General features: G+C 38.6%; 4 protein-coding genes and 1 long non-coding RNA gene across 6 annotated transcripts in view; 2 read left to right on the top strand and 3 right to left on the bottom strand.

Moving 5' to 3' along the window:
* LOC103029681 (inactive phospholipase C-like protein 2) overlaps nt 1-3864 on the bottom strand; it is a 156194-nt gene extending 152330 nt beyond the window's left edge. Inside the window, exons 1-2 of the mRNA XM_049467554.1 lie at nt 3740-3864; nt 42-596 (exon numbers count right to left, since the gene is read on the bottom strand). Coding sequence (XP_049323511.1) covers nt 42-251 — 210 coding nt within the window. The 5' untranslated portion in view covers nt 252-596; nt 3740-3864. The remainder of the gene's footprint in view (nt 1-41; nt 597-3739) is intronic.
* A 2561-nt stretch (nt 3865-6425) lies between these two features.
* LOC111194816 (cysteine-rich venom protein pseudechetoxin) lies at nt 6426-32091 on the bottom strand. The gene is made up of 9 exons (XM_049477275.1): nt 32033-32091; nt 22502-22559; nt 22444-22468; nt 19918-20021; nt 16292-16382; nt 13857-13999; nt 11458-11543; nt 8794-8876; nt 6426-8307 (listed from the first exon to the last, which is right to left on the bottom strand). Exons 1-9 carry the CDS (start codon nt 32089-32091, stop codon nt 8168-8170), a joined length of 789 nt encoding a protein of 262 aa, XP_049333232.1. The 3' UTR covers nt 6426-8167.
* A 30883-nt stretch (nt 32092-62974) lies between these two features.
* Nucleotides 62975-244828, top strand: LOC107196951 (raftlin). Of its 2 annotated transcripts, none has more exons than XM_022679877.2 (10): nt 62975-63877; nt 94872-95047; nt 154103-154280; nt 174417-174525; nt 177230-177626; nt 188108-188311; nt 203337-203443; nt 228779-228882; nt 241453-241528; nt 243142-244828. In XM_022679877.2, exons 2-10 carry the CDS (start codon nt 94903-94905, stop codon nt 243676-243678), a joined length of 1857 nt encoding a protein of 618 aa, XP_022535598.2. In that variant the 5' UTR covers nt 62975-63877; nt 94872-94902; the 3' UTR covers nt 243679-244828. The 2 variants fall into 2 exon arrangements, with proteins under 2 accessions (XP_022535598.2, XP_022535597.2); XM_022679876.2 differs by having other exon boundaries at nt 62981-63877; nt 177227-177626.
* On the top strand, nt 77340-260022 carry LOC125784414 (uncharacterized). Its single transcript, XR_007427209.1, has 2 exons — nt 77340-77425; nt 257661-260022. It is a non-coding gene; the product is annotated as an uncharacterized LOC125784414 (long non-coding RNA).
* Nucleotides 260023-270555: 10533 nt separating this feature from the next.
* Nucleotides 270556-279491, bottom strand: LOC111194735 (vitelline membrane outer layer protein 1 homolog). Its single transcript, XM_022679426.2, has 4 exons — nt 279234-279491; nt 276742-276854; nt 273374-273709; nt 270556-270682 (listed from the first exon to the last, which is right to left on the bottom strand). Exons 1-3 carry the CDS (start codon nt 279450-279452, stop codon nt 273400-273402), a joined length of 642 nt encoding a protein of 213 aa, XP_022535147.1. The 5' UTR covers nt 279453-279491; the 3' UTR covers nt 270556-270682; nt 273374-273399.
* Nucleotides 279492-288358: the final 8867 nt, after the last annotated feature.

Below are 288358 nucleotides of genomic sequence, written 5' to 3'. Positions count from 1 at the left end.
AGCAGCAGTGCTGCTTAGAGCTCCTCCTGCTTCAGACTCACCTTAATAATGCTGGTTCTGCGAGGTATTCCGGATTTGATGTCCGTGGCCGCCGCCTCCGCCTCCGTGTCCGCGGACAGACCCCCGCAGTCCCCGTTCGACACCGCCGACACCTCTCGCCGAGCCTTGCCGTCCTCCTCGCCGCCCAGCTCGGCCGCTCTCTCCGCGGCGCTCGGCGAGAGCAGCCCGCAGTTCTCGGTAAACTCCGCCATGAGTCGCGCAGACGGATCTTCAGCGGTAGCGGTCGCGGCGGTAAACGGAGCTTCACAGCCCGGGAACGGGTCTCTGGGTTCAGGGCGAGCTGCGAGCCTGGAGCTGAGCCGTCACCTCCCGTCCATATTTCCTCAGCGCTGCCAGCATCTGTAGTCTGGACTCCATACAGGCTACTACTACAGTGTTCAGCAGCAGGAGCAGCAGCAGCATCCAGGACAGTCCTCCACCTCCTCCTCCTCCTCTTACTGCTGCTGCTTTTGCTTCTATTGCACCTCCTCCTCCTGCTGCACCTCCTCCTCCCTCTGCTGCTGCTGCCATAACACTGCCATCTGCTGAATTAACTACTGCAACATTAAAAAAAAAAAAAAAACACCAAGATGTTATTATTATTATTACTGTTAGTCTCCTCTAACTCTATCACATTTATCACAATAACATGTTCCAGATAGATTAGATAAATAAAAGATAAAGAACTAAAGAAAAAAGGTGTGGGAATGTGTATGTGTATATAAATAATGCTCAAAAACACACAATTATAAAAATAGTTGTGTAAAAGTCCCGGCAATTAAATAATCACGTAATCTCCTACACCTCACTGTATTACGGCCACAAAATAATGAACGTATCTTCCTACGCCTCAGTCAGTCATAGCTAACTAAGCCTTAACATAATTATCTTGTTCTTATGTGTTACTGAGTTATGGCCATGATTTAATTTTCTCCTTTTTTCTCCATACACCTATCTTGTTCTTAAGCCAACTAAAATACAGAAATAGAATATTAAAATGCTAAAAAAAAAAAAAAAAAAGGGAGCCGCTGTTTGGGAGGAGCACTTGGTGATGTATGGGTTTAGGGATGGTGCAAAAAAAAAAGAAGAAAAGCTAATTGGGCTGAGCAAGGTGAGCAAGCTGAAAGCAGTGAAACGCAGACTGTGAATGATGTTGATGTGGCTGCGTGACAAAAGTACACGGAAATGTCATCCTCGCCTTAGTCGCCTATAGCACAGTTGAACCTGAGAGAGTGCAGCAGAGGCAGAAATTAGCACAATAAAAGCATTTTTTAAAAGGTTAGGAAAGGTTTTAAAAAAAAATTACGCACTACTGGTATGTTTTATTACTTTAAGGCAGGGTTTTTTCCAAGCCATTACGTAGCGTAAAATCCTGTTTTGGAAAATGAAGGGTAATGGGATGGAGTGCTACAGACTAGTAGCTCTTCAGCCCAGAGGGTTGTTGAACCCAATTGCAGAACGGTTGATCTTAAAGCAGGTAAACTCCAAAAAAAGGAAATAAATAAATAAATAAATAAATAAATAAATAAATAAACACACCGCTCCTCACACGGGATCGAACCGGTGTTGTCAGGGTCGCAGTCCAACACACTACCACTGTCCCCCACCAAACGAGTTGGGACACAGCCGGGAAAAAAAACGCCCTAATAAGGAGATAGGGAGCCCAAGAACGAGTGTGACAGAGAAACAAGGGCGGAATGTAATCAAAAGCTCTTCAGAGAAGCATTTTTATTTTTCATTATTGTTTATTATAGTTCAAACAACCTCACAGGCCAGATGTTTCATGCTTGCAGGCCGCCTATTGTTGACCCATGTCCTACAACATTGACTTCTGAATTATCTCGCTCCTACACTTCAGTCAGTCATAGCCACAATACAATTATCTTGTTCTTCTTACTAAGATATGGCCATAACTTAATTGTCTCGTACTTATGCCTTACTTACTGCTCTTGTTTCTACATCTTACTAAATGATGTCCAAAACATAATCTTGTTCTTAAGTCGACTAAAGTACAGAAACAAAATAGTAAAAGCCTCCTCCTTCTCCCTGCTAATTTAGTGTAACATTAAAAACACCAAGGTATTACTGTTAGTCTCTTATTTAGCTGATGATCCAGTTAGATAAAAAACAAATACAGAAAAGGTATGAAGCAGCAAGACAGACAGTCTTAGTAAAGCAAGTCTTAGCCGTGCTGCATTAACATAGGAATGAAATAATTAAGCTCTGACCATGAATAGAATCCATAAATTAAATTATAAAGTCCCCTTTTGCTCCTTTCTGGCTGCCACAACACTGCCAAAACACTGCCACCTGCTGCATTAGCGCAACATAAAAAACACTGAGCTACTGTTAGTGTCAACAAGGACAAACTTCTGCTCCTGCTGATACTACTTCATGTGCTATTAAATGTGGAGAAATATAGGCGGAAAGAGGGGGCATACTATATTTTAACGCTTATTATCTCATTCCTATGACTTACTTACTTAGTCATGGCAACACCTAAATTATTGCATTGCAAGTCTTGCTCATAACTAAATCATCTCATATATTATATGATATATCTGGTTAGGGTGTGTGGGACTTTTTGTGGGCATTTTTTTATGCTGGTACTTAACTTTTACTGTTTTATTATATCTTAGGGTAGTTTTACTGTTTTATAATATCTCAAAGTAGTGTTACTGTTTTATAATATCTCAGGGTGGATTTGATTCTTTTTAATGTGCTGAGTTATTGAGAAAAGAGGAAAACTTGTGTGTGTGTGTGTGTGTGTGTGTGAGAGAGAGAGAGAGAAAATGAGAGAGAGAGTGGGAGAGAGAGAGAGAGAAAGAGAGAGAGCATAATCAAAGATGAACAAAGATGTTTTTGGGCTACTTTTAAAATTACCGCGGCTACCAAAAAAGTGCAAAAATAGAAAATTGAATGTAAAAACTCAATAAACATTTTTTTTATATACTGCAGTGTACAAGAAATAAGTATTTATCCATTTTTCTAATTTAGGTTTTTACATCATTTTTTTTATTTTAAAGCTGGCCTTCACAATCGGAATTTCAGGAAAAATATATATATATTTTCTTTATTTTCTGATTTTTTAATTGTTGTTGGATTATACCATTAGATTTGTGTTGTGACACAAAAAGGGATAGATCTGAAATTCAAGAGAAGATTCCACTTTTCTTTTTTTACTCAATAATTAAAAAATTGAATGAAAACCTATTTTTTCAAAATTCTTCAAAATTAAACTGCAAAACGTTACACTGATCATTTAGAGCTACTTTAAGCTTCTGAAATGCGGGTTTTAGACATACTTAGGGATGGCCATTTTTGTTGGACCTGGCAACCCTGACCGGAGGCGGGAGATGAACACGACCAGAGGGTTAACCCTGTGTTTACCAGGCTAGCTTTCCAATGCTACTTCAAATAACCGCGTAAACCTGTGATAATCGCGGATATAAAGGTAAATATAGAGGCACTGCGATGTTTAACACGTTACTTTTTGAGATAAGTGATTAATAAAGCTTATCTTAGCTCGATATTTAACTTTAGGCCTGGTTTACCTGTTTACCTGTTCAGACCAATACAGAATATAAACAAAGTAGCGCAGCACGCGCACAGCTGCCCGCACAGGTTGCCTAGATACCAATCTCTCGTGTGTTTATTATAAATAATAATAATTAATATAAATGTTTAAGGTCCTCCTCACCTGTATTATTTATTATTCAGCTCTGCGTCTCTTTAATCCGCTTTCACTTTCCTTCAGCTCTGTTTTCATACCTGTAGCCTTTTCTCTTCCCTGTCATGTTTGAAATTTGAGTCCTGCCCTCTTTGACTTCGCAGTTTTGATTGGCCGCTTCGATCCAGCCGGACCAATCACAATCACGAATACTGTTTGAATGACAGCTATTGTACTAAATCGCATAAATTCGCCTATATTTTTTTATTAAGAAGTGTTTTCACGACTTATGTGCCGACTTTTGATCATTATATGCTCATTAAAAAATGTATGGTTTAAAAATCTTTTTATTTTAATCGATATTTCCCTTCATTTGTAAGCTTTATTTAATGCAAAATAATAATAAAAGAATAAAAGAATAAGAGTGCAACCTATGTATGAATACTTCATTGCCAGCACTATTTTTTTAATAATAAAATATATCAGCTCTGCTTAAAATATCTAAATAATTATAAAAACGCAAATGTAAATATGAATAACTATGCATACATGCTGTACATATACAGGGCTTGATTGATTGATATAATTAAGAGACCACTTCAGTTCTCTGATTTTGCTATTCATAGGTTTATGTTTGAGTAAAATTAAAATAGTTGTTTTATTCTATAAACTACACAGACAACATTTCTCCCAAATTCAAAATAAAAAATATTGTAATTTGTAATTTAGAGCATTGATTTGCAGAAAATAAGAAATGTCTGAAATAACAAAAAAGATGCAGAGCTTTCAGACCTCAAATAATTCGGAATTCAATATTTGGTGGAATAACCCTGGTTTTTAGTCACAGTTTTCATGCATCTTGGCATGTTCTCCTCCACCAGTCTTACACACTGCTTTTGGATAACTCAAGCAGTTCAGTTTGATTTTATGGCTTGTGATCATCCAATCTTTCTCTTGATTATATTACAGAGGTTTTCAATTTGGTAAAATCAAAGAAAGTCATAATTTTTAAGTATTTTTAAGTTTTTTTTTTTTTTCCCAGAGTATACAGTGGCATGAAAAAGTATTTGTCCCCCTATAGATTTATTTTCTTTTTGCTTTTTTGTCATACAGATAATCAAACAAACTTTAATATCAGACAAATATAACCTCAGTAAATATAAACTTTTTAGATGGTTTGGAAAAAAACAAATCCTGTGTGGAAAAGTGTTTGCCCCCAAATCTAATAACGTTCACATCTCTGTGGAGGAATTTTGATCCACTTTTCTTTACAATTTTTTTTTTAATTTAGAAGGGTTTCCAGCATAAACGTCCCGTTTAAGATCATCCACAGCATCTCAATCGTACTTTAACTAGACCACTCCTCCAAAACCTTCATTTTGTTTTTTTAACCCATTCAGAGGTGAACTTGTTTGTGTGCTTTGGGTCATTGTCCTGCTGCAGAACCCAAGTACTCCTGAGCTTGAGGTCAGTAAGGAACAGATGGAGGATATTCTCCTTCAGGATTGTCTGATAAACAGCAGAATTCCTGCTTCCATCAATTACAGCAAGTTATCCAGCAGCACCAGACCATCACACTAATCACACTACCACCACCATGTTTTACATTCAGTATGATGTTCTTGTTCTTTTCAGGGCACAATTTTTAACTTTGTCACATCAGTCCAAAAAATATTAACCAAAAGTTCTGGAGATCATCAAGATTTTAGTTGGTAAATGTGAGACGGGTGGTTGTGTTGTGTTTGATGTTAGTTGGTAAATGTGAGACGGGTGGTTGTGTTGTTTTTGGTCAGCAGTGTTTTTTATATTGGAATTCTCTCATGGAATTCTCACCATTTTCACCCAGTCTCTTTCTTATAATTGAATCATTAACACTCATTAACCTTAACTGAGGCTTTAAGTGAGATCCTGCAGTTCTTTAAATGTTGTTCTGGGTTCTTTTAGGATCTCCTGGATGAGTTGTTCATGCCCTTTTGGAGTAATTTCTTTAGGTCGGCTGGTCACTCTACACTATTAGTGAATAATAGTGAATCACTGTGATTCTCTGGAGTCTCAAAGCTTTAGAAATGAATTTATAACGATAGATGATCAATGACTTTTTTTTCAGATTGGGGAATACTAATGTGTTGTTTTTTGAGATCTTCTATCTAACTCATGTTGTCAGACAGGTTCTATTTAAGTGATTTCTTGATTCTACAGGTCTGGCAGTAATCAGGCCTGGTTGTGGTTAGTAGTGAATTTAAACTTAGCCTTACAGCCTTTTACCTTAATAAATTAATTTATAATTATTATTTTTTCGTATTTGCTTAGGTTATATTTGTCTGATATTAAAGTTTGTTTAATAATCAGAAAAATATCAGTATGACGCCACTGTTATAGATATATTATCTCAGTAAAAACTTTGTTTCCACTTTACATAATAATACCTTAACTGTCCTTTTGAACTTATGTTCCAATCACCCTTATCTCTTACACTATTAATGATTACATGTCATATATATATATATATATATATATATATATATATATATATATATATATATATATATATATATTATCAAATAATATAAAATAGGAATAAATCATAACAAGCTATGGGTTCAGGAGGTCAACCCAATATATATATATATTTTGTTATAATGACATTTTGCTTGTTGTGTAAAGATTTGTATAAAGGTCCAAAGCTGGTTGCCTTAGATAAATCACATGTACAAAATTTTAGTTTTTAATGTGCTGTCTTTATTAATAACTTCAAAAATAAGTAGCAAATGAAACCAACAGTAAGAAAAAAAGAAGAATATACAGTACATGTGGGTACAAGCCTTTTCATTCAGCCTGTTTATTCATGCTGTTGAATTGTTATACAGCAGAGACGTCTGCTGGTGATCTGCTGCATTACAACACGTCACTGTACCCTAGATCCATAGTGATAACCTGGCCTGCTTCATTCAGAGAGTGAACAGAATGTTCCTGTATATAATTACATTGCACCTTTTCCCAACCTATACCCCTGAGTATATGTGTGTGGCATCCTTGCTTGGGGGGAAATCCTGATAAAATGGCCGAATTGTCTCCCAACGCTTCAATTACACCTTAGAATATGGCTGGATTATTTAGACTGAATTGTGCTGGAACTGAAAGCACCAAATGTGGGCCATCTGTGGGCCCCAGAGACGTGGCGTGGGACCGGTTTTGCAATATGTAACAGTTTGCTTGCTCCAACAGCGTGAATGCAGAGCAAACACTAAAGAAAACACTAAAAAAAAATCAGAAGACCAGACATTTAGGTGAGCATTCAGACAAGCTCAGGGTTAAATTCGGCCTTGTGTTAAAAAGCTTATTGTGCTATGATGTGATGTAATGTGATATTCTTTGATCTAGACCAAATTAAACTTCTGTGCTGTGATTCAAATGTTATAAATGGATGCATAGCTGAATAAAAGACTGAGGTAGTCCTAATAATATAACTTATATTTGCTTATATAGCATTGCAAATGCCCCATGTAGATACGTCTGTAGTGTAAAATAGTGAATTTTTAAAGGAATTCTCCTGCATTTTTCAGCCCAGTGTAGATAATTCATACCTGTAGCACATGTGGCACAGTAAGTGTGTTTGTTTACCTGCAGTTAGTAAAAGAAAAAAAAACAGGGTTACATTAGAAGTGAATGGACAAATGCGCTAGGAGGTTCAGGACAAGCGCATGCCTCCTTCAATACAGGTGAAGTCAGCCCCGCCCTCTTTTCCAGCTTCAGCCAATCAAAGCAGCATCGCAAGGCAGCCAACACCCTTAGAGGAAAGCGCTGTATCCCCAGCTCTGATTCATCAGCTGAATGAGACGAAGAGCGAGAGCACGGCCAATTGTGCTCGCTCGGACTCCGGCTGCTGATGCCGAAGCAGCATAATTCTGGAAGTGTCGGCGTTTTGTGTTGGCCTTACACTGAATGACTTTTTTTTAAGCGATTTTACTGTCTTAGACAGAGTCTTTTTCTCATCCTGATTTATACTTTTTTAGTGCGCATGATGCTCCTGGTGGACATGATGCATAATAAAAACGTATAATAATGATCTCAAATAGACTGTAGTTGTAGTCTTATCAAAGTATTCTTGGGTATTTTACATCCTATGCTGTTATATGTATGTTATGAGTCAGCAAGTTCTTTTAAAATATGTCCAATTGACTTCTTATATCAGATTGTTTTTAAATCAACAGGTTTTCTATTCCTTCAGTATCTCAAATCAATCCTTATTGTTGCACATGTGCAGTTCTTCTTTAAAATCAGCTCTAAAAAGCCCATGCAGCAGGTGTAGAACAGGCTGAAAAATGCTGAAGTGTTCCTTTAAGAGTTCTGGTTTAGAATTGACAGGAAAAGGTACTTCAAAGTGCACTGAAAAAGAAAGGTTAACTAAATAAAAAATAAAAAAACAGGTAGCGATGATCCCCCGCAGGTCCGGTTCATTTACTTGCCGACGGGGATGATTTTACCGCTGCACAGGCAGCTAGCAGGGCACCAGTCCGTCATGCGGGGGTAGGTACATTTCAGTGCCGCCACCAGGGAGGCGCAGTTGGAGTATTTGTTGACGTGAGGGCAGGGGTTGGCTGTGAATTAAATGTGTAAATAAGTTAGAAAGCCATTAAATGTTACAGTGGGTCACTACAAAAAAAAAATATATGCCACTTATATAATTATAAAGTAAAAGCAAGGTAATGCAATTACATAGGCCTGTCACAATAACAGTTTTCGTGGATGATGTATCGCGATAAACAATATTTTTTTTTAATCTTAAGAACATTAAATTCCACTTATATAACAATAATAGAATAGCATAACAAAACAATTAAACATATACATCAAAGCATGACTGGCTAAAATGTACATATAACTGTTCACTTATAAAAACATAAAAATAAACACAATAATCAATATCACCATTATCAAATATTAATGCCCATGTATTGTATGATATAATATAAATTGTAAATCGAAAATATAATTATTGTGACAGCCATACAAGTAAACTTTAAGGTTTACTCAGTGTCACATCATGCAAATAAAATAATGACTGTAATTAAAATGGTACTCACTGCAGAGTTTGTCGTCACAGGCTCCAGGGCAGGCGGCGCAGGACTGTCCCTGTGTGTAGGGTGCCACGCCCTTGAAATTTCCTCTGCATACAAAGACAATAATAGCTTATTATGAGCCCTTTCCTCAGGGTCCGGACTGAAACTGGTCGTACTGGTCATTAACCTTTTAAAGCTGTGTCCGCTGCCCTCACACCTAATCTACTACAGTGCTGATGAGGAGATTTCTCATTCCTGCTGTTTACATTCCCCTCTACTCTGACATGTGAAGAATAGAGCATTTATTCACTCATTCAGAAACATGTATGGAATGAATCTGAGACTAACAAAGAATGTATGAGTTGAGATAAATGTATGATATATTATACAGAAACTACTATAAATATACCATATCATGTGGTAAAAAAAATAGAAAAAATATTGTCATTTAGAGCAATTATTTGCAGAAAATGAAAAATAACACAAAAAGATTGAGTTTTCAGACCTCAATCAATGCAAAGAAAACAAGTTCATATTCATAAAGATTTAAGAGTTCAGAAATCAATATTTGGTGGAATAACCCTGGTGGTTTTTAATCACAGTTTTCATGCATCTTGGCATCATGTTCTCCTCCACCAGTCTTACACACTGCTTTTCGATAACTTTATGCTTTACATTCCTGGTGTGAAAATTTAAGCAGTTCAGCTTGGTTTGATTGACAATATTCAATTTGGTAAAATCAAAGAAAGTGGTCTCTCTTTTTTTTTTTACGTTTTACGTACGTTTTTACGTTTAAAAAACACATACTTAAATCTACTGAAGTTTGCAGAAGAAAACATAATGCTTTTATTTTGTATTTAAATATAACTTAATTATAATGGAAATATACGTAAGTTGCCATAAGTGGTTTCAAAATAATACATTAAGTATGTATTTAAGTATGTATTCATTTTAATGCCAAAAGTATGTACTTTTCCATGTTACATATATATTTTTAAAAATATACTTAAATACTTATAATACACTTATCTTTTACAAGGGGAGTGTCTATCTCATTCTTATATTAATCCTTGTATTTAGTTGTAGTTTACCTATTTTATTTAGTTGACCTGTACTGTCGAATATCGATTTATGATGATTATTTTTCTTTCTTTTATTTATTTATTTTTTGCTATAACTTTGGAAAGGAGAGTAAAACAATTTCAATCTTCTTTTTGTTCTGTACATACTATCAATAAAACTACTTGTTTTGACTATTATATACTAACTACACTATATAGACAAATGTATTGGGGCATCTGCTCCTTTACTTCTTATTCTTCCAAAATCAAATAAAAGAAAAGAAAAATCAGGATGGTTATTAAGGTCACGATGATGGATAATGATCAAATGATTTGATGTTTATATAAATTACTAATGATATATATACATATAGTTTGAAAAGAGTAGCAAAACACCTGCTCTCACACTACCTCTCCCCCAGAGGGAGCTATTGTTTAATCTGAGAGATGTGAGTTATTCAGCTCTTCTAATGGTGTCTTGGGCTGCCTTTATTTTTTACAGCAACTTAATTAGACATATGTGAATGTGAAATTTTGTGAAATTATGTGAATTGAACTAAAAAAAACTGAATTGATTTAAAATTAGTGGATTTAAATTATACTGAACTGCATTTTAACCAAATAACTAAACCTAGTTTAAGAGAACTGATCCAGCTGGTCACAAAAAATGACCAAAAAAAAAATAACGTAGGATAAAGTCTAATACTGTTACGTGCCTACAGGGGATTTTATTTTATTTTAATGGAATTAAACTGAATTTAACTGAATAGCTGAATCTAATTGAATTAAATCAACAGCATTTAACCAAATATATATATATATATATATTTAATTGATTGTGTTTATCTGAATTAATCTGAAATAAATAGAACTAAATGCAATTGAACCGAAATTATTTGAATTATACCAACATTTCGTTGAGCTGAATATCTAATCTAAATTGAATTAATTTGAATAAAACTGCATTTAATTAAACACCTAAACTCAATTGGAATCAGTTAATTTAAAGCGATGTAACTGAATTTATCTTGAAATAAGTGAATCAGGCTGAATGTTCTTGATTTGAACTGAATGTAATTGAACTTTGAACTGAATCATACTGAATTGATTTGAATGAAACTGCATTTAGCTGAATGTAATTTATTTAAAATATGCAAAATAATAGGATTTAATTGATTAGAATTGAATTAAACGACTGAATCAAAGTTAATTGAATTGAATCAAGCTACATTCACCTGAACAACTGAATTGACTTGAAATGGGTTAATATGGATTTTGTTTATCTGAATTTAACAGAACTGGTGAAACAAATGAATCTAAATTGAACTGATTTGAATCAAACTGCATTTGATTGACAACTACACTGAATTGGAATCAGTTGAATTAAATGAATTTAACTGAATTAATCTTTAAATAAGTAAATCAGACTGTATGGAATAGATGTGAACTGAATGTAATTAAACTGAACTAAATTGGAATCAGTTGATTTAAATAGATTTAACTAAATTTAACTTTAAATAAGTAAATCAGATTGAATGGAATAGATGTGAACTGAATGTAACTGAACTGAACTGAGTTGAATTATGTGTACAGTAAAAGTGAATTAGTGTAGCAGATGTGAACGTACGCTCTGTAGTAGTGGCAGACGTAGAAGTAGTTGCTTCCACACTTGGCGGCGCCGCAGCCGACGGAGTAGGAGCTGTACCACACCACCTGCAGCCGGAGGAGAAACAGGTCAGGCCAGGATAAACGGCTCATATTTAGGATGTGTCTCTTTTCACAATTGTTCCTAACGCCCGGGTCCCTCCCTAGCCTTCAGCCTTTAATTTACTGAAAGGTCAATACACTGGATCTGCTCACGGGAAACCCGAGCAAATATAGGCCAGAGCAGCTGAACTGGGATCAGGAGAGTTCATGCAGGGTCATTAAAGAGATAGTTCTGTAAAAATCGCAATAAAGAGCAGGTCAATCAGCCGGGACCTTGTTCAGTTTAGTTAAAATCCTTTAAATCATTAACAGGTCAGCATTTTTGTTCATTTTCTGCCTGATATTCCACACCTAAATCTTGAGGGTTTCTATTTAAGCATTACATGAAAAAGTTTGATAAAAATGTATTAATTGTAATTGTGATAGAAAAAAAAAAAAGTAAATCTGCAACTTTAAAAATATAATGAATAAAATCATAAAATTAGCATTTTCCTAAACTACATTTTAAAATAAATATTTTCCTGAATACAAATTAAACATTTTATTTCCTCCAAACCTTTAGTTTCGTTATATTTGTCTAGTTTTTAGGTCTTTATTTTCAAACATGCAGAATTTGGGTTGATTCCTGTTACTGATCTGGAATTAAATAAGTTTTTTTAATGCAGAAAAAAAAGAGGTTTTTATCACCTACACCTGTAGCCCGTATACAGGACAAGGAATATGAATGGGTTAACATTTGTTCTAGCTTATAAAAGAAAGAAAATTACTTATACTTTTAGAGGTGCTCAGATTTATTTAGGTGCTCTTGAGCTCAATTTTTCTTTTAACAGTTTGAATTTCTAAATTTTAGGTGCACAAGTCAATACATAAAAATAGAAAATGTTCCCCAAAATATCTTCATATAGATCAAAATAATAATTCAAAAAGAGATTTAAAACAACTTTTTTTTTAGAGCTATCAATGTTAAAGTATTATAGTTTGTGATTAATTTGGAATCAGTATTGGGTTATTATATTTTTAATGCAGTTAATTACACACCTTCTGGCATAAGGCAAAGTTTAATCTGGTATATTATAGCCAAAAAATAATATACTGGTATGAACAAGCACTGTTTCTGCTGCTCCATGCTGTTTACACACTAAGAGCGCAGTATGTGCAGCGTTCACTGCTTAACATCTGCGCTGCACAACCCATTAAAAACAGTGTGTTTAAAAGCGCAGCTGCAATTGCTGCAATAGTTTTCAGTGTTCTGTGTTAAAGCAGCTTCACACTGTACAGATATTTGCACTTTCTTGCTCCAGAGACAGAAAGCTCTGACCAATCAGAGGAGACGATGTGCTTACATGGTTTATTGGTGCACATTTTGGTGAGTTTAGGTTTGTGTCTGTGTGAAACCAAACCAAACAGAGGAAGAAATGCACCAAATAAACAAATTCAACTACAGGTGTGAAAACCCTCTTTTATACTCAGCAAATGCTAAAAGTTCTAATTCAGAAATTCTTACAACCAAGCTGAGATGTTTACAATAAAATAAAAAAATAAAAGTTTCCTTTATTCATTTGATTATGCATTCTTTATTCCAGCGCCCCACGATTGGAGCTTTATCTTCCCTCAAACATACAAGTACAGTACAGGCCAAAAGTTTGGACGCACCTTCTCTTTTTCAATGCGTTTTTTTTTTTTTTTTTCATGACTTTTTACATTGTAGATTCTCACTGAAGCATCAAAACTATAAATGAACACATGTGGAGTTTTATGTACTTAATAAAAAATGAGCTGAACCTCCACAGTCACCGGACCTGAACCCAATCCAGATGGTTTGGGGTGAGCTGGAGCACAGAGTGAAGAAGGCAAAGAAGCAACAAGTGCTAATAAACACCTCTGGGAACTCCTTCCTTCAGAACTGTTGGAATAATTTTCATTTCAGGTGGCCACCTCTTAAAGCTCATTGAGAGAATGATGCCAAGAGTGTGCAAAGCAGTAATCAGAGCAAAGGGTGGCTGTTTTGAAGAAACTAGAAAATAAAACATTTTCACTTTTTTCACCTTTTTTTTGTTAAGTACATAAAACTCCACATGTGTTCATTCATACTTTTGATGCTTCAGTGAGAATCTACAATGTAAATAGTCGTGAAAATAAAGAAAATGCATTGAAAAAGAGAAGCTGTGTCCAAACTTTTGGCCTGTACTGTATATACTAGCATTTTAATTGACACCACTAAAAAAAAAATATTTTTGCATTTTACATTTCTTACATTAATTCTTTTATTTATTTTAAAATATCCACTATAAAAAATATATATTTAATCCAGTGAATTACCTGGGTGTAGTGCCCAATGGGTTGGGTGTTGGCGGATCCTGTAGGGTACACGTAGTTGGCGACTTCATTGTGCCATGCTGTCACGACGCTGGTCCACTTCACCATTCCAGTGCTTTTAAACAGGTTCTCGCCCATCTGATATGCTGCTCAGAGAACCAACAGAAAGCTTATTTTAGAAACACTGTACTGTATAAACACAAAATCAGGAGTATTGAACAAGAGTTTGTCCTGCTTTTGTTGGAATAAATGTGAACTATGTGCATGCTCTTATGGAATAATGGGCCTTATTGTAGTGATCTATAGTGCACTGGTCAATTGTGTTTCGAGCAGCTGGATTTAGGGCGTGTTGTGTGTCTTTGGTATCATGAGGGCACAAAAAATACACCTTGCACATCTTGAAACATGGATGTGTTTTGGGCATAGCGTGAAATAAACCATTTAGTGAGCCAGATGTAATTCCCTTTAAGAGGCGGGTGAGCTCTGACTTTGGCACGTTCTTAACTTAACAGCATGGCGCTTTAGGAAAACTGACCTGCGTGCTCACACTGTGAAGATACACCAGCAGCTCATTTAAAGAAACACCAATGTCATTTTATTCTTTATTCTGTTTATTATTGAGTTAAAACTGTAATTGGACGTGTGTAAGATGCAGGGATGTAACATATAGGATTGAACAGATGACTGTTGACTGTTGTCAGGGTTTTATTCAGACAGTGGCGCACCCGTATTTTCCTGCCACCAAGATAAAAAAACATGCTAGATATTTACCTGAACACACCTCACTTCCAGACCACCACACCCATTAGTGTAGATTTTTTCCTAAACTCTAATGCACATGTGTCAAACACAAGGCCCGCGGGCCAAATGTGGCCCGCCACGTCTTTTTATGTGGCCCGCGAGAGCTTGTAAAATCTTAGTGTCTATAATAAATAGGTCAGAAGCGTTCTTTGACCAAAAAATACATTTCCCACAATGCTTGTCGATTGTATTACCCGCAAAGTTACGGCTTACTGCCACTACACGGCAGTGTAGTCATTGATGTGGAAACCCTGCCGGAGGGAAGGTGTAACTTCGCGGGTGGAATTGAGACATGTTTATCCCATAATATCCAGAAAAAGAAAAGTTGATGCAGACGGACGGCTGTGCTTCAAGGCGAAAGACCGGTATGCATTTTGTGTTACTGACCAACATAAATGCTTTTTAGAAGAGATATAAATTATGTGTAAATATTTATAAGACAATAGCTGATAAAATCTGTTTTAATGAGGTTAATAAACATCACTGTGACATCGCTAGTCGCAGTTTCACCTCAGCAAAGGACGAGGAGGTGAATCACTTATCTAACCAGCCTTTACTGATTTCTGCCCCCAATAACCCTTTCAATAACCTCCAATAGCCTTTAATAGTCTCCAGTAGCCTTCAACAGTCTAACCTTGCAGCCGTGGTGTGTTCTAAACTCCGTAGTTATAAACATCCTGAGGTTAGCAGCGCGCTAACTGACCTGTTTATAATGTAATCCGAGCAGTGACTCCGGGATGGCTGCTCTAAACTGCTGCTGTTAGCTGCTTGGGCTGAAATATGAACTGTAGAGAGCTGTATTATCCGGTTAGTGGGGTTATTTTATTTCATACACAGAAGAACTTAAAATTTTAAAAACGCTCCAGACTGGCTCAGCTGAGTCCTGTAGCCCGTGGCTGGGCTGTAGCTCTGACTCAGTAAAGACTGTGGGCTTGTGCTGCTGCAGCTCCCACTAGTGGTTGGATGAGGAAATGCTAAATCTGTCACAGCTCACAATTTTTGATTTTATATTTATTAAGCCTCTTTTCAGTATCAAACGTTTTGATCAAAGTTAATATAACTTGTATTTTATGTCATTTCTATTCACTTGTATAGTTTGGTTCTTGATTGATGGAGTTTTTGGATTTCATAACAGGATTTATGTTAATAGAGCAACAAGCAAACATTTTTTCCATGCAACTGTAATATTTGATTGAATAAATAATATATTGAGAGTTATTTAACATTAAGGAGTAATTACATTCATTTACATATATTACATTTGGTTACATTTTCTTATATTTATAAGTTACATCTGGCCCTCGGAGGACAGCCAATATGCCAATGTGGCCCTCGGCCAAAATGAGTTTGACACCCCTGCTCTAATGCTATTTTAATGGTGCGGGCGCAAGACGTGAAAATAGACTGTTGAGGGGGTGTAAGATAACAATCAGCATCTTAACGCCCCTTGCATAAGGTGTACGATAGAGCCCTATATCTGTTCCTCACGTCACGTTCCATTCATAATTAGCCATATTAGCTGTATTTATTACAGTATTAAAGTGTGCATTTGATGCTAATTTAAACTGTCTTTTGCTAACCGGTATTTTAACAGTTTTTTTTTTACCACAGAATCATTGAGATAAAAGTGAACCTACTTCCGAGCATGCGGGTGCTGGGATCTCCATGAACCATAGAGCAGGTGTTGGCCCAGTTCTGAGCTGAGACTGCTGCTTCCCGGCTCCAGTTCTGCAGGCAAATAGCACACATCATAAGAAATGTATAAACTGTAACATACAATATAAATACGTATTACGTTTAAAGCTTGTAAACAAATACTTACGTTTAAACAGGTAGAAACCCAAAGCTAATTCAGGCTCCTACGACTTATTTGGGCTAATTGGCACCTGATTAGTTTAAAAACAAAAAAATGTCCTTTTATATGATGTAGTTTCTGAGAAAAATGATGTTCACTTACAAAGACATTTTATGTAAGTTTTATGTTTCAAAAGAACACAACAATTGTGCCTCTTTGAGCATCACGGCTCATTTGAAGTGCTGTTTCAACACAAATACAGGACAAAACACAGTTAGAAGCTGAAGCTTAGCCACATAGATAAATACCATAATCGTAAATATTTGAAACAACTTTTAGAACTTGACTTACTCAGCTAGATAAGTTTGATAGGGGAAATTTTGGCACCAAATGTTGCTTCTGGAAAGCAGAGTTTGTATTGGTGGGCTACAGTTACATGGTTTACTAGGTGGACTGGAAGAAAAACTGTAGACGCTCCTGTCTCTCGCACACTTAGCTCTACCTGCAATCTCCAGCCTCAGGATTACGTGCACACATCCTTACCAGGAATTTAATCACCAGAATATTGATTTCACCTGTTTACCTTCCTATATATATATTAAATAACTTCTCGTTGAGTATTGAACCTACAAAGTGTTTCCTCATTCCTCATTGTGTTTTCCTATCCGTTACGACCATGTTTTTCCATTTCCCTCAACTTTTTTAACCATATATGGTATGTTTATCCTCTCTGGCTGCTGTTTACCGGTATTGACAACCCCTTGTATCATTGCTGTATTTAATAAAGTATCTGATTGTCATCTGCGCCTATCTGCACCATGACACACTAGCTTTAGCTTTTATTTAAGAATGTTCTGGAGCCGTATCCTCGTTCATTGTTTTCCACAGAGGTACTCAACATAATAAACCTCCAGTCCAATAAGATTGTTGTTGATTTACGTCTTTATAAACACTGTTTCAACCCAGAAACATCGTAATTAAAAAATATAATGGGGAACATTACCACATTTTATTTCCTCAACATAGTTAATAAGTTAATAGCAATGAATAAGTTATCAAACTAAATACAGATCTGCTTGTTTTAAATCCAGATCAAGAACAACACAAAACATACCCAATGCTGGTCAGGAGCTAGTTAACGAGCTAGCCTATCAGCATAGGATATGTTCTTTCTGGATGTCCAGCTGGATTTTTAGCAGTGCCCTGAAGCTCATTGTTGCCACCTTAAGTTGCAAGATATTAATAGGTCAGGGTATTCTCTGGTGAAATTAATACAGTTCAGTAGCAGTGCTGTATGACCCAGACAAGCGTCTTGGCAATGACCTTATTACTGCAGTTCTTCACCTGTCAGACCTCTAATTCTTCTCTAATTCTTCACTGCTGAAACTGAGACTAGGCGTTGCCATGTGGGTCAGCCAGACGTGATTCTTCCTGTATCAGTTTTCTCCAGTTTCCTCTGGCTTTATTTATTTTTTTTAAAGGATAACCAAAGATAACCAACTTTTTTGGAATTACTGTAAATTTTATCACAGAAATGTTTGTGATTAATAGGCATTCAATTGTATAGCCATTTAATACCACCAATATAATGACTATAGTAATACATTTTACAAGTTACTTTCAAAGAGCAATCATCTTTTTATTATAAATAATGTGCAAAAAATAGAACTGGAATCTTGCAACACTACACATGTTACACCTTAGCCCATATCTGTCTTGTCTTTTTCCATTTTTTTGGTCTGTTCTGCTCCTGTCCTCTGTTCTTCTGGTTTGATTTTCCTCAACATATGCTCCACTAGGGTTTGTTACCCTGCCTCCTTGTTACCGGTCCCAGGTGTTCCTCACCCTCATCCTGTATATAAGCCCCTTTGTTAGCATTTCTTGTAGCCCTTCGATTTGTCTGTTCTTGTGTCAGGTTTGTTAGTTATTAAGATCCTAGCGTTATTATTGCTTTTCTATTTTTGTTGTCTTAGTTTTGTTTGATTTGATATTCTTTGTTCTAGTGTTTGATATTTAGATATCCTAGTCTTGTTTTTTGTTGTTGTTTTTTTGTGTTTTATTGCAGTTACGTCCGCCTCCGTTGTGACAATACAACAATCATTAAGGAGCATTACTTACAACTGAATTTTTTAACTAATTATTAATTGAAAGTAGACATTATTAATGATAACAAAATGTCTCATTTTAGCATGTATTTAAATTTAGTAAGGTATAATAGTGTCTTGATTAGTGTCAATTAAGAATTAGTTGAGAGACATTACATATTCACTGTTGTAAAACAATGTTTATTCCTGTAATAATTACTGTTTATTGTAACCCCAAATATCCTAAATAAATAAATAAATGAGTAAAAACACTGTTTTTAAATGTGACACGCTGCTCAATTACATTTGTCTACTTTTCCTGCTAAGTGAACTAACCAACTTATTGGGGTCATGTCCATATCGTCGCTGTCCAATGAAAAACAAGTATCTGCATTTTCGTCAATTTTTAGTTTTTAGCTTTTTGGAGATACATGTTTTTCATTGGATGGCGACAATATCAGAGGTGGAAAGTAATGAATTACATTTACTCAAGTTACTGTAATTGAGTAGATTTTATGAGTAATTTGTAATTTTTAAAGTAGTTTTTGAAGTAGGTAATTTTACTTTTACTCAAGTACATTTTGACACAAGTAATCTACGTTGCTACATTGGAAAACTCCCCGTTACTGAGGAAAAAAAACAATTGTCTGAATTAAAAAAATTATAATTGACGCGGATGCGCCGGCGCACGGATGCTCACGCGTGGAATAACGAGACAATAACGTCCTCATGCAATGTCCATGCATGCCCGATGGACAGAGCTGTCAGTAGTATTTTTATCATCAAACAATCTGCTTAAATGTTAAAAAAAACGTAAATAGCAGTGCAAGCATAGCAATGGCAAGTTAAAATATAACATTGACCTGTAAAACTATAAAAATACAGTTTTTAGTCACCTATATGACCATAACCTTTTAACAGTAAAGAAAAAAAATGGATCATAGAAACCTTGTTGCCGCTTGTTCTTGAAAATGTTTTATGGGGTGGTCTGAACAAATACTGCCTGAAAGGTCCAAATTATTATGTGGAATAATAGTTCATTAAAAACGATTTAATTTATGATTTTTTTTACTTTTTTCCATCAAGTAATTAAAAGTAACTATGTAACTTTTACTCAAAGTACATTTTAAATTGAGTACTTTTTTACTTTTACTTGAGTAGATTTTTAGATGGGTACTTTTACTTTTTCTTGAGTAGAATTTTAGCAAAGTAAAGGTACTTTTACTTAATTACAATTTTTCAGTACTTTTTCCACCTCTGGACAATATACTACACAAGATTACAGCACTATCACATTTGATCATTTTTCCACTTGCTTTAATTGTTTTAGTGGGTTAAATTTAATCCTCTTTTATTAATGCGTGATCTGTGAACAGTGTTTTACCATCTTCAGCATGTTGGTGGCGGATGGAGAGACGCCTCTCCTGAACACATTGTGCAGGTTGACGATCTCGTCCTGGACGCTGGTTACGTCGGTACAGATGTCAGCTGGGGGGGAAACAGAAACACGGTCAGAGTCAGTTTAAAGATATCTGGAGCTGATTTATTTATTCAGGATAACTAATGCTAATTGCTTATCGTTCTGAAAAAAATATATATATATAAATAAAAAAAAACAATATATGATAAGGGCTTCATATCAATAGTATGATATATTTTAAACTATTGCCTAAATATGTAACTTAAAATTCAAGCATGAGCAAATTAGCTTCTGATCTAAGCCTGGACACTTTTAGATTAACCCTGAAAAATGAAGCTTAGAACTTATGCCGTAAAACTCGACTTATCTAGTAAATCTAGTACATTTAATTTATTTTATTTCATTTATATATATATATATATATATGTATTCCTCATCACTAGTGATGCCACAGCACAAGGAATGTGAAGACTAGCACATGCCTCCTCCTATACATGTGAAGTCAGCCACTGCCTCTTTTCGAACTGCATAACAATTAGCATCACAGTGCTAACCCTCTGAGGAAAGAGCAGTGACTTGGTTTCTATACATCAGCTCACAGACGCAGCCTTGTGCTCATTCACATTTGTCTACTTTTTCTGCTAAGTGAACTAACCTAATTATTGGGGTTATGTCCATATCGTCGTTGTCCAATGAAAATCAAGCATCTCCATTTCTGTCGATTTTTAGTTTACTACATAAACTTTTGAAATTTAAAAATGCAAACTGTCTTTAACACTGAGCCAAAATTTCTTGATGAATGAACCAATAGAAATTCTCCAAAATGAAATAAACTCTTTTTTTTTTTTTTTTACAATTCAGCCACTGCCTCTTTTCGAACTGCATAACAATTAGCATCACAGCGCTAACGCTCGGAGGAAAGCTCAGCGACTCGGTTCTGATACATCAGCACACAGACACAGCCTTGTGCTGATCATCATCACCCTAGAAGTGATGAGCTGAAAGAGCGCCATCTACTGTACCCACCCAGAGAGAGAGAGCAAGACCAATTGTGCTCTCTTTCAGGGCTCTGGCAGCTGATGGCAAGCTGCATGACTGGGATTCGATCCAGCGATCTCCTGATCATAGTGTCAGCGCTTTAGACCCCATGGACCACTCAGTGCCCTAATTTTTTTTAATTTTGCTAAAATTAGCCTGAAAAACGTGTAGTTTTTTTTCCAGACTTAAGATGAAAGTTAATTTACGTTTTTAAGGCGTAATATGTTAAGTTAATAAGTTACGTTTATCATGTTTATGTTATAAGTTGCACTTTTTTCTGTAATGTAAGAACGTAAGAAACTTACATTTGAACAGAAATTACTTTTTTTATACTAACAGAGAAACAGGTGCAGTAATTATTTATTTTATAAAAAATAGACAACACAATACATAATTCAATAAGCAAAAAAGATTAATAACTGAAGCATAAGCGTAACATTATGTAAAATTATATATTTAAGAAAATGATAGGTATTTTGAAAGACATGCTTACTTGACTATTGATGCCGATGCAGGATAGGGGAAAAAAAAGAAATAGATTGGAGGTTATTTACATTCAGAGCATTATTATTGAAAAAACAATCCGCATTTAAGAATTAAAGGCTGGATATACTTTATACGTTACAAATGTGTCTTTTGCTTATATAAAAATTAGATTGCATGAGGTACTTTTATGTACCTTTCTATATTGGTCAGTTGCACATTCACAAACCAGCACTACTCAAGTTGTGTTTATTCTAGAGATTATTAACATGGATCATCTATTTACTGGTGGAATGGGCACTATTTTTTAGCCAGGTACCTACTGTATGCTTTTAATTCAGAACTGTACAATGGTTATGTTATGTACAGTAGATTACCAGCCCACGATTTACTCCTCATATAAAATTCATGGGAACCACAAGAATATACTGCATTATACTGCATATGCATTTTTAATTAAATACATTTTGGTGCATCATTTTTGTTTAGTGTAAATATACATCTCTGGGAAAAAATGAAGAAACATCTTCTCTGATTTTGTTATTTATAGGTATACATCTGAGTAAAATGAACATTGTTGTTTTATTCTATAAACTACAGACAACATTTCTCCCAAATTCCAAATAAAAATATTGTCATTTAGAGCATTTATTTACAGAAAATGAGAAATGACTGAAATAACAAACAAAAAAGATGCAGAGCTTTCAGACCTCAAATAATGCAAAGGAAAGAAGTTCATATTTATAAAGATTTAAGAGTTCAGTAATCAATATTTGGTGGAATAACCCTGGTGGTTTTTAATCACAGTTTTCTTTATGCATCTTGGCATCATGTTCTCCTCCACCAGTCTTACACACTGCTTTTGGATAACCTTTTTCTTTTTCAAATTTCAATCTATACTGATAAAAGTGATACTGATCGCTTTGTTAAATAAATACAATCTTCTGTTCCTCTTGAGTTTCAGGATACTCACCACACTGCAGCTGCTGCTGACCTGAGCCAGTGTGGCTGGAGCCAGCATGCAAACCTGCATCAGAGCCAGCAAGCAAACGCTCCACACAAACATCCTGCCGACGGTCAAAATCCTAAAAATACATAAGAGAACAGAGAGATCAGAGAGCCGGGTCAGTATTTTAACTTAATTTAATACATTTTATGTTTTATCTTTTAGCATTTTTATTACTGGTTTAACTTTTGGCCTTTTACATTTTTATTTCATTTATTTCTTCCTTTTATTTTTAATACTTTTTTTTACTTATTTTTATTTTTATTTTAGTTCCATCATTTTTTTTTAATCGTGCAGTTATTTACTCCTTTATTTTTTATACTTTTTTAACTACCGTAATTATTATTTATTTTAGTTCCATAATTTACTTTTTTATAATCGTGGTGTTCTTTACTCCTTTATTTTTTAATATTTAGTGTTTATATTGAATTATTTTAATTATTCTAATTGCTATAAATTTAAGCCTGTCTGCATATGTTTTTATTCTGTATTATGTTTTATTTCTTCTAAATTAAATATGATATTTTTTGCTTGTGTTTTTTTTGTATAATTTAAACTTATTTTTCAGTCCCTTTAATTTTGTAAAAGCTCAGCTGCATTGAAAATAAAGGTTACCCTCAATGTATTTACCGAGTGGAAATAAAGGTTGATTGATTGATCGATTGATTACCAGTTATTGATTTAGTTTTATCTTATATATCAATACGACACACAATACATTCACAATGCACACTGTACACAGGATTAAGTGTATATTTATCAAGTTATTTTAAATAGAAGTTACAAAATCACATCCTAATGCCACCACAATTGAAACTGTACAACCGGCCTAACTATAAGCCCCTGCCTTATAATCCCATCTAATCCCTTGCAACAATGCTAATGCATCTATAATTACAGAGGATGCCTGAGTGCAGCGTATAATTAAAGGGATATATCTCCAATTATTTCTATTTTTCTTATTGTGTATAAGGTTAGAAAGAAAAAAAAGGAGTGTAAATTCTCTGTGGAGGAATTTTGTTCCACTCTTCTTTACAGAATTGTTTTAAATTCAGACACATTGGAGGATTTTCCATCATGAACCTGTCCTGTTTAAGATCATCCACAGCATCTCAATCATCCAGACTTTAACTAGATCACTCCTCCAAAACCTTCATTTAGTTTATTTAATCCATTCAGAGGTGAACTTGTTTGTGTGCTTTGGGTCATTGTCCTGCTGCAGAACCCAAGTACTCCTGAGCTTGAGGTCAGTAAGGAACAGATGGAGGATATTTTCTCCTTCAGGATTGTCTGGTAAACAGCAGAATTCCTGCTTCCATCTATTACAGCAAGTTATCCAGCAGCCCCAGACCATCACACTAATCACACTACCACCACCATGTTTTACTACGTTCAGAATGATGCTCTTTTTCTGAAACTATTTGTTAGTTTTACGCCAGATGTAACAGAAAACACACCTTTCAAAAAATTCCACTTTTTCACCCAGTCTCTTTCTTATTATTGAATCATTAACACTCATTAACCTTAACTGAGGCTTTAAGTGAGGCCTGCAGTTCTTTAAATGTTGTTCTGGGTTCTTTTGGGATCTCCTGGGTGAGTTGTTCATGCCCTTTTGGAGTAATTTCTTTAGGTCGGCCGGTCACTCCTGGGAAGGTTCACCAGTGTTCCATGTTTTTTCTCCATTAGTGAATAATAGTGAATCACTGTGGTTCTCTGGAGTCTCAAAGCTTTAGAAATGACTTTATAACCTTTTCCACACTGATAGATGATCAATGGCTTTCTCAAAGTTTTCTCATTTGTTTTTGAATTTCTGGATAATGTGTGGCTTTTTGAGATCTTTTATCTGCTTCATGTTGTCAGACAGGTTGTATTTAAGTGATTTCTTGATTCTACAGGTCTGGCAGTAATCAGGTCTGGTTGTGGTTAGTAGTGAAATTCAATTATTTTTCCAAAAAGTGTGATTAATCACAGGTCATTTATGAGGGGTAGGTTGGTTTGGATAGTTTTTTTCCTTAATTATTTAAGATAAATGCTTTTTATTTGTCTTTTTGTATATATAATAAGTATATATACATAAAATATAAATAGTAATCATCTCATATGTTCTCATATAAGGCTGTGAAGGGATTAACTTCTTATATGGATTATATATTGTAGCAGTTAGGAAGAAATCCACAAGCTACCGGCGGTTCAGAGGAGTTTAATAGGTTAAATAAATGTTAATCCCTAATAGAAATGCTTCAGCCACAGCCTAATATCACATTAATCAATCTACAACGCTGTGTTTACCAACTTCTACTGAATACTCTCTTCATTCTTGCCCTGTCAGCACATTCATCACATTTCAAACACTTTCATTGTAGTTGCTAACTCTGAATCTGAATCGCCTTTATTGTCATTATAATTTGCATTACAATGAAATTGGATTTGCTTCTCCAAAATGCCTTTGTTGTATAAATAAAAAAAATAATAATAATAATAATAATAATTAAATTAAAAGCAACAAATTTAAAATAGACAGAATTAAATGTAATAAAACAAGATATACACTGTACAATCTATCTACAAAATATTGCACTTCAAATATATTACACACGTTATATTACTCCTGGGGTTTAAAATTGTACGTTTTTGTTTGCCATTGTTTTTTTATTGTTCAGTGCAGTGATGGCTCTTGGGAAAAAGAGCCTGAGCCTACTTGTCCGAATTTTATGTGACTTGTACCGCCGGCCTGAGGGTAGCAGGTCAAACAAATAGTTGCTGGGGTGGGATGTATCCTTGGTGATACTGTCAGCTCTGCTAATGTAACGAGAGGTGGCAATATCCTCAACTGTAATCATCATACAGTATTAAGTAATTTTACATTATAATTCATTAAAATACTGTTTACATTCCTGCACTGACATTCATCATAATAACAGTACAATAACAGTACAATAACAGATTAGAGTGATACAATTATCAGGTTCTGTCTCACACACCTCGAATTCATTATTATAAAATGTTCTGTATTGTAGATTAATTCTAAAGCCATCTAAACTATGAAGAAAAACATATGGAATTATTTAGTTAACAAAAAAGTCTTAAACAAACCAGAATATGTTTTATGTTTTAAATTCTTCTAAAGTAGCACCTCTTGCTTAGATAAATACAGCTTTTCAAATCTCTGATGGATTTTCTCAGTCAGCTTTATGAGGTAGAGTCATCTGGAATTCAGGCTTTCAGTTAACAGCTGTGCTGAACTCGTCAAGAGTTAATTACTTGAATTTCTTGTCTCTTAATTTAAGTGTTTGAGAGCATCAGTTAAAGTAAAGTAGTGAAGAGGTAGAGTTACAGGTATACAGTGAATAGTGAATATTTGAGTAATGTTATAATCCAGATTATGAGAAGCAAGAACTACTCAACTAAATAAAGAAAAAAATACTTTAAGATAAAATGAAGGTCAGTCAATCGAAAAATTTAAAAAAATATGAAGCTCATACATTGCGGATTTCATTTTCCAGCAGGACTTGGCACAATTATTCAAATTTTCTGAGATACTGATTTTGAACAATAAGATAAATAAATGCTTAAAATAGATCACTCTTTTCAACTGAATTACTGAAATAAAATAATTTTCAAATGATATTCAAAAGTTTTCATGATGCACTAGTATATGTAGATAAAGACATATATGCTTACATTAAGCAAAAAAAAAAACCAAAAAAAACATTTTTTCTTAGTAAGATTTCTTTAAAAAAGCTATAATTGCAAAGTCTATTCCTACAATTGGTAAAACAATCTTATGCTTATCTTTTTAAATTAATTTTGTTCCTGTAGATGATGAGAATGTATAAATAAATTTACTGTAGTTTTACTTAAGAGAATAAACAAGAAACATTATCTGAGAATTTCTTGGCAAGATTTCTTAGAAGAAAATGTAATCGCAGAGTCTAAAAATAACATCATTATTCCTAAAATAAGAAAATAAGTAAAACAATCTTTCACTTATCATTTTTTAAATTATTTTGTTTCCTGTAAAAGATGAGAATTTCTAAATTAATTTACTGTACTTTTAACTAAAAAAAAAAACAAAACAAGAAACATAATTTGCTCATTCTAAGAAATCTTGCTAAGTAAAAGCTCAATCAAAAAGTCTAAAAATGAGATAAATTTTCTTAAAATAAGTAAAACAACCTTACGCTTATCATTTTAAAATGTATTTTGTTTCTGCAAAAAAAATGGAATTTTGGAATTTACTGTAGTTTAAACAAGAAACATAATCTGAGCATTTTTTTGGCAAGATTTCTTTAAAAAAAAGCTTGAATCTCAAAGTCTCAAAATAAGTGAAGTAAGACTTAAATTTAAACTTAAATATATTTTTGTATTTAATGCTTAGAAAGACAACAATACGATTCTTACTATCAGAGAAAAAACAGATCTATTGCTTTAAAATTAGATCTTTTTACTTGCTAAGATTAATTTTAGATTTTAGTTTAGTTTTAGTGTATGCATTGAAATGCATATATATATGTATATGTATATATATGAGTAAAGGTATCAGTACCTGCTGCTGCTAGAAGATGAAGAAGTGAAGAGCTGGAGGTGGGTGGGTGGATTGGTAGTAGAGCAGCTGAGCGTCCTCCTCTTATACCGTAGGATCGGCGTGGGCTCACGCCTCCTGACGCGACGTACACACGCGCCTTATTGATGACATTGAAGTGACCCAGCCTAAGCAAAACCAACAGCACAACAAAGCAGCCTTCATCAGCAAACAGCGGCGCAGAATGCAGGGGTGCCAGCACAACAGAGCGCCTGAGGGAGCGCGGCGTAGCCGTAACGAACGAGGCGCATTGAGAACGTATCCCCAGGATTAGCCCTAACAAACACAGCAACAATAGCAGAAAGCCCGAAACAACGTGGCAGTGGATTACACCCATCCACCCGCCCGCCGAGGCCGATGACGGATCTCTCAGCCTTTTCATCTCCCTGCATTGTGCTGCACCTTCGTCACATGGCCCCGCTGAAACTCTACTCTCCACAATGTCTTTGGAAGTCTCCCAGAACACGAGTGTGTTTACATAGCTGAGATAATTCCCCCTCATTACAGACTTTCTGACATTGTGTGCTGGAAACTCGCCCAGCACACAATGTCAGCCACATTCACATCTACAGACCTGAACTCCACAAACACAGGTGACACAGCAGCGCCACAATTAGAAACCCTTCAAAAACCGGCTCTTACGAAATCATACAGTGCCACTCAAAAGTTAGGACACGCCTCTTCTCCTCTCATTCAATGTGTTTTCTTCTTTAAACTGATTTTAAATTTAATGTGGAAGACTAATATTAAAGCTATTCTGGAACACATGCAGAATTCAGAAATCAATATACTCTCCACAAGTCTTTCACACTGCTTTTTGGGCAAACTTATTCCACTCCTGCCACAAGAAAAAAATCAAGCAGTTCAGATGTCTTTGATGAATTTTAGAGTATTTTCATTTGCAGAAAATGAGAAATGGCTAAAATAATATAAAAAAAATGCAGAGCTTTCAGACCTCAAATAATGCAGAGAAAAAACAAGTTCATATTCATAAAGTTTTAAGAGTTCAGAAATAATCAATATTTGGTGGAATAACCCTGTTTTTTAATCACAGTTTTAAACATGCATCTTGGCATCATGTCCTCCTCCACCAGTCTTACACACTGCTTTTGGATAACTTTATGCTTTATACTCCTGGTACAAAAGAGCATTTTTATTTGCAGAAAATGATAAATGTCTGAAATAACAAAAAAAAGATGCAGGGCTTTCGGGACCTCAAATAATGCAAAGAAAAAACAAGTTCATATTCATAAAGTTTTAAGAGTTCAGAAATAATCAATATTTGGTGGAATAACCCTGTTTTTTAATCACAGTTTTAAACATGCATCTTGGCATCATGTCCTCCTCCACCAGTCTTACACACTGCTTTTGGATAACTTTATGCTTTATACTCCTGGTACAAAAGAGCATTTTTATTTGCAGAAAATGATAAATGTCTGAAATAACAAAAAAAAGATGCAGGGCTTTCGGGACCTCAAATAATGCAAAGAAAAAACAAGTTCATATTCATAAAGTTTTAAGAGTTCAGAAACAATCAATATTTGGTGGAATAACCCTGGTTTTTAATCACAGTTTTCATGCATCTTGGCCTTATGTTCTCCTCCACCAGTCTTACACACTGCTTTTAGATAACCTTATTCCACACCTGCCACAATAAAAATTGTGTCATTGTGTTTAATGGCTTTTAGAGCATTTTTATATGCAGAAAATGAGAAACGGCTGAAATAATAAAAAAGATGCAGAGAAAAAAGTTCATATTCATAAAGTTTTAATAGTTCAGAAATCAATATTTGGTGGAATAACCCTGGTTTTTAATCACAGTTTTTTTCATGCATCTTGGCATCATGTTCTCCTCCACCAGTCTTACACACTGCTTTTAGATAACTTTATGCTTTACACTCCTGGTGCAAAAGTTCAAAGCTGTACTACTCTTCCTTTCCTGGGGCGGTCCTGATGAGAGCCAGTTTCATCATGATGGTTTTAATGGTCTTACCTTGATTTTTGGGATTTTTTTTTCTTTACTTAGTTGAGTAGTTTTTGCTATAATCTGGATTAGAACATTACTCAAATATTCACTATTCACTGTATACCTGTAACTCTACCTCTTCACTACTTTACAACTGATGCTCTCAAACACTTTATTAAGAGACACGAAATGTATAATAAAATGTTTCTATGATATTTAATAACGAGTGTGCATGTTATAGTGATCCTGACCCTACCCTGCAGAACTGCTGAGCTCATCCAAGTACAGCATGAGCTTCATGATCTGTGATTGGCCAACAACAAGATTTACGACTAATTGTTCTCAGTACAGTTACAGGTAGATCACCTAATCCAGATTAAGCAATAATCTATTGTTGTTCATGATGTACAGATAAGTTTCCACGATACCTCTGTCACAGATGACTTAAGCCAGGCAGAGCAGCAGAGTTTAAAGCTTTTAATGACTCGGTACAAGACGTACAAGCTCTTTGCCTGTCAACATTATAATTGCGACATTAATTCCATCTGCATTGTTTGTGGTTAGCTAAGACTCTTCGCCCGTTCTTCCAAAAGCTTCCAGTTCTGTCAGATTCCTCAGTCGTCTGTTTGGATGTTTTGATATATTCAGATCTATCCACATATATTTTAATAATGTTTAGTTTATAGAACTTTGAGGACAATTGCAAAACCTAAAAAAAAATAAATATACATTATTTTTTTTCATTAAAATGACCTGCAAATGAGAGGAATATACTTTTATCTGGCAATTTAGTGGTTAATATATGTATTTATAGTACTGTCAAATAGTTTTTAACAGCAGAAATATACAAGTATATTTTCTGGCTGAACATTTCAGTAATTTTTCAGACATTTTCCATCTTTTAAAATAGAGAGGTCCTGTTATAAGTTGTGTTTATAATGTATTGTGACTGTGTTTTTTTTTTAGGATTTATAATTTAACTTTTTTTGTTTTTTGTACAGTGTATCTATGTGTAGATAAAGTAAATGATAAAGATTTTATTTTGACACATAATTAATTATTATTAATAACCAGTTACTGTGCATATTGAGAGTAATTTATAGTAAAAACAGCACTGCAAAAAACTAAATCTTAGCAAGTGAAATTTTCTAAATTTAAGGCAATAAATCTTATTTTTTTTCTCTTATTTTAGAGATAATTATCTTAATCATTCTTACTTAGAATTTGTACCTTGTTTTAAGTAATTTGAACTCAAAATTTGAGCACAATCAAGCAGCAATCAAGTTATTCTGATTCTTGTGTACAAAAACTGTGACTTTTTTGCTTGATTTAGGTGTTTCTTCACTCATTTTGAGACTTTTTGTAAGAAATCTTACTACAAAAATTTAGGCTTAATATACATATATTTGTCTTAATTTGCATATATTTTGTCTAGTTTTTGCCAATGGATTTTTGGCAGTGCGGGATTTCTTGTCAGATTAAAAAGCATAGACAGATCATAGAAATGAACAGTCAGAAGCTTTAACTTTGTTGTTTTACTGTGTTTAACTGCACTACACACTACACACTGCATTACACACTAAAAGACTCGAAAAATACTTTTATACTTTATAGTTTATTGCATTTTTTTTATCTGTATCATTCTATCTTATCCTTTTTTTGTAACGTCTGTGTACTGTGTATATCTGCTACTGGATGTCCAGAAATTCCCTCTGTTATCAATATCTAAATCTATCTAAACTTTAATATTCTTTAAATGAAAGAAAATCTCTATTTTTACACATTTTCTGGCGTCCCTTCCTTCAAAAAATAACTTCTTTTTTTTTTTACAGATATTTTAACAAAGTAATCCATTGTGGATTTCTTGTATGTTCTCCATTATTATCCATCCTCAGCTTTCTTAAAATGTATTTAAAGATTTTTGCATCTAGAATTTGATATATTTCAACTGATCCCATTCTTCATTTGAATAAATGCCATAGTTTTTAATTCAGTTCTCAATAATAGAAAAAGTAATCTGTAAAGAAGCTGTAGTCATTGTAAAGTATGATCAATTATCTTCCTTTTTATGGTTTCAAAAGGACAAACAAACAGTCCAGCAGCACCAACTGATATTACACAATCCTGTAAATGGAGTGTTGACCGAGTTCTGTTAAATATGTATACATTTGTGTGCATTGATTCCTCATTTATCAAACTGCAGTGACTAACAATACACTGTACAATGAGAGATAAGTATCTATAAGTATGTGCAGTAAAACTGTGCAGGCCGAAGTTCATCAATCTTTCTTTAAGCTCAGGTTTACATTAAGGGGGAGGGGCTCGTTTAAACTTACATAAGAGACACAAGGACAAACATAATAAATAACACATGCTAAAATAAATATTTAAATAAATATAAAACAATAAAATATGTTTAATAATTTAAATAAAAAATCCTAATATAATAATATAAAATATGTACTTTTTAATGATTTGAATAAATTTGTTTTTTGGAGATAAATAGAAAGGTAAGTAAATCTTATCTTGGTCTCGGCCACATTTGGTCTGGTCTGAATCTTGGCTAAATCTGGTCTTGAGCCTTGACTTAGACGCAACTACTAAAAGTCTAAGTCCTTACTCAATCTTAACCACATCTAGTCTCGGTCACATTGTGTCTCAGCCACGTCTGGTTTCAATCTTGGCCATGTCTGATCTCAGTCTTGGCCACATCTGGTCTTAATGTTTTCTTGGTCTTGGCTAGGTCTAGTCTTATTCTCTGTCACGTCTGGTGTCAGTCTTCACTCAAACTCTTCTACTAAAAGTCTTGGTCTTGACTCGTTTCCTGCCAGTTCTGGTCTCAATCATGGCTAGGTCTTGGCCAGGTCAGGTCTCAGTCTTGACTCAGACTCAACTACTAAAAGTCTTGGTCTAAGTGTCTGCCACATCTGGTCTCAATGGTGTTTCGGTCTTGGCCGTGTCTTGTCTCAGTCTTGAGCATGTCCATTTTCAGTCTTGGCCATACCTGGTCTCAATGGTGTTTCGGTCTTGGCCGTGTCTTGTCTCAGTCTTGGGCGTGTCCATTTTCAGTCTTGGCTATATCTGGTCTCAATGTTGTTTCAGTGTTTGCCATGTCTGGTCTAAGTCTTGAGCATGTCCATTTTCGGTCTTGGCCATACCTGGTCTCAATGGTGTTTCGGTCATGGCCGTGTCTGGTCTCAGTCTTGGACGTGTTAATTTTCCGTCTTGGCCATATCTGGTCTCAATGTTGTTTCAGTCTTTGCCATGTCTGGTCTAAGTCTTGGGCGTGTCCATTTTTCGTCTTCGCCATATCTGGTCTCAATAGTGTTTCGGTCTTGGCCGTGTCTGGTCTCAGTCCTAATGTGAGTACAGATGAAAGATATGGGCAAAACCAGCAATGGGTTCGCATTGGAGCTAAACCCAAACGGCATGCCACATACAGCTCTGTAGTATCCTCCACTCCTGCTAACATAGCACATCTGGCTAATGCTAATGCTAAAGCTATTGCTCGGAGATCAGAGCACAGAGCCAGAGGAAATCAGTTCCAGTCACTTAGTTTGCAAAACAGATTTGAGCCACTGCAAGTCCTTAATGACTTTCCTAATACCAGCCAGTATGATACAGAAAGAACCAGAAGATTCAGCCATTCAAAACACCCCAGGAGAGCCACAGGGCTCCAGGCTGGGGCCACAGCAGACACCCTTGTTTTGGGGGATGACTCTGTTCACGGCATGAACAATAATCAGAAACTTATCGTTCGATGTGAGCCAAACATCACCGTTTCTGAACTGAATGAGAAGCTTCCAGCACTACTGGCTGAATACAGAACAGTGAAACGGATCATTGTTCATGTTGGAAAGAACGATACAAGGAAAGAGGAGTCTGAGGTGTTAAAAAGGGACTTTAATGATCTTTTTACCACACTGCGCAACATTCAGACATTCATCAGTGGTCCTCTACCTGCAAGAGGCTGCAATATGTTCTCTAGGCTGTTAGCATTAAACATATGGCTTCAGAAAACCTGCAGGTCAAACGGACTGAACTTCATTGACAATTTCAATCTGTTTTTTGGGAAGAGAGAGTTTTTCAGGCGAGATGGACTGCACACCAACAAGAGGGGAGTCAAATTCCTGTCAGAGAACTTCATTTTTTCCCTGTGCAACTTCTCTGTTCCCACTGGTGAAGAAACGTCAGCTTTAACACCCAAGGACACTGTCTGCAGTACAGAGACACAACATCCTCCCCCCACAGAGACTGCGGAGTTATCGGATGGGAGCCACGTTCTGCTGTATCAGCTGCCGGAAACACCGCAACTGCATGAACACCTCACACCATCCTCCATCTCCACCTCATCATCATCATCCTCCATCTCCACCCCATCATCACCCCACCTGAACTTCCCAGCAACCATGGAGAAGCTGGTATCTGCAGGGACAAGACTGACGCTTTCTCTGTCAGCGAGTCCTCAGGTACAGCGGAAAATCAGCACAACTTCTCCTCCACAGTCACCTACTGCCTCACGGACCCAGCAACCCCCATCCTCACCACCACTACACTCCCCAATCAAGGAGTTAGTAAAGGGGACCAAAATGAAGCCCAGTGAACATGAACATGAAGTATTAAACAAAAACCTCCCACAACCCAAAAAGAAGAGACAAGCTCCTCCGCTCTCGACTTCTTCACCAGCAGGAGCCCCTCCCACCTCCCTCCACCATAAGGGAAGAGGCCGCTACAAGTAATCCAGCAAACTGATATATTTTGGGTCCGTGCTGCTACAATGGTGAAGTCAGCAGTACATGTTTTCAAAACAAGTACGGACCCTGTGTGCCAGTTATCTCCCCCATTCCAGTTCTTATCAGAAGCAGAAAGAACAGAGAGTATAGGTCACATAATGTGAATATATCCAACTTGCAGTATGTAAATTGTAACCCACAGGCTTTGGAACAAAACACACAGGTTATTAAGTTAGCTCTACTAAATATCAGATCTCTTACAAACAAGTCCTATCTAATTAATGATTTTATTACAAATTATGGGCTTGATTTTCTGTTTTTAACAGAGACATGGTTAAATTCTTGTAGTGCTGAAAGTGTATTAATTGAGTCGGCTCCACCAAACTTTAACTTTTTAAATGTCTCACGTACCGGCAAGAAAGGTGGAGGTGTAGCTATGCTGTTTGATGATACATTCCAATGCAAGCAGTTATCACTTGGTGACTTCACATCTTTTGAATATTTAGGTGCAGTTTTAAAAGGGACACCAAGAATATTACTAGTAATTGTCTACAGGCCTCCAAGGTACAATGCTGATTTTATTGATGATTTTACAGATATGCTGTCTTTTATTTCTACTGAATTTGATCATTTTATTATTGCTGGTGATTTTAACATTCACATTGATAATTCCAAGGATAATTATGCCAGAGAACTCTATGATGTATTTGACTCTTTTGAACTCTCTCAGCATGTGACTGGAAGCACACACTGTCATGGTCACACTCTGGATTTGGTTATTTCGAAGGGTCTCAACATATCAGCCTCTATTAAGGATGTTGCACTGTCAGATCACTACTGTGTATTCTTTAAAATGTGGACTTCAATACACAGTGAAACCAGACAGATTAGGTACAAGAAAAGGCAGATAAATGACATGACAGCTGAACTTTTTGTGAGCAAAGTGTGATCTGCACCATGCAAACCATCAGACTCTGTAGATACTCTGCTGGATAGTTTTAACTCAAAAACTGCTAGAGTTTTAGATGAGATTGCACCAGTTAGAGTTAAAACCATGCCATGCAAGCAGAAAGCACCATGGAGAAATGATCCTGCAGTTCAGCTCCAAAAGAGAGAATGCAGAAAGGCTGAGCGCAGATGGCGTAAAACCAAGCTTCACATTCACAAAGAAATTTTTAAAGATAGACTGCGTGATTACAATAAAATAATGTGCACATGTAGACAATCCTACTTCTCCAGCATTATTAACAATAATATTAACAATAGCAAAGTTCTTTTCACTGTGGTTGACAGACTAACTAACTCACCTATATATATGACCCCTGAGCTAGTTTCAACTGAGAGATGTAATGAGTTTGCTAAATATTTTAATACTAAAATCCACAATATCAGAGAAGCCATCAGTACATCTATATCCTCCAACGAGCCCATGTGCTCTCCAAAACCATACAAAAGCATCATAGTCAACATGTCCCAGTTTAGCACTATTAATGAAGAAGTTTTAATTGATACAGTGAGTCACCTCAAATCATCCACTTGCAGTCTTGATACATTACCAACCAAGTTTTTAAAGAATGTTTTTTACTCAATATCAGCAGACATTCTTCAAATAGTAAATACCTCACTCATGTCGGGTGTTTTTCCAAATGCACTAAAAACTGCCGTTGTGAAGCCTCTCTTAAAAAAGAAAAATTTAGATACAAACTTATTAAACAATTACAGACCAATCTCTAATCTACCATTCATTGGAAAAATAATTGAAAAAATTGTCTTCAAGCAAGTTATGCACTTTCTGTCCACAAATAACTGTCTAGACCAATTTCAGTCAGGTTTCCGGCCCAATCATAGTATTGAGACTGCGCTAATTAAGGTTATCAATGACATTCGCTTAAACACAGACTCAGGAAAAATGTCTATTCTACTACTGCTTGATCTCAGTGCTGCCTTTGACACCATTGACCACAACATTCTCATAGATAGACTAGAGAACTGCGTTGGACTTTCTGGAACTGTCCTAAAATGGTTTAGTTCATACCTTCAAGGAAGGAAATACTTTGTGGAAATGGAAAATAATGTTTCTGAGACTGTGCCAGTGACCTGTGGTGTACCCCAGGGTTCAATTCTTGGGCCACTCTTATTTAATTTATATATGATTCCTCTGGGTGAAATCATGCGTGACTATGGGATATCTTACCACAGCTATGCAGATGACACTCAGATCTACATGGCCCTCTGCCTAAACAGTTTCGGTCCAATTGACTCACTGTGTAAATGCCTTGAGCAGATAAATAAATGGATGGGACAGAACTTTCTGCAGTTAAATAAAGATAAAACAGAGCTTATTTTATTTGGGAATAGTAATGAGAGGCACAGACTAGCTGCCTATCTGGATTCAAAAAGCCTAAAATCTAAAGAACTAGTGCGTAATCTTGGTGTACAAATGGACTCTGATCTCACTTTTAACAGTCATGTCAAAGCCGTCACCAAATCAGCATTTTATCACCTAAAGAACATAAATAAGATCAGAGATTTTCTGTCTAAATCAGACCTGGAGAAACTTATCCATGCCTTTATTTCTAGTAGGATTGATTACTGTAATGGACTCCTAACTGGACTCCCAAAAAAGACCATCAAACAGCTTCAGCTGATTCAGAATGCAGCAGCCAGAGTTTTGACTAGAAGTAAAAGAAGGGAGCACATCACCCCCATCCTTAAATCCCTGCACTGGATACCAGTATGTTACAGAATAGACTTTAAGGTACTGTTACTGGTCTATAAATGTCTTAATGGTGCAGGACCAGCATATTTATCTGATGTTCTCCAGCAGTATGAGCCGAGCAGAACTCTCAGATCATCAGGAACTGCTCAGTTAGAGCTGCCTAAAGTAAAAACTAAACATGGAGAGGCAGCGTTTAGTTACTACGCTGCTCTTAAATGGAACCAGTTAATAGAGAGTGTTAGAAGAGCCCCAACAATAAACACTTTTAAATCCAGACTTAAAAACCTACATGTTTGATCAGGCCTTTAGCTCAGCTTAAAACACTGCAGCTCCACACACCTTTATTCTGTAACGGCACTTTTATATCATGTTTTATTCATGCTTTATTCTTTTTTTTTATGATTTTTAATTCCTTGTTGTTCTTTTACATGTTTTTAATTTTACTTCTCTTTGTTTTAATCATGTTTGAATCAATCATGCTTTAATCTTATTTTAGTTTTATTTCCATTTTTACTGTTAATCTTTTACATGTTTTTTTAATTTGAGTTCTCTGTGTATTTTCTAATTTGTAAAGCACTTTGAATGACCGTTGTGTATGAAAGGTGCTATATAAATAAACTTGCCTTGCCTTGCCTTGCCTTGGGCGTGTTCATTTTCCGTCTTGGCCATATCTGGTCTCAATGTTGTTTCAGTCTTTGCCATGTCTGGTCTAAGCCTTGGGCGTGTCCATTTTCAGTCTTGGCCATTCCTGGACTCAATGTTGTTTCAGTCTTGACCATGTCTACTTTTGGTCTCAGTCATGTCAGTTTTTCGGTTTTAGCCATGTCTGGTTTCAGTCTCTGCCATATCTGGTCTTAATGTTGTTTCAGTCTTTGCCATGTCTGTTTTGGTCTTGGTCATGTCTGGTTTCAGTCTCTGCCATATTTGGTCTTAATGTTGTTTCAGTCTTGGCCATGTCCATTTTTGGTATTTTTCCCCTCCTTCACTCTTCTATCCCATTATTTCCATTTGACCTCCTTTAGGCCCCATCTGAAGATGTTTTTACCTTAAACTTCTATTACTTTTTGTACTTCACTATTGTAAGTCGCTTTGGATAAAAGCGTCTGCCAAATGTAATGTAATGTAATGTAATGGTATTAGCCATGTCTGGTCACAGTCTCAGCCACATCTGGTCTTAGTGTTGTTTCGGTCTTGGCCACACCTGGTCTCAGTCTTGACAATGTCTCATCTTGTCTGGTCTTGGTTTTGGCCACGCCTAGTCTATGTCTCAATCAGGTCTGGTCTCAATCTCAGCCATGTCTGACCTTAGCCTTCACTCAGACTCAACTACCAAAACTCTTGGTCTTGACTCAATCTCAGCCACATCTGTTCTCTGTGTTATCATGCTCTTGGCCATGTCTTTTTAATTAGTCTCGGCCACATCTGGTCTTGATGTTGTCTCAGCCTTGGCCATGTCTTCTCTCCGTCCCGATCATGCCTGGTCTTGATCTTGTTCTCAACCATGTCTGGTCTCAATGTTGTCTCAGGCTTGGCCATGTGTTGTCTGTGTCTGATCTTAGTGTTATCTTGGTCTTGGTTTTGGGTACATCTGGTCTGGGCTTGGCCTCAGTCTCAGCCACGTTTGGTCTCAATGTTGTCTCGGTCTTAGCCACGTCTGGTCTCAATGTTGTCTCGGTCTTAGCCACATCTGGTCTCAGTGCTGTCTTGGTCTTAGCCACATCTGGTCTCAATGTTTTCTCGGTCTTAGCCATGTCTGGTCTCAATGTTGTCTTGGACTTAGCCACGCCTGGTCTCAGTGTTGTCTTGGTCTTAGCCACATCTGGTCTCAATGTTTTCTCGGTCTTAGCCATGTCTGGTCTCAATGTTGTCTTGGTCTTAGCCACGCCTGGTCTCAATGTTTTCTCGGTCTTAGCCACATCTGGTCTCCATGTTGTCTTGGTCTTAGCCACATCTGGTCTCAGTGCTGTCTCGGTCTTAGCTACATCTGGTCTCAATGCTGTCTCGGTCTTAGCCACGTCTGGTCTCAATGTTGTCTCGGTCTTAGCCATGTCTGGTCTCAATGCTGTCTCGGTCTTAGCCATATCTGGTCTCAATGTTGTCTCGGACTTGGTCATGTCTTGTCTTGCCATTGGCCATGTCTGGTCTCAGTTTTGGACATGTCTGGTCTTAATGTTGTCTTGGTCTTGGCCAAATCTGAGAGCAAGACCAAATTCCTTGGTCTTGCTCTCAGCCACGTCTGGTCTCGGTCTTGGCCAGGTCTTGGTCTTGACTTTGGCTTAGTGGTCGATTGGAATCTCAGACTGCCAATTTATGAAGACTAGAGATCAATTCTCTCAGATCTGCTTCTGGATTGGACCATTGTTAGTGTTAAAATCTTAATTTAACTGCAATAACTTAGTTATACAATTGTTAAAATGAGTGATGTGTATGAATATTATAATATAAAAACCATGTAATTTTATTGAAATACTGTATTACATGAGTCGTACTTCCTGATCTAATTATAGTAATTCCATTACAGGTTATAAACTCTTTTATGGGTAGCCAAGCAAAAACATTTTTTGTTGGGGATTTTTTTTTACCTGTTCTTCTTTCTGTAAAGATCCAGTTTTGTGGGATTCCTGCGTTGTCTGACTGCACGGCTCATTTGAAGTCTGTCCGCAGATTTTTAAACAATGTCTGAACATAATACACAATCATGTTCACCATCCTTGTGGTGTGGACATACGTATTGTGTCTTTAAAGCACATGTGCAGTGAACACACGCTAGTAAGAACAATTCCCCTGAGTCACTCTGGAAAAATACACACAGAATTTAGATCTCATCCAGCCTTCAGATTTGGAAAATATAATAAAAATTATAAGTTGAAATAAAATATTAAGGATGTGTATTGTAGATAGGTACTGTAGATAAGTACTGTAGGCAGGTACTGCAGATAAGTAGTGTAGATAGGTACTATAGGTAGGTAAAAAGGTACTGTAGTTAGGTACTGTTGATAGGTAGGTGCTGCAGATAGGTACTACATATAGGTACTGTACATAGATGGGTACTGTATGCATAAACTGTAAATAGATAGGTAGGTAGGTTTTGTAGATATGCACTGCAGGTAGGTACACTTATTAAGTAGTAGGTACTGTAGGTAGGTAATATAGTTATGTTTTCTAAGTAGGTACAGTAAAAAGGTACTACAGGTAGGTAATGGAGGTAGGTAGGTTTTGTAGATGAGTACTCCAAGTAGGTAGGTAGGTAGGTCCTGTAGATAGATACTGTAGATAGGTAGGTAGGTAGGTAGGTAGGTAGACTAGTAGGTATTGTAGATATGCACTGCAGGTAGGTACTCTTAGTAAGTAGATAGGTAGGTAGATAGGTAGATACTTCAGATCGGTACTGTAGATAGGTAGGTAGGTAAATAGATAGGTAGATATGTAGATATTGTAGGTATGCATTGCAGGTAGGTACATTTAGTAAGTAGGTAGGTACTGTAGATATGTAGGTAGGTAGATAGGTAGATACTTTAGATCAGTACTAGTACTGTAGATAAGTAGGTAGACAGGTAGGTATTGTAGATAGTTAGGTATACAGGTAGGTACTGTAGATAGGTACTTTAGATAGATACTGTAGGTAGGTACTGTTGGTAGTTACTGTAGGTTTGTACTGTAGGTAGGTACTACAGGTAGGTAGGTAATGTAGATAGGAAGGTACTGTTGGTAGGTAGGTGGGCACTGTTTGTAGGTACTGTAGATTTGTACTGTAGGTAGGTAAGTAATGTAGGTAGGTACTGTCAGTAGGAAGGTAGGTACTGTTGGTAGGTATTGTAGATAGGTAGGTAGGTAAGTACTGCAAATAGGTACTGTAGCTAGGTACTGCAGGTTGGTTGGCTACTTATACAGTGTAGGTATGTAATGCAGGTAGGTACTTTAGGTTGGTACTTTAGGTAGGTAGGTAGGTGCTGTAGAAAGATATTGTAGGTAGGTAGGTACTGTAGATAGGTACTGTAGGTATGTAGTTGGGCACTGTTGGTGCGCACTGTAGATAGGTACTTTAACTAGGTACTGTAAATAGATACTGTAGGTAGCTACTGTTGGCAGGTACTGTAGGTAGGTAGATGGGCACTGTTGGTAGGTATTGTAGATAGGTACTTTAGATAGGTACTGTAGGTAGGTACTGTTGGTAGGTATTACAGGAAGGTAGGTAATGTAGATTGGTACTGTAGGTAGGTAGGTGGGCACTGTTTGTAGGTACTATAGGTTTGTACTGTAGGTAGGTAAGTAATGTAGGTAGGTACTGTCAGTAAGAAGGTAGGTACTGTTGGTAGGTATTGTAGATAGGTAGGTGGGTAAGTACTGCAAATAGGTACTGTAGCTAGGTACTGCAGGTTGGTTGGGTATTTATACAATGTAGGTATGTACTGCAAGTAGGTACTGTAGGTTGGTACTGTAGGTAGGTAGGTAGGTACTGTAGAAAGATACTGTAGGTAGGTAGGTTCTGTAGATAGGGACTGTAGATGGGTACTGTAGGTAGATAGGTACTGTTGGTAGGTACTGTAGGTTGGTTGGGTACGTATACAATGTAGGTATGTACTGCAGGTAGGTACTGCAGGTTGGTTGGGTATGTATACAATGTAGGTATGTACTGCAGGTTGGTACTGTAGGTAGGTAGGTAGGTACTGTAGAAAGATACTGTAGGTAGGTAGGTACTGTAGATGGGTACTGTAGATGGGTACTGTAGGTAGATAGGTACTGTTGGTAGGTACTGTAGGTTGGTTGAGTACGTATACAATGTAGGTATGTGCTGCAGGTTGGTACTGTAGGTAGGTAGGTAGGTAGGTACTGTAGAAAGATAATGTAGGTAGATAGGTACTGTAGATGGGTACTGTAGGTAGATAGGTACTGTTGGTAGGTACTGTAGGTTGGTTGAGTACGTATACAATGTAGGTATGTACTGCAGGTAGGTACTGCAGGTAGGTACTGTAGGTAGGTAGGAAGGTACTGTAGATAGGCACTGTAGATGGGAACTGTAGGTAGATAGGTATTGTTGGTAGGTACTGTAGGTTGGTTGGGTATGTGTACAATGTAGGTATGTACTGCAGGTAGGTACTGTAGGTTGGTTGGGTACGTATACAGTGTAGGTATGTACTGCAGGTTGGTACTGTAGGTAGGTAGGTAGGTACTGTAGAAAGACACTGTAGGTAGGTAGGTACTGTAGATGGGTACTGTAGGTAGATAGGTACTGTAGCTAGGTACTGCAGGTTGGTTGGGTATGTATACAATGTAGGTATGTACTGCAGGTAGGTACTGTAGGTAGGTAGGTACTGTAGATAGGTACTGTGGGTAGATAGGTACTGTTCGTAGGTACTGTAGGTAGGTACTGTAGGAAGACATTGTGGGTAGGTAAATGCCATGCAATTTCATTGAGATACTGTATTACTTGAATCGTACTTCGAAAAATACACACAGAATTTAGATCTCATCCAGCCTTCAGATTTGGAAAATATAATAAAAATTATAAGTTGAAATAAAATATTAAGGATGTGTATTGTAGATAGGTACTGTAGATAAGTACTGTAGGCAGGTACTGCAGATAAGTAGTGTAGATAGGTACTATAGGTAGGTAAAAAGGTACTGTAGTTAGGTACTGTTGATAGGTAGGTGCTGCAGATAGGTACTACATATAGGTACTGTACATAGATGGGTACTGTATGCATAAACTGTAAATAGATAGGTAGGTAGGTTTTGTAGATATGCACTGCAGGTAGGTACACTTATTAAGTAGTAGGTACTGTAGGTAGGTAATATAGTTATGTTTTCTAAGTAGGTACAGTAAAAAGGTACTACAGGTAGGTAATGGAGGTAGGTAGGTTTTGTAGATGAGTACTCCAAGTAGGTAGGTAGGTAGGTCCTGTAGATAGATACTGTAGATAGGTAGGTAGGTAGGTAGGTAGGTAGACTAGTAGGTATTGTAGATATGCACTGCAGGTAGGTACTCTTAGTAAGTAGATAGGTAGGTAGATAGGTAGATACTTCAGATCGGTACTGTAGATAGGTAGGTAGGTAAATAGATAGGTAGATATGTAGATATTGTAGGTATGCATTGCAGGTAGGTACATTTAGTAAGTAGGTAGGTACTGTAGATATGTAGGTAGGTAGATAGGTAGATACTTTAGATCAGTACTAGTACTGTAGATAAGTAGGTAGACAGGTAGGTATTGTAGATAGTTAGGTATACAGGTAGGTACTGTAGATAGGTACTTTAGATAGATACTGTAGGTAGGTACTGTTGGTAGTTACTGTAGGTTTGTACTGTAGGTAGGTACTACAGGTAGGTAGGTAATGTAGATAGGAAGGTACTGTTGGTAGGTAGGTGGGCACTGTTTGTAGGTACTGTAGATTTGTACTGTAGGTAGGTAAGTAATGTAGGTAGGTACTGTCAGTAGGAAGGTAGGTACTGTTGGTAGGTATTGTAGATAGGTAGGTAGGTAAGTACTGCAAATAGGTACTGTAGCTAGGTACTGCAGGTTGGTTGGCTACTTATACAGTGTAGGTATGTAATGCAGGTAGGTACTTTAGGTTGGTACTTTAGGTAGGTAGGTAGGTGCTGTAGAAAGATATTGTAGGTAGGTAGGTACTGTAGATAGGTACTGTAGGTATGTAGTTGGGCACTGTTGGTGCGCACTGTAGATAGGTACTTTAACTAGGTACTGTAAATAGATACTGTAGGTAGCTACTGTTGGCAGGTACTGTAGGTAGGTAGATGGGCACTGTTGGTAGGTATTGTAGATAGGTACTTTAGATAGGTACTGTAGGTAGGTACTGTTGGTAGGTATTACAGGAAGGTAGGTAATGTAGATTGGTACTGTAGGTAGGTAGGTGGGCACTGTTTGTAGGTACTATAGGTTTGTACTGTAGGTAGGTAAGTAATGTAGGTAGGTACTGTCAGTAAGAAGGTAGGTACTGTTGGTAGGTATTGTAGATAGGTAGGTGGGTAAGTACTGCAAATAGGTACTGTAGCTAGGTACTGCAGGTTGGTTGGGTATTTATACAATGTAGGTATGTACTGCAAGTAGGTACTGTAGGTTGGTACTGTAGGTAGGTAGGTAGGTACTGTAGAAAGATACTGTAGGTAGGTAGGTTCTGTAGATAGGGACTGTAGATGGGTACTGTAGGTAGATAGGTACTGTTGGTAGGTACTGTAGGTTGGTTGGGTACGTATACAATGTAGGTATGTACTGCAGGTAGGTACTGCAGGTTGGTTGGGTATGTATACAATGTAGGTATGTACTGCAGGTTGGTACTGTAGGTAGGTAGGTAGGTACTGTAGAAAGATACTGTAGGTAGGTAGGTACTGTAGATGGGTACTGTAGATGGGTACTGTAGGTAGATAGGTACTGTTGGTAGGTACTGTAGGTTGGTTGAGTACGTATACAATGTAGGTATGTGCTGCAGGTTGGTACTGTAGGTAGGTAGGTAGGTAGGTACTGTAGAAAGATAATGTAGGTAGATAGGTACTGTAGATGGGTACTGTAGGTAGATAGGTACTGTTGGTAGGTACTGTAGGTTGGTTGAGTACGTATACAATGTAGGTATGTACTGCAGGTAGGTACTGCAGGTAGGTACTGTAGGTAGGTAGGAAGGTACTGTAGATAGGCACTGTAGATGGGAACTGTAGGTAGATAGGTATTGTTGGTAGGTACTGTAGGTTGGTTGGGTATGTGTACAATGTAGGTATGTACTGCAGGTAGGTACTGTAGGTTGGTTGGGTACGTATACAGTGTAGGTATGTACTGCAGGTTGGTACTGTAGGTAGGTAGGTAGGTACTGTAGAAAGACACTGTAGGTAGGTAGGTACTGTAGATGGGTACTGTAGGTAGATAGGTACTGTAGCTAGGTACTGCAGGTTGGTTGGGTATGTATACAATGTAGGTATGTACTGCAGGTAGGTACTGTAGGTAGGTAGGTACTGTAGATAGGTACTGTGGGTAGATAGGTACTGTTCGTAGGTACTGTAGGTAGGTACTGTAGGAAGACATTGTGGGTAGGTAAATGCCATGCAATTTCATTGAGATACTGTATTACTTGAATCGTACTTCGAAAAATACACACAGAATTTAGATCTCATCCAGCCTTCAGATTTGGAAAATATAATAAAAATTATAAGTTGAAATAAAATATTAAGGATGTGTATTGTAGATAGGTACTGTAGATAAGTACTGTAGGCAGGTACTGCAGATAAGTAGTGTAGATAGGTACTATAGGTAGGTAAAAAGGTACTGTAGTTAGGTACTGTTGATAGGTAGGTGCTGCAGATAGGTACTACATATAGGTACTGTACATAGATGGGTACTGTATGCATAAACTGTAAATAGATAGGTAGGTAGGTTTTGTAGATATGCACTGCAGGTAGGTACACTTATTAAGTAGTAGGTACTGTAGGTAGGTAATATAGTTATGTTTTCTAAGTAGGTACAGTAAAAAGGTACTACAGGTAGGTAATGGAGGTAGGTAGGTTTTGTAGATGAGTACTCCAAGTAGGTAGGTAGGTAGGTCCTGTAGATAGATACTGTAGATAGGTAGGTAGGTAGGTAGGTAGGTAGACTAGTAGGTATTGTAGATATGCACTGCAGGTAGGTACTCTTAGTAAGTAGATAGGTAGGTAGATAGGTAGATACTTCAGATCGGTACTGTAGATAGGTAGGTAGGTAAATAGATAGGTAGATATGTAGATATTGTAGGTATGCATTGCAGGTAGGTACATTTAGTAAGTAGGTAGGTACTGTAGATATGTAGGTAGGTAGATAGGTAGATACTTTAGATCAGTACTAGTACTGTAGATAAGTAGGTAGACAGGTAGGTATTGTAGATAGTTAGGTATACAGGTAGGTACTGTAGATAGGTACTTTAGATAGATACTGTAGGTAGGTACTGTTGGTAGTTACTGTAGGTTTGTACTGTAGGTAGGTACTACAGGTAGGTAGGTAATGTAGATAGGAAGGTACTGTTGGTAGGTAGGTGGGCACTGTTTGTAGGTACTGTAGATTTGTACTGTAGGTAGGTAAGTAATGTAGGTAGGTACTGTCAGTAGGAAGGTAGGTACTGTTGGTAGGTATTGTAGATAGGTAGGTAGGTAAGTACTGCAAATAGGTACTGTAGCTAGGTACTGCAGGTTGGTTGGCTACTTATACAGTGTAGGTATGTAATGCAGGTAGGTACTTTAGGTTGGTACTTTAGGTAGGTAGGTAGGTGCTGTAGAAAGATATTGTAGGTAGGTAGGTACTGTAGATAGGTACTGTAGGTATGTAGTTGGGCACTGTTGGTGCGCACTGTAGATAGGTACTTTAACTAGGTACTGTAAATAGATACTGTAGGTAGCTACTGTTGGCAGGTACTGTAGGTAGGTAGATGGGCACTGTTGGTAGGTATTGTAGATAGGTACTTTAGATAGGTACTGTAGGTAGGTACTGTTGGTAGGTATTACAGGAAGGTAGGTAATGTAGATTGGTACTGTAGGTAGGTAGGTGGGCACTGTTTGTAGGTACTATAGGTTTGTACTGTAGGTAGGTAAGTAATGTAGGTAGGTACTGTCAGTAAGAAGGTAGGTACTGTTGGTAGGTATTGTAGATAGGTAGGTGGGTAAGTACTGCAAATAGGTACTGTAGCTAGGTACTGCAGGTTGGTTGGGTATTTATACAATGTAGGTATGTACTGCAAGTAGGTACTGTAGGTTGGTACTGTAGGTAGGTAGGTAGGTACTGTAGAAAGATACTGTAGGTAGGTAGGTTCTGTAGATAGGGACTGTAGATGGGTACTGTAGGTAGATAGGTACTGTTGGTAGGTACTGTAGGTTGGTTGGGTACGTATACAATGTAGGTATGTACTGCAGGTAGGTACTGCAGGTTGGTTGGGTATGTATACAATGTAGGTATGTACTGCAGGTTGGTACTGTAGGTAGGTAGGTAGGTACTGTAGAAAGATACTGTAGGTAGGTAGGTACTGTAGATGGGTACTGTAGATGGGTACTGTAGGTAGATAGGTACTGTTGGTAGGTACTGTAGGTTGGTTGAGTACGTATACAATGTAGGTATGTGCTGCAGGTTGGTACTGTAGGTAGGTAGGTAGGTAGGTACTGTAGAAAGATAATGTAGGTAGATAGGTACTGTAGATGGGTACTGTAGGTAGATAGGTACTGTTGGTAGGTACTGTAGGTTGGTTGAGTACGTATACAATGTAGGTATGTACTGCAGGTAGGTACTGCAGGTAGGTACTGTAGGTAGGTAGGAAGGTACTGTAGATAGGCACTGTAGATGGGAACTGTAGGTAGATAGGTATTGTTGGTAGGTACTGTAGGTTGGTTGGGTATGTGTACAATGTAGGTATGTACTGCAGGTAGGTACTGTAGGTTGGTTGGGTACGTATACAGTGTAGGTATGTACTGCAGGTTGGTACTGTAGGTAGGTAGGTAGGTACTGTAGAAAGACACTGTAGGTAGGTAGGTACTGTAGATGGGTACTGTAGGTAGATAGGTACTGTAGCTAGGTACTGCAGGTTGGTTGGGTATGTATACAATGTAGGTATGTACTGCAGGTAGGTACTGTAGGTAGGTAGGTACTGTAGATAGGTACTGTGGGTAGATAGGTACTGTTCGTAGGTACTGTAGGTAGGTACTGTAGGAAGACATTGTGGGTAGGTAAATGCCATGCAATTTCATTGAGATACTGTATTACTTGAATCGTACTTCGTGATCTAATTACAGTAATTCCATTACTGTAGGTAGGTACTGTGGATAGGTTCTGTAGATAAGTAGATAGGTACTGTAGGTAGGTAGGTACTGTTGGTAGGTACTGTAGATAAGTAGATAGATACTGTAGGTAGGTAGGTACTGTGGATAGGTTCTGTAGATAAGTAGATAGGTACTGTAGGTAGGTAGGTACTGTTGGTAGGTACTGTAGATAAGTAGATAGGTACTGTAGGTAGGTAGGTACTGTTGGTAGGTACTGTAGATAAGTATATAGGTACTGTAGGTAGGTAGGTACTGTTGGTAGGTACTGCAGATAAGTAGATAGGTACTGTAGGTAGGTAGGTACTGTTGGTAGGTACTGTAGATAAGTAGATAGGTACTGTAGGTAGGTAGCTTTATTGTGTGTTATATTTTTGCTGGTAATATTTATTTATTTTGAGACTTATATTTATTTTACTTTGGTTCATCTGGTTCAAACAAAGAACTGCATTGAACTAACTGTCTAGATTTGCCAGACTTTGTTGCAAAAACCACTGAATTGATGATGAACCATCTGCGTCTGGGAGTCTCAGAGAGAGCATAACTGGCACTGTGTGCTCTGAGTGGGCAGGACGGCAATTAGCGTTATATGTCAGTTAGAAAAGAAGGGCTTGGCTGGCTTTACATACCATTGTGTTTAAAACTAATGGGTGTGAACTGAGATACTGCAGTAACTGAATAAACAAATAAATAAATAAATAAGATATCAGTCCTGCTCAATTCTTTAAATTATTATTTGGCAAACGGCTTAAGCGTGCTCTCCTCTAGTATGTGATATCTGCACTCTTTAAGCTATACTAAGCAAACAGAGCTGCCTTGCCAGTATCTCAGATAGCGTTATCTAGAATATACTTTTAAAAAGTGTACTTTAGAAATAGATTACTTAGCAAAATAGATTACTTAATACAGTACTCAAGGAAAGGTGACTGTATCAAATGTTTCTTAAAGATATGGATGTTCTGTCTAGTTATGTTTTATATAATACCCAGTCATACTCAGACCTATAGTTCCAGACTGTAGTCCTGTATCTGTTTCTCTGTATACTTTATTATTATCCTCCTTTTTGTAACACTGACATGGTGGTTCTGTATTATGCTTGGTTCGCACTACACAACTGGTTGTGCTGTAATCGTGTTTTCGTGTTTAAATTTTTTTTTAAAGGCGTCTCTTCGCTAAAATCCACTTTTTTTTGAGTTTTATATGCTGCTGATGCTGCACATGAAACTCTTCCTCAACATCCATTGTCTGCAGTAGCTTGTAAAATAAATGAACCCGTGAATTAGTATTCATGGCCCCGCCCAGCATGGCAGTTCGTTCTTGTGTTATATGTGCAAATAACACATCAGTGTTTAATGCTTTACTCAGTAATTCAGAGCTAAAAAACAAATGGTTAGAATTTGTCTATTGAGGAGCACCAGCAGCAAAGTACAATTAAGATAGGTAGGTATATGTTTAGAACAGTTCTGTTTACAATAGTTAAAAATAAAAGTGTATTTTTACTTTCTGAACCTGGACTCTCTACCTCTGTGTGTGTAACTATATGTTTAAATAGGATCTCCGGTGGATTTTGCATTAACAGAGACCCTAAGACTTGGTCAGTGGCTGAACTGCACTTAGCAGGGCATTATTACACATGTTGTAAAGTAATACATGCCATTGAAAAGACTGTTATAAGTGTAAAAATGTATTTATTTTAAAACCTTTCTAGCTGTTGTTTGTCTTGCTTTGTATGGTTTTAACACTAAGATTTTAACTGCCATGGATGCTGTTGCACCGTTAAAAATTAAGAAAAATTGTAAAAAACCAAAGACACCATGGCGAAACACAGTGATGGTAACTGCTTTGAAAAGAGAATGTAGGAGAGCAGAACGTAAGTGGAGAAAAACTAAACTTCAAATCCATTATGATCTCTATAAGCAAAGCCTTTGTAATTTTAACTCAGAGCTATGTAAAGCAAGACAACTGCACTTAAGTGAGATCATTAACAGGAACATTAATAACACCCACACTCTTTTCAGCATGGTCGACAAACTTACAAATCCACCAAAACAGATTGCTCCAGAACTTCTTTCTAGAGAAAAATGTAATGAATTTGCTAATTTTTTCAAAGAGAAAATTAAAACTATCAGACTCACAATTGACACAAAGCTGCCAAATTATGAAGCCATGCAGTCCTCAGGCTCCCCTAAAAATAACTTTATTATTATGTCACAATTTAACACAATAGATCTAACTACTTTAGACAAAACTGTTCAGAGTCTTAAATCAACAACATGTTGTTTGGACATGCTGCCCTCAACATTTTTAAAGACTGTTTTATATTCTTTAGCAACTGATTTGCAGCAAATAGTAAATAGTTCACTAGTATCAGGAACTTTCCCTAAGTCACTGAAAACAGCTGCGATTAAGCCACTCTTGAAAAAGAGAACTCTGGATCCTTCTGTGTTAAACAACTATAGACCTGTTTCAAATCTTTCTTTTATAGCTAAGATTATTGAGAAAATAGCTTTTAATCAAATCAGCAACTTTTTGGACACCAACAGATACTTTGACAAATTGCAGTCTGGTTTTAGATCTAACCACAGTACTGAAACAGCTCTTATTAAAGTGTTAAATGATATACGGCTTAATACTGACTCTGGGAGAATGTCAGTCCTGGTATTATTGGACCTTAGTGCAGCATTTGACACCGTTGATCACAGAATATTATTGGACAGGCTGGAGAACTGGGCAGGACTGTCTGGAACTGTCCTTAATTGGCTAAGGTCATACTTAGAGAACAGGAATTATTTTGTCACTATAGGCAATTTTGAATCAGACAGGATGCCATTGACATGTGGAATCCCCCAGGGGTCAGTTCTTGGACCTCTCCTGTTTAATCTTTATATGCTGCCCTTAGGCCAGATGTTACAGAACAATAACATTAATTACCACAGTTATGCAGATGATACACAGATATATCTGTCCCTGTCTCCAGATGATTTTAGTCCTATAGACTCATTATGTCAGTGTCTGGACCACATAAATAATTGGATGAGCCAAAATTTCCTACAATTAAATAAAGACAAGACAGACTTCATAGTGTTTGGTTGCAAAGAAAAGAGAATTAGCGTTAGTGAACATCTCCATACTCAGGGTCTAAACACCAAAGACCAGGTACGAAATCTTGGTGTTATAATAGACTCAGATCTCTCCTTCGCTAGTCATATCAAATCCATCACAAAAACTGCTTTTTATCATCTTAAAAATATAGCTAGAGTCAGGTGTTTGGTGTCTCAGCAGGATCTAGAGAAGCTGATGCATGCGTTTATTTCAAGTAGAGTGGATTATTGTAATGGCCTTTTAACTGGACTTCCTAAAAAGTGTATTAAACAGCTACAGCACATTCAGAATGCTGCTGCTAGAATTTTAACTAGGACTAAGAGAACAGAGCACATCACTCCAGTCCTAAAATCTCTACACTGGCTTCCAGTTATTTACAGAATAGATTTTAAAGTGCTGCTGATAGTCTATAAATCACTGAACAGCTCTTGCCCCGAATACATTACAGATCTGTTTAGAGAATATAGACCCACTAGATCTCTTAGATCTATGGCCAAGGGTCACTTAGTTGAACCCAGAGTCCGGTCTAAACATGGAGAAGCTGCTTTTAGTTATTATGCTGCATATAACTGGAACAGACTTCCAGAAAGTCTTAGAAATACCCCAAATGTAGAACTGTTCAAATCCAGGTTAAAAACTCTACTTTTTTCTCGTGCTTTTAATTAAAGCAATTTATTTCATTTTTATTTTATAACCTAATTTGATTTTATTTTATTTTTTTGTTATTAATTGTTTATTTTTTGCCCTTTATTTTTAATTTGTTTTTTAATTTTTAGAAATCTTAATTGTAAAGCACTTTGAATTGCCACTGTATATGAAAGGTGCTATATAAATAAAGTTGCCTTGCCTTGCCTTGCTGCTTCCTGGTGTTGCAGTGCTGTTAGCCAATCAGAGGCGATATGTTCACATGTATGAATATTCATGAGCAAGGGCCAAAATCCTATCGTTTTTCCCTGACCACTCCTCCACCAGACTAAAGCAGTGTTATGTAATGCTCTTGACTCCCAGTCGCCGACTGGATCAGATATTTAGCATGACATATATTCTGCCATATATTCATGCCATAAATCCCAAATGTGCCTCAGAGCTAAATTTTTGGCTGGCGATCAAAAACTCTGCTAACATCGTGTAGTGTGAACCTGTAGTTACCAAATGTGTGTTGTTTTGGAGTTCAAGAGGATCAGATACAGCAGTGCTGCTGGAGTTTTTAAAAACTTCTGGACTTCTAAACTTCTAGACATCAAATAGTACACTAAACAGAAACATCCAGCCATCAGTGTCTTGTGGGCAGCATCCTGCAATCACTGATGAAGGACTAGAGCAACTATGACCAACACAAACTTTAGAGCTTCTGTCTCTGACTTTACTTTATCTACAGGGTGGAGCAGCTGTAGGTAGGAGTGAAGCAGTGATGGTATAGTTACTTTGAAAAAGGAATCTGATTACTGATTACTCCTTAAAAAAGTAACTTAGTTACTTTATGGATTACTTGATTTTAAAAGTAACTAAGTTACTTTAAAAGTTACTTTATTAGTTACTTTCAGCAGCTGCAGACACCACCTCCCGCCGCCTTAACATAAACATTATAACCAGTTTTGCCAAAACCCCCTTTATTGGAAAATGCATTTTAACAGCAACAATGTATCTCTAGACATTTAAAGTTGAATTATTTCCTAAAAAAATAAAATATGTTTTTTCTTGATTTCCCTTATCAAAAATACTTGTATTTCTAAAAAATATAAAATAAATAAAGTCTTTCTTGACATGAAATATTTAACACTGTAAAACTGAACATTGAACCAGTTGTTCTCAGCAGGGCAGCGAGGAGTGGTTTTATAGAACAGAACCGTGTATATGGTCTAGGCTGACATCATGTGTACTTTTGTTATTTTGGCCTGGTTTTATTTTATCACAGGTTAAGAGTGAAACAGTGGAGTGGGGTGAGTAAACCAGTGGTTGTACCTCATTAACAGAAGCTTCCCAAACCTCTGTGTCAGGTCTTAGCCCTGTCTCGTGTCTCTGTGTGTCTTCCCCACGTGACCTGTGCTCCCCTGTGTCTCCCGTCTTAGTAGATTTCCACCTGTGTCTCATTTGTAGCTCCGCCCCTTCCCCAGGTGTTTCCAATTCTAGAGTGTTTCTTGTTTCCTTACATAGATCCCCTGTGCCACTTTGTCTCGGTCGGTCTTTGCACCTTCCCATGTCGTTTTGTCTTTCTCTCCGTTTAATAGTCTCTCTCAGTGTTTTCTTGTCTCCTAAGCCTTAGTCCCGTGTTTCTCGTTTATATCTTGTTTAATGTTTCTAGTTTCTTGTTTACTTATGTGTTCCCTAGTTCCTTGTATATATTTCCCTTGCCCAGTTTAGTTAATCCTGTCTTGTTTTAGTTCCTTGTTTGTTAGTATTTTGGTTTATTATCTTTGTTACATGTTTACTTGTTTCTTTGTCTTTCTTTGTTATTTATTTAATACATTTATTTATATCGCCCTTACCTGCACCTGTGTCTGCCTCCTCGTCTCCCTGCCTGGGTCATTCGTGACACTCTGCTACAAAACGCGCTTCTCTCGCCAGCCTCCATGGATTCGTTTGTGTCGCTGCGTGGTGTGTGTGTGTCGCATAAACAGAAGTAACGCGTTACTGACATCACTGGAGAGAAGCTGTAGGTAATAGAGTGGAGGACAGTCAGTGATTAAACACAGTGTTTAAAAACTCCAGCAGCACTGCTGCTGAATTGATCCACTTACTGTACCAGCAGCACAACACACACTACTAACACTATATACTACTAACACTGTACACCACCACCACCATACTAATCAGTGCTAATCACTGCAGTGCTAAGAAAAAATGACCCACCACCCAAATAATAATAATAATAATAATAATAATAATAATAATAATAATAATAATAATAATAATAGTATCTGCTCTGTGGTAGTTTTCTCTCCTGTGGGTTTCTGGGTATTAAAGAACAGAGTAAAAGGAGGAGGATAATAATAATACAGTATGCAGAGATAAGCGTGGCTTTCTAAGAATCTTCACCGGTTCCTAGAAAATACCTTGATGGTCTGTTATTTACTATATCTTGACCGGCTCGTGTTTTTATGTGTAATTGTTGACTCATGGTGTGATTTCAAACTGTACATAAACAGATGATTTACAGTCTTTACTGTGCATGACCAAGGTGGAGGTACAAGGCACGGGTTTCTGATAAAGTGGCCGGCAGTGAGTGTACATTCCAAAGACTGTACATAATGATTTAGCTCTGCATTTGACTTTTCATCAAGTGTCCTTGAGTTGGTTTAGTAGGTGGGGTTGTACAGAGTGGTCTACTCTCTGTATTTGCTCGTGGTCAACACGTTCTCTGCAGGCGCTGGTCGTCCTTGCCAACTACATATGTAGATATATATCACGGCCTCAATAAGTGTGCAGGATATACTATATGGCCAAAAGTATTGGGACAACTGCAGTTGCTGGACGTTCTTGTTAAGTACATATGTAGAAATATTTCCTGACCTCAATGGCTGTACAGCACACACTATATACAGATCTGGAAAAAAAAAATTGAGGGACCACTTCAGTTTCTGAATCAGTTTCTCTGATTTTGATATATTTATAGGTATATATTTGAGTAAAATTAACATTGTTGTTGTATTCTATAAACTACAGAACATCATGTTCTCCTCCACCAGTCTTACACACTGATTTTGGATAACTTTATGCCTTTACTCCTGGTGAAAAATTCAAGCAGTTCAGCTTGGTTTGATGGCTTGGGATCATCCATCTTCCTCTTGATTATATTCCAGAGGTTTTCAATTTGGTAAAATCAAAGAAACTCATCATTTTTAGGTGGTCTCTTATTTTTTTCTGTAGACTATGCTAGACCACTCTTCCTCCAGACTCTGCTCCCTTTATTTACAAATGAAATTTAATGATGATCAGTGATGGTTTGGAGAGACTTGTCATCTGCTGGTGTTGATCCACTGTGTTATGTCACTAGGCGTTGTTATATGGTGTTATATAGACTCAGTCTCCCAGCAATAACAGGTGTCCTAATATTTTATATATATATATATATATATAATTTTATTTCATTTTCTCCCCAATTTACACGGCCAATTACCCAACCCACTAATTAGTACTCCGCCTATCACTAGTGATGCCCAACACACCAGGAGGGTGAAGACTAGCACATGCTTCCTCCGATACATGTGAAGTCAGCCACCGCTTCTTTACGAGCTGCTGCTGATACAGCATTGCCGAGCAGCATCACAGCGCGCTTGGAGGAAAGCGCAGTGACTCAGCTCTGATACATCAGCTCACAGACGCCCTGTGCTGTGGACATCACCCTAAGAGTGATGTGAGGAGAGAGCACCATCTACCCACCCAGAGAGAAGGCAAGGCAAATTTTGCTCCCTCGGAGCGCTGGCGGCTTAATGGCAAAGCTGCATGAGCTGGGGTTCGAACCTGCGACCTTGTGCTCATAGTGGCAGCGCTATAGACCAATGGACCAATGTTTTCTTGTCCATATAGTGCATCTTGTAAAGTCACTGAGACTATAAAAATATTTCTATAGAAGTAGTTACACCATAAGTAAAGGGAACTTACCCTCTAAAAGGCGGGCTGTATTATAAACCGTTATCAATGCATCTTGTCCATTCAATGAGACCACCAAAAAAAAAAGGTCACACACTCTAATATTTAGTTGATTTTAGTTATCTTTTAGTTATCTTTATATTTGATTGTAGCACACATTCACTGTGGCACTGTTCCAATAAGCTTCTGCAACGTCACAAAATTTATTGATTTTTCATCAAGATCTTGCAGCAGCATTGATGATGGTAGAGTCTGACCACTGCACAAAGCAGCTCTTCTCCATCCAGCACATCCCAAAGATTCTCAATGAGGTTAAGATCTGGACTCTGTGGTGAACTCTCTCAATCCATGAAAATGATAATCTCATGCTCCCTGAACCCTGAACTCTTCCAAAATTCCAGCCCCATGAATCCTGGCTTTTTCTTTTCTTGGAATATGGTCATGATAATTAGGGAAGAAATATAAAATCCATTGATGGAATAACCTGGTCTATATTCAGTATATTCAGGTAGTCAGCTGACCTCATTCTTTCAGCACATACTGTTGCTGAACCTAAACCTGCAGACCAACTGCAGCATCAACCATCAACCCCACATCATTTACTTACTTAAATCCAGGTAGAGACTTTTTTTTTGGCCAGGCAGTGAATTTTATATTGTGCAGTCAATAAAACGTTTCTATAGAATATTTATATAGAAGTAGTTGGCAAGTGTCCTAATATATCTTGTACATTCACTGAGAGAATGAAGATATTCTATTGGACGTTCAGTGACTACAGGTGTCCCAGTACTTTAGTCCATATATAGTGTCTTGTACAGTCATTGAAGGCATGAACCATATATACAGAAGTAATTGGCAAGTAGGACCCAACACTTCATACAAAACTTTTTCTTTTCTTTTTATTTGAGGTCTGAAAGTTCTGCATCTTTTTTTTTTTGTTGTTATTTTAGCCATTTCTCATTTTCTGCAAATAAATGCGATAAAAAACAATATTTTTATTAGGAACTTAAGAGAAATGGTGTCTGTAGTTTATAGAATAAAACAGCAATGTTCATTTTACTCAAACATAAACCTATAAATAGCAAAATCAGAGAAACTGATTCAGAAACTGAAGTGGTCTCTTCATTTTTCTATGAAGTCTCTAGCTGAAGGTAAAGAGCTGAAACACTAGGGGTCAGTGTGGCATCAGTATTAAAATTCATACCCAGGCTTTTCTTCTTCCTGTTGAACTCAGAGGCTGGTATTAATGGGCTCGTCGTCAGGCAGAGCTCATTATTTTTATGAAGTCTTTCTGATTGGTTTCTGATCCTGACTGCACTTGTATGGCGCTGTTATCTGTGTCCCTCTTATCTCAGTCAGATAACCCAGCTAAAAAGATGTCCAGGAAATTGCTTTGAGTATTTTTTGTATGTAGAAAATGGACATGAGGGTCTTTAAATGAGGACCACCTCACTTTTCTGGATTAGAGTTGATTAGATCTGTTCTACACATGGCTTTGTTCTCTTCTTTTGAGAGTCTGGACAGATCCATTCTGGTTATGAAGGCGAATATAGTGACTGTGTGGCATTCTGGGCCACATTTGGCCACACACAGATGTTGCAGCTGCGTTAATGAAGAAACTGGCACTCATCAGGACCGCCTCAGGAAAGCACCTCGGATAAGAGCACCTAAATGCTCCTTCACAAAGAATTTTGTTTTATTTAACACTTTAAAAGGCGAAAAGATGTTTGGTGTAAAAAAAATCATAAATTTACCTCAGCAGTGCTATTCTTACCATATATGTAACACAGCAGTGCTATTGTAATCATAGGTTTATCTGAGCAGTGCTATTCTTTCCATATACTTACCTCAGCAGTGGTTTTCTTACCATAGATTTACCTCATAGTACAACATGATAAAAAGTGCTTATCTTTGATGAATAGCACACCTCCGTTCTCCCACAGCGTTCCGAGATCCAGACATTTTTAACAGTTGGTCCAAAAACCCTTCTGACTGGGGGACAAGGGGTATAAATTGCCCTGATATATCCACTGCTTTTTACACCGTTATCCAGCTCAAAGTAGCTCCACACCTTGCTAGAATCTAGAGAGGCCTGAAATTTAAAATAACGCTAGCCTTAGCTCAGAGCGCCGCCATCACTGTACTGATAAAGACATAGACATATATATATATATATATATATATATATACATAGACTCCGCATAGCGTCTATGTAGGAGTCTATGTAAATATATGTCTATGACATTATCAGTACAGTAATGGCAGCTCTCTGAGCTAAAGCTAGTGTTCTAGGATGTAAACCGTGGTTTTTATTAAGCTTCTTGTGCACTTTTTAAGTTATTAATGCTTAACGTTTTAAATGTCAGGGCTCTCCAGATTCTAGCAAGGAGGTGTGGAACTACTTTGAGCTGAATAACACTGAAAAAAACGATTTATCAGGGCAAATTATGCCTCGTGTCACCCAGTCTGAAGGGTGTTTGGACAAACTTTCTTAAAATTTCTGGATCTCGGAACGCTGTGGGAGAACGGAGGTGTGCTATTCATCAAAGGTAAGAACTTTTTATCATGTTATACTACAACAAAAGTCCATTTTACACCAGAGTTCTCCTTTAAGTTGCTACATGATTCATTTTGTGTTCCTTCTTAGTCTGAATGACTTCCGTATTCATTTATAATGTTATAAAGTTTTTTTATGTGAAATAAAAACATTGAATAAGAAAGTGTGTCGAAACTTTGGACTAATAATGTATATATAGAAGCATCAATGCTTATTTGTCCCCCTTATCTTTTATGTATAATTATCAACGTATAAAAAGTATTTTTAAATGAAGTCTTTTAAGTAAGTGTAATCACATTTAAATTATGCTAATGCTACCTTAAACTCAAAATTAGACAGTTCTTATTTTAAAGGTTAAGTAACCCTTTAGTTAGCGTGATTACATTTACATATTTTATTAGTGTCTCTGGGTTAAGTGGTCTTTATACTGATGGGCAGGACTCTTCTCTATCTGATTGATTGTGTGGGAAGATTACTGGGGTCTAAATGGAACTGTAATTACTCTGTGGCAGTAGATCACCACTCGCTCTTTCTTTCCTGAGGCAGTTGTTTGTAGTGTTTTTACAGTATCGGCACTATCATACACCCTGCACAAGATCTGCACAAGGTCTCGATGCTCATTGCTATCTTACACCCTATCAACAGTCTATTTTCACGCATTGTGCCATCACTGTTAAAATAGGTGGTCTGGAAGTGAGGTGTGTTCAGGTAAATATCTGACGTGTTTCTATATATTTTAGTGGTGGAAAACACAGGAAGGTGCTCCACTGACTGATTAAAACCCTGACAAGAGTCAAACACCAATGCATCAGTCTATTTCAATAACATTACTGTTCTCTTAAATGAGCTGCTGGTGTATCGTCACAGTGTAAACGAGCAGCTCAGTATCAGTGATTGGTTTATTTCACGTTATGCCCAAATTAAATCACACCCATGATTAATTAAGAGAATTAGTACACGTCTTTCGCGCATTTCAACCCTCACGATACCAAAGACACACAGACAATTCTTTAGATCGCTAAAATAGAGCCCTAAGGCCCCATTCACACGAATTAGGGTGTTTTTACAAACAAAGGATTTTGTCTGTGTTTTGGCCGGCCATCCACACAAAAACGGCATTTTAGATCATTGAGCTTTTCAAAAATGCCTTCCAAGATTCTTCTTCTTCTTCTTCTTCTTTTTGTTTTTTTTTACATATTTAGGCAAATCAAATTAATTGTACCGCTAATTATAATGTAAGTCTAATACATATTAGCCAAAAAAAATCTAAATTGTAGCACTGTAGTGCTAAAAAAGTTTTTTCTATTATTATTATTATTATTATTATTATTACTGTTTATTTTGTTTTTAATAAAGTAGTATTATTTTAGTTAGCATTGTATATGGAAAGATTACTGAGGTCCAAACCTCAGTGTGGTGGATTCCCACTCTTCCTGTCTTCAGACTGTGGTGTAGAACTCGTTGCTGAGTCAGATATAGGTGGATATCTATGACTACTTGTTTAATTAATCTGTAATAGATAATAAAAAAACAATAATCTACAACTCTGCATGCATTTATGTCTCAGCATGCTGATGTGAATGATTACAGGTGTGGTGTGATTAAACAATGAGTCTTGTCACTAGGTGATGTAAAAAAAAAGTGCTATAAAAAGCACTCTGAGGCTACTTTTGGGTAGTGTACCTCTTGGTGAGAGCCATAAGCTCCTCCCATCAGGAACATTCAAGTACATTTACTCATGATTGGGTATTCACATATTCACATATTCACTTTACAGAACTATATTTGTTACATATACATATTAATACTTCTATGGTACATCAGTCACTTTTATAACCAATGTCATTGCACCTTGCACTTTGCTTGGTTAATTATTTAATTTAATGATCGTTAGCGACATCTACTGCACTTCTCTGTTTACAGATAGTTCTTTACCTTGTATAGAAAGTTTTTTATACCCTTTTATATTTTCTATGCTTCTGTGTTAGCATGTGCCAGGGATTTCTGTAAGTCTTCAGCTGACACTCTAGGATTCTTCCTCACCTCATTGATCATTCTGCGCTGTGCTCTTGCAGTCATCTTTACAGGACTTTACCACGCCTAGGGAGAGTAGCAACAGTGCTGAACTTTCTCCATTTGTAGAGCGTCTGTCTTAGTGTAGACACATGAACATCAAAGCTTTTAGAGATACTTTTGGAAACATTTCCAGCAGCTTCATGTAAGTAAACAATTCTTGAACGTAGATCTACCTATTTGATTGCTTAACATGCCTCTATAGAGCAATGAAAGACATCTAGCTTTCCAACTGGCATTGTTGTTCAGCAGGACAATGCTCACCCACACACTGTGGAAATGTGTTCCCTGATTTTTTTTTCTCTTTTTTAAATCTGATTTAAAACCACTCTTCCTGTCTTCAGGCTAGTAGCTGAGTCATCTACGCTGATATTTATAATTTCCTGTTTAATTTAACTGTAAAGGAAAGTAAATCCATGTTGTCGCAGATGTTTCTTAGCCTTGGCCTTGAGGTTATGGTTTGTTCCATACTGTCAGATTTCTATTTTCAGCTGTTATCAGCCTCAGCAGTCTCTCTCTCTCATGTGGGCTGGTTAAGGGGATGCTCAGAGGATGCGCTAGTGAAGCAGGTCATCTGACTCCAGCACTTCCTGGAACACTGGAGCTCTGTGATCTCTTTCTCTTCTGTCGGAGACGGGTTGTTAATTTGTGTCCCTGAGTCAAGGAAATATTTTTAAGTGCGGCCTTCGGGTCGAGCGTGTCGAACGGCGGGAGTTGCATCAGCCGGCTGGGTGATTTATGGGGCGTTCACATTACAGGGTTGAAAGGCTTTTTAAATGAACTGGAACGAATCAAATCAAATGTTTTGCCTGAATGTGACACAGCCCACAATGCTGAAAAAAATCACAAATCTGATATCTCTCATATTACAGCTAGATTAAATAAAGACCACGACGAAATGAATTAGAAAAGGTGACGTAAAGCCCAATAAGCCCTTTTTTAGATCATCCTTATTGTGATCCAATACCGAGCCAGATTATGGGATGTATTGGGAATGCAGTGTGATTGTTTATTAACTAAAGTGATCTATTTTAAGCGTTTTTTTATTTTATTGTTAATTATTATGGCTTACAGCAAATAAAACCCCAAAAATCAGAATCACAGGAAATTAGAATATTATATAAGACCAATTGGTACCTTTGGCAGTGTGGGCAGTGTGCCAAGTCCTGCTGGAAAATGAAATCTGCATCTCCATTATAATATTTGTCAGCAGAGAGAAGCATTAATACATCTATATAATATATGAGTTTTTTCATTTTTACAACTGAATTACTAAAATAAAAAATATATTTTTTTTAAATATTAAAAGCATAAAAAATTTATGCACTAAAAAAGGAAAACAAAATGTGTGAAAAGTCATTAAAAAAAATCACAATGGTGTCCCTCTGAGTATAGTCTATGAACAGACTGTTTGATTATAAAATTAATTTCGTCTCTTTCAAATGGTCTACCACTGGTGATCTGTTTTGTGTAATTAGTGCTCAGATTCTCTGTGTTCTAAAAGCAACGAAAATGGAGATACTCATTTTTCTTTGGAAAGCGACAAAATCTGAATGATGATGAAGCTTGTGGTCCATTCAAATTATTTATTCAGATTAAATGTTTCTATATATAGCAACAAATAGAATTGTCTCACTGTTGTGTGTGAACATTATTCTTAAACACATTGGTTTTCCCATAGTGTTCCCTAAGTAAGTGACCAGATTCCGTTTTTTCCACATTTAGGCAAACATGCTAAAGTATGATACTGCTGTAGCATGAATATTACATTTTAAAAACGTTCTTACAGAAGTTTAGTTCTAATCTGGACCACTGTAGTGTAAAGTTTAGTCAGTTAACTGTGGACTAGATAATCTGATATAGGAAAAATCTGAATTAGTGTGTGTGAACGCTACCTATTACAACCTGTTATGACTTATTACCTATTATCTTGCAAATTGTGTTCCTCTAAGAATGACCTGATGTCAGATTCAGATTTTTTGTTGCTGTAGTGTGAATTCAGCTGTGTTCCTGTAAATGTAGTCTAGACATCTGGATTCAGATCGCCTACATATGGCAATAAATCTGAATCAGTGTGTGAACGCTACCTATTACACCCTTTAATTACCTATTTCCTATTATCTTGCAATTTTTGTTTCACTAAGCATGGCCTGAGGTCAGATTCAGATTTTTAATCGCTGTAGTGTGAATTCAGCAGTGTATGGAGTCTAGACAGTCGGATTCAGATCCCCTACAAATGGCGAGAAATCTGAACTAGTGTGTGTGAACGCTACCTGTTACAACCTATTACCTATTAACTTGCAATTATCTTGCAAACTTTCAAAAAAAGAACGACCTGAGGCCCGATTCTGAGGTCAGATTCAGATTATGTGGACAATTGGATTCAGATCACCTACATATGGCAATAAATCAGAATCAGTGTGTGTGAACGCTTCCTATTACATCCTATTACCTATCATGTAGCAATTTTTGCTCCTCTAAGAATGGCCTGAGGTCAGATTCAGATTTTTAGTCGCTATAATTTGAATTCAGCAGTGTTCCTGTAAATGAAGTCTAGACAGCCAGATAAATCTGAATTTTTCTGCTGCAGTGTGAACGCTGCTGCCACTTACATATGGTCCCACAGTGGCGTTGTAAGTGAGGTCGGTGCCTCCGGGCCGTTGACCCTGCTGGGCCTGTGTTGCTCTATGGAGGTCTCTGATTGGTGAAGGCCGCTGGCTCTGTGCCAGTGATCCATCGCACCACTGACCACTCTCTCTCTCTCTGATTAGTCTGAATAATGAATTGCCAGCTATAAGAGTTCTAGTCCTGAGCTTATGAAATATACATCTAGCTGCAGGACAGAGCAGACGCCACCGCGTCTGAGTGACCCGGTCAGTCTGGGGGTGTGGACGAGTGTCTGTGAGACTCTCTCTCTCTCTTTCTTGCTCTCGTGCTCGCTCTCTCTCTCTCTCTCTCACCAGCCTCTCCTGTTTATGTTTTTATTTTCTCTCGTCCTTTTCTTCTCTCTCCTGCTTTTCTCTGCCGGTTGGGTCTCTGTTGTGCTTCTTTAAACCACTCTTGTTTCCCAAAATCCCTCATTATCCCCTCCTCTCCCCTCCCCTCCTTTCTCAGGTATTTGCCTCCTGTCCCCCGCTTCCCTTTCCTTACCCCCCCCCCACTCTCTCTCTCTCTCTCTCTCTCACTCTCGTGCTCTCTCACTCTCTTGGTCATGGTCTCTCTCTCTCTCTTTTGGTGCCTCCTCCTCAGATGGATTCTTCAGTCTTCAGTCAGTGGGCTGGAACTGCCGGCAGTGGAGAGAGAGAGAGAGAGAGAGAGAGAGAGAGAGAGAGAGAGAGAGAGAGAGAGAGAGAGAGAGAGACTGAACGAGAGACTGAACGAGAGAGAGTGATATAAACAAGACAAATAAGAGAGAGAAGGGAGAGAGAGTGTGTATGAAAGAATATAGTGGCATAGCAAAAGAGAAAGAGAGCACGAGAGAGAGAGAGAGAGAGAGAGAGAGAGAGCAATTTTAAAGTAAGGAGTAGGAAGAGAAAAAGGAAGTGTCTGTGTGTAAGAGAGAGAAACAGAGAGAGATACAAATAGAGAAAGAGAAGCAGATAGATAGATAGATAGATAGATAGATAGATAGATAGATAGATAGATAGATAGATAACCTTCTAGAGAAAGAGAAGAAAGAGAGAGCAGTACAGAGGTAAACACATATATAGAGAGAGGTAAATGTAGAAGGAGAGAGGGAGAAAGAGAGAGATAGTGGTAGATATAGAACGAGGTGAAGAGAGAGAGTGGTAGAGAGAGAGAGAGAGAGAGAGAGAGAGAGAGAGAGAAAGAAAGAGGTGGAGAGAGAGGTAGAGAGAGTAAGAGGTGGAGAGAGAGAGTGGTAGAGAGAGAGAGAAAATAAGAGGTGGAGAGAGAGAGAGAGAGAGAGAGGGGGGGGTAGAGAGAGAGAGAGAGGTGTAGATGTGTTGGAGGATGTGGTTTTCCTGAGCTTGCAGAACGCACCGCTGCGCGCGCGCATACTTTGAGCATGAGCTAAACGCGAGCGCGCGCGCAGAGAAAAGTGCGTCCACGCTTCTGGTTCTTGCTGTTTGCCTCGCGCGAGACGCTCTGACCGGGATTTTAGAGAGAAGAGCACGAGGAGCCTGGCTGACCGTCTTCTGCATCTGCTTCATCTTCCTCAGCGCGCGCTCCACACAGCACAGCTGCGGGAAACCTGCTGCCTCCGCGCTCGCTCGCGCCCTTCATGCGCTGATCCGCGAGCACTGAGAACTTCCAGCACCTGAGGGTCCACAGCCCCCCAACAGGTAAGCCTCCTCGCGGTGCCTCGCGCTGTCTGTATGTCCTGTCTGTCTCTGCCTCGTGCTCATCTCGGGGGCTCGTGCACGCAGCTGCTGCTGCTGCTGTTGGTAAACAGGAGAGAGTTTATTTATGTAGGTTATATATAGACTTCCTCACATCCATCATCATCGTAAGGTGATGATTTTGCTACTTATAGGTATATGTTTTAGTAAAATCAACACTCATGTTTTAATCGATAAAATACGGACAATATTTCTCCCAAATTTCAAATAAAAATATAATAAAAAAAGAGCATTTATTTGCAGAAAATGAGAAACCTCAAATAATACAAAGAAAACAAGTTCATATTCCTAAAGTTTTAAGAGGTCAGAAATAAATATTTGGTGGAATAATCCTGGTTTTTAATCACAGTTTTCATGTATCTTGGCATCATGTTCTCCTCCACCAGTCTTACACACTGCTTTTGGTTAACTTTATTCCTTTACTCCTGGTGCAAAAATTCAAGCAGTTCAGCTTGATTCGATGGCTTGTGATCATCCATCTTCCTCTTAATTATTTTCCATTTTCATTTTCAATTTGGTAAAATCAAAGAAACTCATACTTTTTAAGCGGTCTCTTATTTTTTTTTCCAGAGTTGTATATATATAACACATGCATGCATAAAGCATACCTTACCCTAACCCTAAACCTAAACTCTAAAGCTAATGCTCACTCTAATAAACTCAGCTTTACTTTAATCTGTACCTTGACTGAAAATTGACATTAATATATATTTAAGCCAAAAAGCTCAGAATGTATTAATAATATATATATATATATTTTTTAGAGTAGTTGTGATTGTTATCTAAGAGTGGTTCCAGCAGGGTGATGCCAGTGAGGTGTGATGGGTAGCCACAAGCCACAGCTCTTCCACTGTGTGCAGGGGTTAACACCCAGCAGCTGAGCTCAGCCTTCAGCTCTCAGATCTCCAGATAACTCCATCCAGAGTAATCAGATCATCTGCACTTATCTCTCTAATCAGCTCATTAACAGACCTACCTGAGCTTGAGTGTACTCACACAGCCCTGTCACTGAACCACCACGCGCTCCAGCGCTTTCCCGTCGTCACCAGCAACAAACAGCAGCAGTCTGTGGAGTTTTAGTTTTAGATGCTGGAGCTTTAGATTATGGACTATAAGGACAAAAAAAATAAATGTAGCTTGCTTTTTCCAGGGAAAGTTTTCTACCATGTTTTCCACACTATAAGGCGCATTTAAAGTAATTTAATTATCCCAAAATCGTCAGTGCGTCTTATAATCCGGTGCACCTTACACTCTAAAAAACAGAGGTACGATATGAGTACTTTTTTGTACTCAAAGGTAAACTCTTCATAATTGTACCCTCAATGGTACAATATTGGTCTTTACGGGGTCAGATTTGTTCCCTCTGAAGTACAATGTCTTTCCTGACAGCAATAAGTACAAATTTGTTCCATTTAACCAGCCAAAAGGTACATTCAGTATTCTGCATCACTGTACTAATAAACAATATATATTTTAATTGCAATTTTTTTATTTGAAAGCCAGACAATTTTGGATCATCAAGTTTTTGAGCCATATTCAGTTGATGATGATGTTTATAATGTTTATAATCTTTACTGGCACAAAAAATATGGGTACAAAAAAGGACTTTCACTGAAAGGTACTTTTTTGTACCTCAATATAAGGTACAGCCCCAGCGACAAGCTTTGTACTCTTTTAAGTACAAATCTGTACTTACTTTTCTTAGTGTGTACGTAAAGTTTCTCCAGCACCAAGGCTGGAGCAGTATCAGCATTAGCTGCTTACTACACTAAGCCCAAGCTATTTTATTGTTCAGAGATGAGTATTATCGGCCTTTAGCCTGCTGCTAACCCTGGCTAGCACTGCTGGAGCAGCATTAGCATTAGCCACTAACCTAAGAGGTAAGCGCTAGCTCTTTCATCGTTCAGAGGTGAGGCTTATCGGCCTGTAGCTTGCTGCTAACCCTGGCTAGCACTGCTGGAGCAGCATTAGCATTAGCCACTAACCTAAGCGCTAAGCACTATCTCTTTTTTTGTTCAGAGATGAGTATTATCGGCCTGTAGCTTGCTGCTAACCCCAGCTAGCACAGCTGGAGCAGCATTAGTATTAGCCACTAACTGTGCTAAGTTCTAGCTCTTTTACTGTTCAAAGGTGAGTATATTGGACTGTAGCCTGCTGCTAACTCTGGCTAGCACTGCTGGAGCAGCATTAGCATTATCCACTAACCTAAGCGCTAAGCGCTAGCTCTTTCACCGCTCAGAGTTGTGTATTTTCAACCTGTAGCCTGCTGCTAACCCTGGCTAACACTGCTGGAGCAGCATTAGCATTAGCCACTAACCTAAGCGGTAAGCGCTAGCTTTTTCATCATTCAGAAGTGAGCATATCAGACTGTAGTCTGCATGTTTACTGTGTTAAAACAAACTACGTGAGACGAACCGCTAGCTAATATCACCCTGGCTTACCAGAAACACCCAGGGTTCTGGAATTCTAAGCTTACTCTTAATAAAAGGAAGTGCTTTACTCACCCAAATAAACAGTTTTCAAGAGAGAAATCTGTGGAGAAAGTATATATATATATATTTTTAAGAATCACAGTTTTCCTTACTTAACTTATCTTAGCTTAGCTTAGCTGAATTAGATGGAAAACATGGCGGCACCCCTGTTCCTTACTAGTGTCGCATTATAATCTGGTGCGCCTTATGCATGAAAATAGACCAGAAAATAGACGCACTTTATAGTGCAAAAAAAAATACAGTACTAGATTTTGGAGCATTGCTGTGAGGATTTGGTTGCAGTCAGCAGGAGAATAGAGAATTTTGGAGTTTTGGATGGAGCTCCATCATTCCAGAGAACACAGTTCCACTTCTCCACAGCTCAATGCTTCAATATACATTATTTGCAGCATCTGTCACTGACTGAGGTTTATTACAGCTGCTGCTGTCAGTTTATTGCATTCAAGCTGAGTGCAAACGCAGAACCACATAGGCTTCTGAAGTCTGGAACTTCAGTGCATATACCACTGATAATGTGCACTAAAGGGGGAGGCTTTTATACTACACATATCATTTTTTTTACCTCTAGGTAGTAGTTGTAGTAGGTAGTAGTATTTATCTGCTTTACAGAGTCATATTATGTTGGTAATACTTTTCTCCAGGAAATAGACAAGCTGCCTATGTGCATTTGCACATCTATGTCAACAGTGATGCGTGCAACATAAAGAAACATTCAGACATATAGTGTAAAAATAAGGCCAGAACATGCTGGCCGATATCAGCACGGCCTTAAAGTGGTAGACAAAATTAGTGATATATATGTTTTGCAATATTGTATAAATGTTGTATTGATATTTAGTAAATAGTTTTGTGATTGGTTGTGATCGGTTTTATACTCTGCCTTTTGATTGGATAAAAAAGTAAAGTTTTTCTCAGAGAGCACTTTTCTTTTACTTTGGGATTAAGATGACAAATGTCCAGTTTAAGCACTTATTTGGTTTACTTTATAAATTAAACAAAATACAGCGCTCATCATTTATCTTGCTTGGTAATCGTATTACCTCTTTTGTGTGTTTTCCTGTTAAGAATAGTACACACTGTTCAGGGTTATGATAGTAACATTAGCTGAAGTATATTTAGGATTACAATGGCACTACTGAGGTAAGTTTAAGTTAAAATGGCACTACTGAGGTAAATGTATGACGAGAATGGCACTACTGAGGTTAATCTGAGATTAGAATAGCTAATATACTGAGGTAAATTAATGACAAAAGTCACAGTTCTGTGGTACATCTATAAATAGAATGACACTACTGAGGTAAATTTATAAGTAGAATGACACTACTAAGGTAAATATTTCATTAGAATGGCACTACTGAGGTAAATTTTAAATCAAATGTCAACTGAGGTAGGTTTAAGATTAGAATGGCACTACTGAGGTTAATGTATAATTAGAATGACACTACTGAGGTAAAAATGTGACTAAAGTGGCATTACTAAGGTAAATGTATAATGAGAATAGCACTACTGAAGTAAATATAAGACTGGAATGGCTCTACTTATGTAAATTCACAATTATAATAGCAGTACTTAGTTAAATTACAGTACAATGCCACTGCTAAGGTAAATTTGTGACATAATTTGCTGTTCTGAGGTAAATTTATCAATAGAATGACACTACTGAGTTAAATGTATAATAAGATTGTCACTACTGAGGTAAATTTATGATTAGATTGGCACTACTGAGGTATACTGAGGTTAATGGATAAATAGAATGACACTACTGAGGTAAATGTAAGATCAGAATGGCACTACTGAGGTGTGCTGAGGTAAATGTATAATTAGAATTGCCCTACTGATGTAAAGTCATAATAACAAAAGCACTGCTGAGGTACATTTATGACAAAAATTGCATTGCTGAAGTAAATGTATGAATGTGAATGTTCAATAAATATTTTTAGTGTGTAGTTCTGTAATTAAATTGTATTTGAATTGATTTTGGTGCATCACTACAATATATTGAATCATATCTCTGTATCATGATACACATGTATTGAAGTCTTGCCAATACACATCTATACTGTCTCACACATGGAGGTGTGAGAGAGACAGCTATTGGACAACCCTCTGCTTTTGGCTGACTTATCTAACTACCCCACTGACACACTCTGTCTCTCTCACACACACACACACACACACACCCCTCCTCGCAGAGCTCATCACACAGCCGAGCAGTTTTGCTGGGAGTCACATGTGTAAAGTGTGATCTGGAAGGCATGTGTGAGGAAGCCGGACTTGTCTACCTGACCCCACCGCTCGACCTCTAGCTCTCCTCCTCCTTCCTTCTGCTTTTTTTAGCTTCTATTTGAAGAACATGCAAGACTTTCACAACAAAACATGAAGACAATAGCAGCCCTGGAGTTCAGCACAAAGGAATGCGTGGAAAAAGATCAGCTCTTAAAAACAAAACGGAGGTTCCTCAGTGCTTCCTGGTTTGAATATACATTTAAAAGAATGGTTTTGATTGGCTGTTGTTTCTAAGAAAAGAAATTAAACTTCTGCACACAATTGAATCGAATTGATTCAATGGGCACGCCCACAACAAATTCCATTTGCCATTGAGAACACATTTTCAAGAAATGGTGATGATATTAAGTGCAAACTTACCTCAGTAGTGCTATTCTAATCATACATTTACCTTAGTAGCATGAATTAACCCCAGCAGTGCTAGTCTAGACATACGTTCACCTCAGCAGTGATATTCTAAGCATGAATTTACCCCAGCAGTGCTATTCTAGACATACATTGACCTCAGCAGTGCTATTCTAATCATAAAGTTACCTCAGCAGTGCTATTCTAATGATACATTTACCTCAGTAGTGATATTCTTATCATGAATTTACCTGGACAGAGCTATTCTAATCATACATTTACCTCAGTAGTGCTATTCTATCTTAAAATCTACCCCAGTAGTGACATGCTAACCTTACATTTACCTCAGTAGTGCCATTCTAATCATGAATTTACTTCAGAAATGACAGCAATCTTACATTTAATGTTAGCAGTGCTATTCTAATCATACATTTATCTCAGTAGAGCTATTCTAATCATTAATGTGCTTTAGCAGTGCTATTCTAATGATACATTTACTTCAGCAATGCTATTCTAATCACACAATCACCTTAGCAGTGCTATTCTAATCATACATTTACCTCAGTAGTGCTAATCTAATCATGAATTCACCTCAGCAGTGCAATTATAATCATACATTCACCTCAGCAGTGCTATTCTAATCATACAGTCACCTCAGCAGTGCTATTCTAATCATGAATTTACCCCAGCAGTGCTATTCTAATCATGAATTTACCTGAGCAGAGCTATTCTAATCGTAAATTGATCTCAGCTGTGCTATTCTAATCATACATTTACCTCAGCAGTGCTATTTTAATCATAAAGTTACCTCAGTAGTGCCATTCTAATCATGAATTTGCTTCAGCAATGACATTCTAATTTTACATTTACGTCAGCTGTGCTATTCTAGTCACACATTAAGGTAGCCAGCTAACAATTACTGTTAGTAGAGCATTTTCTGTACTTTACAATCTGTATTTTTTTAATGATTATATTGGAAATTAGATGAAAAATTACTTAAGAGTAAATCATTGTCTTTGGCCAAATTTAGTATTTAATGTATTTGTCAATTAAAAAAATATTTTAAAAAGACTTTATAGTAGAAAAGACACAATTCAAGTGTGGATTAATAATAATAAAAAAAAAGTTAATTTTAGGCTTATTTTTTATTGCAGTCTTCTGTTAATATTGATTTTAGGTTTGTAGTTTTGTGGTGGCTGTTTAATAGAGTGGTTACTGAACCAGTCCTCAGGGAAGTCCTCAGACGACCCAGATTTTTGCTCCAACACAACTTGCAACAGGATACAGTAAATATATGGACCGTCTGAGAACCATTCATTTTAAGGGCCCACATTTCATGTTAACAGCATCTTGCTGAACCTCCAGAGTGTCTTACATGGGAATAATGTTACACAGATAACATCTGTCTAATGTTTTGAGCTTTATGTCAACCCAATGTTGGTTTATGATGGATAGGTGACTTTGATTTCCAACTAAAAATTATGTAGGTCTAATATTAAGGTTGAATCCAACATTTTTTGTCAGATAGCTGGCTTTGATGTTCAACAAAAACATAACATTTGTCTAATGTTTGGTGCTCAATGTCAACCCAGCATTGGTGTATGATAGACAGGTGCCAAACTGATATTGGTTTTAGACAGATAGTGACTTTGATATTGAGTTTGTGATTCATATTTGACTTTGATTTGTTACCAAAATCCCACATTAATTGATGTTGGTTTTTGACAGATATGTGACTTAAGTTTCCAACCAAAATTCAACGTCTGTCCAATGTTGTAGCTTAAGGTAAACCCAATGTTGGTTTTTGAAGCATATGTGACTTTAGTTTCTTACCAAAGTCCAACATCTCTCTATGATGTTGTCTAATGCATATGTGACTTTGATTTCCATGAAAAATTCAACATCTGTCTAATGTTGGAGCTTGAGAGTTGTGTCAGTCGCATGTTAAAGCTTGATGCCAAACTGATGTTAGTTGTAGACATATAGGTGGCTTTGATATCTAACAAAAATATATAATGTCTGTCTAATGTTGGAGCTTAGTATCAACCTAATATTGGTGTTAGACAGATATTTGGTTGGCTTTGATAGCCAACAAAAATATAACGTTTTGTCTAATGTTGGAGCTTGGTACGAAAATTCAACATCTAATTAATGCTAAGGTTTAGGGTCAAGCCAATTATAGTTTAAGATGGATATGTGACTTTAGTTCCTTACCAAAGTCCAATATCTATCTATGTTGTTTACTGATGGATATGTGACTTTGATTTTCATAAGAACATCTGTCTAATGTTGGAGCTTGGTATCAACCTACTTTTAGTTTTTGATTTATATTATGTCAATTGATGTTTGTTTTTGATGGACCAAAATTCAATGTCTGTCTAAGGTTGAAACTTGATGGCAACCTAATATTGGTGGTAGACAGAAAGGTGGCTTTGATTGCCAACACAAATATAATGTTTGTCTAATGTTGGAGCTTAGTACTAAAATTCAACATCTGACTAATGCTGGACCCAATGTTGTTTTTTGATGGATATGGGACTTTAGTTTCTTACAAAAGTCCAACATCTGTCTGTGTTGTTTTCTGATGGATATAGAACCTTAATTTCCATGAAAAATTCAACATCTGTCTAATGTTGGAGCTTGAGGTCAACTCAGTGTTGTTTTTTGATTGACGGAACTTGGTGTCAACCCAGTATTGGTTTTAGAGAGATACTTTAATTTCAGCCAAAAATTAACATCTCTATAATGTTGGAGCTTAAAGGCCTACTCAATGTTGTTTTTTAATGGTTGGAACTTGTGGTCAATCCCGTATTGTTTTTTTAGGAGATCTGTAACTTTAATGTCAGCCAAATTTAAATTTCTGTTTAATGTTGCAGCTTGAGGTCAACTCAGTGTTGTTTTTTGATGGATGGAGCTTGGTGTCAATCCAATATTGGTTATATTGACAGATCTGTAACTTTCATTTCAGGCAAAATTTAACATCTGTTTAATATTGGAGCTTGAGGTCAACTCAATGTTATTTTTTGATAGATGGAACTTGGTATCAATCCAATATTGGTTTTTGAGAGATATGTAACTTTGATTTTAGCTAAAAAAATGTAACATCTGTCTAATGTTGGAGCTTGAGGTGAACTCAATGTTGTATTTTTATGGATGGAGCATTGTGTCAAATGCAGTACTGGTTATTGACAGATCTGACACTTTTATTTCAGCCAAAATTTAACATTAGTCAGATTAGTATTGTTTTTTGAGAGATCTGTAACTTTGATTTTAGCCAAAGAAAATTAACATCTGTCTAATGTTGGAGCTTGAGGTCAACTCAATGTTGTTTTTTTGATTCATAGAATTTGGTGTCAATCCAGTATTGGTTTTTGACAGATCTGTAACTTTGATTTCAGCCAAAATGTAACATCTGTTTAATGTTGGAGCTTGAGGTCAACTTAGTGTTATTTTTTGATGTATGAAGCTTGGTGTCAATCCAATATTGGTTATATTGACAGATCTATAACTTTCATTTCAGGCAACATGTAACATCTGTTTAATGTTGGAGCTTGAGGTCAACTTAGTGTTATTTTTTGATGTATGAAGCTTGGTGTCAATCCAATATTGGTTATATTGACAGATCTATAACTTTCATTTCAGGCAACATGTAACATCTGTTTAATGTTGGAGCTTGAGGTCAACTCAGTGTTGTTTTTTGATTGACGGAACTTGGTGTCAACCCAATATTGGTTTTTGAGAGATATGTAACTTTGATTTTAGCTAAAAAAAAAATAACATTTGTTTAATGTTGGAGCTTGATGTCAACTCAATGTTGTTTTTGGTGGATGGAGCTTGGTGTCAACCCAGTATTGGTTAAATTGACAGATCTATAACTTTGATTTCAGCGAAAATGTCATGTCTGTTTAATGTTGGTGCTTGATGTCAACCCAATGTTGTTTTTAAATTTAAGAAGAGTAGAGCATTGGGTTTTGTTAAGTTGTTGTAAAGTAGTTTTTCTAACATCAGACTGACGTATTGCACCTGCTAGGTGTAGATGATGTGGTGCTTTTTTTTGGGAACTTTAAAACCTCCCTAAAATCAATATTAACCATTTTGTATTGTTTTAGTTCTTGTCTCTGGTCAAATTTAGGTCAATTTATCACTGTCTGCTGAAAGATTCTTGGTTTGTCTTTGGGATCGCCCCAAAGACCTCCCTTTTTTTTGGCACCTTCATTTGTAAGAGTGCAGGGAGGAGAAGGAAAGAGAGAAATGTGGGGCAATGGAAGAAAATAGGGGGGGAAATGGAGATGGGTGGGGGTGGCGGGGGCAAACTGTCATTAATCAGTTCCAGTGGCTGCCTGTGAGGCAGACAGTGTTTGGCCATGCTGGGCCGTGTGCCTCAGGAGGACACGCACAGAGGATCCGTTGTCAGTGTGGAATCTGGAGCATCGAGAGCTACTGGGCACCAGCGGCTCCTCTACGTTCTCCGTGCGGCGTCTCGCCATCTTAAAGTGATAGTTCAGCCAAAAACCAGACTCCAGCAATCTGAGCAATTTCCTGTTTTACCCACAATACCCTCTATTTAATAAAAAAAGAGGGGATGTAGTTATTGCAGACGAGGCTAACTGCGCTAACTAGCGCTATAAGCTTGTGGCTAACGGTTCAGCATCACGTCTCACACTCTGGCCTCAGTCTGGGTGCAGTCGGTACACAGTCTGAGACCTGAGTTACCATGATCTGTAAACACGTCTGCATGTAGAACAGCATCAGAAACCACCTTCAGCAGCTTCACACCTCTCTGAGATCTCACAGCTGATCAGACCGTACTGCATTATAGAGAACACATGATGTTATACACGCACTGGCCACTTTATTAGAAACACCTTTCTGGTACTTTTTACTTACAGCCACTTCATCAGAAATCTGGTCATTTCAACTGGCCACTTCATTAGAAACACAGTAAATTTATGCTTTTTTGTCACTTTATAAAAAAAAAAAGCCTGTTTTTTCCACTCATTGGACAATTACTAGTAATAAGTTCTACTTTCTGGCCACTTTATTAGAAACACCTCTTTGGTACTTTTTTACTTACTAGACACTGATTTTAGAAGTACTTTTCTGGTACTTTTTACTTACTAGAAACACCTTTCTGGTAATTTTTACTTACTGGACACTTTATAAGAAACACCTTTCTGGTATTTTTTTTACTTACTAGAGACTTTATTAGAAACACCTTTCTGGTACTTTTTCACTTACTAGACACTGATTTTAGAAGCATTTTTCTGGTACTTACTAGAAACACCTTTCTGGTACGTTTTACTTATTGACCACCTTATTAGAAACACAGTAAATGTATGCCTTTTTTATACATTTTTTACTATAAAACCTGACTAAACAATCAGCAGTAATAAGTTCTACCTGCTGGTCACTTTATAAGAAACACCTTTCTGGTACTTTTGGTACACGGGCAAATATATAAGACTTACGTACTGCCCATTTTATTAGAAGCATTATATTTTTCACTCTCTGGCCACTTTGTTAGAAACACCCTAGCTAGTACTTCCACTCACTGGCCAATTTATTAGAAACACCTACCTTGTACCTTCAGCTCACTGGGTACTTCTTTAGAAAAACCCTAACTGTTTTTACCACTCACTGGCCACTTTATTGGAAACCCCCTAACTAGTACTGTTACTTACTGGCCACTTTATTAGAAACCTGGTCATTTCGACACTTTGGCAAATTTATAAGAAACGCCCCCCTTAGGCCTCCTAACTGGCCACTTTATTAGAAACACCATTTCTTGTATTTTCTACTCATTAACCACTTTATTAGAAACACAGTAAATGTATGCACTTTATTAAAAAAAGCTGCCTGGTATTTTCTTTATTAGAAACATCTCTTTGCAATTAGAAACACCACCTGTTTTTTCCACTCACTGTACCAGTAATACGTCTTTTTTTGCTGTCCACTTTATTAGAAACACCTGCCTTGTTCCTTCAACTCATTGGTCACTTCGTTAGAAGCCCCCTCACTAGTACTTTCACTAACTGGCCACTTCATTAGAAACCCCTAACATACTTCAACTAACTGGCCACTTTATTGGAAACACTTACTTTCCCCAAAGTGTTTGTAGGTGTTTCTAATAAAGTGACCGTATGTGTTTTAATGAATCAGGTTGTATATTTCGCTGTTTGGCACGTTTTCCCAGGTTTAGTAGTGTGATATAAACACAATGGCGCTCCCCGAGGCTGGAAAACCAATTAACCGTGTCTTCCATCTGTCTGTTGGTAAAGGCGGTGTGTTGGGCTCGTGTTAATGAGTAATAGGCCGAGGGTCTCGCGTCAGACCATCAACATTTACGCTGCTAAATCTGTAAATGTTGCTAAATCTGCTCTTGTTGTGAGCGCGGTCGCCGGTACCTGAGCGGCGGAGCCGGCAGCTGTTCTCCGGTGTTTGAGCGAACGCGTGATTAATGGAAGCGAAAGCTCCAATATTTTGGTAACCTGATTAGGACGGAGGATCCATCTCTTGCGTCCAATTAAATCTAATTTGGCTAATTGGAAGGCCTGGGTGCATTGGAAACTCAATTACTGCGTACCGTGTGGACGCGAGTTTGAAGTGACTGACGTCTTACATGTCTTTTTTTATCCTACGCTTCATCCTCATATATATTTATATATATATATATATATATATATATATATATATGTCCCCCTCTGTCCTCATCTTTTCCAAAGACTCCGTGAGAAAGAGCTCTCTCTGAACGTGTAATTAGGGCAGTGGTTCTCCCGCAGTGTTCCTTGAACGGCGCTCTCACTCCAGGAGAAAAAGTAGACTCTCTCTTCTGACGAGGCAGCCTACAAATCAGATGTCATTTCGCGTTCTCGCCGCCGCCTCACCGGGCTGAGTGGGCGGATGGTGGAGTTGGGTTGGGGAGGGGGGGTGCAGGGGGGGGGGGGGGGGGCGGTTGATGCGGTGCTGGCGTTAGCTGGGCGTCTTGATGGAAGATGAATGGTAATTTCTGCTCCTCTCGCGCTACACAACCTGGCACTTTGAATGGATTATGCTCTCGTGATTCGCGCCAAGACTGCGTTCTTCATTTCCTGACACTTGTCTCATCACACAGAGTCAAGATTTGTCAGGAGTTTGCTGTCTGGCATCGGCAGATAATTGCTTTATAAGGATATCGCTATCAAACAGGTGTCAATAGTCAATATTTGAAGAAGCCTTTATTAAACTCGAAGAAAACTGTATTTCTGTATTACTGCAGAAATAAGTTTTCTTCAGGAGTTGCTCTGTATATATTTCTACACTGCAAAAAAATCCTTTGGCAAAAAGTAGACAAAATAGATATAAATTGAGACATAAATACTTGATCACAACGTCTTAAAATGAGTGAAGTAAGACTTAAATCAAGCTAAAAATCACTGATTTTGTGGCTTAAAGTTGTACACATGGTTCAAAATGACTAGACTGGTGCCTTTTGGTGTTTAATTTGAGTTCAAGTGACTTAAAATAAGCTGAAAATTCTAAGTAAGCGAGAATAAGATAAATTTTGTCTAAAATAAGTGAAACAATCTTAAACTAACACAAACAAATATTTATTGCTTTGAAAATAGTTAATTTTTACTTGCTAAGATTTAGTTTTTTGCTATGTACATTTTTTTTTTGCTGTTTGTTGTTCTTTATACGCAAGGAAAACCGTTTGTTCTTTAAGGAACCTTTTAAATTGTTCCTAAATTGGTGTAGAAGCGTGTTTGACATTGGGGCACATTTGCTACTATAAATCAAAGCTCTCATTATCTGCTAATGCTATGCTATAGGGGATTTCCTGCAGACAGTTGATGAGACAGTGATGGTCAAGGTCTTAGTGAGGCTGCTGTCTCTAACTCTGTGCATAGGGTTGGACAATGAAACTGAAACACCTGGTTTTAGAGCACAGTAATTTATTGTGGTGACGGACAGTTCTGGTGGAAACAGGAGAGTTGAGGTGCACATTGAATTCTGTCGTGATTTGATCAGCCGTGGTTTTATGTTTTTTTGGATACAATCCGGGTTAGCACCCGAACATCCCTTTCAGACAGCTTCCTCTTACAGCGTCCACAGTTAATCCTGTTGGATGTGGTTGGTCCTTCTTGGTGGTATGCTGACATTACCCTGGATACCGTGGCTCTTGATGCTTCACAAAGACTTGCTGTCTTGGTCACAGATGCTCCAGCAAGACGTGCACCAACAATTTGTCCTCTTTTGAACAAAAACTGTGCTCTTACTCTGCTAATTGAACATTCACACTCTGCTCTTACTGGTGCAATGTACAATTAATGAAGATTAGCCACCAGGCTGCTCCAATTTAGCCATGAAACCTCCCACACTAAAATGACAGGTGTTTCAGTTTCATTGTCCGACCCCTATAATAGTGTTTGTGATTCATTAAACAACATGTCAGTTCAGTACAGAGTCAGAAAGCACATAATCCAGTCTTTCTGAGATTAGTTAACGGTGGCTCAGTTTAAAGGCAGTGTGTGGATTACTTTTGCTCGCTGAACCGCGGCTCTAAAACAAAGTCTAGCCAGAGGTCTGAGGAAGCGGCGGGCCCGAGCCTGTTATTTCCCGAAGACGAATCGACTCAGTTTGTAATGGGTGGTCGGGAAAATTGTGCCGCCATTGATCCAGTAATGTTGGAGAAGGACATGTCAATAGTCTATTTGGGAGGGAAAGAACTTGGCCTGGGTTTGCTGTAATGAAGAAATGGCTGGGAGCGAATTTAGATCATGCCACGAGTATTCCTCTGGAATGCGCACATGCTGTTTTTGAACACAATCGAGGCAAAATGTGCATGTGTTCCCCCAATATACCCTTTTATAATTAGTGATGCACAGAAATCAGCATTTTTTTAGTTGAAAAGTAAATGGGGACGCACAAAAGCGCCACACTTTTGATTAACTAAGAGAATTAGTTAATGTAATTGGTGCCCTCACGATACCAAACACACACCAACCCGCCCTAAAACCGGCTGTGCAATACCCAATTGACCAATGCGCTATAGATTGCTAAAACAGGGCCCATATTGGCTTTTTTCGTGATCTATAGCTGTTAACCATGAACCGTGCAGCTTGTTTGGAGGCGTGTCAGTGTGTCTTTGCTATCGTAACAACGGGAAAAGTACACATTGTGTGTCTCAAAATACACCAACGCATGTGCTAATTCTCTTAAATAATCATGGGTGTTTTTGGCCGTAACGTGAAATAAACCAATCAGCATGTAACTTGCTGGAACAGCAATGATATTTTATTCTATATTCTGTTTATTGTTGATTTAAAAGTTGGTGGCACTGTGGGTTAGTGGTTAGCACGTTCGCCTCCCAGCACTGGGGTCTTGGGTTCAAGTCCCTATCTGGGTGGAGTTTACCTGTTCCAAGTTCTGCCTGTGTCTGCGTGGGTTTCCTCCGGGGACTCCGGTTTCCTCCCACATTCCAAAAACATGGAGATTAGGTAAATTGCATACTCTAAAATTACCCAGAAAAATGTAATACTCCAAATTGATTTGTATAAGTATGTGTATTGTATATGATTGTGTGTGTATAAAATGTATATATATGACTGTGTGCCCAGATATGGATTGGCACTCTGTCCTGGGAAAATGCTGTAGTGCGTGATACAGTCTTTCAGGTGGACGGGGTTGTTTCCGGTTGAGAGTACGCTGTGCGCTATTGGCTACTGCTTCTCACTGGTGTGTGGATGAGTGTTGAGTATAAATGATTGTGTGTAAAAATGTGATTATAAAGCATCCTTTGGTTTCTAGAAAGGCACTATATAAGTTTAACTTCAGTTATTCATTCATTCATTAATAAAAGTTGTGTTTGTCTAACAGGTGTGCATTGAGCGTGCATGGCGCATTCATGTGTTGCCAAGATAGCAATGAACATCTGACTACTGACTGTTGTCATGGTTTAAAATCAGTCAGTGGTGCAACTGTGTTTTCTGTTGCCAAGATAGCAATATCCCAAAAATGTACCTGAACACACCTCTCACTTTCAGACCACCACAGCCATCAGCGAAGATTTATTCACAAGCACTGTTGCTGTTTAATCGATGCAGATGAGGAAGGCATGAAAATAGACTGTTTATGGGGTGTAAGATAGCAATGAGCATCACGATACACAATGACTGCAACTCTTTATAATAATTCCAGGTGTGGAATTATACCAGTGCTGTGAAAAGAGTGAGCAGAATAGCAGAGCAGAAATATATATATTTGTCCAGATGAACAGTGCAGGGAAAATCTAAATTGGAGAGGGAAGGGAGTGGCAGAGCGAAGGAGAGGGAGAAAGGGATGAAAGGCAGGAGGGACGGGAGAGAGGGAGAGATATTGCTTGTCCTTTATTCTCCTGTGTATGAAATCGTTGTCAAGGGGCCGGTTCCCATGGCAATTCCATCGGCCGTGTCTGGGTTTCCAGCATGGCCATGGCCAGGTCTTGCGATGCTGAAAGGATGGGAGTGCTGGGTTCACGCTGAACAAAAGGCGAAGTGTCTCTCGCCCCGCCTGGCGAGGGAGAGAGAGAGAGAGAGAAAGAAGGAGAGAGAGAGAGAGAGGTTTTTTAACCCTCCTTGCTCTTCTATCGGCACACACAGAACGCCTTGAATGCCCCTTAAAATAAATTGTTTATTAATTTCTCTTTCAGAGCTCAGTGAAAGAAATGAAAATACACTACCGTTCAAAAGTTTGGGGTCACATTGAAACGTCCTTATTTTTGAAGGAAAAGCACTGTACTTTTCAATGAAGATAACTTTAAACTAGTCCTAACTTTAAACAAATACACTCTGTACATTGCTAATGTGGTAAATGACTGTTCTAGCTGCAAATGTCTGGTTTTGGTGCAATATCTACATAGGTGTATAGAGGCCCATTTCCAGCAACTATCACTCCAGTGTTCTAATGGTACAATGTGTTTGCTCATTGGCTCAGAAGGCTAATTGATGATTAGATGTTCACACACCTGAAAACAGTCTAGCTCATTACAGAAGCTACAAAACTGACCTTCCTTTGAGCAGATTGAGTTTCTGGAGCATCACATTGGTGGGGTCAATTAAACGCTCAAAATGGCCAGAAAAAGAGAACTTTCATCTGAAACTCGACAGTCTATTCTTGTTCTTAAAAATGAAGGCTATTCCATGCGAGAAATTGCTAAGAAATTGAAGATTTCCTACAACGGTGTGTACTACTCCCTTCAGAGGACAGCACAAACAGGCTCTAACCAGAGTAGAAAAAGAAGTGGGAGGCCGCGTTGCACAACTAAGCAAGAAGATAAGTACATTAGAGTCTCTAGTTTGAGAAACAGACGCCTCACAGGTCCCCAACTGGCATCTTCATTAAATAGTACCCGCAAAACACCAGTGTCAACATCTACAGTGAAGAGGCGGCTGCGGGATTTTGGGCTTCAGGGCAGAGTGGCAAAGAAAACGCCATATCTGAGACTGGCTAATAAAAGAAAAAGATTAAGATGGGCAAAAGAACACAGACATTGGACAGAGGAAGACTGGAAAAAAGTGTTGTGGACGGATGAATCCAAGTTTGAGGTGTTTGGATCACAAAGAAGAACGTTTGTGAGACGCAGAACAAACGAAAATATGCTGGAAGAATGCCTGACGCCATCTGTTAAGCATGGTGGAGGTAATGTGATGGTCTGGGGTTGCTTTGGTGCTGGTAAGGTGGGAGATTTGTACAGGGTAAAAGGGATTCTGAATAAGGAAGGCTATCACTCCATTTTGCAACGCCATGCCATACCCAGTGGACAGCGCCTGATCGGAGCCAATTTCGTCCTACAACAGGACAATGACCCTAAACACACCTCCAAATGTGCAAGAACTATTTACAGCAGAAGCAGGCAGCTGGTATTCTATTGGAAATGGAGTGGCCAGCGCAGTCACCAGATCTGAACCCCATTGAGCTGTTGTGGGAGCAGCTTGACCGTATGGTACGCCAGAAGTGCCCATCCAACCAATCCAACTTGTGGGAGCTGCTTCTAGAAGCGTGGGGTGCAATTTCTCCAGCTTACCTCAACAAATTAACAGCTAGAATGCCAAAGGTGTGCAATGCTGTAATTGCTGCAAATGGAGGATTCTTTGATGAAAGCAAAGTTTGATGTAAAAACAATGTTATTTCAAATACAAATCATTATTTCTAACCTTGTCAATGTCTTGACTCTATTTTCTATTCATTTCACAACGTATTGTGGTGAATAAGTGTGACTTTTCATGGAAAACACAAAATTGTTTGAGTGACCCCAAACTTTTGAAAGGTAGTGTAAATGGGAATTTAATGAAAAACATCATTCGGAAAATGTCAATCGATTTCAGATTTGTTTTTGAGTGTAGAAGAGAAGATATCACTTCATGGTCGCACATAGAACATTTTCTTCACTGAAGATTGCTTTTAAAAATGGTGTTTTTTAAGTAAGAGTTTACATACAGTTCTTGGTCTATGCAAAAGTAGCAAGGCTGCATCTCAAAAAATTTGAATATCATTGAAAAAAAGTGCATGCTGGGAATTGGAGTCGTTGTTGTGTAGTTCAGGATCCAGAGAAGGCAGATTGACAGCGTCAGGACTGACAGTATGGGTTAGATTATTTTACTTATTTATAGTAGAATTTATCATTATTTTATTCAGACTTTCTTAGAATTTTTACCTTATTTTATTAATTCTTATTCTTATTTGGAAATATAAACCAGAAAATAAGAGATTAATTCTAGATTTAAGTCTTACTTCACTCATTTTGAGACTTTTAGATTAGTTATTTGAGGTTATTTAATTTAATCTTGCTAAGATTTTTTTTTGCTTTATTTCAGTTTATTCGTATTTATCTACATATATTTTGTCTAGTTTTCACCAATGGATTTTTTTTTGCAGTGCAGAAGTGCAATTTCTAACCTACTGATGCAGAATGTCTCAATTTACAAATCCCCCAAACAGCGTAAGTCATGGCACAAGTTTGACCTCAGAAGTTGCTGTTTTTTTATCGTAAAAGCTTCCAAATACTGAATGTAGTCATTTCCACTTTTTTCTTGCTAGCTTCCTCCTTCTTGCTCTCAGTTCTTCCAGCCCCCTCCAGCTGTGTTGAGCGATTTGACTGTATTTTGACTGTGACTCATCATCATCCTCATCATCATTTTGTTGAGTTCCTGTCACATGCCCCCTGTTACTACCCCTAGTAACCTCACTGCAAAAAAATCCATTGGCATAAACTAGACAAAAATATATGTAAATTGAGATGTTTATGCTTATGTTAAGCAAAAAAACTGCCAATGGGGTAAGCAAAATTTTCTTAGTAAGATTTATTATAACAAGCAATCGCAAAGTCTCAAAATGAATGAAGTAACCCCTAAATCAAGCAAATATCTCTGTTTTTCGGCTTACATTTGGACACAAGAAACAGAATAATTTGAATGGTGACTTTTTGTGCTTATTTTAAGTTTAAGCCACTTCTACTTCTTTTACATTACATTACATTACATTTGACAGACGCTTTTGTCCAAAGCGACTTACAATAGTGAAGTACAAAAATAATAGAAGTTAAACATTTTTTAGATAGGGCTTAAAGGAGGTCAAAGGGAAATAATAGGATAGAGGAGTGAAGGAGGGGAAGAAGGAAATGAAGTTAGAAGTAGTTAGTGTGTTAGAGGTGTTAGGAGAGTAAGTGCTCTTTGAAGAGCTCTGTCTTCAGGAGTTTATTAAAGATAGTGAGAGATTCTCCTGATCTGGTAGTGGAAGGTAGTTAGTTAGAGGTGTTAGGAGAGTAAGTGCTCTTTGAAGAGCTCTGTCTTCAGGAGTTTATTAAAGATAGCGAGATATTCTCCTGATCTGGTTTTTCTAAATGATTAAGATCATTATTACTTAAATAAGCAAATAATCTCACACTTACACAATGCTTAGTTAGACAAAAAACCCTTATCAGAGAAAAAATAAGATTTGTTGCCTTGAAAGTAATATAATAATTTTACTTCCTTAGATTTAGTTTTTTGCTGTGCTGGAGTTCTGATACCTGCAGAACCCTGTTCCCTCCATCAAACACACTGAACACTGTACAGTACAGTAAAACACACATATAAAGCAACGCTCTGAGAATTCCTCCCCAGGTGAGGGGCGTTATGCACCAGGAAGCTCTGGAAGGAAGGAAGGAAGGAAGGAAGTACAGAGTCCAAACAGAGGGTCTCTCCTGCTCAGTCTGAGCTCCGGAGGCCGGCCTCCTTGTTGATATGACAAAAGCACTGGGCAGGAAACTGCACCTCATGTTGGGAACTGGCCTTGTTTGTTGCTTTAGTAAGAGTCAGGATCAATAGAACAGGGTTTTCTTAAACTTAGGACTTATGTTGCATGATGTACCGATAATAATCTTGCAATGTTAATAAAATAAATCAGATTAATCACAACTATATTCTGTGATTAACATGCAAATGTTGAAAATTTGCAAACAGTGTTTTCAATGGGACGTGCAGTGCAGATTAAACAGGGTACACACATTGGGGGATATCTCCTCTGTCACTGTGCTGTCCATGTGTCTGTGCTTTGGGCGGAGACAGGGGTGGGGCAGATTACAACAGAAGTGGGAGTCAATCTTAGTTAGCCTTTGCTATCATAACGATTGGAAAATAAACCTTGCACAGCTCAAAATGCAAAAAAAGGCTTTCACTAATTCTCTGAATCACTCAGAGTGTCACTTGCCTTTCTCTTTAAAAGCCAGTTTCACTCTGACTTTGTCAGATTGCTATTTTAATGGTGCAGTGCTTCTGTGTTTCTCAGTAAAGGAAACTGACCTTCTTGTTCACGCTGTGAAGATGCGGGAACAGCAATGTTATTTTATTTAATATTCTGTTTATTGTTGATGTATACTATCTTGGGGCTGTGCTTTTGCTATGCATCCGTGTATGTATGTGTGTGTGTTTCAATGAGTGGGGGTGTAGGTGAGTTGAGCAGGCGCTGTGCATTGCCAAGATAGCAATGAACGTCTAATGGCTGAATGTTGTCAGGGTTTAAATCAGTCAGTGGTGCACCTGTGTTTTTCACCGCCAATATATCAATATGCCAGAAATTTACCTGAACACTCCTCACTCCCAGACCACCACTTTCATCAGTGCATAGCAAACCAATCACACAACCGCACAAGTGGCACTGGGAGCAGATAGCTTCCATACCAGAAGCGAACCCAGATCTCCAGTATCAGAAGAACCAGAGACTTGTGCTCTGGACAACTCCTGGACTTAAAAACTGCTTTCACACTGGACCAAACACTCCTAAGTTCACTAGGCTAGTGTGAAAATGCTCTATGTGATCAGTAGATTCTCCTAATCCTCAGGATTTAGTACAGTTTGGTGATTTTTTTCCAGCACAGCTAGAACTGCTGGGTTGAATCAGGGAGGGAGGGAAACCCTGGACCAAGATCTTACAGCATCAGAATTCAATACCCCTCTTAAGAGCCTTGAGTTTGTACCACGACTGGAAACAACAGACTGGTTCTGGTCACGGGTCTCAATCTGTAGATGCTGGCTTGCCTGCTTGACTGAGCTCAGAGAGAGCCGTATAAGCCAAGAGCTTGACATTGAAACCTTGTCCTTTCCAGACCCGCCGTTATTGAATTTGCTCTTTGCTCTTCTGGCTCTATTTCTTTCTTTCTTTCCCGAAAGGCTACCCCTCCAAGATCATCAAAAGATGGGGGAGCCGGGTCTCGCTTTGAACGCTCCCTCTAACTGTTACGATCCGATTAACGAGGCAAGACTTTTGGGAAACGGCACAAGGAGGAGCCGTAATGAATTTCTGGGGAAAGTGGTATTAGCATATCCCGTTGGTGAATCACTTCTCCGCAGTCGAGGCTCGCCAGGGAAGACGGTCGCTTTTGAAAACATTTCTCGCGGCCCAAGTTAACACGGAGCGAACTGGAGAAGCTGCAAGCTAAGCACGAACCGGAGGTGGAACAAATGATTGTCTGCGAAAGGAGCCACGAGCATTCAGGCTTTCCTTTAAAACACCAGGGAGAGAGCAGCATCTCTTCACCGTGGAAGCGTGGACGGAAGTTGCCGGAGCGTCTGGGACCTTCAAAGAGAAGTTCAAAGGCACTTATTTTCTTTTCCAACCTTTTTGCTTTGTTTTTGTTTTCCTCCTCAACTACCCACGGTGCACACCGTTTACCGGCAGCCAACCCTTTCCCCGTCAATCTCTGCGGCCCGGGGGGAGATGCAGAGAGGCTGGCCCTGAGAGGAGACGAAAAGAAAGGGCTGCCAAGAACGTCGTGTAGCATTGCAACTTCAGGGAGTCAGTAGTCTCTCTGAAAGATCATAAACATCTCCCACTTCCTCCGTCATCTCTAAAAATACCTCTCCCCTCCCCCCCATCTTCACCTCCCTCCAGTCTCCACAGGCTATGCAAATAGCGGCCCCTCCATCCAGTCTTGTTTTTCTCTCTGGTTCTTCTCTCAATCTCTCCAGCTTTGTTCAGGCTGCTCCCACTCCTCCAGATTACACGGCGAACGCGCCTCCGGCCCTCCAGAGACCATCGTCTAAAGCTGCGAGCGTGCAGAGATTTCAGAGAGAGCCACTCTGGGCTACTCCTAATATCTGAAACTTGTGTTTTAGGGGCTTTTTTTCTCCCCCACTTTCTTCCCCTGGCTTTGATGACTGAACAGTTTTGATGTTTTCATTGGCAGGGGATGTTTGAGTGCAAGAAGTCCTCGGCGGCAGTTTAGGAGAGATTACTGTTGAGGGAGAGCTGGAGCGGAATTACTATTTTTTTTAGTACTTTCAGTTCTCCAGTTCCCCCCGCTCTCTCTCTCTCTTATTCTGTCTCCCTGTTGCTCTCTCTTGTCATTTTCCTGCTCTCTCCCTCTCTTTCTTTCCCCTCTTTCCTTCTCCAGCTTCTCGACTCTTCTCTTGGCTCTGAGGGATGCCACGGAGCAAGCTGAACAAAAAAAAAACCCTCCAAAAAAGAAGAAAATTACCAGTCAGCATGAAACTCCGTCTCTGATTGCTCGCAAGGCGTAACGAACGCTACGGCACTGAATGCCAGTCCTGAAGTCCTGAAGTACTGCGCCTAACCTGAATGTTTTGCTGTTTTCTCTGTTTTTTCTCTGCTCTGACACACCCAGCTTTTCTTAGGCAGGGCTTGTCGAAGTGATAATTCAGCACGAATCAGAATAAACCCGCTTGCTGCAATTTTCCCCGTCCCCAATTGTAATCAGTGAGGGCATTTTTGGTGGCTGATGTTTGCAGTTTTACTTAGTACTTTCTTAGGAATGCACTGATGTGGCAACTACAGGCCAAAAACTTCACTTCACTATTCAATTTCTGTCTGACAAACAAAGAAGATGTTAGAAGTAGATGTAACAGAGATACGAATCCTACTCAAACCTGTAGTGTAACTACAAAGTAATTAACTAAGTAATTACAAAAGTCAAACTGGACATGGCTTTGAAGGATTTTGATATGGTTTTGGCCTCATTAGACTGATCCTGTCTAATTATTTTGACTCAGGTTTGGCCCTTTCTTACTCTAAATCTGACTCTGTCTTGACTTAGTCTTGGTCCACTTTAGACTTGGTCTTGGCCCATGTTTCACTCTAGGTTGGACTCTGTCTTCAGTTGGTCTTGGCCACTTTAGACTTAGTCTTGACATTGTCTTTCTCTTAATTGGACTTTTTTAACTTTTTGAATTGGGCTTGAACTTGAGGTATTGGGTCTCCCTCAGTCTGATTTATCTTACAAGCTTATCTTGTCCTAATTTTAACATAAATTTGACTCTGTCGCATAAGTATTTTCCTTGTTAACAACTACGATAACCACAATATTACCATTATATAATGTGTAGTTTTAGTAGTTCTTTGCCATTTTCTTTAATACAAGTATAAAGGGGGAGGATTTACACTTGAATTGAATTTGTTTGCACCCGGAGTGGCAATTTTTGCTTAAATTGTTGCACCAAGAGTGGAAAAAGGTTATCCAAAAGCAGTGTGTAAGACTGGTGGAGGAGAACATGCCAAGATGCATGAAAACTGTGATTAAAAAGCAGGTTTATTCCACCAAATATTGATTTCTTTTATGAATATGAACTTGTTTTCTTTGCATTATTTAATGTCTGAAAGTTTTGCATCTTTTTTTGTATTTCAGCCATTTCTCATTTTCTGCAAATAAATGCTCTAAATGACAATATTTATATTTCTTGGGAAGAAATTTTGTCTGTAGTTTATAGAATAAAACCACAATGTTCATTTTACTCAAGCATATACCTATAAATAGCAAAATCAGATAAACTGCTTCACTGGTTTCCTTATTTGTTCCAGAGCTGTATAGCGTAGACAGGCAGCAGTTAAAGACTAGTTGAGGCTTGGGTTATTTTATTTATTGAGTTTCTGGCTCTTCTAGGCTCAGTCTTGACTTGATCTGGACTTGTAGTCAATGAACAAGACAAAAGCAGTCTTAAGTACAGTCCTACCTCCATGCATGTCTTGGCTCATGGACTACAACTGGGGTAAACACTGGAGGAGCACTGCATAAATTAGTTTTCTGGCTGAGCACTCGCTGTAATTAGCAGGGTACTTGGATCAGATGTGCTGAAGCGAGGAAACCGCTAAATTGTTGGGACCATGGTTGGGAAGCAGTGCGCTGTGGGAAGATCTGTAACGTCCCTCTGTAATGATTCACGGCTCATTTCATTTGTTTAGGTGGTCACCCGTCCCTCAGACATGATCGCTCCAGTAGAGACGCAATTTTCCCGACGGGTCCGGAGCCGGCGTGGGTAACAAAACACATCTATTCATCTTCGTATCGCGGCGGAAAACACGGGTTCTGAAGGCGGCGTTCCCGAATGCGGCGAGGCTCCTCGCCGGGGTCCTAATTAAAGCCTGTCTCGCCGTACCTCGCCTCCTTTAATGAACAATGCAGCCCCTGATTTGCGAGTGATTGATTCTCACCTTTCCGTTCTGGCCGCTCACCTCATTACCTGCCTCTCGTTTCGCGGCCTCGGACAGCGCCGCCTCCCAGATTAGCGGGCCGCCCCCAAAGCCGCGCGGCGTAATTAGAAAGGGACATAATAAAGTGCGTCTTCCATCAGCCTGCTCCCCTGCCGTTTAATCAGCCGGCCACAATGGGTGATATCAGATCGGGCCGCCTGACTGTCGAGCCGCTGTCACAACAGATTTGGCTGAGGAGGGGAGCGGGACTCGCCGTGTGAAGGCTCAGGACTCTCCCTGGCTATTTATTCCCTCCCTGCTGGAGGAACAGACAGACGGCGGCGAAGAGCCGGAGCTCATTTACTTCATTTATTTATTTATTTGGTGGCAGTCAGAAGTGATTAAGTCGATTTTTATTGGTAATTTCTTTCTTAAACACAGGGGGCCGGACGTTTGACAGTGATGTTACTGTTAGATTGGTTCCCTGCAATGAAAAGTGAGGGTATGGACACTTTATATATATATGTTATATATATATATCTTCTTTATATATATATATATATATATATATATATATATATATATATATATGAGGACATCACATTTCTGCTTCTCTGCACCATTATACTTAATAATTTTGCAAAACTTTAACCCTTTGGCCTCATATGGACACAGTGCTGTATCATCTAGTGGTCACATGACAACACTCAACACTCAACTGATTGAAATCAAGAGTGTGGGAATCCCATTCAAAGGTTTCTACAGCCAGTTCAGACTGAAACATGGGCCAGATACAAAACTCTCAACCAATTTTTGTGTTTTGTATGTTTGAAACTATTCTCCTGATGTTTATTTGCTTACTGTCGAAAAGTTGTAAAAGTTGTTTTTTGGAATAATTGGGTCAAAGATAGTTCTTAAATTTTTAAATAAACAACAATTTCTAATTGAAGACATCTTTTTTTTTTGCTTGTTAGATCCTAAAGTCAGGGTTCCTAAATGATGGGGCTCCTTAATTACCTGCATGTTAATTAGAAAATAAGGAATGCTATGTGTACTGTAAACATTATGGCAGATACAAACACCATAAGAGAAAAAGACAAGCATAAAAAAAAGTCAGCATTGTAGATTAATACCAAAGTCATCCAAACACTGAAGACTGAAAACATATGAAAAAAATAGTTGTTAAACTAACCAGAATATGATATATATATTTTAGATTTTCTCGATTACATGTCAGGAATAGAATGGCTTTCAGTTAACAGCTGTGCTGAACTCATCAAGAGTTAATTTCTTGTCTCTTAATTTAATGTGTTTGGGAGCATCAGTTATAAAGTAGTGAAGAGGTAGAGTTACAGGTATACAGTGAATAGTGAATATTTGAGTAATGTTCTAATCCAGATTATAGTAAAAACTACTCAACTAAATAAAGAACAAAGTACTCAGTGAAACTCACTGCAGCGCTGCTTTGAGGTGTAATAGGAGGATTAGTGGTGCTCTCGTGTCTGTGCCGGAGCTCCTCTCAGCTCAAACCAGACTCTGTAAGTTTTCCGAGGCGGCCACGACCAACGCTCGCGAGAACTGCGACCTGCTTTCCGACCTTTAGTTCTAACAGTTCTACAAGGACTACTGGTTCATTCTTTACAAACTAACACACGGACACTCTGTTAGAAGCTGGAAAGAGATTGAATATGTCTGTGAAAGCCAGAAAACGAGAAAGAGAAACTAATCCGCCTGAAACATTCATTACACTCTACAATTGTAGGGGGAGCCCACGAGCACAAAATCTTAATCCTACCTAGTGGAGCTTTAAGAACCACAAAGCCCATAAAAGAAGCGTTATGATGAAACTGGCACTCATCAGGACTGCTCCAGAAAAGATCATCCAGCCTCAAACAGTTCTGTGCTTTAAGAACATAAATTCAATCAACATAAATGTGATTTAGACTCTCCTCAAGAACAAAATAAGTTAATTAACAATAGTATTTTTGTGCGGTTTTGTCTTGTGAAGAGAAATAGGGCTCCAGACTAACCTTTTTCACAATTGTACCGACCGAACTATCTTGAAGTTTTCTGTCACCTGTTCCAAACTGAAAATCGTCATACCCATAATTAATAATTATTATTTTTTAAATTAATGTTTTATTTATTTGTGTACTTTTCTACAGCCACAATGTCCTATATATATATATATATATATGGACTTCCTTGACTATATGACCCTCCTCCTCTTGCAGTGTTACCAGCAAGCTAATCAAAATTTAGCTAAAAAACTTTCTAAATTAAAAATTTGAGAGAAATAATTTGAGAATTTGAGAAAGATAATATTAAATAAGGCCCTAAGTCTTTAATGGCACCAAGTGTATTTTTTTTATTTTATTTTTGAGAGTGTAGAACGCTATTAAAATGAACAGAAATAGTCATCAAAGCTGGTTCTCCACACTGGAAGAAAATCAGGGGCACTACATAAAACATTACTGTTGGGAAAAAGAATCCGTAATGCCTTCCACTATCATTACACGGGTTTGCTCTTCAGTCTGAAACTGCAGTCCGGGGAGTCTCCGCTGTAGAGTTATACCAGTCAGCTTCATTTTCTCTCTAGAGAAGTTGTGAATCTTCAAAACAACACTATTGTTTTTTATTTTATGGGGATTCTGTGTCCATTAGGCAATTCCACTTTATTTATAGCGCATTTTATATGCAAAGGCAATTCAGAGTGGTTGGCATAAATAAAGCCAAATAAACAAAACACCATAAAAGAAGATACTAAATTAAAACGTGGAGGATATTACCATTAAAAATTTGAATTATTAATTATATATATACATGTACATTGACAGAGGTGGAAAGTAATGAATTACATTTACTCACATTACTGTAATTGAGTAGATTTTATGAGTAATTTGTAATTTTTAGAGTAGTTTTTAAAATAGGTAATTTTACTTTTACTCAAGTAGATTTTGACACAAGTTATTTACTTTGCTACATTGGAAAACTCCCCGTTACTGAGTAAAAAATAAAAAGCTGGGAGAAAAACAGTTGTCTGAATAAAAAAAAATAATAATCCACCGGCACACGGATGCTCACACGTGGAATACCGAGGCAATAACGTCCTCATGCAATGAAAATGTGCCTTTCCTGCTGGGTCAGCTTTCAAAACTTCCACATCAAACCTGCAAAAGCATGTGGTAGCAAGTATTTTTATCATTAACCCTTGTGTGGTGTTCATATTTTTGTCATTCGTTTACTTTGTTACTTGTATTTAATTCAGCAAAATTAATCAATTTTACATTAAAATGCTTTACACACGCTCGCTTCACCTACATTACAAGCAATATAAACAGCTTACATGGTTAATATTTGCCCTTTACCTTTCTTATGTACATTTCTTTTAAAAAGTGCTACTCTTTTTTTATTAGTTTAATAAAATGTAAAAGAAAATGAATTAAACTCAAGATATGAGTAGAACATTTGTTTAGTTTCAAATTTACAAATGAAGCAATGTTTATTAGCCCTTGGCCAAACATACTGTATGTAATATAAATGGTTAGGGGAAGGGGGGGGGGGGGGGGGGGTGTACAGTGTGTGTTTATCGAAAATGTGTTTTGATGTATGTTTTTCACAAAAAATGAGCCAATGCCAATGAGTTTGAGTTAGAAAAAAATATTTTTTTTATCATTTGATGAAAAATTAAACGGGTCCCACAGACCCGAACACCACACAAGGGTTAAACAATCTTTTGAATGTTAAAAAAACATGTAAATTGCAGTTAAAGCATAGCAATGGGAAGTTAAAAAATAATAATGAACTTTAAAACTGTAAAAACAGTTTATAGTCACCTATATGAACATAATGGATTATAGAAACCTTGTTGCCTCTTGTTCTTGAAAATGTTTTATGGGGTGGTCTGAACAAATACTGTCTAAAAGTTCCAAATTATTATGTGGAATAATAGTTCATTAAAAACTATTTAATTTATGATTTGTTTTACTTTTTTACATCAAATAATTAAAAGTATCTCTGTAACTTTTACTCAAAGTACATTTTAAATTGAGTACTTTTTTTACTTTTACTCGAGTAGATTTTTAGATGGGTACTTTTACTTTTACTCGAGTAGAATTTTAGCAAGGTAAAGGTACTTTTACTCAATTACAATTTTTCAGTACTTTTTCCACCTCTGTACAGTGGACCCCGGATAATTTTCATGATATTCCTTTATAAATCATTGGTTGTTCAGATCAGCAATTTAAGTTAAATACTGTATATCATATAGCAGATGAACACAGTGATATTTGAGAAGTGAAATGAAGTTCATAGGATTTACAGAACGTGTGCAATAATTCTTTAAACAAAATTAGGCATGTGGATAACTTTGGGCACTCTTGTCTATTTATTGATTTAAATACCTTTAGCACTAATTATTGGAACACAACATTTGTTTGTTAAGCTCATTGACACTTGACCTACAGGGGTTGGACAATGAAACTGAAACACCTGGTTTTAGAGCACAGTAATTTATTGTGGTGACGGACAGTTCTGGTGGAAACAGGAGAGTTGAGGTGCACATTGAATTCTGCCGTGATTTGATCAGCCGTGGTTTTATGTTTTTTGGATACAATTCGGGTTAGCACCCGAACATCCCTTTCAGACAGCTTCCTCTTACAGCGTCCACAGTTAATCCTGCTGGATGTGGTTAGTTCTTCTTGGTGGTATGCTGACGTTACCCTGGATACCGTGGCTCTTGATGCATCACAAAGACTTGCTGTCTTGGTCACAGATGCTCCAGCAAGACGTGCACCAACAATTTGTCCTCTTTTGAACTCTGGTATGTCACCCGTAATGTTGTGTGCATTGCAGTATTTTGAGCAGAACTGTGCTCTTACCCTGATAATTCAACATTCACACTAATTGAACATTGAACAATTCAACAATTGAACATTCCTGCTAATTGAACATTGCACTCTTACTGGTGCAATGTGCAATTAATGAAGATTGGCCACCAGGCTGCTCCAATTTAGCCATGATGAAACCTCCCACACTATTTTTATTATTATGAGAAAGGGTTAAGGAGCCAATCACAAGTTTTTCTCCTTTTTTGGATCTCCTTGGCTGCTTCTCTGACTAGTGCTCTGCTTGCTTGATATGTCAGTTTGGGTGAATGGACATGTTTCGATAGGTTTGTAGCTGTAGAATACTTTTTCCATTTTTGGATGATGGATTGATTAAACAGTGCTCTTTTGGATGTGTAAAGCTTGGGATATGTTTTTAAAACCTAACCCTGCTTTAAACTTTATCTCCACAACTTTATCTCTGACCTGTCTGGTGAGTTTCTTGGTCTTCATGATGCTTTTTGTTCACTAGTGTTCTCTAACAAACCACTGATGCCTTCACAGAAGGTGTTTGTTTTTTTTGAGGTGTTTGTGTTTATATTAAGACTAAATTACACACAGCTGGACTCTATTAACAATAATTCAGTGACTTCTGAAGGCAGTTCACTGCACTGGATTTTATTTAGGGGGTTCAGAGTACTGAATAGTTTTGCACTTCACACTTCTTTTTTAGATTTTTCATTTGATACAATTTTTTAAAACTGTATCGTTTTTATTTTACTACACAATTTCTTCACACTACTTTTTGTTTGTCTATCACTTAAAATCTCAATAAAATACATTTAGGTTTGTGGTTGTAAAGTGACAAAATGTGAAAAAAATCAAGGTCAGGACAATTTATTGAGATTATGTCCATATCTTGTATGAAAAAAAAAAAAAAAAAAAAAAAAATATATATATATATATATATATATATACATATACAGGGGTCGGACAATGAAACTGAAACACATGTCCTTTAAGTGTGGGAGGTTATATGGCTAAATTGGAGCAGCCTGGTGGCCAATCTTCATTATTTGCACATTGCACCAGTAAGAGCAGAGTGTTAAGGTTCAATTAGCAGGGTAAGAGCACAGTTCTGCTCTAAATATTGCAATGCACACAACATTATGGGTGACATACCAGAGTTCAAAAGAGGACAAATTGTTGGTGCACGTCTTGCTGGAGCATCTGTGACCAAGACAGCAAGTCTTTGTGATGCATCAAGAGCCACGGTATCCAGAGTAATGTCAGCATACCACCAAGAAGGACCAACCACATCCAACAGGATTAACTGTGGACGCTGTAAGAGGAAGCTGTCTGAAAGGGATGTTCGGGTGCTAATCCGGATTGTATCCAAAAAACATAAAACCACAGCTGATCAAATCACGCAGAATTCAATGTGCACCTCAACTCTCCTGTTTCCACCAGAACTGTCCATCACCACAATAAATTATTGTCCTCTTAAACCAGGTGTTTTAGTTTCAGTGTTCTACCCCCATATATATATATATATATATATATATTTTTTTTTTTATTCCAGTGTTGGAAACTCTGAAAAAAGAAAAACTTTGACTTTATCCTTCCTCCCACAAGTGGATTATCTTCTCTCCAAGCTATATAAAATCTTGTACTGTTTGGAAATGAAATAAATAAAGGGAGCTGTGACATTTGCACAGTACTGTATTTATAGACCCTTCTTAAGAAAAATCCCCTTTAACAGAAGCTCATCTCTATAGATTAGCATCTGGGTGGAAGTGTGGAGGTTTGCAGAGGTGGGTGATGTTTTTCAGTGATTTCTGTTGAAAAAAAAAGAAAAAGTACATTTTGCGCGGAGCTCACTTCTCTAAATAAACAGGTTTAAAATTAGAACACCGTGTTTTTAGTCAGAATGAAACCAAAGTAAGGGGCCTAAACAACTGAAACACTGATTGCCATCTGTCCTCATGGTCATGAGGAACCTTCTGCCTTCAGTTTCCACAAAGGTTACCCATCCAACATCTCTGTCTCTGTCTTTCTTTCTTCAATCTCTAGTTGAGGATCAGAGCAAAGTTGGACAGTAACGATGGGTTGTGGGCTGAGGAAGATCCGTCAGACAGACGACAACAGTCCGGGGAAGATATACTCCACCCTCAAGAGGCCGCAGGTGGAGACTAAGATTGGCGTGGCCTACACATACTGCCACCTGGACTTTCTGATTGGAAGAGAAGGTAAGCTGTGGACATTATATTACCTTAGACCGCATTTGTCGCTTTGTGAGAAACCACTTAAAGGTTAATGACAAACCAATAATTGAAGTTTAGACCACCTTTGTTGACTCCAAGACAAGTCGAAAGCTATTAGTGAGGACTAAGATCAAATAAAAGGGAAGAATGACTCAAGATAGAGTCAAGACTAAGATAACCAAAAGTAAGCCTGTGGTGTAAGCACTAGGAATTTGGTTAAGACCACTATTACATTGTTTAGTCCAAGAGAAGTCCAAGAATATTAGTTAAAACTAGACTCAATGCTAAGTCTAAAAAAGCTTCTGCAAATGAGGCTGAAATCATGTCAAGGCAGAGTCGAGACTAATTTTGAATCCTGTTAAGAGTTGCCCTCAAACAGCTCATCACTAAGGTTAGCTAGCTTATCGCTACGATTAGCTAGCTGATCACTAATAGTAGTTCTCCCTCCGGTAGCATTAGGATTTTAGCTAGCTCTTTGCTAAGGTTAGCTCATCACTAAGATTTGCCTGCTCGTCACTAATGGTAGTTCTCCCTCCGGTAGCATTAGGATTTTAGCTAGCTCATCGCTAAAGCAAGCTCATCACTAAGATTAGCCTGCTCGTCACTAATGGTAGTTCTCCCTCCGGTAGCATCAGAATTTTAGCTAGCTCTTTGCTAAGGTTAGCTCATCACTAAGTTTAGCCTGCTCATCACTTATGGTAGTTCTCCCCCTGTTAGCATTAGTGTTTTAGCTAGCTCATCGCTAAGGTTAGCTCATCACTAAGTTTAGCCTGCTCATCACTTATGGTAGTTCTCCCCCCGGTAGCATTAGTACTTTAGCTAGCTTGTTGCTAAGGTTAGCTAACTCTTCTCTAGCTTCAGTTCACTTCCTGTTAATATTAGTGTGTAATTTAGCTCGTTGCTAAGGTTAGCTGGCTCGTCACTAGCTTTAGTACTCTCCCTGGTAACATTAGTATAGCTAGTTTGTCAATAAGCTTAGCTAGCTTGTCGCTAGCTTTAGTTTTCTCCCCGGTAAAATTACAATTTTAGTTAGCTGGTGGCTATGGTTAGCTAGCTCATTGCTTAGGTTAGGTAGATCATTGCTAATTTTAGTCCTGTTCCCAATAACAATAGTATTTTAGTTTAGTTTTAGCTTGTTGCCACGGTTAGCTAGCTCATTGCTAAAGTTAGTTATCTCACTTTGTAATGTGTGCAACGTGTGGTTTTGCATTGTCTTGTTGAAAATTGCTTGGGCGTTCCTGTGAAAAACGTTTGCTTTTTCATCTTTTTCTGATTTGGGAAAAATCCTCAGTTTCTTGCTGAAACACATCCCTAAAGCTGAGTCCATGTCTGCCTTTAGATTCATGTCTGTCTTCTGCTCCATTATCTTATTTAGGAAAGATCACATGAAGAAGCCGTCAGAGTTCTTGAGGAAAGATTCCCTCAGCGTAACTTTGAAACGGCCTGACGCCGACTGAAAAAATTACAGTTCGATTACCTGCTGCTTCACAAATCCTCAGACTGATGATGCTCGGAATGATGCTCACAGTTTTCAGTCCGAGTCAAGACCAAGAATTTTAGTTGTCGAGTCCGAGTCAAGACCAAGACTTTTAGTAGTCGAGTCCGAGTCAAGACCAAGGCTTTTAGTAGTCGAGTCCGAGTCAAGACCAAGACTTTTAGTAGTCGAGTCCGAGTCAAGACCAAGACTTTTAGAGGTCAAGTCCGAGTCAAGACCAAGACTTTTAGTAGTCGAGTCTGAGTCAAGACCAAGACTTTTAGAGGTCGAGTCCAAGTCAAGATCGAGACCTTTAGTAGTTGAGTCCGAGTCAAGACCAAGAATTTTAGTAGCCGAGTCTGAGTCAAGACCAAGACTTTTAGTAGTCTAGTCCGAGTCAAGACCAAGACTTTTAGTAGTCTAGTCCGAGTCAAGACCAAGACTTTTAGTAGTCTAGTCCGAGTCAAGACCAAGACTTTTAGTAGTCGAGTCCAAATCAAGAGTAGTCCAAGACCGAGACCTGATTAAAATTTAAATAATAATAATAAAAATTCACATTCAAATTCCATTTTTTTTCTAAACAATCACGCCTGCCTTTAGATTCATGTCTGTCTTCACCTCCATCATCTTACTTAGGAAAGATCACATGAAGAAGCCGTCAAAGTTCTTGAGGAAAGATTCCCTCGGCGTAACTTTGAAACGGCCTGACGCCGACTGAAAAAATTACAGTTCGATTCCCTGCTGCTTCACAAATCCTCAGACTGATGATGCTCGCAATTTTCCCTCTAAGAACGATGACACTTGCAAATTATCAAAGCAAATCCTTCCACGACTGTCTCTCTCTCTCTCTCTTTCTCTCTTACTCTTTTTCTTTCCTGAGCTCCACCAGACAGAGCCGATTGGCAGCCGGTACCTGCGTTTCTCTCGCGCGGCGCTGCGCGTTCTTGTAAGGATGTTCCAGGTTTCGGCAGAAGTGTTTCTGCATTTTTTGGGGGAGGATGGGTGGAGGGCGGGGGCTGGGGTGGTTCTGTGTGAAATCCTGAAGCCCTCTGACTTTGAGGAGAACGTTTAAGGGAAGTTCTCCTCGCGGTCCGTGGCTAAATATAGCTGTCAGAGTGCTGCAGCTTACAAAAGCTGGGTGTGATGGGATGTCGTCGCGAACGGCGCGAGCTGGCGCGCTTGCTGACAATTCAGCCTGGAGATCACATTAATCCCGTATGGAGCTTTCAGATCAACACTGAGCTCCAGCCGAGGCTGAGTCTCTTACTCTCTCTCTATTTCTCTTTCTCTTTTCTCATGCTCTCTCGCTATTTCCATAGAATGCACCGTTCCCCGGAAAGCTAAGATGCTTATGTAGCTTTTTCCTGTAGCATATAAACCAACAGAGCAAACACACTAGACATATTACAAGCCAAATTGTACCTCATAAATGCTGATGTTGCAGTGTGAAAGAGAGGTTACTTAGTGACTTAGTGTTAGCATAGCAAGCTAAACTAAACGTACAGGGCACCCTGGATAAACGGATACTGGATAAACGTACAGGGCACCCCTATTAATCTTAATCATTTTTAGTTGTAAATATTTGGGTGTTTGTAACAGCCATTTCAGTTTGATATATCTAATAACTGATGGACACAGTAATATTACAGGATTGAAATGAGGTTTATTGTACTAACAGAAAATTTGACCGGTGCAAAAGTATGGGCACCCTTATCATTTTATTGATTTGAATACTCCTAACTACTTTTTACTGACTTACTGAAGCACAAAATTGGTTTGGTAACCTCATTGACCTTTGAACTTCATAGCCAGGTGTATCCAATCATGAGAAAAGGTATTTAAGGTGGCCAATTGCAAGTTGTTCTCCTATTTGAATCTCCTCTGAAGAGTGGCATCATGGGCTCATCAAAACAACTCTCAAATGATCTAAAAACAAAGATTGTTCAACATAGTTGTTCAGGGGAAGGATACAAAAAGTTGTCTCAGAGATTTAACCTGTCAGTTTCCACTGTGAGGAACATAGTAAGGAAATGGAAGAGCACAGGGACAGTTCTTGTTAAGCCCAGAAGTGGCAGGCCAAGAAAAATATCAGAAAGGCAGAGAAGAAGAATGGTGAGAACAGTCAAGGACAATCCACAGACCACCTCCAAAGAGCTGCAGCTTCATCTTGCTGCAGATGGTGACATTTTCTCATTCATTGTTACTTCAGAAATCACAAAATGCTACGGTAGCTAATGAGGTATGAGAGAGGGGTCACTTATTGTTAGCTTAGCTTAGCTGAGCTACATTAATACTGATACAGGTGCTATATAAACAAAAATATCTAGACATTTGCTCATTCATTGCTTCAGAAATCTGATAGAGAGGTCACTTATTTGTAAGCTTAGCTTAGCCACATTAATACTAATACAGGTACTGTAAAAAACATATGCTATAACTTATTGTTTGCTTAGCTTAGTCACATTAATGCAAATACAGCTGCTGTATAAACATACACAATGTGGACATAAATATGTGTCTAAACATATAAATAAAATGAACTAAGAAAAACTGTAATACACAAATACACAAATTTAAGATTAAGCAGATGTATTAAAATACATACAGTACCGAATATAGCACAGTCCCGGAGTAGCTTAAGAGTGTTGGAGAATAAATAAATAAGGTTATCAGTGGGCTATTTTTTATTTTTTAGTAGCTTGTTTAGTGTTCTGTAGGTGTGTCTGGGTTTTGCAACATTTAGTTCCCATACAGCTTTGGGGTAAAAGCTGTTTTTAAGTCTGTTCGTCCTGGATATGATGGACAAATAGAGGGCAGCTGTTGGAACCAGGATGTTGGTGGCCCTGTTGAGGTAACAGGAGCTGAACAGGTCCTCCAGACTGGGCAGTGGACAGCCGGCAATCTTCTGTGCAGTGATGATCATGCAGCGCAGTATTGTAGTTCATTTTTCTATCCACAGTTTAGTTTCTAGAGTTGTGTTTGCACACTGTAAACGCTCTGGAACAAAATAAGAGAGCACTTAAAAATGATGAGTTTCTTTGATTTTACCAAATTTATATATAATAAAGAGGAAGATGGATGATCACAAGCCATCAAACCAAACTGAACTGCTTGAATTTTTGCACAAAGTTATTCAAAAGCAGTGTGTAAGACTGGTGGAGGAGAACATGATGCCAAGATGTATGAAAACTGTGAATAAAAAACAGGGTTATTCCACCAAATATTGATTTCTGAACTCTTAACACTGTATGAATATGAACTTGTTTTCTTTGCATTATTTGAGGTCTGAAAGCAAATAAATACTTTAAATGACAATATTTTTATTTTGAATTTGGGGAAATATTGTCTATGTAGTTTATAGAATAAAACAACAATGTTCATTTTACTCAAACATAAACCTATAAATAGCAAAATCAGAGCTGTGTGTCCTCAATTTAGCCCGACTAAAAGTTTTAAACGAGCTTAGCGATGATTAATCACCTAAACGTATTAACTGATTATCTTCTTAAAGAGCTCATTTAACTGATAAACGATACGGAAGATTATAAAAAACACAAAGGGTTTTGTTTTTAGTGTTCCGGAAAAAAAAATCTCATTTTTGGACGGTGCACATTTTTCAATGGGTCATGTACTCTAGTACTGTATTGCAGCGTATGGATAGTAATAAAAGGCTAAATCTGAGGCGCTTAAATAAGAAGAAGCAGCAAATACATCACAGCAGCACGAGTACAATGAGCTCCTGCACGCGAGACTGCTTCAGTCGGCTTAATGATCCCTGACGCTGCTCTGCTGGAGAGATTAGATTGCATATTTGTTAATCATATTAATCAAGTTTATGGTTCCCTGGTCAAATCGGTACATCCATCTCCCCGCAGACGCACGCGTACAGCGGGGGAACGGTGCGCCGCGTCGACGTGGAGTAGCGTGATTAGCGGGACAAGTCAAATCGGTCATAGATCTCGCAGACACTGAAGCGTGCCAGATGTTATTATAATTACGTTGTAGTGCCCTATCAGGACAGCGCAGTTATCAATTTAATAGATGTTCAGACGCGGCACGTGCTGCGACGGCAGGCCGAATTAACGGCGTTGGTTTGCGCGAGTGTTATCCCCCGGGGTGCGTCGCGGGAGGGGTGGATAAAAACATGTTTTAGCAGAATTTCTCCATCATCATGGCATTATCGAGAGTCGCTCTGCCCAGGGAGCCGGAGGAATGGGCCGGGTATTAAGGTGCGGGTCGGGAACAGTGTGCCAGCCTGCCGCTTTAAGATGCCCGGCACGTCCCTTATTTCCCTCAAATGTGATTTCAAATGTTCAAAATGTCAAGCGGGCGAGGGACAGAAAACACATTTAGCAGAAAGACGCTGCTAGCAGCCCGAGCTAAGCTGCCGCCACAGATGTTTCCAGCTGGCAGTTTCAACCATTATCTATAATGCAGTCGATCTGGAGAGACGTGATTGGCTCAGGAAGTTTTGCTTCTTTACTTTTGCACTGGAGCTGTGAGGCTGTCTAATAAAAAACAATGATAATTTAGCTAGCATGTAGGAATAAAAGCTTATAGCCAAGCTGTTAGCTAAGTTAGCATTGTGCAATTAATAAATAAATTGAATTAATAGAGCTCCTTCAGTTTCTGAATCAGTTTCTCTGATTTTGGGTTTAGGTTTATGTTTGAGTAAAATTAAAATATGTTGTTTTATTATATAAGACAGACAATATTTCTCCCAAACTCCAAATAAATATATTTTAATTTAATTTTCATGGAATAACCCTGGTTTTTAATCACAGTTTTGATCATGCATCTTGGCATCATGTTCTCCTCCACCAGTCTTACACACTGCTTTTGGATAACTTTATGCTGCTTTACTCCTGGTGCAAAAATTCAAGCAGTTCAGTTTGGTTTGATGGCTTGTGATCATCCATCTTCCTCTTGATTATATTCCAGAGGTTTTCAATTTGGTCAAATCAAAGGATCTCATTTTTAAATGGTATCTTTTTTTTTTCCAGAGCTGTAGTAACTTAGCTCAAAGGTGTACCTGGTATCTATCTTACTATGTAAAAGAAAAGTGCATTTAGGTAATTTTTTTAAAGTGTACTTCGCATTGAAAAGTATGTACTTCTAACATTAAAACTTAGTATGCAGTTTTGGAACAAGTTATGGCAACTTAAGTATATTTCAGTAGTAATTTCATTTTAAATGATTTAAATACAACATAAAAGCATTAGATTCTTCATTATGTATTTTTTATTTTTTTTTGTTAAAAATGTTAAGTATTTCAAGATACTACCATACACTGGCATGCCATGCTGTACTTGCTGTACGTTGAGCAGGTTTTGAGGGGTTTTATGATGTTTGATGGCAGAAACAGGGCAGGATTCAGAACGGTGGGTGATGATTTGGCCTCTAGTTGATAGGAAAGGGCTTCTACATATGTATGACCAGGAATGCCCACACATGATGATCTGCAGGGAGCTGCACTTCTTCTATTCCCCGGCTCTTCACGTGTGAAAGTGTTTGCCTATGGCGGCCTCCCCCTGCCTTTTCAATCACTCTAGCAGCAGTAGCCTATTATTTATGGCACCCTAAAATACACCCTTCGCCTTCCTGCCTCCGTGCTGTTGTCAGACACGGTGTGAAGGAGCCTCGCCTCTCGCAGGCGGCTTTCACAGCCCCGGAGCTGCAGGACGACTTCTCAGACCATCACTGAGTCAACAGCAAGGTTCCTGCACTTCCAGAACTCCGGTATTGTTGATGATTATGGCTTACAGCCAATGAAAACCTAACAATCCGTGTCTCAGAAAATTTGAATATTATAATATAAGACCAACTGGTACTTTTGGCAGTGTGAGCAGTGTGCCAAATCCTGCTGGAAAATGAAATCTGCATCTCCATAAAAGGGATATTGATAAAACACAGTGGACCAACACCAGCAGATGACATGTCTCTCCAAACCATCACTAATCATCAGTTTTAAAAAAAATAAAAAAATAAAATTTTACATTTTATTTGTAAATTAAGGGATCAGAGTCTGGAGGAAGAGTGGAGAGACACACAGTCCAAACTGCTTGAGGTCTAGTGTGAAGTTTCCACCAATCAGTGATGGTTTGGAAGCCTGTCACGATAAGAATTTTTTGTGGACGATATATTGTCCCAGAAATTATTGCGATAAACGATATTTTTGTCATTTTAAGACAATTAAATTCCACCGACATAATGATAACAGAATAGCATAAAAAAAGATCATACACTTTTTAAAGACTTTAAAAAAAAATAGAAATAATTTATTATAATTAGTTTGCCAATTATATACTTATTTTTTCACCTACTTTAGTTTACACTGTGTGTAATGTTATGGAGTCACAGTTATTGAAGCATGACTGGCTAAAATACTGTTTACTGTTTTATATGTGAACAAACACACATTAACACGGTAGATGATATCACGATTATCAAAAATTATTGAGGTCATGTTAAATTATTACAGTGTACAATAAATCGATATTGCAATTATTGTGACAGGCCTAGCTGGTGCTGATCCACTGTGTTAAATCAAGTCCAAACTTTTTATGGAGATGCGGATTTCATTTTCCAGCAGGATTTGGCACTCTGCCAAAAGTACTAATTGATCTTATATAATATTAACATTTTCTGAGACACTGAGGGCTTAAAATAGATCACTGTGTGTTTAATACATCTATATAATATATGAGTTTCACATTTTAAATTCAATTTCTGGTATAAAGTAACTTTTCAATGATATTGAATGTACGTATAATTATGTTTCTGTTCCGCACTCTGTTAGATAGACAGGCAGAGTTCATGCTGAGGTGAGGACCAGAGCACTGATCAGAATAAATCTGCCGATCTGGCAGATCTGGAAAGGGTGCAGTGAAGCTAACAGTCGTTTTACAGGCTGATGTTTTCTGTCCGTTCCTCATCCCTCCATCCCGTCCAGCGTAGCATATAAGTCAATCTGACGTGACCAGAGAGTGTGGCATTGTATTTATATGCAAAGATGCCTAATCGCCCGAGCCCTTAAAGGAACAATTCATCTTCAAACGCTAACATGGTTAAGGCTGCATTTACATTATTACATTAGATGGATGACCGTGGCAGCCCTCCCACCCAGATGCTCTGCCCTGGTGTCATAAGTACTCCGCCAGGGGCTACGCAGTCACTGCTTATAAAATGCAAATCAAATAATAAAATGCTAAATTCTGCATTGTTATTTATTGGTATTTTGCTGAGAGCATAAATCTAATAAAAATAATAATAACCCTCCTTTTAAGGGCCTATTTTAAAGTTTGACGCTCTAGAAAAAAATAGTTATAATAATAATAATAAGAAGAAGAAGAAGAAGAAGAATATTTTATTTACATAGTGCCTTTCCTAAAAACTCAAAGCTCTTAACAACACAGCCATAGACAAAAGGTATAGTGCATAAAAACAAACATGCATACAATCACTTACACATAATAGTGCAACTAAAAAATAAAAACGTGTCGTAAAGATCGTGGTCCAATACACTACCGCTGCCCTGGCTAGTGAAGTGGGACACGACGGGAAAAAAAAAAAAAGTCCTTATAAGGAGATAGAGAGCCCAAGAACGGGTGAAAAAACCAAGAGTGGCGGAAACTAAAGTCACGCCATGCACGACAAAGAGAGAGAGACGGGGGAGGAATGTGAACAAAAGCTCACCAGAGAAGCATTTTATTTATTTATTTATTTAATTGTTCATTATCATTCATTATAGTTCAAACAACCTCACGTGTCATGCCAGATGTTTTTTAACGCTTGCGGGCTACATTTGACCCCCGGACCGCCTGTTGCCAACCCCTGTCCTACAACATAGAGACCTAACAGTTAATCATAGTATATGATATATGAAATACGTTTACCTAAGGTAGCCTAAGAGGGGGAGTCACTAAACACTGATGGTAATGGTGATGATGATGATGATGATGGCCATTAGAATGAAGCAGTCAATGGCGACAGACTAAACACCAATAGACTCAATCTTGTCACAAATGTTCACCTTATTCAACTCATAGTTGAGTAATGTTTGGAAATATCCAATTTTACATCAATTCTACGCACCGGTCGAGTCTTTGTGGTTGGGATTAGAGCAGGTGGGCCCGAGGACATCCCCCCCCCTTTCATCCCACCGCCAGCCAGTGAAAATTGAGTCAGAAAGGAGCTCGGCAGGAGACGCATTCAGAGAGGAATTCACGGCCATTCGCCACCCCACATTACCTTCCCCCCGTTTCGCCCGAGCCGCATGGAGGACCGCCATTGTTCTGATGGGCTCCTGCTCCTGCTCCTTCCACAGGAAAGAGAGACACGCTCAATCCCGGCCAACCAAATGGAGGCCTTCATCGTTTTATTTTTTTTTCTCCAGCGCGGGCGGCTCGGTTACATCACATTACCCTCAGCGATGGCATGCGCTCTGACCTCGCCGTCGCTTCTCCGAAACGGTCTGGCAATAAAACTATATTGGCCAATTCTCCTCAGCACTGACATCTATATTGTCCTCATATTCCCACAGCGTGCTTCCTCGCCGTTTCCAAAACTGATTAAATCATTCTGTCCGTTCCGACCAATCAAACCCTGCTTTACTCCTGTGGCTCATCATTATGATTTACACTCATATATTTATATACATAATATAAAAACGCTCGTGAAAACAAACCAGCGAACACACAGCGAAGAAGAAGAAGTGGTCCGAGACTTCAGGTGTACTCTAGGAGTTCCTGCGCTGTGCATCTCTGTGCATCTCTGTGTTTAATTTAAATATTGGAAATGCAAACAGGGAATGTTTGCGCTGAATCCGCTCGCCTCTGCTTTAATCCGAGAGCATCCTCTCCAGTCAGGTTTATCGTTAAACAAAGCTTGTTTTTCATTCCGCTCGACCTTCTCGTGGAAGAGATAAATCATGCTGTCTGTTTTCTTTTGTTCTTTTTAGTCCTTTATTACAACAAAACGTTGTAATAACCTAATAAACCTAATAAATCTTTAAACATTTTAACATTTAGTGAAAAAAAATAATAAATCAAATTTCTCAGTTTTCCCGAATGTAATTAGTAAGCTGTGGCGGTGAGGGATCTGTGGACCAGCCTCCATGATGGCAACTTTAACGCCTTGATGTTGAACTTTCAGGGCTCATCAAGACAAAGAGCTCCAGGTGGGGCATAAAAAGGAACAGTTTGGCCCTGGATAACATGAGAGGGGGAAAGACATTGACATTGACATTGATTTGTTTTTATGTTTGTTTAAGCACTTGGTAGGGGTGTAACAGTACACGAAATTCTTGGTTCAGTTCACACCTTGGTTTAAACCCCACGGGTCTAAACAGTCTTGGCATATAGTTTGGAGAAGACAAGAGAAGAAAAAGGCAGGTTTTTAGTTTTTTGTTATGTATATATGTATATATATATATATATATATATATATATATATGTATTTTAGTAATTTTTTTTTTACCATTTCTTCTCCCAAATTTAGCTATGGGCCAAGATTTACAATTATTACACCCATTCAGCCAGGAGGGTGAAGACTAGTACACACCTCCTCCGATACATGTGAAGTCAGACTCCGCCTCTTTTCCAACTGCTGTTGATGCAGCATCACAGTGCACTCGGAGGAAAGCGCAGCGACTAGGTTCTGATACATCAGCTCACAGACGCAGCCTTGTGCTGATCCACATCACCCTAGGAGTGATGAGGAGAAAGAGCGGCATCTACTGTACCCACCCAGAGAGAGAGAGCAAGGCCAATTGTGCTCTCTCAGGGCTCCAGCAGCTGAAGGCAAGCTGCATGACCTGGATTCGAACCAGCGATCTCCTGATCATAATGAGTTGTGCAACGTACAGAAATCTCCATGTACTGATATTTTACAACTTTCGCAACAACAATAAAAAGAATAAAGAATAATCGCAGAAGTACTGCGGCATTAAAATAGCGATGCCCCAAAGTCAGAGTGCACCTACCTCTTAAAGAGAATGGCAAGTGACACACTGACTGGTTTATGTAATGTTATGCATTGTTACGCAAACATTTTTGTTTTTTGTTTCAAGCAGTGGAAGGAGTACTTTTCCTGTCGTTATGATAGCAAAGACACACTGACATGACGTAAATTATGCATCACATGGCGCTTGGTTGACTTGGTGGCCTATAGATCACTTAAATCAGGCCCTAAACAAGGTTCACCTGACTTCACAAGATGGAAAAATCAGTTTTCTTCAGTTTCAGTCAGTACTGTGTGGATGATGATGAAGGTCAGGCAGTATCTTGGACTCCTGCACACTCTTCTGCACACTGTTCTCTCTGTTTTTTTATGTCAGTCTAACACAGTGTAATATAAAGTCATCAGCAGATTTCCCTGCTAGATGTCAGGAGCACCATGACAGCGCTCTCGTCAACAGGAAACACAGATCTGTGCTCAGTTTCCTTCCTGTCTGAGAGTGTCGGTGGTGTCAGAGTCATGCCCGCTGCAATATGCTTCACCTTACAGGCCAGAGCTGCACATCAATCTGACAGCAGGCTCAGCGCTCGCTCGCTGCTGTTTACACACTGATGATAATACAGCACGTTTAATTAAGTGTACAGTAAATATAACACAGTAATATCTCATAGTCGAGGGATCCTGCATGAGTCTTTCATTATCTTCATTACTCGCTGGTCTGGACTGTTCTGGGCAGTGACAGATATCACACGCTGTTTGAAAGTGATTACGTGTGAGATTTTCACTTTTAGCTGATCTGGGTTGTTTTCCTAGAAAAGCTGAGCAAAGCAGACACTTTTTTATTTCAGTAAAAATTTATATTTATATTTATTTGAGTGATGTAACCAGAATGACAAGCATTGCCAGCATTATCTAGGTCAGTGTTTCCCAAACTTTAGCAACTCACAGCCCCCTTAGCCCGCTGCAATTAAATTTTTTTTTTAAATTTAAAACCAAGTACAGCACAACCATCAACTTTGTGGTTTCCTTTTTCTGTGCATGTGAATACAGCTTAAATCAGACCATAAAATCCAGCCCGACCCGAGCTCCTGCATGTTCTTAAACCCCATGTAGAGTGTTTAAACTTTTTTAAGGTTAAAACTACAACTGCAAGTGGTATGTGGCAAAAGTTTTCATTATCTTGGCTGCTCTGCAAGAATTTTAGCCACGTGGAGCTTTAATTTTAGCTGACCGGAGGTTATTTTTTTATTTTTTTATTTTAGTCGTTTGGAGCTTTTATTTTAGCCTTGCGGTGCTTCAATTTTAACCGCAAGGAGCTTTAATTTTAGCCATGCTAATTTTGGAGCTTTCATTTTAGCCAGGCGCCGCTTCAATTTTAACCGCAAGGAGCTTGAATTTTAGCCATGCTAAGTTTTTAACTTTTATTTTAGTCACCTGGAATTCAAGCTTTCAGTTAACAGCTGTGCTGAACTCATCAAGAGTTAATTACTTGAATTTCTTGTCTCTGAATGTGTTTGAGAGCATCAGTTGTAAAGTAGTGAAGAGGTAGAGTTACAGGTATACAGTAAATAACTAATACACATTATGACAAGAAACTACTCAACTACTCATCTACCCATGTAGAGTGTTTAAATCTTTTAAAAGTTAAAACTACAATTGCAAGTGGTAGATGCCAATATTTTCTGATTTCTGCCAACAAACGTTTCCATTATCTTGGCTGCCCCGCAAGAATTTTAGCCACGCGGAGCTTTAATTTTAGCCATGTGAAAGTTTAATTTTAGCCGACCAGAGGTTCTTTTATTTTTAGCCGACAAGAGTTTTTATTTTATTTTATCCACACAAAGCTTTAATTTTAACCATGCAGAGCTTTAACTTTAGCCATGTGGAGGTTACATTTTAGCCGACCTTAGCCGTGCAAAGCTTTAATTTTAGCTGCGCTATGTTTGGAGCTTTTATTTTAGTCATGCAGAGCTTCAATTTTAACTGCGAGAAGCTTTTATTTCAGGACAGCCCCAGGAGAGGGCTGGTGCACAGGATAAATCATTCAGAGTTACCAGCCTCAGAAACCACAAGTTAACAGCTTAACCCCAGATAAATGAGTATTTTAGGTTGTTTAACACTTTTAAGTTGCTACATGATTCCTTATGTGTTCCTTCATAGTCTAAAACCTTTCAGTTATGAAGCTCCAGTGGAGCGGATATACTGGGTGCTCAGGAGGCTCTTAGATTAGCTCTTAGGCAACGTCTTACCTGACAGACTCACAAAGCACCTGATGTGTCTGCTTCACTGCTTCACCTCATATATACCTGAGCCATTTCTCTGGAAAAGGCTGTTCTGGTGCTGGTTTCCCTGCATGAAATGGTAAGACCAGATTTAGGGACGTTTCGGTGGATGTTTAAAATGTAGCTCCTTCAACCAAAGACGCAGGTCCTACTATTTGGAAGGAGTTTTAAAACTGGTTAGCTATGCTCTAAATAGCTCCAAAAATTTAGCTATAGTACAAGAGAAGCAATGCAGCACAGCAGTGCCAATATTACACGTTATAGCACAAACCTCGCTGTTTATTGCAAGATTTTGAGTTAAAGAGGACGAGAAAATACAATCTGTTTGGCTTTAAACACTCCACCAGTTAAAATAGTTCTATTGCTGCTCTGTTTGTAGCTGCGCTGTTTGGTTTGTAAGCGCTGCATCCTTGCTAGGTTACTTGTATGTGGTGGAGTAATACTGTACATGGAGACCTTCGGTTACAGTGCATTACCGGCTGATAATGGCACTCATAGAACGCCTCTCAGCCAATCACATTGCAGAGGCAGATAATGATAATTAGCTGGTTGGAATGTTGGGTTAGCATAGCTAGCTACTCTAGCTGTTCCACAGTGTCCACAGTAATAGCTACTGTAATTCAGACTGTATTAAGTTTGAATACGATATGACTATATATCGTTCAATAAATGAAATAATCAGAAAGTCTGACACAAAGGAGGAAAAACACTATTCAACCATTTCAAACCAAATACCATTCCATTCTGAATGGCTCTCGCTGCATCTCAACCACTGATTCAATCAAAATCAAATACAATCAGTAGAATTCCTCAACAAAGCAACTTCAGTCCCCAACCGTAGTCTCAGAAATGCTCTGAAAAGTTCTGAAATTCTTCACATTTGGTAGAATAACCCAGGAACGCTCGTATTAATTCAGTGTACTATGGCTGTACTGAATAGCAGCTGCACACAGATGAAGGTAGTACTTTTTTTCTGTCCAGTTTTTTTTTGTCCTTCAGCGAGAGCCTTGTCTTCGATGTGAAAAGCAAAACGCCAGTAAAGTGTTTCCTCTTATTCTTCGCCGGGAGGTTGAGCGGATCTTCCCCCCTCGGTTTGATTCTCCTGGCAGGCTTCTAGCTGAAGCTAGTTTAGTTCATGTAGCTGCTCGGGGGTGTTTGCCCTGGGCTCTGACTGTCATTACAGGCTTGTGTTTTACATCACAGCGTCTGCTGCTCATCCCTCTACACGCGAGAGAGAGAGAGAGAGAGAGAGAGAGAGCTAGGGAAAGATAGAAAGTGAGTGAAAAAATAAAGATCAGATAAAGAGAGTGCGAGAGAAAGAGAGAGGTACGTATAGACAAATCAGAGACAAAGGTAAAGAGAGGCAGAAAAAGTGTGAGATAGATAGATAGATAGATAGATAGATAGATAGATAGATAGATAGATAGATAGATAGATAGATAGATAGATAGTGAAAAAGAGACATATACAGAAAAAGGCAGAGAGAGAAAGATAGCGCCAGAGAAAGAGGAATTGAGAGAAAGAGCAGATATATATTGAAAGGGTGTGAGAGAGACAGAAAGACAGTAAGAGAGAGGCAGAGATAGATAGATAGATAGATAGATAGATAGATAGATAGATAGATAGATAGATAGATAGATAGATAGATAGAAAGAGAAAAAGGAACTGAGATAAAGAGCAATAGATGTAGAGAGAGGCATTTAGAGAGAGAGAGAGAGAGAGAGGTAGAGAGGCATTTAGAGAGAGAGAGGGAGAGAGACAGAGAGAGATAGAGAGGGGTAGAGAGGTAGAGAGGCATTCTCCTCTTCCTCTCTTTCTACTCCAGTATGGCGATATTGATTGGCTCTAAATAAAATCTCTAAATCTGCGACTGTGGAGAAAACAGCATGAATTTAACAAAAGCCCCCCCTCATTCTCTCAGTCCTCCCCCCGTCTGAGCGCGTCCCTCCTCTCCTCCTGTTGGTGGAGGAAGAGGAGGATGAGGAGGAGGAGAAGTGGAGGTTATGGGTAGAGTGAAGCAGGCCTGCGCGTTTCTCTACAGCAGCCCGTGGTTTTCTTAGGAAGTGCTATTTGCAGCTGTAGAGCGTCAGCCGGGCTGTGAAAATGAGCTAATCCGAGTGCTTACATTTCTCGCTAATCACATGCGCAGTGGGGTGATGATGTTCCTGTCAGGTCTTGTTGTACTGATGGGTGATATATTTCTGTTTTATTGTAGATTTGCTGAATTTTTGATGTAGCACATACAGTTCTGTGAAAAAGAACTTTTGCTTTTGCTTTAGTTTGTGACCTCAAGCTCAGGTACACTTGGGTTCTGCCGCAGGACAATGACCCAAAGCACACTAACAAGTCCACCTCTGAATGTCTTTAAAAAAAACAAATGAAGTTTTTGGAGGAGTTTGCTTGGTAAAGTCTGATTGAGATGCTGTGGCTGATCTTAAACAGGATGTTTATGTGTCTGAATTAAAACAATTCTGTAAAGAAAAGTGGAACAACATTTCTCCACAGAGACGTGAAAGACAAAGACAAGACAAAGATAACACAACCAAGTTATTAGATTTAGGGGGCAAACACTTTTTCACACAGGGCTAATAGTTTACCTCAAGATACTACTATATTGATCCTGTTCTCATACAGAAACCTGTATTACAATAAATGTAAAATACAGTACATGGAATCCCCTAATATCCAGGGTGTATTTGACACAGATCAATGCAGATAACCGCATTGAATATGGATGAGATGAGACAAATAGAGGCATAAAGTTATCCAAAAGCAGTGTGTAAGACTGGTGGAGGAGACCATGTCAATATGCATGAAAACTGTGATTAAAACCAGGGTTATTCCACCAAATATTGATTTCTGAACTCTTAAAACTTTATGAATATGAACTTGTTTTCTTTGCATTATTTGAGGTCTGAAAGCTCTGCATCTTTTTTGTTATTTCAGCCATTTCTCATTTTCTGCAAATAAATGAGATAAATGTTGTGTGTAGTTTATAGAATAAAACAACAATGTTTATTTTACTCAAACATAAACCTATAAATAGCAAAACCAGAGAAACTGATTCAGAAACTGAAGTGGTCTCTTAATTTTTTCAGAGCTGTATATATAATGATGTATAGATGTGCAAAATAAATTCGTACACATTTTCAGAACATTCCTTGAGCTGTGTGATGTAGTGATAAAATTTATGTAATTTAATGAGTATTGATTAGTTAAGACTTTGGTCAATATGGACCGAAATGTAATTACAAGTTATTAAAGCAGAAAAAAAAAGCATCGTTTCTGGAAAAAAGCATCATTTAACGTGCAGCACCTTTAGATATAGACCGAGAATGAAACCCTCAGACGCATATGAAAAATTCATAGTGGATACTGCATAATAAACACCCTGGACTGTTTATTTTGGCTTGCTAAAAGTTATGAATAATCATCAGTAATTTTCAGAAAACATGCAAAGAGGACATGTCGGACAAATGGTTGGTTTAGAGCAAATGCTGCAGCCACAGATGTGTTTTTTATATATAAAAAGCTTTTTATTCTGCATGTTCTGTATTTACTCATGAAATTTGACATTTGATGTGAACACGTTCTCATTTAAGTTCTTAAACTTGACAAAGAGAACCAAATTGACCAATTGATGCAAGAGCATTTATGTTTTTACCTTACATTATTTTTACCATATAGGTTTTTCCTATAACAGATGTGGGTCAATGTAGTGTTAGGAGTCTTACCCAATCTCCTATTGGTGTAGCACAGCATTCAGTCGCCCAGATTGGGAATTGAACTCCAGTCTCCCACATATGGGATGCGGTAGCTCACTGGCATGTAGTGGTGTTATCCACTACACCACACCAACCAATTCACACCAACCTGCCAACATTAAGCAACAAGAGTGTAATTAATGATGCCAATAATTATAATAATGTTAAATAATGACCACCACCCACCTCATTCCCAACTCCTCAACTCATCCCATTTAGTAAGCATTGGATGGAGCTCCATTATTCCAAAGAACACAGTTCCACTGCTCTACTGCTCTAAAACTCAATGCTGGGGGGCTTTATAGCTCTCTATCCCATTCCTGGCATTAGACATGGTACCAATAGGTTCAATTTTATTTATTCGCTCCAAAGAGTTCATCTTTACTTGTATTTGGTGCAACTTAAAATTGATAATTAAATGCATATATTAGAAGGGGTGTCCACAAACATTTGGACATATTATGTATTGACGATCAATATCGCATAATGTCTTTAAGGAATTTTATCCCAATGCTGCTATAGTAAAAATCAGGGATCCAACATGTTGGATTGTTCCAGTTTAATCATTTATTTATAGAATTAATTCGTTTTTTGTGTGTCAAAACATTGTGATTAATACTGCGTACTAGGGGTAGGCGATATGGCCCTAAACTAATATCATGATATTTCATGCTATTTTCATGATAACGATACTCTTGGCTGTATGACGAAACACTGAATTAAAAAAAAAACCTCAAGAATGCACTAAATTGCAACTAAATGAAAATGTAATTTTATTATTGCATACAATATGATGCAGCACACCCCTAACTGAGATGTTAAAAAAATACAAGAATTTTATCAGATTTGTAACAGAAGTCAATGATCCAGAATGTCATTATACTAATATTATTAATAATGCACACCAAATATCTCCACATATCCAGGATATATAAGTAAAATAAATGATAATACTGGACAGATATAATCTCTATAGTCTCTAGTAGATATACAGCATATAATGGAAAATCAGAACAGTGTAAAATTTTCTTTTGCTAAAAACAGTAAAAAAAAAAAAAAAAAAAAGTAGTACCCTGATGTGATAGTTAGGGGTGGGTGATATGACACAATGGGTGAATCCCATTTCTCCCCTTGGCCCTACCCCTTACCCCTACCCCTTCTTTTCGAGTGTAATCCTTCCCCTTGGAACGGAGTTACAAGGGGAAGGGGTAAAATCCTACCCCTAGGAATTGGGACAACCCTTCAAGCACCCGGTGAAAGGTGAATCTTATTGAAAATAGCCTCCATAATATACTAGAAATTGTATATCACACTGGTTCCCAACACTGGTCCTGGAGCAGGTAATGTGTTACAAAAACAATATAATGTGCAAGAATATGGGTCCTCAGTGACAGAGGAATCACTGGTATATCACAATGACGTTTGTCAATGAACAATAAATACATAAATAAATAGCACTGATTTATGACCAGGCTACTAGCGGTGGTGTGTAGGTGACCCTGCTGGGCTGATGTGATGATAGCAGTGGAGCGCTAAAGTTCAGTAGCCTAGCTGCTGGTTAACTAGTTAACTTCAGGGCATGGTATGTGTACAGAAAGGGGGCAGGAGGTGCAGAAATTAATTAATATTGTCCATTCCTTAATTCCTCTGTGATGGGGAGCTGAAATTAGCTCTGATTATTTTTTATTTGATTTATTTTTTCCGTTCCGCCTTAAATGCGGTAGCGCCTGCCGTCTGTTGCACCATTTAAGGTGGAACGGGAAAGTTAGCTAGCTAGCTAGCTACCGAAACGAACTACTAGCGAACTTTTTATGCTTGTTACGAAGAATTCAGCCATAAAACATCAAAACTACACAATAAACTAAGGTAATACAGTGCTAATCGTAATTTTTAACATGGAAAATACTTTCTTTGGTCGCTTGTTCCGCCATCTTGCCAGTCATTCTCATACCCCTCGGTACGAAGTGTGGGTCTGGAAAATCTCCGTTTGAAGGGCTAACTAGCCCTACCCCTTACCCCTACCACTTCATCCTAACAGGAATCGGGACACCCCTACCCCTTGACGTGAACGCGCAAAACCGAGGGGTAGGGGTAAGGGGTAGGGCCAAGGGGAGAAATGGGATTCACCCAATATTTCAGGGTATAATATTGTTCATGATATTCAAAAATATTGCGTAAGATGCAATATGACACACCCCTACTGTGTACTATGAAAATGTCTTTAAATATTGTAATACGGTGTTATATTATATATATTATATTATATCGTATCACCCAGCTCTATGCCAAGCCATCCAGTTCCCAAAGGCAATATTTTAGTAACTATGTGACTACCACCCCCGTGCTTAACAGTTAAGATAAGATTCTTATATTGGAACGCAGTGTTCAGTTTTCCACTCTAGATTATGTTTTATACTCATCCGTCTCCCAGCAGGCTTCTGGTTTATCCATAGGGTCCTGAGCAATCTTCAGAAGGGCAGTCAGTGTTCTTTTCGGAGATTAGGGGCTTCATCCTGGCTCTCCTGCTACGCACACTGTTCATGTTCAGTGTTCTGGACTCGTGAACATGGAGATTAATGGAAGAGGCCTATAGGATGTAGCTCCGGAGTTCTTTGTGACTTTTCACAGTGTCATTTGCAGTGCCCTGTGCTCTGTTTTTAAATGATCTGCCTCTGAGCGGATTGTTGGAGGCCAAACTCTTTAGAAATGGTTTTGTAACCTTTGGCAACCTTGTGAGTTTGTGAGCTTTGATAACTCTTTTTCTGTGTTTTTTAGCAGCATTATTTCTAGTCTTTTTAGCAGAGGAAGTAGGTAGGGCAGAGAGAGCTCATAAGTACCAGGTTTAAGTTAATGTTTTACTCTGTCTGCATTAACTACCATATTTTTCGCACTATAAGGCACATTTAAAATCCTTTAATTTTCCCAAGAAATCATCAGTGCACCTTATAATCCAGTAAAGCCACTCTGCTGAAGTACAGCATTACACAGGAGTTTCAGTTTAGTTCTCCAGCACCAAGACTTGACCTGTAGCCTGCTGTTAACCCTGGCTAGCACTGCTGGAGCAGCATTATCAACCTGTAGTCTGCTGCTAACCCCGGCTAGCACTACTGGAGCAGCATTAGCAGTACCCGCTAACCACACTAAGCACTAGCTTTATCGCTGTTCAGTGGCAAGTATATCAAACTGTAGCTGCACATTTACCTTGTTAAAACAACCTATGTATGACAAACTGCTAGCTAATTTCACTCAGTGTTTCTGTGTAGATTGACATCCAGCGCTCGTTTGATTTTAAAAGAAAATATTCTTCTTCTGCTGAATTAGAAGGAAAACATGGCGACACCCCTGTTCCTTACTAGTGTCACATAATGCGCCTTATAATCCAGTGCACCTTATATATGAAAATAGAGCAGAAAAAAGACGTTCATTGATAGTTTGCTTTATAATAAGGTATTAAGCGGTATTACGGTATTAAAATACAGCAAATTAAATTAAAACAGGACTAGTATATAAACTGTAGCTGAGATTACTAAGCTTTAGCATGTTTGTTTTAGCATAAAACTGTAAAAGCTGTCTGCCCGCACCTGTTGTGAGTTGTGAGGTGTTATCTTGTGAGTGAGGTTGAACACTGGCCAGCATGCTCATGGCAAGGCAATGTGTTGGAGTGAGGTCTGATGGTGGGAGCCAGATGCATTAGGTGTTGGATTTTTAAAAAGTTCTATGGGCATTTGAATGCATTATAGAAGCATTACCATACACCGTGGACATTCCACATTCAGTGTCTCACACACATATCCCAGAGGTCAGTGCAGTGTTCTTTAGCTTATGTTGGACATGGAAAAACGTCATGGGACACAATAGTTAATTATTTTATTTTTCTGCATTTTTTCTGCTAATGTCTGTTGATATAGAATCTGTTGATTCTATATCAATCAATCAATCAATTAATAAACTTTTTTTTGACTCGGTGCAAACCCTTATTTTCAGTGTAGCTGAGGATTTACAAAAGCAGAGATTGACATGCATAATCATTTTAAATTAAAAGAAAAATTTAAAAACAGATAAAAAAATAAATGATGAAAAATATGAAAAATAAAAATATATAAAAAATAAAACCTGAGGTTTTATTGATAAGTTTAAGAGAAAAAGAAGATATGAGATTAATAAAATAAAAAACAGTAGAAATTAAGCTAAAACATATATAGTACAATAACAAAAATTATAATAATAAAAGAGACAAATTAAAATAAGTTAAAAAGTAATAATACAAAACTGTTAAAATAAAATAATAAAGGAAACAAAAAAGAGAAGAACTATAAAAGAAAATATATATAAAAAGAAATAAAAGCTAAGAATAAATCCAGAGGAAAGTGAGGAAAGAGACTTTGGGAAGATATTAAGAAGAAAACTCAGATTTAGGTTCCTACAGGCTTTAAATAACCTTTTATAGCACCTTTATTTTATTTTATTTTTTATATTGAGGGCAACCCTTATTTTTAATGTAGCCAAGCATTTACAAATACAGGGATTTACATGACCAAAAAAATAATAGCTAAATGTAATTATTTAAAAAAAAAGTAAATAAAATATAAAAATAGATAATAAAAAAATAAAAATAGAATTAGAAAAAATAAGGTAAAACTAACTTTTACATAATACAATAAAAATACAAATAACTAAAAGAATAAAAGCAATAAAAATATTAATGGTAATAATAATAATAATAATAATACATAAAAATAAGTTAAAAAAAACAGTAATACAAAGCTATTAAAAAATAATAATAGTAATAATAATAAAATAAGGAAAGAAATAAAAAGAAAATAAGTGTACAGAAGAAATCAGACACAGACTGATGCTGAAATGATTCCTCAGCTCATTAGTTTATAAGGTCTGATTAAGTTTAATCAGTGGCCGGGGTCAGGTCCAGTCTGTGCTGTGTGTGCTGACGGTCCTCAGGCAGTGGGTTTGGAGGGGTCAGACTCACACTCTGCACATGTTAAACAGTGCTAACGGTCTGTCAGCTCGACTCTGAGTGCCTGGAGCGGTCGGGGGTAGTCATCAGGAAGTAGCGGTTGTTGCTAAGTGAAGCACCCAGCGGTTATTTTCCATCTTCACCTCGAGACGGTATGAGTACTTAGCTGAAATGAGAGGGTAAGGCGTGGCTCCTGCTGGGATACCATCAAACACTCACTCACACACATATCGGCAGACCACAGGCTTCAGCGTGATTCACATTATAACATCAATTTAATGAAAATGTATGAAAATGAAAAAAAGAACAGCGCCTTTATTTAAATGCCATTGTCAAATGCTTCTACTCAATATACTGTACTGACTATATGGACAAAAGAATCGGGACACCTGCTCATACATACTTATTGTCTATTGTAAAATCAAGGGAATTAAACATTTAAAAAAGGAGTTTATTTTACTTTGTTGGAGCGAATGTGTTGGAGTGAATTGCCTACATTTTTAATTGCATCCAACTCAAGCATTAAGTACTGGATGAAGCACCATCATTCTTTTCCTAATCGAAAGAGCTTCCATGTGCACTTTTTCACTCATAATAACCCATCATGCACAGGGACCTATTTTAGCGATCTATAACGCACCAATCGATTGCATATCACGTAGCTGGATTTAGGGTGTGTCAGTGTGTCTTTGGTATAGTGAGGGTGCAAAAAATACTTCTTGGCATGAACTAATTCTCTTAATTAATCATTGGGGTGGTTAATTTTGGGCGTAACATTTCTCTCTGTGAGGTTCTGAGTATTGAAAAACAGGGTGAAAAGAGAGGGATAACAATAAAGTATACAGATAAACAGATACAGAACTACAATCTGTAATTATAATAGAACTACAAAGTGTCCTATACTATGATTAGAGGAGCTGAAAAAACATTGGATAATGGATGTAGAAACAGGAAGATGGTCATAATGTATTAGCTGATGTTGCATATTCTTACCAATATAGTTCATTTAGTCAATCTTGTTGTAGTTTACGTCTCTAAAGCACGTCTAAGGCGCCTGTAGAGCGAAGTACCGCGACGACTCCCCACCACCCGCGCATCCGACCACGTTTCATCAGTAATTGTACATTCAGCATTGATTTCATGTTGCAACATGTTGACAAATGACCCACTTAAATCTAACCAGTTGGGCTCAGAGGGGGATCCTAAAAAAACGAGAAAACCGCAGACATCCGAACGAACTGAGTGCCGAGCCAAACACATTCAAATAAAAGCTTAAGAAGAACAGTTTCATTGTGAGGAACGGATATGAATAAATGAATGGGAAACGGCTGCATGACAAACGCATAATTCCTCATTTCTCCGCACCCCAACTTGTTTGATTTTGGGACTTGTGAGGAGGGTTTCCATGGATTCCGTCTCCACGTTGGTATCGCATCGCTGTTTCCATGACGATATGCCACCTGTTGTTCGCAGGCCTTGGCGCGTCTGTCAGGAGATGGCTGGTGATTGGGAATCGCACGTTACGCGGGTTCACTTCGCTTTAGGAGGTGTTAGATCTACGGTGTCTCTATCCCAGACGATTCCATATGGTAGCAAAATAGCAAGTGGCAGAATAACTGTAACTGTTATTATATGCATGTTTAGCTTTTCTCACGTTTATAATGAATTGGACGTTTCCTGTAGACGCTTTCGCTGCGTTTAGAAACGACTGGGGTAATTCCCCAGTGCAGTGCCCACTGACTGTGCTAACGGAGTCAGTGTTCACACTACAAAACACTGAGAGAAGAAGTGTCCTGTTAATTAGGAGTGTAACAATACAACATATCACACTGTATCTAATTGAATTTCCATGTTATAACTAGCATATTAGCTTGTAGCTCGGATATTAGATCGCAGCTGACATACAGTAGGATTTTCAGCATTTTTTACAGCAGTTCAATCTCTCTTTATCATTATGTCAAATGAATCTAAAACACTTCATGTTTGCTCTGCTCTAAACTTACCAATAGCAATGGCTAAGCCAAAATTAAACCTACAGTTGCAAGAAAAAGTATGTGAATCCTTATTGTAGATTCGTCAACAAAAATGTTAGCATGTGCCAGAGATTTCTGTAAGTCTTTATTTAACACTCTAGGATTCTTCCTCACCTCATTGATCATTCTGCGCTGTGCTCTTGCAGTCACCTTTACAGGACTTTATGTTTTCCTTCTAAATTCAGCAGGTCTCGCAGCTGGGTGAATTTTCATGTTATAACTAGCATATTAGATTGCAGCTTGGATATTATATTGCAGCTGACATACAGTAGGATGTTTAGTTTACAGTAGTTCAATCTCTCTTTATTATTATGAGAAATAAATCTACTGTAAGCCGCATTCACATACTTTATTCATTGCACAGATAAAGATAAACCTATGTTCACTATATCCCAATTCCCAACCCAATTCCAGGTGTGGGCATGGAGAGTATAAAGCATACATATCACACTTTATCTAACAAAATTTTCATTCAAGAATATCAGCTTATAGCTTGGATATGAGATCTCATTTTCAGTCTCATTTTCAGTTTATAGTTGTTCAGTCCCACACTACTCATAGTCATCACATACTACCCATCCAAATGTTTGTGGACACCAGTGATGACATAGTTACTTTGAAAAAGTAATCGTATTATTGATTTGCCCTTAAAAAAATAAATAAGTTACTTCATGGATTGCTTGATTTTAAAAGTAACAAAGTTACTTTTAAGTTACTTTTATGTTACTGTCGCCTTAACCGAACAGTTTTGCTAAAACTCACTTTATTGGAAGCTTTGCTGCACCTTTGTGACTTGTTACGTTACATTTGGTAGATGCATTTGTCCAAGGTGACTTACAATAATGATGTACATAGAGTAATAGAAGTTTGAGGTAAAAAAAAAAAATGTTCTGTAAATGTGCTTTGTTGTTCTTGAAGCTCGGTAGCACTTTGTCTTCAGCACTCCGTCCAGTGTTTGTGTCCGTGCTTGGTGTCATATATCTTTTTACTAAGTTAAATTACAAAAACGTAATGCACAGTGACTTGGATAAATAACTTTAATCTGATTACTGGACTGGAAATTAATTAGATTACTTATTACTAAAAAAAGTGCTCAGATTTGAGTACCGTATTTTTCGGACTATAAGGCGCACTTAAAAACTTTTAATTTTCACAAAAATTGACAGTGCGTCTTATAATACGGTGCGCCTTTTGTATGGATTTTACTCGTCAGGTTGTAAGGAGCAGTAAACACACACTCCGTGCAGCGTTATAGAGAGTTTCAGTGCTATACAGAGTCCAGAGCCGTGCAGCTCCGAGGCTGAGCAGCAATAGCATTAGCTAGATGCTAACCGCTAAGCTAGCTAGCTTATTCACTGTTCAGAGATCAGTATTATCTAAATTTTACTCGTCAGGTTGTAAGGAGCAGTAAACACACACTCCGTGCAGCGTTATACAGAGTTTCAGTGCTATACAGAGTCCAGAGCCGTGCAGCTCCGAGGCTGGAGCAGCAAATAGCATTAGCTAGCTTATTCACTGTTCAGAGATCAGTATTATCTAAATTTTACCCGTCAGGTGTAAGGAGCAGTAAACACACACTCCGTGCAGAGCCGTGCCGCTCCGAGGCTGGAGCAGCAATAGCATTAGCTAGATGCTAACCGCTTAGCTAGCTAGCTTTTTCACTGTTCAGAGATCAGTATTTTCTAAATTTAGCACTTTTAATACTGCTGGAGTAGTATTATTAGAGTTAGATGCTAATCGCTAAGCGTTCACCGTTCAGAGGTGAGTTATCGGCCTGTAAGTCTGTGCTGCTTTGCCTGGCTAGCATTAGCTAGATGCTAAGCGCTAACTCTCTCAGAGGTGAGTTTTATCAGCCTGTAATCTGCTTGTTTACCGTGTTAAAACAAGCTACGGGGGACGAATCGCTAGCTAATATCTCACTGTCTTACCAGAACACGCAGGATTACTCAGTGTAACGCTGTCGTTTAAGTTTGGGTTAACTTTACTAGTTTAGGTGACTAGCTAGCGTGCTAGCGGATAGCTATGCTAACGCTGGTGCAGCAAGCCTTAGTGGACATCTGGAAATCTAAGCTTACTGTAAATAAACTGAAGCACGTTACTCACCCAAATAAACAGTCTTCAGGAGAGGAATCTGTGTAGATTAATATCCAGCACTCGTTTGACTTTGAAAGAGCTAGATTTGTATACTGAGACGCTCCACCGGCAAGCGACCACCCCCGGTGGGGGAAGGGAAACATGGCGCCACCCCTGTTCACTTTGATATAGGCACCCTTTCTAGTGTCACTTAACGCGCCTTATAATGCGATGCGCCCTATGTATGGAAAAATAGCAGAAAATAGGCGTTCTTTGATAGTGCGTCTTATAATACGGTGCGCCTTATAGTCCGAAAAATACGGTAACTAATCTGGTAACTTAGCTAACTTAACTAAAATGGTCAGAGTTACTAAAATGGTCAGAATGAGTTACTCAGTACTTTTGACTGTGGGACTGTTTATTGTATATAGTGTAAAAATATTAGTTCTAAATTAAGATACACAGAGATTCTTTAGTGTTTTTTGTCTGTAGACGCTGTAAATGCATTAAGCCGAATCAAAATCTCTCCCAGCTGTGCTGTTTTGAGGAAGGAAGCACAGGAAGCACTCAACTGAAACAACCGAATGCTTTAGCTCAAACCTCTCATCTGTCATTGTGCAAAAACGCTGTCGTACCTTCTGACCTTTCCTTCAGTTTCCCACAAGAGAAGAACTCCGCATCTACTGAGGGAACATTCCTGCCTAATGAGTCATTAGCCTCTTTATTCAAGTCTGAGTTTGATGAGAATGAATGCGCAACTAGCGTAGTAGCATTAGCGTAGCAGCATTAGCGGTAATTAAGCTTAAGAAAAAAACACTTTCCTGTAAGTTAACGACTGTTTTTAGTGTTTTTCTTTCATAAATATTTGAGTGAGCAGTGGAGGATGCTTCTTACTCCAGAATGCTGAAATGGCACGTGGGCGCTAATTGTGTTTAAAGTGCTGTAGCGGTGCGCTCACTCCCGTGCTCTCTGGTTGTGATTATCTTCACTCTTGGAGGATTGTTTAAACTACACATCCCGGGGGAGCGCTGGGATTGGCCAGAGGCTGAGTGTGAGACGTGGGGATCAGGGGTTTCTGTCAGTGACCTCTCGTTCCTGAAAACATGCAGTCGAGGTTTACGTAATGTTTGTGAGCACTTCATGATTTAGAGATTTGCTGGATTTCTGTTTTTTTGTAAGTTTTTGCGCAAATCCTACCCAGGCTTGGACAACCCAAGGTCTCCAAAGTTTGCTCTGCTCTAAACCAACCAATAGCAATGGGATTATACTTGGATTTCTGCATAAATTGGTCATTAAATGTGTTCTGATCTTCATCTAAGTCACAACAATAGACAAACACAGTCTGCTTAAACTAACACCACACAAAACAATATATGTTTGCATGGTTTTATTGAACGCAGCATGTTAATATTCACAGTGAGGGGTGAAAAAGAATGTGAATCTTTGGATTTAATAACTGGTTGATCCTCCTTTGGCAGCAAAAAACTCAACCAAACATTTCCTGTAGCTGCAGATCAGACCTGCAGAACAGTCAGGAAGAATTTTGGATCATTCCTCTTCACTAAACTGTTTCAGTTCAGCTATAATATTCTTGGGATATCTGGTGTGAATCGCTCTCTTGAGGTCATGATGCCACAGCATCTCAATTGGGTTCAGGAGGTCAGGACTCTCCAGAAGGTGTATTTTCTTCTGGTGAAGCCGTTCATTCGGGTTGTTGATTTACTTCTATGTTTTGGGTCGTTGTCCTGCTGCATCATCCATCCTCTGTTGAGCTTCAGTTGGTGGACAGATGGTCTTAAAGTTTCCTGCAAAATGTCTTGGTAATATTGGGAATTCATTTTTTAGTTGATGACGGCAATCTGTCCAGGTCCTGAGGCAGAAAAGCAGCCCCAAACCATGATGCCCCCTCCACCATGTTTCACAGTTGGGATGAGGTTTTGATGATGGTGTGCTGTGCTTTTTTTCTCCACACATAGCGTTTTGTGTTCCTTCCAAACAACTAAATTTTGGTTTCATCTGTCCACAGTACATTTAGCCAATACTGCTGTGGAACATCCAGGTGCTCTTTTTTTGCAAACTTCAAATGTGCAGCAATGTGGGTTTTTTTTTTTGGACAGCAGTGGCTTCCTCCGTGGTGTCCTCCCATGAACTCCATTCTTGTTTAATGTTTCTCTTATTGTAGATTTGTCAACAAAAATGTTAGCATGTGCCAGAGATTTCTAGTAAGTCTTCAGCTGACACTCTAGGATTCTTCCTCACCTCATTGATCATTCTGTGCTGTGCTCTTGCAGTCATCTTTACAGGACGACCACGTCTAGGGCAGCTTTAACCAATACATCCAATCTCATCACATCCTGGCTCCAATTAGATTTTAGAAAGGTCATTAGCCTAGAGGTTCACATACTTTTTCCTCCCCTCACTGTAAATGTTCACATGTTGTGTTCAATAAAACCATGCAAACAAATATTTTTTTGTTTGGTATTAGTTTAAGCAGACTGTGTTTGTCTCTTGTTGTGACTAAGATGAACAGCAGAACACATTTAATGACCAATTCATGCTGAAATCCATGTAATCCCAAAGGATTCACACACTTTTTCTTGCAACTGTATGTAAGAGACTTTCATTCTGTGAAAAAATATAGGCATCTTGTTTTGATCTGTATCACCCTAGAATCGATTAAGGGGCTAATTGTGCTCTCTCAGGGCTCTGGCAGCTGATGGCAAGCTGCATGACCGGGATTCAATCAGTTATCAGCCACATTTGAAAGGAAGGTGCATTTGTGGGATGAGCCGCTGAGCTGAGGACCGTATTTTTCACAGTATAAGGCGCAACGGATTATAAGGCATCCTATCAATATACTATCTATCTATAATCTGGTCTAATTTTCATATATAAGGCGCACTTGATTTTGAGGTGCATTTTATGCAACACTGGTAAGGAACAGGGGTGTCGCTATGTTTTTCTTTTAAATTCAGCAGGTCTTGTAGCTAGCATTAGCAGATAACCGCTAGTGGTTTGCAGCTAATACCACTCGACAGTGCTACACAAAGGAACCTTGAGTGTTCCGGTAAGCCAGAGCGATATTAGCTAATGCTGCTCCAGCAGTGCTATCCGGGTTTAGCAGCAGGCTACAGGCCGATAATACTCACTTCTGAACTGTGAAAGAGCTAGCACTTAGTGCGTCTAGAGGCTAACGCTAATACTGCTGCAGAACTAAACTGAAACTCCTGTTTAACTCTGTACTTAAGCGGAGTGGCTTTACTGCTTTCCTCTGTAAAAGGAATGGCGGAGGTATGATAGCAGTACATTCTTGTACTCAAAGGTTTATTTTTTTATAATTGTACCCTTAGTAAGTATTTTCTAAAAACAGAAAGTACAGATTTGTTCCATTTAACCAGCCAAAAGCAACATTCAGTATTCTGTATTACTGTATAAATAAACAAGTAAATATAATAATTGACCCTTATACTGTACCCACGCTTTTTTGTACCAGTAAAGGATATAAAGATTAGAAACTTTATCATCAACTGAATATGTGTCCAGAACTTGATGATCCGAAATAGTCTGGCTTATGAATGAAAAATGTACTCTTTAAAGTGCAAATCTGTACTTATTTTCCTTAGTGTGTAACCTTATTATTCGCTCTGGATAAGAACATCAGATAAATGCCACAAATTACACAAATCTCCAGTGGTACATCCAAATAAACATCCAAGTAAAGTGATACAGAAGTTTTTCTTTCGTAAACTCGCCTCAGAAGTCTCCTAGTAGAACTGAACCTTCACTAGCTGACTAATATGCACGTAGATCCCATTGTTTGACAGGTGCAATTGTAGCCGAAGAATCAGCATCAACTGCTGCAATTCACCTGTCATTGGTTTTATTGTTGTGGCGTGTTCTGAGCATAAGAATAGTGAGAGTAGTGAAAGACCCATAATTTTTTATAGAGGAGCGTGTTCTGTTTTCTAAATGGCCGACACAATGGCCAGCCCGTGTCCGTGAGAAGTCCGTAATCAGAATGCATTGAATTGATTCGCACGGACGGACGGGCGTCGTGATTGGCGGCCGTGGCTGAATAGCACTTGATTTTTAGAGTAGGTACGACCAAAGCGTAAGAATCATTAAAGGCCGTGTGACAATGGCACGGTAACAGCCCCCCATTTCCAGAAAGCTCATCAATGGAGGAAGGAATAACGCTGATGAACAAGCCTCCCCATTTAGCCCAGCTTGTCTTTCAGGAGCCGTCTCCAAGCAACAGGGCTGTCAGCGGACTCCTGGGCGAAACTGGCGTCTGAGATATCCTGTCAAGCAAATGCGTGGCTGAATTCCACAGAGTGGCTATTAATAGACCTTTTTACCTGCAAAACAAATCACTTGTGCTACTCTCCATTAGGCTCGGAGGCTTTTTGTTGCTGGAGGACTCGGTTCCAGGAACCCTCAGAGCTTTCCGGATTAATCGTTGGCGTGTTTTGCCTCAAAATTGGGAAGTTTTTCTGTTTTTAGAGTTTAAAGGGAAGACATAGTGCATTTATTTGCCCTGAGGTCCACTTATACTGTTTGTGTGGGTTTATTTACCAAAAACATGGATAATTTGACTATGCATGGCTGCAATATATGTCTCAAAACTTTACCACATACTGTACGTCCTTAGCCTGTCTAGTCCATCTACTATAGCAGGGGTCGGTAATAGCTGAGAAAGCATGAAACATCTGGCCTGTAAGGTTGTTTAAACTATAATTAACAAGAATGACAAAAATTTAAAAAGAAATAAAATGCTTCTCTGGTGAGCTTTTGTTTACATTACTCCCTTGTCTCTCTGTCGCGACCGTTCTCGTTTTTCCGCCTGTTCTTGGGCTCCCTATTTCATTATAAAGGCATTTTTCCTGGCCATGTCCCAATTTACTGACCAGGGTAGCGATAGTGTTTTTGAGCACGACCCTGATGATACAAAAGGAGCAGTGTGTTTATTTATTTATTTTTCCCTTTTTTGGGGGGTTTACCTGCTTTGAGATCAACTGTTCTGCAATTGGGTTCAACAACCCTCTGGGCTGGAGAGCTACTAGTCTGTAGTCTGTTTTGTTTGTTGTGGCCCACCACGTAATTACTTTGGAAAATATCTGTAAAACTGTGTTGATGAAGGATGATGGTGCTCTGTTTAGTGTTTTTGAGATGAGTTGGTTGGTTGGGGTTGATGAGGGAGAGTGATGATCATCCAACATCCTGACCTCAATAGATTTTAGTCTTTTTCTTTGAATTAAAAAGCATCAAAGTTCTAAAATCTAGTACAAAGTACAGTAGAAACAGTTACCAACCAACAAAAGGTTGTTCCCCTTAAAACGTACAGTGCTAGTCAAAAGTTTGGACACAACCTAAATGTAGTGTTTTTTCTTTTCACCTTGCTTAGTCAGCTTTATGAAATAGAGTCACCTGGAATTCAGGCTTTCAGTTAACAGCTGTGCTGAACTCATCAAGAGTTAATTACTTGAATTTCTTGTCTCTTAATTTAAGTGTTTGAGAGCATCAGTAGTAAAGTAGTGAAGAGGTAGAGTTACAGGTATACAATGAATAGTGAATATTTGAGTAATGTTCTAATCCACAATATGGTAAGAACTACTCAAGTAATTAAAGAAAAAAAATACTTTAAGAAATTAAGATCAGTCAATCTAAAATATTTTTAAGAACTTCAAGAAATTGTCCTCAAGTACAGTCAGTATATTGTATATATATATATATATATATATATATATATATATATATATATATATATATATATATATAAACCTGTATTTAAATTGGCTTCTGCAAATTCTCTCTTGTTTAAAGAATATTCCTTATGATTTCAGAATAAGTGGATGTGGTTTAAGTAATATAGGCTAAATAGATGGAGTTTTTTGTGTCATTAAAAAGCAGGTAACAGAAACGGGTCTGTTTTTGAACGTTAATTAATTCCATGAATTAAATACAGCTCTGGAAAAAAAGATTAAGCGATCACTTCAGTTTCTGAATCAGTTTTCTGATTTAGCTATTTATAGTATATATTTGAGTAAAATGAACATTGTTGTTTTATTCTATAAACTACAGACACCATTTCACCCAAATTCCAAATAAAAATATTGTCACTTAGAGCATTTGTTTGCAGAAAATGAGAAATGGCTGAAATAACAACAAAAAAAAGATGAGGTGCTTTGCGACCTTAAATAATGCAAAGGAAACAAGTTTATATTCATATTCAAGTTTTAAGAGTTCAGAAATCAATATTTGGTGGAATAACCCTGGTGGTTTTTAATCACAGTTTGAAACCTGCATCTTGGAATTATGTTCTCCTCCACCAGTCTTACACACTGCTTTTGGATAACTTTATGCTTTACACTCCTGGTGCAAAAAATCAAGCAGTTCAGTTTGGTTTGATGGCTTGTGATCATCCATTTTCCTCTTGATTATATTCCAAAGAAACTTATCATTTTTAAATGCTCTCTTATTTTTTTCCAGAGAGCGATATATGATGTGAAAGGTACATTTTGAAGTGTTTGCACAAAAATTGGTGTAATATATAAATAGTTTATTTCTTCTGTTTTCGCCAATTAACCCTTTATATGGTATTAATATGCTTTCTACTTCTTCTCTGTCCATCTTGTGAATCTAGCCCAGTTCACAGTCTCTATAACATAGCCTAGCCATTTCCTATTGCACTATTATAACTATTATTATATAAAATCAAGATAAAATCATTAACGCACAATCCTGAAGTGAGATTCAAGCTGAAATGTGTTTGCTGTTGGTTCTCTTGTTTTTGAAGCAGCTTCCAAAAGCCACTCTTGTGATTTTCACACCCTAAATGTGTTTGTTTAGCCGGCGTTTCTAAAGATAGCCAGGATGCGGTAAGCAGCAAAGTTTCACAGACATTCACACAAGTTTTGGCTCGTAAACCCAGACACCTTCAGAAGCACAAAGACAGATGGCTTCTTAAATCACTCTCTGCAGCTTTACAGCTAAACTGGTAGCATCGGTTATTAACAATATGCAGATTCTGTGGCCGAAACTCACACCAGTTTTAAGATAGTAAAGTTCATCCATCAGTCAGGAGTCGGAAGTTCAGATCTTAGCTAAAGACAAGCTGAAGAAAAGGAAACTTTAGTCCAGCGCTCCTTTGACTGAAAGAAAATGTTTTTTTTTTTTTTTTTAAGAATTAAGGCTACCAGTGGTGTATAATCACATTACATTTGGTTTGTATTTGGTTTGTAAGCGCTGTATGTGGCGGAGTAATACATGGGAGAGCTTTGGTTAGAGTGCATTATCGGATAATATTGACACTGATAAAACGACTCTCAGCCAATCACATTGCAGGGTCAGACCTAACTGTTGTATAATATCTTAGGAAATGGAAAACACAGGTGCTTCACTGCCTGACAAACCCTGAATTTAAACCCTGACAAATTAACAGTCACACGTCCATACCTATCTTGGCTATGCATGCAGCAGTGCACAAACCCGTGCAAAAAGTTTACATCAAGAATATACAGAATACAAAATATAATAGCATTACTGTTCACTGTAAACGATCTGCTCAAGCACCTTTACAGCGTGAACAAGCAGGACAGTTTCCTCTGCTGAGAAGCGCAGAAGCACTGCGCCATTAAGATACCAATCTGCCAAAATCAGAGGCGATGGCAAACAACAAGCTGATTGGTTTATTTCTTGTTACACCCAAAATACACCCATTAATTAAGAGAACCTGTACATGCCTTTTGCACATTTAAAGCTATGCAAAGTGTACTTTACCCATCATTACGATAGCAAAGACACTGACACGCCCTAAATTATGCTGCACTGTGCTCTTTTAACAGTTTGTTGGCTATAGGCCGCTAAAACAAGGCCCATCCAAAATGGCAAAAAGTGCTGCATCCTTCATAGCCTTCATTTAAAGACCGGTTGTGTCACTGTGGCGTAAATAATCTGTTCCATTTTGCAGGTTCCTTCATGTGCAGCCAAGAAATGTGTTCTTCTTTTCCATGCCACTGAAGAATCCAACAGGTGGATCTATCACCAGCCAACAACATTGAAGCTTAGGCTTGGATTGTCACAGCCTAGTTAGAAAACACTACCTGACACCAATAAAAGTCCTTGGGCATGATGCCCAATGCTACCGTTGGGTGGCTGTCAAATAGGCGGTACAACAAAAAAGGCAATAAAGCATATATTTATGTAGTGTTACATCTAAAAAAAAAAATGTTGATACTTTTGTTGGAATATTTGTATTTAATTGCACCATAAACTTGATCTACAGTAAAATAAAAAAAATGTTAGTATATAATTAACATGAGGGAGATTTATCTTCACCATCCACTGCACTATTCACTGTGGATCTCGTGCCATCTCTACTCATAGCAATAAATCTGTAGCTTGTAAATTTTAGCGGGTATTTGGCCTTGTGCTTAAAAATAGGAATAAATCTACACTGATGGGTGTGGAGGTGTGTTCAGGTAAATTTCTGGTGTGTTTCTATATATTTTGGTGGTGTAAAACTCCACCGGAGCTCCACTGACTGATTAAAACCCTGACAACCCTCAATCATTATAGTCCATTCGAAAAAAGTCAAAATCAAGAGGCTTTTATTGTCATTACATCTGAGTACAGTAGCAGCCGTGGTTTAATGTTTTTTGGATACAATCCGGGTTAGCACCCGAACATCCCTTTCAGACAGCTTCCTCTTACAGCGTCCACAGTTAATCCTGTTGGATGTGGTTGGTTCTTCTTGGTGGTATGCTGACATTACCCTGGATACCGTGGCTCTTGATGCATCACAAAGACTTGCTGTCTTGGTCACAGATGCTCCAGCAAGACGTGCACCAACAATTTGTCCTCTTTTGAATTCTGGTATGTCACCCATAATGTTGTGTGCATTGCAATATTTAGAGCAGAACTGTGCTCTTACCCTGCTAATTGAACCTTCACACTCGTACTGCTCTTACTGGTACAATGTGCAGTTAATGAAGATTAGCCACAAGGCTGCTCCAATTTAGCCATGAAACCTCCCACACTAAAATGACAGGTGTTTTTAGTTTCATTGTCCAACCCTTGTAGGTGCGTCCAGTTCGTGAACACTCCCACTCCTTAAACACAGAGGTCAGCATCCTCTGCTGTGACGCGCAAAAACGCCACACTGTTAAAATACAAATGCGCCAAAGTCAGATCGCATCTGCTTCTTAAAGGAAATGACAAGTTACACACTGATTTATTTTATGTTTATTTCATGCTGCACCCAAAACACAGCCATAATCAATTAGGAACACTAGTTCATGTTCTTTTGTGCATTTCGAGACATTTTTTGTGACCTAAATCAAGCATTATCAGACAACCAGTATATTTGCCCATACCCAGATTACATGCGCACGAGAGCCTGTATAGATATAGCCCAACTGGGATTTAGAAAGTGTGTCATGGGTTGAACATGGGCTCCATTTGGGTTCTACACTGCATTTGGGGCCAACATGAGACCCCTGCACTGTTAAGGTAGACTGTAATGTCCCACTCAGAGTCCCACTCAGAGCCCACCCGTGAAAGACATAAGGAACATTGGGAGAATGTTGGCTGGGTACATGATGGTAACCATTATGGTCAGGCTCTAATCACAGCAAATGAAGGCTACAGTTAGCATCAATTAGCATGATCTGCCGATTGCTAGCTTTTACTCCCTTCCTGCAATATTAGCATTTCAGCTTAAGCGATTCCATTAACCTTTATGTACACTGGCTTTAACTGATATATTCAGGCTAATCCGTGATAAAAGTCTTTTTTGTAGAGTCGGGAACTTTTCAGTTTGCTTTTTAGTGCAGTTGTGAGCTCCTGGATCTCCTGAGATAAACGGGCAGAGCTAAGTAAGCTCTTAACACTGCACTAAGACTAAGACTGATTGGGTCTTTGGGGGCTGTTATGTTTTTTTTGGCTGCTCTGCATCGGTATGGGTAAGCCGGCCTGCAGTTCAGAAGAACGGCCATAGCAAGAATAGAGGAGAGGGGGAATTAGCGCAGTGGGGCAGATGAAGGACCCGAGGGAATAAGGAATAAGGGGGCATAAGGAACAGAGCGCAGACAGAAGGACGGACGGAAGTTAAAGGATGGCAGGAGAAGTTAGCGGTGTGTGTTTTACCACAAGCTTGGAACCGCCAGAGCCTGAAATTGTCCATTTTCTGCTAAAGGCGTCCGACTTCACGCAGAGCTGGGCACTGCCCAAAAAAGGATTTGTAGACGCAGCAGATATCCGTGACTGGTGAGCAAGAGTCTGGATCTGGCCCAGAGGTCAGAGTTTCATTTGATTAGAATTCCAGTTAATATGGGTTTTAATTAGTAGGTTCAAAAAAATAGCACAAAATACTTCTTTATTTTCATGAATATTTAAATTGTAGATACTCACTGAAGACATCACAACTATGAATGAACACATGTGGAGTTTTATGTACTTAACAAAAAATGAGGTGAAATAACTGAAAAAAACATGTTTTATATTCTAGTTTCTTCAAAACAGCCACCCTTTGCTCTGATTACTGCTTTGCACACTCTTTGCATCATTCTCTCAATGAGCTTCAACAAAATAAAGAAAACACATTGAAAGAGAAGGTGTGTCCAAACTTTTGGCCTGTACTGTATACCGTAGTATATTTGTCAGTACAGTATTCATAATCATATATTATATATGTATTAAAGTATTATAACACCTGCTCATTCATTGTTTTTCACAAAATCAAGAGTATTAAAGAGTATTTCAGTGACTTGGTCAGGCTAGGATCTTGGCTAATCACTCCCAAACTCATCCCATCCAAAAGTACTTGGAAGTACCACCATGGACACCATAGCAACCACCTAGCAATCACCACAGATACCATAGCAACACTTTAGCAGCCACCTAGAAACTGCTTAGCAACACATTAGCAACCACCACAGACACCACAGCAACACCTTAGCAACCACCGGGCAGCACCTTAGCAATCACCTTAACAGCCGCCAATCCAACCACTTAGCTACACCATAGAAACTACGATAGAGAATGGTGGGAGCAATTTTAGCTGTGCAAACATATTGTGTTCCCTCTGAGTTTTAGTACCAAGTTTTTCCTTATTTAACTGTGGAACTTACTGAGGTTTGACCTCAACGTTTAATATTTAGCACTAAAACCTTACAGGAATACAAATATGCTTTTTGACTAAGAGCTATTTATTAAAACCCTGAGCTGTTTTAAGAGCTGTCCACATCACGCTGCGTTTGAGGGGCATCTTGTCCTTCTTGAAGTGTTTCTAAGGGAAAAGTGCATTAAAATGCATTATATTCATTAGAGAGATAAGTATCCCTTTTTATTAAAGGTCACGGGACCAAGGTGCCAAGCCCTTCCAGAGCTGCTGCAAAGCAGGGAAAATAACAGCATCTGCGTAAAGGGCTGTCAGCAGCTCTCGCGCCAGTCTGCTTTCTCACGGCAATTTCTTCAAATTGCTCCCTCAAATGGTTCAGAGAGACGACGGTAAGATAATGACTTCACAAACAAGTCGTGTCAGAGCGGGAAGACCTGAAATTAATAAATAAAGAGCAATAAAATCAGTTCTAGGTTTTAGATTAATTTGTAATTGGACAATTTTCTGGAAGGTTTTTAGTTCTTAAAAAGTTTTTAATTCTTAAAAATAAAGAGGTCAGAAAGAGTTCTCCAGAGCAATGCTACTGCCACTAACCACTTACACCACGTTCCAAATTATTATGCAAATTATATTTTTCCCTGATTTTCCTAAATGGTCGATGCAAATGACAGTCAGTATAATAAAAGTCGTCAACCATTAGAGCAGGGGTGTCCAAACCACGGCCCGCGGGCCATTTTCATCCCGTTTCCTTTTTTGGAGCGGCCCGCGAGGTATTTTAGAAATAGAATGAAAGTTGGCCCGCTGTTAAGCAGATTTTTTTAATGTGAGATTCAAAGTTTGAATGCTAGGTGTCAGAAACGGGCCAAAGAGTCTAAAAGCGGAGAGGGTGCGCAGTTATAGCGCAGAAAAACGGGCCAAAGAGTCTAAAAGCGGAGAGAGTGCGCAGTTATAGCGCAGAAAAATGGGCCAAAGAGTCTAAAAGCGGAGAGGGTGCGCAGTTATAGCGCAGAAAAATGGGCCATCGAGCCTAAAAGTTGCCGTAATTAAGGAGTTTAAAATAAGGGACATCATGAAATGAAACATCAATTTGAAAAATCTTAGTTTACACAACACTGTCAAAGATAGATAAAGATAGTAAGTCAAGTAAAATGGTGTGTAAATGAAAGTAATCAGGAAAAAGTATTATTTAAAGTGGTATATTTCATTATTTGTTTTATTACAGAGTGTGGCCTGTGACTTAAAATATATTTCTCCTTCTGGCCCCCAACAAAAAGAAGTTTGGACACCCCTGCGTTAGAGTATAAATGTAATTTTATTGAACAAACCTCCCAATGATGACAGTATATAAAAAAAAAAATATCCAAATTATTATGCAAATTATATTTTTCCCTGATTTTCCTAAATGGTCAATGCAAATGACAGCCAGTATAATAAAAGTTGTCACCTGTTAGAGTATAAATCAAATTTTATTGAACAAACCTCCCGATGATAACAGTATATTCTTCAAAATATATATATATATATATTTTGCACAGCATAGTTTTAAAACATGTTATAGGTTGTAAAGAACTGAAAATGTTCATTTGTTGAATTTGCAGCATTAGGAGGATTTCACATTCACTGAAATCAAAAGCTATTTCAATCAAAAACATCCTAACAGGTCAAGTTACATGTTACCATAGGAACCCTTCTTTGATATCACCTTTACAGTTCTTACATCCATTGAATTTGTGAGTTTTTGGAGAGTTTCTGCTTGAATTTTTTAGCATTATGTCGGAATAACAGCCTCTCAGAGCTGCTGTTTAGATGTGAACTGCCTCCACCCTCATGGATCTTTAGCTTGATGATACTCCAAAGGTTCTCTATAGGGTTGAGGAGGTCACACCATGATTTTCTCTCCTTTTATGCCCATAGCAACCAATCACGCAGTGGTATTTATTCTCTGCAGCATGAGATGGTGCGTCGTCATGCATGAAGATGATTGGTAACACTTTCTATGAATGTCATCTCTATAAGACTCTATAAACATACTCATAACACATTATAATGCATTCATAAGGCATTATACACATGGCTATACATATTTATAAAAAATGTATAATTCATCATAGCCATGTTTATTATGCATCATGAACTGTGATTATAATGCATTAATAGCTGTGTTTATAACATGTTATACATCAATACCAAGAAACTCAGTCCCAGCTTGTAGACTGTATTATGACTAAAAAAGCTTCCAACTTATAAACACACCCTAAATAATCCTACAAATATATTTTTAACCACTCATAAATTAATCTTGTCTTGAATATAATATTAGTTATAGTCAATTATAATTAATTATAACAGGTCTTTGTGCGCTCTTTTAACGATAGAGATATACTATTTTAACATGTATATCATAAGCATAGCTTATAATGTATTATAATCACAAGTCATAATGCTTAATAAACATGGCTATAGTGGGTTATGCATTTTTATAAATATTTATAGCCATGTTTATAATGCCTTATGAATGCATTATAATATATTATGAATGTAGTTATAGAGTCTAATAAAGATGACTTTCATAGAAAGTGTTACCAATTATTCTTCCCTTGAACATATTAATTATAGTCAATTATAATGTATTATAACAGGTCTTTGTGGGCTCTAAGTAAAGTGCCAGACTTTCGTTGTGGGACTACATTATTACCGATATATATACACTATTTTAACATATGTATTATAAGCACAGCTTATAATGTATTATGATCACAAGTCATAATGCTTTATAAACATGGCTATAATGGGTTATGCATTTTTATAAATATTTATAGCCATGTTTATAATGCCTTATGATTGCATTATAATATGTTATGAATGTGGTTATAGAGTCTAATAGAGATGACATTTATAGAAAGTGTTACCAGATGATTTTGCTCCGGAAGGCACGGTTATTTTTTTTTGCACCATGGAAGAAAGTGGTCAGTCAGAAACTCTATATACTTTGCTGAGGTCATTTTTTTTACACCTTCAGGGACTCTAAAGGAGTCTCCGTGTATGTCTGGGCCACTGCAATTGTTTCTTGTAAGCTTGTGAGCTCTGGTCAGGGGCGGCCGAATAGTAGGTTAATGCACCACAGTGAGTCTTTAAAGGATCTACACCTTGAGGTTCGCGGGACTTCAGAGGCACCAGCAGCTTCAAATACCTGTTTCCTGGTTTGTAACGGAATTTTAGCAGCTGCTCTATTGAACCGATGAACTTGCCTGACAGAAACTTGCCTTCCTCATTTTGCCTTTATCTGCATGAACTCATTTGTGCTCTTTTTCTTTCCCATGTTGCTTGAAACCTGTGGCCTGCTTAATAATGTGGAACATCCTTATGGGTTGGATCGGGTGGGGCTTGGGCTCATAATGACAGTTTATGGTTCAGGTCGGGCTCGGGCTCATAATGACAGTTTATGGGTCGGATCGGGTTGGGCTCGGGCTCATAGTGACAGTTTATGGTTCGGGTTGGGACGGGCTCGGGCTCATAATGACAGTTTATGGGTCGGATCGGGTCGGGCTCAGGCTCATAATGACAGTTTATGGGTCGGATCGGGTCGGACTCGGGCTCATAATGACAGTTTATGGTTCGGATCGGGTCGGGCTTGGGCTCATAATGACAGTTCATGGTTCGGGTCGGGCTTGGGCTCATAATGACAGTTTATGGGTCGGACCGGGTCGGACTCGGGCTCATAATGACAGTTTATGGGTCGGATCGGGTCGGACTCGGGCTCATAATGACAGTTTATGGTTCGGATCGGGTCGGACTCGGGCTCATAATGACAGTTTATGGTTCGGGTTGGGTCGGGCTTGGGCTCATAATGACAGTTCATGGTTCGGGTTGGGTCGGGCTTGGGCTCATAATGACAGTTCATGGTTCGGGTTGGGTCAGGCTCGGGCTCATAATGACAGTTTATGGTTCAGGTCGGGCATGGGCTTGGGCTCATAATGACAGTTCATGGTTCGGGTTGGGTCGGGCTTGGGCTCATAATGACAGTTCATGGTTCGGGTTGGGTCAGGCTCGGGCTCATAATGACAGTTTATGGATCGGACCGGGTCGGACTCGGGCTCATAATGACAGTTTATGGGTCGGGTTGGGTCGGACTCGGGCTCATAATGACAGTTTATGGTTCGGGTTGGGTCGGGCTCGGGCTCATAATGACAGTTTATGGTTCGGGTTGGGTCGGGCTTGGGCTCATAATGACAGTTCATGGTTCGGGTTGGGTCGGGCTTGGGCTCATAATGACAGTTCATGGTTCGGGTTGGGTCAGGCTCGGGCTCATAATGACAGTTTATGGTTCAGGTCGGGCATGGGCTTGGGCTCATAATGACAGTTCATGGTTCGGGTTGGGTCGGGCTTGGGCTCATAATGACAGTTCATGGTTCGGGTTGGGTCAGGCTCGGGCTCATAATGACAGTTTATGGTTCGGGTCGGGCTCGGGCTCATAATGACAGTTTATGGGTCGGGCTCGGGCTCATAATGACAGTTTATGGTTCAGGTCGGGCACGGGCTCGGGCTCATAATGACAGTTCATGGTTCGGGTTGGGTCGGGCTCGGGCAGAACGTGCACGCGCTCGGGCTGGGTCGGGTCGGATTTTTTGGGCCCGATCTAACCTCTAATCCTTCTTAAGTTTTAAGTTTTCCTTTAATTGAGCTCACCTGGCAAACTATTTATCACAGGTGTCTGAGATTGATTTATTGATTTCAGTGATCCAAAGAGCCCTGAGACACGATACCATCCATGAGTTTAATTGAGAAACATAAAAAGGAATCTTTATGACACCTCATCAATCCAATTAGCATGATAATTTGGAACATGATGTAGAGGGGGTGAAAGATAGTTTCAGGTTTGAACTGTGTGATATTTCATCCCAGAAGCCTTTAAGCCCAGAGAAGTTGACGCCGCTCCTGGACATGGTTAACATAAAGCTTCTCTTGGGCACAGTTAGGTCTTAAGCTAAATTAAGCATTTGTGATGTGCTGTGACTTTTTAGGAAGTTTAAAAGCAAACACGATGATCCTGTTCGTCGTAATCTTCTTTGTATTGATTGTTTTGAGGAAGAATATTGTAACTATTATTTCCTTTTCCTCGTTTATCTGTAAAATACTGTATATAGGGCTGTATTACATTGTAGAGATAACTCTTTTACTTTACACAAGGCCTTTATCACAGACCCATCACATCTCTCCACAGAATCAGACATGAATAAAGATGTGAATAAACAGACCAAACAAGTGCAAAGGATCCGTGTGATTAGAACGGCTGAAGAAAGGCTTTGAATTGACCAGCATTAATGGTCGCAATTATTTTTACGCCGCAGAATCGAGCCCTTTTTTTCTGCTCCAACACTATCAGCCTGATTGTAGTCTTGATTACAGCAATCATTAGTTCCGCAATGGCGTCTGGAGCCAGCATAAATTCACCGTGGGACTGGAGTGAATCTGATATCAGTAATAGCGCGTGCCGTACCCTGCAGATTAATGCTTTACTCTGCTTTAAGGTCATTACAGATTCACACTTCTCAACTACAGTATGGAAATGTGTCTGGAAGTGTAACGTCTTTGTGTTGTAAGAGCTGAAGAGACAAAGCTGATCCTGCATTCTTTCATTAGCAATGAACAGATTCAGTTTCTGAATCAGTTTCTCTGATTTTGCTATTTATAGGTTTATGTTTGAGTAAAATGAACATTGTTGTTTTATTTTATAAACTAAAAACAACATTTCTCTCAAATTCCAAATAAAAATATTTGTCATTTAGAGCATTTATTTTTGCAGAAAATGAGAAATGGCTGAAATAACAACAAAAAAAAGATGCAGAGCTACAGACCTCAAATAATGCACAGAAAACAACAAGTTCATATTCATGTTTTAAGAGTTCAGACATTAATATTTGGTGGAATAACCCTGTCTTTCACACTGCTTTTGGATAACTTAATGCCTTCACACTCCGGGTGCAAAAATTCAAGCAATTCAGTTTGGTTTGATGGCTTGTGGCGTCCATCTTCCTCTTGATTATACTCCAGAGGTTTTCAATTTGGTAAAATCAAAGAAATTCATCATTTTTAAGTTGTCTCTTTTTTTTCTTTTTTCTTTTTTTTAAATTACCCCGAGAACACAGCGACAACTCATCCAAGAGGTCACAAAAGACCCCACAACAGCATCCACAGAACTGCAGGCCTTACTTGCCTCAGTTAAAAGATCAGGTTTATGACCAAATTGCCTGCATGGCAGAGTATTACAGGTTGAAATTTCAGTCTTGCTTGGTGGTTACTGTGGTATCTCAAATGAACATGTGAGTTTTGCCAACTGGTTGCTGTGCTATAGCAGGTGCTGGTTAGGTGGTTAACTGTAATATCACAGGTTGAATTTTCAGTGTTGCTTCCACATCGAGAGGAGGGGTGTTGCTGGGTGGTTACTGTGGTATCTCAGCTGAACATGTGGGTGGTCGCTGTGGTGTAGAAGGTGCTGGCTAGGTGGTTTATTGTAGTATTATAGGTTATAAATTCAGTGTTGCTTCCATATTAAAAGACGGGGTGTTGCTTGGTGGCTACTGTGGTATCTCACATGAAAATAAGGGTGTTGCTAACTGGTTGCTGTGGTATAGCAGGTGCTGGCTAGGTGGTTTACTGCAGTATTACAGGTTGAAATGTTATTGTTGCTTCCACATTGAGAGACAGGGTGTTGTTGGGTGGTTACTGTGGTATCTCAGATGAAAATAAGTGTGTTGCTAAGTACTTGCTGTGGCATAAAAGGTGCTGGATAGGGGATTTGGTTTACTGTAGTATTACATGTTGAAATTTCAATGTTGATTCCACCATTGAGAGACAGGGTGTTGCTGGGTGGTTATTGTGGTGTCTCAGATAAAAATGAGGGTGTTTATAACTGTTTGCTGTGGTGTTGCAGTTGCTGGTTAAGTGGTTTGGTTTACTGTAGTATTACAGGTTGAAATTTCCACATTGGGAGATGGGGTGTCGCAAGGTGGTTACTGTGCTATCTCAGCTGAAACTAAGTGTGTTTCTAACTGGTTGCTGTGGTATAGCAGGTGCTGACTAGATGATTTACTGTAGTATTATAGGTTGAAATTTCAGTGTTGCTTCCACATTGAGAGACAGGGTGTTGCTGGGTGGTTACTGTGGTATCTCAGCTGAAAATAAGTGTGTTGCTAACTGGTTGCTGTGGTATAAACGGTGCTGGCTAGGTGGTTTACTGTAGTATTACAGGTTGAAATTTTCAAATGTTGGTTCCACTTTGTTAGACGAGCTATTGCTGTGTGGTTGATGTGGTATCCAAGGTAAGCGCTAGGGTGTTGTCAACTAGTTTCTGTAGTGTTGCATGTACAGTATTTGCTTAGGTGTTTTTACGTGATTTCTGTAGAATTAAATATTGGGACTTTTGTGTTGTTTTCACACTAAGAACTACAATGTTTCTTGGTGGTTACTGTGGTATTTTGTGCAAAAAGTGTTTTAACTGTATCATATTTGAACATAGCAAATATGCAAAACAAAAAAAAACAGTCTCTAATATGAGTTCCTCTCGTAAAAAAAATCAGAAAATGAGAAAAAAAGAAAGCCTGGGGAATTTATTTGAATGTTTGAGGCTTTTCGGGAAGAATGAAGTCATGTCTCGAGTTGCTTTAGAGCATTTTATTGGAGTTTTTTCTTTATGAGTGGCCATGATGAAGAACAATTCTGCTTTATAACTCCCAAAATCAGAAATGAAAGGGAAAGTCGTGACTTTATAAGCAGACATCCTCATATTTCACGAGTGTTTATTGCTTTTATACTGAAATGGCTGGTGCTACCTAATGAATGCAATGCATTTCAATGAAATGAAATTCTTTTATAATGAGAAGGACACGCCGCTTCTCCTTCCCACATAAAGAGCATCGTATCCTGTAGCACCATAAACACAACACGGTATAAAGATGCAACATCAAATCAGCAGATTTTTAAGCTTCAGTAAATACTGAAGTAATAGCAGCTTGGTTATCATTAACATTCCACATAAATACAGCCCACTGCTATAAATAATATAAAATAATACTTACATATTTTATGTTTCTTCAAGTTTTTTTTTGTTGTTTTGTTGCATTTTTGTCTTTATATTTAGAATCAGTTTTTCTTCTTTCTAGGAGGTTGCTGTATGCTCTCAGGTGGTCGCTAGGGTATTAATAGGTGGCTGCTATGGTATCCTAGGTACTAGGGTATTTCTGTAGTTTTCAGTGTATTTCATTGTATTGGATCTCCATTAGTGCTTATCAAGGGGTTGTGGTAGTCTTTAATTTATCTGCCTGGGTATTTATAGGTGTTTTAATTGCCAATGTGTTTGTTAGGTGGTTGCTATTGTCCCTCAGATGGTTCCTGTGGTGTTGCTAGGTGGCTGCTATGGTATCACAGGTGTTTGCTAGGTCGCTGCTATGGTATCCCAGGTGCTGGCTAGGTGGCTGCTATGGTATCCTAGAAGCTTGCTATTCCAGGTGATTTCTAGGTGGCTGCTATTGTATCCCAGGTGATTGCTAGGTGGCTGCTATGGTATCCCAGGTGATTGCTAGGTGGCTGCAATGGTATGCCAGGTGATTGCTAAGTGCTTACTGTGGTCACGTAGTTTGCTGCTGTTGGGGGTTAGTAGGTGGCTTCTATGGTTCCATATTGCTGTAGTCTCTCAAGTGGTTGCGTGGGTTGTTTGGTTGCTAGGTGGTTGATGTGCCAGCCCAGGTCCTTGCAAATATTTGTGGTAGTCTCTCAGATGATTGATATGGTGTTGTTGTTGTTTGGTGTCTACTATGGAACAGTAGGTGCCTGCTGCAATCTCTCAAGTGGTTTCTAGGGTATTTCTAGGTGGTTGATATGCTGGCCCATATGTGATGCAATGTGGTTACTGTGGTATGTCAGATGAAAACGAAGGTGTTGCTAACTGATTGCTGTGGTATAGCAGGTGCTGGCTAGGTGGTTTACTGTAGTATTACAGGTTGAAATTTTAGTGTTGCTTCCACATTGAGAGACAAGCTGATGCTAGGTGGTTACTGTGGTATCTAAGATGAAAACGAGGGTGTTGCTAACTGGTTGCTGTGGTATAGCAGGTGCTGCACAGGTGGTTTACTGTAGTATTGTAGTTTGTTCTTGTTAAGTGGTTGTAGTACTCTTTTAGGGTGGTGTTGATCTATTGCTAAGTGGTTGATATGCCCAGGTGCTTGCAAGATGGTAGTCGTTGTAGTCTGTCAAGTGGTTACTAGGACTTGTTGGTTGGTTAACATGCCAAGTTGTTTGCTAGGCATAGATGTGGTGTTGCTAGCCGGATAATACAGAAGATGCAGTATCCTGAGTGATTATAAGTGTGTTAATACATGGTTGCTATGGTATTCCATGTGGTTTTAAGTGTTTCTAGAGTGTATATATATTTTTTTCTGTGTATTTCTTACAGTTGTACAGTGTTTAAGAAGTTCTGATTATACGCACTATATATTCAGAAAAGGGCACTGTGATGCCATTTCTTAAAATATTTCTAATATCATTGCACTTACATACAAACCACTTTCCCATTTTGCTTTTTTATTTAAATTTTGGCCGTAACGTAAATCTGACAGTTATTATTATTGCACCAGCAGTTCATGATGACTTAAAATAAAAGATATCTTGTTATTTGCCCAGCTTGAAGATACAAGGATATTTTATATACAAGGTCTTTTCTATCGTAATGTCGGGAAAAGTACAACTTGCACAGCTCGAAACACGCATTTTCATAATTAAATATGGGTGTATTTTGGGTGTAACATACAATAAACCAATTAGCGTGTCAATGGACATTTCCTTTAAGAGCCAGGTGTGCTCTGACTTTAGCAGATTGCTAATTTAACAGCGCAAGGCTTCTGCGCTTCTCAGCAGAGGAAACTGACCTGCATGTGCACACTTGTTCATTCTGTTAATTGTTGATATAAAAGTTTTAGCTATGGGTTTGTGCACTGCTGTGTGTTTATAGGTGCGTAACAAGCATTGGGGATGCACCTGTGTTCAAAGTTCACTGCTAAGATAGCAATGAATGTCTTATTGATGATGTCTGTCTAGGTAGTATTCAGTCAGTGGTGCACCTGTGTTTTCTGTTGCCAAGATAGCAATACACCAGCAATTTACCTGAACACACCTCATTTCAAGACCACCACGCCCATCAATTAGACTGTTGGTGTGGTGTAAGATAGCAATGAGCATCACGACATGCCTTTAAACTGAAGTGTTCTGGATGTAGTTCAGAATCAGCAGTGGTGGGGGGGGGGGGGGGGCGGTTGTTTGTGGGGGGGGTGGGTAGAGGAAGGGTTGGAGACGGAGTGGTAGGTGCGGGGCACTGCGCTGCCTGGCCCCAGCAGGCTGCTCTCACACAGGGTCATTAGTGAGGTAATTAACGCGTGCGGCTGTGCCCCCAGGCTCATATGCCCACAGTGAGCAATGACTACTAATGACAGGAAGCAGCCGTACACACACACACACACACACACACAGTACCGACCACAGCTCTACTGCACACATATATCATATTGTTCATATTTCTCATACATATTACCCCCAGGCTTTATTCATATGTTATATTTACAGAGGGATTCATATAGATTCATATAAAGTTCAATCAATGATGCTTATAATTTTAATATCATATACAATAACAGCTAATTATAATACCCATCCATCATGATATTGGAAACTAATATATCATGTACTGTATTTTTTTATTGTGAATATTATATTGTGTACTGTAAATATGCATGTGTTCTAAATTCACATTGACTTACTTTAAAAAAAAACACTAAAATTTTTCAAGGTGGTTGATGTGTCATCCCAGGTGCTTGCTGTGGTGTTGCTGTAGTCTTTCGGGTGGTTGCTAGGGTATTGCTAGGTAGTTGCCATCCTATCCCAGTTGTGTGCTAGGTGGTTGCTAGGGAATTGTTAGGTAATTGCTCCTCTATCCCAGTTGTATGCTAGGTGGTTGCTGTAGTCTCTCAGGTGGTTGCTAGGGTAATGATTTAAAAATAACCACTTAACAATGATGAGTTTCTTTGATTTTACCAAATTGAAAACCTCACGGATATAATCAAGAGGAAGATGGGTGATCACAAGCCATCAAACCAAGCTGAACTAAAGTTATCCAAAAACAGTGTGTAAGACTGGTGGAGGAGAACATGATGCCATGATGCATGAAAACTGTGATTAAAAAGCAGGGTTATTTCACTAAATATTGATTTCTGAACTCTTAAAACTTTATGAATATGAACTTGTTTTCTTTGCATTATTTGAGGTTTGAAAACTTTGCATCTTTTTAGTTTATTTTAGTTTTATTTCAGTCATTTCTCATTTTCTGCAAATAAAAGCTCTAAATGACCATTTCTTATTTGGAATGGAGACATGTTGCTCGTAGTTTATAGAATAAAACAACAATGTTCATTTAACTCAAACATATACTTATAAATAGCCAAATCAGGGAAATTGATTCAGAAACTGAAGTGGTCTCTTCCTTTTTTGTGTTAGGTGGTTGCTGTAGTGTCTTAGGTGGTTGCTAGGGTATTGCTAGGTAGCATCTATCCTATTCCAGCTGTTTGTTAGGTAGTTGCTGCAGTCTCATATGTGTTTGCTTGGGTATTGATAGGTAGTTGCTATCCTATCCCAGTTGTGTTCTAGGTGTTTGCTATAGTCTTTGAGGTGGTTGCCAGGGTATTGCTTTGTAGCTGCTATCCTATCCTAGTTCTATGCTAGGTGATTGCTGTAGTCTCTTAGGTGGTTGCTAGGGTATTGCTGCTATCATATCCTAATTATATGCTATGTGGTTGCTGTATTCTCTCAGGTGGTTGCTAGGGTATTTTTTTTTAGCTAGCTCCATTCCAACTGTGTGTTTGGTTATTGCTGTAGTCCTTTAGGTGGTTGCTAAGGTACTTCTAGGACGTTGTTATCCTATCCCAGCTGTGTGCTACATGGTTGCTGTAGTCTCTCAGGTGGTTGCTAGGGTGTTGCCATAGTTTGTTGCATTCTGAGTAAGCGTAAAGACAAGTTGACTGAGACATATTTTGTGCAAATCTGATTGCAATCTCATTTTGATTGGATGCGATTTGCAAAAATCAGATTTCATAGGGTTGTTCTAGATATAGTCTAGATATGCCCAAAAATTGGATTTGGGAGATTTGTGATGGCAGTCTGAATATAGCGTTGGTGCTATTGTAACCAGATAATCAGTGTTATTCACTTCAACTGTCAGTTTTAATGGTTTTAATGTTAAGGCTGATTCGAAATAGTTCAAGCACGATTTCATATTTATATTCAGTGTTTTTTTTTTTTTTATCCAGTGTTTAATATTCGCCACAAAATGGGGGGAATTCCACTGTGACCCCAGCAGGCCTGTGTCGAATCTGTTATTGATAATCGTAAAGATTGCTCCAGACATTCGTACCACCCTACATCGCCACTGGCGAGAGCGCTCGCTCCGTATAAATCGTGTTATTAGTGAGGCGGAAAAGTAAGCAGGCTTCTCGTCGCTAAAACCTTCGCGGCTCCTCTTCGCCTGCATTACGCCGTTCCACATTTATTCCAACCCGTCTTTTATTGCTCCCGTGCCTTCCTCTCGAGGCTTCGTGCAAATCGGATTGAACCATGTCCCCCAGCGGCAATAGCGCAGCGCCGCTGCTCGCTCCCCGGCTCCCCCACTCATATCCCTCAGCCTTTTCATATTTACTCGGTTATTTTTAAAATGTGACTACAGCGTCTCTGGAGCATTGGTACATGGAATAATAAAGGGGGGAGAAGGGAGATGTGATGGAAGTGGACATGCTAATGGTCACAGGTTACAGGTTAATGGTGACCGGCTCTGGCAAGGTTAACCAGGGTTAGGGGTTTCTTAACTTCTTGACTGTATTCTATTCATGACGCCACAGCCCACAGCCCTTAGTGTATAGAGTACAGGCCAAAAGTTTGGACGCACCTTCTCTTTTTTAATGTGTTTTCTTTATTTTCATGACTATTTACATTATAAATTCTCAAAACTATGAATGAACACATGTGGAGTTATGCACTTAACAAAAAAAGGTGATCTAGAAAATCCAGCCCCCCTTTGCTCTGATTACTGCTTTGCACACTCTTGGCATCATTCTCTCAATGAGCTTCAAGAGGTGGCCACCTGAAATGAAAAGTTTTCCAACAGTCTTGAAGGAAGGAAGGAGTTCCCAGAGGTGTTTATTGGCACTTGTTGCCCCTTTTCCTTCTTCACTCTGTGAAGCTCCAGCTCACCCCAAACCATCTGGATTGGGTTCAGGTCCGGTGACTGTGGAGGTTCAGCTCATTTTTTTGTTAAGTACATTAAACTCCACATGTGTTCATTCATAGTTTTGATGCTTCAGTGAGAATCTACAATGTAAACAGTCATGAAAATAAAGAAAACGCATTGAAAAAGAGAAGGTGTCTACAAACTTTTGGCCTGTACTGTATGTATGTGTGTGTGTGTGTGTATGTGTGTGTGTTTGTGAAACCGACTCACTCAAGGTGCAGAAGTTGAAGTTGGCTCTCTTCTAGAGCCCATTCAACCCTTGTTGTAAGAATGGAGATCTCAAAAAAAGGTTCTGTAGTCAAGACCTTGACTTGTTCATCTTAAGAATCTAAAGAAAGGCATTCCTTTCAATAGAAACCTTTCATTGTAAATGTGGATGAGGTGGAAGTGTGAAGAAATGTTTTTTTTAAGGACAAAGGACTTTTTTGGACCATTTGCCCAAAGTATAAACCATATAAACCATAACTAGGGATGCCTAGATCAGGTTATTTGGCCCCCAGTCTGATCTATGTGCCTTAAAGCTGCGTATCAGCTGATATCGATCATAACCAACAGTTTTGATAACTCTCTGTATCATCGGTACATGGAATAATAAAGGGGAAAGAAAGGGAGATGTGATGGAAGTGGACATGCTAATGGTCACAGGTTACAGGTTAATGGTGGCCGACTCTGGCAAGGTTAACCAGGGTTAGGGGTTTCGTTTCTTGATTTCTTGACTGTATCCTATTCCTGATGCCACAGCCCTTAGTTTATATGTGTGTGTGTGTTAGAGAAACAGACTCACTCAAGGGGCAGAAGTTGAAGTTGGCTCCACTCAACCTTAGTCGTAAGAATGGAGATCTCAATGAAAGGTTCTGTAGTCAAGACCTTGATTTGTTCTTCTCAAGAATCTAAAGAAAGTCATTTCTTTCAATAGAAACCTGGGGGAAGTGGTGTGGAAGTGTGAAGAAACGTTTTTATGGATAAAGAACTTTTTTTGGCCGTTTGTCCAAAGTATAAACCATATAAACCATTTACTAGTGATGCCCAGATCAGGTTATTTTGCCCCCAGTCTGATTTACGTGTCTTAATGCTGCGTATCAGCTGATATCGATCATAACCAAGAGTTTTGATAAGACCCATAATTATGTAAACCCACTATTTGTCTGAACTCTCTGGAGCATTGGTACATGGAATAATAAAGAGGGAAGAAGGGAGATGTGATGGAAGTGGACATGCTAATGGTCACAGGTTACAGGTTAATGGTGACCGGCTCTGGCAAGGTTAACCAGGGTTAGGGTTACAGTTTCTCGATTTCTCGACTGTATCCTGTTCGTGCCGCCACAGCCCTTGGTGAAATCGACTCACCAAAGGTGCAGAAGGAAAAAAAAAGCAAAGCAATATTATGAAAATTACAAGACTTCCAAACCAGGCTTGTCCTTTTTGCCTTGAGTAATTTCCCGCTCCACTTCAATGAGTAGCATCTGAAAGTAAATGAAGAAATAATTACATTTCTTATTAATAGTCTCCAGGGTATGGCAAGGGACTGCCTTTGTAATTTACTTTTTTTCTTGTTTCATGTCTCTGAGCAAAGGTTACGCCTATTATCGTTATTATTCCGAGGCAGGCAATTTTTAAAGTAATAAACTTGTACTAGCCAGGGCTGACATTATGAAAGTTCGGCAAACAAGCTAACATTTAACCTACTGCCTCCCTGACCTTTCCGCCGTTTCTTCCACACGCGAGGTGTGATGTGTTTTTAAAAGCGTCTTCAGCCTGGCTTCGACCCAACCTACGTGATGTTCCAAGCAGATGAGGGTATCCCGAGCTCTCAGTAAAGGCTAGACCGGCTCTTCATTAGCCTCTAAAACATTAGCGTTAGCTAGTTCAAGCGAGGGAGAGCCAGGGTTCACATTTCAGTGGGAGTTCTCACAGCGATTAAGGCCAACTTAAGCGAGTGCCCTGTGGCTGTTTTCCCAGTGGCATGTAATGAAAACCATCCCTTATTCATTCCGCCCAATGTGAGAGTGCACGGAGAGAGTTAATATCCTCCGACTCCGCAGAACGAACGGCAAACACAGCACGCCGCCTCTGGGGAATCTCACTGTTTGCACACCAAAAAGGCAAAAAAAAAAAAAGAAAAATCAAATCAAACAGACCGGCTTAATTATACAGAAACACACCGACACAGGAAGGGAAGATTTTTGAGCCGTTTCAGACTCCTCAGTCTCCTGCTTCCGACGTTCTACCACCCTCTATCTCACGGACATTGCGGTTTTCTCATGGCAAGCTAAGAAAGAGAATGTGATTGAGAAATCCTGAGCTATTTTTAGCCGGCCAACAATTGCCTTAAGGGACCTCTTTCTTTTTTCCGATGCGCCTCTACAATGGAGCTCTGGAATTACGCCCGGCGAAGACAGGGCCCAGATCCTGCTGGAATCAGCTGTTTCTTTGTATTCCCTACTCTTCTGTCCCTCAGTCTCTTTCTGTCTCTCTCTTTCTCTCTCTCTCTTTCTCTTTCTGTCTCTCTTTCATACCCTTCACCTCTCCACCCGATCCAGCGGAGCTTCTGAATTTGCCATTCTGCAGAAGATCACAGAGCCAGACTGCATTTGAAATTGATGTCCCGTGCAAAAAAGGGGACATCTCTGTGATGTGCTTATCTGCCCTTTTGGTCGGACCATAAAAAAGAGCATTCACATTAACTCGGCTCTCTTTCTCTCTTTCAGAGTCCACTCTATCCTAGCCGTAAGAATGGAGATCTGAAAGAAAGGTTCTATAGGCAAGAACTTGATTTGTTAATCTCAATAGTTAAAAAATATATTTTATTTCAATAGAAACATTTTATTGTAAACCTTGGACGGTGTGGAAGTGTGTAGAGACCTTTTAAGGGTTGAAGTGAAGTCTGTACCAGTCAAAACCCATGTATCCAAAGCATAAACCAATTTATAGCAGGGATACATTCAAACAGAGATCTTTGAGTTGATGCAACGTATAATAACTGAGAGTTTAGTCTGTTGGCAGCTTCTTTTCTATTGGCTTCTGTTCAATACTGTTCACTCTATAGCATTTTGTTTCCCAATCTATTTTTTTATGAGTTTCAAAAAATATACATTTAAACGCAGTTAAAGAGAGATAAATACAAATCTACAAAATGTTATTCACCTGACCATCACATTTAAAGTAGAATTATTATGCAAATCATTTCTTTTGTTGTACTTTAAAAAAATTATATTACATGAACTATTACATTCTATCACAATCAAAAGTTTTGAGTTTGAGTTTACTGAACCTAATGGGTTTTACAGTGTACCTGGACTGATTTATTCAGTTTAGCAGTGCCATTTATATATTTATAGTGTGTTTAATATCTGCCTACCTCAACATTCAAACAGAGCGATTGGGTCATAATAAGTGTTATATGTTATGATTTGTTTTTCGTGCTTCACAGAAAATAGTTTAACACTGCAGGCTCTAATTAAAATCTTTTCTACCTTCTGAGAACTTTTCTTAGTGCTGTCAGCCTGGCAATAATGTCTGATTAGTTTTATTACCTTTGATTTTTTTTTTTACATATGATTTTATGATTCCTATTCTTAAATTCTTGTTTACCTTATTTGTTTTATATCTTTTTTAATAGTATATTATCTTATTAAAATGATGTTTTTAAATATTTACTTATTTATTTTATTTAAAAAATTATCAATCCCATCCCTATGTAATTGCTCGGCTACATTGTAAATGAGGGCCGTTCTCAATGTACTCCGAGTTTAAATAATGGTTGATTGATTGATTGATTGATAATCAGATGGCCCTATTTCTAATTAACTGGATCAAACCAGGACATCCCTACATTAACCCATTAACAAACTGGGTTCTTCAAGGTTTTTTTGGGTAAAGGCAGTGGTTGTATGTAAAACCATGAATAGTTTGAACCATGAAACCATGAAGCATTTGAATGCTTGAATATTCTGAGTTCTACTGTTTAATAAGGACTTGCTGTATTTTGGTTTGCTTGCACAGCTCCAGGAGCCGGGGGCTGTGGGTTTCATGATCACTCTGGTCTCTGTATGTGAGGATTTTTGTACTGCTGTATGCTAGTAATCAGGAGAAGCCAGGGAAAGCGATCACCTCTGACTTTTTGACCTTCATTTGGAAACAAATAACCTGAGAAAACATTCCCAGTGCTTCCCGTGAACCGATGAGAGTCATGAGTTTCCAGCCAAGCTCTTTCACCATGCTGTCCTCATGACGTAATGGTGCTAAATTGCCATTAGGTTTGAGTGATTTGAGTGGTTGTGTGTTGAACCCTGTAATTGACTGGTGTCCATTGGTGTCCAATGATTCTATGTGGGCTCTTGACCCTCTTTAATCCTGATCAGGAAAAATAGCATAGGTAGATGAACAGATTAAAGAACATGTTCCAAATATGTCCACATAGCACCAAAATTGGCACACAAACTTTTAGAACCATATTGAACCTGTTTTTGTTGTATTGCTAAGAGTGGTAAAACTGTATTATTGATAATAAGGATCAGGATAATCCAGGGGAAAGAAAATTCCTTGATTTTTTGACCTTCATTTAGTTTCTGGACTCCAAATTTTCCAGCCATGCCCTTTCACCATGCTGTCAGCATGAGTTGACCGTGCTAAGTTGTCCCCTAGGTTAAAAGGTTTTCCTGCCTTACACCCAATGATAAATAATGACTGATTAAACTCTAGACCAATTAATACCCTATTCAAGAAGAAGTGGACAAGTTGACAAATGAAAGAATAAATGAAAGAACCATTCCCAAACTAGTACTATAGAGCACTGTCATGGGTTCTTGTATACATGGGTATTCATGGGTATTTATACAAGTTATAAAACCATTTTTTAGCACTGAACACCTCCTGTTTTTTGCTTTAAGTATTATATGCTAACAATCAGGACAAGCCAGGGAAAGTGTTTATCCCTGTCTTTTTGAACTTCATTTGGAAACTTTGGAATTACTTGAGGAAATATTTCCACATTTTTTTCACCAACTGATGAGTTTCTGGAGTCCAGAGTTTCCAGCCATGCCATTTAACCATACTGTCCACTTGAGTTAACAGTGCAAAGTTGCCCCTAGGTTTGAGTGAATGGGTGTATGTGGTACCCTGTGATAGACTGGTGCCATAACCAGTGGGTTTTCCTGCCTTACACCCAATTATATATAATGAATGAGTAAATTTAAGACCCATTGATACTCTTTCCAAGAAGAAGTGGGCAAGTTGATGAATGAATGAACGATTGAATGAAAGAACCGCCTCCAAACTAGTTATATACAGCACTGTCATGAGTTCTAGTATTGATATAAGCTATAAAACAATGTGTTAGTACTATACATCTCCTGTTTTTTTGCTTTTAAGGGTGATTTAAGCATAGTGCTATATGCTAACAACCAGGAAAAGGAATCAGGGAAAGGGATCACCCCTGACTTTTTGACCTTCATTTGGAAACTTTGGAATGACTTGACGGAACATTCCCAATCCTTTTCACCAACTGATCAGTTTCTGCAGTCCAGAGTTTCCAGCCATGTCCTTTTACTGTGCTGTCTACATGGGCTAACTAGGCCTCTAGGTTTGAATGGATGGGTGTATGGACTGATTAAACTTTAGACCCATTGAAACATTTTTAAGAAGAAGTGCACAGTTTGATGAATGAATGAATAAATAAATTACTGAATGAAAGAACCTTTTCCAAACCAGCTCTACATAGCACTGGCATGGGTTCTAGTACTGATACAGGTTATAAAACCATTTATTAGTTCTAAACACCTCCTGTTTTTTGCTTTTGATGGTGATAAAAGTTTAGTGCTATACTCTAACAATCAGGAAAAGCCAGGTAAATAATGACTGGGTAAACTTGAGACCTGTTGATACCCTTTTCAAGAAGTTAATGATAAATGAATGAACAAAATTATAAAAAGTACCTGCTCCAAAGTGGTGGCACAAATGGTTATAAAACCATGTTTAGTCCTAAACACCTCCTGTTTTAGTCCTAAACACCTTAACCTGCTTTAATGGTGATTAAAGTATAGTGCAATACGCTAACAATCAGGAAAAGCCAGGGAAAGGGATCATCCATGACTTTTTGACCTTCATTTTGAAACAATCCTGAGTTTCCAGCCATGTCCCTTCACTGTGCTGTCTACATGGGTTAACAGTGCTAAAATGCCCCTAGGTTTGAGGGATTGGGTGCATTTGCTACCCAGTGGTGGACTGGTGCACTTTTCAAGAAGAAGTGGATAAGTTGATGAATGAAAGAATTAGCGAAAGAACATTTTCCAAACTAGTTCTAGTAATTCTAGCATCAATACAAGTACTAAACACCTCCTGTTTTTTGCTTTTAAGGGTGATTAAAGTTTAGTGCTATACGCTACCAATCAGAAAAAGCCAGGGAATGGGATCATCCATGACTTTTTGACCTTCATTTTGAAACAAATGGCCTGAGGGAACATTCCCAGTCCAGAGTCCCGAGTTTCAGCCATGCCATTTAACCATGCTGTCCTCATGAGTTAACAGTGCTTAATTGCCCCTATGTTTGGGTCATTGGGTGCATATGGTACCCAGTGATGGACTGGTGCACTTTTCAAGAAGAAGTGGGTAAGTTGATGAATGAAAGAATTAGCGAGTGAATATTTTTCAAACTAGTTCTAGAAATATGTTTTAGAAACATTTATTAGTACTAAACACCTCCTGTTTTTTGCTTTTAAGGGTGATTAAAGTTTAGTGCTATACGCTAACAATCAGGAAAAGCCAGGGAATGGGATCATTCCTGACTTTTTGACCTTCAATTTGAAACAAGTGACCTGAGGGAACATTCCCAGTCCTTCTTACCGACTGATCAGAGTCCCGAGTTTTCTGGCCATGCCCTTTCGCCATGCCGTCCGCACGTGACTTGCAGTGTAAGGGAGAGAAGCCAGCCCTGTCCACACGTGTGTTGATCTTGGAATGGATTCTGGCCGGCCAGCTGTTTGGACTCGTTTAAAATGCTACAGTTTTGGGAACGGTGCCCTGGGAGCAGAGCGCTAGCCAAAGTCTTGGCCCATTCACATCTCTCTCTTTCTCTCTCTCTCTCACTTTCTCTCTCTCTCACTCCCTCTGTCTGTCTCTCTCATTAGCATATGGCTGTCTTTGATTCTGCTCTTGGACGTGTTGTTGCACAGCTGGGTGGCTCAGAGGAGCGCCTGACACTTTCTGTCTGCTGTTTCTCGCCATGCCCTGTCTCTCTCGCTTTCGGCTGCTCTAAAAACAGAACCCTCCCCCTTCCCCAGCTCCAGAATATCTGGTCAGTCTATCAAGCACTCCTCATTAATGCCAGTAGAAGCTTTGTGATTGGCCTCGTCAACCCTGCCGAGAAAGGTATCAAAGCCCCGGTTTAAAAGGCTCTCGTCTCACGTTGAGCTAAACAATCATGTTTAATTGGATTTTCATCCAGGCCCATTAAATCATAGACAAGGATAGAAAGCCACCGGCATGACTCTAATTGCTAAAACAATCGCTGTTTTTTTTCTCCCACTGCCTCTCGCATCAACAACGCAGTGCAATTTTCACAGTCAGAATGCAAAACAGAGCGATGCGTTAGAGTGTCCTGCGCTATGAACTGTATGGCCGGATTCCAATTCAGAAAAACCGAGCCCTCTCTCTCTCTCGCTTCTCATTTACGCTTGAGAGATAATCCATAAAGGAATGCTACTTCTCCCAATTCCGTCAAACGCCTTTCAATTTCCGCCTAATATTTATCCACCATCCTTGAGTGGTTACACTTAAAAGGAATCATCAAACACATTTCAACATTCAAAAACAGACGCCGGTTTATCCCTTCATCATGGCTTTGCCAAGGAGAAAAGACTTGAGCAGGGATTTGCTGGTCTTCGGACTGGAACGCAGCCAGTTATAGACGTATATAGAGAAACAGTGTACTGGATATGAGCACTCCACCAGAAGTTCTACTGCTGTGACCACATGTCATGTCTCATTGTGTTTTCTCATTTCTGACCCATGTACCTATCTCTCTCTCTCTTCTCTCCGTCCTCTGGCAGATGGGACATCTACTCTGTGTCTGTCCTCGGTGCGGGAGCTGCCTTCCCAGCTGCAGGATCTTTACCAGCAGGGATTCGTCCTCACAGCTGTCCACCCGTTTGTCCATCCGTGTGGTCCAGAGCCTGCAAGTGTCCAGCGGCAGCTTTACCGAGCCGTCCTCACCAAACTGCCTGAAAGGTAAAAAACCTTCTTTAGTCTGTCTGATATCCAGGTAGCTCTTGCCAAAGTAGATCAAGTTGCCTGAAAGGTAAAGCTTTACATAGTTAAGATAGCTTAAGAGAGCTTCTGAAAGGTATACAGTATTTATTACAGTGCCACAAAGAAAACCAATCCTAAACAAGTGCCACAGAAGGCAAATATCCACAATGTTCCTAAAGGCTCCATAGTCCACATTCTACTGCCTAAAAAGTAGGTCATGTTCACCATGTTTCAGCCATGTTTAGCTGAAAGACAGTCCACACCAAAGTGCTTGAAATGTAGACAGTTCTAACCAAGTGTCTGGAATATAGAGTCATAAGTGAGATCATGAAAGAAAGACATTTTCTATCAAAATGCCTCAAAGGAAACATTTCCAAAATATCAAAACTGCCTAAATGGTTAACAGTCTTTAACACTGGACTAACAGGTGATAATTCCACACCAACGTTCTGAAAGAGGAAATCTAGTCCAGTCTAGAAAAATAAATATCCTTTACCAAAAGGCCTAAAAAGGAAAGTAGTCCTAAGTAAAGCTGACTGTACGGTAGACAGTGATTTTTTTTGCATTCAACTGCATGGAAGGCAAGTTGAGGCAGTCCTAACCTAACTGTTCAAAATGCAAAAGACTACAAACTATAGTGCTATTAAACTGATATAAAGCTTGGAAGCCAGTGCAAACTGCCCAAAAGGAAAGGAATATTTAGTAAACATTAAAAAACTACATAGTTTTTACGAAACTGCCAGAAAAATACTTTCCAGCAGTCTAATACTGGTCCAGCAGTCAAAATGGGAGATCGCTGGTTTGATTCCCAGTCATGTAGCTGCCGGAGCCCTGAGAGAGCACAATTAGCCTTTCTCTTTCTGGGTGGGTACAGTAGATGGCGCTTTTTCCCCCTCATCACTCCTAGGGTGATGTTGATCAGCAGAAGGCTGCGTCTGTGAGCTAATGTATCAGAACCGAGTCACTGCTCTTTCCTCCCAGTACACTGTGATGCTACTCTTCAATGCTGCATCAGCAGCAGTTAGAAAAGAGGTGGAGTCTGACTTCATATGTAACAGAGGAGGCATGTGCTAGTCCTTATACTCCTTGTGTTGTGACATCAGCTAGATAAAATGGGAAAAAATGGGAAAAAAAATATTAAAAAAAGACTTTCCAGAAAACTAATGTCCGAAATCTCAATAGTTCACACTGTGCAAACTATCGTGAAGGCAGACAGTTCTAACCAATCTACCCAATGGATAAGGGCCTGGTGGGCACAGTTTATGCAACAGTCTCAGTCAGACAATCCAGCATTCTTAGGTAAACTGTGCAGAAGTACTTGAAAGGGAGAATTAATAGCCAAACTGCGCACAATGTAGAATAAGAGGATATGCAACAATTTAACCAAGTTTCTTAGTATCACATTCTGTGCATTTCTCAAAATCCTCAGGAACCACGGGTTTCCAACACTACTCCTGTAGTCTACCACACTCCTTTAAACTGACCAGGTTCCCCTGAAAGCAGTACTTATATTGATCAGGTGGATTAATCTCAAATCCGCAGGAAGATACAAAAGCTCTCCAGGAGCAGAGTTGGAGACTTCTGGTCTAGATCCCTCTCCAGTACATGTGCAGTCAGTCTTCCATTACGTCAGCACAGTGGCAGAATGTTCAATTCATGCTTTCGTTGCTTCCCCATTGATTTGATCTGTCAGACATCAAGCCTTCTAGGTTTTTAGATTTAATTGTCATAGCTTTCCCATGCAGCCCGAACCCTAAAGGCACAGTGTGATTCCTAATTTCCCAGAAGACTCCCAACATATCAGACACGCAGACATGGAAAGTATCACTGTTTCATTGATTTTAACGTCTAAATTGCTCTCTTGATGCCACTGCCGCGGTTCCGCAAAGCAGAGCGTCCTGAGCTTTCACCACGCTGGAGTGCGTTCGTGCGAAGACAGCAGTTTTTACAGTAAATTCCCTGCGCTGTCCTCGCAGTCCCTGTAGTGTATCAGTCAGGAGGCGGTCAGCAGGACTCGGGGATTGTGTGAAAGTTGAAGAGCAGGCTACTAATCCTCCGGCACAGAGCGGCCAGAAGTCAAAGTCACATCCACCCCCTGCCTGTAGCCATGCTGGCTACCGGAGTCCGAGGTGACATGTGTGTTAGTGTGTTAGTGTGTGTGTGTCCAGTCGTGTTTCGTATCCAGCTAGACAGGCTGGTGTGACAGGGAGAAAGGCACATGGCTGGAGAGGACCAGCGGGCACTGGGCTGACCTCTCCACCTCTCCACCTCCCCACCCCCACAGCTGCCAATCACTAAGCAGAGCCAGGCTTTTTATTGCGTGTCTGCAGATTTGCTATGTGTGTCAGGGTCTCTGTGTTTCTGGGTTTCTGTGTTTGTGTGTCTGTCTGTATATTTAAATACTGTCAGGGTTTCTACATTGTTTTTTTATTAACTGACCTGTTATCAACATACGCCGCCCACTAGTGCACACTTTTATAGCTGTTAATTAGACCAGTCTCGAGACCATAAACGAGCGGTGTCGGACTCGACCTTGTTTGGAATTGGCCTTGTCTCAGTCTCGAGATCATAAGCGAGCGGTCTCCGTTTCGTCTCAGACGCGACCTTGCTTGGAATCGGTCTTGTCTCGGTCTCAAGACCGGTCTCGAGACCATAAACGAGCGCTCTCGGTCTCAGACTTGACCTTGTTTGGATTCGGTCTTGTCTCGGTCTCGAGACCATAAACGAGCGGTCTCCGTTTCGTCTCAGACTCGACCTTGCTTGGAATCGGTCTTGTCTCGGTCTCAAGACCGGTCTCGAGACCATAAACGAGCGCTCTTGGTCTCGTCTCGAACTTGACCTTGTTCGGAATCAGTCTTGACTCAGTCTCAGGGTGAGGTGGACTCTGAGACTGTGGACAAGCCTGGGTTCTCTGTCTGAGGTGAAGTTCATTAGAAACTGAACCTTTTTTATCTTTACTGAACATCAACAATTCATTCATACAGACTCAATCAGTCCTTTCTCTGTGTGTCTAAAATCTGCACACAGATTGTCTAACAGCGAAAAAACAAGCTACTCCTGCTTTTGTTCAGCGTCCAATCAATGCAGGTTTCATTTTGAATAGTCAGTCTTTAAGTTAACTGTGCTCTTTTTCACCGGCTTCCTGGAATTATACTCTTTGATTATGTGAATTATCGTGAATTTGTATGCAGGACTTCCTGAAAGAAGAAACATTCAGCAGAATGTAAATTTTGATAACAGAGCATCTATTAAGCATCTATTATTAGATATCAAGCATATATTGGGTGATCCACGGCGCATGCATTATTTTAGCAACATTTTTATCTTCAGAATTGAGCTAGTTCTCCACTACAATAGATACACTAGTGTGGATGTGTGTGTGTCAGGTGTGTGTGTGTGTGTGTCAGGTGTGTGTCTAGCTCCAGCTGATCTCTGAGAATAGACAGAGTTTCCTCTGAGGAGCAGAGAGAGGATCCGGAGCCTCAGGCTGAGCTTCAGTCCGTGTGTTTTATAGCCTTTTCTGCTGATCCTGGACACAGTCTTACTGTAGAGAGAGGGACACCGGAGACATCGCTGTCTGCTCTCTCTCTCTTTCTCTCTGTCTCTCTCTTTTTCTGTCTCTCGCTTGTAAACACATACATTCTGTATATTATACTCCAGTGTCTACACGGCATATATTTTGCCACCACTGCTTCAGACAGACACAAGAAACGGACACAATTGACCAGCCTTCTTATCTATATGTACCCAATATAGGTGAGCAAAAATAAGAAAAAACAGGTAGCGTATTTTTCAGACTATAATGCACAGTTAAAATCCTTAAATTTTCCCAGAAATCGATAGTACCCCTTATAATCCTGTGTGCTTTATTTGTAAATTTAGGTTGTAAGAAGCAGTAATGCCAATCCGCTGAAGTACAATGTTATAAGGGAGTCTCAGTGAAGTTTCTCCAGCACTAAGGCTAGGTGCAGCAGCATTAGCATTAGCCACTAACTGCAGCACTAGCTCTTGCTGTTCAGAGGTAAGTATATTGGACTTATATTGGACTGATTTACTAGCACTAACCGCTAACCGCTAACAGCACTTCCTGCGTTAACTGCATTCAGCAACAACAGAGAGGTCAGGATGTTGGATGTTGATGTTGGATGATCACCACCCCACCTGATCCCCAACTTGGCAACTCATCCCAAAGTATTGGAGTACTGGAGTATTGGAGCGCCATCATTCCAGCCAGCGTGTGTCTACAAACATTATGCTGCTCATTGTTATTTATTTTACTGTTGTTTTTCTGTTTCTATTGTTTAACAGGGGACAATATCCTGCCTCAACTCTCTGTAATTGGTTTGAAAGTCCATAATGAACCGTCCATCATGTCCTATAACTTTTGCCAAGCTAAAGAACCACTGTATCCACTGTGGGTTCAACCTCACTCACATGGTTACACTATTTATACAGGTGTAGGCATCCCCTGATATCCCAGATGATTGCTTTATGCAGTGCCAACTGGTTATTAGATGGTTGCTTGTTGTTACTAAGTGGCTGCTATGGTGTTACTCTGTAAGGGCTAAATGGTAGATATGGTCTTGCTTTGTAAGTCACATGATGTCCCAGGTGATTCCTATGCAATGATAATTGGTTATTAGATAGCTGCTTTGTGTTACTAAGTGGTTGCTATGGTATTACTGTGTAAGGGCTAAATGGCCGCTAGGATGTTGCTTAGTGGTTCACTTGTTGTTACTAAGTGATGGCTATGGTGTTACTATATGGGGTCTAAATTGTTCCTATAGTGTTGCTTTGGGTTTCACATCATATCGCAGGTGACTGATTTGCAATACTTACTGTTTATTAGATGACTGTTTATTACTCTATAAGGGCTAAATGGTTGCTATGTCTCAGGTGATTGCTATGCAATGCTTATTGTTTTTTAAATGGTTGCTATGGTGTTACTCTATAAAGGCTTAGTGATTGCTATGGTCTTGCTTTGTGGTTCACATGATGTCCCAGGTGATTGCTATACAATGCAATGCAATGCAATGCAATTCATGGCTTTTGAATAGTTGCTATGGTGTTACTCTATAAAGACTAAATGGTTGCTATGGTGTTGCTTTGGGGATCACATCATATCGCAGGTGATTGCTATGCAATACTTACTGTTTATTAGATGACTGTTTATTACTCTATAAAGGCTAAATGGTTGCTATGGGGGTTGCTTTGTGGTTTACATGATCATGTCCTATGACTTCTGCCAAAAGCTAAAGGACCACTGTATCCACTGTGGGTTCAACATCCCTTCCAATGTAATATTTCACTATTTATACATGTTTAAGCATTCTCTAAGGTAACACTTCATGGACAGTTGCTGTCCCGTGACTTTTGGCAAGGCTGGTTCTCTCACATCCTCTCTTTCTCCCTCTGTAAGTCAGATAGTCGGACTCCTCCAGACTCAGTAAACCCCAGGAATCTCTCAGACTTTATGGACACACCAGGAGTCCATACTGCACATTCCTCACAAATGAGCGTCTCTGGCTGATCCCTTTCTGAGCAGCAGACAGTGGAGATGTTCTGCTGTCTCTCAGGGTTTGTTTACAGGGCTGTAGGAGGAGGACTCAGCGTCTGAACTCTGGGCTTAGTGTTTATTATTGATCTTAAGTCCTAATATTCACAAGCTGCCATGAAACTAATATAAACCTTCTGTGAGATACTGAAGCGTGGGCTTAGAGACTGTCCTACAGTCTTATAGAGCCTTTTTAATAAGTGGAAAATTCAGGTTTATGCATAGACAAACACTTCTATGGCTTACTTAAGTAGAAACTCTGATTATTTATACTTTACTGGATAAATTTGTACTTCTACTCTTTACATTTTCACCCAATTATTTGAACTTTCTACTCCTTACATTTTAAAAACAGCCTCGTTACTCCTATTTAATTTCAGCTCGTTTTCATTCTGGCTTCTCATTCAATAAATCCCCCATCCAGATACATCTCTCCATCCAGATGTTGGTGTTACTAAGTGGCTGCTATGGTGTTATTCTATAAGGGCTAAATGGTTGCTATAGTGTTGCTTTGTGGTTTACATTGTATACCAGGGGATTGCTAACTGTTTATTACATGGTTGGTTGGTGTTTTTAAGTGGCTGCTATGGTGTTACTATATAGGGTCTAAATTGTTGCTAAGGTGTTGCTTTAGGGTTCACATGATGTCTCAGGTGATTGCTATGCAACTAGCTTCTTGATGGTTGCTATGGTGTTAGTTTATAAGGGCTAAATGGCCGCTTTTGTGTTGCTTTATGGTTCACATGATATCCTAGGTGATTGCTATGCATTAATAACTGGTTATTTGATGGTTGCTATGGTCGCCATGGTGTTGTTTTGTGGTTCATATAATATCCCAGGTGATTGCTATGCGTTGCTAACTGTTTTTTTGATGGTTGCTATGGTGTTGCCCTATATGGGCTAAATGGTCACTATGGTGTTGCATTGTGGTTCACATGATATCCCAGGTGATTGCTTAGCAATGCTAACTGGTTTTTAGATGGTTGTGTGGGGTTACTAAGTGGTTGTTGTGGTGTTACTCTATATGCGTTAAATGGTTGCTATGGGATTGCTTTGTGGTTCACATGATATCCTAGGTGATTGCTATGCAGTGCTTTACTGATTGTTAAATGGTTGCTATGGTGTTACTTTATAAGTTCTAAATAGTTTCTATGGTTTTGCTTTGTGGTTCACGTGATATCCTAGGTGATTGCTATGCAATGCTTTACTGATTATTAGATGGTTGCTATGTTGTCACTCTATATGGGCTTAATGTCGCTATGGTGTTGCTTTGTGGTTCAACAGGTGATTGCTATGCAATGGTTACTGTGTATTAGAAGGTTGCTTGGTGTTACTATATAGTGTTGCAAGATAAAGGTGTTTCTTTGTAGACACAGTGTAGTTTCTAGGCATTAGTTATGTTTGGTGGTATTGCATGTGGTTGCTGTGGTGTCTTAGGTGGCTGCTCAGGCATTACCAAGCAGTTGCTATGGTACACTGTGTGGTTGTTAGGGCTTTACTAGTGAATTGTGTATCAGTAGTACATTTTGCACACCTTTCTTTCTTTCTTGAGGGAAACAGTTCTGTTAAAATCTGTTGCTACATGGAAACGCAGTACGTAGGATAAAAAGCTGCATTGCAGCTCAAATTAAGCTTCTAAGGGTTAACTTAATACAGAGTGGCATGCACTGTGCCAGCCAGCATGCAAACACACAAACACACACACACACACACACACACACATGCATGCATGAGCTCAAGGCTTCATTTCAAGCATAATCCTTGACAACTAAACAAGCCGTGCTCTGCTTTGTGCTTGAAAGAGGCGCGATAGGAGCGGCGGGGAGGCGCTTCTGAGCGCGTGCAGTACGACAGAGACGGGAGAACGAGAAAAAAGGGAACGTGAGGAACGCCGTGACAGTGGCGTAAAGATCTGTGCGTCTATGAGAGAGAGATACAGAGAGAGAGAGAGAGAGAGAGAGAGAGAGAGAAGGGGTGGGTAAAGAGGTGGGTGAGGGGCTGCCATCCTTTTGATGGTTCCGGCCAAGCTGCCCCGCTTTATCACCAGTGTCTGTCACTGTGGAGACAGTTGCTCGCATCAGCAGCAGCCCTGGGGGATAAACCTGCAGAGAGAGAGAGAGAGAGAGAGAGAGAGAGAGAGAGAGAGAGAGAGAGAGAGAGAGAAAGAGAGAGAGAGAGAGAGATATCAAACAAGGCACAGCGCTGCTCCTGTTCACCCGCCAATCATCCAAAACACAGAGCGAGAGCACAGGAGGAGAGAGAGAGCAGATGAAAGAGAGAGACTCCATGCACCTATTCACACCGCCAAAACATTAAACACAGAGAGATATAGAGAAACAGAGAGAGAGAGAGAGAGATGAATAGCGGAGAAAATAGAGGAAGAGATGAAATGAAAGAGAGAAAAAAAAAATAAAAAAGCGAAAATTGAGGAGGTGGGAAAAGATCAAAGAGGTAGAGAGAATGAAAAACAAGGAGAAATGAAAAGAGAAAGATAGCAGAAGAGAAGAGATGAGAAGAACACATTATGAAAGAGAAAATAAAAAAATAGAGAATACATAGAAGGGACGAGAAGATAAAAAATAGGAACTGAAGAGAGAAAATATAAAGGAGACAAAAAGAAAATAGAGGAAGAGAGAAGATTAGAGGGAAGGAGAAGAAGAGATGAGAAAATAAGAGAAGATGAAAGAGAGAACAGATAATAAAAATAAGATAAGGTAGGAGAAAAGAAAATAGAGACAAAGATGTAGAAATGAAAGGGGAACAGAAGAGTAACAGAGAAGAGCAGAGAAGAGATAAATGAAGTGAAGAGAAGAGAATCGAGGAACAAATAAGAAGATAAGGTAGAAGAAGAGATGAGTAAAGATAAGAGGAGAAGAAAGAGAAGCTAAGAAAAGAGCAAATAAGAACATATGATAAGGTAGGAGAAAAAATAGAGGAAGAGAAGAAGAGATGAGAGGGGAAGAGAAGCAGAGAAAAGATGAGAAGGGAAGAGTAGAGCAGAGCAGAGATAAGTGAAGAGAAGATAACTGAGGAACAAATAAGAAAATAAGGTAGGAGATGAGTGAAGAAGAGAAGAGAAGAGAAGAGATTAGAGAAGAGAAGAGATTAGAGAAGAAAGGAGAAGAGAAGAGAAGAGAATAAATGAGAGAAGAGAAGAGAAATGAGGAACAAATAAGAAAATATGATAAGGTAGGAGAAAAGAAAATAGAGGAAGAAAAGAAAATATGAAAGGGGAAGAGGAAGCAGAGGAAAGATGAGAAGGGAAGAGTAGAGCAGGAAAGTACTACGTAAACTCGCTCGCAGATTAACGAGTGCCCTCACCCAGTCGTTATTTTTAGAGAGCTTCTTTAGGGGATCTCTACTTGCAGTTCAGCACCTTAAACACCAGGGACCGCCAATTTTAAGGGAGAAAAATGTTCATTTCCGTGGTTGAAGCAATTATATTATATTACTATTAATTATATAATATTATATTATATTATATTATATTATATTATATTATATTATATTATATTACATTACATTATATTATAATATTCCCCGTGTCTGCGGGTGCTCCGGTTTCCTCCCACAGTCCAAAGACCTAATTGGATGTCGGATAAAAATTAAAAACTGACCCTTAGGTGTGAGTGTGTGAGTGGATGTGTCTGTGTGTCTGTCTGTGTCTGTCTGCCCTGCGACGGATTGGCGGCCTTTCCAGGGTGTATAGCCGGCTGGTATAGACTCCAGCCCCCCCGCGACCCTAAACGGATAAAGCGGTTGACGATGAGTGAGTAAGTGAGTGAATGAGTTATATTATATTATATTATATTATATTGCCATATAATGCCATATATAATGCCAATTTGTCTGTGGCTTGTAGTCTAACTGGGCAAACCCATTATTAAAATCCAGATTCCTGCAGATGATGCTCACGGTCTAAGCAAAGCTGCAAAGTCACCAAGTCCGTGGATTCTGTAATCAGGCTGTTACTGTGGAGTACACGCAAATATACACAATTCCCACCAGACCGGGAATTACAGCACAACATTATATATTTCCATGCTATTGGGAAAATTCCTGGTACTGTAGGTCCGGTGCAGGGGACGCCTGCAGTGTCTTTACTCACACCTACACGTATTGTAAAGGGTATCGGTGAATGTGCAGGTAATATTTAATATTATTCCTTAATCAGGTGATTCTAACCAACATTTTGGCCGTTCATCTGGGCAAACTCTGGGGTGTGTCAGCTCACAAATATATAAATACCAGTCAAAAGTTGGACACGTCTCATTCAGTGTTTTTTTTTTTTTTTTTTTTTTTTACATTGTGGATTAATATTAAAACCATGAAAACTATTAATTGACGCATATGGAATTATCTAGTAAACAAAAAGGTGCATGGCCTTAACAATCCCCTGACCTAAACCCAACTGAGATGGTGATTTGGATGAGCATACTCATGTTGGTATAATATATATAACATACGTATATGTATTATTATATTATTTTAATATTCTTTATATATTATATTTTTTATATTATTATAAATAATTATAATAATAAATTAATATTACTCGCCAAATTACTATTAATAATATTAGTATAATATATATTAATATAATATATATATACATATATATATATATATATATATATATATATATATATATATATATATATATATATATATGTGTATATATATTAACAATAATAGTTTTAAAAAAGTAAAAAAGTTTATTTTTTTTAATAGATTAGATTTTCGAGTATTTATTTAGTCATATGTATCTTTAGGAGTATTTTATTAATGCCAAAGTACATCACCTTTTGTAATTTAAATTTCAGAATATGTATAATATTGATGATTACAACACATTTCTACGTTTTTAGGGTGTAACAGTGAATAAATACTGCATATTGGCAATGTTGAATCGATATTTGTGGATCGATTGAGTGCGCTGTTTTTGGGGAGGAGTCAACAAAGACGTTCTTTAACCTCCTTCGTTAATTTTCACGTTGCGAAGCTCTTTGGGAAACACTCGCAGAACTGGCTCGTTCTTTACTCACGTCATTCGTTAGTTCGTTCGTTATTCGCTAAGATTGATCGTTTTCGGGAAACCCACCCCTGAGCAACAAATAAGAAAATAAGATAAGATATTAGAAAAGAAAATAGATGAAAAAGCGAAGAGAAGAAGAGAAAAGAAGGGAATTGAGGAACAGATACATGAATAAGATAAAGTAGGAGAAAAGAAAAGAGGGAAAATGTGAAAAATGAAACTAAGAAAAAAGAGAAACCGAAAAAAGATAAGATGGGGAACAGAAAAAAGAGGAGAAGATTAGAAAGAGAGAAGAAAGGGAAAAGAAACTACAGTAAGAGATGATGAAAGAGAAGATGAACAGAAGAGACGAGAGGAGTAGATACTGTAGATGAAGAGAGGAGAGGAGTAGATAAAGATGAAGGGTAGAAAAGAAGAGACACTTGAGGAGGAGGAGGAGGATAAGATAGAAAATTGAAGACATAGAGAGCAGATCAAAGAAAAGAAGAGCACAGTAGCGGAGGAGGAGAGAAGAGAAGGAGGGAGGGGAAGAGAGAAGTGAAGGGAGGTGGAGGAGAACAGGGAAGGAAATGAAGGTGGAGGTAAAAGTTGGTGTGATGTGAGATGTATAGGAGTCTGCAGCGTTAGCGTTAGCGCTGTTAGCCGCTCGCCGCTAGCTGTGCAGTGTTTAGTATTCTGACTGAGTCTCTGGATACAGTCGCATTTCTCCCTGGGAGGATTAGCCCTACTGCAGCGGTGCTGTGCGTGGCCCTATGACGGAGAGCAGGAGGTGACATTGCTACAATTCAACCCCCACAGTCCAGCCTGCATGCATGCTAACGCGCTAATACCTCACCACTCCTGTCCTACAGACCAAAAGGAGGAGGTTTTAACTCTGGCTGGTCTGGTAGAGTTTTTACCCTTTAAACTCTAGTCTGAGGGTCTGCTTTTGGGTCCAAACTCTAACTATTCATTATTTTTATAAATAATAAACTGAATAATCTCAGGGTTTTAGGGGTTTAAATGACTGAAATGCTAAAATTCAACCCAAGAACATTCTGTCCAATCCTGTCTCTGCAGTCTGCTGCCATTCTTCCTGAACTAAACTGTGCCCTGACCAATTTCCATACCCAGCAAAACTTAGTCTAAGAAAGTTTTCTAAAAACGTTTCTGAAGCCCAACAAAGTTTCCTGGCCCAAAATGTCTTCCTGAATTCAACTCTACCCCAAGAAAATTGACTGAATTTGGCTGCAAACCAAGAACACCCCCAAAATAAAATCTGATCTCAACTTTAGCCCAAGAACACTGTGTTTAAACTGGACTATTACCCAAGTAAATTGGTTGAACTTGACTGTAACCCATCAAATTTGACTGAAAATTGTGTTTAAACTTTATAGCAACCCAAGACATTTGACATGACTTGTTTGAGAATGAAGTAAATTGCATCTAAACTCAACTGTAACCCAAAAAATATAGTCCAAGGAAAAAAATGGTCTGAGTTTGGCTGCAAACCAGGAGCATTGTGTCAAAACTTGAGTCTAACCCCCCCACCAAAAAAATATCTCAAATTTAGTTCAAGAACACTGTGTTTGAACTGGACTATTACCCAAGAAAGTTGCATGGCATCATGTTCTCCTCCACCTGTCTTACACACTGTTTTTCGATAACTTTATGCCTTTACTCCTGGTGTAAAAATTCAAGCAGTTCAGCTTTGTTTGATGGCTTGTGATCATCCATCTTCCTCTTGATCATATTTCAGAGATTTTCAATTTGGTAAAATCAAGTGAAAACATAATTTTAAGTTGTTTTTTTACCACTGATGTATTTCCCAAGTGATTTTTTTTTTTACAAAATTGTGTCCAAATTTGACAACTGTAGCAACTGTAACATTTCCAAACCTGTAATGCCCATCAATGGAATGCATCAAAAACCACCAAACATCATCAAAACCCATTAAATATGGAGGACAGGCTGTTAAGAAATCAGAATTTAATATTTGAACATCCCTTGAGCCCAGAAGGCTTTAGAGAAATGATGTCCAGCCCCACCTGATTCTCTCACTCTCATTTCAGGCTTTGGGGGCGGGGGGGGGGGGGGGGGGGTCATTTTAAATACAAATTATTATCAGGACCTGATGGAGACCAGGCTGCTGCCGTTTATAATTTCAAATGTCAAGCGTCACACATGTCCAAGTTCACTTTTTTTCATTAGCGTGCCGGCTGGGTGGGGGCCCCTGGGTAATTTATTCAACATCATTGGGTAATTGTAGTGTGCTTGGCTGTAGGAGTGGTACAGGGGGGACCCCATTAGGGCTGATCTGCTGCAGGAATATTATTCATGGCTGGGTAAATAGGCGGCATCAAGGAAAATGCGCTACATAATTAATGCACTGATGAAAGATTGTGAAACAGGTTTAATGGATCTGTGATGACGTTGTTGTCATGGAAATGCGGTCACGGGCACATGCACGGGCACACTTGTGTGTGCACACACACACACACACACACTTATATACTCACACAGCAGGATGCTACCTCAAGACCCGGAAACATTGCCTATAGTGTCTATCTGACAAGATCAGTGAAGTCTTGTGAGCAGTGAGCAGTGACACACACAAACAAAAACAACACACACACACATACACACACACACACACACACACACACACTCAGATCATCTGCAGCCCACCTTTATCATTGATTGCAGCACAATGCATTCACTGTGGCATTGTTTCAATAAGCCTCTGCAAATTTGTTTAAAGATTTATTACAATCCAGTGTTGCATTAATTAATTATTTTTTTACCAAGATCTTGCAGCAGCATTGATGATGGTAGAGTCTGACCACTGCACAAAGCAGCTCTTCTCCATCCAGCACATCCCAAAGATTCTCAATGAGGTTAAGATCTGGACTCTGTGGTGAACTCTCTCTCAATCCATGTGTGAAAATGATGATCTCATGCTCCCTGAACTCCAATTCCAGCACCATGAATCCTGACATTGTCTGATTTTGGAATATGGCCGTGATCATCAGGGAAGAAATATAAAATCCATTGATGGAATAAGCTGGTCTATATTCAGTATATTCAGGTAGCTTCAGCTGACCTCATTCTTTCAGCACATACTATTGCTGAACCTAAACCTGCAGACCAACTGCAGCATCAACCCCAGATCAAATTAAAGAATATTTAATCACATACACAGCCATAAAAGGTACAGTAAGTCTGATATATGGCACTATACAATATAGAGGTTAAATCTTTCAGCGTTTTATATAGAGGTTAAATTTGTCAAAATAGCAGCTAAAATAGCCTTTTTTTAATTAATAAATCTACACTGATGGGTGCTGTGGTCTGGAAGTGAGGTGTGTTCAGGTAAATTTCTGGTGTATTTCTATATTTTTTGATGGTGGAAACACAGGAGCTCCACTGACTGATTAAAACCCTTACAACAGTCAATCATCAGAGTTCATTTCTATAGGTGCACCCAGCGTTTGTACACTCACGCTCGTTAAACACACACACACGTTTTATGTTACGACCAAGACACACCCATGATTAATTAAAAAAAATAGTACATGACTTTTGCACGTTTTTTGTGCCCTCACAAAACCAAAGAGACACCGACACGCACTAAATCCAGCTGTGCAATGCACAATTGATTGGTGCGCTGTAGATCAATAAAATAGGGCCTAATATGTTCAATATTTGTTCTATAATTTTCACATATCAATATATATGGCATATATTTTACATATTAACAAAAGAGACCACTTAAAAAAGTTTCTTTGATTTTCCCAAATTGAAAACCTATCAAGAGGAAGATGGATGATCACAAGCCATCAAACCAATCTGAACTGCTTGAATTTTTTGCACCCGGAGTAAAGGCATAAAGTTATCCAAAAGCAGTGTGTAAGACTGGAGGAGGAGAACATGATGCCAATATGCATGAAAACTGTGATTAAAAACCAACAGGGTTATTCCACCAAATATTGATATTTGAACTCTTAAAACTTTTTGAATATGAACTTGTTTTTTTATTTGCATTACTTGAGGTCTGAAAGCTTTGCATCTTTTTTTGTTATTTAAATTACATAATTTTTATTTATAACTTTAACTGTATATACAACTATGATTAAAAGAAGCTAAAGTAGTACAGTAGAGTAGAGTAGGCTAAATGCTAATAACATATTTAAGCTGATATTAGCCAGTTAGAATCATTCCTAAAAGTGCTATCTGTGTTAGCATTACGTGTTGATGTGCTCCTCAGGCTGGGATGCCTCTGGGATGGGCTTTGTTGGGTGGGTTTTTTGGGTAAATCCGATTAGCAGGGCTTCACCTCCTGACTCAAGCTCAGTGAGAGTGTGTGAAGGCAGGAGCAGCGTTTTTAAGTGTGTGTCCAGGGACTCGGTCACACGGCTGCAGGAGCCGAGCTGTATTTAGGCAGCAGATGGCTGTGTGTCGGCAGGAGGTGCGAATCTCTGCCTGCAGTGAGTGTGTGTGTGTGTGTGTGTGTGTTGTAGTGAGGTGAGTCTGGGTCCTGCTGGGCTGTGTAGAGGGAATAGTGAGGCTAGTGGGGTGAATTCTCCATCCTGTCTGTCTCAGTCTCTCTCTCTCACACACACACACACACACACACACACACACAGACACACACAGACACACACACAGACACACACAGCGAGAGAGAGGAAGAGGGAGCAGACTTGTGTGTGTGTGTGGTGGTGTCTGGGTGTCCGTTGTCAACAGGATGGAGGAAGGGTGTGTGCCGCTCTGCCAGTAACATGTGGATGATTCTTCTATTGCCATTTTTTTTACCTTCATAACTAAGAAAAATTTATTATTTAAATATGTATTTGAAGGCTGATGATGGCTGAACTTGAGATTATATAGATTTAATTTAATTTTTTTTTTGCAAACTGGTTTTGTGCAGATAGTATTACAAAGGATTCACTTAATTTTCACTCTTCACTTATTTTTTGCTATTTTTTGCTGATCTTTGCTGTTCTTACGGACATATTTCTGTATAACAGCCAAAAAATTGTTTTAGAAAATTTTGTTTGCACTCAATTTTCATTTCTATTACATTTCTATAAAATTCTAGAAAGACTATAAGGCGCACCGAATCATGAGGTGCATTGTGCGACACTAGTAAGGAACAGGGGTGTCGCCATGTTTTCCTTCTAATTCAGCTGGTCTCGACGCTGGGTGCATTAGCATTAGCAGCTAACCGCTATCTGCAGCTAGCGCTAATAAGTGCCGTACGACAGCGCTTCACTGAGAAACCCTGAGTGTTCCGGTAAGCCTAGCTTAGCTTGTTTTAACACGGTGAACACTAGGGCTGCACAATATTGTGCGGGAAAAATGACATTGCAAATATTTTCAAAGATATATATCGCAATATTAAGCAACGCAGGGCCCATAACATCACCAGCCCCGCCCCCACCCGTACGCTGTCTGGTGTCCGGACCGATCAAGAGCTGAGTCAGTGCTGAGCTCAAAACAGCAAATCAACAGTAATCTGCCCTTTAATCAGGCAGTCAAATGTTTTTAAAAAGAATTATAAAGATAAATAAGAACGTTTTTTCTGGGATTGAAAGCGTGAATTCAACTGTAACTGGAAATATCTGCGCCGCAAAACTGTGCTGGACTGAGGTGCACAGCTTTCGACACGTGCCCACTTTTACAAGCACGTGCCCAACCATGTGGATCAAGGCCATGCGACAGTTACCTTGTGTTAACTCCGTGCTCCCCCTCGCCCGCTTCTCAGGCAGCAGCAGCCTGTCACTCACACAGACACAGAGACAGCGCTGTGTATCTACTTCTTGTGTCAAGAATCAAAACATTACAGCATAACATGTTTGATTTAATTGCCTTAACAGACATCACACGTCCTGCGATGTGACTATCGCGCATGCACACATCGCGACGATGATGCTTAACCCTTGTGTGGTGTTCGGGTCTGTGGGACCCGTTTTCATTTTTCATCAAATTATACTAAAAAAATATTTTTTCTAACTCAAACTCATTGGCATTGACTCATTTTTTGTGAAAAACATACATCAAAACACATTTTCGACAAACACACACTGTACACCCCCCCCCCACACACACACACACACACATTTATATTACATACAGTATGTTTGGTCAAGGGCTAATAAACATTGCTTCATTTGTAAATTTGAAACTAAACAAATTTTCTACTCATATCTTGAGTTTAATTCATTTTCTTTTACATTTTATTAAAAAACTAATAAAAAAAAGAGTAGCACTTTTTGAAAGAAATGTAACATAAGAAAGGTAAAGGGCAAATATTAACCATGTAAGCTGTTTATATTGCTTGCAATTTAGGTGAAGCAAGCATGTGTAAAGCATTTTAATGTAGAATTGCTTAATTTTGCTGAATTAAATACAAGTAACAAAGTAAACGAGTAACAAAATTATGAACACCACACAAGGGTTAAATGGTATATGGCGCAGCCCTAGTAATAAAAAAGTATTTTAAGGAACAATTCCTCACAGAAATCACAGGTAGTGTGTGTCTACAAGTTTAAAAGAGAAGTTTGAAGTCTCATTGTTTGTGAGATTCCCACAAATAATATATTTAATTTAAGATTGAATCTATTTTATTTGCTTTTATTAATCCGAGAACCTGAAAGTTCCTTTAATTGAAGAATCAGCCGTGTATGTCTCCTCGGCAGGAGCAGAGGAGCTCAGAAGATGCTAAGCTGGAGAATATTGAGCTGACTGGCTTCTGTTTTGTTGTTTTGCTCTTCGCCCGGGTGCGGGATTTACTGATCTTTATCCGTCGTGAGCGAGCTGCTTTTAAATCCTCTTTATTAAATAATGCCAGTGTTTGTCTGTGTTTGTAAACGCACACCACTGAATTATGCACAGGCCGTGTTTTATCAGGCTGTGTGGTTTCGTGCCTTTATTAAAGCTTTCTGAATTGCCTTTGAAGAGGAGGCGGCTGGAAAAAGATGCTCTCACAAAGAGCCATTGTTGGAGGAGAGAGAAGAGAATATGAAATTTTCAAACGGAAATGTTGAAGCTAGAACTGTATTCTACTGACGCTGAGCAGCATGCAGCGCTGCGGTTCATCGTAAATAAAGTGTAGAACACTTCCTCTGAAAGTGATTTCAGTTTGGAGGTGGAAACAGGAGAAAAAGCTGTGTAAGAATGTTGGAATAAGCCAGAATATATCACTCACTATATCTCAGCCTCTGAGCTCATGAATAGAAATGTCCAGTAGGCTGTGACTGCTCAGCCTGAGCTCATGAATACTCACAAATCCCCTTGTTTAATATGCCACTGGCCACTTTATTAGAAACCCCACCTTGCTGGATTTTAATCTCTGGTGCAGGCATGTTGCCAAGTGGTTGCTGTGGTATACAGCTCTGGAAAAATAGAATGTAATCAAGATCACAAGCCATCAAATCAAGCTGAACTGCTTGGTGAATTTTTGCACCAGGAGCAAAGGCATAAAGTTATCCAAAAGCAGTGTGAAAGACTGGTGGAGGAGAACATGATGCCAAGATGCATGATTAATCAAAACTGTGATTAAAAACCACCAGGGTTGTTCCACCAAATTTTGATTTCTGAACTCTTAAAACTTTATGAATATGAACCTGTTTTCTTTGCACTATTAGCATTTTGCACTTTCTGCATATAAATAAATGCTCTAAATTACAATTTTTTTTTTTTTGGAATTTAAGAGAAATGTTTTCCGTAGTTTATAGAATTAAAAAACAATGTTAATTTTGCTCAAACATAGTGGGAAAATGCTATGGAAAGAGATGATCTTTTGTTTGCTGTGAGCTGTGGCTTTGTGGTTGATGCGGTATCCTATATGGGTGGTTAGGTTTTACTGATGTATTTGTATCATTAAAAAAAAGACGTAGAAGAGTGAACAAATCGTTTCACTCTGTTTGATTCTATGAAAACAGTTCTTTATTAGAAACCATACATTTCTGGGTTAAAACTTTGGTGCAAGCATGTTGCCAATGTGTTGCTGTGGTACCCTATGTGGTTGGTTTGGGTGTTACTAGTGTGTTTTAGTATTTTTGTTATCACAAATAGTATTTTATTCTATTTTATTCATTCCTGTGGGAAAATGCTATGGAAAAAAATGATCTTTGGTTTGTTGTGAGCTGTGGCTGTGTGGTTGCTGTGGTATCCTTTATGGGCGGTTGGGTTTATTGATGAATTTGTATCATTGAGGCAAAATAAGAGTAGACAAATATTTCCATCCTGTTTAATCCTATAAAAACAGTTCTTTACTAGAAACCATTCCTTTCCGGGTTGCAACTTTGATGCAAGCATGTTGCCGTGTGGTTGCTGTGGTACCCTATGTGGTTGGTTGGGGTTTAATGGTGTGAAAAGCAGCCTATTCATTTCTATGGTGCAAATGCTGTGAGCTATGGCTGTGTGGTTGCTGTGGTATCCTAAATGGGTGGTTGGGTTTTGCTTGTAAATTTGTATCATTAAGGCAAATCTTTTTACCCTGTTTAATCCTTGCAGATTAACCACAGTTAATACAAGTAAAAAACGAGCGTAATTTGCATCCTATTCAAATCCAAACAAAACTTCTGTAAAAAGTTATGCAGTGACAAAATAATGCAGATAACATGCAAAAAAAGCCCCATTGAAAATAACTGATCTACAGATTTACAGAAAATCTCTTGATTACTTGCCACCAGACATTAAATGATAAGCCCTAATATTCCCTATGAATTTCTAATTAAGCATTAAGCAAATGCTAATTCTGAATGCATATAGCTAACTTGCTACACGTTGCAGATTATGTGCTGGTACTGTTTCCTGTCTTTTGGTTATAGACTCTTTATAATTGCTATAGGTAACACCCATTATATACTGAATAAAACATACTGTAATATCACACATAGCGATGTATAGTGCACCAGTCAGTTGTGTATCACGCACCTGGATTTAGGTTGTGTTGGTGTGTTTTTGGTATCGTGAGGGAGCAAAAAATGTGCCTTGCGCAACTTGAAATGCGGAAAACGCTGAACTAATTCTGAACTAATTCTCTTAAATAATCATAGGTGTGTTTTAGGCGTAACGTGAAATAAACCAACCATTGTGCTAGATGTCATACCCTTTAAGAGCCAGGTGCGCTCTGACTTTGGCACGTTCGGATCTTAACATGTGCCAAGCGCATGCTCCTGCATAGCTAAGATAGGATTGGACGGCTGACTGTTGACTGTTGTCAGGGTTTTAATCAGTCAGTGGAGCTCCTGCATTTCCCACCGGAAATCAAGATAGAAACACGCCAGCAATGTACCTGAACAAACCTCAAACTCTGATGCTATTTTAACAGCGCAGTCGCAAGATGTGAAAATAGACTGTTGATGGGGTGTAAAATAGCAATGAGCATTGAGACGTGCCCTGCGCAGAGTGTACAATGGTGCCGATAGTGTGATATCACAGTATTGATACTCATAACATTGTCACATTGTCTTCTCCTATATTAATGCCTCACGTTGTTCTACATTAATAAATCATTTCCTCTCTTGTTTCCTGTCAGCTCTGAGAGGAGTCCGTCAGACTTCGAGCCCTATCACCTGAAGCTGGAGGAGTGTCTCAGCGCCGACCACGTCCCCACCCCGGAGCACATCCAGGGCTACGTCAAGAAAGTAAGTCGCTCTTTTTTTGTCGTAGCGCCTCAGAGCCACACACACAGCCGTTCTGTATCAGATCCAGACGCGCTGTCCATACCAATGAGTGTAGAACAGTAATCTGAGTCCGCGGCGTCATCATTCATCCGCCGAATGGATTGATATTGGAAAGCACGGGGCCAGTATGGTTCAGTATCTGCGTGAACCCGCCGCTCTGATGTGCATATCTTCAGCATTATTAATCTCAATGAACCGTCGGCACATCAATCTTCCTTCCCCCCGCATCACAAAAAAAAAAGAAAAGAAATAAATAAATGAAAAATAAAGGCGGAAATGATTCACTGGCCCGACGGAGGAATTACTATCACCCCCGACGAGCGATAGAGGAGCGCTTTCTTATCTCCGCAATTTCATTTGCCTTATTGCTGGAGAATATAATGACGGGACCCTGGGCGTAAATGTTCAATATGTATTAAACAATGCAATTGGAAAGGACGGGCCCTGTTCCGCGGTTTAATTTTCGACAGAATAAACTGCCGCATCCCGCCAGAGTGATTCTCCTGCTGTCGGCCGAGGCATCGGGCGGAGATAGCGGCGGCGGCCACTGAGGCCTCGGGCCGGCTTTTATTAAAGCGGCAGAATGGAAAATGGCGTCATTAGCATTCCTTGACAGATAACAATTCAATTTCATTTGATGAGAATTCAAATATTGGCCTCCGAATGCTAACCGACAATAAAGGGGCAGATGCGCATGGTCGATTTTTTTTTCCTCAGCCGCGCTGAGAGCATGCCGAGGCCGGGCGCGACCGCAGCCATTCTAATCAGACGTCGTTAATACCGGCCGGCCCAGCCCGGGGGGAGGGAGGGAGGGAGGGATGGATGGAGGGAGGGAGGGGCGGCGGGGCCGGTAAATAATTGTTTTGGACACTGTGCGATCGTCTGGAATTTTGTGGGCTGTTTTTCATGCTTGACGTTTTTAATATGAGCAGAGCTGGCAGCTTTATTCCAACACAGTTAGCCTTCGCTACATAACCGTACTTGAAAACTGTATAAACCTGTTATAATACCTGACATAATGATGTTACGTAAAAAGGGCTACAAATAAAGCTTGATGTTTTGTTTTATTTGATTTACAGTGGCTTGCAAAAGTATTCATTCCCCTTGAACTTTTTCACATTTTGTCACCTTACAAACACCTTAAAAACAACAAAGGGGGAAGTTCAAGGGGTATGAATACTTTTGCACTGTTTGGACATAGAACTTTGGGAACTTTTTGAGAACTGCTACCTTAGACTAACCTTAGATTAAAAGAAGGAACAAGAAACTTCAGTCTTGTTCCTTCTCCATAATTTCATTTTTCATGCCTCAGTTTAGTAGGATTTTCTACACTGAACCTGAGCTTTCACACCAAAACACTCTGAATTACCTTGTTTAAATCTCAACAACTTACACACAAATACTGAAAAAGTGGTGAAATTTCACTTGAAAACGTCAATTTTTGGCTTTTCCCCTTTACCTTAGCAGGCGACAATCAATATTTTCTATCCGATGTATTTAACTGGAGCATTGGAGCTAATGTAATTAACAAGTTAATAAATAGAGCCATTCTTTTAGCATGGTGGGCTAACACTTTTCAAATAGGCTTTAGTTTTACATGGTTTCTGACACAGTCTGACAAAAGCTCCTAAAAGAAATTAGCAAAATGTAACTCTTGCTCTTCCTTTCCTGGAATGGTCCTGAAACATTGCCAGTTTCATCATATTGTTTTTTTTTATTTTAGGATCATATTGCAAAAAAATGGCAAAATAAATTCATCTTAAACCCTATCCGGACGGGATTAGTTTCTCAGGGGGTCCTGGGGTCATTTTCCCTTTTTTAATGTGATTTTATTCCCGTCTGAAACGACCATGTACGTGTTTTTCTCAGACGTCCTCTGAGAGAAAATTACAGGCTGAATTATCTACTGTTTTTTGCTGCACTCCTCCTCGTGGTCCTCCGGTAATTTTAGTCCAGTCTGGATCCACATCTCTGAGTTTTATCACCTCGTGTTTAATAAAATAGCTATCTTACCACTGCTGTGCACCGTAATTACACTGTGGGTGCGCGTTTCCACAAAGATCCACGTAAAAACACAACAGCAAGTGGAAATGGAGGAGCTACTGAACATAGGCCTGTCGTACAATAAATATGACCTGAATCATTTTTGATAACCGTGACATCGTCTATTGTGTTTATTTGTAAGTTTGTTCACATTGATAACAGTGAACAGTATTGTAGCCCATCATGCTTCAGTAACTATGACTCCATGCACACAGTGTGAACTAAAGTAGTTGAAAAAATAAGTATATCATTCCTAAACTATTTAAAATTAATTATTTGTAAAAAAAATTGGCTGTCTTTAAAACATGTATAATTTCTTTTTTATTCTTGTCTGTTATCATTATGTCAGTGTCTTAAAATGACAAAAATGACAATATATCGTCCACAAAAAAGTCTTATCGTGACAGGCCTAACTAAATGTGATGTCATGTGACCAAGAAAGCCAAAAAATGAATCCCGTCTGGACAGGGCTTTAGATTCCTACTCTTAATAGTAATTATCATTTATCTCAATAGTTTTAATTTCTGGGATAATACATCATCCAAACAAAATATTTATTGTGACAGGCCTCGAGTGTTGTACTTAGACTGTGATCTGGTGCATTTCTTTCTACCTCCAGCAGATCCAGGACGCAGCAGATCAGGGCATTGTGTTCGCTGGCTTCATCCAAGAGCCCGCCGGCCTGCACCCCCACACGGCAGGACGAGCAGATGGAGGCGAGCCATCGCTGTCTCTACACTCCAGCCCCAGCTCGCTCCGCGGCTCCGAGCTCACGGCCAGTCCCAGCCACCAGGGCGACCCCGACCAGATAGCTGAGAGCGGGCTGGAGGACTGGGGCAGCCACACGGAGTCCGAGGCAGTGAAAGCATCGAGAGAAGCAGGTGGAGACGCCCTATCAGACGGCACCTCCATCGCATTAACACCGGAGCCTTCAGAGGGTCTGGAAGATACGCCGGTGCACAACAACAACAAGGCCAAAGACGCTGAAAAACTGGGCAGACCATCCGTCGCCAGGAGTGGTGAGAAGTTTATCTTATTTTTATCTTAGTTTTTGATGTCTTATTTATTGGTGTACATCAGTAATTCAACTCCTTATACTCTAAGGACCCATTAGCAAGTCCAGATGTCCATTAGTCAGTCTTGTAATTACAAGTCTTACCCCAGTAGTTTAATTAGTAGTTAAAAAAAATGACCTAATGGAATGTACACTGAGATGCCAAAAGTCATGCCGTGCTCCCTGAAAACTAAAAAAATGCTACAATGAAACTGAAACACCTGTCATTTTAGTGTGGGAGGTTTCATCATGGCTAATTTGGAGCAGCCTGAGTGTCAATCTTCATTAATTGCACATTGCACCAGTAAGAGCAGGGTGTGAAGGTTCAATTAGCAGGGTAAGAGCACAGTTATCCTCAAAATATTGCAATGCACACAACATTACGGGTGACATACCAGAGTTGGTGCACATCTTGCTGGCGCATCTGTGACCAAGACAGCAAGTCTTTGTGATGCATCAAGAGCCACGGTATCCAGGGTAATGTCAGCATACCACCAAGAAGTACTAACCACATCCAGCAGGATTAACTGTGGACGCTGTAAGAGGAAGCTGTCTGAAAGGGATGTTCGGGGGCCAACCCGGATTGTATCCAAAAAACATAAAACCACGGCTGATCAAATCAGTCCGTCACCACAATAAATTATTGTGCTCTAAAACCAGGTGTTTCAGTTTCATTGTCCAACCCCTGTATGTAAGATATGAATGAGACATTAAACCCCTCCCCCAACACACCGTCCACTGTGGGCGGTAAGACACGTAATGCTGTAAATCAGCATATGTTGTACCTAAAACATACAGATGTGGGCATTTCTAAGCCATACCCTTAGTTAATACTTCACTATCAGTGTACTTACTACTGTCCCATGACAATTGGCATGTCAGTGCCTTAGTGTGCTGTCTTAAAACACAGTAAATTCACCAGAAATATTTAAATAATAAGCCCAGGGTTGCCAAAACAATAAAAACATATTCTTTTGAACATTTAACAGATTAATTGTGTGATTTATGGAAGTTATGAAGTGAAGAGTGTGAAGAATACAAGTTGAGACCCACCAGTGGTTCCAAGGTGTTTAAGCGACTACTACTATGGCAATGACTGTAAGGCTAATTAGTTGATTAATTGATTAGTTGAAATTAACTTGATAGTTACCGTATTTTTCGCATTTTAAGAGGCAAGAGATTATAAGGCGTACTATTAATAAACGTCCCACAAACCTTGTTTTAACACAGTCAACACGCACACTACAGTCCAAAAATACTCTCCTGTAGAAGCTAGCACTTAGCATGGTTAGCGGGTAATGCTAATGCTGCTCCAGCAGTGCAAGCTGGGGTAAGCAGCAGGTTACATGGCAATAATGCTCACCTCTGAACGGTGAACGAGCTAGCGCTTAGTGCTGGGGTTATTGTGTAACGCTAATGCTGCTCCAGCAGTGCTTGCCGGGGTTAGCAGCAGGCTACAAACCAATAATACTCACCTCTGAACGGCAAAAGAGCTAGCGCTTAGCATGGTTAGTGGCTTATACTAATGCTAGTGGCTAAAACTTCAGCAGAGTGGCTTTACTGCTCCTTACAACCTGACATTAACCGGAAAATTAAAGGATTTTATGTGTTAAAAATACTGTAATTCTTAAGTTAAACCAAGTGTTCTAAAGCAGGGCAAACTCTAAAATGTAGAGCAGAGGTATATCCAGGACCTCGACTGAGAAATTCTGCTGCAGTTAATCTTAGTCTTCAAGTTTTCTGTTTGTTTCTAAACTTCTGACGCTTGTGAGCTCTTACAGTCCCGGGGTGTCGAGCTTTCAGAAACATCTTTCCCTTCAAAATATCTCATTTCAGAAAGAAAAAAATCTTTTTCTGTGGAAGTGATTACGAGGAGAGATGATCCGCCCAATCCTCTGTCTTCAGGGAAGCTCTTTGATGTTCCAGCATTAGATGATGAGACCTTCTATTATTCTCCAACTTCTGAAGTGCAGATTATGGAGCATCGCGTACTGTTAGCATCTATTCGCCCTGCTGCTTCCTCAGCGTTCAAAACCCTTAATTCCCCACTAAATGTACTGTTGCTCGTCGGACGCACGCACACAATGGCTGGAAGAATGGAAAGCAGCCTTGGCGTTTCCAGCAAACACACAGCGGGTTTTAGATAGGGCTTTGTTCAGCCTGTTTTTTTGTGTAGAAACCAGATGGCAGTAATCGTCCTTGCCGTTTGTGAACGAGTCGCGGAGATTCCTTTTCTTTTTTTTTTCCAGAAAACATGGCATTGTGCGCGCCGTATGCCGCGCCGAGTGAACCGGGCGTGCTGGGACGCTCGCGGTGGCAGCTTGGGGTCCATCTGGAAGGGGAGGCGTCGGCTCCGGGAGCAGAGCGATCCCGCTGCTGCCACCGGCGGCCCACACACTCCACCGATCCGGCCCGAGCAGCGGCGCCGCGACCCCTGCCAAAAGCTGCTGTCAATCAGCGCCGCACAGCGTTATCTTACAGCAGTACTCCTGAACCCAGCCCACAGGTTCATCCACACAGCTGCTGCCTCTGCTCTCTGCTCCTCCAGCACAGTCCTGTGATTTCCTGCTCAAGCCTTTTTAACACAGTGCTGGATTTGTGGGATTTTTACAATCAGCCGTTCTAACTTATTTCAGAATGAGGTGATTTATTCACTTAAACATCACAGCTAATTGTTAAATTTGGGAAGAAAATCCACTAAAGTCCATTTAAACAAAACAAAGCTAGCTGTTATATTGCAGTTAGTTGTTAAATTAGGTGAAAAATCCACTTAAATATCACAACTAATTGCTACATTTGGTGAAACATCCACTGAAATCCACTTAAACATCACAGCTAGTTGTTTAACTGTGGTGAAAAATCCACTAAAATCTACTTAAACATCACAGCTAATTATTACATTTGTTGAAAAATCCATTTAAACACCACAGCTAATTGCTAAATTTAGTGAATACTCCAGTAAAATCCACTTAAACATCACTGGCAATTGCTAATTTTGGTAAAAAAAAAAAAAAATCAATTTAAACACCACAGCTAATTGCTAACTTTCCTTAAAATCCACTTAAACACCACAGCTAATTGTAGTATTGGTGAAAAATCCACTGAAATCCAATTAAACACCACAGCTAATTGTTACATTTGGTGAATAATCCACTTAAACATCACATCTAATTGTTACATTTCACAAAAAATCCACTGAAATCCCATTAAACATCACAGCTAATTGCTAACTTTGGTGTAAAATCTTTAAACGAATTGTTAAAATAGGGTATTTATCAACTTAAACCTTCAAACTAATTGATAAAATTGGGTATTTATCAACTTAAACCTTCAAACTAATTGATAAAATTGGGTATTTATCAACTTAAACCTTCAAACTAATTGATAAAATTGGGTATTTATCAACTTAAACCTTTAAACTAATTGTTAAAATTGGGTATTTATCAACTTATACCTTCAAAATAATTGGTAAAATTGGGTATTTATCAGCTTAAACCTTTAAACTAATTGTTAAAATTGGGTGTTTATCAGCTTAAACCTTTAAACTAATTGTTAAAATTGGGTATTTATCAACTTATACCTTCAAAATAATTGTTAAAATTGTTACCTTGTTACCTTGTAACCTGTAATCTTCTTACTTTTAACTAGTAAGTTTGGCGATTTCAACACTTAACCCTTCTGACTAATTGCTGAGTTTAGTGGTTTTCCCGTTGGGGAAAGCTACTTTCCATGTAGGAAAAGTGAAATCAGCAGAGACTCTTTCTCCCTCGTTAAGGAGCTGACTCTGAATTTCCACACGTACTTCGGATATCCGTATCCTACTTTCAGCTGCTTTCAAAAGCAGAAATCCTTTTTTGTTGGAAGTTGTAGATGCTGTGATCCAGCTGTCTGTTCAGTATGGTTGTTGCTGTGTCAGCCACAGAGACAGCTGTGATTGGTGGAGTGTGTTCATGTAGTCTGAGAAATGCACCAGAGCACTGCTTAGTGTGGAGGAGGAGTTTTAATGTAAATGTGTAATGCAATTGAAAACCTAAATACAGGAGAACTCTGAACATGTATCAGTCTCTGATTTTGCTATTTATAGGTTTATATTTGATCAAAATGAACATTGTTGTTTTATTTTATAAAATCTATCTATCTATCTATCTATCTATCTATCTATCTATCTATCTATCTATCTATCTATCTATCTATCTATCTATCTATCTATCTATCTATCTATCTATCTATCTATCTATCTATCTATCTATCTATCTATCTATCCCTTACAAAACAATCTATCTATCTATCTATCTATCTATCTATCTATCTATCTATCTATCTATCTATCTATCTATCTATCTATCTATCTATCCCTTACAAAACTATCTATCTATCTATCTATCTATCTATCTATCTATCTATCTATCTATCTATCTATCTATCTATCTATCTATCTGTCTATCTATTGGGGGGAAACTGTACTGTAATTGAAAGGAGGCTCTAGAATCCAATAGGGAGCCTAATAAGATACATTAGGTTGGGTATGGAGGTTCTACAGGTTCTATATGGGGTCCTGCACCTCATTTACCCACTGATGTTGCAGCTGGGCCTGAAGATCCTGCTCTACACTCACAGGTTGCAGAAGCTGCACAATCATAGCTGGTCTTATTAAATCTCAACTGGTGATTAATCAGGCCAAAGAATGGCTGCAATCTGGAGGAGACATTAAAACAATAAAGAGAATTAGTACATTCCTTTTGTGTATTTCAAGCTGCACAAGGTGTACTTTTCCCGTTGTTACGATAGCAAAGACACACTGACACACCTTTAATCAAGCTTAATGCTCTGAAGATACAAACGTGACAAGTCAGAGCTCATCTGGCTCTTTAAGGGGAATGTGAGGCAACTGGCACATTTATTATATGTTACGCCCAAAGCACACTAATGAAAAATTAAGAGAATTAGTACATGCCTTTTGCGCGCTGCGATACCAAAGACACACCGACACGCCCTAAATCCAGTTGCACCAGCTGCATTTGACTGGTGCGCTATAGATCTCTAAAATGGGGCCTATAGAGTTTTTCACAGGGTCTTAGAGAGTTTCCCAAGAAAATGTGATGAAGCCCACGTGACTTCGGTATTAGAGTTCGGACACGAGGTCACTAATGACAAATGAGATAAAAACAGAAATGAAGTGGTGTTTTGCTGAACCACAGCAGCTGGTATGTCGGGCCGGCCGTGTTGTCAGAATGTTTTATTGAAACCTATTTATGGTTTGACGTGCTCTCGCTTGGAAGCGCATCATGTCCAAATATTCGCAAAGTTCTAAGCCCCGGAGAAGACAGAGGTCAGGACCTGGGGGATTTATTTAGCAATGTGTTTGTGTTGATTGAAATAGTTCAGATGGAGAGGATTAGGCAAGCGGCTGATGGAATGTCGTGTTCTCTGGCGGAGCTGTGTGTTGATGCGGAGTTGCTGTGACCCCGTCACGGAGATGATTGCTGATCAGACGGAGACGCTGGGAGATGTGAAGGCTTGTAATTGCGCTCATGTGCTTGTCTGCTTGTTTGCAGCAGCATGTCGGCACTTACAGTACAGGCTCTCCTCAGAAAGGTAGCTACGCTAACGTCGGGCCGCGCTTCGTCATCTGACTCCTTTCATGTTCGGAGAGGCGCAATCTTTCCAACACTGCCAGAATCATTTCTTTTGATCCGAATAAGAGATGATTATAACGGGTATGATAACCGGTAAGCAGTGTGATTGGGAAATTAACCCTGTAAAATGCAAGAGACGGTATTACTAGCGCAAAAAGTCAGTAATTCAGTTGAAATGTGAAACTATATACAGTATTATATAGATGTATTAAACACAGAGTGATCTATTTCAAGCGTTTATTTCTTTTAGTGTTGATTGATGATTATGGCTAACAGCCAATAAAAACCCAAAAATCAGTGTCTCAGAAAACTAGAATATTATATAAGACCAATTGGTACTTTTGGCAGTGTGGGCAGTGTGCCAAATCCTGCTGGAAAATGAAATCCGCATCTCCATAAAAGTTAGCAGTCAGTCACTTTAGACTTTTAGATAAAACACAGTGGATCAACACCAGCAGATGACATATCTCTCCAAACCATCACTGATTGGCTAAACTTCACACTAAAACACAAAATTCACAAAATTTACTGATGGTTTACTGATTGGTTTGACAGTCTTTAGCTTAGATAGATAGATGGAGGGAGGGAGGGATGGATGGATGGATGGATGGATGGATGGATGGATGGATAGATAGATAGATAGATAGATAGATAGATAGATAGATAGATAGATAGATAGATAGATAGATAGATAGATAGATAGATAGATAGATAGATAGATAGATAGATATGTGAATACCCAATCATGAGTACATGTATTTGAATGTAAGTGAGGTTGGGGAAGTGATAGCGTAAAGAATTAAGAATTAAAGTGGTTGAATAATGTCCGTATGGTGTGACTGGGTTAAACTCAGTCGGCAGCAGCATCCCGTTCCCAGTGAATGCATCACGCATTCACTGTGGCATTGTTTCGAAAAGCTTCTGCAATGTTTTCACAAGATTTATTTTAATCCAGTGTTGCATTAATTAATTTTTCATCAAGATCTTGCAGCAGCATTGATGATGGTAGAGTCTGACCACTGCACAAAGCAGCTCTTCTCCATCCAGCACATCCCAAAGATTCAAAGATTCTCAATGAGGTTAAGATCTGGACTCTGTGGAGAACTCTCTCTCAATCCATGTGTGAAAATGATGATCTCATGCTCCCTGAACCCTGAACTCTTTCACTATTCCAGACTCTTGAATCCTGACATTGTCATCAGGGAAGAATTGCATAATCCATTGATGGAATAACCTGGTCTATATTCAGTATATTCAGGTAGTCAGCTGACCTCATTCTTTCAGCACATACTGTTGCTGAACCTAGACCTGACATTGACTTTTTTGTTGTTTGTGCTGTTTGCTGAACTCCTGCTTTATTTTAAAAAAGTTGTAACTTTTTTTACGCGGCTCTTAGCGGGAGCTGCTGCTGCTGCGTTGGACGTTGGTGGTGTGTTGGTGATATATGTGCAGCTGGTCGTGGGACGAGGAGCTGTGAATTTACTGCCTGCCTGTCACATCGCTCATCCAGAGCTGAGGAGAAATTACAATTAATGATTCATACTGCCTGACTGTATGTTTGACAGGGAAGCGTGGCGAGCGAGGCATGACGGCTTTCTGATCGTCTCTCTCTCTCTCTCTCTCTCTCTCTCTATGTGTGTGGGAGGGTGAAAAACATCCTGTTCTCTCATTTGCTTTGCATTGGTCCTGAGAGAGAGAGAGAGAGAGACAGTAAATGGCTTGGCGCAGCGAGTGGCAACCCGAGCGTCCGCTGCCAGAGCCAGAGTGCATCTGTATTTATCTTTTTGGTCAAATAGCCATTAGTTTTTATATAGATTTAAAAGCAGAGCGGCCGACCGGGGCCGGCTCCATGCGCACAAACAAACAAATTCATCATTGCCTATTTGAACCCATTAGGTGCACTTTCTTTCAGACGGAAAAGCTAATTTGCTGTCCTGCAGCATCGGAACATTGCTGAATAAAAAGGGGACGGGTGGTCACCGGCGTCCGCGGCGTCTGCGGCGGCCCAGCCCCCCTTTAAGCACCCACTCCAGCTAACTCCGCATCCACTGATTTAACTAATTAGCCGCCCTCCCTTCCCTCTGGAAATGTGATCAATTAATTGCCGAAGCGCATCCTGAGAGCCGGCGCTGGAACAGGACGCAGCTGCCCAGAGCATAATTGAATAGCGATGAACCGGAGCCGCGGACCTGGTCGCGCCGAGCGCCGCTAGCATGCCTATTATTGAATATTTCATGCTCTTTGGCTCCACCGGCATAGAGGGCACCTTTAACATCTCTGTAAGAGGTTTCTAATAGGTTGCAACCAGGCGCCCTCACGCCAGAGCACTAGCATATGCACCATCCTTCATTTGCACTGCTTTGTACACTGTTTATTATGGTCATTCCAACAGATACAGACAGATTTCATAGAAAGAGTCAAGCTTGCTTGCTTGGTTTTGAACCTTTATTGTTCTTTGTTTTGTCTTATTATCTGTTTGTTTGTTTGTTCCAGATTATTAATATCCCCCAAATCATTTACTGCAGTTAGTTGTAATAATATTCTGTAGGGAATGTAGAGAAATCCACAATTTGTAAATGAACAAACTAAAGTCTGTAAAACTGCAGTGAAAGAGTTTATAACTACAAAAAAGGATGTGAATTTAACTATAAACCAAACGAAACATATAGCAGAAGGAAGGCAGATGTGATAATGATGATAGTGTACAAATACTGAGTCATTTATAGTAGATGCTAAATAATTCCTATTAAAGTAGGTTATGAACAATTCATGATAGATGAATGAATAATTCATAGTGGATATTGAATCTTTTATAGTGAACACTAAGTAATCCATATCCAGTAGATTTTGAATAATTCATAATAGGTACTGAATAACTCATAGTAGATACTAAGTAATCCATAGTAGATTCTAAATAAGTCATAACAGATACTGAATAGCAAATAGTGGCTACTGAATAATCCGTAGTAGACTATGAAAAAATGCATAGTAGATACTGAATCATCTGTAATAGATACAGAATAATTCATAGTGAACACTGAAACATTTATAGAGGATACTTAATAATTCATAGTAGATACTAAAGAATTCATAGAAGATACTAAATAAATCATAGTAGATACAAAACCATATATAGTAGATACAAAACCATATATAGTAGATACAAAATAACTCCTAGTGAATACTAAATTACTTATGGAGGACCCGCAATAATCCATAGTAGATTCAAAATTAATAGTATATACTGAGTCATTTTTAGTGGACATTAAATAAATCTATAGTAGATACTGAATAATTCATAGTTGATACTGAATAATCTATAGTAGATACTGAATAAGCCATATTAGATAATGAATAATCCATAGTAGATACTGAATAACTCATAGTAGATACTGAATAACTCACAGCATATACTAAAAAACTAATAGTAGATACTGAATAACTCATAGTAGATACTAAATCATTCATAGTAGATACTGAATAACTCAAAGTAGATACTAAATAACTCATAGCATATACTGAATAATTCATAGTAGATACTGAATAGCTCATAGCATATACTAAATAACTCATAGTAGATATTGAATAACTCATAGCATATAATGAATAACTCATAGTAGATACTGAATAATTCATAGTAGATACTGAATAACTCATAGTAGATACTGAATAATTCATAGTAGATACTGAATAGCTCATAGCATATACTAAAAAACTAATAGCAGATACTAAATAACTCATAGTAGATATTGAATAACTCATAGTAGATACTGAATAACTCATAGTAGATACTGAATAACTCATAGTAGATACTGAATAATTCATAGTAGATACTGAATAATTCATAGTAGATACTGAATAGCTCATAGCATATACTAAAAAACTAATAGCAGATACTGAATAACTCATAGTAGATACTGAATAACTCATAGTAGATACTGAATAATTCATAGTAGATACTGAATAATTCATAGTAGATACTGAATAGCTCATAGCATATACTAAAAAACTAATAGCAGATACTAAATAACTCATAGTAGATATTGAATAACTCATAGTAGATACTGAATAACTCATAGTAGATACTGAATAACTCAAAGTAGATACTGAATAACTCATAGTAGATACTGAATAACTCATAGTAGATACTGAATAACTCATAGTAGATACTGAATAACTCATAGTAGATACTGAATAACTCAAAGTAGATACTGAATAACTCAAAGTAGATACTGAATAACTCATAGTAGATACTGAATAATCCATAGTAGATACTGAATAACTCATAGTAGATACTAAATCATTCATAGTAGATATTGAATAACTCATAGTAGATACTGAATAACTCATAGTAGATACAGACTAACTCACAGTAGATACTGAATCACTCGTAGTGGATACTAAATAATTCAGAATAATAGTAGGTACTGAATTAATTATAGTGGATATTAAGTAGACACAAAAAGTCATAATATATGTTAAATAGTTTGTAGTAGATGCAGAACAATTTGTAGTAGATACTGAACATTGTAGTGGATAACAACACTGATTGTCTTCCCCAGTTGCTGTAGGGTCATTTCACTGTCTAAACAAACCCACACAGCTCTCCTCACACAACACCATTAAGAGTCGTTGGGTAAGAGTAGAGTGATAATATTAAAGAGAATAATCGTGAGTGTGTTTGTGATGTGTTTAGACAGTATGTCTGTGGTGTACTTGTGAAAATCATACAGGGAGGATATGAAGGCACTATGAGGTGTTTCTCATGCTCTGTTTTAATGACTGTGTTTGGTTCCTCTGTGGTTCACAGGCGCTGAGCTTTTCGGGCTGTTTAACTACCCCGGCGGGCAGCGGAACCCACTGAAGTATTACACGGTGAAGGTGCCCCTGAGGGTCCAGCCGAGGGAGGGGGGAGTCCGTGCCGTCGAGGCCAACTGGCTGGATCACATGACTCAGCACTTTAACAGTGGGGCATCGCTGGTGGACGGGTACTTCCATCTGGGAAACGACAATGGTGAGATTTTCCATTAGTGCATTCAGAGGAAATTTGGGGGTCGGTAGAGAGAGAGAGAGAGAGAGAGAGATTTGGATGGTAAATCAAAATGGTAATGGTTGGAAAGAAAGACAAATGATTGTACTTGTTTACTCTATTAATATACAGCTCTGGACCATTTAAACATAATAAGTTTCTTTGATTTTACCAAATGAAAAACCTCTGGAATATAATCAAGAGGAAGATGGATGATCACAAGCCATCAAACCAAACTGAACTGCTTGAATTTCTGCACCAGGAGTGTAAAGCATAAAGTTATCCAAAAGCAGTGTGTGAGACTGGTGGAACATGCCAAGACACATAAAAACTGTGATTAAAAAACAGGGTTATTCCACCAAATATTGATTTCTGATCTCGTTTGCTTTGCATTTTTTGAGGTCTGAAAGCTCTGCATCGTTTTTTGTTATTTTTCAGCCATTTCTCATTTTCTGCAAATAAATGCTCTAAATGACAATATTTTTACTTGGAGTTTGGGAGAAATGTTGTCTGTAGTTTATAGAATAAAACAACAGTGTTGGTTTTACTCAAACATAAACCTATGAATAGCAAAACCAGAGAAACTGATTCAGAAACTGAAGTGCTCTCTTCGTTTTTTTCCAGAGCTGTATTTATGTATCAATTAGTACATCTCAAAACCCAAAGAACCTTGACAAGTAAATCTAATATCAGATGTTTGATTGCTTAAAGTGCCATCTTTACCTTTGTTACAGCTTTCATTTTACTTAGGAGACTTACTTTCACTGTTTATACCTCCTGCCCATGATCAAAAAGCATAACCAACTACCTAATCCGTTAAACTTGGTGGTGGGAGTATTCTAAGCGTTCTAAGAATATTTGGGAGATTTTTCCACATATTAAAATTTGAAGCTTCGTCAGATTCAGAAACATATTCAACACATTTAATAACGTTAAGGTCTGGGTATGATCCGTGGTCACTACATATTTTGTTATGTAGATGTTTTTAGACCTGAAGCGACAGTGTTGTCTACCAAGTCTTGCTGGTGGTTTTGAAGGTCCCCATTTCTTCTTATTTTAACCTTTTAATAAATTTTTAGATGGTGCGTTTAATGCCAGTGGGAAAACACATACTAACATTAAGGGCGAGTTACTAGGGAGAGAACTAAGGTTAGCATACCTGTCAAGTCTCCCGTTTTGGCTGGGAAACTACCGTAATTTACTCCTCTTTCCCGCCCTCCTCCCGTATTAGTATTTTCCCGTATTATATTAAGATTAAAAAATAAATATTATTGAGGAGACAGGGCACTGACCGCTCTGTGTCTCTTAACCAATCGTGGAGCCGGTTCAAGGAGAAAGTCCCGCCTTTCAGGAGAAACAGCCAATCAGCTTGCAAAGGAGAGTCAGTGTGGTGAAGCCCCTAGTCGCTGTGAGTTCAGGCAGCTAGTCGGAGCAGCTGATGTTAAAACATATCTGGATATTCAGCGATTTTTCTCAAAGAAGGATAGGCTAATCATGTAAACTGTGAAGAGATTTTTCTGATAGCTGCTTAAAATACTCCAAAATAAAACACACAGATTAAACCTTTTAAAATAAAAAAATTACAGCTTGTGACTCAGCTTAACTAAAATGTGGAGAGGACCGAAATTACCTGAACTGATCAGGGGTGGAGTGATCAAAAGAAAGAAGTATTAATTAAAAATTATTAATTGTGTAGGCCCCTTAGGACTAATTTTTACTGATGGAATATATCTGGTCCATTTCCTTTTAGTAAAAGCTCATGATACTATTTTTAGGTCACCAACAGTCATTTTGCAGAATTTGTGCACCCTTTGTTCAATTTTAAATCTATTAAATAAATAAAAAATATATAATACAAAAGAGTGCATTTATGGCAAAAAAGACATGAAATCTTAACTTTTTTTTAATATCTAGAAAAGGATTTTTAATTTGGCTGTATTAAAAGAATGACATATGTAGGAATGTCCACAACATTTCAGATTCTGATAATCTAATTGTAGTGTGTAAGTGGTTCACATGTGGTTATTTTCGTTGGGCTGGTGGGACGGCTTTAAGCGGACAGAGGAAAATATCCCTTATTTTTTAATCTAAAACTTGACAGGTATGGGTTAGCGTAGTGCTATCTAAGATTAGAAGCGAAATAGCTTACATTAGCATTGAGCTAGCTAGCGTTACTGGGGAGAAAACAAGGTTAGTGTAGAGCTAGCTTAGATTAGCATAGAGCTAGCTAACGTTAATGGGGAGAGAACTAAGGTTAGCAGAGTTATCATTAGGAAAAACACATACTAACATTAAGGGCGAATTACTAGGGAGAGAACTAAGGTTAGCATGGAGCTAGCTTAGATTAGCATAGAGCTAGCTAACGTTAATGGGGAGAGAACTAAGGTTAGCAGAGTTATCATTAGGAAAAACACATACTAACATTAAGGGCGAGTTACTAGGGAGAGAAATAATGTTAGCGTAGAGCTAGCTAACATTACTGGTGAGAGAACTAAGGTTAGCATGGAGCTAGCTAAGATTAGCATAGAGCTAGCTTACGTTAACGGGGAGAGAACTAAGATTAGCAGAGTTATCATTAGGAAAAAACACATACTAACATTAAGGGCGAGTTACTAGGGAGAGAAATAATGTTAGCGTAGAGCTAGCTTAGATTAGCATAGAGCTAGCTAACATTAGCATAGAGCTAGCTAACGTTAACGAGGAGAGCACTAAGGTTAGCAGAGTTATCATTAGCGATAGGCTATAGCTAACATTTGCGGTGAGCTAGCGAACCTGCTAACGTTCTGCATTAAAATGGAACAAAATTGAAAAAGAAAACTGCCAAAAAATGGGAAACATTAAGTTATAATTCTCAATACTGTAATTTATTTTTTTAAGTTATGACTACATTTTTGGGCCTTAAATTCTATTTATTCAGATCTTAAAGAGCATTAAATTTGACTTTTAAAATGGAGCAAGAACCCTGTCCCAAGCCGTCCTCTTGCCAAGAAAACACGGTACCACTTTATAATAAGACTACCTTTATAAAGGGGTTATAACTGGTTTACAATTAGTTTATTAATGGTTACTAATTAGGTTATAAATGCCTTAAAAATCATTAATAATCAGTTATAACACATACGTAGAAAGGGCAACAATGACCTGGTGTTTGCCAAATAGTGAACCCACAGCCATCTATATCGTTGCCCTTGCTAACTATGTGTTATAACTGATTATTAATGATTTTTAAGCATTTACAACCTAGTTATAAACCATTAATAAACTAATTGTAAACCAGTTACAAACCCTTTATAAAGGTAGTCTTATTTTAAAGTGGAAACACTTAACACCCGTGACTTTAGGCCTGTCACTGTTTTCCCTGAAAATTAACACCTCAGAACTCAAAGGCCTTTAATGTCAGTTTTGATTGAATGTTGATTGAATACGGTGTTTTCTCTTTGCTTTGTGCTTATGTAGGGCGCTGGTGTTGATCCCTTTTCTGCATTCTGTTCCACTGCTTTGCAAGTGATTATAACATTAAAATCATTAAGGTGTCTGCAAATGAATGTATCAGCAATTATAATAACATACAATTAACTCTGTGAAATTAGTGCACCCTGCTTTACTTTCTATCTCAATAATTAAACATTGCGCCGCTACGCCTTTTGAGATTAGGTTCACCCGAGTGCAGGCGGCCAGGAGCTCACAATGCATTTTCAATGTGCAATCAAAAAAAGCATCGGAAACAAAAGGTGTTATTTGAATGCATTTTCTATTAAAAAAGCTATTAAAAAATAGCTGAAATGTGTTCTTTTGAAATAAAGAAACATACAAGCAGTGCTTAAAATGTTATACACATTTCCTAACCTTTAAAAACACTTTTATTGTGGTTTTATTATTTCTGCTCTTTTTTCTATTAAATGTTTTATTGGTTTCAAAGTAAAAAAAAAAAAACAAGCAAAAAACATTTGCTGGTAGCACACCAAAGATAGTGAGCACCAGTGTTATACGCATTAAAAGATTCTATGAAATAAATAAAGCAATAAAAACAGGAGTATAATAAATATAACACGGCTACAAGTCGAACAGATTTAAATATTCAACTGCCTTGTCCTACATTTTATAGTAAAATGTATATTTTGGAGTAAAAAGAATAGGACACTCGTTCCATTAAAACATTTTCATTATTTTTTTTTTCATACAGTTAAAGATTTTAACTTTAATTTTACTTTCCATGAAAAATTGTAAATATGTTTTCTTGCCCGTTAATGCAGAAGATAAAATTATTTTACTGCTATTTTACTAATACTTTGCTAAGTTTATAAACAGAGGTGTCACCTACAATCATTAGTTGTGGTCATTTTTGTTATAAGCAAAAATGATGTTTCCGTGTTGCCTTTTTGGTACACAGACACATCATTCACTATATGCAAAGCAATCAATCAATCAATCAATAACCAATAACCATATGGGTCTCACCACTTTCAGGGGCACACTGCTCATCAGCCCAATCAGCTCTCTCTGCCTTCGGCCCCATCTCTAAACCCATACATCACCCATAGCGCTTTTCCACCAAAAGAACTCTGGTTCTTGAACCAGTTACATTCAGACTTTTTTTAGTGAACCGGCCCACGCTTTTCTACCAGTTTTAGTGGAACCGTCAAAACGTCACATCAGTAAATGTATCGGCACTATTGGCGGATGTGGGCGGAGTCGGAGAGCCAGGGTTTCACTGGTTCGCTGCTGTGGCCAAACTCAGCGCCCCAGTCATTTTGTTAGCTGACCTTCTGCTCAGTACATTGTCTAGCGCATCAAAAAATGCCGGTACACTCCCCCGCCCAGCTCCAGTCCATTTTTAAGCTTTTTCAGCCTGTTTTTCACTTGTTTCTCCTTCCTAGTTCTCCCTTCAAGTTTATCCTAAAACTCCGGAGCACACCAAAACTGTGTTTTCTCAGCAGACCACTGTGCATCCTTTGACACGCCCACATATGTCGTCATGGTTTGCGCTGAGGTACCTAGTATTCTTTGGTTCCCGCTGCGAACGAACGTTCTTGGTTCCGGAACCTACTTTTGTTGGTGGAAACACGGCAAACCGGTTCAAAATTAGGTTGGCGAACCATTTTTTTTTTTTTGAGCATTTTAGCTTTTTTTAGGGTTTAATAGGTTTAGTTACCCTTTAAGGAGGAACAGCTTTAAGCGATTTGACTTGTCCCGGTGTTTTGTGTGGGGTTTTGTGCGATTGGGTAAAACCGCAGGAGGGACTGCGTTTAGAAGAAGACATTTGTCATCGTTGAGAACATTTCAGACCTTTTGGTGGGAACAATATGGCGCCAGGATGTTTCCGACAACAGCAATTCATCAACGTCAACTTCTCGTTAGATAATTTCCACAAAAAGAGCCTCGCTCCGAGCAGCCGTGATGGAACCGTGCCGGACGACGTCCCCGTGGCAGCCCCGGACCGCTCCGGCAGTCGCTGAGGACGAATATAAATCACCTACCTGCTCTTAAAAATGAAAATACTTCAGGATAACCCCGCCAATTAGCGCCGGAGGACCCGCCGGGCTCGGAGTCGAGCGCAGGTGCAGCATTAAAGCCAAGTGAGGCGGAGATGAAGTGAGAAAAGGGGAGGGCGGCGTTTGAAGAGTCCTGCGGAGATGTTGAGGAACGACGTGATATCAAAGCAACGGGAGCGAGTGTTCTCCTTCTACTTCTCCTTGTTTCATAGGCGTCTAATTGCAGGAGAAGGCAAGAAGATGCATGCATTATCGGGCCGCGGATCACATGGTCCACATGGCTCCAAATTTAGCTGCTTTTTCTTTTTTTTAGTCTAGTCTTTGAAAGCCTAATGAGAGGAAGTCTCCCTGGTGCACTTTGAATGTGTAGGCTCACAGCAAACATCAGCTCAGCTCTTCTGGTGAAGAAACGCACGATGAAAATCCCACCCCGTGCCCCCGGATTTACCCCTACAATGATAGGATGGCACCCAGAGGACTACAAGAAGATACCAAACAGAAGACCCAAGGCTGAAAGCTCTGGGTGGCTTTGAGATAAGATTGGATATTGGACCAGAAACTTTAATCTTTAGTCTTTACTCTTTAGCTTTCCTTCCTATTGAAAACAGAAACATAATGATTCATGGTGGTTGAGCTGGTTGACTGGCCTAGCTTTCTTTGGCCAGTATAGGTTATGTTCTTGTATGAGTCTGATGGTTTAGCTGGTTTACAAGAATTATTTACCAGACCATGCTAATCTACAAGCATGACAAGCATCAACCACCAATCATATCCCAAAAGAACCCATGGTGATCTAATGTATGTATCACAGATGGTTTAAAACCAATGAAGTCTCTAAGTGACACAGACTGAACGTCCTTTGAGAGAGAGCATCATTACAGGACAGTGTGTGAATGTGTGTAAGTTCATCTGATCTTATTTACAGAATGTAGTTGTAGCAAGCAGCATGACCTGGATTCGAACCAGCGATCTCCCAGTCATAGTGGCAGTGCTTTAGAGTGCTTAAGAGTGATGAGCCACTTGGCGCTCCACTAATATAACCTTAAAATAAGCTAGTTTAGTTTGATCTTCAGCACTAGACCTGAAGCACACCACCAAAGTCTGAATTCAGTGCAGTTTTGTTTTCCCGGAAAATCTTACAGCACTTCATGCTTCCCTCTGCTACTGACAACTTTTATGGAGATGCGGATTTCATTTTACAGCAGATTTTCAACCAGTTTTGGGGTTTTCTTTGGCTGTGAGCAATAATCAACTACAAAACAAAACAAAAACACTTAAAATAGATAATTGATATTCTCATTTTTTTGAGATGCACAAGTACAGTATATATGACGGGGGCCTGGTAGGGATTGCTGGGCAGAAGGAGCCTAGTGCATCCCAAATGTATCATCGTTAACATTTTAATATAACATTATGGTCCTTATGGCTTTTAGAAAAATGTGTTTTGGGGAGGGGGGGTAGTGCACTATAGGACTTATGTTCTTAATGGCTTTTCACTTTTACTTTTATACTTTAAGTACTTTTGAAAACAGTACTTTTTTAAACACTTTTACTCAAAGAGTAAAAAGCTTGAGTTTACACTTCAACTTCTACCAAAGTATTTTAAACACTTGTATCTATACTTCTACCTATATCTACTCTAATGAATGGAGATACTTTTGCCACGTTGGCACAAAAAGAGTGTCATGGTGAGGTGTAGGGAAGACGTGAAGAAATATTTAATAAATAAATAACAAATAAACAAAGAAACAACTAACAAGTAAACACGTAAACATAAAACAGGGAGATATATACAAGGAACAAGGGAGTGAACTAAATAACTAAAACTTGATAAACAAATAACCAAAAACCAAAACTAACAAGAGAAACCAGAGAACAAAAACTAAACCAAGTAGAGATAATGATAATATATAAACAGGGAATATATATACAAGGGAATAAACTAGAAATAAACAAGGAAATAAACTATAAACGTGAAAAGAAGAAATAAATGAGAAACAAGGGACTAAGGATATTGGAGACAAGGAAACACTGAGAGAAGCTATGGAACACTGAGAGAGACAAACAACAGGGGTTAGTGCAAAGAGGAAGTGCCACAGGAAGACTATATATAGGAACAGGAAACAATGAACACCTGGGGAAGGGGCGGAGCTACAAATAAGACACGTGGTATAAAACTACTGAGACAGGAGACACAGAGGAGCAGGGGTCACGTGGGAATAACACACAGGCACGAGGACAGACAGGAACAGGGCGAGGACGTGACAAGGAGTCAGCTGACCAATCACATTGGCATTAACATTTAGTCATGTGTAGAAAAATAAATTGGCCATCAAAAGTCCACTGCTTTTAACCATTACCCCATCATCACTAACATCACCACCGCCACCATCACCATCTCTGGAAGTCTTGAAGTCTTCCTCTGGGCATGTGCTGTTGATGTAACGGCTCCTGCATTGTTCTGCTTGGTTGCCTCTATCTCTCCTCACTTGCCTCCCACTGTGACGCCCTCTAGCTGACATGCAGAGGCGGCTTAGGAGCTTCCTCCCTCTAAACCTGCTCTATCCTGCCCCCTTTTCCCATCAGGGACACGTTTCCATGGCAAGAAACGGGTGGGTGGGTGTTTGAGGGTTTGATATATATTTAAGGCCTAGCACTGGACTTGGCGCACCAGCGGGGGCGCAGGGGCCTGGCGGAGTCTCCGGCGAGGGCTGGATATCAGCGGCTTATTGAATTTTGCAGATCCGGCGCCCTCGGCCCACCGTTCGGCTGCGTCGGGAGACGGAAGAGATTAAAAATTCATGTGACGGCCAGGAGCCAGGCGGACCGCCACGGGGCTCGCGGCGGAGCGTTCCCGGCAGAAAAGACACCGACAATACGGACTAAAAAGGTTCCTTTTCGGCGCCGTTCCTCCCCCACCCTCCTCAGAAATGGATTAGTATCCACAGCTGTGAGACATTCATATGCATAACTATTCATGCTGTGCCTTCTATATTCAGACGCCACTCAGGCACCGGTATTCGGCATATGAATTTCCAATAAGGTATTATACCGCGCTGAAAGGAATTTTCGGAGCTAACGCCACTTATTTTCCCCTCTCTTTTTCCACTTTTTCAGGGGGAACACAAAGAAATCTGCCCGTAAATGAGGCAGTTTAGGTGAGGCTAAATTTGCAGAGGGAAGAAAAGAAAAAGAAAGAAAGGTAGAAAGATAGAGAGAGAAAGAGAAAGAGAGAGAAAGACATAATAATGAGAACTGTGGAAGGCACGTAGCATGTACACAAAACACACCTGGGTCAGTATCAATATAACAAGAATGTTCTGTCCACAAAAAAGATTATAACATTAGCATAACAATGCATTTTTCAAGATTTACTCTGAGTGACCCTAAATTGCATTACTATACACAAATAGACGTATGTTAATTTTCACTTAAGTAACTTTTTCTACACTTTATACATCTTTCTTTGATGTAAAGATGCAAGTTTTTTCTTGCCGTGTCCACAGTGTTGCCTGGTTAAAGTGCTTAAATAACACATAAATAATTTAAGCATTTCAATTACTCATTTAGTAACTTTCACAAACATATCAAGCTATTTAAACATTTTAAAAAGAAAGTAACCTGTGAGATCAATGACAAGACAACAATTACACAGTTTCTTTAAGGGGCTGAAAACACTTGCTGCTTGTTGAGTAAATAATAATGTTAATTTCACTTAATTTTTCTCATATTGGGTCCTTATTTTGGCACCTTGCACAAGGCAGAGTCACGATGCTCATTGCAATCTTACACCCCACAAACAGTCTATTTTCACACCTTCCATCTGTGTCATTTAAATAGCAACGCTGCTTGTGAATATATCTACTCTGATGGGTTTGGTGATCTGGAAGTGAGGTGTTTTCAGGTACATTTCTATAGTATTGCTATCTTGGCAATGGAAAACACATGTGCACCACTGACTGAAAAAGGCCTACAGTCAGACGTTCATTACTATCTTTGCATCGCAGACAGACCACACAAATACCCCCGCTAGGAAACAATTAAATTGGAAACAATTAAATTGTTAAAACTTTACATCAACAATAAACAGAATAAAGAATAAAATAACATTGCTGTTCCCTTAAATTAGCTGCTGGTGTATCTTCACAAAGTGAATGAGCAGGTCAGTTTCCTCTGCTAAGAAATGCAGAAACGCTGCGCCATTAAAATAGCAATCTGCCAAAGTGAGAGCACACCTGGCACTTACAGGGAATGGCCAGTGACACACTTTTAATTCATTTCACGCCCATAATTATAATATATAATAATTAATAATTAATTAATAAAATTACTACATGACTGTTGCGTGTTTTGAATTGTGCAAGGTGTACTTTTCCCATTGTTACGACAGCAAAGACACGCTGACCACACCCTAAATCAATCGCTAAAATAGAGCCCATTGGCAAGTTTAAGCTGTCTACTTTTTCTCTGTAAAATATCACAGTAGTTAAAATAAGGTATAAAATTGTCCACCTTGTCAAATATGACAATATAAAGTGATTAAGCTGTAATCTTATAAAAATATGGTAACTTATAATTATGATGAATAGCTGAAATAATAAAAAAAATCTTGTCATTTTTTGACGGTATTAAGGGGAAAAAGGCACAATATTCTAATAATGATACACCTGCTCCCACTAAAGCCTGGCATTCATCTTTAAGAGAAGGTCTACACCTGTACCAGAGCTGAATCCTGCATTAAACATGGGATTTTTCCCAACCTTGACCTCACAAAAAATCTGCCCAGCAACCCCTGCCAGCCTCCAGCCATGCTAAAGCCTGGCCTGTGAATGAAATGTCACATTCAATTCAGGTGCACAGCTAGCCACGCGCTACCTGTGCTCTTTATTAAAATATACATAAGCTGTTTCGAGCGGCGCGCGGCGCTCTCACGCACATGTTTAAATCATGCTGTCAAAGCCGGATGACTGCGGCGGGCGGGCGTGGGGGTACTCCATCAGCTGCTGTGCGCTGTGAGATGGACCACCCTCCCTCAAAGGCTGTAAAGCCTCGTCAATAAAATTAATTAGTCAATCATAGGGACAAAATCATTCACTTGACAGTGAAAGGTCTTTATGCTGAGCTGTAATGTGCATATGATGCATGTGGTCATTCTGACGGAGTGCACTACATTTCAGTTCCCTCGCACTGCAGGAATGGGTCTCTACCTCATGAAGACTCTGAGAAACTAAACTATTCCAGGTGATTCTACCTCATGAAGACTCTGATAAAACTAAACTATTCCAGGTGACTCTACCTCATGAAGACTCTGAGAAAACTAAACTATTCCAGGTGACTCTACCTCATGAAGACTCTGATAAAACTAAACTATTCCAGGTGACTCTACCTCATGAAGACTCTGATAAAACTAAACTATTCCAGGTGATTCTACCTCATGAAGACTCTGAGAAAACTAAACTATTCCAGGTGATTCTACCTCATGAAGACTCTGAGAAAACTAAACTATTCCAGGTGATTCTACCTCATGAAGACTCTGAGAAAACTAAACTATTCCAGGTGATTCTACCTCATGAAGACTCTGAGAAAACTAAACTATTCCAGGTGATTCTACCTCATGAAGACTCTGATAAAACTAAACTATTCCAGGTGACTCTACCTCATGAAGACTCTGATAAAACTAAACTATTCCAGGTGACTCTACCTCATGAAGACTCTGATAAAACTAAACTATTCCAGGTGACTCTACCTCATGAAGACTCTGATAAAACTAAACTATTCCAGGTGACTCTACCTCATGAAGACTCTTTTCACTTTGTTTCTATTATCCTGAGAAGGATGGATGATCACAAGCCATCAAACAAAGCTGAACTGCTTGGATTTTCATGACAAGAGCGGCATAAAGTTATCTAAAAGCAGTGTGTAAGACTGGTGGAGGAGAACATGATGCCAAGATGTATGAAAACTGTGATTAAAAATCAGGGTTATTCCACCAAATATTGATTTTTGAACTATTTTGCTCTAAATGAAAATCTTTTTATTGGGAATTTGGGAAAAAGGTTGTCTGTAGATTATAGAATGAAACAGCAATGTTAATTTTACTCAAACATAAATCTAAAAATAGCAAAATCAGAGTAACTTTCTTTTTCTAGAGCTGTGTAAATACACATTAACCACAGCCCTTCAAGCCCTACTCTTTGTTCCACTCCTGTCCTGTCCGTCTCCATCAGCATCTCCTGACCGTCAGATGCCTTATTGACCAGACACTCTGTGGGTCTATAGACGCTATAGATGCGTCGCTCGAGACGTGGGCGTCTGCCCGTAAGAGCCAGGGCAATCTCCCGAGTGGACTTTTCCAATTACGGCCCCCTGAGGCGACCGTATCTGATGTATAGTGGCCAGAACAATGGCCCCTGTTTGAAAAGGGCAGCGAGATGTCTTCAATTGAGTAAGCTTTTAAATGGGTTTTTCTGATGGGAGAATGGAAGCGGTCGCTGTTCCTCCCATTGCTCTCTCTCTCTCTCTCTCTCTCTTCAGTCTGTCTGACGAAGGCCGGCCCACGTTCATTTTCCTGCCCCCCTCTCTCTTCCCGGACTTCCCTAATGAAATCTGGAGTGGCTCAGGCGAGCAGACACCAGCACACAAACAGCATTAGAGTGGAGACGGAGGTACCAGGATGAGAAAGCAAACACTGGGAGAGGACGCTTGACCCAGGATAACAAGAGACATGGGCGGGGGGTTAAATTGGAATTTGAGAGGTGGGGGAGCTCTTCACGATGAGATGAGGAAGATGAATGATGTGAAATTATAAACCGCTGGGAAACTGACTTAGTTAGCTCTATGATCATCATCAAAGACACTGTAGATTTAGGTAAATTATATATTGGGAAGTGAAAACAACAGAAATCTGATCAATACATCTTTATAGATTAATATTTGAAGGTCTAATTCCATCGTTTTGTTTTTTTCATTCATTTAAAAAATCTAGTTGTGATCCGGTGATCCGGTATAACCCTGCTTTAGTCCGGTGGAGGAGTGTTTGGGGTGACGGGGAGAAATGATTTTGAGGATTTTGGCTTTCACTCATGCATATTCATACATGCAATCATATATCACATCTGATTGGCTTAAAGCACTGCAAAACCAGAAGGCAGGAAGATAGACAACAGTTAAAATAGAGACATTTTTACACTAATAACAGTCTTCGCAACGTCATAAGTTACTTTACAACATGTGTAATGCCCTGCTAAGTGCAGTTCAGCCTCTGACATAGTCTTAGAGTCTCTGTAAAACGCAAAATCCACCGGAGATCCTATTTAAACCTTGTTACATACACACAGAAGTGGCAAATCAATTAGCTTGTCTCAAGAAATTAGTCAAGGGTATAAAACAAGGGGTTTATCCTGCTTTTGTTGGAGTAACTGCATGTAGCTTGATGCAGATATGTCTAGTACTCCATAAAGTCTTATTCTATTGGCCATATCTCTCTATAGTGATGCAAGTTTCAACTTTGTTGCTTTAATAAAAAAAGGACAGTAATTCATCTTAAATTGCTGCAAACAAGACTTAGTTAGGTCCATTATCATCAAAGACACTGTAGAAATTATATCTTGGGACGTAAAAAACAACATAATTCTGATCGATAAGTCCAAAATTTCTCATTATTGTAGGAATATTATTTTTATGTTTAATTAATTTCTAGACAATTTATGTAGAGACCTTGTCTCTTTCTACTGGCTAGTCAATCAGCTTATCTCAGGAAGTGATTGGATATCTGTTCATTTATTGTTTCTTCTGAAATCAAAGGTATAAAACAAGTATTTATCCTGCTGTTATTTTTTTTAATCTACTTTTATATTTTTTTACTCTTATTTTAAAATAATTCAATTTAGCTATTATTTTCTTTGTCATGATATAAAAAATATCAAAATAAAGGTTGATTGATTGATTGATTGATATATTGTGTAAAACAGAGGACTTGGAGCATTTGGAAACCACAGGAATAATGGTTAGATGCGCCAAATGATCAAGGTCAATATGTCAGTTGATTGTAGAAAAGACGTTTGAAAAGATGTCTGCTCTTCTCCTAGTGCTGCTCTGCCCTGTCTCTATCAGTGGCTCCTGGCTGCCTCAATGCTCTATTGAACGAACAGTCAATGGGTCTATAGACCCTATAGGCAAAATGTCAGTTGGAGTCCATCAGTAAGAACCAAAGCTATTATTGGTGGAGACTTTTTCCTTCAGGTATAGCCCCCCAGCGATCCAGCTCACATCATTAGAAATGGGATTCCCCAAGGAAAATCCACAGAAAAGCACACTTGAACAAAACACATCTAGAAAAAAGAGAGGGCATTATCCCCCACAGTGGACAGCACAGTAGGTGGGAATTGTAACTGCATTTTGTTACTATATGGTATGTCACGGTACTCTTTGTGGGTTATGGACTCACTTACCTTTCTCACCATGATCATTCCCCTAGTCCCAATTCCACACTCAGGGTTGCCAGGTATAGAACACAACAGCATGCATACAGTGTGATGCAGCTATGAAAATGGGCGAGCTGTCTTATTCTATGCTGAACAGGTAATCACTGAGCTTCAGAAAGGTTTTTAACCACTCAGTTGCACAGTTGGGTAATTTACCACCACCACTAATGTAGAACAGTGGGTGATAATGGTAAATGCATAGCTATAGTTACTGTAAGTAAACTCGACTAGGATAAGACTAGGATTCCAGGCAAACAAGGCCTTATTCAATATTCAAATCTTTTCAAAAAGTCATATTATAGCTTTATAGCAATGTTGTTGTTGTTTTTTTTTTTTTAGAAAAAGGTGCTACTGTATTTCTTTCCTATTATTTCATGGTATCCAGAGGGTACCGGAACACCGTTTTGGATCATTTCAGCCTGATTTAACCCCCGGTTACGGCACGGCGCAGGAGCAGACTCCCCGATGGCCGTACATCGTCTCTGAAAGCCCTGCTGAGCTTATTAAGCACGCATCCACAGCGCTGGCTCTAAATCAGGGCTAAGCACAGGGACAGCGGGAGCCGCCTGAGACGCACGGCTTCCGTTTGAAAGCCAGCTTCACGCCGCTTCTTTATTTTATGACACGGAAAGCGTTCCAATATTCATGTTTCATAACGTACGGACGCTCTTAATTAGAGCCGTCTGTCACCAGTTAAAGAGCTGTTCCGCTTTAAGGGAGTGGGCCAAACGGCACCCCCAGGTGTCTTTCTTCTTTCTTCTTCTTCTTCTTCTTCTTCTCCTTCACTTTCTTCTTTATTACCTCTCTCAATATCTGCCTCTCTCCTCTCCTGCCTTCTCTCTCTCTCTCTGTCTCTCCGTCCTCCCACACTTTATTACTGTCTCACTTCAGCAGGATTTCTCGGATTTCTCCCCCCTTAGCTTAATCCCAGCCAATCGACCCCTCCGCCCACGAGGACCCCTGACGCCCCCTGATGCCCCCTGATGCCCCCTTGTGCTGGAGAGCATCTCTGACTTTTACTATTATCTCCCGCAGATCAGCTGCCGAAGGTCACGGACAGCGTCTTCGTCTTCCAGGAAGGCGACTCCAACGCCAACACGACCTACGACGCCATCGTGGTGGAACAGTGGACCGTCCTTGACGTGAGTTTGGCTGGTTTTACTCAAAAAAAAAAGGCTTTAAAGGAACAAAATCATGGGGAAAAAATGCCAAAAGTAGTAGTCAAAAGCTTGCACACACTTTATCACACTGTGTTTTTCTTAATTTTTTTTATTTAATTCGTTTTTTACATTGTAGATTAATATTAAACAAATGAAAAGTATTAAGAGACACAATGGATTTAAATATTAAACAGTAAAAAAAGGGTTTATCCTCAATAATCACCTGATCTAAACCTGATGAACTGAGATGGTGATTTGAGGTGATTTCATTGGGATGGGCTGGAGCTTCTCAGTGTAATGGAAAAGCAGCAACTATTGTTCAGCACCTCCAGGAACTCCTTCAGGAAACTGAGAAAACTTAAAATACCAAAAGTGGGCAGATCTGTCCTCAAAGATAAATGTGCTTCTCAGTAGAATCTAGAGTATAAAATATAATAAATGACAAGAGATGTGTCCATACTTTTGACTGGTTGGCCTATACCAGCTAAATCCACCCATTTGCAATTCAATCTGGGTCAGGTTTAGACAATTTGACAACAGTTTAAATTACATTCCTACAAGAAAAGACACTTTTTACGGCTTTTTAAACTTGCGCAAGGTGTACTTTTCCCGTCGTTACGACAGCAAAGACACACTGACATGCCCTAAATCAAGCTGCATGGTGCACAGTAGAAGGCTCGCGTATAGATTGCTAAAATAGGACCATATACAGTACACTATAGGTGCATCTCAATAAATTAGAATATTATTGAAAAAGTTACTTTATTTCAGTAATTCAGTTGAAAATGTAAAGCTCATATATTATATAGATGTATTAAACACAGAGTGATCTATTTTAAGCATTTATTTCCTTTATTGTTGTTAATGATTATGGCTCACATCCAATGAAACCCCCAATAAAAATCAGTGTCTCAGAAAAATTAGAATATTATATGAAACCAATTGGTACTTTTGCCAGTACTGTGGACAGTGTACCAAGTCCTGCTGGAAAATGAAATCCACATCTCTATAAAAGTTGTCAGTAGCAGAGGGAAGCATGAAGTGCTGTAAGATTTTGTAGGAAAACAAAACTGCACTGACTTTAAACTTGATAATAAAACACAGTGGATCAACACCAGCAGATGACAGACATGTCTCTCCAAACCATCACTGATCATCAGTAAATTTTACATTTCATTTGTAAATTAAGGGAGCAGAGTCTGGAGGAAGAGTGGAGAGACACACAGTCCAAACTGCTTGAGGTCTAGTGTGAAGTTTCCACCAATCAGTGATGGTTTTGGAAAGACATGTCATCTGCTGGTGTTGGTCCACTTTCATTTTCTAGCAGGATGTGGCACATTGCCAATACAGACAAAAGTACCAATTGATCTTATATATATTTTTCAAATTTTCTGAGACACTGATTTTTGAGGTTTTCATTGGCTGTGATCCATAACCATCAACAATAAAAGAAATAAACACTTATAACAGATAACTCTGTGTTTAATACATCTATATAATATATGCATTTCTCTGTTAACATTCCCAATATAGCCCAATATATGGCTAAAATTGACCCATTTTGTAAAATCAGATATTTGTAAGTGGTTTTTATGGTGCTATAAGGACGATTATAGATAATTAGTCAGTGATGTTCTGTTTATATAGTCTATATAGTATATATATAGTATATTATATAGTAATTATCCATAATCTACAATCTCTTCTATTGTTGCTATTCTGAACCTACCTTAGATTAGAACAATTGTACAGAGGGAAGAGTTAAGAAGAGACAAAGGAATAAAAAAAAACTGTCACATGAAAGACATTGAAAGAACTGCTATTTGCATAATGGCAGCACTTATTCAAATGAGTGTGATAATAACAGTTTGATAATAACAGTAATCACAACCAAAGGTTATAGTGATGACACCTTTCCTTACACTTTTACTTACGTATATTTCAGTTTAAGAAGTGTGAGCATTCATTCACGCTCACTTATCAAAGTGTTGTGAGATATCAGACAGTATCTGTTATAAGGGATGCATGGCATTAACCTGATTTAAATAGAACAGAATTTAATGGTAAGGATAATTTAATGGCCATTTTAAGGTATTTGGGGGCCCCAAGCAAATGGACCCCACAACATATTGTTGTATTGGTCAAAAGTGTAGTTCAAACAGCAAAGCAATGGTATAAAACACTATAGTTCAGTCAAATAAATTTAAGATGAGCAAAGACATTTAAAGTTAATCAAACTTTACTTGTTGTTTTCATGATTTGATAGTGAAACTAATGTCAGTTATTCAGTAGCTTTATCCGTTTTAGTGTTAAAGACAGTGAACCGCTGGTGTGAATGAATACTGCTGAACATGTGCCAGTCTGGTTGTATGCTACTGTCAGTAACTAGTGGGAGACACCCCCTTAACCATTTCAGACCAGACTTATCTCCAGTCATGTAAAAAATGTAAGAATGCTGTTTTCTGTCTGTAATGTATAGAGGTCCATTACCGCCATCTAAAATAAAAAACAGCACTTTTTATATTTTTATTATGTAAACTGCTATCTCATTATTTTGAGATACTATCGCTTTATTTTGAGATAATATCTCTTTATTTTAATATAGGAAGACGTTATTTTGAGATAGTCAGTCATTATTTTAAGATACTCTCTTTATTTTGAGTTACTACAGTCATATGAAAAAGTTTAGGCACCCCTATTAATCTTAATCATTTTTAGTTCTTAATATTTGGGTGTTTGCAACAGCCATTTCAGTTTGACATATCTAATAACTGATGGACACAGTAATATTTCAGGATTGAAATTAGGTTTATTGTACTAACAGAAAATGTGCAATATGCATTAAATATGCAAAAGTATGGGCACCCTTATCATTTTATTGATTTGAATACTCCTAACTACTTTTTACTGACTTACTGAATTTCAATCCTGAAATATTACTGTGTCCATCAGTTATTAGATATATCAAACTGAAATGGCTGTTGCAAACACCCAAATATTAAGAACTAAAAATGATTAAGATTAATAGGGGTGCCCAAACTTTTTCATATGACTGTACCAAACAGTATTTATTTAAGGGGTTTAACACAAAAAAATGACAGCAAATATGAACAACATACCAAGAATAGTCCAGGGCAGTCCAGGGTCATACAGAGTACATCCAACAATAATAGGGAACAGGCAAAAGAGAGGTACAAAATGGTAAAAATAGTCGACAACTAGGCTATAAACATGAGAATAGGCAAGGCAAAAAAAATGAAACAGAGACAAAAACTGGTCAGTAATGGAATAAATAAAACAATAAAACGTGTTGTACGAGAGTTAGCCGGACTAGGTGCAATACTCGGCAACAAACAAACAGGAATGAGGGGTATCTATACACAGGTGAGCAGGTGAAAGCAATCAGTAGCCTGGAGAGTGAGAGGGAATGCTGGAACATGGTCATGTGGTTAGTGGTGTGTGAGAGTTCTGGTGTGAGTGCATTCTGGGAACTGGAGTCCATAAAAAAGAGTTCAGAGTCCGGAACATACAGGCTGACAGCATCTGATATGATCTGCCGTATAAAGTTCCATGAGCAATGATGTAGAAGATGAATTTTTTTAGTTCCAGAAAGAACCTGAGACGTCAACGACCTTTTTTAATTGGTAAAGCAAATCTAGTGTTAAAATTCTTCACCAATCTACAGGTTTGGTTCCTTATGGAACCATAAATGCTTCTCCTAGTAGAACCCTTTGAAGTACCATTTTTTATTTATTTTTAAGTGTTAGAACAAAAGACATAATGGAAAGAGAGACGGACGGTGCGGTAGGTTGGTAGGTGGTGGTGAGTGGCATGTCTGCTCTTGCACACCTGTTTGAGTGGCACTAATGGGTCAGGGGGCTGGGGGGCCGGGGGGTCAGAGGGGCTGGGGGGCAAGATCCAGACGTGTTTTGTTCTGATGAGATGTTGTGTCGGGTCTGGCATTGATTCTTCTTGAGTCGGTCACGCTCAGGCTGATTCTGGGGGGTTGTGGGGTGTGAATGCATGTGTGTGTGCGTGTGTGTGTGTGTGTGTGTGTGTGTGTGTGCGTGTGTGTGTGTGTGTGTGTGTGTAGAGACTGGGCAGTGTTGCGTTGGTAATCGCTGTGTATTCTGATGCTATCACAGTAATCGAGTTTCTTAACCCTGTGGCTCAACTGCCTTTCTTATTCAGTACATCTGTCTATTTCTCTCTCTCTCTTTTTCTCTCTCTCTTTCCTTTCTTTCTATATACCTCTCACTCTTTCTGACTCCCCCCACCACCACCTTGTTTTCCTGGTGTTGTGTCGTGACCTGCATTGCTCACAAGCTCACAATGATAAGAACACATTGCATCTGTGCAACATTATTCACTGTGAATGAAACCATTTTTCATTCCATCTATAGTAACGTTTTTATTGGGTAATATTAGCCACGATGGAGAGCCCATAGAGCTCAATCATTAAATCAATCACTCATGAAAGAACAAAGGAATGTTCGAATGAATGAACGAACAAACAAACAAACAAATGAAGGAAGTTACTTTTATGTAGCACCTTTCTAAACACCCACGAACACTTTACAATCAAAAAATAACACTCCAGAAAAAGCAGAAATTGTTTTAAAATAAACTTTTATTTTGAAAGTGCGCCGAAATCTGCACCCCCGCCATGAAAAGCACCCCCTCTCGGGAGCTTGTTTCTAATTTAAGTTAGATAAAGCAATCATCTCCGCTTTTTCCAAAAAGAAGGTACATTTGCGCTGCCGAGAGAGGGTGCTTTTTATGGCAGATTCAGGCACTACTATGGTGCCGAATTCAACAGCCCCGCCAGGAAAAGCACCCCCTCTTGGGATAGGCTGCAGGTGACGTTTCTTTTTTTCTTATGTCTTATGAGTCAGCATAGCTTAGAAAACAAGGAGCTTGTTTGTTACTTGCCAGTAATCCAAAAAGAAACACTCTCTTTTCTTTCTATCACCCCATCATCCCCCCCTCCACCACCATCACTTCCCTCTCTCCTGGTGTTGTGGCGTGACCTGCATGGCTCACCAGCTAAAGCTAAGAACACAATGCAGCTGTCTAACATGATTCACTGTGGCTCTGGATGTGCTGCATTCAGATCTTTCACAGCTATCTCGACGCCCCTCTTTCTTTACTATTCAGTTTTAGAGAGCAGGACGTGTGCAGGATGTCATTATACTGATACTTATTGTTCTTAGATGATGAGCGATTCCAGCGGGTCATGAAGAATAGTCCCAGCAGCCTCGTTGATCACAGGAATTAGCGATCACTTCGGTGTAGGTGGCGGGGAAACCGTTCTGGAAGCTGGAAAAAATGACTAGCACTTTATTTGAAGAGCCAGCCACACAGGGGATTTATGACACGTTCATAACCATCATGCAATAATGCATTTTTAAGCAATTCCTTAATATACACGACTGGCATATGCAAGGTGTTAATTAACGCTTTAGTTTGAGGGCCTCGTATAATTCACAGAACTTGGTAATAATTTCTAAATACAGTTGGCATCTGATTAGCATGGTGGTGGTACATGAGGTGTTAGTGTTTGTTGACTCAGATGCAGCAGTGCTGCTGGAGTTCTTAAACACTGTGTTTAATCATCACTCACTGTCCGCCACTCTATTACACACTCCTACCTACAGCTGAAACACCTTGTATAAAAAGTACAAAGGACAAAGGAAATGGTTGTTGACTTCAGGAGAGCACAACACACCCACTCTCCACTCAACATCGACGGGTCCTCTGTGGAGATTGTTAAGAGCACCAAGTTCCTTGGTGTCCACTTAGCAGATAACCTCACCTGGACCCTGAACACCAGCTCTACAGCCAAGAAAGCCCAGCAGCGTCTCTACTTCCTCCGGAAGCTGAGAAAGGCCCGTCTCCCTCCACCCATCCTCACACTCTTCTATAGAGGGACCATTGAGAGCATCCTGAGCAGCTGCATCACTGCCTGGTTTGGGACCTGCACCGTCTCTGACCGCAAGACCCTCCAGCGTATTGTGAGGACAGCTGAGAGGATCATCGGCGTCTCTCTCCCCTCCATCACGGACATTTACACCATCCGCAGCATCCGCAAAGCAACCAGCATTGTGAATGACCCCACCCATCCCTCACACGAACTGTTCTCCCTCCTGCCTTCGGGAAGAAGGTACCGCAGCATCCGGTCCAGCACGACCAGATTCTGCAACAGCTTCTTCCCCCAAGCCATCAGACTCCTCAACTGCAGAGACTGAACTGATGGTTTTTCTGTACATGCACACACACTCTTACCCCACTTACCCCAGAAAATGGAAAGCACTAAAAACCCTACTACCTCACTGGACTCTATTGCACACTGTGTAATAGAGTAATTACTACCTCACTGGTCTTTTTTGCACACTTTTTGCACACTGCATAATTTGCACACTGTCTTGTTATTTATTATTCTTTGTCTGTATGGTGTTGTATTGTCTGTCTGCACTTTTGTACTGTTGCACTATTGTTCTGTCTACACTGTGTTTATGTGCACCATGGTCCTTGGAGGAACGTTGTTTCGTTTCACTGTGTACTCTGTATATAGCTGAAATGACAATAAAAACCACTTTGACTTTGACTTTGACTTTGAAGTAAAGGCAGAGAAAGAAGCTCTGAATCTGTTGCTGCACAGTTTAAACCCTATCTTACATCCTGCGCAAGGCATTCCACAATGTTCATTGCTATCTTACTCCCCGTCAACAGTCTATTTTTACAATATATGCTTGCGTTGTTAAAATAGAGTGGGAGATTTAAATAGAGTCTGAGAATAAATCTACGCTGATGGACTTGTTGGTCTGGAGGTGAGGTGTGTTCAGGTCAATTTCTAGAAATACAGGTGCGCCACTGACTGATTAAAAGCCTGACAACATTCAACAGTCAGCTGCCCAATCATATCTTGCAGAGAGGGGGTACTTTTCCTAGCGTGGCTGTTGAATTCGGCACCATAGTAATGCCTGAATCTGCACCCCGGCCATAAAAAGCACCCACTCTCGGCAGCGCGTATGTACCTTCTTTTTTTAAAAAGCGAATATAATTGCTTTAGCTAACTTAAACTAGAAACGTGCTTTTGAGAGCGGTTGCTTTTCATGGCGGGGGTGCAGATTTTGGCGCGCTTTCAGATTAAAAGTTTATTTTAAAACAATTTCTGCTTTTTCTGGAGTATTATTTCTTTGGTACCACTTTAAAATAAGACTACCTTTATAAAGGGTTTATAAATGGTTTACAAATACTTTATTAATGGTTACTAATTAGGTTGTAAATGCCTTAAAAATCATTAATAATCAGTTATAACACATATGTAGAAAGGGCAACAATGACCTGCTGTTTGCCAAATAGTGAACCCACAGCCATCTATATTGTTGCTCTTTCTACGTATGTGTTATAACTGATTATTAATGATATTTTAGACAGTTGAAAAACCTAATTAGTAACCATAAACCAGGGGTGTCACTTTTTTTGTTGGGGGCCAGAAGGAGAAATATATTTGAAGTCACGGGCCACAGACTCTGTAATAAAACAAATAATGAAATATACCTCTTTAAATAATACTATTTCCTGATTACTTTCATTTACACACCATTTTACTTGACTTACTATCTTTATCTCTGACAGTGTTGTGTAAACTAAGATTTTTCAAATTGATGTTTAGTTTCATGATGTCTCTTAATATTAAACTCCTTAATTACGGCAACTTTTAGACTCTTTTTTCTGCGCTAGAAATGCGCACCCTCTCTGCTTTTACACTTTTTGGCCCGTTTTTCTGAGCTAGAAATGCGCACCCTCTCCGCTTTTAGACTCTTTGCCCGTTTTTGTGTGCTAGAAATGCGCACTCTCTCCGCTTTTAGACTCTTTTGCCCAGTTTTTCTGTGCTAGAAATGCGCACTCTCTCCGCTTTTAGACTCTTTGCCCCGTTTTTCTGAGCTAGAAATGCGCACCCTCTCCGCTTTTAGACTCTTTGCCCGTTTTTCTGCGCTAGAAATGCGCACTCTCTCCGCTTTTAGACTCTTTGGCCCGTGTCTGACACCTAGCGTTCAAACTTTGAATCTCACATTATAAAAACCTGCTTAACAGCGGGCCAACTTTCATTCTATTTCTAAAATACCTCACGGGCCGCTCCAAAAAAGTAAACAGGCCGAAAATGGCCCGCGGGCCGTAGTTTGGACACCTCTGCCATAAACTAATTGTAAACCATTTATAAACCCTTTACAAAGGTAGCCTTATTTTAAAGTGGTACCATTTTTTTTATATTTCTGATATTGGGTGGATCCAACCCAGTTCCTACACCAATGCACCAAATAAGTCAACCCATTGCACTTCAAACATACTATACTATACACACTCTTTCCTGGTTTGAAGTTGCTGTTTCTTCACTAGCATCTATTTTATTCCCTTCTAAATGTCACCCCCAGCCTCTTTACGAAGCGCTCTATGGTAATGACACCCCACCACAAAGCAGCCGCCATCGCAGCCGCCGCCATCACCGCGGACGAAAGATTAAGGTGGCAGCATTAACAGCATCGCATCACATCGCTCAGCGCAGAGCCGTGCGGCACACAATGCTATCCAAATTGAGTGAGCACTCTATTCTTGGTCGCCGAGGAAAATCAATAGACAACGCAACCTTGGATATATAATGCAATGAAGGCCCGCCGTTATCAGCAGGCAGCCCCCTCAGAGCAGCCGGCGCTCCAGCGTTTCCCATTTCCTTGAGGAGCAATCCTGCAAGATTTACTCCTCGCCAGCCTACTTATTAGTTTTGATCCGCTGAGGAGGAAACCGTCTTAACCACATTTGATTAGACTCCCGGAGAACTTCCACTGCCTAAAAACAAATGCTGCTAAAGGAATAGTTCAAGGGAAAAAAAAATAATTCGTACAATTTTTCCACTACTCCATGTCTAGAGAGGCAACCAGGATGTGTTTGGAATTTTTTTAGCATTTCAGCTACAAGGAAAATGTGGGGAACAAGTAATGGAAGCATCATGCACATTGCAGGGCATGCACTTTTTAACCCTTATTGTCAGGGCGACCAGGCAGAGAGAAGTGGAGGCGGACGTAAATGCAGGTAAGGAGGATTTTATTATGAAGTAAACAAATAAACAAACAAAGGAACAAAGAAACAAACCAAAACCAACAGGAGACAAATAGAAGAAATAGGAGGGTAAATGGGAAAACAAACGAGGAAAAACAAGACAGAATAAACTAAACAGGGCAAGGAAATAAACAAGAAATAAAACAAGGAATGAACAAGGATAAACTAGAAATAACAAGGGGCAATAAATTAAGTGAAAAAAGGAAAGCAAATGCAAGAATGACAAAACAACAGATGTTTAGTGCAAAGACTGACAAAGACACACTGAAACACCAGGACTATAAATACACAGGAAACATACAGACGAAACTGCATACACTTGGGCAGGTAATGAGGGGGCAGAGTTACAAATGAGACAAGAGGAGAGTGAGACACGTGAATGGAAAATTACTGGGGAGAACACTGGGAGATGGTAGCACATGGGAACAGTAAACAAAAATACAGAAACAACACAGAGCAGGCAAGAAAGGAGACAGAGCAGGACGAGGGCATGACACTTCATGTTTTTATGAGTCTGGTGAACCTATTGCATTTTGCACCTTTTAATTGAACATAATCAAACATTTTGTTCTGTTAAAATACTCAGCAGGTGTTTACTCCATTCCAAATGCAAGTAATTTAAACACTATAGGCCTTATTTTAGTGATCTGTAGAGCACCCGTCAATTGCGGATCGTGCAGCTGGATTTAGGGCACGTCGGTGTGTCTTTGGTATCGTGAGGGCACAAAAAAAAATGCTCGAAAGGCATGTACTAATCATCTTAATTAATCATAGGTGTGTTTTGGGAGTAACATGAAATAAAATAAACCAATCAGTGTGCTAGTCATCAATCCCTTTAAGAGGCAGGTGAGCTCTGACTTTGGCAAGTTCGTATCTTAACAGTGCGGTGCTTTTGTGCAGCGGAGGATACTGAGCTGCTCATTCACACTGTGAAGATACACCAGCAGCTCATTTAAGGGAACAATAATGTTTTTTTTATTCTTTATTCTGTTTTAAGTTAAAAGAATTAAAAGTCGTGTTTGTGCTCTGAGCTGGGGTGTACTCAGCGTGCTGGGTGCTCCTATAAGAATGGACTCTGATTATTGACTGTTGTCAGAGTTTTAATCAGTCAGTGGCGCATCTGTACTTTCCACCTCCAAAATATAAAGAAACACACCAGAAATTTACCTAAACACACCTCACTTCCAGACCACCACACCCATAAGTGTAGATTTATTCCTAAACTCGATTTTAGATGCTATTTTAACAGTCCAGGAGCAAGACATTAAAATAGACAGTTTTGACGGGGTGTAAGAAAACAAGGAGCATGTAACAATATAAATTATGCATGCATCATAAAACAGGCATAACTGGACAATAATTAACAAATTTACAAATAAAGCAAGTTTTTCCAAAGCTATATTCTTTATTATACAGAAAAAAGTAAGAGACGACTTCAGTTTCTGAATCAGTTTCTCTGATTTTGCTATGTATAGGTATATATTTAAGTAAAATGAAAATTGTTGTTTTATTCTATAAACTACAGACAACATTTCTACCAAATTCCATAAAAATAAAAATATTGTCATTTAGAGCATTTATTTAGCAGAAAATGAGAAATGGCTGAAATAACAAAACAAGCAGAGCTTTCAGACCTCAAACAATGCAAAGAAAACAAGTTCATATTCATAAAGTTTAAGAGTTCAGAAATCAATATTTGGTGGAATACCAAATTCTGGTGGAATATTTGGTTTTCATGCATCTTGGCATCATGTTCTCCTCCACCAGTCTTACACACTGCTTTTGGATAGCATTATGCTTTACACTCCTGGTGCAAAAATTCAAGCGGTTCAGTTTGGTTTGATGGCTTGTGATCATCCATCTTCCTCTTGATTATATTCCAGAGGTTTTCAAAGTGACCTCTTATTTTTTTCCAGAGCTGTATTTATTCAATGATTTGTAAAGAAAAATCATGAAAATGATCAGTGGTGCCCAAACTTTTTTATACCACTGTACTTATTTAAAGATGAATTTAAAGTACACACTGCTGTCTGTTGCCTTTTATCACTGTGCATTCTGGGAACAGCAGGTCTAAAGCAGTGAACTGGATAAAACAGTGTTCTCCTCCACCAGTCCTACACACTGCTTTTGGATAAGGTTATGCTTTACACTCCTGGTGCAAAAATTCAAGCAGTTCTTCCATCTTTCTCTTGATTTATATTTCAGAGGCTTTTAATTTGGTAAAATCAAAGAAACTCATTATTTTTAAGTGGTCTCTTATTTTTTTTTTCCAAAGCTGTATATGAGAATTTCAGAAATGTAGCCTTAGCCTCGTAGCATCGAAGCTAAAAAAAAAAAAGCTGTCAAACTACAGACGCAAACCTCGGATCAGTACCGGTGTCTGAGGAAAGAGACTGTAGATATCTGACAAACAATCGCTTTAAAAGGTGACTTCATCTGACAGCTGACATTTCAGTTAGAAGCTGCAGTTTTTCTCAGAAGTCAGAGCTGAAACTGTGGCACAGCTTTTTTTTCCTCTTAGACTTAAGTTAGCAAGGTGTTGACAAGGCCAGGAACATGCTTTTCTTAGAGTGTAATCACCACTCCGCCTGGGTTAGGGGTGTGGTCTTCTCACCAGGCTCTGAGAAGTGAAGAGAGCTGAAATTGCAGCATTTAACAGGAAAAAACGAGCCCCTCACTATCCACGAAGCCCGATTCCAGAACGTACGGCTAATAAACACAGCGGGAGCAGAGCCTGGAGACATCTCTGGAAGAAATCCACAGACTACTAAAAATGATCTGTCTGCCTCAGGCAACCAACGGCTACATTTGCAGAATATAATCTATGCTCACGGAGTGATTTTCCTCTGCATCTGTGCATTTCCACTAAAATAGACTGAATTGGTATTTTCAGAATGCCGTGGTGTATCTGCGCAGGAGTCTAATGCTTTGCTGTGTGTCGATCTATAATCAGCTCCGATGTTTCTTCTCTAACTGCTGCCATGCTCCTTACTGCTACTCTGGGGTGGGTTTCCCGAAAGCTTCGTAACGCTAAGAACTTCGTTAACTCGTACTTAAGATTGATCGTTAATTAAAGAGTGTTTCCCAAACCCGTGCGTAACTTAAGTACTACGTTAACTCACTTGCGGATTAACGAGTAACCTGACTCAGTCGTTATTCGGAAAGAACTACTTAAAGAAGGGAACTCTGCTTGCAGTTCAGCACCTTAAACACCAGGGACTACGAAATTTGAGGGAGATAAATGATTACTTCCGTGGTTTAATTGATATATTATTATATTATATTTTATGCCAATTTTGTCTGTAGCTTGTAGTCTAATTGGGCGTATTTGAATTGACCTGCAGGGTGCCGAGTGGTCCAGCGGTCTAATGAGCCACTATGAGCGGGAGGTCGCAGGTTCGAACCCCCACTCATGCAGCTTTACCATCAGCTGCCGGCGCTCAGAGGGAGCAAAATTGGCCCTTCTCCCTCCAGGTGGGTAGATGGCGCTCTCTCCCCATCACGCTTAAAGGTGGCGCCAGGCGGTACAAGGCGTCTGTGAGCTGATGTATTAGAACCGAGCCATTGTGCTTTATTCCGAGCGCGGCAGGCTGCTCAGGCAATGATTCATCCGCAGCAGCTCGAAAAAAGAGGTGATTGACTTCACACGTGTCGGAGGAGGCGTGTGCTCATCCGCATCCTCCAAGGGTCGCAGGTGCCACCGATGATGGGGACGCACAAAGGGGTGGGACAATTGGATATCCAAATTGGGAGAAAATGGGGAAAAATCAGAAATAAAATTATATAAAAAAAAAAGCTTTGTTACATTATGCCCAAAACACTCATGATTATTAAAGAGAGTTTGCTAAGTGCGGACCACGCCTCATAGAAGTAGAAATGGAGGAAGAAAAAGGGGAGGGAACTCGGGGAAATTTGGGCTGGAGTTCTGAACTGCGTGCTGAAGAAGCGTGCAGTTATATCCCCCCTTTTTATTTAATGAGAAGTGGAAGAGTAGAAAAAAGGGGGTTGTTGGGGAGGAGGTGGATTGCGAAGTTTCGTCACGAGAGGTAGTTAGTTAGGGGAGGTATTTATAGGACGGTTGATTGATACGGGGTGGAGTTAGAACGTAGAGTTCGGGCGTGGTCCTTCTCCCAAACTTTTGTTATTACATAACATCATTTAGTACATGTCTTTTGCACAAGATGTACTTTTCCCATCGTTATGATAGCAAAGACACACTGACGCGCCCTAAATCAAGCTGTGCAGTGCAGAGACCTCAGTGTCTATGATTGTTCAGAAGAATTTGTTTGGCCAATCTGTGTAGAGTGTTGCTTCACTGTGTTATAAAGAACCAAACTTTAGACAGTAAACACGTCTGGGCTGATCAGGTTAAGAGGAAAACAGTGTAAATTCGATTCCTCTCTGAAATATTGCTTTAAAGTTCTCTGGGCTCAAACCGTAGTAAAGCAGCCAGACGGAGAGAAGTTACAGCGCTAACGCAGTTAGCACAGTACAGTGTGTCACAGCTTATATAAAGCCTGTGCATTGTGGTGGGCAATGTAATACTCCTTATCAGTCCCTGGAAACTATGTTAGATCTAAGATTAGATTAGGCCTAAAGTTGTGACATCAGGATGCCAATAAAGATCGTTTGAAGTCCGCAGAGAGTCACAGAAAGGACATGTGTTATATATGGGCCGGATGCATGAAGTGTGTACGTCTGTCTTTGTGTGGTAAAGTCGTGATTTAAACCTTGTGAACTCTTAGTATGTAAAACCACTTTTATAAAATATATTAAGAAATTAAGATCAGTTAATCTGAAGAATTTTAAGAACTTAAAAAAAAAGCATCCTCAAGCGCAAAGACCATCAAAAACATTATAATGATGAAACTAGTACTCATCAGGTCCGCCCCAGGAAAGGTAGAGCAAGAGTTTCCTCTGTTGCACAGGATAAGTTCATCAGAGGTACCAGCCCCAGAAACCACAAGTTAATATCTCCCCAGATAAGAGTATCTAAAAGCTTCTTCAAATGTTTTTCTGGGTTCCTTTGCGACCTCCTGGATAAGTTGTTCATGCCCTTTTGGAGTAATTTTGGTCGGCCGGCCACTCCTAGTGTTCCATGTTTTCTCCATTAGTGAATAATAGTGAATCACTTTGGTTCTCTGGAGTCCCAAAGCTTTAGAAATTACTTTTCCGGACTGATAGATGCCAAGCGACTCTGGCAGAAGTTACATCTGAAACTGAATTCCTATTATTGAATCATTAACACTGACCTTAACTGAGGCGAGTGAGGCCTGCAGTTCTTTAAATGCTGTTCTGGGTTCTTTCGGGATCTCCTGGATGAGTTGTTCATGCCCTTTTGGAATAATTCCGGTCGGCCGGTCTCTCCTGAGAAGGTTCACCAGTGTTCCATTTTTTTTGTCCATTAGTGAATAATAGTGAATCACTGTGGTTCTCTGGAGTCCCAAAGCTTTAGAAATGATTTTATAATTTTTCCAGACTGACAGATGCTAAGGGACTCTGGCAGAAGTTACATCTGAAACTGAATTATTATTATTGAATCATTAACACTGACCTTAACTGAGGCTTTAAGTGAGATCCTGCAGTTCTTTAACTGTTGTTCTGGGTTCTTTTGGGATCTCCTGGATGAGTTGTTCATGCCCTTTTGGAGTAATTTTGGTAGGCTGGTCACTCCTGGGAAGGTTCACCAGTGTTCCATATTTTCTTCATTAGTAAATAATAGCTCTTACTAGTTCTTATTAGTTAATAATAGCTGGTTCTCTGGAGTCTGAAAGCTTTAAAATTACATTTTAATCGATTTAATACATTTGTAGACTGGCAGATGCCAAGCCACATCCATATTCAATGCAGGAGATCCAACACACACACATATGACATGGCTTTTGACATGTCAGTGTAATTTACATCAACTTCACAGGTCCTAAAATAGAACCCTGTGGCACTCCACCGAATCTGCTGAACGAAAAGGCTATGCTGTAATTGTCACTGTAGAATTAATAATAACGAAATCATTAATTTAGGGTTTAGGGGGTTAAAACGACAGCCCATCTCTAATTTGTGCAACTTCTCTTACACACCGAGAGCAAAGTTTGAAGGTCGTTTCAGACGCAGGGCCAGTGTGATATCAGAAAGGCAGAAAGATCATTAAAACGTGTCCTTTGGCAATGACATCCTCCCCGACTCCTGCAGAGGTGAGAAAAACACGTGACTCACATTTTCAGAGAACAATTTTCACTGGCGCTGCGTGAGTCCACATCCGGAGAGAGAGAGAGAGAGAAAAGAAATGAGAGGTCTAATTGAGGTCAGAGGTTCTTCGCTTCAAACTGTTGAAACTCTTTAGTTACTTAGTGAGGTGAGCATAGAGATATCTGGTCTTATCTGAGTTTGCGGGATGACGACCTTCACTTATCTCGGAGTTTTGGGATATTAGCTTCAAGAGGGAATTCAAGGGGATAAAGATGCTCATGCACACTTAGTTACTGCTTCATCTGAAACAATTGCAATATCATGCATAACATTATGACCACCTCCTTGCTTTTTATGCTCCTTCACTGAGCGTATATGAGCAAATTCTCTACATATTTTGTTTTCTCCTTTTCATCCTATTATCAGCTATTATTGCTATTTGGGTGGTGGATCATTATACTCTTATATATTCTCAGCACTGCAATGATTAGCACTGATTAGCATGGTGGTGGTGGTGTATGAGGTGTGTGACCTTCCAATTCCTCTACAGACTGTTCCATCTTCACAAACTCCAATTCCCAGAATGCTCTTCTCAGTCATGTGTCAGCCTCACCTGAGTTTTGATTCCTTTCAGCTGTTTTCTTTTGCATATCGTCGCTGTCCAATAAAAAAAAAAACAAGTATCTCCAAAACAGCAACTTTACAGGATAGAGAGAAAAAAACTTTCAATGGAAGTCAATGTAAAAAGAGTTTATTTCAGGTAATTTTGAAGCATTTCTATTGGTCCGTCCATCAAGAAATGTTGGCACAGTGTAAGGGACAACTCGTCTGTTCAAATTATGTCGTAAACTAAAAACTGACAAAAATGGAAGATACTTGTTTTTTTCATTATTATTTGGGTGGTGGGTCATTTTTTTCTCAGAACTGCAGTGGTTAGCACTGATTAACATGGCTGGTACAGTGAGTGGATCAGTTTTTAAACACATCACTGTCACTGTGTCACACCTTTCAATTCCTCTACAGACTTTTCCATCTTCACAAACTCCAACTCCCAGAATGCACTTCTCAGTTATGTGTCTTAGCCAGCCAATCAGCACCATATTGGCAGTTCAGCATCACCTGAGTTTTGATTGCTTTTAGCTGTTTTCTTTTGCATATCGTCGCTGTCAAATGACAAAGAGGTATCTCCAAACCAGCAACTTTACAGGAGACAGAAAAAAACCTTCTAAACTTTCAATGGAAGTCAATGTAAAAACAGTTTTTTCAGGTCCTTTTTAAGCATTTCAATTGGTCTGTCCATCAAGAAATTTTAAGTTTCGATTTCTTTCAGTTTTTTTCCATGTATACAGCTCTGGAAAAAATGAAGAGACCACTTTAGTTTCTGAATCAGTTTCACTGAATCTTCTATTTATAGGTTTATGTTTGAGTAAAATGAACATTGTTGTTTTAGTCTATAAACTACAGACAACATTTCTCCCAAATTCCAAATGAAATATTGTAATTTATTTGCAGAAAATGAGAAATGGCTGAAATAACAAAACGATGCAGAGCTTTCAGACCTCAAATAATGCAAAGAAAACAAGTTCATATTCATAAAGAGTTTCAGGAGTTCAGAAACCAATTTTGGTGGAATAACCCTGGTGGTTTTTAATTACAGTTTTCATGCATCTTGGCATCATGTTCTCCTCCAGCAGTCTTACACACTGCTTTTGAAAATACTTTATGCCACTCGTGGTTCAAAAATTCAAGCAGTTTGGTTGGTTTGATGGCTTGTGATCATCCATCCTATTGGCCTCATTTATGCCCTGTCAAAAAATGTTTTTTGTCTTGAATTTCTATGTCCTCTGTTGCCAATGTACATGTTTATTTGTAAGTTGCTTTGGATAAAAGCCTTGAACCTTAAATAAAATAACTACTATTTAGCGACAGGCCTGCTGCTGTAGCCCATCTTCTAATGCACACATATATGTTAAAGTGTTCCTTTCTCGCTGCAGAGCTGCTCTAGGGTATTTTTGGATGGTGGCCCTAAAGCTCTAAAGGTCTAAAGCTAGCAGTGACACTGACGGATGTGAAACCCTGTGCTGTGAATAGACCATCACCGGAATAATAAAAACGACTGATGATAAATGGGGTAGACAATGAAATGACAGATGGGTTACAATCTGTAATTGTACACCTACTGTATAGTAGGCCTGGAAGGTATGGGTTTCTATTTAAGTGGACAGGAGCTTGTAATTGCCTCAGTTTGTCCAAGGCCAAAGAGATCAGACCGCTGTTGTTGAAGTATAGTTGCATTTGAACCAGTTTTGGTTTAGGAAATTTCACATTTAAATTATATTATCATTACTTTTCAGACAGCTTGTTTTTCATATGTTTTAATTGTACCCAATTTCCCATTGATGTAGCTTAGCTTGTTAGCCACCCCACTCAACAGGACTTCTCCTATCACTGCCTTCACAGATACATGAAGTGAAGTCAGACTCCGCCTCTTTTTGAACTGCCACCAATCAATGCATCATCACTGCATCACTAGGTAGACAATGCACTTAGAGGAAAGCACTGTATCCCCATCTCTGATTCATCAGTCAAGAGATGCCTGTGCTGATAAACATTACATTGAGAATGATGGGAGGGATTGGAGAGAGCCACCATCTACCCACATCAGAAAGAGCATGGTCAGTTGTGCTCTCTCTGACTCCGGCTGCTGAGGGGCGAAGCCAAACAAATTGGTATCTAGATTAAAAAGACTGCTACTATAATTTGTTCTTTAGTTTTTAAGTAAACTTAGTTTTGCACTGGCAGTTTTCTGATTTTATTTATAATTAATACAGTATCGATAAAAAGTTTTGATACACTGATTTTCACCCAATTTTATTTTTTTTCCTACATTGTAAATGAATAATCATAGCCATCCAGACTAAGAAGGAACACATAAGCAATCCTGTAGTAACATAAAAGTGTTAAACAAACCTAAATACTGAAACTTCTGGTTTCTGAAGCTGGTAACTCTGATAAACTTCCTGTGCAACAGAGGAACTCTTGCTCTTCTTTTCCTCTGGTGTGGTCCTGATGAGAGCCAGTTTCATCAGTATAACATTTTTGATGGTCTTTGCGATGACTGGTTACTTTGAAAGTTCTTGAAATGTTTCGGATCGACTGACCTTCATTTCTTAAAGTAATTATTTTAAGTCTTTACCTTAGTTGAGTAGTTCTTGTCATAACATGGATTCGAACATTATTCACATATTCACTATTCACTGTATACCTGTAAATGTACCTCTCCACAACTTTACAACTGATGTTCTCAAACACATTAAGAGACAAGAAGTATAGAGCTCTGGGAAAATATGAGACCACTTAAAAATGATGAGTTTCTTTGATTTTACCAAATTGAAAACCTCTGGAATATAATCAAGAGGAAGATGAATGATCCCAAGCCATCAAACCAAACTGAACTGCTTGAATTTTTGCACCAGGAGAAAAGGCATAAAGTTATCCAAAAGCAGTGTGTAAGACTGGTGGAGGAGAACATGATGCCAAGATGCATTAACTGTGATTAAAACTAGGGTTATTCCACCAAATACTGATTTCTGAACTCTTAAAACTTTATGAATATGAACTTGTTTTCTTTGCATTATTTGATAGCTCTGTGTCTTTTTTATTATTTCAGCCATTTCTCATTTTCTGCAAATAAATGCTCTTAATGACAATATTTTTATTTGGAATTTGGGAGAAATGTTGTCTGTAGTTTATAGAATAAAACAACAATGTTCATTTTACTCAAACATAAACCTGTTAATAACAAAATTAGAGAAACTGGATTCAGAAACTGGAGTGGTCTCTTATTTTTTTCCAGAGCTGTATGTGTACTATATATCTAATACATAGCAATGAGATTTGTCCATATAATTGTTCTTATATGATTCTGATGTTCATAAGCACCAACTAAAGACTCCCTTTAAAGTCTACTATTGTGGTTTAGAGACTGTAGCCCATCTTCTACTCATTAAAGCCATATTCTATCCCATCTGTCCCATCAGTTTCTGACCACAGACTTTCTGGCTGGACTGATGATACTGATTAAAGCTTGGTTAAATGTAGTAGATGTGGTAAATACGTATATAAAAGTACAAAGCTTCGGTACAAAAGGTTTTAGTTTCGCTGTAAAGGAATGACTAACACTGTGGAATGAACAGGATTGTTTGTCTAATGATAAATGCATCAATGCGCAGTGCTTTTCAGAGATGGGAATTCTGCTCATGAAACACTTGAAGAGTGAAACAGCGTGATGAAAAAGCGTTAGAAAAAGGCCCTGGCGGTTCTGCTTAGCTCATGCCTCTGACTGTTTTAACACACAGCGCACCACTGGGCCCGGGTCCAACACAAACCCTTCCCCTACCTTATCTACACTCCCTCCGGGCAACCTCCACAGCCCAGGCCAATGTAAATAAGCGAGCCTGCTCCAGCAGGGCCCTTAAGCCTCTGAAGTCTGCCTCAGCCTTTTACCACACTGTCCACAACTATGCGCCTCAGCCCGGGCAAAAGGACAGCCGGCGAGATGGAGAGTGTTGTAACTGTGGCTCAGTGCTCTCAGAGTTCAGCTGCGTGTTGCACCATTAACGTTTCAGTTAACCAGCGTCGTTATGGCTAGTTCAAGTCTAAATTCAGGGTCTGTAGCAGTGGGACACGAGTATGTACTGTGAATGTGTGCATGGTGGTGCTCGAGACATTCTTTTGAAATTTTATAAAAGTGACCCGAAATGAGCTTCAGGTAAAACCATTAATATGTGGTCAGATACTATCGACCATATGGATTTTGAGCATGTCAGTGTGTCTTTGGTGTTGTGAGAGCACAAAAAATGCGCCTTGCTCAGCTTCTCTTAATTAATTATGGTTGTGTTTTGGGCACAACATAAAATAAACCAATCAATGTGCTAGTAGTCATTCCCTTTAAGAGCCAGATGTGCTCTGACTTTGGCACGTTCATATCTTAACAGTTGAAAGTTTAGTGCATAGACCCAAAATGAGCTTCAGGTAAAACCATTAATATGTGGTCAGATACTATCGACCATATGGATTTAGGGCATGTCGGTGTGTCTTTGGTGTGTCTTTGGCGCAAAAGATATACGCCTTGCTCAGCTTCTCTTAATTAATTATGGTTGTGTTTTGGGCGCAACATAAAATAAACCAATCAATGTGCTAGTAGTCATTCCCTTTAAAAGCCGGATGTGCTCTGACTTTGGCACGTTTGTATCCTAACAGTTGAAAATTCAGTGCATACGTTCAGTCTTCCTCTACATATGCATGTGCACGGGGTCAAAAAGTACATTTTGTGGGTTTTTTTTTTTTAGAGTAGATGACCCATTAAACTGTGTATACTGAAAAAAGACAAAATGCATTATTTATTTATATATTTACTACAGTCACAAGAATAAAAGCTACTACTATTTTATGTTACGGCCAAAAAAAAAACATGATTAAAAAAGAGAATTAGTATAATATTAGCATATTTTGCACGTTTCGCGTTGAGCAAGATGTACATTTGGTGCCCTTAAATCCAGCTGCTCAATCCGCAATTGCCTGGTGAGCTATAGGTCACTAAAATAGGGCCCTAAGCCTGTCACAGAAACTTTCTGATATGGTCGATTTCCAAGTAGCATTACAGCGTGCTTGGAGGAAAGCGCAGCAACTCGGTTCTGATACATCAGCTCACAGATGCAACCTTGTGCTGATACACATCACCCTTTGGAGTGATGAGGGGAAAGAAAGAGCACAATATACCCACCCAGAGAGCGCAAGGCCAGTTGTGCTCTCTCAGGGCTCCAGCAGCTGATGGCAAGCTGCATGTCTGGAATTCGAACCAGTGACCTCCCAATCATAGTGGCAGCTTTTTAGACTGTTGGCAACTTTACTATAGTAAATGTAGGTTCCTCGCTGGCTCTCTTAACCTGGTACACCAGTGGTAAACTGCACAGTTAAATGGGTCATCTACACTGAAAACCACAAAATGTACTTTTTGTCCTTAGGCACATGCATATGTAGAGGAAGACTGAACCTATGCACTGAGCTTTAAGCTTCACTTTCTTCCTGAGCTTGCTGAACCTTTAAAATTACATTGCAGTTTACGTGATTAGTTTTGATCTTAATAGAATGCTGTTACAGGGTTGTAGGAACACATTCTGAGTGCATATTGTGGCCTCATTGAGGCACATTTCATGCTGTGTTTCTACATAAACCTGACCTAGTCTAATACTGGTCAACTCTTATGGCCCTATCGTACACCCTGCAGATGCTCGTTGCTATCTTTCACCCCGTCAATACTCTGTTTTCACACATTGCACCTACACTTTTAAAATAGCATCAACGATTAGGAATAAATCTACACTGATGGGTGTGGTGGTCTGGAAGTGAGGATGAATCATTGCTGTAAGGATTTAATTGCTTTGAATGACAAGAGCATCAGTGAGTTCCTGTTGTTGAATAATGAACCCATCCCCAACTCATTCCATGTATCATTCCAGAAAACACAGTTGACAGTCATGTTTATCTGCTCCAGATTGTTCTATTCTATTGGTAGTTGTTCTCTACAGGGACTAGACCTATCTATGGACACACTCTCAGTCTTGCTGATGCCTATTACATTTTTTTTATAGTCAACTGGTCAACTGGTGTTTATTGTCTATTGTGTTCAACTGCACTACCTCCATTCTCCATTACACACACACACTGAAAACTGTACTTTTATACTATTTATTGTATTTGTATATGTATTGTTATATCTTATCCTTCTTTTGTAACTTTTGTGTACTATACATACCTGCTGCTGGATGTGTAGAATTTCCACTCGGGATCAATGAAGTATCTGTCTGTCTGTCTGTCTGTCTGTCTGTCTGTCTGTCTGTCTGTCTGTCTATCTATCTATCTATCTATCTATCTATCTATCTATCTATCTATCTATCTATCTATCCAGTACTAGAGCTTTTTGCACCAACCCAACTTAGAATACATAGGGACAGTCCAAACCCTTTGTGACCATGACATAATTAATAGGACAGTAATAACATGTAGGGCCCTATCTTACTTATAGCTATCTTACACCCCACCAACAGTCTATTTTCACACCTTCAACCTGCGCTGTTTAAATAGCAACAGTGCTTGTGAGTATATCTACACTGATGGGCGTGGTGGTCTTTAAATGAGGTGTGTTTAAGTTATTTTTTGTGTTATCTGGTACTATCTTGGCAATGGAAAACACAGGTGCACCACAAGCTATTAAAACTTTCACATCAACAATAAACTGGTCAGTTTCTTCTGCTGCGCCCCTGAAGTAGCAATCTTCCAAAGTCAGAGTACACCTGGCTCTTAAAGGAAATGGCAAGTGACACACTGATTGGTTTAATGTAGGATTTAGTGCCCTCTCTGGTGAGAATGGGTAATTGCACCAAGCGTGCGAAAGAATCATTTTAAACTGGGCGGGTGTGATGCAGTCTCTCTTCTTTCAAAGCGGATAAATCCCATTTCAGTTTAGGTTCAGTCAGAGAAAGAGAGAGCTCAAGCTCAGTCAGAAACTTCGTTTCTTTGTTTTTACTATGAGTGAATGAGCTACTGAGCTCTGAGTTTCCCCTTCTGAAGTCCCCAATGCTCCACCAACTGCTCGCATTCAGTAAAACTGAGCCGGATCCTCTTTTAGAGGCTGTACGTGTGGTGTGAGTACATAAAGACGTGTGACGTGGCCAGAAGAAGAACTCCTGCGAAAAGCGACCTGACACCCCAGTTTTTAGAATTAATATATTAGGCTTAGCAGGGATGGACTGGCAACATTACACACAATACTGCCTCTGCTTTCAGTTTACAGTTAGAAGTTCGCCTAAAAATCACTAAAATAGAGCCTGTAGTCATTTTGCCCATGCCCAATTGTAGTACACCTCCTACCATGTACAGTAATGTAACTATTGGGTCTCTTTGTATTGCTACACAAGAGACAATTTGCCCTGAAAGTGGCTAGTGCTCTATGAAAGTCCGTAATTTCAGGCACACCTTTAGTCTTAAGACGGTTACAGTTTCTGCAGAAGAATCACATTTATTTGTGAGCATCCGTGCAAATCTGTGACAGCGCTTTGTGGTGCAGAACTGTGAGTGTCATCATTGTGTGTGTGTGTGCGCTGCACGCCTGAATGCGAGGCTGACACGCGCCTCGGTTTCCTCTGGGGCAGGTGCAGTTAAACCGCACTGCTTTTCCTGTGTTATCAAATGAGCGCACCAGCCAGCCAACCAGACAGCCAGCTCCCAGACAAAAAAACACCAACGACATCTCTAAACGTCTGAAAACAACTCATTAAACAGGCTCTCTGAATAAGATCCCAGTTTTATTCCTGAAGCTTCCTCACAATACATCTTTTATATTAACATCTGTCTTTAGGAACCCCTCTGAAATCACACCCAGATCAGCGTCTTGCTTTGATTAAAGTCTCTTTCAGAATTTGCCACCTTTGATGTTCTCCCAGTTCTGGCACATCCATACTCTATAGTCATTTTCACACATTTCACACAGTTATCCAGAACTTTTCCACACAGTTATCTGTTATCTGACTCAATAAACATGGGCATCCGTCAGTACATTTCTGTATTGAAGCATTTAGCATTAAGAATTTAATGCATTCTAGCTCTGTTTTTTATCTTCTTAGGGTTTCCCGAGTTTTCAAATAGAAAATCTGACTTGTGAGCATGCTCCAGTTGCAATTCCTTATTTGAAACTCAGAACTTCTAATTCTAAAATCCAAAATCAATGGGAATCCAGCATAAATACACAATAAACCAAAACTGTGATGCAACAGTTTTGGGGGTTTTAGAACTGACTGGTTTTATAGCCCTGTTTTAAATCTTCCTGGTTTTCTTAAGTTTCCTAGAAGGAAATGAGAACTTCCAATTCTAACATCCAAGATCGAATGGAAGGCAGCATAAATACAATAAGTCAAAACTGTGATGTAATAGTTTTGGGGGTTTTGGAACTAGCCTGTTTTACAGCCAGCTCTGTTTTGGATGGACTTTGTCAAATTTGTAAGTAGGAAATCTGAGTTGTGGGTATATTCCAAATGCAATTCCTTATTTGGAACTCAAAACTTTTGATTTCCAAATCTGACATCTAAAATCAATGGAATCCATCATACATACACAGTAAAGCAAAACTGTGATGTAACAGTTTTGGGTTTTTTAGAACTGGCTGTTTTTTTAGCTCTGTTTTAAATCTTCTTGGGTTTCTTGAGACCTTCATGGCCTATATATTTTTCAACAACACAATGCAAAACCACATGCTGCATACAAATGCATCTGTCTGTGAAAAAAAAGGAAAGAAAAAATACACTGTACTGTTACACAGACCTGATTGCAGGGATAATGGAAGATAATAACAGCTAAAACACTTGTTTGCTTGGTATCCTCAATGCCAAAAAGTCTTTTAAGTGTTGTGAGAAGGAATTTTAACATGACAAAGTTGTAAATGGTTTACCGTCCCAACTTTTTTTGAAATGTGTTGCAGGGCTGAAATGCAGGAATGGATGTATTTCAATAAATTAAAAGAAGTTGATCAGAGTTTACATGCACTAAGGAAAACCATTGCCCATTACCATTTAAAATAGACTGTTGGTGGGGTGCAAGAGAGCAATGAGCCTCTACTGGCCGATTTATGATCATATTGTAGAGCGATATGTAAAAAAAAGCTGCAGAATGAAGATTGGATCACTTCTCATTCTGTGAGTTTATTGGCTGGTTTCAAAGACAAATCTGATCATCGCCTGAGAGTTCTCACATTACCTGATTAAAAAAGTTTACGCGAAAGCATTAAACAATTTACTGAAAAATTCCAGCTGTATGTAATACATGTGGAAGGGCATCTTCAGATAATGTCCTGACCCGATTCTCTAGAATCTTTTTTCCAGAATTCATATGTGAAAATGGTGTAAGTAATCGAGAAGTAATGAAGTTTTTAAGGATTATGTTTTATGTTTCTTACAGGGTGTACAGGTGAAGACGGACTACATCCCTCTCCTGCAGTCTCTGGCTTCATTCGGATGGAGGCTGACCTGTGTATTGCCCACACCAATCGTCAAAACCAACAGGTAGTGATGAAACCCTAGACAGTGTCATTGTATTTGTACTAGGTATCAGAATGGCTAAAAAAGTGACATAAACACAGATTATGTGGTGATTTAGGCAGAAATTTACCTTTTAAAAAGCCATTTAAATGCCTGCTTAAAGGGCCGATTACTGTTGTTTTGCTGTTTTCCTCGGTTTTTGAGTTGAGCTCGGCGCTGATTCAGCTCTTGATCGGTCTTGACGCGAGACAGCGAGCGGGAGGGGGTGGGGCTGGTGACATCCATTGTTTGGGCCCAACATAGTTTAATTTCGTGATATATATCGTCAAAAAAACGAACATTTGCAATGAATTTTTTTTCCAATATTGTGCAGATGTATCAGATTATAAGGCACACTGTCGACTTTGGGGGAAAATGAATGGATTTTAAGTGCACCTCATAGTCTGAAACATACAGTAATCGTGACAGTTCATATTAGGAGATGAGATCTTGCAAATACTCAGAAGTGAAAAACCAAAAGTACCAAAACTCGAACAAAAAGAAAATGACAGTCGATGCTTGTCAAGATATGGTGAACACGCCAACTACCGTCCAGTATACTCACCTCTGAATGGCAAAAGAGCTAGCGCTTAGCGTAGTTAGTGGCTAATGCTAATACTGCTCCAGCCTTGGTGCTGGAGAAACTTTACTGAAACTCCTGTATAGTGCTGCACTTCAGTGGAGTGTTTTTACTGCTCCTTAATACCTGACTGGTAGAATTCATACATAAGGCAAACTGGATTATAAGGAGCACTGTTGATTTTTTGAAAAAAAAAAAAAGAATTAGTCTAAAACATACAGTAATCGTGACAGTTCATAATAGGGGATGAGGTCTCACAAATACTCAGGAGTAAAAATGCAAACATAACATAACCATCGGCCACCATACTAACAAACTACCAAAACTACTCGAACAAAAAGAAAAATAGAGTCTATGCTGGTCAAGATATGAGCTGGCCAGAGCTGTTTATCATCATGGAAGCATGGAGATACAGTACATCCTCCACACTGCTGCTAGCAGGTATCACAGCTGTGGGATGTTGTACCTGACAGCATGGGTTCCTGGTATGCAAATGCTGATAACAGCAACTGTCCGTTCTCAGTGGAGATAGTGGTGCTTTCCCAGAGGCAGTGCAGGAACCTCACCGAGCCGGAATGTAGAAACAAGCCTTCAGCCTACATCCTCTACAGCCTTCCTCCTCTCGGTTTCCCACCATGACTTCTCCACACCTGCAGCAGGCGCAGTGCTAGCATTGCTCATTGACTTTTCATGAAAAGAAACTGCCTCCACGCTCGAGAAGCTCTCCAGACGTTTCTCAGAATACTGTCAGTTTCACAAGAGAGGCACAGAAGAGGGCTGAGAAGTGAAATAGACACATGCACACATGCAAATGAGGCTCAGGATCACCGATTGAATTGTTCTTTCAGTCGCAGTTTTCGCTCAGTGCTGAAAAGATGAGCATGCATTTTGTCAGGATGATTGCATGTGGTGTTGTTTTCTTTGAGGAGGATCAAGACTGAGAATAGACCGCTGAAGTTGTGAGGCGTTCTGTAGTTGGCGTAATGCCCATATTATTAACCTCGATTTTCAATGGCAGAAGGAAACTGTGTTTTCTGGGGTTCTGTGAAAATGTTTCTCAAATATAATATTGCTACACGCAAACTAATGCTACTAAACATCAATTAGACTTAATTTTTTATCCAGAGCTGTGTACAAGGGTTGGACAATGAAACTGAAGCACTGTTTAGTCATTTTAGTGTGGGAGGTTTCATCATGGCTAAATTGGATCAGCCTGGTGTCCAATCTTCATTAATTGCACATTGCACCAGTAAGAGCGTGTGAGAGCGTGAAGGTTTAATTAGCAGGGTAAGAGCACAGTTCTGCTCAAAATATTGCAATGCACACAACATTATGGGTGACATACCAGAGTTCAAAAGAGGACAAATTGTTGGTGCACTAAGACTTGCTGGAGCATCTGTGACCAAGACAGCAAGTCTTTGTGATGCATCAAGAGGCACGATATCCAGGGTAATGTCAGCATACCACCAAGAAGGACCAACCACATCCAACAGGATTAACTGTGGACGCTGTAAGAGGAAGCTGTCTGAAAGGGATGTTCGGGTGCTAACCCGGATTGTATCCAAAAAACATGAAACCAGGGCTGATCAAATCACGGCAGAATTCAATGTGCACCTCAACTCTCCTGTTTCCACCAGAACTGTCCATCAGGACAATAAATTATTGTGCTCTAAAACCAGGTGTTTTAGTTTCATTGTCCAACCCCTGTATATGTAAGGCTTGGATGTGTAGCTGCTCAGCCATGGAAACTGTTCTTGAGATAATCTGAAGCTACATAAAGTTTGGAAGTCTTTAGCAAATGATTTTGCAGAATAACTCTTGCTGTTGTGTTGTTCATAATTACTTTAAATTCCACTTTTTTACTTTAAATATCACTGACAGTTGGCTGTGGAATATTTATTAGAGCTACCCTTTCTTTCACTATAGTTTGTAGAAGCAGTCTGCATGTCTAGCTGCTTGGTTTTATTATATATTTGTGGCCATGGAAGTGATTAGAAGCTGAGTTCATTGATTTGGATGGGACCACTAAAACTTACTGACGAGACCACTTCAGTTTCTGAATCAGTTTCTCTGATTTGTTGTTTGAGTAAAATTAATGTTCTTGTTTTATTCTATAAAGTACAGACAACATTTCTACCAAATTCCAATTTTTTTTTTTATTGTCACGTCACAGAGTACAGGTGTACATGTGACTGAAAAACTTGGGTGCAGATTCCCACCAATGTGCAGAGAATAATATTTACAATAAAATAAAATATAATATAAAATAGGACATACAGATAGCTTTACAGTATAAACAATATACACAATACACTCAATAACAATACACATATAACTTACACTATAGACAAATATTGCACAAAACAAATATTGCACAGATGTAGATATGCAGATATCTAGAGTGTGTGTGTGGAAGTGAGGAAATAGTCCAGTAGGTGACAGAATAACTATGAGTAAGTGCAGGTAAGGAATGAGTTAAGTGGGAAGTGCAGGGGGCAGAATGTTGTATAATATGGGAAAGTCTGATAGATGCAGTGTAAAATAAAGTGCAGAGTTTGTATGGGTACACTGTTCTACTGGCTGTTTCACAGCCTGGCTGCCTGGGGGAAGAAGCTGTCTCATAACTGGCTGGTTCTGGTCTTCAAGCTTCTGAGCCTCCTTCTACTCAGCAGCTGTGAGAACAGAAAGTGGTTTGGATGGTCATTAAAATAGTCATTTAGAGTAATTTGCAGAAAATCAGAAATGGCTGAAATAACAAAAATGACGCAGAGCTTTCAGATCTCAAATAATGCAAAGAAAACAAGTTCATATTCATAAAGTTTTAATAGTTCAGAAATCAATATTTGGTGGAATAACCCTGGTTTTTAATCACAGTTTTCATGCATCTTGGCATGTTCTCCTCCACCAGTTTTACACACTGCTTTTGGATAACTTTAATCCACTCCTGGTGCAAAAAGTCAAGCAGTTCAGCTTGGTTTGATGGCTTGTGATCGTCCATCTATCCATTGATGGCTTGTGATCGTTACACCAGCAGTTGGAGTTGTGTGTTGTTCTACAGCAAAGACATTAAACCCTCTGATCTCCAGATAATGTTGGTGGTGGCTGGCTGACAGACAGACCACCTAGATGGCCTAGATGGCCACCTATAGAAATTCTACTGCAAAGAACTGTCACTACTGTCTGTATGTGTGGGAGCTGAAAGAAAAGAGGTTTAAATACATCGGAAAAAAATGTCCAGTCTACAGAAAATCCAGTGTAAAGATTCTATTCACAAGGTTTGACCTGTCCAAACAGTGTTAAAGAAAAGGCATGTCTGGACCTAATCGATTGCTGATGCTCCTCAGCTGCACTGTGTCCAGCTACCGGTCAAGGAGGTCGCCTGCTGCTCATCACCGACCTTAACCGTCGGTCATAAAGCACATAGAAGGAATTAGTTTTCCCAGTTGGTTTTGTTCAAAACACAAACATATGCTGGATAACGACTTGGTGTGATTGGTTCTTGAAGTGAAGTTTTCACTATAGGCAGATTTAAAGACCCATACCTTACTACAGTGCTCAATACCAATATTAGAGAACTCTTTACGGCCAATTTTATTATATATACTTTAATTTATTGGTTGAGCAAAGAGAGATACATTTTTTCAGCTTAATCTGGGCCCCATGTTTTATCATACATTTGAAATAATGTGAATCTGGCATTCTTCCTTTAACATTCCTTAAGGAATGGACCAGTAGAAATGTTCCAAAATGACTAAGAATAAAATCTTTTTACATTGACTTCCATTTAAAAGGGTTTGATCTTACCTTTTTCATTTTTGAATACTGTATATCTGTAAACAAAAGAATTAGGACATACAGCTCTGGAAAAAAATAAGAGACCACTTAAAAATAATGCTTTTCTTTGATTTTACCAAAATGAAAACCTCTGTTTCGATACATCAGCTCACAGACGCCTTGTGCTGATCGACATCACCCTAGGAGTGATGAGAAGAAAGAGTGTCATCTACCCACTCCCCTACCCAGTTGATGGCAAGCTGCATGACCAGGATTCGAGCCGGAAATCTCCTGATCATAGTGGCAATGTCTTAGTTGGACCACTTGAAGCCCCTCAGTTGCCATTTGAACGAGACAGACAAACAGCGTGACTGTAGTCATGGTATAAGATAGCAATGAGCTTTAGCAATGAGATGTTCTTTGCACAAGGTGTAAGATAGCGCCCCAAAGTAGCTGAATGAATGCAGTTTTCTTGAGGTACCATAATTTTTTACTGTAAAAGACAAAAAGAGCATTGTAACAATGGCAATCAGAGTAATAAAAACATTGTATTCCAAGTCATTTTTGGAATTGTTCGCCAAATTCCAGTTTTCAAAAAGGAGCTTTCAGTCACCCCTTTGACTTCGTTTCCCTCGTGTCACAGCCCGGATCAAAACAGATGAGTAGTGAAAGGCTCGGGGGTTTGTATTAGGCTCGGCTCAGGCGTTGATTCTGGATTTATTCACGCTCAAAGCAAATCTGTCACTTTGCATTTCTTTCCAGTGTAACTCTGCGTGGAGCAAATTGAACTGGAATGAGCACTGTATGAGTTCATTCAGCACCAGTGAGGTTTACAATGCTCGCAGGTGCCGGGAGTCTGGGTGGATTTTTACAGCAGCTTATTCTACTGATTCTACTGGAAGCAGTGGAGTCGCAGGTACGTCGCTCGTAGCGCGTTCGGATAGAGTAACAGGATTGATTGATTTTTGGCTCGGGTTTCATACTGCTGGAGAATAGACTCGGAGTCTGCGAGTCAAAAGGCTGGGGGCTGTAGTAAATGTCTCGTTCAGTCAGGTGTAATGCGTGCTTCAGCATTAGAAGGAAGGCGACCGTGTGGCCTGTTTGTTCAGTGTAATGGAACGTCAATGGAGCGAATTGATGATCCCAGTAATGCTGCCCGGACGCTCACGGCGACGCTAGGTGGCTAGGTGTAGACGTTAGCCGCGTAGCCTCCATCTGTCACCTCGGCAACTGATCCCCGAGCACCCTACCTCAGCTCCCCCCTCAAGCTGAACATCATCAGGCCTTCCCACCCGTCTTAGGTCTCCTCTGATTAATTACAGGCCTGTTTTTAAACTTTCACGAAATGCCACAACACCACGCCAACCTACGCAGCTAATTAATCAAAGTCGTCCCAGATTCAAGAGAGCCTTCATAGCTTTCGTAGTTGAGAGGAAACTGCTTGCTCATTATTAAAAAGCGCTGCTTCTGTAATTAGGGAGGGCCTCAATTGCCTTAATTGACTGTTTCAAATCGTCTTTAGATTGCAAGGAGCTCAGATTGCGTCTTGCAGTGACGAGCATCAATAGTTCAGATGTTTCAAAGAAAGGATGCTTCAAAAGTGCAGAACTAAACTGCTTGAATTTTTGCACCAGGAGTAAAAGCATAAAGTTGTCCAAAAGCAGTGTGTAAGACTGGTGGAGGAGAACATGATGCCAAGATGCATGAAAACTGTGATTAAAAACCAGGGTTATTCCACCAAATATTGATTTCTGAACTCTTAAAACTTTATAAATATGAACTCGTCATTTTTCATTTTCTGCAAATAAATGCTCTAAATTACAACATTTGTTTTTAGAATTTGGGAGAAATGTTGTCTGTAGTTTATAGACCAAAACAACAACGTTCATTTTACTCAAACATAAACCTATAAATAGCAAAATCAGAGAAACTGATTCAGAAACTGAAGTGGTCTCTTAATTTTTTGGCTATTCAGATGAATAGCCACAAAAACAGTCTAAGCAGTTAATTGCCTTAATTGACCATTTCAAATGTCTTTAAATTGCAAGGAGCTCAAATTGTTGTAACAAGCATCAATATTTTAGATATTTTAAAGAAAGGATGCTTCAAAAGTGCAGAACACTTACATCAATACAGGTGCAATTCTTACTTTAGATGTCGTACAAATAAAGGTGGAACTCTTTATTTGGCTGGGAAGGGTAGTTTGCGATTAATCAAACCGAATTAAATCAAATTGATTTTTATAGCGCTTTTTTTTTTACAACTGATTGTCACAAAACTGTTTGATAGATTTTTTTTTTTAGCAGGACAAATAATCAGACAAAATACAGAATATCACTTGTGGTTAGCCACTAATGCCAGTGCTGCTGCACCCAGCCTTAGTGGTTGTGTGGAAAGTTAAGCTCACTGTAAATAAACGGAAGAGTTATTTATATTTATATTATATTTACCAGATATTTATAATCTGGTGCACTTTATAGTGCAAAAAATAGATCTTAGCATGCATTAACAGTGCCAGTTGGACTATGCATGACTTTTTAGTAGCCAGGAAAGCTAGTGTGAAGTTACGTCTCTTTAGTGGGGAGGTGCGCTAGGTTAGGTGGTGTAGTGCGTAGAATCTACATGGAACTGGTGGCACTGAGGATGCGTTAACGCTGCCAGTTGAACTGCCAGTTGGACTTTGTACAGACTCAGTCACCGGGGAGGCCGGTGTGGTTCAGTGTATAAAGCTGGTAAAATGGTAGGTCTTTGAAGTGAGCTTAAAGAGGAGCATGATTGGGATGCCAGACCTCACTGTTGAGCCTTCTGGAGGTGTCCTGGGCTTAATTCAAGAAAATCCTGATGAAGCCAAGTGCCTACCTGGCAATCCCTGCAAAGATCTGCCAGTGTAGATAGTGAGTAGAATATGGGATGAAGGGATGAAGAGTCTAGGGACTTGCAAATTGTTTCCTTGAGTCTGGTACAAATCTTAAGATTAAGATCATGTGATGTGAGTGAACTAGAGAGAGGCAGGACAAGGTAGCACAAAATAGAGTGAGGTAGAGCTAGGTACAGTGAGAGAGTGAGGTACAGAGAGAGGTAAGATGAGACAGAACAAGATAGAATGAGGTAGAGTGAGGTATGGCGAGGTAGATGTCCACAGTTAATGTAAACACCAAACTACTTCTTATTCTGGGAAATTTTTAAGAAAGTTTAATTAATTTATACATCGATTTTAGGATTTCCAACAGTGTTATCACACATTATCATCATACTTTTTTGTCCATATTGTCATACACCCCTAACTATAACCATGAAGAGTGTAAAATAGGATATTATTTGCATTTTATTGGACAGGATGAAGAGAACAGTACATAAAATACATTTTGGAACATAACAGTAATTACATAGCTTTTTAAACTGTGTTATTTCAGAAGGAATATTTGTTTTTCCACAATTTTGGCCCTTTAATGGGATGAAGCGTATCTGTTTATTTCTGAAAGTCTTGTTTTTTCCCCTCTTTGATTAGTTTTTTTTTAGCAGGAAGCTCTGCGTTTAAATATCTGTCTCCATCAAGAAGGCAGTGGCTCAGGTGACGTAACTAAGCTGGAGGTAGAGTGAGGTAGAGTATAGTAAAGTGAGTTAGAGAAAGACTGGGCAAGGGGAGGTCCAGAGAGAGGCAGAATGGGGTTGAATAAGTTAAGGCGAGGTAGATATCCACAGTTAACAGAAACACCAAACTACTTCTTATTCTGGGAAAATTAAACTAGAGAGCAGTGAGCAAAACCTTTGAGATTTTTTAATTCATCTATACATCGATATCAAGATATCCAGCAATGTTATCAAACATTACCATCATCATTTTTTGTCCATATCGTCATACACCCATAAACGTAACCATGAAGAGTTTAAAACGGGATATTTGTGCATCTTTTTGGAACATAACAGCAACTGCATAGCCTTTTAAACTCTGTTATTGTTTAAGGAATTTTGTTTTTCCATGATTTTGGCCCTTTAATGAATTGAATCTGTTTATTTCCAAAAGTCCTGTTTTTCCCCTCTTTGATTAGTTTTTTTTATTTTAGCAGGAAGCTCTAAGTTTAAATATCCGGCTTCGCCAGGAAAGAGTGAACAGGCAGAAGCTCAGGTGACGTAACTAAGCTGAAGGTAGAGTGAGGTAGAGAAAGGCAGGACAAGGTAGTGCAATATAGAGTGAGGTAGAGAAAGGCAGAGTGAGGTATTTTGCAGCTTATTGGACTAGATAAAGAGAACAGCACATAAAAATACATTTTGGAACATAACAGTAATTACATAGCCTTTTAAACTCTGTTATTTTTTAGAAGAAATATTTGTTTTTCCACAATTTTGGCCCTTTAATGGGGTGAAGTATATCTGTTTACTTCCAAAATTCCTGTTTTTTCCCCTCTTTGATTAGTCTTTTTGAGCAGGAAGCTCTGGGTTTAAATATCCGGCTCTGTCAGGAGGGTGTGAACAGGCTCAGGTCACATAACTAGGCTGGAGGTAGAGTGAGGTAGAGTATTAGGCAGGACAATGTAGTGCAATAGAGAGTGAGGTACAGAGAGAGGTAAAATGAGGTAGAGTAAAGTATGTTGAGATGGATGTCCTCAGTTAATGCAAGCACAAAACTACTTCTTATCCTGGGAAAACCTTTGAGATGGTTTTTAATCATCTAAACATTGGTACAATCACTTTTTATCCATATTGTAAAGCCCTAACTATAACCATAAGGAGTTTAAATTATGATATTTTTTGTGTTATTTCAGAATAAATATTAGTTGTTTCATGCTTTTGGCCCTTTAATGTGGTGAAGCGTATCTGTTTATTTAAAAAAGTGTTTTTTCCATCTTTGATTAGTTTCTTTAAGAGGTAGAATGAAACTATACATCAATATCAAGATATCCAACAGTGTTATCACACATTATCATCATATTTTTTTCTGTCCATATTGTCGTACACCCCTAACTATAACCATAAGGAGTTTAAAATAGATATTTTTCAGCTTAGCTGATTCAGTAAACAGAGCAGCACACAAAATACATTTTAAACAGTGTTATTTCAGAAGGAATATTTGTTTTTCCATGATTTTGGCCCTTTAATGGGGTGAAGCGTATCTGTTTACTTCCAAAAATCCTGTTTTTCCCCTCTTTGATTAGTTTTTTTTAGCAGGAAGCTCTGGGTTTAAATATCTGGCTCCGTCAGGAGGGAGTGAACAGGCAGCGGCGAGGTGGGGGGTAAACGAAGCATTTGTTGTTGATCGTCAGCCCATACTGGTGATCTAAAGCCCATTTGATGTTGGCTGATTGTTGTGAAATCTCGCAGCTGAGGCGTGTATATGTGTGTGTGTGTGTAAGGTAAAATAAGGTAAGGTAAAGTCAGGAGCAGGATTCGTTTCGAGCTCCACGACGTTAGAGACCCTCTAAATGCTTTTCTTGCACGGGTTCAGGGATAGGCAGGCAGGGTGTGGTCGAGAGAGGTAGAGTTAAAGTGGAAAACAGACAGAGAGAGAGAAAGAGAGAGAGTGGAGCTTATATGTGCGAGAGAAATAAAGTGAGAGAATAAAAGAGGGGGGGAGGCAGAAGAGGGGGAGAAAGGGAGCGTGAGAGAGATGAAGAATGTTTAGAAACACAACTCCGAGTCCTCCGAGGATTACAAACCTTATTTGAAGTGAGTGCGGATACACACACAGTTTTGAAGTGTGTATATAAGTGTGTTTGTGTGTCTGTGTGTATGTGTGTGTGTGTGTGTAAACTCTTGCTCCCTCGCGCTGCTCTTGAGGCCTTTTTTTATATGAGGTGTTCCAGAAACTCAAAGCCCGCCGCACGGCAGCGGCCCAAGAGCTTACTTTCCTACTGTCTCATTATGAGAAAAAGAGAGAGAGAGTGTGTATATCTTTGTGTTTCTACCGCACATATCCCACCCAGGGAGATATTGTGTTTTTCTTGTATGTATGCACTTGTTAGCCCCCCTTGACATTACTGTCATATGGAAATTCCACAGGGTTAAAAAGTCCCAGTGTGTGAAATCATGAATATATCAGGGTTTTAAAGGAATAATTCAGACTTTCTCATTGTCACCGTCTCTATTTAAAACACCAATAACAAATACTAGTGCATTATCTTTCTGTAATTCAGTTCAAAATGTGAAACTAATATATTATATAGATGTATTAAACACATAGTGATCTAATTTAATCATTTATTTATTTTATTTTTGATGATTATGGCTTACAGCCAATGAAAAATAAAAAATCAGGCTCTCAGAAAATTAGAATATTATACAAGAACAATTGGTACTTTTTATTGCAGTGTGGGCAGTGTTCCAATCCTGCTGGAAAATGAAATCATTGATCATCAGTAAATGTTGCATTTCATCTGGAAATCAAGGGACCAGAGTCTGGAGGAAGAGTGGAGAATCACACTAGTGTGGCCTTTTTACAGTCAGTGATGGTTTGGAGAGACATGTCATCTGCTGGTGTTGGTTCACTGTGTTTTATCAAGTCCAAACTTTTATGGAGATGTGGATTTTATGTTCCAGCAGGACTTGGCACACTGCCCACACTGCCAAAAGTACCAATTTGTCTTATATAATAATATTCTAATTTCTGAGACACTGATTTTTTTATTTTATTATTTTCATTTTCTGTAAGCCATAATCATCAACAATAAAATAAATTAATGCTTAAAATAGATCACTCTGTTTGTAATACATATATATAATATATGAGTTTCACATTTTGTACTAAATTACTGAAATAAAGTAACTCTTCTCTTTTAAACTAGTATAGCTGCAAATGGGTCGATTCTTGGTGTCAAAGCACATTTTATTACCCAATATATTGCCAAAAGTATTTGCTCATCTACTTTTGCACTCAAATTATCTTTAATGACATCCAGTTCTCAACCCTTTGCCGCTATAACAGCTTCAACTCTTCTGGGAAGGCTTTCCACAAGGTTTAGAAGTGTGTTTATGCTTATGACATTTTTGCCATTCTTCCAGAAGCACATTTGTAAGGTCAGATACTGATGTTAGTCGAGAAATTCAGGCTTGGAGTCTCCACTCTAATTCATCCTAAGGTGTTCTATTGGTTTGAGGTCTGGACTCTGTGCAGGCCAATACAATTCTTCCACACTAAGCTCTTGCTTTGTGTACTGGTGCTCAGTCATGTTGCAACAGAAAGTAGCTATCCTCACACCATAATCCCCCCTCTACCAAACTTTACATTGGCACAGTGAAAGTACTGTTCTACTGGCAATCTCCAAATCCAGACTCATCCATCCGATTGCAAGATAGAGAAGCATGAATTTCCACACCAGAGAACATATTTCCAATGCTTTAGATTCCAGTGGCAGCATGCTTTTCACCACTGCATCTAATTATTTGCAATGTGGTTGATGATATAGGGCATCTTGTTAACCATGAAAACCTTTTCTAACCTATGTGACATGTATCAACACTCACAATCTACTGGTCATAATACATGTATACACGCCATAGTTGTACTTTAAGTCATTCTTAATAGGACAAATGTCCATTAGATAATGTCATAAATATGAATGGAAATAATTCAGTTAATTAGAGTTAGAAAGAATTTTATACAAGTATATTAGTTGGCAGATTGGTCCAAATTGGTTTGTTTGAATAAGCGTGAACGCCTTTTGGCTTAAGCAGTGCACCAAATAAGATTTGGGTCTGTATTAACGTAATACACTACTTAATACAGTTCTTACTAAAGCCCTCAGAAGGTCTACATTTACTACCACACTCTAGGATGAACCTAATTTGAACCAAAACTGTCCTTAGTTTCTTCTTCTCAGCTGTTGCAACATTTTTTTATCATCTCCTGTTTATTTAAATGCTGCAGTGTAAATGTAAAACTTTTACAGTGGTGTTGCTGTGTGTTACTTACTAGTTGAGGTGTTCATATGTATTACAGTGCAGGCAACATCACAAGATAGCTGAGAGAGCATAATTTAAACCCTTTTTTAGCATAATAGAGCTTCAACACTGGGGAAAGTGGTTACTGAGAGTTTAGCAGACTGTAACTAATCAAAATGGCCTCAGGACTGCCATGAAAGAGGAAGCCATTAGAAATATCGCTAACGACCCACAAGCATGTAAATTTCTGAACCTTAACTAATGCCTCTTTCCTCATCTTTCTCTCTCTCTCTCTCTCTCTTTCTCTCTCACTCTTATCTCCCAAGTGATGGAAGCCTGTCTACAAAGCAGATCGTGTTCCTCCAGAGACCAGCACTGCCTCTCAAGAGGAAACAGTCAAAGGTGCATAACTCCTCAGACTATTCTATTATATAAGCTTTTGTCCTATATACTGTATAATAACTGAATTTTAGGTGGAAGAAAATTGCTGAATCACCTCTTCCTTACAGCTTACTCCTCTGAGTTCAATCTCTACCTTGTTTCACATGTTCACAATAAAGCTATGAACTAAGCTCAAGCCCAAAGTTCTCTAAGTTCTCCTCTCAGATTTCGATATGCCAATAGTATGGTCCAACTCTGGAAAATTATGGTGAAGAATCAGATTTTACATATAAACTTTTTTGTGGTGTGTTCTTCCCATGATTTAAAAGGGAAACTAATGTCAGTTATTCAGTAGCTTTATTTGTTTTAGTGTTAAAGACAGTGAACAGCTGTTGTGCATAGATACTGCTGAACATGTTCCAGTCTGGTTATGTTGTACTTTCCTGCATTGACCATCACAGAGTTTAAACAGTCTCTCATGCAGTTTTTAGTTTCATTTAATTCATAACCTGTTGTTATCTGGGGGCCCCAGGCAATTGCTTGGTTCAACTGTTCTGTTGTAATGAGCCTTAAAATACTTAAACCACTGCAAACATTCAAAATTAGACATTGAATATTCATATTGAAGGTTTTTTTCTCCAACTGAGATTTCTGTCTGTTTTGTCTATGCATTCAGATAATTGGAGCTCGGTGACAGTGGAGCTTTTTCAAAAGTGCTCTCCAAGCTGGAGATTTTTGAATATTAAATTTTTAGTCTTGTCATGTGGATGGAAAAAGCATAGAATTTTAATAGCATTGAGGTCACAAGGCAGGCATTTTTCTGGCCAAATCTCAAATCCCTCCTTACTCCCTTTGTAGTCATGCATAAGAAAATCATTGTCTGCATGAAGATAGCACTAGAATTCATATTTTGACATATGAATTAATGTGAATACTATTCTATTATATATATATAACTCTGCTCTGTTTAAATTTAGAATTAATAAATCTTAGAATCCATGATTTGTATAATAATAATGTGTACAGGGACATCATGCTCATGTAAAGATCTGGATTGGTAAGGCTGTTAAAACATCCTGTGGACCTCTTAACTAGAGGCCAATCTGGGTTTAAGAAAGTATGCGATGATTGGACCTCATCAGCAATAGTGACCCCAGATTTTGGGACCAAAATATCTTTCATATATGATTCACTCAGAAGATTCATTCATTCAAGATCAAGGGTCACTAGAGTAGTGATGCTTTTCATCAGGGGTGCTTTTGAAGGATTTCAAAGGCTTCCAAGTAGAGTTCGCACCTTTTTCCACACTGGATCCTGTCATCTCTAGCTGTTTTTTTAAATTGCATCGCTTGTTAATTATTTCTCTGCTGCTGTAAATCGGTCTATGTAGTTTGAAAAGCTAAGCTGTTTGTTGTTGTTGTTTTTTTTTCTTTCTTGATTTGTTTTATTGTCTCTGGAACTGCGTTCTGTTCCTCAGGATGCAATCGCGGTCCCTTGATATTTCTCGGATTCGTTTCCCCTCACATCATTTTAAACCACCTCTTTTTTTTCATTGTTCTGAATAAAAACTCATTAGCAATGTCCTTGATTTGCATAAATGAAACAGGCTCTGTAAACCCACTCTTGTGTTTCAGAAACTCATCTTCAGAACGCGGAACAAGGCGACCAAGAACTCCATCAAAGACGCGCCGAAAAACAAGAAGAAGAAAAGCACAGCCGCCGAGAGAGAGCTGGATGAGGCGCCGAAGGTCCGGGACAGGGTGGAGAAGGATGCGGCTGAAGAGGATAATAATAAGGACACGAAGAAGAACAAAGGGAAAAACGAGGGAAGAAACAGAGAGAAGGAGACGGTAGAGGTTGAGGAGGAGAAGAGTGAGAAATGGGTAGAGAATGAAAGGGAGGTCAGGAGAGAGGTAGGGAATGAAATGGATAGAGAAGAACGAGACGTAGAGGAAAAGCAAGAAGGGTTAGAGGTCAGGAAAGTGCAAGATTCGACTACTGAGGTTAAAAACGAAGAAACCAATGATCTGAATGCAGAGGCGGAGGTAGAAACAAGACATACTGACTCAACTGGACTGGATAGAACAGAGCAGGAAAACCACCAACAGCACACGACGCCAATCCCAATCGAGGAATCCGAACATCTGGCCGATTCTGGTAATTTGGAATAATCGCACCATTTGCCTTGCCTCTGCTTGCAAGGGGCAGGGGCTTTGTGGACATTTCATTCAGTACACTCAGTGTACGAACAGGGAGAAATCTTAAAAAAGCCCAACGCCTGTTCCAGTGACCTCTGAAAGCCCACTCTGACCATAGCAGTGGGGTAAAAACAGACGTTCCCCACCTGCCCTTGCCTAAGCGTTCAGGGTAAGACCAGAGATTATTACCTGTAAAAGCACTGGATATGAAAATTACATGGATGTATCTATATATATACATAAGCCCAAAGAGGCCCAGGGCTGACGAAATATACTGACTCTTGCGCTGTCCATTATCCTGAACCTTACCTCAGTTGAAAATAGCCTATGCTGTGTAAGCAGTGGGCGCATCCAGTGTGCTTAAATAAGACGAGGAGGAGTAGGTGGCTTGTCGTTGCGAAAGGCAATCTGCAATCTGTTGTAAAGAAGTAAAGAAGATATCGTTGTGTCCTTCTGTTTACATATATGAATATGTTCAGTCACGATCCCAGCAAGCATAAAGTATTAAGTGCGCACTGAGAAGATTTACATTGGAATCGCATCGCAAATATGTGTTTCGCATTCGAGCTGTCAGCTTTGGGGCCACGTTCTCAAGCCACAGCCGGGGAGAAATCCAGAGACAATCTGTGCTGACTCTGCAGCAGACTGTTTGTTTTGACTATTTTTTTATTTTATTTCTCACTCGCCGAGGTAATGAATGTCAAAATCCCAAAAGTCCACGAGTCCTTCGGTCCACAGAAACCAAAAAAAGAAGCCTGAAAAAGTTGGAACATGACTTGAGAACACGGCAGACAAATGAGAGCCTAATCCTGTCCGCCAGAAAACAAGTGTAACCCTGCCGGCAGCAGAACATCCAGAGCTGAATCCATTTGCACGACATCTCTAAAAAAAAAAAAACAAATGGGTCTGACCTTTCTTGACCTGGCCTGGGTCCAGGGATTCATTAGGCGATGAGGATACAGCTGAATGGCATGACCTCTCATTCGTTTGTAATTAGCAATGGGAGACCATCTCAAATTCATAATTCATTTCATGGGCTGATGGTGGAATGAGATTTCCTGTACCTGTTAAATGTTTGGACACACAGAAATATATATTTGATCTCATTAAAAGGAACTCTGATGTGGTTCGTTGTTAGAGTAAAGCCCAAACCAGACACCACCATTCTACACAGTCTTTTCTGGCTTGTTCCTGTTCAAAAGTACCAAACTTACTAGTATAAACACATTTTAAGACAAAAATAAATATTGAAGTCGATGCTCATATATTAATTTGGTACAAAAATTGTAAAGAATGTCACCAAAAAGACTGAAAAAGTGATTTTGATAACATTTTCTATGAATATCATGTCTATTAGAGATTAAAAATAAATAACTTATAACACATTATAATGCATATAATTCATAAGGTGCTATTAAAATGGCTCTAAATATGTATAGGAATTAAATATAAAATAAATTAAAAAGAAACACATTATAGAGATGCTTAGTATGCATTAGAGATTTTAATCATAATAATTATCAGTGTTTATGGGATGTTATATGTTTATACCAAGCACCTCAACAAAGGAAAAACTGCCTTAACAAACCATACTATAATTACTTTTAACTACTCAGAAATTATACTTAATTTAAATATTATAAATGATTATATGAATGTATAATGTATTATAAAGTAAAGTGACCGAAGACCATCATTCATATATATTAATAGATATATGATCAATTAATCCAGATGTGTAACAGCTTATGATGCATTATAATCATTGTACATTAGTATTATACATTTTTATTAATATGTATAACCATATGCATAATGCCTCATAAATGCATTATAATGTGTTATGAATATGTTTATGGAGTCTAATAGACAAGCCATTCATATAAATGAAGTGTTACCTTGAATTCTTATGGCTCTTCATGAAGCTACAAGAGCAAAAAAAGCAGCAAGGTGTGAATCTTCATGAAGGTCAATACAGGCTACATTGAAAAATCTGAAATTTTAGAATCTAAATGATTCATTTAACATCTTTTTTTAATCATTTCAAATCTATTGAATTCTTCTTACTCAACGTCTTCACTCCTGTGGTGAATAAAACTCTGAATTATTGAACATTAATGGGTGTTTCCAGACATGGTACAAGGTGATTAAAGATCCAAGCAATGCATCTGACTCAAAGTTAGCATTTCAATAAGCGCTGCATTAGAAGAGCCCTGGGGTGGTTTAAGGTAGCGCTGTGGTCTTTTCCAGAAGGCTCCCCCCAGCAGCTGTAGGGATTATGATCAAAGACGACCGAGCTAAGAGATATTTAGCGTTCACATGATGCTGACTGTACCTTACGGGCTGGCTTCCCGGACAAAGATTAAGCCCCAGAATCAAAAGGATTTTCCACGGAGAATCACCAGTGACGCTGTCGATTAGGCCAAGACTAGGCTTAATCCGTGTCCAGGAAACAGGCCAAGAAGCTAATGTATTATCTGTGAGTTATTTAGCAGGGCGGAAGGAACAAAATAACAGATAAAAAGTGTACAGCGCAGAAGATGGGGCTGTTTCCCGCAGCAATTAATCCCACCCATTATTTCCTAGTGTCCAACTTACTTCTTATGTATGTGTGGTCTGATTGATCTATAAGTGAAGGCTAAAAGATCTATTAGACCTCTAATAACTAGGGATGCACCAAATGGAAAGCTTTGGCTTAAACTGAAATCAAACAAAATTAAACATTTGAAATCTTTTTTTAGGTTTGCATTAACCTTTGACTAAATGTTTTTTGTCTTGATCTTCAAACAAAAAGCAATTAGTATTTTAGCCATATGTTACTCAGCAACCAGGGTGTTGGCACAAGCAGTTTAGGCCAATTGTTGATTATACTCAGTAACCAGGGTATTGGCACAAGCAGCTAAGGCCAATTGTCATATTTAATCAGTAACCGGGGTATTGGCACAAGCAGCTCAGGCCAATTGTCATATTTTACTTAACAACCCGGGTTTTAGCACAAACAGCTAAGGCCAATTGTCATATTTTACTCAGTAACCAGGGTATTGGCACAAGCAGCTAAGGCCAATTGTCATATTTAATCAGTAACCGGGGTATTGGCACAAGCAGCTCAGGCCAATTGTCATATTTTACTTAACAACCCGGGTTTTAGCACAAACAGCTAAGGCCAATTGTCATATTTTACTCAGTAACCAGGGTATTGGCACAAGCAGCTTGGGCCAATTGTCGTATTTTACTCAGAAACCAGAGAATTGGTGAAAGAAGCTCATGCCAATTGTTGTTTTTTGTATTTTACTCAGCAACCAGGATGTTGGCACAACCAGCTAGGGCCAATTGTCATATTATACTCAGTAACCGGCGTGTTTGCATAAGCAACTTGGGCCAATTTTCTTAATTCACTCAACAACTGGAGACTTGGCACAAGCAGCTTGGGCCAGTTGTCGTATTTTTCTCAGAAACCAGGGTGTTGGCACAACCAGCTTGAGCCAATTGTCATATTTTACCCAGAAACCAGAGAACTGGCAAAAAAATCTCAGGCCAATTGTTGTATTATACTCAGTAACCAGGGTATTGGAACAAGCAGCTTGGGCCAGTTGTTGTATTATACTCAGTAACCAGGGACTTGGCACAAGCAGCTTGGGCCAATTGTCATATTATACTCAGCAACTGGGGTATTGGCACAAGCATATGGGCCAATTGTCGTATTATACTCAGTAACCAGGGTGTTGGCACAAGAAGCTTGGGCTAATTGCCGTATTTTACTCAACAACCAGGTTTGTTGGCACAAGCAGCTTGGACCAATTGCCATGTTTTACTCAGCAACCAGGGTGTTGGCACAAGAAGCTCAGGCCAATTGTCGTATTATACTCAGAAACCAGGGTGTTGGCACAAGTAGCTTGAATTAAAATAAACTAGTCATTGTTTTGATATAAATTGTTTTGTCTTTTGACTTAATTTCACACACTTTTGTGCCATTTTTTAACAAATATTTTCAGTTGCCAAATATTTGGTGCATCCCTACTTATAACCAAAAAGCTCCCATATAACATTGTAACAGCTTTTGCACTCCAAATGATCCATAATCATCCAGAATGGAAGGTGTTTCGGACCCTTTTCACCCTGAGTTTCATGGAGAATAGTGACCAGTGTCCATTCTACAGTATTTCAGTATGGCTCACAAAAAGGAGTTTTTATGACTCACTCATTTCCTCAAACATTATGACGAGTGAAACCTACAGGTACATACACTACCGTTCAAAAGTTTGGAATCATGTGTTCTATTTTAAATTTTGAAGATATGATACAGGGGTTATCCTTTATAGTGTATTGTGATACTGGATCAAGCAAGATGATACATGGTGATTATCTTCATCCATTTTTGTTGGATGGAGATACAACGAATATACAATCTGAAATGCTTCATATAAACTGAGAGAGATAAACAATAAATGATGTAGATGGAGATTATTAGCGTACATATACAGTACTAGTCAAAAGTTTGGACACAGCTTCACACAAATTCAGTGTTTTTCAAGTCAAATCAAGTCAAGAAGCGTTTTTTTCAGAACAGTAGAATAGTTCTACTTTCTTTTGTTGGCACAATCAGTTGCAGCGGCTACTTCGGGAACAAAGAACTCACAATCATGCAAGAGTTCGCTACCAGAGCAACTGGTCTAAAGATGGTCTACAAGCAGAGCTACGAGTTCTTGGCCTGCTAAAATCTGTTGTGATTCCTGCAGTGTTTCCTGATTTTATTATTTTTTTCATTATTTTACATTGTAGATAAAAGTGTTAAACAAACAAGAATATGTTTTATATTTTAGATTCTTCATAGCTTTATGAGGTAGAGTCAACTGGAATTCAGGCTTTCAGTTAACAGCTGTGCTGAACTCATCAAGAGTTAATTACTTGGATGTCTTATCTCTTAGTGTTTGAGAGCATCAGTTGTAAAGTAGTGAAGAGGTAGAGTTACAGGTACACAGTGAATAATAGCTCTGTTTGACTAATGCTTTAATCCATATTATGAGGAGCAAGAACTACTCAACTAAGTAAAGATAAAATATATAATATTTAATGAAGGTCAGTCAATTTGAAACATTTCAAGACCATCAAAAATGTAATGATGGAACTGGCCCTCATCAGGACCGCCCCAGGAAAGAAAAAGCGAGAGTTACCAGCCTCAGAAGTTTTACGCTTTAACCCTTGTGTGGTGTTTTCATTTTTCATCAAATGATACTAAAAAAATATTTTTTATTGGCATTGGCTCATTTTTTGTGAAAAACATATATCAAAACACATTTTCGATAAACACACACTAAACCCCAACCCCCCACACACACATTTATATTACATACAGTATGTTTGGCCAAGGGCTAATAAACATTGCTTCATTTGTAAATTTGAAACTAAACACATTTTCTACTCATATCGTGAGTTAAATTCATTTTCTTTTACATTTTATTTAAAAAACTAATAAAAAAAAAGAGCAGCACTTTTAAAAGAAATGTAACATAAGAAAGGTAAAGGGTAAATATTAACCATGTAAGCTGTTTATATTGCTTGCAATTTAGGTGAAGCGAGCATGTGTAAAGCATTTTAATGTAGAATTGCTTAATTTTGCTGAATTAAATACAAGTAACAAAGTAAACCAGTAACAAAAACATGAACACCACACAAGGGTTAAGATGACTTAAGTTTTAATTTAGAGTGTAGTAGAATGAGAAGCTGTATCCAAACTCTTGACTGGTACTTTTTTATTCATTATACAGCAGATTGCAATGCAATTACAAGCAATTAAGTTAGCAACTACTTCACTAGCATTCATCGGTATCATCTGTTAATAATTTACCATCATAATTACAGTCAAACAGCGCAGTTCTATCTCCTCCAAAAGCCAATTTAAAGAGATTCCAGACTTCTGAATGGCAGCGTGCTTCATTTCAGAGCCGTGTCGGATGTGTTTTATCATTTTAATTGCTCCTAGTTGCCGCGTAGTTTGTTAGAATGGATGGGACATGGGTGGCTTGTCATTGTAATGTGATGGCAGAGTTAAAGTATCGTCGTGATAATGACTACAGTGTTCTTCTGTACCGAGCAAACACACACAAAAAAAAACTTACCAAAAAAAAAAAAACGACACGCGACAAACCGGCGTTCATCTTATCTCTGTTCGCTCCTCGCTGTCTTAACACTGATAAATGAAGAAGTGCTGATACCATCTTCTCTCTTTTGTTGCCGATGATTGTTGCCTCCTGGCAGGTGATTAATTATGCCGTGTGTTTTGCGCTGCTGTCAGTGCCTCTCCTGCTCGGCGGCGGGTTTGGCTGCGTGTCACACCGCTTTTACGTCCGTCGCTCTCGGAAGAGACTTCTTAATGTCGAGCGACCTCCTGTGATCAGTGCCGTGGAGGTCCGCCCTGCCTTATAAAGGGTCTTAGCGATGTTGCTTTGTAGACGCCGGGCGCCAAACTGGACAAGAGGTCGAGACGAGTTATGTCAGTGGTTCCTGTGCGCTGTGTGGTTTTGAGCTTATGCAATATGCAAAAATACACATTTTTAGCAGCGTTCCTATGTGATGTTCAGAGCCATCAAGCTTCTCTCAGAGCCTCAAAGTTCCCTCATATACTAAAGTTACTAGCGCATCTCAAAAAACTAGAATATCATAGAAAAGTTACTTTATTTCAGTAACTCAGTTCAAAATGTGAAACTCTATATATTATATAGATGTATTACACACACAGACAGTGATCTATTTTAAGCATTTATTTCTTTAATTGTTGATTGGTGATTGGAGTGTCGCAGTGTGGGCAGTGTGCCAAATCCTGCTGGAAAATGAAATCCGCACCTGCATATAAAAGTCGTCAGCAGAGAGAATCATGAAGTGCTGTAAGATTTTCCAGGAAAACACAGCACCAAGCCATCACTGACCATCAGTTTTTATAGAGATGTGGATTTCATTTTCCAGCAGGATTTGGCACACTGCCCACACTGCCAAAAGTACCAATTGGTCTTATATAATATTCAAATTTTCAAAATATTCATTGGCTGTAAGCCATAGTCACCAACATTAAAATAAATAAACGCTTAAAATAGATCACTCTGTACATACAGTACAGGCCAAAAGTTTGGACACTCCTCTTTTTCAATGCGTTTTCTTTATTTTTATGGCTATTTACGTTGTAGATTCTCACTGAAGCATCAAAACTATGAATGAACACATGTGGAGTTTTATGTACTTAACAAAAAATTATTACTGCTTTGCACACGCTTGGCATCATTCTCTCAATGAGCTTTAAGAGGTGGCCACCTGAAATGAAAAGTTTTCCAACAGTCTTGAAGGAAGGAAGGAGTTCCCAGAGGTGTTTATTAGCACTTGTTGCTCCTTTTCCTTCTTCACTCTGTGCTCCAGCTCACCCCAAACCATCTGGATTGGGTTCAGGTCCGGTGACTGTGGAGGTTCAGCTCATTTTTCGTACATAAGTACATAAAACTCCACATAACTGTGTTCATTCATAGTTTTGATGATGCCTTCAGTGAGAATCTACAATGTAAATAATCATAAAAAAATTAAGAAAACGCATTGAAAAAGAGAAGATATGTCCAAATTTTGGCCTGTACTGTATGAGAAGATGACTTGTAGTAGACTTGTAGGCTCTGTAGAGGGACACCTGGTGTCCTCGTCAGGTCAACAGGCTCCATCTGTAGGGCGCGGAGGCCTCGGCTTGACCTCGTTTGCTGGCGGCTACAGAAGACTTGAATTTCTCGCTCGAATGAGACAGAAAAACAAGGGTGTGAAAGGCGGCGTGAAGGGATCTGCTGCTTCGTCTGCTGAGTAACACTTAGTAACCTTTAGCGGGCACTCGCAACCGCCGAGACAATCCGCGGCTAATGGAGCTCTCTGCCTCTTTCGAGAGCGTCCGCTCGCCTCGTACGCAGCTAATGTGCGCTTTGCTCCTTTTGCCTAACCTTTTCATGCGTCAGAAACTCCGGCAGCAAAGAGAAAGCGAGCTTATTACCTGTAATAACACGCAGTTCCTTCGGTTCATTCCTTGTTCTCTTTCTTTCCAAGTGGCGGAACCACTGGAACCACTGGAGGGGCTGTGCGTGATTATTATGTACTGAAGTTTTTCCGTTCGTTTGTTTGTTTGTTTGTTTCTTTATTTGTTTCTTTCTTTCTGCTGGTGAAGTACAAATGATGTTGTATATTTGAAAACATTTTCAAACTCTGGCGCCACTTTGGCCATCGCTTCTTTGATTGTCGTTCATTATCACAGACATTTGTAAGACATTATCTCCTGTTCGTTTGGATTAGTCAAATGCGGTGCAGTCCAGAAGTAACCGGACAGTGATTTATCTGTGTTTGTGTTGTTTTGGCTCTGTGCTTTAGGGTAATGGATATTACATGAAACATATGGGAAAAAATAGTTCAGCTTTAATTCAGTGTAGAACATATCGTCAATCTCAATTTTGTCAATTTAAGTACATCATTTAAACAGATAAACTCTCCCTTATACTGTGCACAAAATTTCTTCATGAAAGGACCAATAGAAATACTTTTCGTTTCAAAAGGACCTGAAATAAACTCTTTTTACATTGACTTCCATTGAAAGTTTAGAAGGTTTTTTCTCTCTCCTGTAAAGTTGTACTGCAACGATTCAATTATAGACCATTTCCATGATCACACAGGTCTTATATGATCTTGGGAAAATGTTGGAAAGGTGTGGACATTATCTGAAGTTATACTTTTACACAAATAGTGTGCAGCTAAAGAGTTTTATGTTTCTGGAAAATTACCTGCTCTGTTCACCAATAGGCTCACTAGAACATTACCCAGTCTTTAAGACTTTGAGACTTTGCACTAGAGGGCTGTCAGGATAAAGTCCAGGTAATGTCCAGGACCCATTGTTAACACATTCAGCTCCTTTGGGTAATGTCCGGAAACGTTTTGGGCCCTATTATATAATAAATCAGTTTTATTTGTTCCAAAATGCAATATTGTCCCTCATTTTTTTATCATTAGGTTTTTATGTTGCTTTTCTGTCTTTATATCTGAAATCTATTTGAAGCCCTACTTTCACAATGCTGTCCGTGTTTTCTTGGGTAACCTGATACTTGTCGGGATAGACCACGTAACACCGTAGAGAATATACAGTAAAATCAGAGACCAAGCTTTATAAATAAGGTTTTTTAAAAAATAAGAGGCCACTTAAAAATGATGAGTTTCTTTCATTTAACCAAATTAAAAACCTCTGGAATATAATCAAGAGGAAGATGATCACAAACCATCAAACCAAACTGAACTGCTTGAGTTTCTGCACCAGGAGTGTAAAGCATAAAGTTATCCAAAAGCAGTGTGTAAGACTGGTGGAGGAAAACATGCCAAGATGCATGAAAACCAGGGATATTCCACGAAATATTGATTTCTGAACTCTTAAAACTGTATGAATATGAACTTGTTTTCTTTGCACTATTTGAGATCTGACAATATATGTTGTTTGTAGTTTATAGAATAAAACAAAAATGTCAATTTTACTCAAACATAAACATATAAATAGCAAAATCAGAAAAAAAAATCTAGGGAGATTAAATAGGTGATAAACCACTTGCTGAAAATTAAAGATTAAAAAACTCATGCATATCTGTGCAGCAACAGTAAAACTGGGTGTTATAAATGTGTAATAAATCTAAAAGATAGCTCACTAGATATTTGTGTGACTTAGCTGCTTCCTAAAAATGTGTTAATAAGACACACAGGAAGTCTGGCTTCAGAACGTCTCAATAAGGCACGTGGGAGACTTTCCTATTTCACACTTTTCCCTCATTATTACAGGGTGACAGTTTTATTCCTGTAATTCGCCTGTAAATAAGTTTCTAAATACGCCCACTTATCATTTAAACCAGGATCCAAAATCCTCAAAATACCTTATTCAGGTCCCCTGCTGTGAACTGGACCACCGCCTGTCTCATCAATTCAGCCACAGAGCACCCGGAGACCCTCATTAAATCTATATACTCTCGTGTCGTTATGATTTGGGAGCTTTTGGGAGATTACTGAATGTTTTCAGGGGCAGCCGTTTGAGTGCAAAAGTAGGACAGAGCTCATGACCTACTGTCTGTACAGCTGTGTAGATCAACACCACATTAAAATCATGATCTGAGCTTAAAAAGAAGTTTATTGTTGGAATAGAAATGAATATGTAAGTGATTATAATATTAGAGTGAAAGGATACTGTAAGTTTAATGGGGGAAACTGTACTGTACTATTGAAAGGAGGCTCTAATACTCTGTTAGATCCTCTAATACAGATAGAAGATGAGATAAGTTGGTTGGATATGGAGGTTCTACAGGTTTTGAACGGCATCCTGCAGCACATTTACCTACAGATGTTGCAGCTGGGCCTGTAGATCTGGCTCTACACTTGCAGGTTGCTGAAGCTGCAGCATACCATTTGTTCAAAAAAAGCTCAATTGGCAATAAATCACACGCGATTGACACCAAGTTTGCCCCCAACTTCTTGCCGTAATCTGCCCCGCCCCCGCCTAACACACAGATTTTTTTTTTTTGCTTGTAGTGAGAATGTGTTCTAGTCTCGGTCCGACCCAAATATCAAATATACTTCTTTTTAATTGAGTTAAACTACTGATAAGCTGCAGTTTAATCTGATATATTAGTCAGATAATATACTGCTATGAACAAACGCCGTCTCTGCTGCTCCATGCTGTTTACACGTGCAGTAATGTGCAGAGTTCACTGCTCATAGCCGCATAACTTTGTGTTAAAGCAGCTTCACACTGCACAGATATATGGGCTATAACACAGAATCTTCTCACTATATTCTTATTCTCGCTTCCGTACCAAATAGCTCTGTGTGCTTCTGTGGTTTATTGGTGCACAGTTTGGTGCGTTTAGGTTTATGACTGTGTGAAACCAAACCAAATTAATCAACTGATCCAGACCATAGAAACCAACTACAGGTGTGAAAATGCTCTTTTATACTCAGCTAATTAAGCTCTAATTCAGAAATATTTACAACCAAGCTGAGATGTTTAAAATAAAGTTAAAAAAAAGTTTCCTTTATAAAAATTTAGCATGCATTCTTTATTCCTGCGCCCCTCTTAAACATACAAGTATATACTAGTGTTTTAATTGACACCACAAATATATATTTATATATAATTGCATTTTACATTTCTTACATTCATTCTTTTATTTACATTTAAATATTCACTATAAAAACTTCTTTGGATCTAAAACAATATATTGCTCCAATTAATCAGATTAACTTTGTTTAATCAATTGACACCTCTTATGTACAGCTATGTAAAAAAATAAGAGGCCACTTAAAAATGATGAGTTTCTTTCATTTTACCAAATTAAAAACCTCTGGAATATAATCAAGAGGAAGATGGATGATCACAAGCCATCAAACCAAACTGAACTACTTGAGTTTCTGCACCAGGAGTGTAAAGCATAAAGTTATCCAAAAGCAGTGTGTAAGACTAGTGGAGGAGAACATGCCAAGATGCATGAAAACCAGGGATATTCCACGAAATACTGATTTCTGAACTCTTAAAACTGTATGAATATGAACTTGTTTTCTTTGCACTATTTGAGATCTGACAATATATGTTGTTTGTAGTTTATAGAATAAAACAAAAATGTCAATTTTACTCAAACATAAACATATAAATAGCAAAATCAGAAAAAAAAAATCTAGGGAGATTAAATAGGTGATCAACCACTTGCTGAAAATTAAAGATTAAAAAACTCATGCATATCTGTGCAGCAACAGTAAAACTGGGTGTTATAAATGTGTAATAAATCTAAAAGATAGCTCACTAGATATTTGTGTGACTTAGCTGCTTCCTAATAATGTGTTAATAAGACACACAGGAAGTCTGGCTTCAGAACGTCTCAGTAAGGCACGTGGGAGACTTTCCTATTTCACACTTTTCCCTCATTATTACAGGGTGACAGTTTTATTCCTGTAATTCACCTGTAAATAAGTTTCTAAATACGCCCACTTATCATTTAAACCAGGATCCAAAATCCTCAAAATAAGCCACCAAACCAAACTGAACTGCTTGAATTTTTGCACCAGGAATAAAGACATAAAGTTATCCAAAAGCAGTGTGTAAGACTGGTGGAGGTAAAACTGTGATTAAAAACCAGGGTTATTCCACCAAATTCTTTCTGAACTCTTAAAACTGTATGAATATGAACTTGTTTTCTTTGCATTATTTGAGGTCTGAAAGTTTCTGAATCAGAGAAACTGATTCAGAAACTGAAGTGGTCTCTTCGTTTTTTCCAGAGCTGTTTATATATATATGCCTGAGACAGAACTCAGCGAGACAGTCTGAGTGTGTTATATATTTTTCAATGAGTGTATTTAAAGTGTGAGCCAAGCAGAGGTAGATACATTCTGAATTCTGCCTTCCCAGATAGTAACACGGACTGAATACAAATTCTTTATGTCTTCAGTGTGAGAATGTGCTCCCGGTATCCCATTACACCCCAGGCCTGCCAAGAATAATATTCTGGACAGGGGTTTCAAAAAGATCTTTTCAGAGCAAATATTGTTCACTCTGAGCTCACAACTGAAATCTAATCATAGAAACATGAGTCGAATGTTACGATATATGGACAAAAGTATTGGGACACCTACTTCAGTCCACTTCAGTTTCTAAATCAGTTTCTCTGATTTTGCTATTTATAGGTTTATGTTTGAGTAAAATTGACATTTTTGTTTTATTCTATAAACTACGGACAACATTTCTTCCAAATTCCAAATAAAAATATTGTCATTTAGAGCATTTATTTGCAGAAAAAGAGAAATGTCTTAAATGACAAAAAAGATGCAGAGATGTCAGACCTCAAATAATGCGAAGAAAACAAGTTCATATTCATAAAGTTTTAAGCGTTCAGAAATCAATGTTCTCCTCCACCAGTCTTACACACTGCTTTTGGATAACTCTGTATGACTCCAGATGCAAAACTTCAAGCAGTTCAGTTTGGTTTGATGGCTTGTGATCATTCATCTTCCTCTTGATTATACTCCAGAGGTTTTCAATTTGGTAAAATCAAAGAAACTCATCATTTTTAAGTGATCACTTATTTGTTTGGTTGTTTGTTTCTTCAGAAATCAAGTACATTAAAAGGAATAACTGCCTCTACTGTCCAGAGAAAGCTTTTTAGATTGTCTAGATTGTACTTTGATTTTAGTAGAGTATTGCTATGAGGATTTGATTGCATCAGACTGATTGGTTTTTCAGCTCTTTCTCTGCTTTCCAACTAATCCAAAAAAAGTATTGGATAGAGCAGCTCCATCATACCAGATAACACAGTTCAACTGCTCCACAGCTCAATGCTGGGGCTTTATACGCCTCTATCTAACCCATGCCTGGAGTCATTAGTCATTAGTTACAGGGGTTGGACAATGAAACTGAAACACCTGGTTTTAGAGCACAATAATTGATTGTGGTGACGGACAGTTCTGGTGGAAACAGGAGAGTTGAGGTGCACATTGAATTCTGCCGTGATTTGATCAGCCGTGGTTTTATGTTTTTTGGATACAATCCGGGTTAGCACCCGAACATCCCTTTCAGACAGCTTCCTCTTACAGCATCCACAGTTAATCCTGTTGGATGTGGTTGGTCATTCTTGGTGGTATGCTGACATTACCCTGGATAACGTGGCTCTTGATACATCACAAAGACTTGCTGTCTCGGTCACAGATGCTCCAGCAAGACGTGCACCAACAATTTGTCCTCTTTTGAACTCTGGTGTGTCACCCATAATGTTGTGTGCATTGTAATATTTTGAGTAGAACTGTGCTCTTACCCTGCTAATTGAACCTTCACACTCGTACTGCTCTTACTGGTGCAATAATGTGCAATTAATGAAGATTGGCCACCAGGCTGCTCCAATTTAGCCATGAAACCTCCCACACTTAAATGACAGGTGTTTCAGTTTCATTGTCAAATATTAGTCAGTATGTTCACATACATTTATCTGCTTCAGACAGTGCTTTTCTGTTGTCAGTACATCTCTTCAGGAACTAGACACTCTGCAACCAAACAAACCTGAGTACATTGATTTTAGAAGGAATGTCCACAAACATTTGGACATATAGTGTAGCTAGTAGCTAAAAAAGCACCGTACTAACACTCATATCTCTGCCAAAAGGCCTAGCAGTGAACTGATGCTGATAATCTACATTTCAAGGAAGAATGGGCCGAAAACATGCCGTTATAACGCAAGAGCAGGTACTAATGGGTGCCCCATGGGTGCAATAATAGCCCACTGAATAACTCCCACCATGTCTTTACCACACTCCGCTCCAGCTGTCTCTTTAGGAAGGACACTTTATGGTTTATTAGTGCTATTATGTTCCCTGTGTGAGGCTATATCAGAGAAAAATTACTGCTAGGGTTAGAGCTATGGACACAGAGAGGGTTATAATTACATTAAAACGTGCGGGTTTACTGTAGGGTCAAGTAAATTTACAGGGAATTTAATATACACAGTTGCACCCAGAAGGAAGTGCCGGATTGCAATGCTTTTCGAAAGGAAAATAAATGTAAAAATGTAGACTCTTAAAGGAAACATTCTGGTCACATTTGTTGAGCTACAAGTACAGAAGTAGTGTGTAACACCTCATCTTGGCATCTCAGAGTTGTAGAGGTTCTTAATGGTGTCCTACGATAATTTATTCCATGTAGGGTCAAGTGAATTTACAGGGAATTTAATATACATTCATCGTAAAGTTGCGATAACAGTTGCACCCAGAAGGAAGTGCTGGATTGCAATGCTGTTCAAAAGGAAAAAAAAAATCAAAAGCAACAATAAATGATAAAAATATAGACTCATAAGGTCTTGTGGAAAATTCTGGTCAAATTTGTTGAGCTACATATACAGAAACAGTGTGGTAACACCTCTGTATTACAACATGTCAGTCATCTTGGTATCTCAGAGTTGTAGAGGTTCTTAATGGTGTCCTACGATACTCTATCCTATGCTGTATGAATATTTTTACAGAGTTCTTGTAGATTTTCAATCAGGAACCACAGTGGGCCCTATCTTACACCATGCATGAGGTGCGTTTATTGCTATATTGGCAACAGAAAACATAGGTGTTCCACAGACTGATTAGAACCCTGACAACAGTCAACAGTCAGACGTTCATTGCTATCTTGGCAATGCAGGTGCACTATGTGCTCTCAGTGTGTGTACACCTCAGCTGCGCTGTTAAGATAGCAATCCACCACAGTCAGAGCTCACCTGGTTCTTTAAGGGAATGGCATGTAACACCTAAAACACAGCCATGATTAATCAGTACAACTAAAGAATTAGTACAAACTGTACTTTGCCAGTCGTTACGATAGCAAAGACACAATGACGCCCCAAAATCAAGCTATTTGATTGAAGGGTAAGCTATAGACTGTTTACTGGTTACAGGACCTTTTTAACGTAGCGGTACGCTTTCAAAGTGCCTGTACTTAAGGCCAAAGATGATTTGGCTTTGTAGGAAATTGAACCCTACACCATGACACTTGTCCTTCTGGACGTGTGACACAGATTCATTGGTAAACTTCCTTTTGAATGGCTTTGCAATCTGACATTTTCTTGATGGTAAGTGTATTTAAAAGTAAAAATATGCTAACATAATAAAATATATTGCTCCAAAAGTGGCTATAATAGAAACACCAATGGACAAAGCCATTGGTCAAGACCAATTTTAAAGTGGACCATAAACATTTAAACAGCTCAAATCCACCAAAATGTCTCAAAGTGGGTATTTATTTTTTTTATCTAGCAGAAAAACAAACAATGAACTAAATGCTTTCAGGGTCCAAAAGTCGAACGTTCATGGCTGACCTGGTCACTCACCCAGAACCTCACTCAGCATTATTTCACCTACTGAAGGAAAAGCTTACGGAAGATGCCTGTAAAAACAGACAGGAACTAAACCTGGCAGTATTACAGGCTTGGCAGATTTTCACCAGGGAAATCCTCAGCATCTGTTGGTGTCTGGACTCTCAGATTTCATACAGTCATTGATTTTAGTGTTATACATTCAATTCAATTCCAGTTAAATCATTGTAGACGCAACGTTCTGAATTAAAGCTGACTTTAAACCCATAATCATGTCACTTCAATCCAATATCAGTGAGCACAGAGCCAAAACAATGCCTGTCTGATCACTTGTGGGCTGTACTATGTGTTAATGTATTCTGTACAATTTGTATATTATAAATATGATTTATATTTGATTTGCCTTTTGAGTACTCCTGACATAAATATTCTAACTATGCTTATCTAACCTGTGGTCCTGTCTTTCTTTAAATCTCACTCATGCTCATTTATGAACGAGCATAATTTTTTTTATTATTATTATTTTAAAATGTTCTGGATTGTAGATTACTGTATTTTTCACACTATAAGTAGCACTAGATTTTAAGGCGCATTATTTGACACTAGTAAGGAATAGAGGTGTCACAATATTTTCCTTCTTATTCAGCAGGTGGGTGATAAGACCTGTAAAGCTAAGCTAAGAATACAAAACTGTAATTCTACAAAAAAAAAAAAACATTTTCTTTTAAAGTCAAACGAGTGCTGGATGTTAATCAACTCAGATTTCTATTTTTCTCCTTAAAACTGTTTATTTGGGTTTATTTGAATAAAGCACTTCATTTGTATATCGTGAGCTTAGATTTAAGTAAGCCAGGGTGATATTAGCTAGCGGTTTGTCCTATGTAGCTTGTTTTAACACGATAAATACACAGGGTACAGTCTAAAATACTTACCTCTGAACAGCAAAAGAGCTAGCACTTAGCATGGTTAGCAGCTAATGTTAATGCTGCTCCAGAAGTGCTAGTCCGGTTTAGCAGCAGGCTCCAGTGCGATATGCTTGTATCTGAATGACAAAAGAACACGAGCTTAGTTCAGTTAGCGGCTAATGCTAATGCTGCTCCAGCAGCGTTAGCAGCAGGCTACAGTCTTATAATACTCACCTCTGAAAATGGCGAAAGAGCTAGCGCTTAGCGCAGTTAGCATGTAATGCTAATACTGCTTTAGTCTGTATGCTGGAGAACAAAACTGGTGGCTTTACTGCTTCTTAATACCTGACCACTTCAGTTTCTGAATCAGTTTCTTTGATTTTGCTATTTATAGGTTTATGTTTGAGTAAAAATTAACATTGTTGTTTTATTCTATAAGCTACAGACAACATTTCTCCCAAATTCCAAATAAAAATGTCATTTTGAACATTTATTCTGCAGAAAATGAGTAATCACAGTTTTCATACATCTTGGCATGTTCTCCTCCACCAGTCTTACACACTACTTTTGGATAACTTTATGCTTTACACTCCTGGTGCAAAAAATCAAGCAGTTCAGTTTGGTTTGATGGCTTGTGATCATCCATCTTCCTCTTGATTATATTCCAGAGCTTTTTTATATTGGTAAAGTCAAAGAAACTATTTTCCAGAGCTGTAGTGCGAAAAACACGATTATCGGTCTCAACCAGTGTAAAATGAAAAACACCATGTCTGAAAGGGTTAAACTCCAGATTTCTCAGAAGTGTTTTTATAGACATGGTATAGAGTTTTATTCTACAGAGCTGATGGAAACCTCACTACAGTTAACACCAAGTGCCAGCTAGCATGGGATCCGTTAGCATCCAGCTCTCAGTCTTGTCTTTACGATCTCCCGCTGACTGTTAGCCTCATTAGCATTTAGCGTGAAGCATTCCTTTAAGTCATTAAGTGCTCTTCACAGCTCAGCCACTCTTACCGTGAGCATCTGTGAAGGGCCTATGCTTGATTGACCAGTTCCAGCTCAGCTGGTCTCCTCTGAGGGAAGTCCAGAGGGAATTCAGTCTATAACCACAGCAGCAGCGAGAATACCGCCACAACAACCACATCAGATCAATCGAGTGGCCATTAGCGGGTGAGTCTAATGATGGTTCAGATACCCGCGGGGGCCAGGCCTCTGAATAATGAATGAGAAATGTCACTTTATCGTGAAAAAGCTGAGAAACATGACAGCTCGGCTTGACGTGTGGTGTACAGTAGTGTTATACACTCCTAAAAATAATATCTACAAGCACTTCAAAGGGTTGTTTGAGCTATGGCATAGAATAACCAACTGTGTGAGAGAGCCAATAACCATTTAAAGGCTTAAAGAACCTTCACACTCACATGTTTTTAACAAAAATGCGTCTTTGTGGACCCAAAATTGGTTAGTCTATGACAGGGGTGTCCAAACTACGGCCCGTTTCCTTTTTTGGAGCGGCCCGTGAGGTATTTTAGAAATAGAATGAAAGTTGGCCCGCTGTTGCAGAAAAACGGGCCAAAGAGTCTAAAAGCGGAGAGAGTGCGCATTTCTAGCGCAGAAAAACGGGCCAAAGAGTCTAAAAGCGGAGAGAGTGCGCATTTCTAGCGCAGAAAAACGGGCCAAAGAGTCTAAAAGCGGAGAAAGTGCGCATTTCTAGCGCAGAAAAACGGGCCAAAGAGTCTACAAGTGGAGAGAGTGCGCATTTCTAGCGCAGAAAAACGGGCCAAAGAGTCTAAAAGTTGCCATAATTAAGGAGTTTAATATTAAGAGACATCATGAAATGAAACATCAATTTGAAAAATCTTAGTTTACACAACACTGTCAAAGATAAAGATAGTTAGTCAAGTAAAATGGTGTGTAAATGAAAGTAATCAGGAAAAAAGTATTATTTAAAGTGGTATATTTCATTATTTGTTTTATTACAGAGTCTGTGGCCCGTGACTTCAAATATATTTCTCCTTCTGGCCCCCAACAAAAAAGTTTGGACACCCCTGGTCTATGATAATCATTCAGTATAGGCTGAAGATTAATCATGCAGTCACTAGAGCTAGCGATACATCTTTTGGATTGGAATGCATTATCTATATGTGGCATCAAATATCATCAGATTTTTATTTATAGACTATAGTAACTATAGAAAAGTTACTGATTCATTACTCCACATGGTGGCGCTATGACCAAATGAATAGGGTAACCAATTAATCCAAAATTCCTGGTATTTGCTTATTTATAACTATTTTATACTTTTCAGTAACACAGATGCGATATACGATACGATATATCAAGTACTGCAGAATCACAGTATCGTGAGATCATATCAACATATTGTGATATGGTATCGTGAGGTGCCCTGTGATTCATATACCTAGTAGACCCATTTGACTAGTGCTACCAGGCTAATATGCTAAGCCAAGTACACTACTAGTGCATCTTAAAAAATCTAGAATATTATTGAAAAAGTTACTTTAAGTTACTTTATTTCAGTAATTCAGTTCAAAATGTGAAAAAAAGTATCTCAGAAAATTAGAATATTATATGCAACCAATTGGTACTGTTGGCAGTGTGGGCAGTGTGCAAAGTCCTGCTGGAAAATGAAATTCGCATCTCCATAAAAGTTGTCAGCAGAGGGAAGAATGAAGTGAAAATATTATTTAATTTTTTTTTTTTTTTTTTTTTTTTTTTACTAAGAACTGATCTCCCCGTCTACTCTAATATAATCAACAATGTCTTTGAATATTAAATACTTTCTGAACTAACATTTATTTTTTATTAAGCACACAGCCTAACACAAAAACAGGTCGGGCCTCAGGTTCGGTCGGTTCGGTTCGGTTAGAGAATCTAAGCTCTACTTTGGGATCACACAGAGGTCTTGTGTTGAAGTCCATGACTCAAAGGCCCAGAGCAGTTTTGACAGCACAACAGGGGATCCACACAATGTTAAGTAGGTGGTTTTAATGTTTTGGCTAACTACTGTTTAATATACTGAGAGTTCTCAAAGCTGAAAATACAGTCAGTGGCTACATTTAGATCACATGAATACTAATACAAGTGATGGACAGGCAGTCTCTTACAGTTTTCTCATAGTGATACAGTGGCATCTAGTGGCTGACTGATGTACGTTCACTAAACTCACTAAACTTTTCACATCAAGCAGTGCTGACAGTGAGTGTGCAAAAAAAAAGTGTCGTAGAAGTGGTTTGACATTTGGACACATTTGCTAAAATGAATTAAAGCCCACCCTGTAGTAAAACATTTAAAATTTTAAATGTAAATTTTATGGAATAACAGTAATAACATATATATATATATATATATATATATATATATATATATATATATATATATATATATATATATGCATGCAATGTCTGAATTATATATATATTATATATATATATATATATCCTCTTGAGACCCAGTGTCCTCATATGTGGACGTTACATTTCTGCTCCTCTGCACCATGATGCTTCGTTTTTTTAAAACATTAGAAAAAAAAAACTTTGGTCTCATAAGGAGACACTGCCCATACCATCTAGTGGTCACATGACATCATTACACTTAATTGATTAAATACAAGATAGCGGGGATCCCAGTTTAATGTTTTTACAGCCAGTCCAGACAGACATTCTCATGCAATTTTACTTTTGAAACTAGTTTATTTACTTAATGTAGAAAGCAAAAAAAGAATGTTTTAGCGTATGCTTCCTTCTGATCCCAAATGGCAATGTATCATTTTTAACTGTAAATTAAAATAATACATTACTTCCCTTGCAAAGACAAAGTTTTTCTACTGGTTAGGTCCTACTAATCCCAAATAGCTAGGAGAAATAAAAAATGCACACCAAGCAAAAGTGTGGGTCTCAGGAGGATATATATATATATATTATAGTTTATATATACATATTTATACATATTTACATTATATATATATGAGAGAGAAATCATGGCATTAATATAGTAATTTTGGATTATTAATTTAGTCTTTTAGTATTTTATCAATGCCAAAGTACATCCTTTTGTTTTTTAAATTTCAGAATATATATAAAGTTATTGATTACAACACATTTCTACGTTTTTCAGGTGTAATAGTGAATAAATACTGCATATTTACTGCACTATATATGTTGAATCAATATTTGTGGTTTGATTGAGCTTGCTGTGTCGGGGGAGGAGTCAATAAAGACATTTTTTAAACTCATTTTTAATTTTCTTATTGTGAAGCTCTTTGGGAGACACTCTCAGAACTGGCTCATTCTTTATTTATATTGTTCCTTTTAGTTTGTTCGGTATTTGCTAAGATTGATCGTTTTTGGGAAACCCACCCCTGATCAGTTATCATCTAATATTTAAAATAAAATAACAACAGATTTGGTTATTATTATTATTATTATTATTATTATTATTATTATTATTATTATTACGACTATTTTAATGTCAGTTCTGTTGTATACTTACATTTACTGCTCTCTTTTGGGTACTTTGTTTTTAATTTCGTGCACTAAGATCACTTCTTACAATGGTGTCCTTTTATGAAAAATAATGTAACTCCATGTTTCATCAAGGTTTTTGGAAGCAGTTAATATAAACGTTAGATAAACCAAACCCTTCCAGTCTGTTAGCAGAACAATACATTACAAAAATCCATTTTATTCCAGTAGATTGTTATGGTTGCGATTCATTGCTCTCATCACTGAGCTCGTGTTTAAAGATGCTGTTGTGCTGAATTCAGCACCCCCGCCAGGAAAAGCACACCCTCTCCTGGAAGCTCACACCCACATCGGCTTTAACTTTACTTAAAACGTAAATGTAAATACCCAATACCCGATACTGTTCTAAGCTACACTGATTCGTAAGAAATTAGGAAAAAGAAACGTCACCTGCAGCCTCTTCTGTGAGAGGGTGCTTTTCCGGGTGGGGGTGCTGAATTCGGCACCATAGTAGTGCCTAAATCTCTAAATCTGGACCCCCGCCATGAAAAGCACCCCCTCTTGGCAGCGCATGAGTTCCGTCTTCTTGATAAAAGCAGAGATAATTGTTTTAGATAACTTTAATTAAATCACGCTCCTGAGAGGAGGTGCTTGTTATGGCAGGGGTGCAGATTTTGGAGCGCTTTCAAAATAAAAGTTTATTTTAAAACAATTTCAGCTTTCTCTGCAGCTTAATTTTTTGGCAGGACAAATCCAGCTATTTCTGATATTGGGTGGGCACCGGTTCCTACGCTAATGGCCCTAGACTGTACCTTCTGTGTCAGATACTTGTTCCATTTAATCCTACATCATATAGCATGGGTAGTCCTCTTATCTCAGGACCTGTTAATGTAATGTTTGATTTTTAATATGCCCTTTAAGTCAGTTTATGTGAGATAAATGCTGCTGATACTATATGATAACAGTGCATTACATAATGTGGACTGTGTAAATGTTATTATGCATTTTAGCATTTGTGTTACGCAACTGCGATACATTAATGCACAGGTGTGATATTACAGATTATATAGTATTTATTTTGCCACTAGTTATCAGTGTTAGCTTTAGCTCTTGTCGCCAGACCCCCTAGAGCACTTGCTGACTACGTGAGTGAGTACGTGACAGATTAGCTTTATTGCAAAAGGACTAGCATTTTCCACTGACCTTTAATAAAGAGAGATACCGTTGTTGTTTCATGTGTTTTTGTGTTTTGTTTGAAATATTATTTTCAAGGAAAGCATTATGAGGATAGAATTCTATAAATGCATTTGTCAAACTTTGTACAGTAATAAGAAGCTGAGACTGAGGCTCATGGAATTAAGCCATTCCACCTTAAATTGCCCTGCAGTTACGACACCTTTTACCTTAAATTGTTTCACTGTATATGTGTAAGCAATAGCCAAGCACTGCTGCTGTGTCACTATGTCTAGTTCAATTCACACAATTTTAGCCTGAATGTTCAGTAGCCAACGTTTTTTTGTAGACTGCAGACAAAAGCCTTTATAAGTCCTATATTACAAATTCAGCAAACATCTAGCAGATTTAATATCTAGACCAGTGAATCCCAATCCTAACTTTAACCTCAGTCCAAATCCTAACCTTATCCTTTACCTCAGTCCAAGACCTAACTCTTTCCCTGGCCCTAATCCTAGTCTCAACATAAAACCTAATCTTAACCATTATCCTGATCCTAATCCTAAACCTAACCCTGGCCCTAATCCTAACCTTAACCTCAGTCCAAAACCTAAACCTAACCCTGGCTCTAATCCTAACTTCAACACAAAGCCTAATCCTAACCATTATCCTGGCCGTAGTCCTAAACCTACCCTTGGCCCTAATCCTAACCTTGACCTCAGTCTAAGACCTAAATCTAATACTGATCCTAATCCTAAACCTCAACACAAAGCCTAATCCTAACCATTACCCTGGCCGTAGTCCTAACCTTAACCTCAGTCCAACCCCTTAATCTCACCCTGGCCCTAATCCTAACCTCAACACAAATCCTAATCCTAATCATAGTCTTAAACTTAACCTCAGTCCAAGACCTAAATCTCACCCTGGCCCTTATTCTAAATTTTAACACAAAGCCAAATCCTAACCATTATCCTGGCGGTAGTCTTAAACTTAACCTTAGTCCAAGACCTAAAGCTCACCCTGGCCCTAATCCTAACCTCAACACAAAGCCTAATCCTAACCATTATCCTGATCATAGTCTTAACCTTAACATTAGTCCAAGACCTAAATCTCACCCTGGCCCTAATCCTAACCTCAACACAAATCCTAATTCTAACCATTATCCTGATGGTGGTCATAATTTTAACCTCAGTCCAAAACATAAACCTAACCCTGGCCCTAATCCTAACCATTATCCTGACCTTAGTCCTAATCCCAATCATTATCCTGGCCGTAGTCCTAACCTTAACCTTAGATCAAGACCTAAACCTAACATTGGCCCGAATCCTTACCATTATCCTGGATGTGGTCCTAACATTAACTTTAGTCCAAGACTTAAATCTGAACCTGGCCCTAATCCTAGCCTCAATGCAAAGCCTAATCCTAACCTTAACCTCAGTCCAATACCTAAATCTCACCCTGGCTCTAACTTCAACACAAAGCCTAATCCTAACCATTATCCTGTCCTTAGTCCTAAACCTACCCTTGGCCCTAATCCTAACCTTAACATCAGTCCAATACCTAAATCTCACCCTGGTCCAAATCCTAATCTCAACACAAAGCCTAATCCTAATGATAATCCTGGTCATAGTCCTAACCTTAACCTCAGTCTTAGACCCAAACTTAACCCTGGCCCTAATCCTAACATCACAACTGCACTGGCTACTGCAGCATATTAGTCACAAGCCATGTTAATCTGACCCCCTAACATCTAAAAAAAAAAAACGAGTTTATAAATAATCTACCGCTCTAATCTTCAGGCTCTAAGAGTAAAATCTGAATATTTACCAGGCAGAGCTCACTAAATGCATCCCTACACTGAAATGCAAAACTACATTAATCTGGGTTTTAGTTGCATTAGTTACACCTAATATAAAGTAAGAGGTCAGTTTCAGCCCTGATCTCAGCAGAAACCAGCATGCTAGTGGTTTTAAACTCAGGTGATAAATACTGAAGGTGCACTCAGTCTTAACTCACTATCCTCTACTCCATTAGTCCCTAATTAACACAATCACATCCCGCTCCCAACGAGTCTGCTTATCTACTGCTGTCAGCCTCCAAACTCCACACCGATTAATTACCTAAGCCTGCCTCAGTCTGCGTAATTAGGATCTGAACGGAAGGCTGAACTCAATCATCAGCAGAAGAGCAGGAGTGCAGGAGTGCGTCCTAAACTAAGTGATCAATTCCGTGTCCTAAATCGACCCCTCGCTACCTACATAGTGAATCACTGTCTGCTGAGGAGGAGTGAATGACCCGAGGGGGTCACACAGGAAACTGGATTAGCGAACTTAACTAATTTTAACTTAGTTTGATACACTTCAAATAAACTAATTTTATATCAATTCAACTCACTTTAAATCAATTATGTTCATTTCAAATCAATTCAACCTACTTCCATTTAGTTAAGTTCAACTGGACTCATTTTATTTTAATTCAACTTAACCTGAAGCAATTCAACTAAGTTTAGCTAAATTCAAGTCAACTCAACCCAACCCAACTCAACTCAGTTCAACTCGACTCGACTCGACTAATTTTAAATAATTTCAACACAATTCAACTAAACGCAATTCTGATCAACGCAGTTCAGTTCATCTCAGTTATATTCAATTTAACTCAATCATATTCAATTGAACTCAATTCAGTCTAATTCCATTCAGTTATATTCAACTAGACTCATTTTAATAAAATTAAAATTTAACTCAACCCAAAACAATTCAACTAAATTCACCTAAATTTAACTAAACTCAACTAAGCTTAACTAAACTTAGCTCAACTCAGCTCAAATTTAACACAATTCAAATGAACTCAGTTATATGCAACTCAATTATATGCAACTCAGTTTAATCTAATTCCATTCTGTTCAACTCAACTCAACTTATTTTAACAAAATTTAACTAAATTCAATTCAAAGCAACTCAGTTCAATTCCATCCAATTATTTTCAATTAAACTCAATTCAATCTAATTCTATTCATCTCAGCTCAACACATTTGAACTCAATTCAACACAATCCAAATTAACTGAGTTCAAATCAGTTCACATCTTTTCAACTCAATTATGTTCAATTCAACTCAATGCAATCCAATTCCAGTTTAGTTAAACTTGTCCTAACTTAATTGAATGCAATTCAGTTCAACTCAACCAGAAACAACGCAACTAAGCTCAATATTGCTGCAGTGTTTTGAAATGGTTTTACTTTAGCAGCCGGAACATTGTTGTGAGGATCTGATGGCAGCTGGTTACAATAGCATTGGGTGGGTAGTGATGACTAATTTTGGACATTTCTTTGTTCACAACTTCTTCTAAAAAACAACATTATTTGGGTGTTTTGGCGATTTGGGGAAGGCTTTACCTCAGATGCTGGAACATTGTGGTGAGGAATTGATGGCAGTTATAAGAGCACTAGGCGGTAATTGAGAGTGGATGATTAGCCTGTAATAAGACATTTTTGATCACCTGCTCCTCCAGTGCTTCTTTTAAAATTAGGAGTTTTACAACTTTTTTCCCATTTTTTGGAGAAGCTGTAAGACATTAGATGCTGGAACATTGTTGTGATGATTTGATGGCAGACACAAGAGCACTAGTAAGAGAGATACTGATGACTGGATAATTAGTGTTCAAGAATCAAGAGTCTGCAGATACATTCTCATCCATAATTTCTTCTCAAATCAATGTTATTAATAGACTACAGTTTAGCCCTGTCTATTTACAATGAAGGCATTGTTTCAATAAGCTTCTGCAACGTCACAAGATTTATTTCAATCCAGTGCTGCATTAATTTTTTTTTCACCAAGATCTTGCAGCAGCATTGATGATGGTAGAGTCTGACCACTGCACAAAGCAGCTCTTCTCCATCCAGCACATCCCAAAAATTCTCAATGAGGTTAAGATCTGGACTCTGTGGTGAACTCTCTCAATCCATGTGTGAAAATGATAAATGATGATCTCATGCTCCCTGAACCCTGAACTCTTTCACAATTCCAGCCCCATGAATCCTGACATTGTCTTATCTTAGAATATGGCGTGATCATCAGGGAAGTAAAAATATATTGATGGAATATATTCAGTATATTCAGGTAGAGTCAGCTGACCTCATTCTTTCAGCACATACTGTTGCTGAACCTAAACCTGCAGACCAACTGCATAAGGACTTTTAAATATGGCACGTGAGATGACAGCCAATCAGAAAATAGCTAAATCACTGTGTAAACCCAATGTAACATACAAAAAAAAATCCCTTTTTTTTTGTAATTAAAAATTAATTACTGCAGCTCTTGGTTCATAAACCCACACAAACACCCTTGAGATGTTTATATGAAAATAAATGAATGCAGTATACAGGCTATTTAATATCAAGGGATGATCAGAAAGATGAGGGTGACATTCTGAATGTTTATTTATCTCTGGATGCGATTCGTTCGCTGCAGTTTGCTCTTCGTTTCAGCCGCTGTGGTGAAGGTCCGCCGGGCCCGAGCAGGCTGCTGCGATGTTGACTGTCTGATCCCCTAAATCAACAGAAGAAACCCCAGAGATAAGCACAGCAATACTGCAGCCTCTCTAATATAAAAACAACACTCTGCTTTATCTCACATTGATCTCATCACATTATCCCTCACAGTCACAATGTTGAAAAATAGTTTTATGCTAATGCTGCGTGGGCCGTGCAAGCGCTAAATGGTTGTTTATAATCTTCAAAAGACGGAGGCAAGACAAACTGCACGCCCCCAAAGATCATCCTCAAATCTGCTCCACATCTGTTAAACAAGTTAACATGATGAAATCAGGTGGTATCACTAGATTTACCCACTAGATATTTTTTGTTTAGTATTAAAGTAAAGGGGTTGGACAATGAAAAAAACTGAAACACCTGTCATTTTAGTGTGGGAGGTTTCATCATGTCTAAATTGGATCAGCCTGGTGACCAATCTTCATTAATTGCACATTGCACCAGTAAGAGCATGTGAGAGTGTGAAGGTTCAATTAGCAGGGTAAGAGCACAGTTATCCTCAAAATATTGTAATGCACACAACATTATGTGTGACATACCAGAGTTCAAAAGAGGACAAACTGTTGGTGCACGTCTTGCTGGAGCATCTGTGACCAAGAGAGCAAGTCTTTGTGATGTATCAAGAGCCACGGTATCCAGTCAGTGAGATACCACCAAGAAGGACAAACCACATCCAACAGGATTAACTGTGGACGCTGTAAGAGGAAGCTGTCTGAAAGGGATGTTCGAGTGCTGACCCGGATTGTATCCAAAAAAACAAAACCACGGCTGATCAAATCACGCAGAATTCAATGTGCACCTCAACTCTCCTGTTTCCACCAGAACTGTCCGTCACCACAATAAATTATTGTGGTCTAAACCAGGTGTTTCACTGTCCAAAAACTTTAAAACACTACATTGCCAAAAGAATTTCATTCACCAATGCAAATCATTGATCTCATTAAAGGGTTTCAATCACTTTTATGGCCATAGGTGAATAATAAAACCAAGCAGCAAGTCATGCAGACTGCTTCTTCAAACATTAGTGAAAAAATGGGTCGCTCTCAAAAGCATAGTGGACGCTACTGGGAAAGTGTAAAATAACAGAGGGGGATCAGTGGATGCTCAAACTTCCATCGCTACAGACCACCAAACTTTATGTAACTTCAGATTAGCTGTAGAGAGCTTCATATAATGGGTTTCCATGGCCACTCAGCTCCATCCAAGCCTCACATCACCAAACACCAGAGGCTTCATTACGTTACTTAAGTAGAAATGTTGGTTATCTACACTTTACTGGAGTAATCATTCATTTTTCAGATGACTTTAACTTCTATCTGAACTTTCTACTCTTTACATTTTAAAAACAGCCTCGTTACTCCTATTTCATTTCAGCTGGTTTTCATTCCGGCTTCTCATCCTTCAATAAAACCCCTATCCACCCCTATCCATCCAGATAGAGTGAATCTGATTGTGATTTGATGTAGAGAAGTATAAACACATACCATTCTGACTCCCTATTGGTTTATACTGTGATCCATCACACCTGCACACGCCCCCCCCCCCCCCCCCCACCTCCCACACACTTCACCAAGAACATAGCAGACGTATGTCTAGTATGAAAATAAGACAAACTCCAGTCCAACTAAGCTTCTTTAAAATACAGCTCTGTAAAAAATGAAGAGCTCACTTCAGTTTCTGAATCAGATTCTCTGATTTTGCTATTTATAGGTTTATGTTTGAGTAAAATGAACATTGTTGTTTTATTCTATAAACTACAGACAACATTTCTCCCAAATTACAAATAAAAATATTGTCATTTAGAGCATTTATTTTCCAAATTTAAGAAATGACTAAAATAACAAAAAAGACACAAAGCTTTCAGACCTCAAACATTGCAAATAAAACAAGGTCATATTCATAACGTTTTAAGAGTTCGGAAATCAATATTTGGTGGAATAACCCTGGTTTTTAATCACAGTTTTCATCATGCACCTTGGCATGTTCTGCTCCACCAGTCTTACACACTGCTTTTGGATAACTTTATGCCTTTATTTCTGGTACAAAAATTCAAGCAGTTCAGCTTGGTTTGATGGCTTGTGATCATCCATTTTCTTCTTGATTATGTATTTTTTTATTTATATGTATTATTTAATTTGGTAAAATCAAAGAATCTCATAATTTTAAGTGGTCTCCTATCTTTTTTTCCAGAGCTGTATTTACATTCTACTAAAATACATTCATTTACAATCAGCATATATGCAGCTGAAACAGTGAACAGCCTAGTGCATCCCAAATTATATTATCAACATTAACATTTTAATAATAGAACATTATAGTCATTATGGCTTTTAGTAAAATGTGTTTTGGGGAGGGGGGGGGGGGGGGTAGTGCACTATAGGACGCTGTGGTTTGGCCTAAGCCTTTGTTCTTAATGGCTTTATTTTTTCTCCTTATATTACTTTTACCTTTATACTTTAATCCAGTACTTTTACACTTTTACTTAAAGAGTAAAAAGCTTGAGTTGATACTTCTACAACTTCTACAGAAGTATTTTAAACACTAGTATCTATACTTCTACCTACAGAGTAATGAAAGTCAGTAGTTTTAGCAATATACTGTATGAGTTTGTCTGTCTGTATGCAAAATATATATCAAACACAGATTAGGCTTAAAAGCTGTTAAAGTATTCCTTTAAGAAGTTTCTCACCTAGTGAGCACTCTGGGTCATGGTGTTCACTGTTGGTTCTTGCTGCAGCAGTGGAAGCGCACGTCGTTTAGTGAACTGTCGTCTAGTGCCCCCTGGTAGGGCTCCATTTTGGTCTCGATGCCACAGATGCCCCCGTTCGTGCACTCTGTGCTCCAGTAGCCGTATTCGCCCCAGTCCATCCCCCGCCCCTCCAGCGTGGGGTTACTGCTGCAGCGGAACTTGATGTTGTTGGCGGCCGTGTCGTCACCGAAGAAGCCCTGGTGTGGCTCCACCCGCAGCTGGAAGGAGGTCAGAACTCCGCTGGGGCACCACTGAGGGTCCGTCCAGTCCCCGAAACTGAGGGAAAAGAGAGGGTTAAAGCTGTCTACTCTACTAAAATCAAGGATATTAAAAAAGTGTAGCATGCTTTTGTAGGAGTAACTGCTTCTAATGCACAGGGAAGACTTAATAGCACTTCTGGGAGGTCAGAATGTTGGATGATCACCATTCCATCTCATCATAAAGCATTGGATGGGGCTCCATCATTCCAGAGTACACAGTTCCGCTGCTACACTGATCAATACTGGGGGGTTTGTTCCCCTCTATAGCCCACACCTGACTTTAGGCATGGAACCAACAGGTTAATATTAGGGAGTTTTCACACCTGTAAGTCGTTTCTCTAGTGCAAATCAGTCAGTGAGTTCGATTACTTGGAGCGTTTGGTTTGTTTTCACACAGGCACAAACCTTATTAGACCAAAACACACACCAATAGACCATGCAAGCACATTGTCTCCTCTGACTGGTCAGAGCAGGATGCAGTGTGAAGCTGCTAAATCACTAAAAGCGGATATTTGCTGCTGTGCTTTCAAACACAGTGTTTTCAATGGGATGTCCTGCAGGTGTGGATCAAAACCACTGGACGAGACCAGCTAGAGGAGGTGGTCTCGGTCCGGTCCCAAATAAACTCTGGAGCGGTTTGCTTGTGGTGAGAATGTGATACGGCCTTGATCCTACCCAGCTATCAAATATACTCCTTTTATTTAAGCTAAACTGCTGTTCAGGTGCAGTTTAACCTGATTTAATACCCAGATAATTACCACAGCTATGAACGAACACTGTCTCTGCTGCTGCTCCACGCTAAGCTGTATTGCACTGAACACGGTATGTGCAGCATTCACTGCAAATATTTCACTTTCACTGTTTTCAGTATATTTACACTCTTGCAAGACAGAAAGCTCTGACCAATCAGAGGAGACTATGTGTTCGCATGGTTTATTGATGCATATTCTGGTGCATTTAGTAGATTGGTGCCTGTGTGAAACCAAACCAAATGGTCCAAGTAAACAAACTCACCGACTGATTCGCACCAGAGAAACAAACTACAGGTGTAAAAACACCTTAAAATTAATCAATTGGTTCCATGCCTAAAGTCAGGTGTGGGCTATAGGGGGGTATAAATCCCCAGTATTGAGCTGTCGAGCAGTGGAACCGTGTTCTCTAGAATGATGGAGCTCCATCCAATACTTTAGGATAAAATGGGATCGTGATCATCCAAAATTCTGACCTCACAGCAGTGCTATTAAGTCTTCCCTGTATAGAAGAAACAGTTACTCCAACAAAAGCATAAGAAACATTTTTACTATCCTTGATTTCAAAAGAAACTTCTTCAGAGTTCTCTAGCAGGTCTCAGTCTGGTTGTTTTGCAGACTTTGAGACCTAGTGCTGGGCGGTAAAATGCATACTACGGTATTTTTCAAGACTCTGACGGTTTTCACGGTATATTACTGTATTTTTATTATTTTTTTAATTATTATTATTATTATTATTTGCATGAATGGGCTTTAATACATGTTTGTTAGAAGTACATATAATATGAAACACTAAGGCTTTAAATTAGGGCTTTGATTAGTATTGGGTTTACTTTGTCCGACAAAATTACACAATACACAAAGAAATCAGACTTTATAATCAGAAAAACAGCTGAATAATATAATCAGTAGACCTTAAAAATAGATACGCTAACCAATTTAACATGGCTTCCTTTACAAAATTAAATATTTTAATAAATTGTTCCATAAACACGATTCCCTTATTTCTCCAGCTAACAAATACATAAAAATAATCCTTTAAGCTACAGTATTAATATATTTTATAGGGCTGTAGTTACTGCTCTATTTTACTGGGATAAAAACATTAATACAGTAAAAACAACAGCAGGAGGTGTTCTGATTTCTCTGCAGGACGAAGCTAGACCAGTGTTTGACAGTGTTGCCAATTCCTCAGTAAGGAAAGAAGCTATTGGTTGTCCTAAAAGTCGCTAAATGAATGACATCACCTAATTTGCATAATGCATGTTTTGAAGCTGTGATAGATAGATAGATAGATAGATAGATAGATAGATAGATAGATAGATAGATAGATAGATAGATAGATAGATAGATAGATAGATAGATAGATAGATAGATAGATAGATAGTGTGGCGTGAGGAGGCGGGGGAGTTGGGGGTCCGCCCCACGCCAGAGTGCACAGCTCTATGTGTCCCAGCTGGCCCGCATCCGGACTGATTAAGCAGCCAGCTGGGACAGGTATAAAACTCAGCCTCAGCTCACTCAAAGGGAGGACTTTGACTGGGGAGCTGAGGGCTGAGGCTGCACGGACCTTTAAACTTAAACTAAAGTTAAGTTTACTAAACTCTAGAGCCCCATTGGGCCATAGTATGTTCTTTTGAGTTATTTTGGGTGTGGTGGAGGGCGTTAAAAGCCAATAAAGGTACGTTTTGAGTTCATTTAATCCCCGTGTCTGTGTATCTCTGTGAGCTTCCTCCTTCCGGGTCACAGTGGTCACGCCCCTAACCCCAGGGGCCTACCACAATAGATGGATGAACTCTAACAAATGAACAACCTCTTTTGCTTTTTAAATAGATAGTCACTTCCCCAAAATAACTTCAATTTTACGTAAATGACATAAATCAGTATTTTACTGTGTTGTTAAATGGTATTATAAGAGTAGCAGTTAGCCGGAACTGTTAAGTTTTCTTTATTTTCAAACCTATTATAGACAAATTGTTCAATGATGTGCTAGCTAGCTAGCTAGATATTTAGCTTTTCATAAAGAGGCAGACACTGTGGAGGAGGTGAGGGAGTGACTGAGATTGTGTTAAATTCAGTGATTTTTTTTTTTTCGTGTCACTCTAAAAACGCGTTTATATTTACATCCTGCCAAATAACTAGAGTTTGTTCTGACCAAAAGAGTTTTTTCTCGTTCTGGATCTACTGAAGTTCATCGACATGAATCTAAGCTCATCTCATCTGAGGTTTCGTTGAAGATAGAATCAGTACTGTGTAAAATTCATATTTGTATGTAAGCCTATATTATAACTGAACTTACTGTCCAGTGTGGGACTCCACAGTGTAGAGGAAGCTCCGGTCTCCATCCTGACTACAGAACAGACGGATCCCGTTCAGAGCCGTGTCGTCCCCTCCATACTGATTAGGCTCAACCTACAAAAAATACAAAAAAAAAAAGCCATTCAGTACTCTCTATACTGCAGTGAACCCAAACTTAATGTGGAAAGTTTAATTATTCTATACATCTTGTATATGTATATACTACTGAATCTCAAAGAAAATCATTGAAAAGTTACATTATTTCAGTAATTCTGTTCAAAATGTGAAACTCATATATTATATAGATGTATTAAACACACAGTATAGATCAGAGTTTGAAAAAGTACTGAAAAGTTGTAATTAAGTAAAAGTACCTTTACTTTGCTAAAATTCTACTCAAGTAAAAGTACCCATCTAAAAATCTACTCGAGTAAAAGTAAAAAAAGTACTCAATTTAAAATTTACTTTGAGTAAAAGTTACATAGTTACTTTTAATTATTTGATGTAAAAAAGTACAAATCATGAATTAAATAGTTTTTAATGAACTATTATTCCAAATAATAATTTGGATCTTTCAGGCAGTATTTGTTCAGACCACCCCATAAAACATATTCAACAACAAGTGGCAACAGGTTTCAATGATCCATTTTTTTTCTTTACTGTTAAAAAGTTAAAAAGTTTGGTCATATAGGTGACTATAAACTGTGTTTTTATAGTTTTACAGTTACATTATTATTTTTTAACTCGCCATTTCTGTGCTTTAACTGCTATTTACATGTGTTTTTTTACATTTAAGCAGATTGCTTAATGTTTCCAATAAAAAACGTAAGGAAATATCATTAAAAACATGAAATCGTACAAAAAAGAATATTGGTCGGCGCATGCGCAGTGCCGTAAAGAAGCACATATTGAATAGGTAGCATAACTCCACAGAACACCGGTTCCCCCGAGCACACCTGATTCACACATCGTCTCTCCCACTAACCATAATAAACACTGCTGGGAAAAGTTCAGCTGCGCTGCCATGGAGAAAAAAATTCAATTTTTTTCTTAATTCAGACAATTAGTTTTTTTTTTTCCCCAGCATTTAATTATTTACTCAGTAATTGGGAATTTTCCAATGTAGTGAAGTAAATTACTTGTCAAAATGTACTTGAGTAAAAGTAAAATTACCTATTTTAAAAACTACGTAAAAAATTACAAATTACTCATAAAATCTCCTCAATTACAGTAATTTGAATAAATGTAATTCATTACTTTCCACATCTGGTATAGATGTATACATATAGATGTATCACAAAAATTACTTCACAGTGGACCAACACCAGCAGATGACATGTCTCTCTAAACCATTATTTTCCAGCAGGACTTGGCACACTGCCAAAAGTACCAATTGATCTTATATAATATAATATTCTAATTTTCTGAGACACTGATTTTTGGGTTTTCATTGGCTGTAAGCCATAATCATCAACAATAAAATAAATAAATGCTTAAAATAGATCACTCTGTGTTTAAATACATCTATATAATATATGAGTTTCACATTTTAAACTGAATTACTAACATAAAATAACTTTTCAATGATATTCTAATTTTTTGAAATGCACTAGTACGTGTGGATACGTCCACTTGCCAAAAGTTATGGCACAGCAGTATGTAAATTAATCATGAACCAATACCTCAGGGGACAGCTTGGGAATTTCCACATCTGCATAAGTTGTGAGGTCTTATCTTGTGAGTCAGGTTAAACACTGGCCAGTGTGCTCAAGTGTGGCAGGTAAACTGAATTATGGGAGCTGGTGTGAGGTCTGGTAGTGGGTGCAGATGGATGCGATGCTGGGTTGGGAGGGGTAAATAAGTTAAGTAATTCTAAGCTACCTGGAAACTGTTTATTTGGGTGAGTAAAGCACTTTAGTTCATTTACAATAAGTTTAGATTTCCAGATTTCCACTAAGGCTGGGTGCAGCAGCAATAGCATTAACCACTATCCGCTATCCGCTAACCACTAGCCGTAGTTAGCGCTAGTAAATGCAGGGACCCTGCGTGTTCCGGTAAGCCAGTGCCATATTATCTAGTGGTTCGTCCGACATAGCTTGTTTTAAGATGGTAAACACACAGACTACAGTCCAATATAGTCATCTCTGAATGGCGATAGTGCTAGCACTTAGTGTGGTTAGCAGCTAATGCTAATACTGCTCCAGCCTCATTGCTGGAGAACTAAACTGAAACTCCTGTATAACTCTGTACTTCAGCAGAGTGGCTTTACTGCTCCTCAATACCTGACCGGTAGAATTCATACATAAGGCACATTGAATTATAAGAAGCACTGACGATTTGGGGGAAAATTAAAGAATTTTAAGTGCACCTTATAGTGCTAAAAATACAGTAGTGACGGTTTATAGGTAAACTTTAAATTTAAAATCGTATACAGTCTATAGCAGATCTAAAAGTTGATGTTAAATGTAGTGAGTTAGTATCTATCTAACATACCCTCAGACTGAATCCCACAGCGAAGAAGTTCTCCGGGCACATCTCGGGCCACGTCCAGAGGCCGAAGCGCTCCCCGTTGGGCACGGAGAGCATGGCGCTGTAGGAGCGGGACGTGAATCTCGTCCCGGCCCGAACCACAAACGAGTTCTCCAGTGAATCCCCCCGGACAAAGGCCACGAGGGCCAGCAGCCACAGGGCTGATACACCAACCAACGCCATGCTCGGGTCTTTAGAAGCACGGGACACACAGGTGACGAGAGCAGGGGGCGCTTATATACAGACCCCCACACTGTCATCTACCAGACTTATCATCACTGTTAATCATTCACTACAGCCTCGCTGCAGAGCCTGAGAACCAGCAGCTGCTGCTATTAAATAAGACGGCTGGATGAAAGACGATTAAAGAACAGATCCATTCATAATAAATAAAAGGATGCAAGAACCAGCTTAGCTAAAATGCTATTTGACGACTTTGACGTCTTCAGGAGGATTTAGAGAAAAGAGCATTTTAAAGTCATTTAAACTTCCTTTTATCACTCAAGAAATATTGCACGAGTCAGATCACATCTTCAGTGTGATCACATCTTCAGATCTTTTTTGATGCCAAAAAAAACTTATAAAAACTTATAACTTATAAAAACTTTAAAATCCTGGGATTGGGTGCCATTTGGACCTCAAAACTTTTTGAAAATTAAATATTGTTATTATAATCTTTTCATGTTTTATTATGAAAGGTTATTACTATAAAAAAAAAAATTGGTTACACTTTCTATGAATGTCATCTTTATTAGACGCTATAACCACATTCATAACATATTATAATGCATTCATAAGGCATTATAAACATGGCTATAAATGTTTATAAAATGCATAACCCATTATAGCTATGTTTGTTAAGCATTATGACCTGTGATCATAATACATTATAAGCTGTGCTTATAATACATATGTTAAAATAGTATATCTCTATCATTAATAATCTAGTCACTCAACGAAAGTCTGGCACTTTACTTAGAGCACACAAAGACCTGTTATAATACATTATAATTGACTATAATTAATATTATATTCAAGACAAGATTAATTTATGAGTGGTTAAAAATATATTTATAGTATTATTTAGGGTGTGTTTATAAGTTGGAAGCTTTTTTAGTCATGATAAAGTCTACAAGCAGGGACTGAGCTTCTTGGTATTGACTTATAACATGTTATAAACACAGCTATTAATGCATTATAATCACAGTTCATGATGCATAATAAACATGGCTATAATGAATTATACATTTTTTATAAATATGTATAGCCATGTTTATAATGCCTTATAAATGCATTATAATGTGTTATGAGTATGTTCATAGAGTCTTATAGAGATGACATTCAAAGAAAGTGTTACCAAAAATTTGAATTAATTTTGGTCAAGCTCAGCCCATACAATTTGTAGCACTTATTTAAATTTTTTTAATGCAGTCTCTGACCTAGGACGTCCACCCTGTTACGGACATATGCATAACTGTTTGAAAAATGATGCAGAAAACATGAAAATATATAGAAGCCAATATGTCTCTTTTTAGCATTTTAACTTTGAAGTAATTTTTTTATTTGTTCCTTATTTTTAAAAACAGATTATTTACAAATCGTGTGTTTGAATTCTCACCAGCACATGATTTCACTTTTTTATGTTTAGATAAAAAAGAAAAAATTCTATAAGTATTTTGTATATTTTTAAGAATACATGCTTTGGCCTTTTTTTAGGCAAACGATACAAATAACATTTTAATTATTTATACTATCTTTGAATTAAATTATAGACAGAAAACTTATATATAACAGGGTGGACATAGCTGTAACAGGGTGGACATAGCCGTAACAGGGTGGACATAGCTGTAATAGGGTGGACATAGCTGTAACAGGGTGGACATAGCCGTAACAGGGTGGACATAGCTGTAACAGGGTGGACATAGCCGTAACAGGGTGGACATAGCTGTAACAGGGTGGACATAGCTGTAACAGGGTGGACATAGCCGTAACAGGGTGGACATAGCTGTAACAGGGTGGACATACCTGTAACGGGGTGGACATAGCCGTAACAGGGTGGACATAGCTGTAACAGGGTGGACATAGCCGTAACAGGGTGGACATAGCTGTAACAGGGTGGACATAGCTGTAACAGGGTGGACATAGCCGTAACAGGGTGGACATAGCTGTAACAGGGTGGACATACCTGTAACGGGGTGGACATAGCCGTAACAGGGTGGACATAGCTGTAACAGGGTGGACATAGCCGTAACAGGATGGACATAGCCGTAACAGGGTGGACATAGCCGTAACAGGGTGGACATAGCCGTAACAGGGTGGACATAGCTGTAACAGGGTGCCATTATCCAGTGTGTGAGCAAAACCAGGCTAGCAAATTAGTAAAATTAGACAAAGTATTGTATGCTTTTTAATATGACCATTTTGAAATGTTTAAATCGTACAGCCTTTTCTCATATTTCTTGTAACAGGGTGGACATGTTGTGGTTGACCATGCCAGACTGATGGGATAAAATTTAGAAAAACAGACATTAGCGTTAGGAGTTAGCCACTCATCTTCCACAGTGTTTTTTTCCCCCAAATCAAGATGATGCAAACGCCAGGAAATGATGTCAGTATGTAAAACAGCTCTAAATTTAAAGAGACAGTACTTAGACATAACAGGGTGGACAGTAATTTGAGGGACGTGCAAAAACATTATAAAATAAAAGCCATTTAGAAAAATAAACTATAGTTAAGAGAGGGGTTATGCAAAACTTTTAAACAATATTAAAAGACTGAAAGGGACATGGGAAAAACCATAGTGTCTAATGAATAAAAACACTGTAAAGTGTATTAAAATTGTTTTTTGGGGTCGAATGCATTATGTTTATTATTTAAATTATGTTAATTATTTCAGTATAATTTTCTGAAATGTATATATTGTTAACATTTTTCCATTATAAATACAGTGATCAGTACTGGGGACGCAAAAGTCACCTAATGATTGTAAGAATGACCCACATGCATTCGTTTTTTTTCCCGCATTGACTACTGACTGTAACGCACTACTAACAGGACTTCCTAATGCCACAATACATAAACTCCAACTGGTGCAAAATGCAGCAGCGAGAATACCACTGACGCATACTGAAAAACACATATTAAACATATCAAACCACTTTTAGCTTCCCTCCATTGGCTACATGTTTCTTTTAGAATCAAGTTTAAGATTTTATTACCAGTCTATATATATCAATTAATGGTTTAGCACCTTCATAAATCTCTGAAATGCTGATTGAATATGTTCCAAATCGTGTCTTAAGATCATTCATCAACTGATAAACTCAGATTACAGATCCTCTGTATAAAACTCAAAAACTGTGGAAAAGAGGCTTTCTGTTTTATGCACCAAAAATCTGGAACACACTTCCGAAATATATATTCGTTAAGCAACCTCTGTTACTATTTTAAAGAAAAAGCTGAAAACATATATTTTTTACATTAGCTTTTAATTAGACCTTTTCTAGCGTTCATTTAGACCCTTCTTATTATTTATATATTGTAACTGTTTTATTATTTGGTTCTGATTTCATTTTACCCTGATTTCATTATTATCCTATTCTTATTTCATAGCTTATAATTAGATCTTATTTTTATCTGTCTGGTTTTGATTGTTTTTTTATTCTATCATAACTTTCATTCACCTGTTTTTGAGTATTATATTGTATTAATGTTCATTTTATATTTATTTTTTAAATGTCTTGCTTGCTTGTTGTGCTTCCATTATTGTGTGCTATTTCTTACTCTCTTTCCATGTAAAGCACTTTGAGCTGCATTTTGATATATGAAAGGTGCTATATAAATAAAGTATATTATTGTAGGGGTGGGCAATATTATATCGTATACAGTATATCGTGACACAGAAATATCATGATATTAAAAATCCATATTGTGATAATAGGGCTGTTCTGTCTTAAAAGTAGTCTATTATTATTTACTGTGAAGCTTTAGGTGTATTTATTGTATAATTGTTTTAGTTTGCAGTTTATATGCATGCACTAAATATTCTGCAATATTTTTTCCTGCATTATATTATTTTATGCTATATTATTTATTTTGCCACATTATGATTATGCTGTTATACTATTATACTATATTCCTGAAATGAATTAATTATTTTTCTGTTTTCCTATATCGCCAAGTATATCACTATCACAAAAATACCCTGAAATATCGTGATATTATTTTAGAGCCATATCGCCCACCCCTATATTATTATTATTATTATTATTATTATTATTATTATTATATTAATTATTATTAATAAAGTAATTTTCTCATTTGTTTATTTCTTTGTTTGTGGGAGGAAAGTTATTTAAATACAGTAATAAAAACAACAGTGAGCACAAAGTAAAAATTCAATTATTTGTTTGCTATTATAAATAACAAACTCTTGAAAATTATATTAAGCAATTTCTTGACGTTGCCCCTATTTTTCCTGTCAACGAAAGCCAATCAAACTCTTTAGACAGGATTCCACGTAATTAATATTATAACTAAAATATTAACTGTTAAATCCTCTTATTAATGTTTCACTTGACTCCTATCAGAATGGGTCCCAAAGTAGGGGGCAAGAGGGGAATTAACAGCAGGTGTTTTCCCCACGAGGCTGTTTTCTGTTGTGTGGCCTTTGCTCAGGGGTAGACTGCTGTCTTGCAAGGGTAAGCCTGGTAAACATGGGTATATTGGTGTTTATTATATAGAAGACCAATCAAATGAGTTAAACTCATGAGTTAACTCTGTGTTCTGCAGTGCAGATTAATACTAAACTCATCCAAACTATGAAGAAAATCATATGGAATTATTTAACAAACAACAAAAAGTGTCAAACAAACCAGAATATTTGTTTTATATTTTAGATTCTTCAAAGTAGCACCACATGCTTAGATTAGACAGTTTTGCACGTCTTGGCTGGATTTTCTCGATCAGCTTTATGAGACGAGCCCTATTCGGACGGTATTAGTTTCTCAGGGGGTCCTGGGGTAATTTTCTCTTTTATTGGGGGGTTTTATCCTCTGTAATTTTATTCCCTTCCAGAACGACCATTTACATGTTTTTCTCAGACGTCCTCTGAGAAAATTACAGGCTGAATTATCTACTGCTAAAGAAAAAAAAATAATTTAAGAAATGAAGATCAGTCAGTTCGTAACATTTCACAAACTTTGAAAAAGTATGTTCTAGTGCAGTCTCAAAGACCATCAAAAACCTCATGATGAAACTGGCTCTCATCAGGAAGTCTCCAGGAAAGGAAGATCAAGAGTTTTCTCTGTTGCACAGGATAAGTTCATCAGAGTTATCAGCCTCAGAAACTGCAAGTTAACAGCTCCACACACATCTCTGAAGGATTTTAATAATTTTACTTTATTTGTAAAGATTATAGTTAGAGAGGGGGGAGAGAGGTTACAAATGCTATTTTTAAGTAGTTTTTATTCATGTTTTTAATTGCATATCTTACTTTTGCAATTAGGTCAATGTACAAGACACTATGCTTAATAATAAAATGTATTTTCTTTATTTATGTTTGTGTGCACATTTATACTTACAGTCATGTGAAAAAATTAGGACACCCCATTAAAGAGTCCGCTCTTTATTGAGAAATGTTCACATATCAATGTCCAAAAACGTTTTTATTTATTTCTCGAAAAGAAAGTAATTTAATTGCAACTAAACAACCAAAATTAACATCGTTCTACTCATAAAACAAAAGTTATGAACAAAAAGGCATATTATAACAGAGGAAAAAGTTAGGACACCCCACCCTCTAATAACTAGTGTTGCCCCCTTTGGCTGAAATAACTTCAGTGAGACGCTTCTTGTAGCCACCCACCAATCTCTGACATCGATCTGAAGAAAGTTTGCCCCACTCCTCAATGCAGAATTCTTTCAGCTGTGAGATGTTTGAGGGGCGTCTTGCATGTACAGCTCGTTTTAAATCACTCCACAGCATCTCAATTGGATTAAGATCTGGACTTTGACTTGGCCATTCCAGGACTCTCCACTTCTTAGTTTTTAGCCAGTCCTTGGTGGATTTACTGGTATGTTTTGGGTCATTGTCATGTTGCAGGGTCCAGTTCCGCTTCAGCTTTAATTTTTTTACAGATGGTTTCACATGTTCCTCAAGCACCCTCTGATACACAGCAGAATTCATGGTGGATTCTATGATGGTGAGCTGGCCAGGTCCTGCTGCAGCAAAGCATCCCCAAACCATGACACTTCAACCTCCGTGCTTCACAGTTGGTATGAGGTTCTTTTCTTGAAATGCTGTATTTGGTTTACGCCAGACATGTCTTGTTTTCTGGTGTCCAAATAATTCAACTTTAGACTCATCTGTCCAAAGAACATTATTCCAGAAGTCCTGGTCTTTGTCTGCATTATCTCTGGCAAACTTCAGTCTGGCCTTAATGTTTTTCTTAGAGAGCAAAGGTTTCCTCCTTGCACACCTCCCATGAAAATTAAACTTGTGTAGTCTCTTTCTGATAGTTGAGTCATGCACTTTCACATCGACAGTAGCTAAAGCCTGCTGTAGGTTCTGTGATGAAATTGTAGGATTTTTCATGACTTCTTTTAGCATCTTACGGTCTGCTCCGGGGGTGAACTTGCTTGGACGGCCAGACCTGGGCATGGTCACAGTTGTTTTGAATGTCCTCCACTTGTAAACAATTTTCCGGATGGTGGAATGACTGATGTTAAAATCTTTGGAGATCTTTTTAAATCCCTTTCCAGACTCATAAGCAGTCACAATCTTCTTTCTGAGGGCGTCAGGCAGCTCTTTGGATCTCACCATGGTGCTCACTCTTACTTCAACAGTCAGGGACACACCAAACTACATTTCTGAGGTTTAAATAGGGTAAGCCTCATTCAACATGCTGGGTATCGATGTTCTGATCATGTGCATCTGATATGACACACCTGTGTGTGATCTTAACTATTTTAAGTGGCCCAATGTATAGGGGTGTCCTAAATTATGCCTCACCAGAAATTGCATTCTTTTTGAATTACATTTTACATAAAGTTGTAAAAAGGCGTTTCTTATTTTTTTATTGTTTAGTCATATTACTTGGATATCTCAATACTGTTAAATTTGATAGTAAATATCCACATGTCCAAATATGTTAAAGAATATACAGGTTTTCATAGGGTGTCCTAATTTTTTCACATGACTGTATACTATTTTAATTTCCTGTGGACAGTAATGGCGGAATGGCCCATATATATATATATATATATTTACATATATATTTATATATATTTACATTTGTATTAAATGAGCAACTAATTAAAACAGTAAAATGATTAAATTCCTGCCTCATCTAAAATCTGGACACCTTTACATGTTTATTTTCTCAGGCTTTAAGATGTTCCATTAGACAAGATTAAAATAAACTCTAAAAACTGACACAATAACACCCCTAGATGGCAGCAACACGACTAACAGAGGACAACACATTTATCTAGACATACAGAATAATGTTTGTAGTTTTTTACAGAATAGACAATAAGCATGTAGCCTGATATACTATTAGTAATACAAAATGACACCCTGTGTAAAGTAATTTTTTTAAGTATACTTAACAGTAACAGTAACAGAAAAGTACATACCTAACTTAAATACTTAAATACATACTAAATGTACTATTTTTTAACAATTTATGGCAACTTAAGTATATTTCAATTTTATTTACGCTACGATATAATTAAACACAACATACAAGAATTAGCTTGTGCTTTTCGGTGCTTTTTTCACACAACTTCTGCAAACTTAAGTAGATTAATGTGTGTTTTTTAAACACCTTTTTTAAAGCTCCACTAGGTAGGATTGAGATTTTGTGCTCGTGGGCTCCCCCTACAGTTGTAGAGTGTAATAAATGTTTCAGGCGGATTAGTTTCTCTTTCTCGTTTTCTGGCTTTTACAGACATATTCGGTCTCTTTCCAGTTTCTGCCAGAGTGTCTGTATGTTAGTTTGTAAAGAATGAACCAGTAGTCCTTGTAGAACTGTTAGAACTAAAGGTCGGAAAGCAGGTCGCAGTTCTCGCGAGCGTTGGTCGCGGCCGCCTCGGAAAACTTACAGCGTCTGGTTTGAGCTCAGAGGAGCTCCGGCACAGACATGAGAGGACCGCTATTCCTCCTATTACACCTCAATGCAGCGCTGCAGTGAGTTTCAAGCTGAAATTTTACTTCTTTAAAAAGATAAAAAATCAAGAAAATCCTACCTAGTGCTGCTTTAATACACTTAACAAATATTGTAAACGTACTACTTTGCATATTGATGCACATATTGTGTACACCTTAATGCTTCTGAAAACAAAATACATTAAAGTGCATTTTAAGCAGTATTTACTGCCACTAAATACATTTACTATCAACACAGTGTATAATTTAAAGCACTGCTTAAAAATACATTTTATAGAAGTACAGAGAAAGTATATTTAATGTGTCTAATGTGTATTTTTAATTAGGTAAAGAATACTAAAAGTGCATTTTCAATTTAATATACAGGGGTCGGACAATGAAACTGAAACACCCGTCATGTTAGTGTGGGAGGTTTCATGGCTAAATTGGAGCAGCCTGGTGGCCAATCTTCATTAATTGCACATTATTGCACCAGTAAGAGCAGAGTGTGAAGGTTCAATTAGCAGAGTAAGAGCACAGTTCTGCTCAAAATATTGCAATGCACACAACATTATGGGTGACATACCAGAGTTCAAAAGAGGACAAATTGTTGGTGCACTAAGTCTTGCTGGAGCATCTGTGACCAAGACAGCAAGTCTTTGTGATGCATCAAGAGCCACGGTATCCAGGGTAACGTCAGCATACCACCAAGAAGGACCAACCACATCCAACAGGATTAACTGTGGATGCTGTAAGAGGAAGCTGTCTGAAAGGGATGTTCGGGTGCTAACCCGGATTGTATACAAAAAACATAAAACCACGGCTGATGAAATCGCGCAGAATTCAATGTGCACCTCAACTCTCCTGTTTCCACCAGAACTGTCCGTCACCACAATAAATTATTGTACTCTAAAACCAGGTGTTTCAGTTTCATTGTCCA

The sequence above is a fragment of the Astyanax mexicanus genome, chromosome 1 (genome assembly GCF_023375975.1).
Source record: "Astyanax mexicanus isolate ESR-SI-001 chromosome 1, AstMex3_surface, whole genome shotgun sequence".
NCBI classification, from domain to species: domain Eukaryota; kingdom Metazoa; phylum Chordata; class Actinopteri; order Characiformes; family Acestrorhamphidae; genus Astyanax; species Astyanax mexicanus.
This window is presented reverse-complemented; position numbering and strand designations above follow the sequence as displayed.

Bases quoted from the DNA above. Each gene is read 5' to 3' on its own strand.
- LOC111194816 (XM_049477275.1), bottom strand. From the start codon at position 32,091: ATGGACACGCCCAAGACTGAGACAAGACACGGCCAAGACCGAAACACC. The intron at 16,383-19,917 runs GTAAAACACTGT...ATTTGCCTGCAG, and splicing joins CCACCAACATGCTGAAGATG to AACTGGAGCCGGGAAGCAGC. The intron at 11,544-13,856 runs GTAATTCACTGG...CTCCGGCTGCAG, and splicing joins CCATTGGGCACTACACCCAG to GTGGTGTGGTACAGCTCCTA.
- LOC107196951 (XM_022679876.2), top strand. From the start codon at position 94,903: ATGGGTTGTGGGCTGAGGAAGATCCGTCAGACAGACGACAACAGTCCG. The intron at 174,526-177,226 runs GTAAGTCGCTCT...TTCTACCTCCAG, and splicing joins TCCAGGGCTACGTCAAGAAA to CAGATCCAGGACGCAGCAGA. The intron at 203,444-228,778 runs GTGAGTTTGGCT...TGTTTCTTACAG, and splicing joins AACAGTGGACCGTCCTTGAC to GGTGTACAGGTGAAGACGGA.
- LOC111194735 (XM_022679426.2), bottom strand. From the start codon at position 279,452: ATGGCGTTGGTTGGTGTATCAGCCCTGTGGCTGCTGGCCCTCGTGGCC. The intron at 276,855-279,233 runs GTATGTTAGATA...TATTTTTTGTAG, and splicing joins CTGTGGGATTCAGTCTGAGG to GTTGAGCCTAATCAGTATGG. The intron at 273,710-276,741 runs GTAAGTTCAGTT...CTTTTCCCTCAG, and splicing joins GTGGAGTCCCACACTGGACA to TTTCGGGGACTGGACGGACC.